The sequence below is a fragment of the Ostrea edulis genome, chromosome 2 (assembly GCF_947568905.1).
Source record: "Ostrea edulis chromosome 2, xbOstEdul1.1, whole genome shotgun sequence".
Taxonomy (NCBI): Eukaryota; Metazoa; Mollusca; class Bivalvia; order Ostreida; family Ostreidae; genus Ostrea; species Ostrea edulis.
In genome coordinates, this window is record NC_079165.1 from 8,779,692 (window position 1) to 8,984,691 (window position 205,000).

Below are 205,000 nucleotides of genomic sequence, written 5' to 3' on the forward strand. Positions count from 1 at the left end.
GACCTTGACATTGATGGATTCCTTTATTATGATGCGCAGGTATTTTGTAAAATACCGGCTGACAGCGATTGGGAAACGATTTAAACTATCCAATACGCACCAAACGTCACGTACAGATCATGTGATCAAACTCCCACGGATTCGCTTGTCTAACTTACCCCCCATGTATGTCCCCTACAACACAAATACACGTGATAATTTGTAAACTGACTTTCTTCATATATAGGTTTTAATGTCAAGATGAAAATTCAATGGTTTTATCGAGATATGATATACCACAAATCAAAAGAACCGGGTTACAAAGACTGCATTCAGTCATCTGCTAAAGGTTCGCAGAACGATAATCTACATTGTAAGAAACATTTCATCATAGTTTAAAGATTTAAAGTACAGCGAACAAATAAAGCATCCACAAGTGAACTCGAGTAACCTGATATTGATGTCAGGGTCATGTGACAAAGAAAACAGTAATTATTGCCAAATATCAAAACTACGTCACGCCCTTAAATAGGGCATTACATATTTTGTATCACCGTGTTCATTGACACATACTTACTGCAGAGGTCCCCAAGATTCTGGAAACAGACATGGCGGCTTCTACATTAACAATACGTAAATTATACACCCATGATCTAAAGGTTTTTCTTGGTGTTGAGGATGCTCAGATAGTCACCAGTTGACATGATGATCAGTTAAAGTGTATATATAATATCGTTCCCATATCAGTGTCTCACTTCGCTTGATCGAGCATGCAAATTTCACCCACTAAAAACGAGTTTTATTAGATGACCATGTTATGCCATTCTTTTGAATGTGATTGATCACTGAAGATAAAATCTAAAACCCCGTTTCGTTAAAATCTTGGAGAAGCATATCCCAAACGTTTGCACCCTCGATGAAGCAAAGTGACCAGCTATTATTGGAAAGATTGTGTTCACTTCCGTCCCATTCCTGTGTTGAACTCGTGACCTACGGAATCAAACCTGCTTTCGATAGAAATCGTTATGCTGTCTCACGCTAGGCCAGTGTACCCACCATAACAAACGTTATGTTACGAAAATTGAAACAAACATTGCAATTTTAAAACTCTCTCTCTCTCTCTCTCATTTCAATTACTACAATATCACATTATTTTGTCACGGTCTGTGAGATGAATACCGGTACTGTACCATTTCTTTCCACGTGGTCATGTACGCGCATCAGAATGACATATCAAAGGGTTGTGAGCCAACGCCATGCACATTTTACTCGCTGATTAATCAATATGAATGATTCAAAGATTTTGAAATGAAATCGCTCCTTGTCCTTCCCTATGTTTTAAACTTACTGTGAACTGTGAGGCATTTTTATGTCAACATTATCAGCTGTTTTAGCCAGATATTACGCAATACTCACGTTATGTAGGAAACTAAACTCCGTGACTTATTGCTAAATGCTGAATGGCTTTCCTGGGAAAACCAGTCACAAGACAAACCATATGATACAGTGCAGTTATGCAATAGATAGGCCTCTTTTACACAATTTTGTTGTTATCTGAGTTACCATTTCGATTCCTCAATTTGTTTGTTTGCGTGTTTTAAAATCTTACATAGTTTGACATACACGTACATAATCACTAAGTATAACCTGTGTTGGCTTTAAATCCTTTCTATTTTTACGTCTGTGTGGCGAGTTTACAGTCAAACACTTACAATATTTGTTTATAATATAATTAATTAATATAATACGTCTGAATCAATACATAGACGTTATCTATTCAAACACATTGCGGTTTTTTAAATCAAAACTCTATGTTTGCTTATTTGTAATATTAATGTCTGCAACTCATTGGTGTCAAGAGCTAGACTTTACTAATTACGTGATCTATCATTTACACACACACACACACACACAGAGAGAGAGAGAGAGAGAGAGAGAGAGAGAGAGAGAGAGAGAGAGAGAGAGAGAGAGAGAGAGAGAGAGAGAGAGAGAGTTTACAACTAACTGAAAGGGGCTTATACTCAGGATTTGAACCATAACCCAATCCCCTGCATGTATTGTAATTTTTGCGTTGGACACAGGATAGCGAACGATAACTCCAATGGAGTTACTTCCCTTTTATGAAAGTTCAGCATCGAAAACCTGGAATAGTAATCCTTTGCATACGGTTCATTTGGGCAAAACTGGGGTCGAGTAAATATGTGTGAATAGCAACACAAAAGTGGACAGACGAGTGATAAATGCTTGTGCTTGCAACACACACGTGCATGAAAGGTGAATAACTCCTATAAGCAATACAAAATAGATAGTTGGGCAAACACGGACCCCTGGACAAACCAGAGGTGGTATCAGGTGCCTAAGAGGAGTAAGCATCCCCTGTCGACCGGTCACACCCGCCGTGAGCCCTATATCCTGATCAGGTAAACGGAGTTATCTGTAGTCAAAATCAGTGTGCCAAGAACGGCCTAACAATCGGTATGAAACATGCCAGACAGCATTTGACCCAATGATAGGTTGTATTGACGAACTAGATCGTTATAACGACCATAGAATTTGCGAAATGCTGACTATGATAACATTTACATTTCCAATGCAAATGATAGTCATTTCCTCGTGAATGTGTTGTAGTTGTAAATAATGTGTGTATGAATACAAGTAAATATAATGCATCTATCTTAACGGCTGGGAATTCGGACAGAAATGAAAGTAGAATGAATCTATATAGAAATAAACTTCATTTTTGAACTGTAATGCTTCACCCGTCATATTTACATAAGTTTGCAGTACCAGCACGTCGTCTTGGATTGTCGCAGTTCATGCCTGCATGTATTTCTTAAATAAATGTAATTTAGCACGATTATGTATGAGTTTTTCCCTGTAATGACGAATGATGTTTAAAATCAGTTTGTCGATAATGATGATACATATCTTGCAGTGATACATTTCATGCCTTAAAGGAACAACCATGAAAAAAGTGTATATTTACATCCATAAATATCAATTATTAGAAGAATTGCAATTGAAATTGGTAGCTTAACCATAAATGAATTCAAGGCTGGTGTCTGCCCCCACCCCACCCCCACCTGAATGCATGTAGTTGCTTCTGTCGGTCTTTCAGTAAATATTCTGGTGCGTGGTTGCCCCTCTCCAGGTTTTGTCTGGATTTCCGCTGTAAGTCCGAAAAAACAGTTGGCATCAATCTCGGCTGAGGAATTTGGATTTCACTAAATCTCGGAGCAATCTTTTTTAATTCACGTCTGGAAATTCACATTGAACTTCGGACTGTTGAACAGGGAGGGATCTTTAATGTGCCACATCTGCTGTGACACGGGACCTCGATTTTTGCGATCTCATCCGAAGGACCGCCCCATTTAGTCGAGGCTCTTACGACAAGCAAGAAGTACTGAAGATCTATTCTAACCCGGATCCTAAAGGGAGTATTTTAAGGAGAATACAGACACAAACGTCGAACTCGGGTGTCAAAGGCAACCCCTAAGACATTCAAACATAGATAAATACGCAACATAGATAAATACGCAACATAGATAAATACGTAACATAAATAAATACGTAACATAGATTAATACGCATTACTATTTAATTTGTTTATACCCCAGCAAACACATATAACGTTTTTCCACGTTGAAAAAGGTTAAATTCTGTTTGACAAGTTGAATAAGATAAAAGTGAAATTTTCTGCGTCATTTCAACAAATAACGTAGGTTTGTGATCATATAGAGTTCTTAGAAATTAATTAAAATTCGGATTGTCTGAATATATGTACTTTTCCCAAAAGAATGAATGAACAAAAATTGCCAAGTGTGTGATTCGCTAGAATGCATTTATTTTATGTAGTGTGACGTCATAACTCATAGCTGGACTTCACGGTTTGGGGAGGAACCCTAGAAAATGAACAAGTTTACTTCTACAAGCTTTGCTCTAAAAAAGGAGGCGCACGTGCGTCGAGCAACATCAAACCGATTTTTACAATGTTCGTACTATAAAAATATATTTTTGTTCGACATATGTTCAGTACATGTATGTTTCCTAATAGAAAATCCATCATGTAGTTCTTTCTCTCTCTCTTTCGATCATGATTAAATTAAGGTGTACTTGTTGACGTCATTACGTTGCATGGGTAATTAGACTGATTTCTACGGAAGCCCATATAGGACCTATCAAAATAGAATTTCGATTTCAATTTCGAATCTAATTTGTTATTTAAAACTTTAGAATTAGTTATAATTCGTTATAAAATCTTTTACAAGATATTGAACATACATCACAAGATATTGAACATACATCACAAGATTATCGAACATACATCACAAGATATTGAATATACATCACAAGATATTGAACATACATCACAAGATATTGAACATACACTGTACATCACAAGATATAGAATATACATCACAAGATATTGAACATACATCACAAGATATTGAACATACACTGTACATCACAAGATATAGAATATACATCACAAGATATAGAACATACATCACAAGATATTGAATATACATCACAAGATATTGAATATACATCACAAGATATTGAACATACATCACAAGATATAGAATATACATCACAAGATATAGAATATACATCACAAGATATAGAATATACATCACAAGATATTGAATATACATCACAAGATATTGAACATACATCACAAGATATTGAACATACATCACAAGATATAGAATATACATCACAAGATATAGAATATACATCACAAGATATAGAATATACATCACAAGATATAGAATATACATCACAAGATATAGAATATACATCACAAGATATAGAACATACATCACAAGATATAGAATATACATCACAAGATATTGAATATACATCACAAGATATTGAACATACATCACAAGATATTGAATATACATCACAAGATATTGAACATACATCACAAGATATTGAATATACATCACAATATATTGAACATACATCACAAGATATTGAACATACATCACAAGATATTGGACGTACATCACAAGATATTGAACATACATCACAAGATATTAAACATATATCACAAGATATTGAACGTACATCACAAGATATTGAACATACATCAAAAGATATTCGAACATACATCACAAGATATTGAACATACATCACAAGATTATCGAATATAGCAACGTTTTACACGCCATACTTTGATATACGTTACATGTATATGAAATTGTTTAATTCGTCATAACACATTTCAATAATTTGTACTGATCATGTATCACGAAATTGCTTTCATTAACTACTCGTTTTAACAGACTGTTACACAGACACGCGTTCACACACATATATTCGCACACACCTGTGCGCTCACGCGCGCGCGCGCACACACACACATTTGAACAAAAAGAAAAAACTATGTTACTGGGTTTTTAATCTTTAATTATGTAAAATGTTCTCAATCATATTGATAACCTTTGTACATGTATTTCATTTTCTCGGAGTCAAGCATTTAAACGTTTTCTTAAACCCTTGCTTATTTATTTTTTATATTCATCTAAGGAAAATTCAGAACTATCGAAAGTATCGTAGTGAGAGGTGTGTTATACCAGAATACACATGAATTCTATGAAAACTTGATTCAGGTCCGGTCAGACCGTTTCACGGGACGGTTGAGCGTCCAAGCGGACTGATTAATCATAACATCGAACATCAGGAAATGAACAGTGCTAAAAGTAAATAGGTCTAGTCCCGTTGTATCTCATTAGAATCTACCTACAATACATTGTTCATTTAAATCCAACAACAAAATCAACGTGATTTCAAAATGCATATCGCTTTTGTCGCTACCCACGTCCAATCGGGTTGGCCGGCGAAAGCATAAAAATCCGCAACTCGGAAACATTAGTATCAGAGTGGAACCAGGGATCGCAATAGCAACATAGCTTAGGAGCAGAACATATAACCACACACACACCGCGATGGGGGACCTGAGGAAGTGTGTTCCGATCGGAGCGACGCTTTGTGTATTGGTACTAGCAGTTTCTGCAACAGTCACGCAGAAAATTTTGAATGTTCCCGTATATGAAACAAGTCTGAGGTGGATGTCAAAATGGAATTCGCCTCTTTTTCAACATGTGACTGGTTATACATCAATTGTTATCTATATAGTAACAGTTGTTTTATTTTACCCCCTTTACAAATTATACGGTATTTTATTTTTGCCGATGAATCGCGTGAAATACTTGGGCGACGTTGGATACATACCGCAGGGACGGCTGTCCATGAAGGATATAGCGAACAGGGTCCGTAAACAGAGGTTGGTGGGGGACCTCCCCCCGATCTACCCCAACGGCTGGTTTGGGCTGATCGAGGGATTCCGGGTAAAACCAGGAGAAGTGCAAAACGTTTCAGTTCTAGGTAAGCTTATGATATTCGTTGATTATTGCTGTTATTTAGTTTCCTGAATTTTGTTTTAATTTGTTTTGTTGGTTTTCTTTTTATTGATTAATTTCTTATTATTTGTTTTGGCTTTTGGTTTTCTGTTTCGTTTTTATTGTTTGTTTTTGGAGGGTTTTTTTCGGTGTTTTTTGTTTGTTTGTTTTGGGGGTTTTTTTTTTTTTTTTTTTTTTTTTTTTTTGCTCTTTATTTGTTTGGTTGGTTTTCTCTTTTTCTGTCTTTTTTATTTTGTAAATATGAAATATTCTAAAATATTTTCTACGAAATCATAATTTTGATATAACAGAAAACAACATAATATAAAAATTTCCACAATTTGATTCATCTGTGATCCGAACAAGGAAATGCAGTGTAAGATTGGATTACATAACTGTAGCTCTATTACATACTCCTTACAATTTGGTTTGTAAACACCACGTGCTTTGACTCATTGATCTATTTGATTTTAAATGTCTCATGAATGGGAGTTGTACTGTTATAATGTGAAGGCGATCAAACCATCTGGTCGCGGTTTTTTTGTTTGTTTGGTTTTCTTTATGTACGTGAACGATTAGATGTGCTTGTCTATTTTCCCACCGGCCTACTATGCATTGTTATGTTTCAACGGCAAATTATTGACATGTTGACCATATCGTAAATTCTCTACCAGCACAGGTTAACACAAAGTAATTATGGTATGAATGGACAAGTCCTCGTACCTTTTCGTAGTACAAGAAAGACTTGGTGCAATTATAGTTATCAATTAATTTGTCCATTTGTGGTCGTCTTGACAGCATACATCTGTTTTAGCACGTAGGACATCGATTTAATATCTAGGATCTTACGTAAAACATCAAAGGCGACATAACAACGACGGTTTTAAAATCGATTTTATTTCATATCAATGTATATTCGATCTGACTTCAAAATATACTTACCTGTCTTTAATATCCTTTCAAAAGTTCATTTTAAAAATCCAATAAATGTTAAAATGTAAACCTTTCGATTATAATATAAAGCGTTAAATAAGGTTTCATTATTATCATTATCATAATAAGCACAAAATTCATCAAAAATCACCAAATTGGTATGTGATCAAAGTCAAATTAGTATATAATCAAAGAAAGAACACCGCCCTATCTATCTACAACACATTCCTCTCCGACTCCCAAAAACGTTTCAATTTATAGAATAGTATTTAATCAAATCGCAATACAATAAATTTCTTTCGGAATTGATTGAAAGACCGAGCTAATAGTCTTCTCACCAAAGAAGACATTTTAGATGTCAAACAGAGAAAATTTGTGTGTTATTTTACGTCATGAGAATTTTTCACTCGTAGACACGTCAGTTTTCCAAGAGTGAGGTGAAGTGCCAGAACATTTGGTCTTTGCATGGCGCAAAAAGCCGCGGCAGTGATGGTTCTCTATCGTCCCAACGCCTACCGTAAACTCCGTTTCTAAGGTCATATCCGAAAGACCCGTGACTCTCACTTCTGACGCCGGGCGCTTCGCAAAGGAACAGCGAGTTATAAACGTCTTAGGTTCAACTGTATTCTATGTTACGTATTTCCTCTAGATCTTTATGCGCTTTAACTACACCACAGGTTTAAACTTGGCTGTTTTTCGAGGAGAAGATGGAACAATCCATGTCATTGATGCCTATTGCCCACACATGGGCGCCAATCTCGCTGTGGGAGGGCGAGTTGTGGGCGACTGTCTGGAGTGCCCATTCCATGGCTGGCAATTCAGAGGAAGCGACGGACAATGTACAACGATTCCATACTCCGAAAAAGGTTTGTTTATTTGTTTGTTTGTTTATTTTTATTTGTTTGTTTGTGTATTTGTTTGTTCGTTTGTTTTACATGCATTCGATATTTTTTAATCATACCGAGACGTCACCTCCATGTGATCTCATCAATACAATGAGAAAGGGTGTGTTTTGTTATTGTACTAGTTATCGGCCTTTCTTAAGGTTTATTTTGCTATAGTATCGGTTTTGACAACCAGAGTATATTGAATTAAAATAACCTGACTCCTTAGGACAAGGTCCCAACATTTCTCGCAATGTTGAAATAGAAAATCGCATTAACTGAATTGAATATCAGGCATAAGTGACCCATTGGGTGACCTTTTAACCACGTGTATGACCGCACTACAAATGATACTTAAGTACTGTTAGTGATAATACAAATACACCAGTGCATAATTTATTGAACTCTAAATCTGTCCTACATATAGTAAGTAAGTAAGTAAATCTTTTATTATAGTGACATATGTAATACAAATTCTATATTTCAGTAAGATACATGATAATATAATTTTACACCCGGCCCAACGGACCTATATGTCACTTTAATCAATTTAACATATTCAATGATGTCTGCGCATGTATAGTCATTTGGTTGTATATTATTATCATAGATGATTAAATTACGTGGCTTTCCGAAAGTATTTTTGTCTGATGTTATAAGAATTATAGATAAATTTTGCAGTTTGTCTTGGAAAATTACAAACAATATTAGTAAACACAGAGTCATCCTTTTGGTGCGTTTACATGTATATGAGAACGGTTGAACCCCATCCATTTCTAGTCGTAATGTGATAAATTTAATTCATCTTTATCAATCAAATGAGTTTCATTCACTCTAACTATATCAGCATTCAAATGTTTTATAAGTTCACATCTCAGTTCGTGATTTGATTTGGTCCAACCACATACATTTAAGTGTCCTATACTTAATGTTCCAAAGGGACGGTGTTGGCCTAATCATCTTGGTCTTCGCCACGTTGGCTAGGGTGTGTGTGTGTGTCTTTTTAACAGTCCTACCGTTTGAGGTTATTCGGAATTGGTTTCCGTGCGGCAGTTCGTTTAGTATGGTTCGTGCATCGAGCTCAATGAGTCTATCCGTGTGAGACTTACTCGATCTTAGGAATACCGATTTGTATTTTGAATACTCTTTAAGTTTTTTTTTGGTTTTTTTTTCCTCAGAATACTTATTTTCTCTTCAAGTGACGATACGGAAATATTTATTAGACCTGCTTTTCCATATCTAGCTCTTAAGCGGGTTGCAGCAACAACCGTAGCGCTATCGTCTAAATGACTGACGATCTCGCGTCCCACACCCAGAACTGATTCGATTGTCTCGTTGACATTTGAGGCTATCACGGTGATATTTGAGTTATGCTCGGGTGAAGGACTTTGGTGTGGACTGTTTTCAATACTATCCAGACGACGGACAATAGAAACAACAGACAGTAGCAATTGCTCTATTTCTTTCTTATGTAATGACAAGTCGAGATCGATGTCACTTCGCATTGCCTTGAATTTCTCTTCAATGTTAGATATAAACTCTTTTTTAAACTTGTCCAGTTTGCTTTCTAGCATTGACTGCAATGCCTGTTGCCCTACTTGTAGTTTTTGGACGGCCTCGGCTATGACTGTCAATTTGATCAGTTGTCTTACCAGAGTTCTCACCTCAGCCCCCCTTTCGGAGATTCCGCCATTTTGGATTGTTTAGTAGAAGGCCTAGGTGTTTTACCGTCAGATGACAGACGCCTTTTCCCATCAGAATTGTTACTCGTTATATGTAGCATACAATGTAGAAATGATGAAGAAACAGAACAAAACCATTACAGACTTTGCACAATGTCAAATGTAGATAATACTTGCATAGAAGCACCAGTCCACACATATTCCACGTATGCGCATCTTGATACATATATGCAAAGTAGATTCTTTTAACATTTAGGAGACATACGGAGATTGGGAGAATTACACATTATTAGTTAGATACAGGTGATTTGTGGCGAACATCAAACTTGTGATAAATGCGCATATATTCGAGATAACACCGACATATTGAATATTATGTACAAGCACAGCCAAAACAAGTCTAGAAAACTGTGAGTAGATTTTTAAAAATTCAAAGTTTCACGGCAATAACATTTGCAACTAGTTCTAATTGTAACGGGGACCGTTACAGATGTTCCCCAAACCTCCCCCAATTAAAAAGTGATGTACTTGTGAATCTATAGGAAAAAATCATTTTATTTTAGCCTTTAATTACATGTAGTACGTTCAATATGGTCATTTCAGTACCAAGAAATGAAAGAAAGCGTTGCACGTGCATACACGCGCACGCGTGTATGATTCCGATTTTTTGTTGATGTCGTTCAACAGGCATTTGTATCATATACCCACAGTATGAATTTCATAACGTTTCCACCAAATATAAGGAAGTTATAGCGATTTTAAAATCGTCCAATCAGAAATCAGCACACGTGCATGCACGTGCTGAGCAGTAATTCTAACCACAGCAATTTGTAAGGAGTACCAAGATACATCTAAACCCCTAATATGAATAGAATTTGATGAAAAACAAAAACGTTATCGTCCTTTAAAAATTGAACATTTAAAAAACGTTGCACGCGCATGCGCGTGTGCGTTGGCATTTTTTGTTACACCAACATATAGATACACATATTGTCTACATATGCTGTGAATATTATCTCATTCGCTTCATAAATAAGATAGTTACAAACGTTTTAGCATTATCCAATCAAAATGAAGCGCACGTGCATGCGCGTGCAAATTGGTAATTTTGACCATGTAAATCAGTTAAGGGTCTCAATATCTACCTATGATATGAATTTCAAGCCATTTCAATGAACAACAAAAAAGTTAGACTGATTCCAAAGTTAGCGTACAAATTTTGTAATGCGCGTGCACGCGCATGCGTGCGCGTGCTGGCAAAATAACTATTATTTTTCATATGTACAAATGATATACTATCATCCTATTTAGGTTTTATATCGCTTCCTTCAATATTCTGATTTTCCATTTTTTGTACCAAAATTGCAATGCACGTGCGCGCGCGTGCATGCACGTGCAAACAAAATGACTATCACTATGCACATCTACAAACGCTATACTATCATCCTGGAAAGTTTCATATCGATCCCTTTTGTAGTTTCTGAGAACACTACCGGACAAAAAAGTACCGGAGAAAAAGAATAATAATAATAATAATAATAAGAAGAAGAAGAAACAGAGTAAAAACAATATGTTCCCAAACTTTGTTTGGGGAACATAAAAATAGGCGTACACTCACACTTGATCTGTAACTAAGTCATCAATATATAGAGATATACCAAAAGTCTGCTCATTATCAACAAACACAGCCAAAGTCCTAAAACCTGTAGATATACCAAAAGTCTGCTCATGATCTACAAGCACAGCCAAAGTCCTAAAACTTGTAACACGATGTGCCCCGATCGTTTCAAGTCGGGGTATAAAGACATATTTTTAAATTCTACAAATATAGAATTATTTAGAACGAATGGATGTTTTACATGGTCGTTAATCTCGGCTGAGATTCGGCTCGGCTGAATATTTGGATTGACACCTTCACCGAATCTCGGAACAGTCCTTCAGGATTCATGTCTAGAATTTTACGTTCAGCTTCGACCGGTTCTAGCAATTATTGTGCACTTAGGTGACACTTCCGTTCACTTCAAATAAGTTAGTTGACTATCAAACCAACTCTGTATTCTAATATTGCTGGATTACTTACTGTTTAAGTATGTCAATTCTATGAAATAAACTATCACTTATTCTCCGTTCAAGTGATGACTTCCATGACGCAATATTTTATCTCCTGAAATTAAAGAGTTCCTATTGTTTTGGGTTTGTTTTTGTTTTTTTTAAATTAGCGATAAACACGTTGGTATGTGAAGATGCAATGTATCAGTAACTTGATAAGACAGACTATAAGAACTCTTCAATTTCAGGAGGTAAACTATTGTGCCATGGAAGTCACCATTTGAACGGAAAATTTAGTGACTGTTTTCATTTTAGGATTTTCATACCTAAACGGTAAGCAATACAAAATTAATAGTGATAGAGATTTAGTTTAAATTTGAAGCGAACAGCAGTATCACCTAAGTGCACATTAATTGCTAGAACCGACCGAAGATGAAAGTAAATTTCCAGACATGAATTATGAAGGACTGCTCCGAGATTCGGTGAAAGGTCAGTCCAAATATTCAGCCGAAATTACATGGTCGTCTGACACGTGATTTGATTTTTTCACGTCAATCTGATATGGGTCACGTGATTCTACCAGTATATTGTAACGAGTACATGATGAATTTTATATATATATGAATAATCTATAACAAGTATATATGAATAATTTAAGGCTATATCAAAATTAACCCCCAATAAACTACACAAGTAATTTAAGACTTTGTCAAAATTAAACATCACTGTTTACCTAAACTTAAGTTGAGATTGAATTCTAATACAGTTCCAGACATTGCCAAAGTTAAAAGTTACGCCTCTGACGAGGTGAATGGGTATATCTACTTCTGGTACCATGCTGAGGGGATAGATCCCACGTGGACAGTACCTAGGGTAGAGGAAATTCAAACTGAGAAGTGGGTATACCGAGGGAGATCGGAACACTACATCAACTGTCACATTGAGGTATGTAGAAATCAAAATAGCCATTCAACAAATCATTATTTTGTAGTCAGCTTCCGACATTTAACAATTCATTATTCGATAGTCGACCCCCGACATTCAACAAATCATGATTCGATAATCAGTTTCCGACATTTATTACATCATGATTCGGTTGTCAGTTTCCGACATTCAACAAATCAAGATTCGGTAGTCAGTTTTCGACATTTTGAACAAATCATTATTCGATAGTCGACCTCCGACATCCAACAATCATGATTCTGTAATCAGACCCCACATTTAACAAATCATGATTCGGTTATAGTCAGTTTCCGACACCTACCAAATCATGATTCTGTAATCAGACCCCACATTTAACAAATTATAATTCGGTAGTCAGCCTGAGTATTAATGATATAAGACAATTTAAGGCTTTCATCGTTCTACTTCAGTACGGATCGGTGACAGACATATCAAGTCCGCGAGGCCAAGAACCTCTGATACCCGTTTTCCTAGATAATACTAAGACCAGTACTTTTAATTGGTGAAGGTTTTTTCTTATATATGTGAAAATATGGTTTTATACAACTGTATGAAGCTCTTCATTTCTTTTAAAAATTACCAAAAATTTGCATTTTAAAAAGTAGTAAAACCTTTTGACGGATTGGCCCAGTTTACAAGTTGGGGGGCTGCCCCATTTACTCGCACTAGTGACACCTGTATACATATAGTAGACAAGCATTCATACTACACTTCTTTAATGGTAACGACAGACAACCACGACGAGAACGAAATCTCCACTTAAACGGCGAGAGAGATATTATTTTTTGAATAAAGCAAAAATTTTATGCATTAATTATAATGCTTACATTTCGTACAGCGTAGGACTCTTGAATGAAGCGTCTTTGATTTACATAGGATCTTAATTTTAAAAAATGATTAATAAAAGTGAAGGATTTAAACACACACACACACACACACACCCCATCCTATTCTACGCGATATAAATATAGGTGACATTAACCTATATACAAATAGGTAGGTGACATTAACCTATTTAGTTACGAGACATTAGCTAGCCCATTTAGTTTGTATTAGTTAGTTGATATTGGTCTATTTAGTCACGTGACATTAGTCTATTTAGTCATGTGACATTAGCCAACTTTGGTAGGTTACATTAGTCTATTTAGTCACATGACATTAGCCTATTTAGTTAGGTGACATTAGCCTATTTAGACACGTGACATTAGCCTATTTAGTCACGTGACATTAGTCTAATTAGTTAGGTGATATTAGCCTATTCAGTTAGCATATAAACTAATGGGACAATTAAACTAAACCAATTTATATCATATTGCACAAAATGAGTAGAAATTACTATAATTCCTTAAATATAGTAAGTTGATGTTAGCTATACATTCCTAGATGATATAAGCCTTTTTAGTTAGGTGACCTTAGCCAATAAAGAAAGGTAACATTATATAGATATTGCATGTAGTTGAGGGTACCTAGTAACATTGAAAATTTTCACCCCGAGCAAACCTTTGTCAACGAAGGCGTAGTCTCGGTTTTTTGAGTGCTGAAAATTTTCAATGTTACCTTCCACTACATATGCAATATTTGTTTTATTATATTGAATGCTATTTAAACAACAAAGCAGAAAAAACTTATTTCAGTTTTTATCTATGTTGTAAACATATAAAAAAAATCCAAGTCAACATTGTGGAATAATTCAAAGTTACTTAACAAGTTTGAAAAGGTAATTTCTGTAACATTCAACAAATCACAGCTCTCTTTTAGGGATACTTTTATCTTTGCTCAAACGATGTCGTCTAACAATCTACGGCCAACGGTACGCGCATAAATTTGACGCATGTGATAAATTTTACAATGTATGATATCACTAGTTGCTAGATACTATCACCCCGGAGTGCGTGCTTCCTATTCTCAGAGAGAAATATTGTGGGGGTTTTCAACTGTTTCTTGGCCAATTCAATTCGAGTATTATACATGAAAGTATATTATTAGCATATATAGTAAGGTTAGCTGGGACGAGTGCTCAAATTCACAATGTTTATAAATTTATTCCGTAATCGGAGTTTCGGATTCATCTTTTTGTTGACTATCTGTCTGTTTTCCTAAAAAAAACTATAACCTTGACCATAACGTTTGAATGGATTGTGAAAGGGTTTTCATATTTCACAAGTGTATTTCTTGAGACAAGACCTTTCTTTTGGGACCATTTTTTTTTTTTTACCTCATTACCTTGAATTTTTGCCTTGGAACTTTAATCTCTTTTTGAAAAACTTTAACCTAGACCATCAAATCAATTTTGAATGGTTAGTGATGCGGCTTTCATAGTTCGCGTGTGTATTCCGTGAGACAAAAGACGCCAAAGAGTCGTCCACTTTCGCTTCATACTTAGATATTTTATTGAAAGTAAATATTAACGGCAAACTACAACTCAACATTATGACAAACGGGATGATTTCAGCTTCTCCATCGTCAACGTCCCAAATTCATGTAGCAATATTCTATTATAACCTGCATACGGTGTTTATACCTCTCAATTGATTCGATACGCAAGAGCAAGAGCGTGTTCTGCGTATGGTCTGTTTTTAAATCGAGGCAGGCTACTGACAAACACGTTGATGGTGCGATGGTTTCAACCGTCTCGTTTAAAGTCAGGATTTCGCAAATTATATGGTTGTTATAACGATCTAGTTTGCCAATACAACCTATCATTGGGTCAAATGCTGTCTGACGTGTTTCATACCAATTGTTAGACCGTTCTTGGAGCACTGATTTTGACTACGGGTTACTTCGTTTACCTGATCAAGATATAGGGCTCACGGCGGGTGTGACCGGTCGACAGGGGATGCTTACTCCTCCTCACCTTTCATGCTTATATTTTTTGTACCTCATGACCTTGGGGTTTGACCTACTTCTGAAAAAAATTAACCTTGGCCATAACTTGTGAACGGTTAGTGCTGGTGCTTTCATATTTTTGTGACAAGGCTTTTATTTGGTTCCAGAATTACTTTACTGCCATACGAAGGGCATCAGTGTTTCACAAATACATCTTGTCTTTTTTCCATTGTTGCTTTTTTAATTCACAATACCCACAGTGTCTTTGCTATCCGTATCAATCACTTTTAAATGTTGTTTCTTTCATAGAAATATTTAGACATTTCAAAAGCATCGTCAAAATACAAAGTACGAATCGCCTCTGTGCCTCTAATAATAACCTTTATTTATCCAGAATAACTCAAATTAGCATATAGCTAGTTTCTGACGGCTATTTTTTTTTTTTTTTTAACTGTGAATTGTTTTGTGTGACTTGTGTGCCTATATAATCATTGTCTGAGAGAATAAACTAAATTTGAAATTAGGAAATACCAGAAAACGGGGCGGATCTCCAGCACTTGGAGTGCGTTCACACTCCGCTGATCACATCCGGGATAGATTTACGTCACATGTGGAGCGCACTGTGGTCATTCGGAAGTCACTCTTGGGCTGCACGATGGGAACAAAACCCAGCCCCCGAGGAGCACATCGGAACACTCCGACTGACTCATTCCATGAACCTGTTTGGAAAGCCGCTGCGACCCGTCGACATGGACGTCACGGCCCGCCAGGTGAAGTATAGTTTTTAATTATCAATTACTGGAGGAATTAATTTGATCTCTTGGTTGGATTATCGTGAGTGTGCCATATCTACAGTATAGACGATTTAGTATATTTTAAGACAAAAGACTTCAGAACTTTTATTCAAATCTTTTCGAGATAAAACCGTTATGTTGTTAACAATAGAAATATCCTTAGAAATATCAGTCACAAAACTTAAGCAAGAACTTGGGATTATTTGAAAAATACATCAAGAAAGATGTTGGCCCTTTAGAAAGATGTCTATGACTTGTATGAACAATTCTCAAAATAAATATACAAAGTACGCATAGAATTAGCACAGATATTAAATATGTTTCCTAGTGCAGTTGTAATTCTACAACAATGAAATGACGCACACGGCCCTGCTTACGTGTTGAGTGCTTCGCTGCATGCAAGATGCCGGGGAATTTCCCGCCGCACTCAGTCTGTAGGATATGAAAATGCAAAGGTTAACACAAAGCATTCACTTGTGAATGAACGTCTGTAGTAAATCATTAATTACTCTTTTATGAACATTTCTGACCTAGGTAAAATCACGAAAGTTTCTTTTTTCAGGTTTTCGAGAAGATATTGTATACTATGAAAATGACCATGTGTTAATTAACTGATGTCATGAGAGTAATACTAATAGATTCAACTCTTTAGTCTGGATTTCGAAACTTAAGAATCAATTCACACATGCACAACTATAGTATCTGAATTTTAATCAGTAAATAGATATAGATAAAAAAAATTATCAATACATACGTGTATATGAATATCGAATATCGATCGATAGACAAATAGATAGATCGATCGATTCTACTTCACTTATATTGAATTAAGTTACTTTTATTGAATTATCTGTAATAAATCCCCAGTAACATTATTTATATAGTTCAACATCGGTTACAATGAATCTTGAATATACATTTTTCCTGAACAATGCAGGTTGGTCCTCTTAATGTAGATAGATAAAGTACTTTTTCTTATTTATATCTATTTATTGATTAAAATCCAGTTACTAGCTGTGACGCGTATATACACAATGTTGATTTTAGATCATCCACATGGAAATAATAAAATTTCCTACTGTTTCCACTATCGCTAGTACTCATTACTGTATATTTTCCCTTACAGATCGGGCCTGGTATTGTGTATCTAACATTTGATTCACCTATTGGAAGCGGGGGTTTTATGCAGCATCTTGTCCCAACTGAACCCTTACTGCAGAAATTCGTACAAAATCTCTATTTCCAAAAGAATATCCCGGCCTTCATAGGGAAGTTTTTCTTACTTGGAGAGGTCATTCAGGTATACATTTTATATTGATGTCAATTATTGCCAACAACATAACTGATAATTGCCCAATCTTTATTCTGTTACACAAATAATCCCACAATGATGCCTTTATATAGAATTTGAGAATCCAAACTAGAGACATGTTGCCGTTGTGGAAGCAATATGCGATATAATACCAATGTGAAGGGCAATATAGGATATGATACCATCGTGATGAGCAATATATGATATCATCGTAAAGGGCAATATTCAATATGATAACCTTGTAAAGGGCAATATAGTATATCATACCATTTTAAAGGGCAATATAGTATAGTATACCATTTTAAAGGGCAATATAGTATATTATACCATTGTGAAGAGCAGTATACAATATAATACCAATGTGAAGGGCAATACGCGATATGATACCATTTGTGAAGTGCAATATACGATATGAAACCTGACTGACAACTAGAATTCAAATATTACGTACAGGCAGATAGTGTATTTGGGTTATTAGATATCTAAACGTTTCTATCTATTGCAGTTTGAGAGAGACATCATGATTTGGAACAACAAAAGATATGAAAGAAAACCCATGTTTGTTAAATCTAAAGAGGACTCGTTGATTGCTAAACATAGAAGGTGGTTTTCTCAATTCTACTCAGAAAACAGTCCCAGACTAAAGTTTCAGAAAGATTCCATGGATTGGTGAAACTGGGATTTCATTAGTGGTCCAGAATAAAGCCCAGGAACACTGCTTACAGGACCGCTGGGCAAATACGAATGGTCTCGAACAACACAAAAGAAAAACGTCCACCTGAGTACAGGCAATCGAACGACAGTGACGAACCTGTCAGGAATATTCTAATTTATTTTTTTCTAACCTTGTGATCATATTTATCTTCGATAGGAAATGTAAATGTCTTTTATATTTTATCATTAAGAGCCGTAAAACAAAATCCATTCGTAAAGAAAATAGAAAGGAGAGTCAATTAGTTGAAGCAAAGTAGTTAGGGTTGTGACGTGTCTTATGCCATATGTTAGTTTTTAAATTTAGTAATTGATTTATCCTATTAGAGAGTCGCCATTCTGCTTGCAATGAAACAGCCCCCCTAACCTGTTTTAAATAAATGCACAATCAGCATGTCGCGGTGTTAGCGCTCCCTAGAGTAGCGGTGAACCTACAAAGTAAGGTGAATTGCAGATTTGAATTTTTGTTTAATATTACAATGTAATATCATGTGTCTGTTCCATGGGTGCTTAAACTTGTAGTGTAGTTTATGAACATTATCTCGTTATCCTCTGATCCTTTCACCACATTCATTTATTTTTTATAATTATTATTTCTTCAATGAAGTGCAATTATTCCATATATTTTTTTCATGAATCTCAAGCTTGTGTGTGTGTGTATGTATAGAGTTGCTTTTCTCACATTATTCTAATATTGTGTGGTAAAAAAAGCAATTTATATGTATGTTTACAAGATTAAGGTGGGCGGACAAATAAGATGAGTTGTTTGTTGTTTTTAATTTCATATTGAAATAAATTTTATGACATGTTTAAATGAGTGATTCCTTCCAAACACGGACGAGCTAAGTACACTAAGGTTTAGTGTATACTCACTGTGATGAGAACAGATATTCTAAATAAAATCCAGAAAGGATAGCAAGTAACTGAAGTTATCGATATCTAGAGAGACACGTATGTAGCACCTCAAGTTACTGAAGTTATCGATATCCAGAGAGACATGCATGTAGCACCTCAAGTTACTGAAGTTATCGATATCTAGAGAGACATGCATGTAGCACCTCAAGTTACTGAAGTTATCGATATCTAGAGAGACACGTATGTAGCACCTCAAGTTACTGAAGTTATCGATATCTAGAGGGACATGTATGTAGCACCTCAAGTTACTGAAGTTATCGATATCTAGAGGGACATGTATGTAGCACCTCAAGTTACTGAAGTTATCGATATCTAGAGGGACATGTATGTAGCACCTTAAGGATGGAGACTTGTCAGCGTTTTTTAACGTAAGTGGGTCTCCATAGTTTTAGTGAAGTAAAATTTCTGTTGTTAGAGAAAGTACCTTATAAGTAACTGAAACTGTCACAATCCAGAGGAAGATGTGAAACTACATGTATAAGTCATTGCTATGTAAAGGGACATGCATGTATGACCCTAAGTAACTAAAGTTGCTACTCTGAGGGACAAAGAACTTTAAGGTAACTCAACCCTCATGTGACTTCGCATTAAGTTAAAGTACTGATGGTTTAACGAAGAAAAACTATTCCTTTCCAATTAATGCAGTTTAATTTAATCAGAAACCAAAAATATATACATATGCTGTCGTCTCTTTAATTCTAATAATTTCCGAAAAAATACTGCTTTGAATAAATATATATAAATGAATTGTAGATATAAGAGAAATAATTGTATTGTATACGTACAATAGAGAAATACCAGCATAAGGGTTATTGTCCTTTGTAATTATTTATCCAATGTAGACAATTTATTATTTATAGAAAATATAAACTTTTTCAGCTTAAAATAATTTACCATTTTTTATTGAACCCAGTGAATAAGTTCCTACAAAAGATAAATTTCTATTGTGCATAAAGTTTGGGGGGGAAAATAATAAATCGATGACGTCACATGAGGACAGAGCTACCTCAAGTACATGTATGTAGGACCCTAAATAACGGAAGTTACCATCCAAAGCAGAAGACATGAACTAAATAACGGAAGTTACCATCCAAAGCAGAAGACATGAACTAAATAACGGAAGTTACCATCCAAAGCAGAAGACATGAACTAAATAACGGAAGTTACCATCCAAAGCAGAAGACATGAACTAAATAACGGAAGTTACCATCCAAAGCAGAAGACATGAACTAAATAACGGAAGTTACCATCCAAAGCAGAAGACATGAACTAAATAACGGAAGTTACCATCCAAAGCAGAAGACATGAACTAAATAACGGAAGTTACCATCCAAAGCAGAAGACATGAACTAAATAACGGAAGTTACCATCCAAAGCAGAAGACATGAAAACGAATCACATTACGCGATACCGTCCCATCAAAGTGTTTTATAATTGTCACGTGACCAATTTAAGGTGTGTAATGGTTGCGATGCGAACAGAGAGGCTGCAGATAATGATCTCTATTATGAAACAAGCCACAAATCGTGCATGACTTTGTACACCTGACTGATGTCAACTGCTCTTGAATTTCAGAAGGCTGATTTTTTTATGAAGAAAATTATGTTTTATTCACGGCGGGTGTGCTCAGTCGACAGGGGATGCTTACTCCTCCTAAGCACCTGATCCCACCTCTGGTATATCCAGGGGTCGATCGTATTTGCCTAACTCTCTATTTTGTATTCCTTATAGGAGTTATGAGATTGATCACTGTTCATTATTTTCACCTTTTTCAATTAACAAACTGACGAACTGGAAGATCAGGAATTGAGGACCATTGAATCTAAAGCCATGGAACTTTTAAGCGTGTATATGACGTAGATCTCGTACATACCTGAGACCGCTGGTGTTCACCGAGGATTTGCCATCTCTTTTTATACGTTGAAATTAAAATGTTACAATGAAAAGGCTTCCACTCTTCCGCTGGTAACAAAGGATGAATTTCAGATCTAATAATGTATATGTCAAAGCTTGAAGATAAGTTGAACATGATGCCCAGATTTATATTCTTAATTCCTTATTACCCAAATGAAGATGGCAATATGCAAAATACGGAATACAATAGTGCATGCAGAAAGGGGAAAAAAACACGTGTATGATAAAATCTAAACTGTGAACATATTTTCTCAAACATATTTCCATTCTGTATGATTAAACTTGAAAAATAAACTTCTGATGGACGTAATTATCTTGAGATAGAATATTACATAAAATGCGCCAAGTTCCATTTGCTTTTTAATCATCCGTTCTGCATGTTCAGTCACGAATACGCGAATATTTCTTAACAGATAAAATCTTGCAACTTCAGTTTTACTGGAAATTTCTTTTCCTTTGAACTTTATCAGTGTAAATGACACGTGGCACACCGAGATTTAGAATCATGTCGGTATCGTCATGTTACGGTCACTCGTGGTTGACAACGCTGACTTCTCTGGGTGGCGGTTTTACAGTACAGTAATTGGGGTAGAGAAATACAAGAAGCAGTGACGTGGACACTCGTCACAAACAAACAAAAAGCAGTGACGTGGACACTCGTCACAAACAAACAAATCCACTCCTAAGAAAACGCTTTATTGGAAAATTAAAGCATAACGGAGGAAATTAAAGCATGACGGGCACAGAAAAACATCTAAATTAAAAATTCATTTTCCAAAATTGCAAGTCAATGAACTTATATTGGATAAACTCCTGAATAGTTTAGACTCTACGTGACTAGCGCTGAATGGCGTTTTTTTTTTTTACCCTATTATTCCATTTCTGCCCACTGTACCGACAATTTCTTTATCATTTTGTTTAAACTATTTGCTAAATTATGTAAATAACCAACAACAACAAAAAAAAACCGATTTCGAAATCCCCCCACCCAGATTCATTTCATACAGCGGCATGGGTGGTGATTTTCAATTCCTCTGTTTATCATGAAAATCTACAAGGTGTGGACTTAGATACAATTATGACAATGTAAGCGGAATCGATCAAGACACCTTGGCAAGCAATATGAGATTACGTAGAGGATCCCGGATTGTCGCATTACATGCACGTGGAACCGAGGCTGGGGGGGGGGGGGGGGGGGGGGCTTCGCCACCATCACCCCACTTTTCTGCCAACGTTCATTTTCCGTTATTTTCACCTGCAAAGTAATACATTGCCTGACGGCTTTTTTTTTTTTTTACAGTAGTATTGAATGGTAACTTAGAATGTAATATTGAACTCTGAATGGAAGTTATGCTGTGAAGGTCGAATCCCACCACCCCACCTCTTTACGATTTAAAGTTTTTATGTTTTGGCACAATTAAGCCAATCTTTTAGGTTCAGTTTATTTTGGTTGTTAATATATTATTTTATTTTATATTTTCCTCGTCAAAGTTTTTCTAAAGAACCATATAACCAAAATAAGCATTCCGAGAGTATTGCATGGCAATACATAGTCCCCTACCGGTTGCAAAAATTATTGTACCACAACAATATTCAAAGTTCATTAGGTAGGTTATATAACGGTAAAAAGGAAAATTGGGGAACCAGGATAGGAATGGTTGGAAATCAACTACTATTCGAGTAGAGACTAGACCAGGAAAAAAGACAAATTTATAATTAGGTCTAGGTCTTTAACCAAGTCAATAAACTGTGACATGTAGATAATCATGAATAATTTAGCTATATTGTAGTATTACTATGCTAGAAGTTTTAATGAGTGCAGTATTCTTAATTCTTATCTACAGAGATAAGAAACTTGGATGTAAACTAACAATTCATGCTATTTTTCTAAGTCCAAGGGCCATAACTTAATGAAAAATCAACGGACCGAAATGAAATTCAAACTTGATCTGTAAGTTGTTATGACAAAGCAATGTACCAAATAGCAAATGAATATCTGCAAGTACAACTTAAAAAAGTCTGGAAAACTATTAATTCATGCTATTTTTCTAAGTCCAAGGGTCATAACTAAGTGAAAAATCAACCGACCGAGACGAAATTCGAACTTGATCTGTAACTTGTTCTGGCAAAGCAACATACCAAATATAAAATAAATATCCACAAGAACAGAGAAAAAAGTGCGGAAAACAGGACTGACGGACAGACGGACGAAGCGCAAACCTAAACTCCCCTTCTACTTCGTCGGTAGGGGACTAAAAAGACAAAACTATGATAGCGTCTTTACATGATGGAGATTCCAGTTTTACCATACCATTAGCCTAGCGGTCATGGCGGAATCATGTTATGGCTTCAAAGTTTTACATAGGGATCTCGGGAGTGTAAAAATTTGTTCAAGCTATGTAACCCCTTGCTCCTTGCAGGGCCACAAAAGCAAAATGGGTTTGTAAATTTACATATACACTGTACATGCACAGGATTTTTTAGAAAACCAACAACAGCCTTTATTGCAAGAATCACAAGAATACACATTGTCTGCTCAATATGGATGTCTCCTCGAGTAGCGTGGATTCATTTTTTGTTCATTCCATGCATGATAATGCAGAGCGGATCCACACTGACAAAGATTTTTTTTTTTTTTTTTTGTGTGGCCTTCATGTTTTTTGAGGATGGTTATAATACAGAAAGTGTCTTTTGTTATTATGCACATGTTTCAAATACATGCATTTAAATAACTCGCTCAAGTTGACACACACGATATGATAAAAAAAAAAAGAGCCTTTGAAAAAAAACCAAACTTATAATTATTTTCAAGAGAATTCAAAACTTCATTCATAATTATATAAGTGTGGCAGCAAATTAGAACGATTATATCAAGAAATCTTTAAATGGCTGCAAAATAATGATGATAAAAAACAACAACAAAAAACGAGAGGGCATTCTAAGTTTTAAGAACTTTTGCCCAATCCCTTTGTCTTTAATATCTTGACAATAAAATATGTTCAATTAGATTTTAAAAAAGACAGATAGTAACTTGTGTATATGTCCTTATCTGACACAGAGGAACTGACTAAATACTTCAGCAGTGTAACGCAGATTAATGCGCATTTTTGGGCGTAACAAAAACAAGGAAATCACCAAGACTTATATAAAGCTTTGAACGAGTTCTCGGTCCTGTCTAATTCACGTCATCACTCTAATCCTCTCCTGAAACTTTAAAGGCTTGTAAATATTGTATAAATATAGATATGACTCCGTGATTACTCCAAGACAACCTAACAAAAAAAAAAAAAAAAAAAACCATGTAGTGGTCGATTATGGCTGTCTAGACAACTATTGGATTAGTAGTTCAGAGCTCAGTTAATAAAGATGTATCCATTGATAATTAATTCAGCCATATTTAACCTCTTACAATCGATATATATATATATATATATATATATATATATATATATATATATATATATATATACACGATGGAAATTCTCAAATAGAAATGTATTGTCTACGTCCAGTTGCGATCCAAAATTAATGTTTAGTTTACTGCCGAGAGTAGTCAGATTACAATTAATATAGCCTACATTTGTAGTTTTTAATAGGTACTGTGCAGAAATGTCGGCAAAAGTTTAAGCATTAATTGAGGTTACACGTTTGGTATTCTCGAATTCAAATTCAACAAGAGGCCCATGGGCCACATCGCTCACCTGAGCAGCAATTCTTAGCAATAAACAAGCTTGAGCAAAACTAACATTATACAAGCAGCATGGTTCAGGGGAAAAAACTTGTCAAAGGTAAGGACTACAAATTTATCAATTATCATATAACGGATACGGCTTTTCATATTAACAAATTTCATTTGAGGATGCTTTGTGCCAAGTTTGGTTCCCTATACATTTGCATATAAAACTTAGATCCCTTATTGTGGCCCCTTCCTAACCTCAGGGGTCATGATTTCTACAAACTTAAATAACTTTGTTAGGAAGCTTTCATGTAAATTTCAGCTTTTCTGGCCCAGTGGTTCTTGAGAAGATTTTCAAATGACCCCACCCTATTTTTGCTATTTATCTCCCCTTTTGAAGGGGACATGGCCCTTCATTTGAACAGACTTGAATCCCTTTCACCCAAGGATGTTTTGTGCCAAGTTTGGTTGAAATTGGCCCAGTGGTTCTGGAGAAGAAGATGAAAATGTGAAAAGTTTACACCGACAACAGACAACGGACAAATTATGATTACGGATGAAAACCCTCGTTTATCATTCTATGCATACAATTTCCTGTGTGGTTAAGTGTACATGAGAGTGTGCACAGGATGATGTGATGCGTCTAGGTGGTAGTTTAATGTGGTATAGCGAGTGCTTGCACTGCTTGCTCCCAGCTGCTGCCGCTGTATAGCCCATCTGGGCGAAAAGGGGGCAAAATTGCATAAGTCCCCCCCGACAGTATATAGCCTCTCCATCACCAAGATCCTAACTGTACCTCTACGTGGTACCACACATCCACTGGCGCCTCACAGTTCCAGGCTGAACAGTTAGGGATCTCGGAGGAGCTTGGCCCCCAGAAGTGCGATGTGCAGGCCCATCGGCGGATGGATATGCCCTGACATCCACCAACCAAGCCCCAGTTGTAGGTTAAATAAATGGACAGGAAGAGTTCATAAACTTTGGTTAGCAGTCCTCCTAGGAGAAAGTCTCTTCAAAATCAAACTAGGACAGATGGGGTTCTATAGCCATGTCAAGCAGTCCATCTAGGAGATGGATCACTCTGATCACAAAACCTGGGCGGTCAGACTCATCCAGGTGGAAATCTTTTTTTTTTTAAATTCTGGATACTCTGCAATGCATATTTGTAATCTGCAGAGAACATACAGCATTCAGAAGGATTTAGAAGTATATTTTTTAAGTTTAATTAAACTGTTTAATTAAAGAGAGGAACAGAAAGAAGGTAATCTATTTGATATCATTTATTCATGTACATTGTGCACAGTGGATTTCTGATGCACGAGGTTTGGTCGTGCAACGTCACCGAATTGCGTCACGTCAATCCGTACCAATTCATATTTCATATGGCTTCCAGCAAAATTCAAACGCAAATATTTACCTACAAAAATTGTGACACGACACTGGCCCAGATGACGGTAACTCTCTCACCTATTTGTTTCTGATGTCGCACTTACTTGCATTCCAACATTCCGGCCTTTGTAGAACTTTTATCTACAAAGACGTCAAAGTATAAAACTATTAATATATTATTTTAAATATTTACAATATATTCATTGAAGTATCATCTCCACCCATTAAACATTGCAGATGATTGCAGCAAGAAAGAAATTCGTAAAATTTGAACTGCTCTCTCTCTCTCTCTTTCGTGCCCCATGCTTAGAAAATGATATTCCGACATGCAAGCACTGACAACATTCTAAAGCTATGCACTAATTCAACTTTGGAGTTTTTAGTATTCTGGTAACACCATTTACCAATATTTACACTACTGGCCATTGTCAGGCATTGGTCATTGGAAGGTGGTGATATTTATAAATATTTTCCCCATCATCAAAATATTGAATTACATTGAAAATAAGTCAACTTGCAAAAAGGTCAACAAAACAATGCAGGTGACGCATGTACGTAAGAAATGCCACGTGCTAACATACGCCATTCTCTCTCTCCACTGCTAACATACGCCATTCACTCTCTCCACTGCTAACACACGCCATTCTCTCTCTCCACTGCTAACATACGACATTCGCTCTCTCCACTGCTAACATACGCCATTCGCTCTCTCCACTGCTAACATACGCCATTCGCTCTCTCCACTGCTAACATACGCCATTCGCTCTCTCCACTGCTAACATACGCCATTCACTCTCTCTCTCCTAAAATATCTAAACATATGTATGTCTTTCCACTGCTTTGAGGGATTATTCATTTATCCACGTGCAGTCTAATTATGACGATGTGCCATCCCTCCTTAAGGCACTTGTTAAGTTGTTTGTGTATAAATACATGATCGTGCAATTGCATTTGGTTTTAAATTATGATATAAATACTGAAAACGCTCTGTGGGGCCATGATATAAAAGGGATAAATATAACCGGGAAAAAAAGATTTTAAGATAAAAATTAAAAATAAATTAGCAATTATAAAAATGAAATCGACGTCAGTCGTGAAATGGGACATCAATGGTAAGCCGCAGTCACTGGTTACCCCACACAGATGAATAATATACAGGTATTAAAAATATTTTAGGTCATATCCATTCACTAAACTTAATAGAACTTTAAATGCCTACGTCACATCTACATAAATAGCCCTGTATCAACCAAAATAAAAATAACCCCGAGTTGTAAATTGTTTTCATTAAACACAAAAGGCAGATTGACCGATATAATCGACTTTTATAGGATTTCAAAAACCATTTCGAAATAGATGATACGAAAGGCAGATAACCAAAGTATTCCTCACTCAGAGCCTACAACAAATTAAAGAATTCGTCTCAGTATAACTTACGAATTCAAGAATCTGTCTCAGTATAAAATTAACATTTTCTAAAGCATTGCATTTTTTTTTTTATCTACTGGGTGGGCGCAAGGACATGCAATTATTATGTAATTTTATAAAACTATTTGTAAATCCATACATTAAATCATTTGTAAATTCATGTATTAGATAATATTGCTAAAAACCCATTTTCATCACAAAATTTTCCTATGAAACTTCCTTTATTTTTGCATTATTCACAAATCTTTACATGAAAATTTAACGGAAAAACATTACCCAAAAATTGAAATCCTTCAAATCAAAAACTTTTTTTAATGGTGTATTTTATCAAATAATAGAAAATCCCACGTTACTACAGCAAAATTCTCCTTCATTTGATGCGTTCAAAACATTGGGTATCCTTTGACCTTAAATTAAAGATTTACAACATGGGAATACTAATGACATAAAACAAATCACAATATATGGATTCCTCACGATATCCGAAACCACTCACGTCCGAGTCGATGTATGAAGATGTCCGGCAGGCTTGCTGTACCCCGACGGTACATCTCCACCTCCGCTGTCAGTACCGAACACTAGTGCATCAGACTTCAAAAAGGAGAGGAGGACTATAAAGAACTTGTCTTATCCAAAACTGTACTTTATCGATAATAACCAAACCTGACTTTCAAAGGACATCTAAACCATCATCTTGCAAATCATTTTAAACTATCTGTCCAGTGTTGTAGTTAATGTAGTGAGATGTATACTCCGACAAAAAGCGTACAGCATATGCATGTACCCCATTTCGTCGTCGGTGGGTAGAATATTCAAAGAAAGATAACTCTCATTTTAACTTCCGTTTTACAGTTTCTGTTTTCATCCAGCGTAATCACTTGTAAAAAGCAACATTTTGCGTAGATATCAGTCGTGTTCAATCGATCAATAACACCTCAAAGCCTCAATAACAACAAAGAAATCTCGATTTTAAAAAAACTTTATTCTCCATCCCCCCCTTCCCAAATATATATTACTCTTCACCTACTGACCAACGACATGCCATCCAACATTTCAATGAGATCCACCTCTACCTTGCTATTGGAGTCTTTGATCATCTTTTGCATCACTGTTACATTGGCACTGAGAGCTTTAATCACAGGGTCCCCTGAACCCCCCTTCTTCTTGACCCCGGTCTCTGTTTTCTCTGTGGAGTCCTCACACAAAGGTTGGGAGGGTAAGGCATACAACACAGTATTCACATCATCTGTGAAGTCTTTAGTATATACACAGGGAAACACTTTCATAATGTCTTGGAACACTTGGCTTTTTAGTTTCTCGTCTCGACACACTACATTTATCATCAGCAAGCCTACAACGAACCCAACAAGGTCAGTATCATCTACGTTATTTCCTTGGTAATTAAGTACAATTTTCTTAACCTTAATTTCCACAAAATTTGACAGCATATTTCTATCTATACATCTCTACCCAGTTAAAATGTCCTGGAAATAAATGCATTAGTTATAATTTCAGATACAAGATATTGCACAAAACACTTTTTCTGTTGTGAGTTTTAACTGCAGGACAGTCCTTTTTATTCTTCTATCTATTCTAGATTACCAGAATCTTTTATCTATACTAGATTACCAGAATCTTTTATCTATTATCTAGAATACCAGAATCTTTTATCTATTATCTAGATTACCAGAATCTTTTATCTATTCTAGATTACCAGAATCTTTTATCTATACTAGATTACCAGAATCTTTGATCTATTCTAGATTTCCAGAATCTTTGATCTATACTAGATTACCAGAATCTTTTATCTATTCTAGATTTCCAGAATCTTTTATCTATACTAGATTACCAGAATCTTTTATCTATTCTAGATTACCAGAATCTTTTATCTATTCTAGATTACCAGAATCTTTTATCTATTCTAGATTTCCAGAATCTTTTATCTATACTAGATTACCAAAATCTTTAATCTATTATCTAGAATACCAGAATCTTTTATCTATTATCTAGAATACCAGAATCTTTTATCTATACTAGAGATCACCAGAATCTTTTATCTATACTAGATTACCAGAATCTTTTAGGAGATCTTTCACTGTAGACAGGAAGGATGATTCTACAAAAGGCAGGGGCGGACAACTCATGCCGACCGTTCTGTCTTTACTGTCTACATCTATGATCACAATGTCCTTCTTCTGTCCTGGAAATATATTGATTCTTAATGTACAGTCAAACTCATTTATAATGAAACTAGATTAAAGAAATCTCAATTATGATATTTTGTAAATCCCCTGTCACCGTCTTTACAAAACTGTTTAAGAAAAAAATTGTTACAAGACTTGGAAGAAATTCTAGGTTTTTAATGATATGGTATCTATGATTTATAATGAAATTAAATTCACATATTATAACCTCAGTCAAAATACCAATTATCGTAAACCTATCACATATTTCTGTCTATGATAAAGCTTTAAATATACATACACAAGAAAATTGTTCCCAAATATCATACATGTGCCATATATTGTATGTTTTTGAAATAAAAAATATGGAATATGTTTGTGTCCATCTATATTTAGATATAAGGAACTTCTTTAAATAAATATAATGAATTTCAATTATGAGGAAATTTCTCTGTAGGTGTTTCCTGGAATTTCTTACAAAATTGGATGCTGAAAAAGTTGACAGTGCATAAAAATGTAGCATTGTAGTATAAACTACTTCAACATTCATTTCCAGCTATGTAGCATACATTGGATATTAATGTTTTCTGACAGAGAGTGCAGTCAAAACCAAACAAAGAAAATTATAAAGCAGGATAATCCTCCATTCAATGCAGTACCTGTAGTCATTTGAACTCGTGAAGAATTTCTACTTGCTAATGCCTCACTTTTACTTATCTTAATTCTTAATTTTTTTTTATATTTGACCGAGCCTTTGCAACTAAGACAACAAAAACAGATATTTGACGCTGTGTTTTAATGTTCAGGTCAAATTTTCTTAAACACAAATCCTTACCTTCACATTCACGAGTGCATTATCCTATTACTCGTGCCAGTGAATCTGAATATCTGTTGTTCATATTTCGATAACCTAGAGCATAGGACATTGTATACCAATCAGCTGTTAACATTTATTTACAGTAACTAAAACAATTGTCATATCTCTATAATAAAAGCATACTGTAAGGAATGGTATATTTTTTGTTACTGTTAATAAGCGTTAACAACTGACAGTTATGTGACGTCCCGTGTCCAGACCCGCCTACCCTCTTTCACAGCATCTTGTACAAACTTCATCCCGTCAGCCACATGGGCTCGTTGTCTCTGATCCTCCTGATATCCAAACCACTTCTTGGCCAGCTCTACAACCGCAGGGTCAATGTCTACACTGTCGATTTCAATCTACAAATCAACCGCACATTCAATGATCACACGGTCAATTTCTATTTACAACACAACCACAGGATCAATGTCTACACTGTCAATTTCTATCTACAACCACAGGATCAATGTCTACACTGTCAATTTCTATTTACAACACAACCACAGGGTCAATGTCCACACTGTCAATTTCTATCTACAATATAACCACAGCGTCAATGTCTACACTGTCGATTTCTATCTACAATATAACCTCAGGGTCAATGTCCACACTGTCAATTTCTGTTTACAACACAACCACAGGATCAATGTCTACACTGTCAATTTCTATCTACAACCACAGGATCCATGTCTACACTGTCAATTTCTATTTACAACACAACCACAGGGTCAATGTCCACACTGTCAATTTCTATCTACAATATAACCACAGGGTCAATGTCTACACTGTCAATTTCTATCTACAATATAACCACAAGGTCAATGTCCACACTGTCAATTTCTATCTACAATACAACCACAGGGTCAATGTCCACACTGTCAATTTCTATCTACAACCACAGGATCAATGTCCACACTGTCAATTTCTATCTTTAATACAACCACAGGGTCAATGTCTAAACTGTTGATTTCTATCTACAATATAACCACAGGATTAATGTCCACACTGTCAATTTCTATCTACAACCACAGGGTCAATGTCTACACTGTCGATTTCTATCTACAATACAACCACAGGATCAATGTCTACACTGTCAATTTCTATCTACAACACAAACACAGGGTCAATGTCCACACTGTCGATTTCTATCTACAACCACAGGGTCAATGTCCACACTGTCAATTTCTATCTACAACCACAGGATCAATTTCCACACTGTCGATTTCTATCTACAATACAACCACAGGGTCAATGTCCACACTGTCAATTTCTATCTACAATACAACCACAGGGTCAATGTCCACACTGTCAATTTCTATCTACAACACAAACACAGGGTCAATGTCCACACTGTCAATTTTTATCTACAATACAACAACAGGGTCAATGTCTACACTGTCAATTTCTATATACAATACAACCACAGGATCAATGTCCACACTGTCGATTTCTATTTATAATACACCAAGCATCAATCGTATATGAATTATGGAAACTACAATCCATATTTAGTCTTACATATGTTATTTACGATATTGCATCATGTTCTGTCAATGCACAATATTTTCTATCTTTATCTTCAGCTGAAAATGCCAACTGTTTAAATGACTATTCAATTTTCATGGATTTAACAACTAAAGGATGTATAATTATATCATCCCTCCGAAGGAAATATGAATTGTTGATAGTTTTACAGATGTTTTAAAAGTAGCTTTCCTAGATACAGTCAATCAATAAATTCATGTCCCCAACAAATAGAGAAATATCTGTAAACTTCAGAAATGGAACCTTTTTTAACATAAGGGGCTCTCCAGTCCACTGCATCATCTTAATTAAACACATCCTGTTCTTAACTACACATCATTTGTAGCAAAGTAACATTGCAACCCACACATGAAATTTTGAATTCCTTTGTTTTTTCTAAAAGTTTGAAATGAATAGCATTGGTTGTTTACAGTGATTGTTTACAGTAAATCATTAATGATATTATTCAGTGATTATTTACAGTAAATCTTCAATGACATTATTCAGTGATTGTTTACAGTAAATCATTAATGACATTATTCAGTGATTGTTTACAGTAAATCATTAATGATATTATTCAGTGATTGTTTACAGTAAATCATTAATGACATTATTCAGTGATTGTTTACAGTAAATCATTAATGATTCAGTGATTGTTTACAGTAAATCATTAATGACATTATTCAGTGATTGTTTACAGTAAATCATTAATGATATTATTCAGTGATTGTTTACAGTAAATCTTCAATGACATTATTCACTGATCATTTACAGTAAATCATTAATGATATTATTCAGTGATTGTTTACAGTAAATCATTAATGACATTATTCAGTGATTGTTTACAGTAAATCATTAATGACATTATTCAGTGATTGGTTACAGTAAATCATTAATGATATTATTCAGTGATTGTTTACAGTAAATCATTAATGACATTATTCACTGATCATTTACAGTAAATCATTAATGATATTATTCAGTGATTGTTTACAGTAAATCATTAATGACATTATTCACTGATCATTTACAGTAAATCATTAACGATATTATTCACTGATCATTTACAGTAAATCATTAATGATATTATTCAGTGATTGTTTACAGTAAATCATTAATGATATCATTCACTGATCGTTTACAGTAAATCATTAATGATATCATTCACTGATTGGTTACAGTAAATCATTAACGATATTATTCACTGATCGTTTACAGTAAATCATTAATGACATTATTCAGTGATTGTTTACAGTAAATCATTAATGATATTATTCAGTGATTGTTTACAGTAAATCATTAATGATATTATTCAGTGATTGTTTACAGTAAATCATTAATGACATTATTCACTGATCATTTACAGTAAATCATTAATGATATTATTCAGTGCGGTAAATCATTAATGATATTATTCAGTGATTGTTTACAGTAAATCATTAACGATATTATTCAGTGATTGTTTACAGTAATCATTAATGATATCATTCAGTGCAGTAAATCATTACTGATATTATTCACTGATCGTTTGAGGTATTAAGTTGTTTTACCTGTGGTATGTGATGATGAAGGAAGTTTGGTAATCCCCCTCCCCCAAGTCCAATCAATACACAGCTCAATTTCTCTAAAAATAAAACAAAACAATTAGAAAGGAATATGCCTTCTCTTAACGTATAATCTACAAAGTGATCAATAATCTGTTTAATCATATCATTTACATGCATGCCAATCTGAGGTTCTCTTTCTTAACCTACCATCTCTCTTCACAGCAGATTTCAGAAATCCTAATCCCGTCACCATAGCAACATAGTAATGGCTGGCAAGATAGCTGTGGTCAATGACATGTTTCTTCTTCCCTTTTACTTTTTTTTTTGGTTCTGAAACAATTACTTTTATCAAATAGGACATATTTAAATTTAAATGAAATTAAATCTATTGTTCTGCAAGATAAATAAGCAAGATGACTAAAAATGCATTTCACACGATTCACCATGGTTAGAACACAAAATCCATTGCCTCGAGGAATAAATCAAACGGTGAGATGATTAACCGTATGTATCCAACTTGACTTACCTTGCTTCAGTCTGGCCTCTGATTGGATAACATTTGGACAGGAAATGAAGATAAGTCGCCTGAACAATTGTCCTCCGTCAGCCATTACATCTTCCACCACATAATTCCCGCTCATTTCACTGTGACCTTCACAGACCACCGTCCGACTTCCAATGTCATCCCCCAGGGACAGGAAGGGAATCTGTATAAAATATACGGAGCAGACTGTAGCCTGTGGTTTATATTACATTTGAGTGTTTTCTGAGTGGGGATACACGTCTGTAAATAGTTTTCCACTAATACTCAGCCATATATCATGCCTTTTTCACATGTGCATTCAATTTCACTTTGAAATAATTTCATTAGAACAGAACAAAAGTAAATTTATACCATGTTCACACAGCAGAATGATTTGTTAACTAATACAAATAAATTCTTTAGCCATTCTTATGCAAATGGCATAATTTTGGTAAAAGATGATGTTATCAAGATTTTTTTCTTTTAGATTTACCACAAAGCCAACTTCTGAAGCTCTAAAATAATTTTTTATAACACCAAATATTTTATACATGTATTACTAAGAGAACAGCTTTACATTCTAAGCAGGTACATACAATCATAAATTTGCAAATTACCATTGGAGCTAATAGACAACAATTTTAGTTGTCAGATTAAAAAATAATTCCTTCTTTTTGACTTCACATCAGTATATAAACATCACAATAAAACCCTGTGTCTATTTGCTCCCATGCATGAAGATGCGATTCGGATTCGATTTGCTAAGTGTTCACAACTTAGAACCAATTAATTCACTATATGCTATAATTTAATTCCCATTAAATTTATTTGCGTAACAGGATGCAACTCTTGCACAAATCAAAATGTGATTTAATTTGCATTAAATATCTCTTCCTGTGAATGCAATCTTAGTGTTAATGGTGTGCTATTCGGGCAACATTTTTTCCTTAAGACCATTAAAACATGTCACTAATCACTAATCGCAATGAAGTCTAGGAGTTTTGTCATTTCATCTGTATATATTGGCTGGTTTGAGCCATACCAAGCAAAAAGGGCTCTTGAGAAATATCAATTGTTGTTAAGATATAACATACAATCATAGATGGCAATGAACAGGTGATTAACAAACAGGTGATTGGTAATCATTACGTTTTGACATCACATTTTTTTTCTTCATTATAATGATGTTTTAAAACATGTTGGATAAAATAAGGGTCATTTTTGCTAGAAACGGCTCATTTGATTTCCCCAAAGACAAAGGTTAACACAACAATTTGCAACTTAAGATCACACATATCAGAAAATATTGTACCTTGGTTTTTTTAATTGTTGTTTTCGGCCCTTTTTTTCATATACATGTAAACAAATGAAGATAATGAACAGAGATCAATCTCATAACTCCTAAAGAGAATACAAACTTAAGAGTAGGGTAAACATGGACCCCTGACAAACCAGAAGTATCCATTATTTGGTTTTATGTTTTGTTTGGGTTTTTTTTATTTTCCTTGTTTGGTTTTTGTTTTCTTTAAATATATTGTGATTAATTAAACCATATATATTAATTAATGTCGATTAGCGCTTGTACAAACCTGAACTCCATCTCTGAATCCTGGTGGTGCCAGTTCTATAACTTTAGAAGACAGCTCTCCTTTTACACTGTCCATGTCAGCGTAGGAGTGGTGCCTATTGAGACAGACCACCACCAGTCTCTCAAAGCCGGCATTCTTAGCCAAGTGGGATCTTCCTTCTTCTGAACCAAACAACCAGTCAGTTTCCCTAAGAATTTAGATTACATTACATACACATTTCTCTTGATTACCATATTCTGTATGCCAAATTTGTAAATACATAGACAACTGGAAATAAGATTCAACACAGTTGTCATCCTTGTTTTTGAAATGATAAAAAAATATGATAATAACCTATTGCGTGGATAAAATTCAGTGACACCTCATGAATCTGGACAATTTTGTGTGGCAGATGGAATTGCCCAGATTAATTACTGCCCCAATAGCTGACTCCCTTCCATCAGTATTTACTATATTTAACTAGGCTGGGTAATCACTGAACAATTAATTCCAGATATTGTGAATGAACAGAAATGATTTACATAATTATAGAAATAAACTTCAGTAAAAAAGAAAAGAGCATACAAATCCAGTTCAAATAAGATTAGATATCTCCATATTTATCAACATTATCAAAAAATATTTCTAACAGATTACCTCCCTTGTGGTACAATAAAGATGGCAAATTTCCTGAGGCCTGTCTCAATGACATCCACGATATGGAGGGTGTAACGGGGCTCGGAGGAGGAGTTTGTAAACAGGGTCAAGGACACTTGTTCTCCGTACAGGTTTCTACCAAACAAAATAACAATTCTTAGTGAGGGGATACATAGCATATTTTGGGAAGTGAGTTACTTCTACAAGCACCGGAGTTAATGTTCCTACCATCCTTATATACCTCAGATATATTAGTGATATTTAATAACATTTATAGATGAAAAAAATAATGAAATAACATAAACTATAAAAATACAATAGTTCTGAATATTTAAAACATGAAAATACAGCTTACTTCACTTATACTGAAAGCTATTCAGAACCTAGCTTATTTTGAAATAAAGACTCTCCCCCAACAAATCTTCTTTCCTTTGAACTGGAATGTCAGTTAATTTGAAATTGCTGATAATGAAATATCTCTTAATTAAAGGTAAATCATTGGTCCACTGCACTGTTGAGTTATTTTTATAATGGTTAGGATGAAGTACTCAACAATGGTCGTCATCACGGTCGCTAGATAAAAAGATAGGTTTCCTAAAACTAGTGTTTTACCTATGACATTTTGATTATATGTATCTAATAATATGATAACAAATAAATTGTAGAGGGGGTTCTTGCTGTACATTGATCACAAAACCTCTAACAGGCTGGAGTAGGAAGTTAGTGAACTGCATGTTTAATATCACATGAATGTAAGAATAGAAAAATCAAGACTACAAAGTCGTCTGAAACAGTTTGCTATTTGTAGGACTCAAAATGAACATATGCCTGTCAGTCCTTGACAGGTTAAAAGTCTGGTGTGGACCAATTGACATTTACACCAGTCAGTCCGATGGGACAGGTCAATTTTCTAAAACTTCATGTTGGAAAACCCACTTGTCTAATCCTAAATATACATTTGGCACTCCTCTGCAGATATCAGGAGAATACAATTTAGTAAATATAGATTTCACATCCCTGTAATGATATTCTTCAAGGAATATCAAAATAAAATCCCATTTTTTTATTTGAATAACATAAATATGTTTAAAAATTTTCTTGAAAACTCTGAACTATTTAATTTTTCTGTAGACTGGATGAAATTATACCCTGTCAGTACAGCTGGACTGGTGACATAAACAGCTTGTTTCCAGCCCTGATTTGAACCTAAATCTACATTGAAATATAACAATCCACTACCTTTTGCTGAGTTTTTGCCTGATCATTCCATAGTACTGAACCTCCTTAATCAGAGTCTTTACGTCGTCGACAGACTCGTGTCTTGTTATCTTATCTTCCAGGCTGCTTATTTCCAGTATCTAACAACAAATCAAATTCCTGAATTACGAATAATCAAAACTGTTAAACAACATTGTACGAATCTCATTTATGAATACTAATTTCATGCTGATTTTGGTTCTTACTGATTTCATATTTGCCATTTTCTTGAATTTGGTGAACACAGTGGCAAAGACTGGTAGGTGGAAATCCTTTTCTGTGTTTTCGGAGTTCTCTGTTTCTATCTTGTGAATCCTCACAGGCCATCCCCTACAAATTTCATTACATATTTTATTTGCATTTCCAATGTTTTTGTTTTCAATATATCAATATTGATAATTCCATCATTTTTGCCTTTGATATATTTATGCATGTAAATCGTAATGATAGCATTTCCTCATGAAAGCGGCAGTAGTGAACACTATGCGTATGAATCTTGATAAATATAGGACCGGTATGTCTATTTTAAAGGCTGGGTATTCTGACAGAAATGAAAGAAGAATGCAAATATAAGAAGTAAATTTCATTTTTGAACATACATGAGAATATGAACTGCAATGATTTACGCTAACATACTTTTTTCATGAAGCGCTTGCAGTTCATGCCCTCTCTTATTTTCAAAAATGAAATTAATTTCTTATCAAACAAAATTTTCTCTCTCCTGATTGGCTGGATAGAAAAATAAATATGTTCACAGAGCAGTTCTGCACAAGAGATGACAATAATGATTGCATTTATTCACCTTTGTCATATATCTAAGTATAGAACAAGGGAAAACTAAATTTGATAACGATCTCTATTCTACGCATGATATAATCAGTGTGTGAACTAATTAATAATAATCTAGATTCATTTTCGATATCTCTGCACTGCTTCAAAAAAACTTACACATCAGGAAAATACTGTAGAACTTTGTTTAAAATATGGTCTTGCATCAGAGATATGCAAATGTATCGACCCCCAAACTTCAGTACTCTCCCTATTTCAGTGAACAACTTGTCAATGTCTTTAATCACAGCATCAGAATCATCAACCATCAAGGCGTCTAATGTTCCCTTGTCCAGGACCACGCTGAACGCTGAGTCTTCAAAGTCCATCTGAAATCATTAATGTAGTTTAAATTGAAAAGCTAGTTCAATACATGCAGTTAAATTTCACTTTCATCAATGGCCCAAGTTTGCCTGATATTTATGCCACCTGTAAACAAAATGGGGGTGGGATGGGGTATACTGGAATCACCCTGTCTGTCTGTTTATTTGTCAGACTCTGTTCAATTGTCATTATGTTCAAACTAAGAGGAAGTAAATGGGGTGGGAGAGTATATACTGGACAGGAAATAAATGCTCAGACATTATGTACAGATAACTTATGACCTAAAGAAGTGTCATGGCCTTGCGCAAGTTCATTTGAGATCCTGGGGAAAAAGTCAATATGAGAAAAAATTAGAAAATTCATATCTAGGTCACAACTTAGTAAAGAGTTTAAAATTTATATCTAGGTTATAACTTTGTAACAAAGCAACACTAGAAGTTCCTTCTTGACATAATATAAGGTTTTAAGCTTCAATCAGGAGGAAGCAAGTGAAGGATTTAAGCTTTATTCAGGAAGTGAGTCAAGGCTTTACGCTTCATTCTGGAAGTAAGTTAAGATTTTATGCTTCATAATTCAGGAAGTAAGTCAAGGCTTTATGCTTCATTAAGGAAATGAGTCAAAGCTTTATGCTTCATTCAGGAAGTGATTCAAGACTTTATGCTTCATTCAGAAGCTATTCATACTTCATTCTGGAAGCAAGAGAAGGATTTATGCTTCAGTCCGGGAGTCAAGGCTTTATGCTTCATTCAGGAAGTTGGTCAAGGCTTTTATGTTCCTACGTGTACAATATGAATTATAATATGTTCACAAAAATCTATTTGTTTGAATATGTCATGTCTTGACCAACAGTGGTTTTTGAAAATGAAAGATTTCCAAACCATTTTTACTTAACTTAACCAAATGACCCATAGGCCACATCGCTTACATGTACCTGAGTAACCAAAATCTCACATAAAATATTAAATCCCAATTATGGCCCTACCTGGTCTTAAGGGCCATGATATGAACAAAATGAAATCTACTCTACATAAGAATACTGGCATTTCACTTTAACATATTGAACCATTGTGATTCTTTTGGGAAAAGTTTTTATGCAAAATTTTAAACCCCACTTGCAGTCCTGTCCAAACCTCAGGGTAGTAATGATGTGGACAACTGTCACTAAATGAAGATGCTTGCATATATATATATATATATATATATATATATATATATATATATATATATATATATATATACTAATTACCATATTGTACCTCTGGTATTCTTCAGGGGTAGATTTTCAAAGAATTCCTAAATAAAAATTATAATGTGCCCCTCCACTGGCATTAGATGTGATGGTGTGAACAAATCCTGGCCCTAGACATGATAGTGTGAACAAACCCTCGCCCTAGAGGTGATGATATGAACAAACCCCAAACCCAGGCCCTAGACGTGATGATGTGAACAAATCCAGGCCCTAGACGTGATGGCTTTCACATAAGTTATAACTTTTCTGGTTCAGTGGTTCTCGAGAAAAAGATATGCAACAGACCAGACAGGTATTAAAACCTGGGACCCCTGAATCTCTAGTCAGGTGCTCTACCAAATGAGCTAACTGGCCACCAGTAATGTAACCTGTTTACCGCTATATTCCTCCCTACTTAAATGTCTTCACACCTAGGAGATATCAACCCTAGATCTTTATCCCTTGGCAGGCATTTTTATCTTTCAGTTCCAGGGGCTGACCTATGGTACCATATCAAATGTAACAGGAAGGGAGAAAATGCAACAGACCAGATCAGGATTCAAGCCTCCTGAATCTCCAGCTATCTGGCCACCGGTCATCAAACCAATCTGACCGCCATAAAATAATCAACTTTATTTTCACTTTTTCTTAATTATTTTCCTCCTGGAAAGGGGCATGACTCTTCATTTAAACAATCTTGAATCCTTTTTACCCAAGGAATAGGGTGCTTTCTGGTGAGTTAAAAGTATGGGTGGAATTGGCTTGATGATTCAAAAACGTGAATAGTTTACCGACAACGGACACACTATGATCATTGATGATTTGAAAAGCTTTCAGCTCTGGTGAACTAAAAATAATGAGAATGAAAAAATAAAACAAAATAAGCTACTAACATTAAGTGCATCCATTTTGAGGAATTTCATGTCTGGTCTCTGCTCCCTGTTTCTGTCTGTCATCTGTCGGACCACAACATCGCTGATATCAATGTTTGTGATGTTATGGTGACCAACATCATACAGATTCTCACTCAGAACTGAATTCCCACAACCAATGACCAGGATTTTGTCTGCTGTTTTCACATATTTATGTAGAACTGTGCACAGCTCTGGATATTCTCCATACCTAAAATACATTTGGTGTTAGAAGGCAGTAAGTTTCTAGAAGAAAAATAGTACAACATGTAAGAATAAAATAGTACAACATGTAAGAATAAAATGATTACGGACATATGCGATGTTTCTGACATTTTCTCTAAAATTATTTTTTTCATCGAGATATGAATAGTCCTTCTGTGATTTCCGAAATAGGTTAAAATTTTATATTGTACAGTAATATTACCATACTTTATATATCAACCTGGGTAGCTCAGTGGTTAGACCACCTAACTAGAGATGCAAAGGTCTCAAGTTCGATATCCGATTGTTCAAAATATTTTTCTCTTCTTGCTACAGTAATGTCCATTTATACAACTTACTGTAATACATAAGAGCTGATGTTACGTTTTTATTGCAACAACTAGGAACTATCAAAATATGCTAACTCTAAAACAGACATAGTAATCTTTTGTAGAAACAAGATAGAATGTAAGTGAATCGTACGTGAGATGTCACCCCAAAAAAAGTATTATTCAGAAACATTGTGTATACATGTCCTTACTGCAGGGAGCCTCCCAGAATGAATTTTATCGATAATCTGTTATTCAGATTTTTTTTTTTCAATCAATAAATAGCACTTGTACAAGTTACTATATATGATCTAACAAAAGAGAGCGACTGAGTTTTTTTTTTGGGGGGGGGGGGTGCACTCTGCTGTAGTTGTCCTTACAAATAAGAGATATCATTACCAAGGAAGTTTTTGAAATATGTTTTAAATTAACGTCAGATTCAGCAGCACAATGGTTGCAATACAGAATTCTACATAGAATTATACATGTTAAAAGTTACTTAAAAAAAATCAAAGTTGTGGATAATGATATTTGCTCATTTTGTGGACACAGCTCTGAAAACATTGAACATATTTTTGTGTTTTGCGACAAAATAGGAACTTTGTGGAACCAACTAAGCTTACATATTTATGAGAGAACAACAAACAGAATTGGTTTCAATGTTTTTAATATTATTTTTGGTGATTGTCCATTACAAAATTCCAACAAAGTAATAAATTTCATAATTTTATATACCAAGCAATATATATATTTATGTTGCAAACAAAACAGATCACCATCTTTTGAGGGTGTATTACAATATATTAGGATGAAATATGAAATTGAACATTGTATATTTTCAAAAAACTGTAATTTTAAAAAATTCAGTACAATCTGGGCTGTATGGAAAAATATTTTTGATTAATGCCTTTCCTCTCTTTACTTGGTACTGTCAACCTTATTATGTTATTATAACTAAACTATGTGTGTGAATGTATGTATGGATGTTATTATCAAATACTAAAATTTGCAAATAAAAAAAAAAAAAAAAAAAAAAAAAATAAGAGATATCCTTCACTGAAGCTAAAATAAAAATCATTCAATATGCCTTAAAGGGGTTTTGTAAATTTGAACTAAGACAAAACTTACCATTCAAAGGCTTTTGTTCCTCGCTTCTTAAAGAAGTTTTCCCAGTACTCAGCCGACTGGAAATCCTTGTGAGTTTGAGGAAGCAGATTCATTTTGATGAATCAAACATCTGAAAATGAAACATCAAAAGTTTTATTAATGTTTCAGGCAACGAAATTAAAGGGAAATACTCACTAAATGCAAGTTAAAAATTAAATTGCAAGTGAAAAATCACAAGCGATCGCAATTTTTTGCGAGTGAAGAAAAACGATAATTTTTCTGGATTTTTTTGGTTTATTGGCTGTACTTTGAAGTCTACAATAATTTTGTGCATGGAAACACTTTACATAATGATTATAAAAAAATATTGAAAAAGTAAACATGGATTGAAAAAATAACTAAGGCCAAGTTTATCTTGGTCAGTGATGCAGAAGTACTTCTGGCGTCTCAGAGGCGTCTGATTTAAATAGTAAGCATGTTGATCTCGTCCATGTTTACTCAACACATGAAAGTTTTAGTATCACCGCTTCAGTGTCCTGCTGTAGTCTATAGTCAAACACTTCGAGTTCATGTTTTTTTTTCAACTAGAATTTTTTAGATGAAATTTACAAAAGTTTTGAATATATAGTTTGATATGACGCTAACATGTCTAACAGTTTTCAAGATTTCAAACCATGTGATGTTGTAAATAGATGGTAGATCTCTGGACAGTGAGTATGCCACACAAGTGTACTCTATGACCCTCACCATGCACCAATGATACTTGTATGTTGTCTGCTAATTCATTAAATGGGAAATGAAAGAACTCTCAATCTTATTTTTATCATTGCACTTTTTAAAAGATTTTCCCAATATATTGATATAAAGACATCCTTGTTTTCTTAAATTCCTGTAAAAAAGCAAACGATTGAAAAATGCTAGTAAAAGTTCAATTTTGCTAGTTGGAAAATTATCCACAAGCTAAAATTTGCTAGTATCACTACATGTACTAGCAAATTTTAGTATAATTGCAATCCCTGTTGTTTAGCGCAGAGTGCTGGCTCGTACAGCAAGCTCTTATGACTAAAGCGCACGAAATAATCCGAGCTAAATCTAAACCTTTAAGAAGAAATTTTTTTGATGCCAATCCCAGAAGTCCCTTGTCAAAAATGGCGGAGATCTCGCAAAGTCACACCTTGGACTTTGATTGTGAACTTATGGAAATTATCATCCTAATCTTGTGGTCTCCTAGCTCTAATTCAGTGCACTATTAGGCATAATGTTTAACGAAGTGCAATGTTGATGAAAGGCAGGGTAAGATGATGTGTGATGTCATGTCTATGTTTTGACGTATGTCATAATAAGACTGACAGTGGCAGATGTAAATACTTGTTATTTCTATATGTAAAAGTCATGCTACGTAAACATTAGGTATGATACTTAATATGGCATCAGATACAAATTGTGTATAATTGACTAATAAACTATGTGAGGGAACACAGGTACTGAATTTAAGCTAATTAGAAAATTACAAAAAAGTAAATGGAATTCGGATGGATCGAAAAAAATATTTTGAATCTTTGTATTTCCCACACCTAAAAATAACAACAGCTTAAATCTATTTCCTTGGCACGTCCGGTAATGGAAACCATGATGACCACCCCACCCCCATGATAACCTACCATGCCACTTGCTATTAATGACTGAAAAATCATTAATTAATTCTAGTTTTGTAAATAAATCTTAAAGTATCCTTACAACAACAATGGAGAGGAGCTCAGATCTGTTGCAATTTATTCAATAATTATGTATGTGCATGCCGAAATATTTCATCATTGTGTTACAACTAGGATTATGTACAATATTATAAATATTGTTCTAATTTTCTCTTCTGAAACATGGGAGATTGTTATATGAATTTCATTACAAAAAATTTAGATAGGTGCACATGGGGGGGGGGGGGAGGGGGGGGGGTCCACGTATGTTTGTGCAATAGTCTTGAATTTATCAATTTATTTATAGTCACCATTATATTTAAATGTGTTTTATGTTCAAAGGCAGTGCTGTTCACACAGTTTTACAAACTTGAAAGCTTTGCAATAAGACTTGGGCATTTTTGTCACACAATCAGTGACTTGGAAAGATTGAGAGTTCAGTAGATATAAGGAAAGTAGAGGTAGTCGAGAGCATACAGTTGCACATTAAAAGTTAAGCAAGTCACAGTGAAGGCAGCAGAAATAAAATGTACTATAGTATAAAAACATTTCAATCGTATTTATGTATACATAATAGCGAGCAAAGCTCGTCTCGCGAAGCGACAACCTCACTCCAATGATAACACATTTGAGTCACATGATTTGCTCTTCATCAGCTGAAAAATTATGAGTATTTCCCGTAATGCTTCTGCAAAAATGTTGCCCTCAATGTGGTATACTTCGTGGACAACCCCGTAGATAAAACAAATAGTTTGGAAAGTACCAAAAATGTTATTAAATTCCAGACAAGCTTTCTCATACCTTTGAACATTTTGTTATTGATTGGTTTGAAAGAAAGAAAAACCAAACATTGCAGCTAATATGACGTCACAATGCACCGCGTTATATTCCCCGCGTTAAATGAATAGGCGGATTTTAAAAAAGCATAAAGCTGTGTTCCAAGATGTTATGGATCTTCGCTCGTCTCAACGGTCACATCGTAAAACATATTATGTTTTAATGATTTGATATAAAACCCTGGGAGAAAACTAAAATGGACTGTTTCTGCTACCTAATTTCATTCATGTACTCAGTATTTGGCAAATAGATATTGTTTAAATTCAACCTGATCAAAGCATGAATATTAGAGGGTGAAGCCCTCTCACGGCCCAAAGGGCTCTCCCTATAGGTAACACATATGTAACCTGTAGTTAATGTTGTAAACTTTCTTTCTTTTTTGAATTTCCTTCTTTATAAAATGTCTTACTGTTATGCCCTCTGGGCCCAAAATTGGAATAAACTTATCTTATCTTATCTATATACATGTTTAAAAGGAAAATATAGAAAACTAATGAAAAATTAAACCATTCCTATGGAACTTGAAAATTTTGGTCCTAATGGCATCGATTCGAATATCAGTGCGTGGACATGTATTTCTCCACTTTGAATTTCATCTACCCTAGTTCACGTCATTCTGAGATGTTACATAAAATCCGTAAAAGCATTGTAAATCTTATTTTTTTAATCATATATAATCACTCCTTGATTAACGCGATTGTGCCATGTCTCCTATGTTTGTAAATTTGCTAAATACCAACGTTGAATATGATGTAACAATGCACTGTTTACATGAATTGCGTTATATTTCCCGCGTTCAATATATAGGCGGATCAAATGTCCAAAATTAAGATGCTTTGATAAAGCTCTATCCTCGTGCTAACTTTGGGTTGTTTTTTGTCCTGTTTTGGACAGGTTGGGAACACTTCCCCTATAGCAAGATATTCTTGCTAAAACGCGATTGTCACTCTCTAGCGAGAGTAAATATATCCCGTACAACCGAGAAAAACACCTGTGGAATACATCTCTTCGTGTTTCACGTGAAAAGAAGAAAAAGTGCTAAAATGTGATGCTTCTGCAATTATATAAATCAAAACAAAAACACTCACGATGTGTATTGGATTTCAGACTGCTTCTCTCTTACGCAGCAACTTTGATATGAAATTTCTTGACTATGTTGTCAATTTCATAGAAACAATTCTCTTCATGTTGAGTGTGTGTCACACTTATTCAGCATTGCACGGGATTTGCCATTTTTTTCAATAAAGACGCCAAAACACCTGATTATGGTAATGTTTATTTCTCGTTAAAGGAGGATAATCGCGTTTTAGCGAGAATATCTCGCTATAGGGGAAGTGTTCCCAACCTGCTGGATATAGATACTAATGCCAATACTTTTTGCTTCGCCCTCAAACACGGTCACGCCGTAAGAAATATTACCAAATATGTATACTGATGTAGCTGTGCTCGCTCAAACGGTAGCACCGTCAACATATCATAACACCTGCTTTACATACTACATAGCATTACATTTACATCCCTGTCAAGAAAATACGCAAATGAACGGGTATGTCATTGTCCGTGTGATTGTAGTGGGTTTGGTTTCTTCTTAACATGAGAACATACCATTACACATTAGGCCTATGTCATAAGATTTACTCACTTAGAAAACTTTAATCTTCAATATGATTGACTTCAGACTTGGCGTGTACTCGCTTTGCAAATCAGTGTCGATTGTACACTTTAATTTTCACCAGAATATAAACACTTTTTGAGCGTCTTCGAAAACGTTTTCTTGATCAAGATTCAATATAACATCTTTCGTACCTTCTGATACCAAAGAGCCATCAACTCGACTATCCTAGGCATAAAGGTACTTTTCTTTCAAATAAACTGCACTTTAGTCCGTAATTGATTAAGTCATGAGGTAAACAATATTTATTACTTGATTTAATGTTCTTTTATTGCAGAGAATCTTTACTTAAGTTCAAGAATGAGTGATGCAATGCACACGAACTAATAAGTTAATAATGCTGTTTGTATTTATCCCTGTCTCTACTGTAGATTTCAATGCTTTCTTTCCTCTAAAACTTGAGGCATATGCCATTTGTTAATAACTATATTGTATCTAGCATGTTTTACCGTTAAAATGATAGATGCTCTGGTTCAAAGACCGACTTAGCGACGGAATTATTCCCATGTGTTTGCAATATAGTATATAGCAGAATTGATTTTTCACTGCAGCACATGTCGTTGAAGTAGACCTGTTGTAATATTACATAATACAATTCTTTAAATGTGCTACTGTGACACCTCGGATGATTACCATGCAGTTGTTTTAAATATTACAATAGGCCTAATTCAACGACCCAAGTAATTTGTGCACAAACCTATACACCTATATAAATCTAATCCACTCTAAACATACCTCGATCTACACCTATATAAATCTAAACCACTTGGATTTAACTTTGAAGTTATATATATAACATATCCTCTCTAATTCATCTCAGGTCAGCAATCAGTTGTCATTGAAACATGTTTAACTGTGAAACCCGCATCTTGTGGAATGCATCACATCACTGTAATGATTATTGTAATTGCTGTATATCATAAAGGTTGTATTTGGCCACACCCTCTAAACTTAAGAGTTGTATTTTTGGTTTAAAATTAAGTGTACTATAAGTAAGAATCCATGTACATGTTATTTTCAAAATGACATAAATTCAGAATTTTTACAAGATATTCCATTTTCAGTATTGTAACATAAAATGACAACTTTTCATGCAGTTTACCTTTGCAAAAATATTGAGGGCAGGCTAGAATAATCTACATAATATATATGCCAGTGTTCATTTATCTTTCCAGTACACTTATGTGACAGAAAAATCTTGTTTGCCCAAAACTAAATCTGAGTGATACAGATAAATCGCATAACTTGACGTCATTCACTCCAACAGACAGTCAATTTTAGAGACAAACTTTATGAAACTGTAATGGATATTATCTCTTTTCTATTAAAGGCTAAAATTATATTTTAAAAATTCTTTCTTTGAAGCTTTAAAAATTTGATTTTCATGGAGACAAAAAAACGCTGTTATCATTTTGCATGCATATGATCCATTTCCTGATTGTTAAAAATAACTAAGTACCCAAGATGCAATTGATGACCAGAAATTATACATGTTTATAGTTTTGGATGGAAAACAATCTTAACTTAATATTCCACAGAATCAGTACATTTATGCACATTCATAAAGTTACATTATTTTATGTGACACAGTACAAATTGTAAACATTCCTCTCATATAAACTTGCAGGAAAACAAAAATTGTTTTCGTTTGTTTATGTAGTAATCAATAAGGATGATATACATGTCGTGATGTTGATACTTTGAACATTATATCCATCCAGAAGTGAGATATTGAGTTGGAACAGCCGATTTATGTATGATCATATAGAAAATGTTTATGCTTTAAGAAATAAATTTCATTTTTGAAAATACGTGAGGATATGAATTGGGATGCTTTACGCCAGAATACTTCACAAAGTACATTGGTGAAGTATATCATACTCTCATTGACACATATGGAATTTATTATATTCTACTTTCATTTCTGTTGGAATTCCCAGTCCTTAAAATAGACATACTGTGATTATCATGACTCATATGCACATTGTTCACAACTGCAACACATTCACGAGGAAATGTTTATCATTGCAATTTGTAATTAAACACATTGGAAATATAAATATTGTAGAATGTCTGATTCATTATGAAACAAACATTAATTATTCTATTATACCATATGTATATAATATATTTGCAGAATGACTTGAATCCTTGAGAGCAGAATTTCTCCGAGAACAGCCATGGCTATGATGGACGATGCCAATTTCCTTCTTGCCCATATCCGTAATTCATTTATTACTAGTGATGATACGGGCATGTGCGAGATAATCATCGAGAATGACGAGGCAGACCGAAACACAAAACTGATATCCAGGTATGAGACTTTATTCTGATTAGACATTAGTGCGTATGTGTCATTTAATGGATTCCTTGATCATTTTTCTTTGGATCTTGGATGATTAACATGATAAATGACAAGTTACTGCATAGTCACTCAGACTCATTTACCTCTGAGTCACATGATTTAACTTCAGCTCAGGTTCAAGTGAATGGTTTTGATTGAAAAATGTCAGTCATCATCATTGTTTTCAATATTTCACATTTTTTATTTTTTATTCAGAATCACTTCATTTTATTCAAATGAAGAGCCATGCATCTTTCCATGGGGAGATGATTTAGAAATGGTTAAAATGGAATGGGGTGTTGAAAAAGAACTTGATTTTTACATGGAAACTTGATTGTACATGAAAGCCTCTTTATATAGTATCCAAGTTTGTTCAAACCATGATTCTTGAGATAGGGTTGCAATACGTGACTTTTGAGATACGGATCCACTCTAACTTTTATCGCACGTTGAACGTAATTGTAGGGCATGTCACTTCCGGATTACAATAACAACTAAGTAAACAAGCATGAAATATTTCAATTGCTATCAAATTCCCACATCTAAATGAAGGAATTACTACAACCATTTTATAGGAAAATGTATTTGATTATATTATGTGAGTTGGTGAGGGAAATATAAATCTAGGGAATATCTTGAGGATATCAGTAAAACTTCACACATTGCATCCAATTATACGCGTCTAAATGCGCCTTTTCCCTTCCATCTAATTTACACTCAGGCACTAAGCACCAATAATGACCTGGATCGTCATCTTAGGACAGCGCATAGCTCTTTACAGACCGTCTGCTAGCGAAACACCATTTGTATCGATGTCAACTTTGCCCTACAATTGCTCAATATCACATGACCATGGTGTATAAACGTCAAATATAATCGGCTGTTCTGGCACATCCTGAAAGTTCTGCATAGAAATTGAATGTTTTGTGTATAGAAATATACAAGAAAATCTCTTAAAATCTTCTTCTCAAGAGCCACATGGGTAAAATATGTCAAAGTGATGTTGATTCAAGTTTGGCTGTTTATACAGTGACTCCTGATAGGTATAAAGTTTTACATGGGAATATAGAAAAAAAGATCTGAAGAACACAGATATGTCATGAGTCTGAGCAAGTTGACGATGGCTTTCAAAGTTTTACACTTTTTAAGTGTCATAAACTAAATCTCTGTAAATAAGTATTACTAGGTGACTCAGGGAGTGTTGTGGCCTGTGGTCCTCTTGTTAATCAAAGATGGTCACATGTTGGCTCAATATTATTGTTTCATCTTCATGTTTTTAACTACGTGTGTTACGAGTAATTAATAATATATTACCCTGGTATTGTTTTCCTGACATGGTTTCTGTTCTATTTATAGACTAGATGGATCCTTGCCTGACAGCGGAACTGAACTGTCAGACCACGAACTATCAACTTCTTACGACATTCTTCCAGATATGGGATATGGTATGTAATCAATATTGATTGGAAAATATTTACCATTTATCTTTGATATTTAAAAATGATTCTAAATTATTGGAACATACTTGGTTTAACATTGTTTCCCTCTCTGACTCACCAGTTTATCTTGTGGGTTAGATTGAGTAAAAAATGTGAAGTACAGCATTCAATGAACAGTCACTTTTACTATTAAAGTTTTCAGATATAGTATGCACTAAAATTTGAGTTGCATAAATCACAAGACAATATTTCCAGAAAAAATTCATCCCTTGAAATAAGAAATGATGGTTTCTTTGTGAGAAATAGCAGTAAAAAAGTACTAGTGTTTGGTTGGACATTTTTCCCAGGTCAATCAATAGGAGCAAGATAGCTTTGTTGATTTAAGCCCTCGTTGTCATTTTTATTTGATAAGCATAAACAGTTACTGCACATGCTACTTAGAATTTATTGAATTTTACATTTTGTGCTGTTTTCATTGTAAGATTTATATAATTCCAGAAAATCTTATTATGCCCCCCTTCAAAGAAGAGGGGCATATTGGTTTGCACCTGTCGGTTGGTCGGTCGGTAGACCACATGTTGTCCGCTCAATATTTTGAGAACCATTCACTTGATGATAATGATATTTCATATGTGGGTTTGTTATGAGTAGAAGAGGTAAAAAGGTCAAGGGTCAATCTACTCTGGACATACGAATATAATGTCCGCTCAATATCTTGAGAACCCTTTGCTTGAAAAGCATCAAACTTACCACACTGGTACATCCTAAGGAGTAGATGATCCCTATTGATTTTGAGGTCATATGGTCAAAGGTCAAGGGTCAAACTGGGCATAGGAATATACTGACCATTCAATGTCTAGAGAACCCTTTGCTTGACAGACATCAAACTTGGTACACCAGTACATCTTCAGAAGAAGATGACCCCTATTGATTTTGAGGTCACATGGTCAAAGGTCAAGGGTCAAACTGGATATAGGAATATACTGTTTGTTCAATATCTTGAGAACCCTTTGCTTGACAGACATGAAACTTGGTACACTGGTACAACTTCAGGAGAAGATGACCCCTATTGATTTTGAGGTCACATGTTTAAAGGTCAAGGGTCAAACTAGACATTGGAATATACTGTCTGCTCAGTATCTTGAGAACCCTTTGCTTGACAGACATCAAACTTAGTACAGTGGTGTATATTCAGGAGGAGATGACTCCTATTAATTTTGAGGTCTCATGGTCAAAGGTCAAACTGGACATAGTAATATACTGTCCACTCAATATCTTGATAACCCTTTTGCTTGACAGACATCAAACTTGGTACACTGGTACATCTTCAGAAGATGACCCATATTGATTTTGAGGTCAAAAGTCAATTGTTGAACTGGACATAGTAATATATTGTCTCCTATATTTTAAGAATTATTTGCTTGATTGTCACCAAGCTTGGTACACTGGTACAACATAAGGAGTAGGTGACCCCTATTGATTGTTAGGTCACATGGTCAATTCACTCTTGACATAGGAAGATATTTTCTGCTCAATATTTTGAATTGATGATACTACTATCAATTAAATGATGTGTGTGTATAACCTTTTCAATTTTGCACCATGGGGGGCATATGTGTTTTACAAACATCTCTTGTTTTGATTAGGAAATGTTTTGTACACTCTTAACAGGACACAGATTGCGATCCAACACTGCGCAGCGATTGGAGCGATTAAAGAAGGAGAAGAAAAGTCAACGGAAAGTGAAGAACATTTCTTGGCGGGACTGTCCAACAGATTACACAGGTACTAACTAGTGGAAATCCTCTGTTTCATTTTAAAACATATCTGTCATACTATTATAAAAAAATTCTTTTGACTTATTTATTTGCAGCTGAGGACAAGGGTCATTTGTTTGAGAAGAAGTCACTGCCTTATCCAGACTCAGACCTAGGGGAATTATCGAAAGGGTCTAAACTGACTCAGCAAATTGAAAACTATGCCAGTTTAGGGGAAAACCCATTCCTTGAGTATGCAAAATTCGATGGACGGGTGTGTTGAAAATTTAAATACAGAATTTGATATTTATTTATTTCAAGTAAATGTTGATATTCAAGTAAATGTTGATATGTGGTAGTTTTCTTTGTACAATGCACACAAGTATATAAATGATATGTATCTTTGGCCATACGGGGACCTCAGTATCTCACAAACACATTTTCTATCTAATTGTTAATATATGGCAGTTTTCTATGTACAAGTAGATCTATACAAATGATTTTTTTTAATCTTTTAATTCTTTCTATTTCCATAACAACATAGCAAAGTAGATTTTGTGGTTTCATTATACCATATAAGTAGAATTTTTAGCGAGGATTTATTTTTGGCATCATTAGCACTAAAATTGAATATCGCTAACAATTTATTTCATATCAGAGGTAACAGTTACTTTTTCTGGAATTATAAAGTCACTAAATTAGCTCTTGCTAGATATATACCTATATTTATGGGAAAATTGCAAAATTTGTGTCTCGCTAAAAATTCTATTCATACAGTAGTATGTTGATATCAGAATTTGGTTTTGCCTTGGAAAACAACTTTTCTGCTACATGAATTCATGGACAGCTTTCATTCTTCCTTTTCTAACAAAGTAGATCTATATTTCTTTGAGCATGTAATTTTGTGGTCTTTCTCAATGAAAATTAGTGCTTAACAAATAATTATGAAACCATCATTTTTAAGTTAATTTAAATATTATTTAAATGAGGGTAAAAATTCTCTGAATTTAGAAAAAGTAGCATGTTGGAAGGGGGGTACTTCATTTTTGAAGCGTTTTCTCTGAATTTCTTCTGTTCATTGACTTAGATCCCATTAGAATGAGTGATTTACAGTGTATAGTGATTTACAGTGTATAGATCTTGTTTTGTTCTAGGCCAGTGTAGGAACACCAACCAAAAAGATAGACATATTTTTAACCATGTGTCCCCCAGGGGAAAGGGAATATCCCATCACTGTAATTGTCGTGGCAATGGCCAAAATTCAAGATCTGATTGGGTTAATATGCTGGCAATACACCAATGAAGGACGAGAACCAAAACTAAAGTAAGAAATGTTGATTTTAAAAAAAGGATGTCGCTATTGTTAATCTGTTGATACAAGCATGGTACTTTCATGTTTTTGAGAAGGAAAATGCTCAGAAGATGCATGTGAATTATAATTTAAAGAAATGCAATAAGCGTGTGTTATGTAAGGTTGACCCCTTTTTCAGTGAGAACATTGAGATGTACTGCCTCCATATTGCTGAAGATGATGGGGAAGTAGACACAGACTTCCCCAGTCTGGACAACAAGGAACCTGTCTCCAAGTTTGGCTTCTCAAAGCTGGCTCTGGTAGAAAAAGATATCCCTCCACCCGCCAACAACCGCTCAAGCCATGTTGTCACAGTGTAAGTTTCTACTGACAAGTGTACAAGTGTAAGTTTCTACTGACAAGTGTAAGTGTCTACTGACAAGTGTACAAGTGTAAGTTTCTACTGACAAGTGTACAAGTGTAAGTTTCTACTGACAAGTGTACAAGTGTAAGTGTCTACTGACAAGTGTACAAGTGTAAGTTTCTACTGACAAGTGTACAAGTGTAAATGTCTACTGACAAGTGTACAAGTGTAAGTGTCTACTGACAAGTGTAAGTGTCTACTGACAAGGGTACAAGTGTAAGTTTCTACTGACAAGTGTACAAGTGTAAGTTTCTACTGGTAAGTGTCTACTGACAAGTGTACAAGTGTAAGTGTCTACTGACAAGTGTAAGTTTCTACTGACAAGTGTACAAGTGTAAGTGTCTACTGACAAGTGTACAAGTGTAAGTTTCTACTGACAAGTGTAAGTGTCTACTGACAAGTGTAAGTTTCTACTGACATGTGTACAAGTGTAAGTGTCTACTGACAAGTGTACAAGTGTAAGTTTCTACTGACAAGTGTACAGGTGCTGAACTATTGTTACTCTGTGTAACTGACTTTAAATAGATCAAGAGATTTAGGCAGGTGTGATTAAAATTGATTTTCAATGAGTTTTTGTCTTACAGAAAATGATGGACCTCATCTCTTGTTCTTCCATCTAAATACTAGGCACTCTCTCCCATTTTAAAATTTTCAACTCAGAAGGAACAGACATTCTGGAAGTGTTCTTTATGTTCATCTATATTAGAGTCCAGTGACTTAATGTCGTGATTTTCCTTGTAGACATGTTCCAAACAGAGGCTTTAATAAATTTCAAGTTGAGAATATGAGCACAACAATTAGAGAAATTTTACAAAGGGTACTGAAGAGGAGAAAGGTTAAAATAAGACCAGGTAGGTTTGTTGTGAATAACTAATGCTAGTCCCTAGAATTTACGCATAAGGGGAATTTTTAGCGAGGATTTGATTTTGGCATTATTAATGACATTGAATTTGAATATTCTTATATTAATTCCATAACAGAGGTAATGGTTATCTTTCTTGGAATCATAAAGCCGCTAAATATATATACCCATGATTTATAGAAAAATTGCTAAATTTGTGTCTCGCTAAAAATACCACAGTGACTTATACGATATTTACTTCTGCCAAGGATTGAACTGAGGGCCTGTGTTGTTACTTCCCAGTGCTCTTCACTAGTCAGAGTTAGTGTTAAGGCTCTGTATAGTATCTATGACTAACACATTTTCTTCAGAGAGAGGGGTGTCCCCAAATTCTCCTGGAATGCCAATGAATGTGGGGCAAAGTTGTGCGGTCAATGACTAGAAAGTATTGATGTCCCAACATAAACACCAAATGTAACAGAAGCAGTATTTACTTCTGCTGAGTATTGAACCCAGAACCTCTGGCATGACAGGCCAGTGCTATACCGGTAACCCAGAAATTGTACAAAGGCAGTGTCTCTAACTTTGCCACACATATTTTAGAGCCTCATAGATGAAATGAGGAAAGCATCATAGAGTGCAAACAATGAAATAAATACTGGTCATGATGATACTCGTGAATTTTAAGCAAAAGTGCGATTATAATCTGATTAGAATATGTGAGACTCGCTTTGTTCTGCAGGTCAGCAGTACAACATGGAAAAACAAGGTGAACCTGGGGTGTCCTTGGAGCTGGACGCTACACTGGCCAGTATGGACACGTTGGAGTTCTGTCTTGTGAGAGAAAACAGTACGTAACCAAATACATGAAGCTAGATTGGCCTCCAATTTATTCACAACAGATTAAGCTCCCACACTCCACCCCCAATATCAAAGAGGTTGAAACTGTAATTGATGCACAATAGATTACTGTGCATGTACTTATTTTAGCGACTTTGGTGGTGAAGTAAGAGCGGTAATGTATAATTGTGCTAAGATATGAAATTTTCTATTTATCCATTCTCATACATACTGGAGAAGAAGCGCTAAATCGTGATTACGCCAAACAGTGCATCAGCTCTGACTGTCAAATTCGAAATACGCTAAAATAAGTAAACGAACAGTAATTTATGTCCCAAGAATTCAGATGCAACGGAAAAAAAATTTGGGAAGGGTTGGTTATTTAAAAAGGGGAAACGGTGATCTAACGTGGGGTTTTTTGTGGTTTTTTATTAAAAGGTACAAGAGGGGAACTTGCAGACGAGAGGGAAGGTGACGTCTCCACTATTGCGGACTCCTTAACCAGTCACCAGTACAAAAGCTACATCGTCAACATGATTCATCGACTCCGGACCAACACCGACGTCCAGTTAGGTATGTGAAGATTCTCATCACCTGTGCTATTGGGTTTTAGCAGGTATTTGTAGTACACCAGACTCACAGTATGGCTTATAACTCTAGGAATACAGTGCTCTTACCATGTGAAACTAGTGAAGAACTTAATCCTTCAAAGTATGAACAATTATGTTTGCCTTGAGGGGAAATTTTCTTATTTGTTTTCATCAGTAGCTTTGAAATATATACTTTAGTCATATAGTTTCAGTGCTTAGCACTCTTAAGCACATTCAGATTTCCTGGAACTAATTCAAATTACCATGAATTCTTCTGTACGTGAAGGGATAAGCGGGGAGAAGATAGAGATAGACCCAGTGGGTACCAAAGGTTCGGTCAAGTTCCTGCGACAGAAAGCAGCTACATACCTAGCAGACACAATAGCTTCAGCAGACATTATAGAGGAAAAGTCAAATAGTAAGTGTGTCTCCACCCACCTAGATGCTGACCTGGTCAGTGAGTTTCTGATTAGTAAGTGTGTCTCCAGCCACCTAGATGCTGACCTGGTCAGTGAGTTTCTGATTAGTAAGTGTGTCTCCAGCCACCTAGATGCTGACCTGGTCAGTGAGTTTCTGATTAGTAAGTGTGTCTCCAGCCACCTAGATGCTGACCTGGTCAGTGAGTTTCTGATTTCTTTAACAGACTTTGAAATTGGAAGAAAGATATCACTGAACACTGGGAAGATACTATCAGTTATTGGCAGCCAATTAACTGAGCTATTCTGAATTTGTTATAAGAGTACTATTTCTTACATACGTTGTATATATAGCAGAACAGAATGTATTTAGTAACTGCATCATAGTTTAGTATGGCACTTATTATGCCCCGTTAAAAAGGGGACATCTTGGTTTGCACATGTCAGTCAGTAGACCAAATGTTGTCCACTCAATGTCAATCTACTCTGGACATAGATATTATAGGGTTATTGAACTTATATTGGTGAATATTGGCACGAGTTGGCTGTGAAAATGCACGAGCTTGCGAGTGCATTTTGACAGCCAACGAGTGCCAATATTCACCTATATAAGTTCAATAACCCTTTTATTATATAGCTAAAGTATTTAGTTGTTAAATTATATCCCTTTTCATTCAAACTACTCCAAAATAGACGAGAATTCATCAATATTGGCAGTGTGCAATAACAGCATGCACTTCTTAACTGTTCAATATTTAACCCGTCATTAATGCATGAAGCAAACTGATTTTGTAAATGGGGACATCATAATTCATGTACAGTAAAACATTTTGCTTAAGTAAATATCAAATACCGGCTCTGTCAGATTCGGAGGACCGTCGTCTGCCATTTTGGCTTGTTTACGTCGTTACGGTAACGTCAATATTGAACGCTCATACTCGGAATGTTTCGGGCGCATACAATTTACGCAATGCAAAGTTAGCGTTCAATAAATTCTCAGGATATTGAACGCTAACATTCTCTAGATTTTACGCAGATTTTATATTAGACTATTTATTAGCTATATAATAATGTATATTATCAAATCAGTGTCTGGAGAACCCTTTGATTGGCTGAAATCAAACTTGACACACTGGTTCTCCCTAAGAAGTACATCTGAGGTCTTAAGGTCGATTGATTGTTTTTACGTCGCGTCGAGAACTTTTCACTCATATTGAGATGTCACCAGCTGTAGGCAAAGTACAACAAATTTAGACCTATGCTTAGCGCTCAGGGCCGTAGCAGTGAGGGTTCTTCAGCGTGCCAATGCCTGCCGTGACACGGGACCTCCGTTTTTAAGGTTATATCTGAAAGATTCTCACTTCTAAATGCCAAGCATTTGGCAAAGGAGCAATCACTGCCTATTTCAACACTCTACCAATGAGCTACGCAACCGGTTTCTCAAGGTCAAAGGTCAAGGACCTTTGTCTGATAGAAATAAAACTTAGTATTAGGGTTGCCCCTGATTAGTAGATAAACCATATTTTTCACTATCGTTACAGACATTTTAATTTAATTTTGATCCTTTTCAGTATTCCTACATGTTTATAAAACTTTTCTTGACTTGTTTATCATAGAAGTGACAATATTTATTATCTTCATTGCAGGTAAAACTGTGTTCCGATTGACCTATTTTACTGATAAAGACAGTTATAAGCACCATGACTTTGAAACTGATGATGATGTAGCTAATGAAATAGTTCAAAAAATTAAAAACATTCTGGAAATGAGACTGAGTCCTGTTCGCAAAGAATACATGGCCAACAAGGAGAGGAAGTTGAAAAAGAGAGAGTCATTGAAGTTTAGTTAGCATCAATCACAGGAGAGTCATTGAAGTTCAAACAGCATTAATCACAGTTAAAAAGGAGGGTTTTTTTTATTTCTTGTTAAAACACAGTATCTCAGGTGTAATTTTTCATAAATATGTGGAATGCCTAAAATTTGATATCTATTCATTCAAATGGAAATATCATAAAAGATCTCAATAAATTTATGCATATATTGAATATTTGTGTTTTAGTTTCATTTTTACTGATGTGGAATTTCATGGTATTTCCCAAAGTTGTTGTAAACTTTGTCAGCATTGGGTAGTCCCAAATTTCATTGGTCTCTATCGTATTGTATTAGTTTCCGGGGCATCAAATTTCATGAATTCATGACAACCTACTTGTCAGATGTTTTGTTTTGTTTTCCTTTTTGAGCGTGCAGTGTTTTAGAAATATGAAATGATCAACAAAGTACAATTTTACTCATAAAAGGCTTGTGATCCCTACAAAAAATTCTGTTGTTGCAACATTTGTCATTGCATAACAAGAAGAGCATTTTTCATAGGGGCCAATAAAGTTTTTAATCTGTTGAATAATTAGTTTATGAGATCAATGTGGACATGCTGTAATGAATAATAGCAGTGAATGGTTTACATGGTACTGGCCTACTGGTATTCTGCTGGATTTCAGCCTGAAAATGATGGTATAAATGTTTCAGTTTATGAATATAGGGTTAGGTTTGTAATTATTTCGGCCTGAAGATGATGATAGAAATGTCTCAGTTTATGAATATAAGGTTTAGGTTTGTAATTATTTCGGCCTGAAAATGATGATAGAAATGTCTCAGTTTATGAATATAAGGTTTAGGTTTGTAATTATTTCAGCCTGAAGATGATGATAGAAATGTCTCAGTTGGTTAGGTTTGTAATTATTTCGGCCTGAAGTTGATGGTAGAAATGTATAATGTATAATTGTTGGGTTTTTTTTTTTTTGTATTATAGGATATATATTCATGTATAAACAACAGAAGAAGCACCTGTAATTGCTGCATAGTATACAAATTAAATGTTTAAAACTAGAAACATACCATATAACGGATATTTTCTGTGGTAGTCTATTTTTTTTGGGGGGGGGGATTCGCGGATAGGAAAAATCCGCAATAATTACATCGCCAAATATTTATACATGCATACACAGGGGTGGATCCAGGAATTGCAATTAGGGGGGGGGGTTGGCACAAATTTATGAGTCTGGGGGCCGTCTTGAGGTCCCCAGTGGGTTCAGGGCGAAGCACCTAGATTTTATAGGGCCTGAAATATGTCTCCTAAGTAGTCATGTTTACTATTTTCTGTCATTTTTAATAAGGTGAAATTAATAAAATGACGCCAATTTTAAGGAGTTTGGGGGAAAATTTAATTCTCTCAATAAAACTAATTCAATAAATCAAAAGATTTTGTCATTTGTTTCTCTGAGAGTGGAAGAAATTATTGCTTCTCTTACCGTTTACAGTTTCCTAAACAAGACCACGATTTACCTTAATTTTGAAAATTTTACAGGGGTTGGGGGTGGAGGGGCGGCTGCGCCCCCTTAAATCCGCCACTGATATAGGTTTAATGCAACCGCAGAAATTGGAAACGTCGAATGTAATTTGCTGCCATTTACGAATCAAATCGCAATAACTTTCCAACCGAGACAATACCCGTTACACGGTATTTCGTAGATCAGTGTAGTTTTTGCGGAGAAAGGTTTACACATGCCACATACCATTTTCCGGTATTCAGTTCTAGATTAACAGCAATTAGGCCTAAATGAATTTGTTACTTTTGTTTGAAAAATAAATACAGCTAAGTTAATAAAATTCACAAATAACTGGAGAAAACCCTGTCCATATTGATCCACTTGGGAAAGGGGAAAACGGACCCTATGGGATGAGTACTTTGGTTAGAGACTGCAAGCCTCATCCCTGTCCCAACAACCCCTCGAATGAGATTTCCTCATCCCTGTCCCAACAACCCGTGAGAGATTTCCTCATCCCGGGTCAACTCGTAATGACAAATTCTTATGGTATTATATGGGTAGTAATGAGAATATAATAAAAAGGAAATAGAATTTGGCAACATGTATTGCCTATTTATACTCGAGCTCTCCATACAAAGTTTGGTATTAATGTTCTGTGTTGGTAGGTATTGATACACTGTATGGTGATAAGCTTTTGAATTCTTGACACAAAACAAGCTGCAAATTATATTAACAGTACTTTCTTTCGTTTGTATGGAATTTATTGTAAAGAGGGGCGTGGCAGTGGAGATTTTTTTCCCCACAGTTCAATGTAGCATAAATGTTGCCACATTTTCATGCGAATACTGCACAGACTTCTTAGATCCGCGCCGTATGCTATATTACGCAGATCTAAGCAGTCTGGTTTTAATTATATTGTGCACGATTAGACTATCACATGAAAAAAGACAAAAAAGAATTATATAAAACATATGAAGCGTAAAAATTGCATGATTTTCACATAAATATCATGCGAGTAGAGTTGCTTGCCTTTATGTGATTTTTCGTATTATCGCATGATATTTGCCTGATTTTCGAACAAAAGGGAGCACGCGTAGATATCCTGCCCGTCACTTTTCCATGTGTAGAACGAAATTTTTCATTTTCAAAATGGTTTCTGTAATTAATCATGCTCTGTTTTTTGGTGTGTGTGGTTTTTGTTTTTGTTTTTTGTTTTTAGTGGGTTTTTTTTCTTTCTATCGCATGCTGATAAATCGACCTTCGCATACCTCCCAAGAAGTATTAATCGCATAGCTGACAGGGATGTGACTACTTAGGGGTAAATGTTGTCGGGATTTTCTGTTTTTCCATCGCATTTGTCATCAGATTAAAAAGCATGTAGCATACATCAAAGAGCCTCGTTCTCACTGTTTATGCGAAGCTTAGCTCCTCATCAGAGAGGGATGCGATAGCAAGGTTCTATATTGATTGAAATATTCTCAGAATAGGCATTACTTATTGATTAATGAGCCTGTGATATAAATATTTTTTCTCTGTTATTGAATTATCTTGGCAATGACTGAGTGCTACTGAGCTCGAATATATATATATATCTATATATACTACTGTTCGATTTTTTTCACCGAGTATATTTTACCTGTAAATGCTGTTGTCTAAATTGGATGATGTTTTTATTATCAATGAAAAGATGCAACAAAATGCCATTGTAAATTGTTTTAAAGATTCCGCTAGTCGTGTGATGATTCTGGAATTAGTTTTTGGTGATTGATTTTTTTTCCCGCCGCTAACAAGATCAAATATTGTCTTCATTTAACAGATCCACACAGTGTGTTATAATACCTAAACGTGGTTATGAATTTTTCCGTTTGAAATAAATGAAATGAATACACTTCGAATATTATCCTGGAAAATAAATGGTGCTCTGTTTTCCAATTTGATTTTTTCATTGTACTACACAGCTCATCTGCAAACGTTTTAATCATGTTTCCTATTGGCGCTCCTCATTAAGTATTAATCAAAACCCAGTCGGATCCATCTCTCTCCTTCTCTCTCTCTCTCTTGCTATTTGCCTTATAATGGATGATGCCCTCTTGAGATGATCGATACCAGAACGCCTATACACCGTATACTACACCCAGAACGAAAACAGTATTTCATTATTTATATCATGGATGCTGATCAAATTCTCTCCGAAAATTAAAGATGTAATGTATTCCCTCTACGCAAATAATTTGTAAGGTAATTTCTCGGACAGGAAGTTGGTTTTACTTAAGTCACACAGACTTTGAAGCCGTGCTTTGAAATGCCTTGTCAAGACATCTTTAAAGGTAAGGCGCTTGTATTTAAGAATAATTGATAGCGTTTTGTTTTTGTTTTTTGATTTAACGAGATTATCATAAGTGCCAGAGGAGAAGAGAGACAATGATTTTAAACAACAGCAATAAATTAAAAGCTGTTATTTCTTTAATTTTTACACTTATGCATGTATTCAACCATTGAAATTGTATATAATATATACAAGTATTATTCTATGGTAACGTTTTATTCATTACAGACATTGCGCAGGACAAGTACATCATCAATTTCTGTCATACAGCATCTGGTTTAATTATTCTAAAAAGTTAAAAATTACTGACAGTATCTACTGTAAATGTGAATGACTAATGTCACGACAGGAACCAAAGAAACACCTCTATAGTAGGTCGCTGAATTCGGAAAAGAATGATTGGAACAACACGTCATCAAATTCTGACCAATCAGCGCAAAGTGTGCACCACAAAAGTTCCAACACTGACCAATTGAATAAGGGAAATACCAAAACTGTTGACCAATCAGAGAGAAAAAAGGTGACAGAAATGGTGGAACATGTTGAACTCTTGTGATTCAATTTCCAGGAAGTAAATTGTTGTTTGTTGACAGGCACGTAGGAGGGGGGGGGGGGTATTTATACCTTTCCCATTTGTTGACAACGTTTATTTTCTGTTATTTTTCACATGTAAAGTAATGCATATTGGTTGACTCCCCCCCCCCCCCCCCCCCCCCCCCCCCCCCCCCCCCCCCCCCCGACTTTCTCACCCTTTTCTTCTAGCAGTCTTGAATGGTAAGAACATAAGCTTAAACTGATGAATTGAACCCTTCAGTGGCGGATTTATGCTGCGGTGCCGCCCCCCCCCCCCCCCTTAACATTTTCAAATCTAAGGTAAATCATGGTCTCTTGTTTAAAAAAATATAAACGATAAAAGAGTAATAATTTCTTCCACTCACGGAGAAATAAATGACAAAAAGAATTACATTTCTTCTAAAAACGTTATTTCCCCCCCCCCCCCCTCCCCCCTATACGATTTAATATTCTTAAAGTTTGGACAAGAAATAAATAATTTTGTTTCATTTGTCAATAATTTTTGACAAATACCAATTCAGTTTCCAATTTCTCCGACGACTGCTCCCCCCCCCCCTTCCCTCTTTGGAACACGATGCTACTTGCCTGGTTGACTGAATGTGAACGGAACATCTTTTCCCAGGACAATTAACCGAACTCGATTGGAGCGTATGATTCTTATAGCAAACATCATTAATACTTGCCAGTGCACGTCATCATGTAAATTTTAAATTTACTACTTGCACGAGTTTAAATACAAAAATTTACGATATGAGAAAAGACTCGCGCGGTTCCTTGACATCTTGTAGTCGAAATATCTTCACGTGTTAAGCTATCATTTCTTTCTGATTATATCGAAAGCAATCATTATTAACCACTGTGGAATCGATTTGATTCCGAGGCTCCGCCAGACGCAGCGTTCCTGTAGTGTGTGCACACGTATTCATTTATGCAAGACGATGTGATTGGATTTAATTAAGTACACCTGTAATTCAATGTAGATCTACAAAATTCATCATTATATTTGTGTAAAGTTTCGTTTTGTTTCCCTATTTTGGTCTCTTCCCCCAGAATCATCAATTCTTATGAAGATATTTTGTTCAGCCTCAGTTACACGACCCCATGCAGGCTGTCCAGCGTCCTAACATTCCATTTAAAAAAATCCTAAAAAGGCCCTAATTTTTCATGTCATTTCCTTATTTTTTTTGGGGGGGGGGGTAAATTTGCTACTCTAGCAAATTGAAAATGTATTCATAATAAATGTGTATAAACGTACATATGTAGTTTGCAGATCTTATTCAGATAATGCAATGGAAGGCAGTTGACCAGTGGATCCATGTGTCAAGCTTGTTTATTGGTTGTGACTGTGACAAAGATATTATTACTGAGGTTATAGCCAATAACAGCTGGGACAATGAAACCCTGGAGGATGCCCTCCCTGTACTCACCTGAATCACTCGGGTGACCTATTGTCATTGGTCTTCGTTATCGAACGCCGTGTGTCGTCCATTAACAATTTTACATTCTTTTAGCTTCTTGAAAACTACACGGCCAATTGTTACAATTTGAGAATATAAATTGTGAAATCTATAACATTACCCCCTGGTGCCTCATGAGTGGGGCCAAATATGCTTTTAAAAAGACCATATTTTGAAAAATCTTCTCTTCTCCCACACACATGGGTGAAAAACTAATGTATGGATATGATGTCCATGAAGCCTGTGAAATTCATGGCCCTTGGGTCAGGGATCCAGTCTCTACGACAAGGCCAATGTAACCATATAATGAACGTGTATTAAATCTTTTTCACTACTCCCATACATATTTGGGAGGAAAAGCTAAATGTCTGTGATGTCCACGAAGCCCTCTATCCAAATTGTGAAATTCAAGGCCCCTGGGTCAAGGGTTGAGGCCCTAGGGTGGGGCCAATATGGCCATATAGTGAAAATGTATGAGATCTTAGAATATTTCTTCTCTACTGCCATATATATTTGGAAAAAAAAGCTAAATGTCTGTGATGTCCATGAAGCCCTCTATCAAAATTGTGAAATTCATGGCCCCTGGGTCAAGGGTTGAGGCCCTAGGGTGAAAAATTTCTTCTCTACTGCCATATATATTTGAGAAAAACCAAATTCATGATAAATGTAATTATATCCATGAATCTGCATACATGTATCTACTTAAATTGTGAAATTCATGGCTCCTGGGTCAGGGTTCAGACCCTAAGGGCGGGGCAAATATGGCCATATAATATATATGTGTGTGTGTGGAACCCTCTACTAAATTGTGAAATTCATGGCTACTGGGTCAGGGGTTCAGGACCTTGGGCAGGGTCAATATGGCGACATAATAAACAATTCATTTTTTCTTCTCTACTTTCACTGTCATGGGGGATAAATTAAATGCATGGTATGCTGTCCGTCGTGTCCTCTTCTTTAATTGCGGAATTCATGAGTCGGGGGCTCAGGGGTGTCAAAATGATATGTTTCATGAGTCAGGGGCTCAGGGGTGTCAAAATGATATGTTTCATGAGTCAGGGGCTCAGGGGTGTCAAAATGATATGTTTCCAACTCTCCTTCATCTGTAAATGAATAGGAATTGTATGCATATTTTGAAAGATTATTAACATGTACACAAGGGACTTAAATGCAACTATGAAACCCCCTGCATGGGCTAAATGGCTTCAATGAAAGTGAATTTAGATGACCACGCTATGTCATTCTTTCAATGTGATTGCATGGTCTCTAAGAACAAAATTAGAAAATGTTTATTGAAATTGATAAGAAGCCTCGCCCAAAATTCTGCACACTCGATCAAAGCGAAGTGACGCGCTGTTACTGGAACGAAAGTACTATAGTAGCATAAATACATGTAGGTTAGTGAATCTGTTCCTTCGCCGAGCGTCCGGTGTCGGAAGTTATGGTCACGGGTCTTTCGGATATGACCTAACAACTGAGGTTCCGTGTCGCGGCAAGTGTTGACATGATAAAAAAAAACCCTCACTGTTGCGGCCTTGAGCGCCAAGTCTAGGTCAAAATTGTAAACAAACAAACTTATCTTTGGTTTGAAAAAAGATATACCTTATATTTTTTAAAAATGCGAAATGTACATACTATCGTTTCAATAACAGAATGAATTTCGCTTGATCGAGCATGTAAATATTTTGGGCTAAGCTTCTCGTAGATACATGTATCAATGAAACAGGTTTTACTTTTAATTGTTCCCCAAGACCATGCAATCACATTAAAATAATGACATAGCATGGTCGTCCAAACTCGCTCTTATTGAAACCATACGGCCAATCAGTGAATGAAATTTACACGATCGATCAAGCGAAGTGACACGCTGTTATCGGAACGACAGTATGTTTTAAAGATATTTTTTATGTGTAACAGGAAGGGAGAAAATGCAACGGACCAGACCGGGATTCGAACCCGGGCCCCCTGAATCTCTAGTCGGGTGCGCTACCGGCGATTGAACCCAGCTAACCGCTACATTCCTCCCTCCTTAAATGTCTTCACACTTGAAGATATCAACCCAGGATCTTAATCCTCTTGCAGGCATTTTCACCTGTCAGTTCCAGATCCTGATCACGGCACCAAATGTAACAGGAAGGGAGAAAATGCAACGGACCAGACCGGGATTCGAACCCGGGACCCTTGAATATTTAGTCAGGTGCTCTACCAACTGAGCTATCTGGCCACCGGCGATCGAACCCGACTAACCGCTAGATATGAATTGAAGAAAAGGGATGCCCCTTCATATAAACTGAAATGAAAACCTATTTTGATTTACCAATGTATACTAGTAGTGAAGTAAAATGACATCGAGCTTTATGTCAACAAAGTTGATGCCTGTAAATGTTTCCCAAGCAGATTGTGCTCTAATAGATTTAGTGACATTATCATTTTAGAAATCTCGCAATATGAATCAAATCTCTCTCGTACTGGATATCTCTAATTCTACTGACGATACCTTCAAATAATTGATGACGCTTTCAGGGGCGGATCCAGGAATTGCCGTTAGGGGTGCAACTTTATGAGGCAGGGGGTCTGGGGGCCGCATTGAGGCCCCCAGTTTGTTCAGGGCGAAACCATAGTGGGGACCCAGAGGGCGAAAGCCCCAGAAGCTCCTGGATTTTACAGATTTTATAGGACTAAATTAAAACGTGCCTCCTATGTATTCATATTTACTATTTTCTGTCGTTTTTAATAAGGTGAAATTAATAAACTGACGCAAATTTTTAGGTTTTGGGGGTGGGGGTGGGGTGGGGGGGGGGGGGGGGAATGCAAGCTCTCACATAAAAAGTAATTCAATTATTAAATCAAAAGATTTTGTCATTTATTTCTCCGAGAGTGGACGAAATTATTGGCTCTTTTATCGTTTACATTTTTCTAAACAAGAGACCATCATTTACCTTAAATTTGAAATTTTTAGGAGGGCAGCTGCACACCCCCTTAAATCCGCCACTGGCTTTAATTATTTTAGATATATTGATTTGGCATTGAAATAGATGGTGTCTTTGCTCGATTCTTGAATGCACCGGAATAATGGGGAAATGTCATGTTTAGAATATACCGTATAATGGTAGAATGTTACGATTTAAACGTACAGGAATAATGAAAAATTGTCACGTTCGAAATGCACCGGTGTAGTGGAAGACGTTTTGAATGTATCGGAATAATGGAATAATGTTACTTTCTGAATGCGCAGATTTACTGGAAGATTATCACGTTTTGAATAAAAATGCCACGTTTTGAATGTACCAATAAAAAGAAATGTCCCGTTTTGAATGTACCATATAATGAAGAATGTTACGTTTTGAATGTTCTGGTATAATTAATAATATGACGTTTTGAATGTTCTGGTATAATTAATAATATGACGTTTTGAATGTTCTGGTATAATTAATAATATGACGTTTTGAATGTTCTGGTATAATTAATAATATGACGTTTTGAATGTTCTGGTATAATTAATAATATGACGTTTTGAATGTTCTGGTATAATTAATAATATGACGTTTTGAATGTTCTGGTATAATTAATAATATGACGCTTTGAATGTTCTGGTATAATTAATAATATGACGTTTTGAATGTTCTGGTATAATTAATAATATGACGTTTTGAATGTTCTGGTATAATTAAGAATATGACGTTTTGAATGTTCTGGTATAATTAATAATATGACGTTTTGAATGTTCTGGTATAATTAAGAATATGACGTTTTGAATGTTCTGGTATAATTAAGAATATGACGTTTTGAATGTTCTGGTATAATTAATAATATGACGTTTTGAATGTTCTGATATAATTAATAATATGACGCTTTGAATGTTCTGGTATAATTAAGAATATGACGTTTTGAATGTTCTGGTATAATTAAGAATATGACGTTTTGAATGTTCTGGTATAATTAAGAATATGACGTTTTGAATGTTCTGGTATAATTAATAATATGACGTTTTGAATGTTCTGGTATAATTAATAATATGACGTTTTGAATGTTCTGGTATAATTAATAATATGACGTTATGAATGTACCAATAAAATGAAAATGTGACCTATTGAATGTACCGGTATTTTAAGTATACCGGTGTAATGAAAGGATGTGATGTATTGAATTTACCGGTGCAATAAAAGGATGTGACGTATTGAATGTACCGGTGTAATGAAAGGATGTGACGTATTGAATGTGTAACAGGAAGGGAGAAAATGCAATGGACCAGACCGGGATTCGAACCCGGGCCCCCTGAATCTCTAGTCAGGTGCTTTACCAACTGAGCTTTCTGGCCACCTGCGATCGAACCCGGCTGGCCGTAGCGCTACATTCCTCCCTCCTTAAATGTCTTCACGCCTGAAGACATCAACTCGGGATCTTAATCCCCTGGCAGGCATTTTCACCTGTTAGTTCAACAGGGGCTGGTCACGGCACCAAATGTAACAGGAAGGGAGAAAATGCAACGGACCAGACCGGGATTCGAACCCGGACCCCCTGAATCTCTAGCCAGGTGCTTTACCAACTGAGCTATCTGGCCACTGGCGATGGAACCCGGCTGGCCGCTACAAATGTACCGGTGTAATGAAAGGATGAGACGTATTGAATTTACCGGTGTAATGAAAGAATGTGACGCATTGAATGTACTGGTGTAATGAGAGGATATGACGTATTGAATTTACCGGTGTAATGATGTCATATTTTGCGCGGAACAGCAGGGTATTACATTCAATATTTCTTCACTTAGAGCAGGTATATTTTGTTGAGAGTCCAATGCTAAATTAGTGCTTTATATAAAAGAAATTATTTCAAAACCATTGTGTATCATGTATGATCCTCTTTGATTGTATCGCAACATATGCGAGAAGTGGTGTAAATCAGATATGTATTCTTAAAAAATTGTAAAGAACATTTAGTAAATCAGAAAACTGTTCTCAAATTAACAGCATCAAAACCTACGAGTTTTCAACACTCTACACGACCGTTCCTCGCGGAGGATTAAGGATTGGGCTTTTGACATCAATTCATACACGGCTGCTTTTTAAATAAAAATGGAACACGGAAATATTCAAATCTTAGTAATTTAATTTATGGACAAGTACCATGAAGCTGATGTTAAAAAGATGCTAGAGTTCATCGTTGGTCTGTTGGAATTCCTATGGATACGAGATGTGTTCCTTTATTGCGAATCTGTTTTTATATTCTTACGACGCAGAATTTATTCCAACGTTTCTAAAACGAGAAGAAAAAATCTCTTGCTGTGGCCTTTACTTCAACATTGAGTTATATCAACGTTTTATCCATTAGCAATGCTCATTTTCATTCATATTTTGATTCGATATATCCCAGCGAATTCGAAATAAAATACACCAGTCTTCCATATCTGCTTCATATTTGGATGTTTTATTTCATATAGATATTAACAGCAAACCGACAAATCAATTTTATGACATACAGGAAGCTTCAGCTTTTCCGTCGTCAACTTTCCATATTTATGTAGTAATATTCCATTATCACCTGCGTATGGTGTTTATGTCTCTCAACTTATTTGATACGCAAGAGCATGTTCTATATATGATCAATTTCTAAATCAAAGCAAGCTACTGACAAATAAGTTGATGTTAAAGAGGTTTCAAGACTCTTTAAAAGTCGGCTTTTCGCAAACTATATGGTAATTATAATTATCTTATTTGCAAATATAACCTGTCATTAGGTCGAATGCTGCCCGACTCTTTTCATACCATACATTAGGCTGTTCTACATTCTGACTACATATTATTGCGTTTGCCTGATCAAGATAGAGGGCTCACAGCGGGTGTGTTTGGTCAACAGGGGATGATTATTTTTCCTAAACACCTCGGATATGTCCAGGGGTCCGTGTTTACCCTACTCTCAATTTTGTATTCTTTATGGGGTTTATGAGATTAATCATTATTATCTTGAATTTTCATTTACGTCGAATACCTGTATCTTAGCTTTAAATGACCACATAGCATGCGACATAATGGCAAGAAATCATCGATGCAATCAAGGTTTAGTAACTTGCTTCAATGGTCAAGCAGACTAGTGTGTTGGTGACACGCTAATAGGTTTGGTTCCACAGGTCCCCGAGTTCAATTCCGGAAGGACCGAAAGTGGTTATCAGTGTATGGATATAGCAAGAATTTCTGTGCATTAGACAAACACACAAGCAAATACATGCTGATCAATATTGAAGAATCATAAAATTATCAAAAATAAAGAACACTGTTTATTCTACTTTATACATTTTATTTCATCAGATACATGAAAATTTAACATAAATGACAATGAATTAGCAAAGATTACACTGAAAACCATTCTTTTTTCTTTTAAAAAAATGTACAACAGGTTCATTTTGAGGTAGATAAATAGGCCTTACCATTGTAAATCCTGACCATTTAATTACCTGTGTTGTATGTAAACATCAAACACAGCTCGCCCGCCTTTCATAATTATAGTATTACAAACCCTCATGTACAACATACAACACATGTTCAATATACAAAACAATAGAAATGTTTAAATTACAAAGTTTTAAGATTCCTGTGTAATTCAAGAATTTCATCTAGGATTTTCAACAGCAAAACTCCATGATCAACTATGGCACCGGGATTATAAAAAGTTAGCCTGTCACGGAGAGCAGGCCAAAACTTTGTGCCTGCCCCAGGGAGCAGGCCAAAACTTTGTGTCTGCCCCCAGGGAGCAGGTCCAAATCTTTGTCTCTGCCCCAGGGAGCAGGCCCAAACTTTGTGTCTGCCCAAGGGAGCAGGTTAAAAGCTGCATAAATAACTTAACAGAAATCTGATGAGCATATAAACCTTCATAAATTACAATGAAAAAACGCACACACAACAAATTTGCTACAAACACTTTTATGTACATCAGATTTTATATATATTTTTAATTATTTCTCTGTGGGACGAAAAATGTGGACATTTTAATTTTTGTCTGCCATTTAATTTTCTTTATTTACAACTTGAACCATAAATGTGAAAATTGTTCTTTACTGCCGATATTACTGACTATGCATTCAATTTCTCCCTGCCAATATCCAACCCATTACATGTGCAAGTATATACAATGAAAACATTATTCATGGATGGTCAATATATATGGTATATAAATATAGCATTTATTTACATGCATATTTTTTTTTTACAAATGAAAAAGATGTAAAATGGTAAAATGACAAAATATTTTTTAAGGTAAAATAACTGAGGTAGAGCTAAAGCTCATTGTGTACCACTGAAATGTACTCCCAAAAAATGTGAATAAAAATGTGTATACATCAAATTTTACACTTTTATCACTTGACTGAGAGAGAGAGAGAGAGAGAAAAAAAAACAACAACTCCCTTTTCAGATGTGACTGAAGTCTGTCATGTTCTGATTCTGAAATACCACAAAAACGTTTGATATGAAATGGTGTAATGATAATGAGGTAACAAACAATAAATAGGGCTGCATAAGGTATCTTCATAACAACTACAAACTTCTGAGGTCAAATCAACATGATATGAGCTGAACTTTGTGATACCTAATGTTTCTTGCTGTGAAACTTTGAACCTTTTCAGTAGATTAGGAAATGTGGGGTTGGGGTTAGGGGGTAGATAATTGGTTGGCTGACTTCATTGTCACTGTACATACTAGTTTTGGTTATGTGTCAAATTAATGTATGGTTAACGAAGGAAACTCAAAAGTAAAACTTCAACATACAAAATTTACATAAAAATACTGTGCAAACATGTTCAATATCTATAAGTATTCAATTCTATGTTAAGAGATGTATTTACTCACAACCGTTTATTACAGAATCTCATGAATTTAGAAATATCAGATCGGAAATTTCCTTGTACTTTCCAAGTGAAATATTTTATTTTCAAATGAAACTACTGCCAACTCTTTACAAGGAGTCCAAATATGTGAAATAATGAGGCACATTCTACGAACAATTCAAATCATAAAAGAGGGTAAAAACGAATGCTTTAATAACAGCACCCATTTTAAAACTGAGGTAGACATATCTACAAAAAAACTCAACTAAAATCTGATAATAGTGCAAAACACACAAAAACAAACAGACGAACAGACAGACAAACAATAGTACATGTAATCCAGTGTGATCTGGTTAGAGAGTAAATAGGTCAACTGGAGTATACAGATATATAAACTGTATAGCAGGTTAATATCGCGGTCGAAAAAAATCGCGATTTTTTTCATTTAGCAACAAATCGGTTTAATTCACGGAAAAACAAATCTTAATATCCTGAACCCGATTTCGTATCAATATGAAAGATTAATTCACTGAATGTTGAATTCCCAGAAATTTTGATGCAGCAAATATAGCGAAAATGAACGCTGCGAGTTAATTTCCTGCTATACAGTAGTCCTTTCAACACAGAAGCAATATGTGTTATCCAGCGCTGTTAAACATTTGTGACCCTAAGGTTGACAGCTGGCAGGTCAACTACTGACAAACATAGGGCTGACAGTTGACAAACCTAAGATGAAAATGACAAGTGTCAACTGTCAGCTGTCGATGGCATACATTTATATATTGTCAACGACATATTTACATAGATAACAATAAATGCCAATCGTCAACTGTTAAATATTGCAAACCGCTGATGTAATACACTTATGTTACCACAAACCTGCCAACTGTCATTGTCAGTTTATCATTTAATATTTTTGAAACTTATAATAATACCAAAAGTATTTATCTATATTGCGTATCGATACATAAATAGTTGATTAGAACTTTTTCTCCATATACTCCAGCCGAGCCTAGTAAGCTACATGTAAGATTACCTTTAATGGACATTCAAATGTAACATACAAAATATATGCTGCCTTTTAACAATATGCAACTGTTTTAACTTCTAAATCTTTCTTTATGAATGAAATGCTACTTGAATAATTAGTTTGACCATAAATGACCTGACTGAAAATTTTGTATGATGTGAGAAACACTGCTGCTTACAAATGGCTTCAACAAAAAAATTCTTATTTTCAGCCACATTTCCTCATCAAATATTAAAAGTTTAAAATATGTTAAACAGATCTATTTTGGTTTCATATTTATATGAGGATAAAAAACCCAAAAATCTTCTACTTAACTCTACTTGCATCAACAAAATGTCAAAACATGAATTTAACACAATACATTGGTTTCAGCTGTACGGTTTAAAAATAATCATTACAGAGCAAGACTTAGCAGTTAGTGAGTGACATTCAGTAGGTATGAAAAATCTATTCTATATGATAACCATTTGTATTAACATAAATTAATATGCGAGAAAATGTACCTATTTCCGATCAAGGAAAAAAAAAAGATTTGATGGCTAATATTCTTCTCAAAATGTACAAATAAATGCAAAAAAAACCAATTCAAATGTTTTACAAACGAGAATTAGGCCCATCTCGCTATTATGGATAAACTCATGTTCGGTAATCAAAATTTACATTGTAAACAAAACAAATCAGTAATGCATTAGTAAGTCTGTTACATGTACATACAAATAATACCCAACGAAAAACTTTTCATCATTAACAATAACATAATACAAGTAACATAATATTACCAACAACTGAAGGGTTGGCCTCTCCGATATAAAGCAGCCCTCAAGTTTGTGGATTTAACTCTGCCTACTAAACAGGTTTCATGTATAAAATTATTTTGAATTCTGCTTTACATGAATAAGTAAAGAAAGGCGATAACATCATTTAGGCCTGATAGCAGCGCAATTCTTAATTTGGCAATATCTGAAATTTTTGTTTGTAAATTTGATGCATCTACTGACATATACAGAAAGCATATAAAGAGGAACTGAAGGATAAAAATACTTTTCATATACATAGTTAAATAAAATTAAAAGATTACATTTTCATTGAAATGTATATTAAATTAGAGCACTAGTTCACAAAATGTAAAACTAACAAACAAACAGCACTATTCTGAGTTTTCTTATGCACTGAGTACCTGCCACCAAAGACAAGCAGCACTTTGATTCAGATCAATTCTAGGTTAGAAATATGTTTTACATTAAAATGATCACAGACAAATTCTCTTTATAACTTGATATTCTAAATAAATAAATGAGTTTCCATGGTTATAAGTTTATAACTACAATAATTTCTATCATATTCACTGGTTTCCATGGTGATAATACTTGATAGATATGATCATAGAACATATGTCTATATAAGACCACGAAACACCAATTTCTATTTACAAATGATCATCCAGGACCCAGTTGCATAAATGTAAGTTATGTATCATCTAGTTCCTGCTAAATAAAGACAAGCTAACTGTCACTAGAGGTTAACTGCCCTTTATGTAACTGGGCCCTAATTGTTTAATAAATGCCATCAAATTCTGCATACTGTGCTAAAGCAATTTAACAATAAAGTGACCGGCTCCCTGCATTACATTAGTACACAAATACAATATAATGTGAGGTAATTCATATATAAATCAAACCACCTGATCCCCGACTTTGTTCATGAAGCAAATAACACTTAGCAAGAATTGATTGTGATCCTTATTAATATATATCGAATGAAGTTTCTATCTTTATTTGAAATTCCATTTCAAATTTGCAGTTTCGTTTCCAAACAACTTTAGTATTAAAATTCAAACAACTTGTATAAAGTATATTTTTTTCTTCAAATATGAAATGGATTGTTGAAATATTATTTTAGTAATGTAGTACCATGAAAGAATCCCATTTCCCAATTTATTTTCCAAAGGCACGAAAGTGTTCCTGACCTTATATTGCATAAACATTAAACAGTGAGCCTCAATGAGAAAAACAAAGCACAGAAACCTGAAGGTATTCAGAGGTCGAAGAGGTAACGGACTAAGAAGATTCCTGCCATCTCCAATGAGCTGATAGTGGTTTTGTTAAGTACAGAATAGTTGTATAAAATACACATTTTAAATATACTTCGCAAATTCATCCTGAATCATTTCGAAAGAATAAATAAATCCTGCAATGAGGATAAAAAAAAATATGTATGTGGCATAAACTTATAATTACAGGTATGCAGAAAATGTGGCAAACAATTTTATCAGGCATTACACAAATGACATATCAGTTACATGTCAGTCAAATGACCTACACCTTTTGTCTGGCCATTTTCACTGAATTTACCCGTTTTACCAAACAAAGTCAGTTAAATTCATATTGTTAACTTGCTTTAGCACAATGGTGTCATTGGTTTGTTGACTGGGTGAGCTTCTTGAAGTCCTATATAAGATTTCAGCAACCTTACATTTCTACATATATATTAAACTCTGACTCTTGAAAGCTCACCCAGCCATATGTTAACATTACCAGCACTGTGGCTACATTCCGATCCGAGGCAGTAATCCTCCACAATTATTTACTACTGTATTACAAGTGTTTTCAATTAACTCCATATATGTTAACTTAAAAAACAAGAGAAGAAAGATTTTGGCTGCCATTAGCCAACACAGCTGACAAGTGCTGCTAATATCCTGAGAAAACCCCTTAGGAGGGGAATATTCCACAACTATCCTGGTCTTTGGTTTAAGCAGTGGTGTTGACTTTGTATCTCTATATATGATAGAAGTCTTCCAAACTGTTCACAAAGTGACTCCATTTTCTATGATCCACAAACAATTCAAATTCCATGATGCCATCTCATGTTTCGTGTCTCGCACTATTTTGTTTCTTGCAGGTTTTTTTTCCAGTACATATTTGGTTAATATCATACAAGTAATACTCACAGGTTAAAGGGGAATCATTTTGTATGTACAATAAACTGTTTAAACGATTCCCTGTAGGAATAATTTCCTATTCTTGAATTCACATTGTTTAAGCAGTAGTTCCCTCCCTTGACTCCTGAGTGTGTGATCGGTTTTCATATTATGAGTTGATTTGCAGTGGTGCTGTTGACATTGGTGTTGATTCACCACTTCCATCTAATACCCCTCGAGATGCCACTGCATGCTTTAAAGGTGCTACAGAGGATGATAAAACCCCGAATTAAAAACACTTCATCTTGTTAAATGCCATTCGACATTCAAAACAAAAGTTTTCCTAAATTATCTGGCCTGAAGAGTTCATGCAACAAATCAAAAATTCATTTATCCACTTTCAGTATCACTACCCTTTCCACATTCATGAAGTTGCCATTAACCTAAGTGGTTTGTTTGCTAAAAGTGAGTTTTTTTTGTAAATGGAAATGGTTCTCCTGGTAAGGGGTGGGGTGGGGGGATTACTTCATGACAATGAAAAGTATTGGGGGTGTATAAATAAGCATGCTTCCAACTAGACGTACAGTAAAAAATGGTTATAGTGAACCCCCAGGGCCAGCAAAATACAATTCATTATAACCAAACTTCATTTTTTTTCAGTAACATTTTCCATATTTTTCTCTGATAGGGGAATAAATATTCCCTCACAATAAGCATGAATTTGTTACAAGCGTGATCATTATAAGCGTGTTTCACTGTATCTCAATTCGGTTACCATGACAACATGTGACCTACAATTTTCCTGTGACTGACCTGTATGAGTGTGAATGAACCAAAGCGCGGCAACCAGCAGGACTCCAATAATGAATGCTGCAAAAGCTATTCCAATCACTGTCCCCGAATCCAGTCCCTCCACCACAATTGTCTGCCCCGAGGATTTCTCTTTCTCTGATGGCTTGTTTACTGGTTTCGGATTCACAATGTGTACTTTAGGTTCTGTGACTGCAAGAGCGATATTAGAAAATGAATCAGATGTTCCAGTAATTTAAAACTGGTTCAGACATCCAATCACCATGACAATTCAAATGCAGAATGTGGCATATCTAAAGGAAATGTACATTTACTTATACCTGTCCTGTGACTGTAACAAAGACTTCTTTACAGACTAACACAAATGGGTATTTTTTTATGGTTGGAAAGGTTTGTGCTTTAATCCTTAAAAGGTAGCAAATTATATTCTGCTTTTCCAATTTCTGTGGTTGCATTATAGATACAGTGAAACTTCTCCAAACCGGCCCCTCAGAAAACCGGTTCTCCCTGAATATCGGCCGATTTTCAAAGTCCCGTCAGAAATGTCAACATTTCCTTACAAAGAAAGTCTTACAAAACCAGCCACCCCTGAAAACCGGACATCGGCCACTTTTTAAAGAACATTTGTTAACAAACATGTGTAATTTACCCTTATAATACTGGCCACTTTTTGAAGACAAGAAAATTTGGTCAGATGAATGATCAAGATTGGCCAGGTGTGAAAAACCAACAGGCCAGATGGAATTTATCAACTGAAGGTGTGAAAAACACAAGTGGCCTCTAAACTTTCTATGGTTTACCTGTGTTATCATGGGTGTTAATTGACAATTAGCTAATCCAAGAGACCCTTCCAAATTCTGTACAAAATGTAATCAACAGATATGAACATATGGAATGAATACAGTATCAAATGCCATATTGTTACACTACATTACCCTACGGATATAAGCGGTAGTTAATAAAGAACAAACCCATGACTGTTAATGATAATTATCAAAAGATAAATTCATTTTCTTGGGTTTCCATAAACTTAGAATTTCTAAGAAATATTCAAATTATAATTTCATATTTACTACTGTACTTTTCAAAAATGTTAAAACAAATTTGTTAATGACATAAGCGATAGATGTAAACATAGTTTTTATAGGCAAGAGGAATTTCAATAAAAGGCCTCTGTGTTTTCTTTATGTATCCTGTTATAGATTTTCAATTTAAAATTTGATGATTTCAGTGAGAATATTTCTTGTAATAATTTACCTGTAGGTACAAGGGGACTATCTTTTGATCTTTACCAATAATTGATCATAGATCACTGAATCAAAGTGAACAGTACCTACTTAGTGAAAATTGAAATAATAAAAACATAAAATTCTTGGTAAACCGGCCACTCCTCTACACCAGCTGTTTTTTCCAGTCCGAGAGCCGGCCAGTTTAGAGAAGTTTCACTGCGTATATATATATGTATATATATATATATATATATATATATATATATATATACATATATATACATATTCTGCATTCACTGTGTGTGTGTGTGTGTATATATATATATATATATATATATATATATATATATATATACATACACACACACACACACACACACACACACACACACACATATTCTGCATTCTCATGATGTGCTAGTGATCTGTTTTATTTCTTCAAGTTTATACTTTTGGATGCAGACCTTGTTGAATACCACATGGTATCCACTCATGAGAATCTTCCATAATTTTAACCTTAAGGTGTTGGTCTCCAGTTTATATATATTCTGAATGTAATTTTTGTGGATTTTAAAATGGACAACCAAAGAAAATACTTACATCTCTCTCCAGACTTCTGATTGTCAGTGACCACACCTCACATCTCTCTCTCCAGACTTACTTCTGATAGTCATGTGACCACACCTCACATCTCTCTCTCCAGACTTACTTCTGATTGTCATGTGATCTCACCTCACATCTCTCTCTCCAGACTTACTTCTGATTGTCACGTGACCACACCTCACATCTCTCTCTCCAGACTTACTTCTGATTGTCACGTGACCACACCTCACATCTCTCTCTCCAGACTTACTTCTGATAGTCATGTGACCACACCTCACATCTCTCTCTCCAGACTTACTTCTGATTGTCATGTGATCTCACCTCACATCTCTCTCTCCAGACTTACTTCTGATTGTCACGTGACCACACCTCACATCTCTCTCTCTCCAGACTTACTTCTGATTGTCACGTGACCACACCTCACATCTCTCTCTCCAGACTTACTTCTGATTGTCACGTGACCACACCTCACATCTCTCTCTCCAGACTTACTTCTGATTGTCAGTGACCACACCTCACATCTCTCTCTCCAGACTTCTGATTGTCACGTGACCACACCTCACATCTCTCTCTCTCCAGACTTACTTCTGATTGTCATGTGACCACACCTCACATCTCTCTCTCCAGACTTACTTCTGATTGTCACGTGACCACACCTCACATCTCTCTCTCCAGACTTACTTCTGATTGTCACGTGACCACACCTCACATCTCTCTCTCCAGACTTACTTCTGATTGTCATGTGACCACACTTTACATTTCTCTCTCCAGACTTACTTATGGTTGAATTGATATTCTGGTTCTCTGTGCCGTCTGAGTTAGATTCACCCTTGGATTCGGTAGCATACAGCGGACCAAGTGTTATTTCCTTCAACATGGCAATCGGGCTGTCATCATCACACATCTTAGCCTCCGGTACACACTGTAAACAAAGACAAAATCTCAAAGCACTCATACAAGTCTGTAAAAGGCAATGACAGTCATCACATGAATAGATGTACGATTCAAAATATCAACAAATATTAATCATCTTCCATTATTACTTAAACAAATCTTTTATGGGACACAAATTTGCAGTTATTAATTTCTCACAATATCAGCTCTCATTAATATATTAAATGAAGACACCAACAGAGGATTTTGTTCACACAACAATCAATATTACAAACATATTTTAGCATATTCAAAATGGTATATGCATTTTAGCATATTCAAAATTGTATACACATATTAGCATATTCAAAATTGTATACGCATTTTAGCACATTCAAAAGGTATACACATTTTAGCGTATTCAAAATGGTATACATATTTTGGCATATTCAAGATTGAGTGCTGTTGCACTACTTTGCATGATCATGAATCAGTACCCTGATTAAAATTGATTCACGAACAGAGATGGCCAGGTTGCTTTGAAATATGTTATCTATCAAATAGACAGCAGTACAAAACATTCTGGAAAAATGATATATCAATTGTAGAATTTATCAAAACATGGAAGCACTTTTAAAATATCACATGTATATTTTCAATGTTTTTAAAACATCTATAATGTACAAGGTCTGAAAAATGTTAAGTAAAAGCTGTGAGAGGTGTTGGTTACACAAAGTGGGTACCATGCTTAATAAAGTGCACCGCCACGGCACATGATACGCCCGTCACATATTGTTAACAGTATAGATTGTACCCATTAAAACATTTTTTTTAAATATCACCTTAATTAAATGTCACAGTGACCTTAAAGTAGGATGTGACACACCTTCTACCTAAGATGCATTAGTTGACCAATTTTGGTGATTCTAGGTCTAATAGTTTTCAAGTTATGAGCCGGACAAGTTTTTGCCATATATGGCCATATCTTCTTAATGAAAAGTCACAGTGACCTGGTTTTAATGTGCGACACACCTTCTACCCAAGGTGTATCTACAGACAAAGTTTGATGATTCTAGGCCTTGTAGTATTTAAGTTACGGGTCGGACACGAAAAAGCTAACAGACGGACGGACAGACGGATATCTTCTTAATGAAAAGTCACAGTGACCTGGTTTTAATGTGCGACACACCTTCTACCCAAGGTGTATCTACAGACAAAGTTTGATGATTCTAGGCCTTGTAGTATTTAAGTTACGGGTCGGACACGAAAAAGCTAACAGACGGACGGACAGACGGATATCTTCTTAATGAAAAGTCACAGTGACCTGGTTTTAATGTGCGACACACCTTCTACCCAAGATGTATCTACAGACAAAGTTTGATGATTCTAGGCCTTGTAGTATTTAAGTTACGGGTCGGACACGAAAAAGCTAACAGACGGACGGACAGACGGACGGACATGAACGCCATACCATAATACGTTCCGTCTTAAGACGGGCGTATAAAAATGACAAAGTTCAACTACATCATGTACATGTAAATTTTTCAAAGAATGTCCGATCACTTCCAAAAAGACACATGCACATCTTCAATGTTTCCATAACAGCTGTACAAGGTCTGAAGGATGTCAAATAAATGCTGTAAGAGGAGTTGATCACAAAAATAGGTACCGTCTATTCCAGACATGCTTAAAAATTGACAAAGTTCAACTACACGTAAATTTTTCAGAAAATGTCTGATCACTTTTAAAAAGGTATATGCAAATCTTCAATGTATCCATAACAACTACAAAGTTTGAGGAACATGAAATAAGAGGTGTGAGAGGAGTTGATTACACAAAATAGGTACCGTCTATTCAAGAAATGCTTAAAAAAATGACTAAGTTCAACTTGTAAATTTATTGAAAAATGTCTGATCACTTTCAAAATGGCATATGCATATCTTCAATGTATCCATAACAACTGTACAAAGTTTGAGGAACGTCAAATTAGAGGAGTGATAGGAGTTATTACACAAAGTAGGTGCCCTATTACAAGGACGCCCGCCTGCCATTTACCATTCTATAAGCCATTTGCACGTTGTGCAACCCTGCCAAAAATAGCACCACCAGATTCATGATCATGAATCAGCACCAATCAATTTATAATCATGAATCAGCACCATCAGATTTATAATCATGAATCAGCATCACTAGATTTATAATCATGAATCAGCATCACTCGATTTATAATCATGAATCAGCACCATCAGATTTACAATCATGAATCAGCATCACTAGATTCATAATCATGAATCAGCATCACTAGATTTATAATCATGAATCAGCATCACCAGATTTATAATCATGAATCAGCACCACCAGATTTATAATCATGAATCAGCATCATCAGATTTATAATCATGAATCAGCATCACTAGATTTATAATCATGAATCAGCATCATCAGATTTATAATCATGAATCAGCATCATCAGATTTATAATCATGAATCAGCATCACTAGATTTATAATCATGAATCAGCATCACTAGATTTATAATCATGAATCAGCATCACCAGATTTATAATCATGAATCAGCACCACCAGATTCACACTACACTGACACTGTAGTATATTTGCAATTGCACCAAAAACTTACGTACATCTAGATGATGTACACAAACAGCATACACTGTTCAGAATACAAAAATAGCCAGGGAGTTTTGCCCATGAGTGCGTAAAAAGTGGCTCACAGTAAAAATGAAAACTCGTACCACAATGACAAACAATATCTAATATAGGAGTAACTGGTATATCATACAGTTGTCTTTCTTGCTCCCCCCCCCCCCCCCATTCTACACAAGGTCTCACCATTGGTATTCCTTTGTTGCTTTTCTGCTGCCAGTTTTTACAAGTACTCAGTTGACACTTCAGGAAGTGATATGGGGCTTCATTGCTCATCTTGAAACTGAATTTCTCATACTGTGTAGGTATCATTGGCTTCCTTTCTCGTTGGACGTTTTTGTCTTTCAAGAAACAGCTACAAATTAAAAACAGTTCACAGGTGAAAATCCACTTTTGATAGCACACTCAATACTGTTTGGAATACATTGCTAATATTGTAGATTGGGGAAATTAACATGATGGTTTAAATTTCACTATGTTCACGATTTATCATTTTTCCACGAAATTAATCCCATACTGAATTATACAAATATTACAATGCTTTCTTAATCGAAAATTTAAGAGTAGATTTTCCTAGGTGTGAAATTAAAACCACCGTGAATGTGCCTTTTTAACAAATTGTGAAATTTGAACACCATGGAATTAAATCAACTTACAGTATTAAAGTAATATGTCTGCTGGGACTGGTTTATGACTGTCGTAAAAATTATAATACCCGAGCGAGTACCCCGGGTAAGTACTCAAGTCACTTACCCATCCCTGACGAGCCACAGAGAGGGCAGGGAATCCTGGGTGTGAGAAATCCAGCAGTTCTGTACCACGACTGTCAAGGACTGATCTGCAACAACAAAATTATCAGTACATTGACCAGTCAAACTAGTCAATTAGTTCACGTTCCTTAATTTAGTACCAAAAGAATGAATGACCAGTCAAACTAGTCAATTAGTTCACGTTCCTTAATTTAGTACCAGAAATGAATAACTGTGGAATCATTTAAATTTGTGGGAACCAATTTCGTGTATTTTCAAGATTTAACAATTTCGTTGGGATGTAATTTCATGAATATGGAGTTGTGGTCTGAAATTCGTGTGAAACAGTTACCCAAGAAATCCACGAAAATTGAGCCCCCACTAAAATTAATGATTCCATATCAAATCTTATTTTTACTGTACATATATTTTCACTTATTTCATTATACTTAGATGGTGCTATATGAAATTAAATATTTCTCCCATCAATCTTGAATTAGAAAATTAGTTAAAACATATTTTTTTTCAAAAACCGGTACCTGCTTCGATGCTGGCTTTGGCGTAGACCCTGCTGTTGGCAGGCAGATCTAATGGGAAGGTATGCTGAGGGTCTGTGTAATGAGAGGACTTGTACAGGACGATGCTGTACTCAATGTCTGAGGACGGGTCCCAGTGGGTAATGTTTCTAGGTTGACGTGTAGACAACACCTGACATAAACCAAAAATTCTCAAATTGAAGGTTGTCTTGTATTGCAACTCCCAGAACATCCTATGGCTGCTTGAATTGATCTCATGATTATCAACTTATCATATATCAAATAAAAGGTCATCTTCAAACAAGGTGAAGAATTTCATGCTTCTACACAGTCTTTCTTCTAACACAATAATTAAGAAAATACTCTGCTATCAAATCAAATTTGTCAGGCCCTGGAAGTTTGTAAATTTGTAATCCATTAGAGTACTCAGTTTTGATTCTATATCTTTCCTAAGATGCATACATAAAGTTCATGGAGTACACAACATAAGCTTCTATAAGCTGATATTTCTTAAGACAAATAAAGTTATATATACTATACAGTGAAAACTGCCTCATCCAACACTTGTGCAATCTATTTCACTGGGTATTCAGACTCTATTTTCATTCCCAATTTCATATTTTCTTGTTATTATATTATTCAATCTGACATACTGTGTATTCCGACATACATACTGCGTATTTTGATAAAATCTGTCTTCAGGTGTATGTCGGAGCAGACAGATTTCATTGTATATAAATCTAAGAACAGCAGAATTTTGTTTCACAGTTAGTCGGATTAGACAGGTTTTGTTGTATATATAGATAGGGACACCAGAGTGTATGTTGGATTAGACAGGTTTTAATGTATCTATAGATAGGGACAGCAGAGTGTATGTTGGATTAGACAGGTTTTAATGTATCTATAGATAGGGACAGCAGAATGTTGGATTAGACAGGTTTTACTGTATCTATAGATAGGGACAGCAGAATGTTGGATTAGACAGGTTTTACCGTATCTATAGATAGGGACAGCAGAGTGTATGTCGGATTAGACAGGTTTTACTGTATCTATAGATAGGGACAGCAGAGTGTATGTCGGATTAGACAGGTTTTACTGTATATATAGATAGGGACAGCAGAGTGTATGTCAGATTAGACAGGTTTTACTGTATCTATAGATAGGGACAGCAGAGTGTATGTCAGATTAGACAGGTTTTACTGTATATATAGATAGGGACAGCAGAGTGTATGTCGGATTTGACAGGTTTTACTGTATCTATAGATAGGGACAGCAGAGTGAATGTCGGATTAGACAGGTTTTACTGTATATATAGATAGGGACAGCAGAGTGTATGTCGGATTAGACAGGTTTTACTGTATCTATATATAGGGACAGCAGAATGCCGAATTAGAGAGGTTTTACTGTATATATAGATAGAGACAGCAGTGTATGTCAGATTAGACAGGTTTTACTGTACATATAGATAGGGACAGCAGAGTGTATGTCGGATTAGACAGGTTTTACTGTATCTATAGATAGGGACACCAGAGTGTATGTTGGATTAGACAGGTTTTAATGTATATATAGATAGAGACAGCAGAGTGTATGTCGGATTAGACATGTTTTGCTGTATCTTTAGATAGGGACAGCAGAATGTCGTATTAGATATGTTTTACTGTATCTATAGATAGGGACAGCAGAGTGTATGTCGGATTAGATAGGTTTTACTGTATATACACCAGATTGCATGTCAGATTAGACAGGTTTCTGATTACCTACCGGTTCATTTCTTGTTAACCTTGGTGCAGTGCAGCGGATGGGAATTTCGATTCTGTTAGACGTGTGGTTCAAATCCTCATCATCCATGTAAGTACCATCCATGGAGGACTGCCCAGACCCCTCCATTCCGAAGTCTTCCTCCTCTTCCTCCTCATTCATTCCTAATCCACTCGGCTGGTCAAACACACCATCATCCACCTCCTCCTTGTGGATGACAATCTGCAGCAAATTTAGGGATGATGCAATACAAACAATGTTCACAAACACACACCAAATCAAACATTTTTAACCCTTAAAATTTCAAGCAATGACAGAACTAGTTCTCCTAAAAACAAAATGTGTTTGTGAAATACTGATGGCCCCATATGGCCAAGGTCAAGGTGATGAGGTCAAATATTTTGATATAAGAAAGGTCTTGCCACAGGGGATACACATCTGGAAGATAAAAGCCCTGTCATCATCCCTTCAAAAAGTTATGGCTAAGGGTAAAGAAGAGATTTACAGACAAAAAGACCATAAACTAATCTGATTGCGGGGAGAAGGGGGGATTTCAGACAGGTACAGAATACTTATAATCTAGATATATACTTGATCACATCCTATCGCTGACGCTATATTTTGCTACTCATTACAACACCTTGAACAACTGTCAATCAAGGACATCTGTAGCTGCAGAACTGTAGCTCTCTAAAATAATATTGGGACAGATCAGAGAGCTACAGATCCAACCCTTTATAAAAAAAAACCTTAGAAAATAAACTTACTTAGTTAGAATACTGAACTTACTTAGTTAGAATACTGAACTAAATGAGTTAGAATACTGAACTAAATGAGTTAGAATACAGAACTAAAGGAGTTAGAATACTGAACTAAATGAGTTAGAATACAGAACTTAATGAGTTAGAATACAGAACTAAATGAGTTAGAATACTGAACTAAATGAGTTAGAATACTGAACTTACTTACAATACTGAATTCACTTAGAATATTGAACTCATTTACTGAAGTACTAAACTTACTTTTTGACTTAGAATACTGAAGTTATTAACATAGAATAATGAACTTTCTGACCTAAAATTCTGAACTTACTGACTTAGGATACTGAACTTACTGACATTGAATACTGAACTTACTGAGTTGAATACTGAACTTACTGACATTGACTACTGAACTTACTGACATTGAATACTGAACTTACTGAGTTGAATACTGAACTTACTGAGTTGAATACTGAACTTACTGACATTGACTACTGAACTTACTGACTTGACTACTGAACTTACTGACATTGAATACTGAACTTACTGAGTTGAATACTGAACTTACTGAGTTGAATACTGAACTAACTGACTTGAATACTGATCTTACTGACATTGAATACTGAACTTACTGACATTGAATACTGAACTTACTGAGTTGAATACTGAACTTACTGAGTTGAATACTGAACTTACTGAGTTGGTATACAGGGACTGAGTTCCTTTATGACTGGCTGTTGTTTTACAGGCATGTGGCATCGCAGTGAACACCAGCTCCTTCTTATTCACCTCCCCAAGACAACCATCGTCCAAAAGCGTGATCTGCTTCCTGGATAGGTTAAAGATCTACAGAAAAAAAAGCATTAAAAGGTTTGGATGGAACTTTCTCTACTCTCCAACTATTGTTGAATTCATTTTCTCTCTCTAATTTTCATATGATTTAAATCAAAAGAAACTAGAGATTGTTTTTATGAAAAACAAATGTCTCCCCAGCTCCCCAAATTGGAAGTGCTACTAATGAAACCTTCTCCCCTTAATGTATTGCATGGTATGGAGGAGAAAGCATAAGCAGGAACATCGACATTATGAACTCTGATAAGCCACAAAGGAGAAATGTTCATAAACTATTTTACACCCTCCACCCCTCAGATCCACTATTAACTTTAAGGATAACAATTAGATCCTGCTGTCCCTAAAATATGGACATCTGCAAATGGCATTGAAGCATTGTAAAAAAAAATAATAAAGTCTATCGGATAAGCCATGTAGGAGGAAAAGCATTCACAAGCTATCTTAACATTCTCCACCCCTCTTAGATCCACTATAACTTTTAGGAAAATTATTGGATCCTCCGGTCCCAACAATATGCACATCTACAAATGGCTATGAAGCATTGTACAAAGTTTCAAATCTATCCGATAAGCCCTATAGGAGGAGAAGCGTTCACAAGATTTTGTGAAAGACGGATGGACAGAAAGTACAAAAACAATAGGTCTCCCCTGAAAAGAGGGGAGACATAAAAATAATAACCCAGAAAAGGGAAAAAATACATAAAACCTTTGGAAATGACCATTATATCCCTTGCAACAGCGCATTCTACAAAATTAACATTTACATCACAAGGAACAAAAATTACCTTCATGACAGACTTGGTCATATGAACAACAATTCGTCCTGTTCCATCACACTCGGTACGAAGTACTCGCCGAATAACGGTTTTGGTGTACGGTTGCAGAGAAAATGGGTCAATATAGAGATTAGCAGGATTTGAAGTGCTGCCAGCTGTAAAAGATGAAATAATTCTCAGGACCGCTAGCTGTATTACCTCTCTATATTAAGGAGTGGTTCGGAACCATTACACAAAAAGATGTCACTGGAATAGCTCAGTCACAAAAGCTCAGCCAATCAAAAGCAATTTCAGCAAGCTTGGAAATGCCAACTATTTTGATAAATTGCAATACTTTTTCAGGACCATTTCTGACAAGTCTGGCAACTTGCTCTAGAACAATTGTGTAAAAAAAAAAATCCAATGATATCTCGGATTAAGAATGAGCACTAAACCTTGTAAATATCATGTTTGTAAAACATCCAGACAAGACTCTGTATATCATTAGATTGAAATGTTTTGAAATTGAACCATATAGCCTACAGGTTCAAAATGCGCAAGATCAAATTGACTTCACAATGAAGTATAGGTATTGTAAATCAATTTTAATTTGCAAAACTTTTTTTTCTGTGTATATTCACGAGTCTGCTTTCTGCAAGGTTCGATCTGGTTGGTTCTACAGATATGTATTAACCAACTAAACGGTTAACAGCAATGGCTGCCTGGTTAACCCTAGAAGACATCAGGTCTCCTATCTGATTCCTCATCCAGAGATAGCAGACGGATGGGCTTGTTTTCAAAGATTGCAGTTAGCCGGAAATGCAAAAATGAAAGTAGAAATCCAACTAGCGACAAAAAAGTGCTACATTAACAAAACAAGATGTGTTTGTGAAACACAAATGCCCCCAATAATGGCCAATTCTGAAGATGGCCAAGGTCATAAGGACAAATATCTTGGTACCAGTAGAAAGATCTTGTCACAAGAAATGCTCATGTACAATATGAAAGCTCTAATATTTACCATTTAGAAGTTATGACCAATGTAAAAAAAAAAAAAAGAAGTAGGTCAAATGTCAAGGTCAAAAGGTTTAGTACTAACGGCAAGGTCTTGTCACAAGGAACACTCACATGAAATATCAAAGCTCTATCACTTACTGTTCAAAAGTTATAAGCAAGGTTAAAGTTTTCAAAAAATAGGTCAAACTCCAAGGTCAAGGTCACAGGGTCAAAAATATTGGTACCCATGGAAAGGTCTTGTCAAAAGGAATACTCATGTGAAATATCAAAGCTCTATCACTTACTGTTCAAAAGTTATTAGCAAGGTTAAAGTTTCAGACAGAATGACGGAATGACAGACAGGACAAAAACAATATACCCCTCGATCTTCGATCTCGGGTTAAAGTTTCAGACAGAATGACGGAATGAGAGACAGGATAAAAACAATATGTCCCCCCCGATCTTCGATCTCGGGGGCATAAAAAAGTGACCAATCATAGATAGTGGCTGTCATTTTAGAAAGATTGCTCAACAATAAGAACACCCACTAGAGAAACCATTTATGCCAAATCTCGTTATACAAGGCAAGCACGTCTTCTGGGGAAATTGACAGAAATAGCTTCAAAATCAAGACAACAGGACAAGAATTTAGGAATGAGGAAGGATATTTTTACCTGTATCAAAAAAAATGATATTTTTACTTGTATCAGAAGAATGATATTTTTACCTGTATCAGGTAACACTAGCTTGATTTTGTTGGCCAGGTTGACCTTGGAGTACATTGCTACCGGCCCCAGATAGTCTTCCACCCATCGAATCAGCCCCTGCTTTGTCGTTGATATCTCATCTCTTCTCACATTGACCGGGTCCATCCTAATACGTGTCATGTCCACATAACTATTGGCCTGTTCAAAAATGTATTCATTCAATACTTTTCATCATGTCCACATAACTATTGGCCTGTTCAAAATACCTCCTAAGCAAGAATAACATAGATAGCAACTAAATACAATTCAGGTCCAATAATTGTTCATAATTTAATTTTCATGTTTAGTTAGTTTAAGTTTAAAATTTCACTTGTATTCGTACATGTAACATTCAATAGATTTGATCAATAAAAACACTGAATTATAAATTCATGACATTCTAATTCAAAATGAAAAACAAAAAAGTCTTCACAGGGCTAAAATAGATAAAAAGCTCAAGGGGAGTGTTTTCAGGTCAAGGCTGGATATCCACCCAAATAAATTCTTAATCCACCACCAGATCCCTTCAAAGTTCAATCACTTGTTGCCATCTATGACCTTGGATAAAACTAGTGATACAAAATTTCTGACTAACTGTTCACCAAAAAAAATGCCCTAAAGGAGGAATGCTACACCAGAGAAATTTTATATGGATGAAAAGTGGAGGATATGTACAACAACATTTTGAAATTGAAAACTTTCAAATTTACTTCATTTAGTCAAAAAATGCAGTTTTCGTAGAAAGCAATCTGAAAAAAATTTAAAACCCCTGCTAGACTCGAACCCGCGATCTACAGTTCAGCAGTCGGTGTGCTAACCTACTGAGCTACTCCGCAAAGTAGTTTAACAGAATAGACAGATATACTGATATTTATATTTCCATTCATGTTTTAAAAGGAAGTTCACCATTATGAACAAATAGAGTCAAAATTGATAAAAAATTATCTAAAACACTTCTAGTTCAATCAAATAGAAGCAAAGTAAAAAACTCCTTATTCAAGGAATTATTTTCTACTCATCTCAAATTTGATATAAAGTAAAGTAGGGATAGTTTGCACATTATAAATTATGAATAAAGCAGAGCATCTTGTATAAATACTGAAAAGTGATTAAAATTAGCATCAATCCTGAAGAATCATATATATGCCTGCACAATATACCTGACTGCTTAACAATCATTTGTACGCAGCAGTCTAAACAATGATTTAAGAGAGTCTGCAGCTATTTCTCTGTCAACTTTCACTAACATTGACTTTGCTTGTGGTCCTCTATGAAGAAGACTCTAATTCCAAGTACAGAATCTCCCAACAATCCCATAAAAACTACAATGTGCACCACTAAATAGGACTGACCACAAATACAAAATCTCTCAACAATCACAAGTACATAATCTCCCAACAATCACATAAAAACACTAGCTAGTACTGACCACAAGTACAGAATCTCCCAACAATCCCATTAAAAACTACAAAGTGCACCACTAGTTAGGACTGACCACAAATACAGAATCTCCCAACAATCACAAGTACAGAATCTCCCAACAATCACATAAAAACACTTGCTAGTACTGGCCACAAGTACAGAATCTCCCAACAATCCCATTAAAAACTACAATGTGCACCACTAGTTAGGACTGACCACAAATACAGAATCTCTCAACAATCACAAGTACATAATCTCCCAACAATCACATAAAAACACTAGCTAGTACTGACCACAAGTACAGAATCTCTCAACAATCCCATTAAAAACTACAATGTGCACCACTAGTTAGGACTGACCACAAATACAGAATCTCTCAACAATCACAAGTACAGAATCTCCCAACAATCACATAAAAACACTTGCTAGTACTGGCCACAAGTACAGAATCTCCCAACAATCCCATTAAAAACTACAATGTGCACCACTAGTTAGGACTAACCACAAATACAAAATCTCTCAACAATCACAAGTACAAAATCTCTCAACAATCACATAAAAACACTAGCTAGTACTGACCACAAGTACAGAATCTCTCAACAATCCCATAAAAACTACAATGTGCACCAATAAATAGGACTTACCACAAATACAGAATCTCTCAACAATCACAAGTACAGAATCTCCCAACAATCCCATAAAAACACTAGCTAGTACTGGCCACAAGTACAGAATCTCCCAACAATCCCATAAAAACTACAATGTGTACCACCCCTTAGTACTGACCACAATATCTATGTATCCCTGTAATTTGTGAGTGGACACCCTCCAGTTGACATGGTCCGGTGATTTCAGAACCAGCCAGAAATCTTTCTGAACTCTTTTCTTTGACATGCTGCGAATGTCAAGGTGAGCTTCAATGGCTGCCGTAGTGTTAGGAATTTTGCTGACTTGGTCCACTTCAATTATGTAGGCCACTCTACAAAAATAACATCCCTAGTTAATACTCATTTTTATTGCATCAAAGATGAAATCTTTTACACCTTGTATAATATCTGTATTACTAGTTGTTGGCTGACCGACAAACGCGGACCAACACAACCCTGCTCTGCAAGAGGTGGTACAAGAAAAACCCCTCTTGTCACTATCTACAGTTGTCTGGTGAACAACATAATCTACATTCATCTTTTGAACTTCAAAACAATGAATGATAGGGCTTTGACTGCGTAATTTATCAGTGATAAAGGGTTACATCCTATCAGAGTTTTAGAAGGTTGTCAAATGCTTGCATCTTCCTCATAAAGTACAATATAATTAACCTGATTGTGATTTACAAAAATGGGATCATGTATACTTGGTATGTATGCCAGATACAACAATAAAAATGAGTGTTTGATGAAAACATTTTTTCCCACTATCAAGTAACAGGTATTTTAATTCATTAACTCCTGGGAAGAATGAACATTGTAAAACAACTAATGGGCCTCCTCATTGAGTGTAGATTTGTAGATCAAACAAAATCACAAAGCCCTGCTTCAAAATACATTAGAGTAATAATCCTTGAAAATATTTATCTGCAGGATTGAAAATGGCCCATTTCTACATTGATCCCAAACAGAGGTGACATAATCTCCACACCTATCCAAATCTTTACATGGAAGACTTTGTAAGACGAAATTTAACATTTTAATCCCTCTGTCCTTTGTCCGGGGATCCATGGAGTGACCAGGCTTTATGGAGACCCAGTGATCAGCAGGACTGACCAGTAATTGATTTGAGCTGTAGATAAGTTTGTGGTTACCTAGAGATATCGGTCTGAGAAACAATGCACCCTGAGGACAGCTGGGGTTGTTCAAATTTTGCCATTACATTCAACTTCTGAGAGGAATTTTCCTGTATCACACAATCATTAGTTGCATGGTTATCTGAAAGAATATAAAGAATTATTAACATACGCACAGATTAATAGAAAACAATCAATTTACTAAGGCTAATATTTTTAATGTTCGCTTCCTGTACACTGATCAATCTATCCTTTTGGCTGCCAACCCAATTTTCTTTTTCTCTCATGCTTCTGTACAAGAGGATTTTTTTTTTTCATTTGAGTTATATTTCATCAAAGAATTTCATTATTGAAAAATATTTTTTTATGATCATATTCAGTTGGACCTCAAAATTTAACAAATGTATAAATATAGCTGTTCCACAGTTCAAATTTTCAAACAAGTCACAGGTAACATACATTTCCGTTGGTCTATTTCTAAATCGTTTGTCTATTTCTAAATCGTTGGTCTATTTCTAAATCGTTGGTCTATTTCTAAATCAATGTTTAAATATGCACTATTTGTATGTCTTCATGTTCACTACTTCCTGTAAAAAGTGCGAGTTTTTCAATTTTCATTCGGACTAAGGAAGAAATATGTGGCAAAATATAGGTCATTTCTGCTATTTCTCTATTCAGTGCACAGTACACTATGCTAACTCAAGGACAGAGTATAATCATGTAAGTCAAAATGTAAATATATATATCACAACCCTGAAATAGATATGTCATTAAGGAGAGCACATCACTGGCTAAAAACCAGAAATGTACAAAATGACCTGTATAAATCACACCTATTTATCAACACAAGCAGGGATTGCTGTAGGCTCGTGGGATGTTTGACTGCAATTTCCAGCTTCACTTGCTGTGGTTTTAATCATTTTCTCTGACAGAGATTCAGATAATCTCCAGGATTAAGTGCATTGTAAACATGTAAAAGTTGGGCTGGAACACTCCCTCCACAAAACTTCTCTGATAAACTCATGATGCTTATTTATCATATATATTCAAGACTAGAATCTCTATTGTATAGAAATTTTCATTTGGCAGTAAAAAAGAAAGAAAAGGGATTCATCAAATTTTTAAGCAATTTAGAAGTAAATTAGACTTGTCCATACAACACCCCATTCCCCTCCTCCACTCAAAAGGTGTAAATCCAATGAATTACCATGTCAGTTGGAACATCAACTTTAGAAAAGACATTTATTCTCAAAATATTAGGTCAACATCTCATTGTCTGAAATTCTTAAACTTCACCCATCTTCAATATACAACTGCACCAAACATCAGCAGCCATCACATCAAGAGAAAGGAGTCCCCAGAATCATGAAAAAGGATGGATAGACAGATGGAAGAAAAAGGAAGGATAGACAGATGGATGAAAAAGGATGGATGGACAGATGGATGAAAAAGGATGGATGGAAAGGGATCAGGCACCAGACTTGAATACATAGTAAGATAACTTCCTTGTATTTATCCTGATTTTACTCTATGCCTAATTCATCTGCAGTTCCAGATTTATGAGTGTTGTCACAGACCCCAGAAATACCTAACGAACAACAACCTTGCAGCTTTTGACAGTAAATGTTTGTGACATCCCTTGGTCACAAATAGCATCTTGAATCATCCGTTAACAACTTGTGAAGTCAAAATGCAATCAGAGATCAAAACATATCCTGCTGCAAACTGTTGGGATCCACATGTGGGGTCTTAAAAACTGTGGATCTCAATATAAAACACATGGCCTCAAATGAAATGGATCTCTTAATCATAGTAAAATTTCACGTGTAACGGTGCACTACATGTAGATGCAACGAATACCTATTTGTTGCCTTTTTGCCCTCCGATTATCTGTTTTTTCTTTCATTTTTAAAGCTTTTCTCTTTCCCTGACGTCATAGCATAAAATCTATCAATACACAAATTGAAATTTGAGAGACTTCCCCATGATAAATGAGAAAACTACTGTTGTGAATGGGTCTCCGAGTTTTGGATGACAGGTGTGGCTTACTCTTATTCATACTTATATTGCAAATACCCAGCAAAGGAAACAGTTCCCAACTCAAATAGCAAAGTCAATCGGTTTAATGTCCCATGTACTTAGCATGTTAACAAGTCACTTGAATACCTAGAAATTGCTAATTCCTTGTTTTTGACAATCTCTCATACCTTCAAGGTCAGAACTTTTTTTTACTACCATAAATTTTCCATTTGGACTTTACAAAGACTATCATTAATCCCAAGCATTCCTTTATTCTTACATCAGAGGAGAGAACTAAATAGCATTAAGGATTAAGAAATATTTCACTTCTTTGTGGGCTTAGAAATCCTGTGAGGCATTACATTTTCAAGTTAAAGAGTCACATTCTCTAAAACGGATGTGTGTAGCTCTAAAAGGCTTTAACTAGCAATGTTAAAAGTTTAATACAGTTTGATGGCTTGTGTCAATACTATGGAGCAAGGATATCTACTGTAAGATATTTGACTATTTACACTGGCCTATCCATATAGCCTTGACAGATCCTTTCAAAATAATCTAAATCTCACAAAGCCCCAAGATATTCATCTTATACATCCCCTACATTTTAGGCTGCAGTTTGATTTAAAAGGAATCTTTTGGTTTAAACATCAAGCATTGTCTGCCAACAAAACATGCTCACAATGAATTAAAACGATGATAATTGTTATTGCATTTTGACATGTATTGCGCGCTTTTAAAAATTTACAAATCATACACAAAGGAATCGAGCATTCCACAGATTGGGATCCCAACACTTTTGTCAATATTTTTTTATATCTTCAGTGACATTTCATTACAACAGAACTTTTGGAATCTAATTTCTAGCCTAATTATTGAACCTTGTGCAAGATGTCAATGAATTTAGATTGTTACTTTACAGTGCGCTAATACACTACAGCACTATGGAGTAAAATCAATACGTCATCATGATACAACATCTGCAAATAGCTCCACTGAAGTAAAATGACAAATTCTGGGTCATTTTTGATAGAAGTGCACAGATATCATGGGATCCAGATCAATTAGCAAAACGTCAATTGTAGAAATGCTAAATGATCCATCAAACTGCCCTACTACTGAGCGATGTCACACACCATTTAAGGAAAGTCGTGCTGTGGATGACAATTTAAGGAGTTATGCTACACCACAGAAATCTGATATGAATGAAAAGTGGAGGAAATGTACAACAATATTTTGAGATTGAAAACCTTCAAACCAACTTTATTTAGTCAAAATATGCAGTTTTTTTTTTTTAGTAGAAAGCAATCTGAAAAAAAATTTGAAATCACTGCTGGACTCGAACCTGTGATCTACAGTTCAGCAGTCGATGGGCTTTTAAAAAAAATCTTTTTATCATCATACATATATGATAATTATGTTTCATCAATACAATAATATCATGTAACCGGCTGAGCTACTCAGCTATGCAAATTAATCTGAAAGGAATAGACTAACATTGCTGAAATTTATATCTACATTCATTTTTAAAAAGGAAGTCATGCAGCCATTATGACGATCGTATTGTACCTCCTTAAGTGAAAGTACCCCCAAACTTTAAATACCTACAATGCCCCCGTACAATAGTCCACATAATGCAGTACTTCAGGTCCCACATTTCAGATTCATCATTCTTTGATTAACTTTAATCAAATTTTTAAAAAAATTCATCAATTAAAATTTAATTTGATGTACAACAACAAGAGACTGTTACGATAGTCCTCGCATTACGAGATCATTTGATAAAGCACCTACAATGCTGTAAATGGGAATTTTACTTCTACCTCAGGTGGTTTCAAGGTCACAAATCAAATCATAAATATACAGATATCAATGCACCTGCCAGAGGTACACACAGGGCATGAACCATAATTGGACTCGCAGTGGTGAATTTTGTTTATATTTATATCAATGATAAACCCTTTACTTCAAAACATGTGAATTTCATAATCACCGCAGCATGGCGTGAATCATTTGAGATGTCACACTGAAGAGCATTTACTGAAGTCAATTCTGAGAATAGAGTTGCAGGAATACATGTATGTCATGGAAAACTTAGAAAACAATTTAAAATGTAAATACAAGTAGCATCAATCTCATGCATTTCCTTTTCTTTTTGAGGTGTGGGGTTGGATAGGGGCTTAATTGTTTTCAATGCCTACAGTGCTAACACAGATTCATAAATTGTACATGTAAAATATTACATTTTATAGCAAGAACATGTCACAAGGCAGATTTCATTATTCACATGTTCACCTGTGGCTAGAAAACAATAGGTAATTTATAACTCCTAGCGAGTCCGAATAAGGTCACTACATAAACAACACAACATTTACTGTCACCCCCCCCCCCCCCCATCCTATTACCCAGTCCAACATTCTCACCCCCCCCCCCCCCCCCCCCCCACAATTAGTTTTGATTTCTAACTTAAACTGTAATTGCGGACCCCCACTGTAGTTGATGCAATATTTTTCCTACCTAGTCCCACACTCAGTGTCATCTGGTTCCCCCTCCTGAGCTCTGTGTAGGATGTTAGTACTACATACTCTTTCTTCACCCATGACATCAGTGCTTGTGTATCCTGAGGCATTGAGGTCTTGCTCACTTGTTTTTTCTGATTGCCACTCACAAGTCGAATGTTCGAATATGGCGGAATCTGCAATACGAAACACAATGCATACTGACATCTTAATGGATAAAACAATTTTTGTTTCAATTTTTTTTTTATTAATAGTACTCTTGTCTGTTTATGTGGCACTGTATCATAAAGCCCGTTTATGCAAAACTGTTTTAATGTTGCAAGTGTGCATTTTATATACAATAAAAGATCAGAAGAAACTGTTGTAAGAAAGAAAAAATAATAATAATAAAATAAACAGCTACCACAAAGCGATGCTTTTTCTTTGATGCCAAGGTAATGTCTGTTCGAATCTTCCATCTAACTGGTTGCCTGGAGTTCAGTATGTATATGAAGGGTACCAAATAAGCTGTAAAAAAACACAAGAAAACATCTTCTAAAAAAATGGCTCTCACAAATTATTCATAGTTTGTAGCATTATCATGAGTTTCATCGATAAATACAAATGTCGATTTGATGCCCGATTATCCTCGAGTGACACTTCCTGGTACTTTAGGAGCCCACAATGCTCATTTAGAGAGCAAAAACTTTCTGGTGTAGGGAGCTGTTGTTATTCTTAATGTCTCGGTGGGGCACTATAACTGTTGTCTAATGATATAGCATGTGTACTCAGATACCTTATTCCTAGTCTTTACCTGTCACACAACCTCTAAATCTCCATTTTTCTTTTAACATATTCTCATGTCACAAGACTGACAATTAAAATGTAAACAAATCAATTAAGGAATTAATTTTATTCTGAAATCATTAAAAAAAAATATTGTTCTTCCTATCACATGACAAAAGGAACAATCAATTTATTAAAACATCTGAAGAATTCAGGCATTCTTAATGAAACTGTTTATTCTCAGTAACTTCTGAATGTTTATGAAAGGTCCTGGCAGTGCTCCCGACAAAATGATAGAGGTCATTAATAGGTCAATGCGATCTGTACTTTTATACTTATTTTCTCACATCTATGACGCTAACATAAAATTTGGTTTTATACACATTTATGATGAGTATGTGAAGTTAGCATAAAATTTGGTTTTATACATTATTCTCTCCCATTTATGATATGAGTACATGCATGTGAAGCTAGCATTAGCCATGGATACATGTCGCTGAACGTCACACATCATTACACACAGAAGTCTCAGGCAAGATAGAAATCCTCCAACATTGAACGGAGCTGTTCACTTAATGACATTCTGAGGAATATTATCAAGTTGATGAAAACGACAGTGTACTAGATATGTATTTGTTGTAATTTCAGAATAAGATTGATTTTTCTATATCTCATGGAATATAAGTACAATGCGATATTGCAGATATTATTGTGTGTAGTATACAGACTCCTGAAGCTGTGATCTAGATCAGGTCCTGGATGTCAAAGCACCAATTAATAGCTAAATTACAAAACTCGTATGGGGTACTACAATGCACAACAACTTCCAATTATCAGATTATTTTTCCACTAGTAATAAAGGAAAATTTCCTTTTGATTAGAAAATAATCTATTAAGGAGGTATTCTACATCGTCATAATGACCGACTTCCTTTTAAAATATGGATGAAAATATAAATATCAGCAATATTTATCTATTCATTTAGAATTCTTGCCTAGCTGAGTAGCTAAGTAGGCTAGCATGTGGACCACTGAACTGTAGATCGCGTGTTCAAGTCCAGCAGGGGTTTTAAATTTTTCTCAGATTGCTTTCTACTAAAACTGCATTTTTTGACTAAATAAAGTAAATTTGAAAGTTTTCAATTTCAAAAATATTGTTGTACATATCCTCCACTTTTCATCCATATCAAATTTCTCTGTTGTAGCATACCTCTTTAATGGAAATATCGTTTGTAATTAAGGTTCATGCTCCTAATCCTAGTTAATTTTCACAACAGAATCTGCCAGGTTTTATAATTATACATATTTATAATTGCTTTACTTTCAAGAGCAGTAGGATGCTATTACATGTCAGTGTGTTAAACTGAGATCAATCTGGTGAATATTATAAATTCATCCTTTGATATAAATTCTCTCATTCCTCTCTTCAATTTCAAGACACAATGAGATATGCATAAATTACATGCTTGGTTAAATAACTTCTAACATCACTTCAAAAATAATGGCAACAAAACGTAACTCAATTCCTGCTGTACATTTAAACTAACAATTAAAGAAACGTCTTCATAAATGAATTATTTCTTATTTCATAGAAGAAACAAATACTTCATTTGAAGCCATAAATGAGAATCATTCAATCATCTATGCCAATCTGAATCACACAGAAGCAATATACAATGAATAATGAATAAATCCTCAGGTCACTCATCTGGAAAATATACCAGGTCAGCTGCAGCACCTCAATCATGAATGGTTGTATGCATAGATCTATAGATGCATCATTTGTGCAAGCTAGCATGTTGATCAAAGTTTTTTGGAAATGATATCTGACCTGTTTCAAAACAAGATGTGTTTGTGAAACATTGATGCCACCAGATTACAACAAAGTGGAACCAGGTCAAAGGTCAATGTTAAGGTCACAAGGTTAGAGATTTCGGTGTTAATGTAAATGTCTTGCCACAAGAAATAGCATACCAAATATGAAAGCTTAAACTCTTATGGTGTAAAAGATATGACCAAGGTTAAAGTTTTTTGCCACAGACGGACGGACAAACCAAAAGCTATAAGCCCCCCAAATCTTTGATTACAGCCCAGTTGGGATTCATGTCTAACATTAGCTCTGCAGGAACATTCATTCTGGCAAGCTAATAAAGCAATTACTTAGTGTACAAGTTAAAGCTAATAAAGCAATTACTTAGTGTACAAGTTAAAGCTAATATAGCAATTACTTAGTGTACAAGTTAAAGCTAATAAAGCAATTACTTAGTGTACAAGTTAAAGCTAATATAGCAATTACTTAGTGTACAAGTTAAAGCTAATATAGCAATTACTTAGTGTACAAGTTAAAGCTAATAAAGCAATTACTTAGTGTACAAGTTAAAGCTAATAAAGCAATTACTTAGTGTACAAGTTACAGCTAATATAGCAATTACTTAGTGTACAAGTTAAAGCTAATAAAGCAATTACTTAGTGTACAAGTTAAAGCTAATAAAGCAATTACTTAGTGTACAAGTTACAGCTAATAAAGCAATTACTTAGTGTACAAGTTACAGCTAATATAGCAATTACTTAGTGTACAAGTTAAAGCTAATAAAGCAATTACTTAGTGTACAAGTTACAGCTAATATAGCAATTACTTAGTGTACAAGTTACAGCTAATAAAGCAATTACTTAGTGTACAAGTTAAAGCTAATAAAGCAATTACTTAGTGTACAAGTTAAAGCTAATAAAGCAATTACTTAGTGTACAAGTTACAGCTAATATAGCAATTACTTAGTGTACAAGTTACAGCTAATAAAGCAATTACTTAGTGTACAAGTTAAAGCTAATAAAGCAATTACTTAGTGTACAAGTTACAGCTAATATAGCAATTACTTAGTGTACAAGTTACAGCTAATAAAGCAATTACTTAGTGTACAAGTTAAAGCTAATAAAGCAATTACTTAGTGTACAAGTTAAAGTGGAGAGCTTGTTGTAAGAAGAAAAAGCTGTGTGCACCATACACCTTCCCCTGTATAGAACTGAGCTTAGAGGAGACATTTCCATGTACAAGTGCACATCCTCTCATATTTAGGAACCTTAGTAATTCTGTAATGCATGAGCTTCAATATCAAATCTCATTACAAGACAAACATGAACAGCGAATTGTTGGATGAAAACGATGGATAGATATGACCAGTCCAGATTTCGATGGGTATTCTTCCACTTGACTCGGTTTTGTTGCCTTGTCAACAGAAATAACACAGAAATGAGTGGAGTCCAGGCGAGAGACAACTAAATACAAGTACCCGAGTCGTACGTAATTATAGACGTCAATCCACACACTGCACTCTGATCGTAATTGTCACAATCAATTACTGATTTCTCAAAATCCTTATTTATTTTCGAAACAGTTTATACCTATAGTTTGATATGTAAATACAAACATCTCATTGTTTACATTTAATATCAAATCAATTGATCGATGGCCATTCATTAGACCACTAAATGCATGCTGAATATATGTGTTGTATTTATCTAAAGCAAATACTATTTTCTTACAGCCATGTACTAATTTAGTCTCTCATTACATGGAAAAATAATTATTTCATAATTAAGGTATCAGTAATTACAAGTACCAGAAATTGCAAGCACTGGTGGTTACGTGTAACACACAGAATTCCTCTCCGAGGTAAGTGAGTCATTGACAATGAACTAATCCTCACATAAGGTCACAGATCCTAGTACCCTCTTATTTACATTTTACAGGTAAAATCTTCTATCAACATTTTAAAATTTTCAATATCATACTGATTAATCAATTATTATCACTATAACAATATTGACAAGGTCATTATTTAAAAACATACCTATAATACAGTCCACACAACAGGATTTTGACTGGTGAAATAACTATTCCAGGCTATAACATTTCATTAATTTCTTTAAGACTCGTTAGATGCAATGTAATTAAAAAACATGAAAGGAACATAATTCAAATTCTGCAATCATTCATGCAACCTTGCCATATAATCTTCTAAGTATAATCAGCTTCCCTAATTAAATTCTACACAATACCACAAGGACATTAGCCTTTTGATTTTTGAAAAAAATGTTCATGGCAAAAATGCCCTTGTTAGATTAATCACTCTCAGATTTAATGATAGCCACACAAAGAAATATTTCACAGGTAGACGTAAAGCTATAAACGTTGAAACTCCAAACACAAGGCCTTTTGTCTTCAAATATTATGCAAGACATTTTCCTATAAATTTTCCTATAAATTGTGCTTTAAAAACTGCCAAATATACATAAGAGTTACAATTACACTTAAATGCCTTATAAAAGATTGAATTTCTTATTCAGAGTATAATGTCCACCATGATCGACTCTATTATCGGACGCCAAGTCATTAGCTAAAGGCCCATAGACTACAACACTCACCCAAGATGTACAGCTAGATTTATAAAGCATCAATTCTAACAAGAAAACAATGATTGTACACTCATTGAAAACAATGAAATTCTTGACAAATTTGTCCAAAAAAAAAATCTACCATGTTGGAACTCTAATTCATTTTAAATGTTAAAGAGTTTTCAGGCTCTCTTGAGAAAAATGTGTGCTAGTTAATGGTAACTTCTAAAGATGGTAGATTTTCTGGAGAAGTCACATTTGCTAACAGAAGGCATGGTGGCCATACTGGAATTCCACTGGCTCCAGAATGTAGCAAACATCCTCCTTCCCACTAACAAAAAACCTGTGTATTGTTTGTTGACATAAAGGCTGATTAAAGTTGGTATGTCCAAAGACAATCAGAAACTGGTTCTATTTTTAGATTCTTATTGTTACAAAATTTGTATTAAAACTTCTCCAGAACTTCAATAGAAATATTTGTTAATTTGGTAAATATTGAAGGTGAATATGTTTTATTATCACGGTATTTGAAACAGTCTGACATCTCAGCTAGCTTCTCAACATCACAAAAATATAGAAAATGGCCAGCAAGTCTCAACATCACAGAGAAAATGTAACCCAGCAAACTCTCTACATCACAGACATCAGAAACCCAGCAAAATCTCCACATCACAGACATCAGAAACCCAGCAAAAATCTCCATATCACAGACATCAGAAACCCACCAAAAATCTCCACATCACAGACATCAGAAACCCACCAAAAATCTCCTCATTACAGACATTAGAAACCCACCAAAAATCTTCTCATTACCGACATCAGAAACCCAGCAAAATCTCCACATCACCGACATCAGAAACCCACCAAAAATCTCCTCATTACAGACATCAGAAATCCACCAAAAATCTCCACATCACAGACATCAGAAACCCACCAAAAATCTCCTCATTACAGACATCAGAAACCCACCAAAAATCTCCTCATTCAAACATCAGAAACCCACCAAAAATCTTCACATCTTAGAGAGATGAGAATTCAAGATCTTAAACTGATGAAAAACTCTGTAAAAATATCACCATGACATAGATGAATAACCATAGTAAATGAATCTTTAACATTAAACGAAAAATTCAAACTCAAAACCTGATGTTGTGGGACAGGTCTAAGAACACGTAAATACACATATAGTAAACCCTTATCCTGTTTCAGAACTTTACATTTTAAATACACTGTTGTTTCTCCATACATACAAGAATCAATTATTCTGATTTTCATCAATTGACACATCATACTACATGATTAACAAAGTTGGACATTTTGCCAACATAGCTGGTATAGGGAGCCCAAAGTTCAGGCATATCACAAGACCATCTAGTGAACTCTATCAAGCTTTTTGGCAGATCTTGAATGTCAAATCTACTTATAACTCCTACAGTCACAAAAAAGTGTGGCAACTTTTTTTGGCTACGAGGCACTACATGTTTGTCATGCCTTGTCACCTAATGTTACAAAGCACTGAATGCATGTCCATCACCACCACACACCCCTCCTGTGTGTCCCCCCCCCCCCCCCCCCCCCCCCCCGGAATACATGTCAAACCTCATCTGCCTCAAAAGCAAGCACATCTTTGAGCAGGCATTAGAGCAGGTCTGAGAAAAACTCATTGCTCCTTCATGCAAGGTCTTTTCAAAGTTTTATACAATTAAGATCTTCAAACTGATATGCACAACTCTTACAAGTATCACATTTCCTTATCCAATTAATTAAAAATTGCTATGTATAGTTTTAATTAACCACACATATAATGATACATGATTTTCCGCAAAAGTCAACGATGTAATATTGAGAGGAAGGTATGATTTCGTTTATCTATTAAGACTAATTAACTTAGGACTTGTGGGGAGAGACAAAGCAATAATCCTCTCCAAAGAGTGTGCAAGGTGCTTCACGATCTTATTGTTTTGTAGTCATTCCATTATACAATTTAATAAGAAAGAGGAGAGGACAAGAGGATTTGTATTTATACAGATGTGTGTATGGTATAATCAAACTATCACATTTCTCAATTTGTATCTTTACAGTGCTAGTCTTTAGACATAGCGGACTTTAAATGCTACAATACACTACATCCAACACTGAGCAACATTTCTCAGAAAGCAGATTGTAACACACATTAATATGGATCCACGCTCAAAACGTTTCATGCAAACTAATGATACTCCAGAATAATTAATCTTTGTCATCAGACATGGACAGAAATTAATAAATTCTAACGGCAATTGCTTAAATATTGGGAAAAAACCATCATCACAAACCAAGGATTATCAATCCAGAAGTCTATTCACATAGTCTTGAAAACATAGACTCTTAAACTGGTCCCTGTGAGTGACACGTCCTATTGATCGTGTATTCTTACTAATTAGACATCTGTGGACCGGATGCTGTGACTCGGTGGTTAAAGTGTTTGCTTCGTAACAGGAAGGTCAGGGGTAATGAGCCCCACTCATACCCTAGTCAATTCAAACCTAAGACATCAGAAAAGGGCACCAGTCACGGTAACTCAGTGGTAGAGAGTTCGCTTCGTTTAAACCACGAGGTTGTGAGTTTGAGCCCCGCTCATGCCATGGCTACATCAAACCTGAGACGTTAACATATAGGTACAGTGACTGCTCCTTTGCCGAACACTCAGCTTTTAAAGGTGAAAGTCATGGATATGAATTTAAAAAATGGAGGTCCTATGTTGCAACAGACATTGGCATGTTAAAGAACCCTCACTGCTATGGCCCCGAGTGCTAAGCATAGGTCTAAAGGTAATATCTTAATTCTCGATAGCACACCAAACAACCAACCAACCAAAGTCATAAAAATAGGAATGACTGTTCATTTGCCAAAGAAGTGAGAGCTGCGAGTCTTTTAGGTGACCTTTAAAAAGCAGCATCACATGTTGGCATGATAAAGAACCCTCACTGCTACAGCTTTGAGCATCACACATACAGTGTAGGTCTAAATTTGTGACATTTCACCTACAGGTGATGATGTCTTGATACCCATGTAAAACGAATACAAACAAAAAGTAATTGCATAGACAAATAGATGCAGTTTTAACACAAACATTTTCATAAACTCAACAAATATGTTTTAAAAAAGACTTTAGAGGAAAACATGTGCAGTCTAGAGTATAATGGTGGTACTTATTATTTTGTTTTTGCTTAACATCATATTGCAGACCTTTTTGGGGACTGTGGGCGTTTTATAGAAATAGAAAAAAAAAACCTGTAAATACAAAAGGCTCTTCTCACATGCAGGCCAAATTTTATTTTTAGCTCACCTGCATACAAAGCTCAAAGTAAGTAAACATGTCACATGTCTTTGAATTTTATCTGCATACCATTATAAATTCTGAATGGTCAATTGCATTGGCCACAACTTGTAACTCGTGCTCTTTCACTTTGATCATCCACTAGTGGCCTCAAAAGAAGGTTAATGACGTATCGAGAAAACAATGCCACATACTTATAGCCAGCTAAATACTGATCTACACCTGTACATGTAACCTAAAGCTCACCTGTCTCCATCAGCAACTTATCACCTGTCTGCAGGTAAAAGTGATCAGCAAGTCTTACCTGCTTCTTTATTTCGAGATTTGATCAACAAGTTCACTTCTGCCATATCATTTCTAAACACTGGGCCAGCATTCAGCAGGTTGATGACGTGAACCTGGGCTGTGTTGTTGGTGGTAGCATTGCTGGTGCACCCTTTGCCTTGGATTACTGTGTCATAGTAGGCAGAGATATACTGAGTATTCATGGGAAATGCGATCTTACAGGGTTGTGACCCTGCATGGCCTAAAAATAAATGAAGAAAACTTTATAAAAGCTTGCAAAAGAAATACTAATGTCATTAAACCTAAACAAACATTCTGATTGTAGTTACGTTAACCTGTGGGTACGTGACAAAAGCTTTGTACTTGCAACACTGTAAATTACTACGCAAAACTACACCTACAAAGAACTCGTGGCCTACAATTTTCACGTTCAATTTCGTAGCAAAACATGAAATATTTTTTATTGTGGAGTGTAACACAAGCTTGCCCTAAAGTTTAAAGGGTAGGAGGGGGAGGGGGGGTACTTGTATGTGAATATACAATCAACGAATCCACATTAATCTATTTGTATCTAAAGAGTAGCAGCTATGTAGTCCTTAAGCTTGCAAGGCAAGTCGTTTCGTTAATCAGAGCCACACCAGTTGTCTTCAAAATGTACTCTGAAACTTGCAACACAATGTTATTAGATTCACACAAAGATCAACTATACAGATTTTTTTTAGCCTATCAAAACCTCTGGTGGCCATTTTAAAAATGTCTCCCTCTCTTTTTTCTTTAAAGTTTAGTTTTATCTTTATTCATTCTACATTGATGCTTCCCGTCGGCTCAGATTTTGGCATGTAGGGGTCATTGATGTGAGAGGAAACCGGAGTACCCAGAGGAAACCTTAATGCATTCGAGCAGGCAACCACAATACCTTCTTACATACAACCACTGTCGATCATGGAGATCAAACTCGGCTCACACTTGGTGAGAAGCTAGTAAATATCCACTACGCTACCAGGATTCTATTTCTCTCTCTCTTCACACTAAAGAACATGTTTCCAGTTTTATTAAATAAAATGCAGCCTATATATCTCAAGGAAAAATATCCTTTCTCTGTCTGGCTTGGATAAGTTAAAATTTTCATTTCATTTTATCATTTTTAGAGCAAATCAATGTCGGTACACATTTCATTCGTAATAAGTTCTTAGAACTGTCACAAATTGCATAAAATGACATTTTTAAATCAATGTAAATATCCCAAATGAACCATATTAACATGCAAATTCATCTTTAATAGGTTTCCGTTTAAATCGCTGTCAGACACCTTCATAATTTACTTTACAACAAATTGTCATCAACTCTTAAATTACAAAAAAAAAACACCAAAAAACTGTGCTAGTCTTTCCACAATCAAATCAAGCAGTAGCCAGTATTTTATGTAATTATGACTAGAAAGCCTCACTAAAACTCAAAGAACTAAGACCTTTGAGGAGGCCTTAAAAGTACACTGTATATTGCTAATTTATAAGTGGGTTTACAATCAGTTTAGATTTCTACCTATGAATAGTAAATGTGCATGTTCGCTTCAGGTTTAGAAAAATAGTCTGCAATCTCCGTCACGCATGCAAAATTAAAAAAAAAAGTACATTGGAAATACCATAGTGAGACTGTAATGCACCCTCTCAGATCATCAAATATTCTCCTTTAATGCACTGAAAGTGCAGCATGCATTAGAGAAGATGGTGAGGTCACAGCCATACTAGCTTTACCTTAATTAGCAATGATTTATGCCAGTGCAAAATTCTTTTCTCAAACTTGCTTCTTTCCCAAAGGAGATAGTTGTTCAATGCAGTTCAAGTGCTTTACGTTCACGCAACCCACCTCTGTCGATTATTTCCAGTAAAGCTAATTTCAAAGACTAATAACTTTGTAACTTCAGGGTGAATGAACTATTCCTATCAAATTCTTTATTGAATTAGAATGACACACATAATATTAATAAAAAATTACAGGCTCTTAAATTTTCAATCATCGTGATAATGCATTGGGTTTCAATTATTTAATTAAATTATTTGTGCAGTACATCATAAAGGGCAGATAACTCTTGCTGATGCTTTAAAACTGTAGCCCAAACAATTACGACAGAAAAAAGTTATTTCTGCAGTTGATAGGAGCTGTCATTCTGTCTGATTTTTCCATCCAGTCTTTCTTTCATTGATCAAAGTATGGCTTACATCAATCTGTATTTTTTGCTATCACACAATTAAGTCAGAGAATATGGTACAAAATATTTTCACAGAATGGGAACACTTCACTTTTGGCCCGAGTGAGCTAATACTGATAACAAATGACTCACCTGGACCTTAGCAAGACTTGAGCACAATAGCTGTTAATAAGGTATTAGTACGAAATTTGATTTGCTAAAAATTCCAACTCAAAAACTTGAAGTGAAGAACATGCAACTACAGAAATTTAATGCCATACAGAACTGCTATATTGTTACAAATTATTATAATATAATAACTGCCCAAGAGTATACCTATGACCAATTTTGTATAATCACTTTTAAAGCTACAAGCTTGAAACATTAAATATAAAACACAGAATATTAATTGAGAGTCCATTTGCATCTAGAGTAACTCAACTTTATCTTATTCCCAATGGTGCTTTTAACTCTGCGAGATCCCAGATGTTTCCTCATAATTAAATAGAATGCAAACAAACATCTTAAATAAGTTCAACAAAATCACCTACTGGCCATCTGAGGTCACCTCTATCATAATACGGAGGTCATCAAAACAATATCTGGTTATCTCTGCTTCATCTTTTGTCTTAAACATGGGAGATAAAAATTGAATTAACCTCATCTATTTGTGTTTTAGTATTATGCTCAATAACTGACGGTTGCCAAATTCTCCAATTAATATAATCCTCTGTTTTATTTATTAGCCATCAACTACACTCATCCTAGCTAGCACCAAAGAATATGCATTCATTAGCTCAAAATCATCTCCCTCCACACGGCGATACTATAAATTCCTGCTATTTCTTAAAACTCTGCCAGATCCTTTTTTTTTTTTTTCCTGAAGCTGTGTTCCTGGTGTAAATAAACCCTCAGGAGGTGGTAGTGTAGCCATGTACAACACGCCACTTGACCTTGACCTTGAGGGAATTGGTCTTTGATGTGGTAAGGTTCAGAAATAAACAAGGGTTTTGCAGAACATAATATCTCCAGCTAGGAGATAAAACCTCGCACTTCTCAGCTTCATCCCAATACAAAGATGTATACAAGGTATAATTAAAGCTACCATGAAACATTCGGTTCAAATCAAAATCGGAGAGACTTAATTGCCTCTGATAGTTTTTTTCCCCCTCGATGCATTGAGTCATCTTCTCTATACTTTAGGCATGTGTACCTGGTAAATGTGAAAAATGAAGATTGTGATCTTTGGGGAAAACAAATCAGCTTTCAGATAATATTACGACTTGTATTGCTAAATGCACATCTTAATCATGATAATGATAAGTACTCAAATCAGAAGGATTGTCAAGGACATGTTTATCTGCAACACCCCCACCCACCCACCAACAGTACACCTCTATTTATAGCCTGAAAGACTACAAGCCTTATTCCATTGACAATTAATCAATTTCAAGTTAGATTAATTTCATTTCCCCTAGCACATTCATTATACGTTACTCCAATCTGAAACTTGAAAAATTTAAGGAACATATAAAATGGCAAGCTAATTTTTTTTTTTTTACCAATCATTTCTATGTAGAAGTTATTCCAATATTTGTAGATTTCACATCGCCATTTACTGAGTGCAATGATGCTGTTGCCAAATTCCAACGAGATGCAATTTTGTCATTTTGCAAGTTGATTTTGTGGGCACTTGCAATAAATTGGGGAGTTGAAAAAACAGAAAGATTTAGCTCTGATGTCACACTGCACCATTTTCTCATCTAAATCCAGCTGCCCTTACAATATATCCATTCTGTACACCTCCACGGAACCTTCATACCCTAATCCTAAACACCGCCGCAGAACATTCATATACCTCAATCCTAAACACCTCCGCAGAACATTCATATACCTCAATCCTCAACACTCATATACCTCAATCCTAAACACTTCCGCAGAACATTCATATACCTCAATCCTAAACACCTCTGTGAAACATTCACACCAATATTCAATAAATACTATGGGAACATTTCTAGTAGCATCTGTCAAATAAATGGAAAAGACTATTTCTGAATCTTGAAATACATATAGATCTAACTCCTTCCTGACCAGAATCCATCGAAACATAAGATGCCTATACAGGAATAGAAATTGCATAAAATTGGAACCATATAATTATATTGTATTGTACAGCCCCATATCGCAAGCCTACAGCAATATTTATAAATTGTATGAAATTGGAACCATATCCGATACTGTACAACCTTGCAAGCCTTGTGATATAAATTGCATATGAAATTGGAATCATATATTGTATTGTTAATTTGTACAGCCTCATATTGATCAATATAAATTGTATCAAATTGGTACAATATCATACAGTATAAGCATATTGTTGCACCCCTATAAAGAATGTATACAAATAGAACTGGATATTTTTAATCTTTTAATTAATCATTACATCTAAATTTAAAGTAACATACACAAATCTGCTGCACGAGGAACACCATTGAATGTAAAGTACAATTGAATGAAATAAATGCTTGCAAAATCAAGTTAAAATGAGATCTCCATATCAAATATTTACCAAAAATCAGTTCAAACCACTTAGCTAATTTACCGATTCCTAGCTGACAATCCATCGCTATGAAGGTTACAGTGGTAGTGGGACAATTTGCTGCTAGTATTTATACTGTCAATTTCGGACAATGCATTTTCTTAGAAATATGGGCTTTGACATTTCCATTGCACTGACAAAATCAAATCCCAGTTAGTAAGGATTTCTAAACCAAAATTACAAAATTCCATGTAAAAGGACATCATTTTAACAATATTTTTACAAGCATACATTTTTCATGGGAATAATAAAAGGTTTGAAGAGTTGAAAAGCGATAAGAAATAGTTAGTTTAATTAAAATACCAAAGTTTACAGAAAGTTTAATATCCAGGTATTAACTTTCTCATCGTGCACCATTGCAAAACATCATGGGAAATGAGAGCTGTTTGGTTAGAATAGACACAGTCCCACAGACTCAAAAGAAAGCATTAAATTATAGTGCTTAGGTCACTAGCATAAATATCTGTACTGAAAACTTATGCTCAACAAAACTGTATCACAGCTAGCTTGAAGCAGATAGAGTTTTTGAAATCTGCCAGTCCCACAGGCAAAGCGGTAAATATGTCGGAAGTCAGGTGATTTTTGTATATTATTGGTCTGAAGGATCGGTAATGTATAAATGATCAATTCGAAACTTTAACCTCGATTTTACATGTGTGGTTTTTAATGTAGTTGTGAAATCGACTAAACATTTGATCTACGTATCTAAATGAGTAAATTCAAGTGACCAGTGAAATTATTTTTATTTCAAAAACTGCACAACTATGCATTGTATATATAGTTTTTGCCTTTGATATCTCTACAACATGTAATGATAGCCATTTCCTCATGAATTCATTGCAGTTGTAAACAGTGCACGTATGAATACAGATAAATATAGTACGTCTATTTTAATGGCTATGGATTCGAAAGAAATGAAAGGAATGTAAATATAAGAAATAAACTTCAATTTTGAAAATAAATAAGGGTATGAACTGCAATGCTTCAAGCCGGCATACTTTTCATGATGTGTGTTCATATCCTCATAAAATTTCAAACTTATAGCCAGTGGCAGATCCATAGGGAGGTTCTGGGGGGGGGGGGGGGGGGGGGGGATTCTTGGATACGCCCCTGTGTCAGACCTGCTTATTCTGTATGTATAGGCTTGCAACAATGAACATAACGATTTATACAGTGGCAATTCCTTGCATTGACTTCGTTAATTTATTAACATGAACGGTCTCAAAAATTTAAACGTATTTTGATGTACCCTTTTTCATGACACAATTATTGATACATTTTGAGGTCAATACAATGACTCAGCTACCTGAGAAGTTCAACATTTCCCGAGTCTGAAGGGTGAGGCGAATATTGTATATCAAGGGTAGAGCATCAAGAAAATGTCAATAATTGTTTTATTGCATGATTTAACAATCTAAAATATCATAACCAGCTAATCGAGGCTAAAGCTTACCAAACAATACAAGATGCCCCCGCCATCTTTAGATTGGTTGTGAGTTTATTTTCCTTCTGCAATTGTCACCTCAGTTCACAAGAAACACACTTTCTTTACAGCTAGAATGTTAGATCTATAGTCTACACTTTGTAGTTTAGTAGAGATGCAAAGATGCAAGATTTGTTATACAACCAAAAAACAATACATTGTTTGTATGACAATATTATGATTATTCACATTTAACAGTCTTCAAAATTATCCACTGGCCCCAAGACCCAAGTCTAGTAAAATTGGTTGGTTGTATATATTGTATAATGTCCTGCTCCAGCATTTTTCACTTGACATATGGAGACGTCACCATCTCCAGTGAAAGGCTGCAAAATTTAGACCTATGCTTGAAGCTTATGGCCTGTGAGCAGAGAGAAATCTTTATCGTACCACGTACACCTGCTGTGACACGGGACCTCAGTTTTTGCAGTCTCATTGGAAAGACCACCCTATTTAGTCTCCTCTTATGACGAGCAGAGTAGTGAGGACCTATTCTAACTCGGATCCACATGGTTGGGTTTGCAAAAATATCATACAAGGCCTGTGCCTTTCATCAATATAATCAAGGACTTTCTATTAAAAATATAAATTGAGTGATGATTGTAATCAAGATCAACAGTAGAGGTGGTGTTTTTATCACACGCGTACTAAATTTGACTAAAACCCTGTAAGCGATTTATATTTAATGGAAATGTGAACTTAATGTACTCAAAAGTTCTTGAAAAAAGTAATATTTTGGGTCTGATTTGGACCAGTGAATTTCTCTGTAGTCTAGAAAAGAGTACCAGATACAGTGGTCCAAATGGCTGTGCTAAAAAATTATTTGTGGTTAATTTCAGCCTTTTCTGTGCATTATCAGCACTTGCCACTAATATACTGATGTTATTTGTCTCTTGTCATACATTTGTGGAACCACTAATTTAGCACACAATATCTCCTCGATCAACTAAGTCTCTTTAATTTGGAAATTTACAATATATTTTTGGTCTGATGTTGAAAAAAAAACCTGAATGTTATATTCACCTCAAAGGCTTAATGAGCAGGACAATATAATATAAATTTGTATAATTCTTCCTAGTTTGTTGGATCTCAGCCAATCAGAAAGCCTGTAATTATTCAATCATATTATTAAGCATATTCTTATTCATCATAGCTTACGGAGTTTTTCTTAACCCAGTAAGTCAGTAAAACATGTTCCAAATGGCAGTCATCATTTGTGCATTGTTCATCTGTTCTTAAACCATAAAAATATTTTTCAATGATGATTGTAATTCCATCCATGCAAGTAATTTCTGCGTATGCAGTAACGTAAACAATATCCTAAACATGATCAGCTTGCACTATTAGGACATGTTTACCTTCCGTGCCAGTATTTCAACAATCAATACGAAATATAATCATTAGGCAATATCAATTAATATTATTATAGGATTAAATAGTTAGAAGCTAATTCTGACTTGCTGAGATTATAAACAAAATAAATCATATTCAACTCCACATGCCTTCAAGATAAATTTCTGACATCGAACCAAAAATAAATTGGGAATTCCCAAACTGATATGAAGGGTCGGTTATTAATTTTTGATTTTCCAAAGAAAACTTGAATCTCTAAATCCCTTTTGACAATGTTCAAGTTTGGCAAATTTAGCTGTAAAAAGGTAGTGTTAAGTAGACTCCAGTTTTGATGTTTTAAATTATTCAATAATTGACATCTTTGAGGTTGGGCTTGGTGAATATTGAATTTCTTGGGTGGCTAAAGCTGCGATTGTACTGATCCAAAAAATATCACTATAATGTATAGCGATAACATATTCACAGTAAAATTTTCAAAATTATAAGAATTTGCTAAATTGCTTGTATTTTAATCAAATCAAAAATTTATTACCATGACTTACAATTTTTAACATACTAGGAGCATCTTTGAGAAAGTGTGATAATTTGACTTCAACAATTCCAATCTGAGGATTTCCCCTCAAAATTTGACATTTTGATCTATATTTCCCACTGATGTACATTATCTAAAAATGATGCTAATACATGTAGCAACATAAGTAGAAAGTACTACACTGTGCATCCTCAAACATGTGACCTGACATTGCATCAAAAATCAATTCAGTCCAAATAAGTCCCCTCTCTGAACATTATCATACCCGTGTTTTTCATTGCTACTGAAATACTCCCTTTGCAAAATTCATCAAAAATTCCCAAAATGGTATGAAAGTTTTATAAAAGATTAAGTTTTATTTCAAGTTTACAAAGCAAAATTAATATTCTATAGAATATTTTATCAAGTACAACCTGCTATTGCGTCAATGCCATCTTGATGAGAGAGAATATTTGACAGTAACAGCTGGATATTTTCGTCATTTAATCAAGCATGTTTAGTACCCTGTCTAATGTCGATTTCATGATGTGCGTGCAGTTGTATAACTGTATAATTGAAGTATTACATGAGAAGATTGCAAAACATGCTATAGTTACAAAAAAATCAATAGTTATATATATATATATATAGATATATAATAATTTTCTTCATAGAATTCAACTGAAAAATTCCCAATATCCAAAAATGTTAATGATTTTTCACAAATCAATAGAGTAAAAGGTAGCTTTTAAAATTGGTGGAAAAAAACAAAACTGCAAATGACCGCGCAATGAACTTCGATGTAGAAATTGACAAGGGTTCTTATAAAACCATAAACTGGTGTTGACTTGACCTGCACTGAAGTCTCATATAATCAAAGACATAATTAATTAATCCTGATGATTTGATATTATATGTGGTGTACATGTAATAGCACAGGCACATTCTGAAACACTAGGCAGCACACGTAGATATCGCCTCTGACTGTAGGTAGTGAGCACATCAATATATCACAGTAACACCATGTGACATATTTCAACCCAATAAAAATTGGCGATACATCCTACTTATCCCATATGTTGGATGACAAAAAATGGATGTAAATTGGGACCATGACACAAACACCTGGCTATAATTTACAGTATAAAGTCAACAGGTAACGAGGTAATGATGTTAATAACGAGGTAACGATGTTAATAACGACCAACACAACACTAGGAGCACACAAAACCCTGGTATCTGCACCTGATAAGGACTGCAGTGTATTATATGTTTGAATAATACTCTATAAACAATAAAAGAACAAGAGGCCTTAATTCAGCCATAATGCTTATCCAAGTCACCATGGTCCTGGTGTTCTTCTTTATAGATTATTTACCTTCTTCATTCACACACACACAAAAAAAAAATTGAACTCATTTGTCACAACTCTATCCTAACCCCAATAGGTTATGATCTAACCAAACTTGAATCCACACGATATAGGGATGCTTCAATATCAATATTACTAACATGACCTTAGTGCTGTTCTGGGGCCTCGTTTTACAAAACAACTTACGACAAAATCACAAGATTCAAATTGTATTTACACATTTATTACTTTATATGAATGAATTAAAACTTTCTGAGGCTTAATTTTCAACATTTCCAAAATAAAAAATTTTGCATTTGGAGTGAATGATCTTACAATAAACTGGAAAATTCCATTATATGTCGCTGGTCGTAAGTTGTTTTTTTTTTGTAAAATGCGTCCCTGGAGAAGATTTTCTTAAAAGAATTTCCCCCCTATATATTATGTAAATCTTTTTATCCCCGATGCTAACCCAAATCAAACCCCAGGGTCCCTAATTTAGAAAATTAATAAAACTTGAATCAACGGTGACAACTGATATGTTTGTATATATATATATTAGTGCAAGTTTGTGTGGTCCGGCCTGCTACTGAATCCTTATTTTAACCCACCCTAGCCTCTTAGGAGCCATGAGTTGACCAAATATGAATCAGCACTAAATTAGGAGGCTTGCATATATTTCAATGTCAAATTCTGATCCCCTTTTGTTGCCCCACCAATGGCCACCATACCTCTTAGGACCATGATTCAAACAAACTTGAATCTGCACTACCTGAGAATGATTGCACACTAATCATGGATCTGTTGTTCCTGAAAAGATTTTGAAATACCCTCCCCCCCCTCCAATATTCTAAAACTTATAATCCATATAATAGCACAAACCTACCCCTGGGGCATTGATTTTAAAAACTTCATTTTCCCTACCTCTGGATGCTTGCATACTGATTTGACCCATCCTGGTCCTGCCAGGGCTGCTCTTGAGAATAAGATTTTTAGAGATTTTCACATATTTCATTCTAAGACCCATCCCCTATTGAGTACACCACCCCCATCCCACTTTCTAGACCATGATTAGAACAAACTTGAATCTGCACTACTTAAGAATGGTTGCATATTAATAATCTACTACTCATGAGGAGAATTTCTAAAAATGCTTTTTCTCATGTAAAACTTTGATCCCTAATCTGCATCCCCCCCCCCCCCCCCCCCCCCCCCGGCATTAATTTCTGTACCACTGGAAATTGCTTGCCTATCACCTGACTAATCATGGACTACCTGTTCACATGATAAAGATTTTAAAGCCTTTTTACGATCAACTCCAAAGTAAAACTTTGATACGCCACAGTGACCCCACAGTACCCCTGGTGGTCACAAATTGAAAACACTTGTGTCTACACTTCCAGGGGATCCTCACCTATCAATATGACTAATCAAGGCCCCGCTGCTCTTGAGAGGATTTTAAAAGAATTTTTCCCATTTAAAACTTCCATCCTTTGTGGCCCTACCCTACCCCCTGGGACCATGATTTGATCAAATTTAAACTTACACTCATATAGGAAGCTCTTGCACAAGTTTTGTCTTCTCTAGTTCAGTGGTTCTTGAGATGATGATTATTAAGCTTTTCATAACAAATAATTTTTCGTGAAATTTCAGGTACAATTAATTCACATCCCATTTTGTTTCTACTACAGTAAACTTGAGGTATATTACCATGTTTGTATTAAAGTTAGCATGTTTTGATATTAGTTCCTGGATTGTGGCAAATAAAAATGTAAAATTTAGCTCTTATCTATTACAAAAGCTTTTATATATATGAACACCAACAAGTTTCTCTAGCAAAGATGGGGGGGGGGGGGGGGGGGGGGATTTTTTGATCTATCGGAATCTAACCTGACTTAGCTAATGAGGCCGATACACAAAGTATTGTAACATAACAACAGGATAGAATTTAACCCATTTTTATTAATCATACAAGAACAGAGGAGATTAAAACATAATTTTGAAAAGAAAAAAAATATCAGAAACATCACATACATTTGAAAGTTATTGTCACTATATTTTCCCTATTTCTTAATTATCTCCCCTTTGAAAATGGTATGAACCTTCATTTGAAACAATTTTGAATCCCTTAAACGCAAGGATGCTTTATGACAAGTTTGGTTGAAATTGGCCAAGTGGTTCTGGAGAAGAAGTAAAAAATGTGCAAAGTATACAGGCGGAGAGACAGACAGATGGACGACGAATAGAAGGTGTTCAGAAAAGCTCATTTGAGCTTAATAGATCAGGTGAGCTAAAAAGGTTTGTCTAAGTAATACAAAATCGATCAAATTAACTATACATTCCCCATCAACCAAATAATAAAAATGGCTGTAACTCATTCGTTAGTATGCTAGAGTCATTAGCCCATAAACACTGTCCTCAAGTTACTACCATAGCATCTGCAACTACCTCACAACCTTAACTTCACCTGTCAATGGCCACACTATAAAAAGCTCTACTTAAATGGAACCCTATTGATTGCTTTAACGTCTCTCTATCTCTGTTACAGGCCACTCAACTGTAATCCACAATAGCCTACAGAAGAATTTACTTCACGTGAATCTAGAAAAATTTGTAATATATCTTAACTGCATGACAAAAACAAAAGGGTTTTGCAAACCTTTAACCTTAAACATGGATTTAATTACATAGTTAGCATGTAAAGGTTGTGTACATTTGATAATTTAATCACATGAAAAACAAACCACTTTTTACATTGTCGACTAGATTTTCTCACTCAGTTTCACGACTGGACTCGACTCCATGTTATAGGAAAGTGATGATTGAAATATTAAATAATCTAACTTTTGTTTTCAACATCATGCATTATGTATGGAATAAGTTGTGTGGAAGCAAACTGAAGAGAGCACTGAGAGAGAGAGAGAGAGAGAGAGAGAGAGAGAGAGAGAGAGAGAGAGAGAGAGAGAGAGAGAAAGAGAGAGGGGGGTCACTTTATGGCAAATGGGTGGGGAGCACATGCAGCCTTGGTGGTAACTAACGGGGGAAGGCCTTCAGAAGCTGATCCTATATATATATATATATATATAATACATAAATTTTCACATTGAATATATATATATTCTTCACGGTTTGCAATATTACTTTACCCTTCATTGTGTTGGAATATAATAAGAAATCTGGAGCATATCCAGAAATTATAATATTGAAGTCCATGTCAAATAAATTTGCTTTAATAGGGGGGAAAAAACTAAATCAAGGGAAACTTTTTTAATAATACTCCTGATGAACGTACTATGCAGTTTCTCATAATTTATATTCATATTGTGTGTTCCCACCAGACCAGTAACTTTCACAATAAAACAAAAAATTGTCTGGTCCACCACATTTCATGAAAATGTTTTTAAAAAGTGTGACTGAATCATGGTGCTCTCTCGTCATAAATGATGGGACCTTACTATGGATCTTATTTTTTTCTGTATCCTTTTATTAAAATTTATTTTGTAAAACAACATGGAAGCCATGCTTCTGCATTGCTATGACATTGTTGAAAGGAATTATTTTTTAATTAATTATTTATTTATAAGTGAAGAAGTTTTTTAAAACACTAGGGATTCATTCAATGCACTTTCAAAGCAGTTTTATGACTATTTTTCCATTCTCATATGTATACAATTCTTGAATGAATGTAAATTTATTAAATATATCGGAAAAAGTCCGAAAACATTGTTGTTTAGGCTAGTGTGTACGCCTGTATTGTATTATCATGCATCAATTACTTGACTCCCATCCCAAATCTGATTTTCTATTAGCAGGCAAGAAAATAGAGATTAACCTCCGAGGGATTTCAGGTCAAAGAATTGAATAATCTGTTATCCTACTTCGCCCTAATTGCCCGAGGGCGATCTGACCGTCAAAGAATTGAATAATCTGTTATCCTACTTCGCCCTAATTGCCCGAGGGCGATCTGACCTCAAGGCCAATCCGATAGATTTTATTTTTACACCATCTAGTTTTCACTTACCAGTCCCCGTAAAAAATATCAAGGACAGGCCAGCGGCAAATAGGAAAGCTGCAGGGGGCAACATTGTTATGTTACAGCATGTGCCCCTCGGTCCATCCAGTAACACATTAGCTGCACTACACCACTCTCCTCTTACGTGACCTACATTATATCTACAAAGGAAAAATGGCGATAGATCAAACATGTAAACAAACACGGACAAAACAAACGCTTCCCCTACAGCTAGTGTTTACGATGTCTTTACAATAAACCCGTTTTACAACGTCTCCAGAAATGATAAAGAGGATATGCAGAATTTAATAGAGTTGTTAATCGTCATTAGCTGATTATTTTGTTTATGAGGCCAAAGCCAGGTCACGCTTTTGCTGAAAATGGCCGACCAAATTAAAAGAGAAAAGTCAATAACGTTAGCTCATTTATGGTCCATTGTCACAAGACCTCAATACGTATATTACATTGTCCGTTGTCGTAAAATTACAGCTTGATATACTTACATCCACAATCAATGTAATTTATCTTTTAACATCCGTAAAAATATTATCTTGACATCAGATTGGGAATTAGGTCAATGTAGTTGATTTAAGCAATCACATCCAAATACACATATTTTTCGAACACAATACACATCGGAAAAACATCTCAGATTGCCTTTTTGTAAGTATAAAATCGTTTCACAAAGAATCTCACTATTTTCACTCTTGTTTGTATCTCGTAAAATATCGACCTTTTCCCACAAAAAACTCTACGCTGTAATTGACACAATTCCGTATAAGGATTGCTACGTCACGGCAAATGCCCGTACGCCATCCACTCATGTTCGACTTAGTCTGTGTATTGGAAAAGCTTGATATCCGTTAGTTTACTATGGTTGTAGTAAACGTTTCAGGTATTGAATGCAAATTTTATGAATGAAAATATTGATAAACAGCGCAAAAATATCTACGCATAGTACTTTATCAGTACGTGCATTTTTAGTTATGAAAGATGAACGCATTTGTAAATTTAAAAAAGTAAAAAGAAAGAATTTAAAAGATGAACGCATTTGTAAATTTAAAAAAGTAAAAAGAAAGAATTTAGACTAGAAGTGCATTACATTTAATATTATCAAATGACTTTGAACCTAGGATATTCTATGAATATCGTGTAATGATAATTGATTTCATGTTTAATCCACAGACTTCCAGGAATTGTATGTGCATTAGCTGTTGTCTGCACAGTCCTGTCGGATTCCCAGAACACCTAAAATGTTCATGCCGTAAAATTAATTAATAATAAATGCATATTTTTTTTCGATTGCTCAAAAAGTGCACATTACTGATCTAAGGTTGACAGTTTCTTATCCCTTATCCTAGAAAATGTTTACAAAGTCATTTAGCAGTAGATTCTAAATTTCTAAGATGTAGATCTACATGTAAGTTCGTTTTAAAAAAAAAAACAGAAACAAAAAACAAAAGCATGACTATCTATATGTATGTTTATTCACCAATCAAGGGTCTTCGGGGGGGGGGGGGGCATGTACAGGTTAACAAGCAATTAATTATAACAATGAAAATAAATAGCAATCATTCAGAAGTACTAATACTGACAGAGTTCACACTTCTGCACTGCACATATCTATAATTATATATGAAATACTAATTGCAGACAAGATTTAAATTAACAACATGATATATACAATAAAATAACCCAACTGCTTCACACATCAGTTTCTGAGACAGCGGATGAATGAGTGTTGTGTGAATACATATAAAATTGTAATCAAATCAGTATAATTATAGTTTAGTAAGTACAGTATGCAAGTATAAAACACATGTACATGTAGGATCCAGTTGTTCTGAATGTTTTATGCTAATGCAGGGAGGTTAGAATAGAATAAATATATAAATGAAAACAGTTGTACGAAGTGTTAAAGAAGGTATGAATTGTTGACTTGATTACAGGGGGCACCAAGGGACAGTGCCTGTTAACAGTCTGGTAATAAATTTATTGTACCAGACTGTTGGTCTTGTACCCCCAGTAACCAATACAGCTTACAAGTGTAAAACAAAGGATCTAGGCCTATACATTGCATGTATAAATTAATGATATAAACGAGTTCAAAGCATACACTAGTATTTAATGTAAATTAGTACATAAATCAACAAATGGATAATGGGGAACATAAAACACACAACATCTGGGATTCAAAAACTATACATTTATCAAATATTAGTAACTAGAGCATAGACACCCTCATATATAAATTAAGGATTTCATCACATATGTGCGGATCCTGCACAAGGATAGGGGCTCCAATGATTGATTTTTTTTACCGTAAAAATTGCTTCCGGGATTCTGCCCCGACCCTTATAGGTCTATGTACAACAGATGCGTATACCTATTATCGAACGTCCCAGAGTTTCTAATACATATAATGTACATGTATATTTATTTTCATCGTCCACCAAAAAAGATGATTATAGTCATGGTTTATTTAATATTTCGGACTCTAGAATAAACTCTTGATCACAACAGAAATAAGCATCACCAATACGTCTAATTGTATATTGTTTACAATATCATATTATCATACCATTTTTACATATGGAAAACAGTTTTAAGAGATTCACCATTTTTCAACTACAATGTAACTTATAACTTTTTACTGACCGCCACTGTGCAGAGCTGGAATAATGACTATATCCGATGAATAAAACCGGGGTTGATCAAAGACATAGTTGCAAAAGCACGGGCGGATCCAGGAATTGTGGTTACGGGGGCGCCACTTTATGAGGCAGTGGGTCTAGGGCGAAGCCCTGGTGGGGGTCCAGGGGGCGAAGCCCCCAGAAGCTCCTGGATTTTACAGATTTTATGGGGCTTGAAATATTTCCCCTATTAAGTCATTTGTACTATTTTCTATCATTTTAATAAGGTGAAATTAATAAAATGACCCAAGTTTTAAGGGGTTTTTGGAAAAAAATAAGTTCTCCCAATAAAGTAATTCAAGAAATCAAAGGATTTTGTCATTTATTTCTTCGGGAGTAAAAGAAATTATTGCTTCTTTTATCGTTTAGTACATTTTCCGAAACAAGATACCGTGATTTACCTTAAATTTGAAAATTTAGGGGGGGGGGGCGCCGGCTGTGCCCCCCTCTAAATCCGCCACTGAAAAGGATTGTAAAAATTAATATTGTTATCTTATATCGTCGAACTTGACCCAAAAAAAAAAAAGTAAGAAAAGACTATAAGTACCACATAATCAAGTTTTAAAATATTCTAGAGTTATATACATATTTACCCCTTTCTAAATGTATGGAAAAATTTAATATCATCAAAGTTTGCTGGTAAACTATACATTTTTCTGTACGACGTTTTATGGAGCCGTTCCTAGCAAAAAAAAGGCCCTAAAAACGTCATGTAATGAAAAAACGCAACGTCAAATTTTACATACTTGTAAAGAAAAAGGTCATGATTACCAATCACGAGTTGGTTGTCATCTTTGATTGACTGTAATATTAATATAATAATAAACAATCAAGATTGCTCTAATATTTTGAGGGATGTTCTCTATAGTTCACATTTTAACACTAATATACTTCAGGGCCCTTTTTGCTAGGAACGGCTCATATGTATTTTTTATGAGGAGCTTTCCTTAGTAAGTGTCTTCTTTACGCGTCAAAAAGACACATTCCCTATATAAGATGAAATTTTAAACTAAACAGTCTATAATTATTTACAAAATCCTTAAAAATCTTTGGTTGCTCATTTACTATGGTGATGTTGTTTAGGGTAATACCAGGATCTCTGCGATATCCATTGCTGGGTTTCCGTTAACGATATTTATCTAAAAAGCTTAATCCAAATCGTGCAACCGAAAAACCAAGGATTGTCCCTAAATAAAATCAACAAGATTAGAGAAAAGCTCTAGGACTTGCAAGTTCAGAGAGGAAATGAAGATGCTTTATTTCATTCTATTCATGGTAATACACCAAACTGTTCACTAGAATATACTAAACAATTTATCTAAAGATACCGAAATATCAAATTCTCTATGTAAATCATCAAAGATCGCACGACACCTCTGATTGGGAATAAAGATCGCATTGTATTGTATATAAATATAGATCACACGAGTAGATATATCCGAAACAGAAACCGTGCAGAGATCGATAAATATGTAACATTTGTTTCTACATGGTTTATATATATATATATATATATATATATACACACACACACACGCTTTCAATTAAATTCTGTATTTTGTATAGTTCCAAACTCAACAATGTCTAAAGAACATTCCACTTGCGTGCAGCTGTAATAGCGAGTATATAAATTATAAGTACGTATACAGATGAATACTTTTTTTTAATAACAAATAACCTGTATACCTCTTGATGGAGTAGATCAGTAATCCCGCCTTTAGGCGGATACCCCCACCCCCCTTTTCAGATAAATCCAGTACAACCCAGGGCTGGGTTACGTGGGTTGCACCCCCACCCCACCCCTTGGTTGAATGATTTTTACAAAGGATGGTATACGTGTTCTCACCGTGCTATTCGTCTATAGTGTATTTCCACCTCTCAGATCTATTAACATACGACTGCATGCAGCTGCACCCCGACGTGGACTGTTTGACAAATCACCTGCCTGTATCCCGGTGCTTGCTCTTCTTTGCGTTTGTAGGTATACTATTTTCCACGATTTCCACGCCGCTGATGGTCGGACAACATATATTCTTTCCGTTTGTGAGCGTAATATTTTCCACGCCGCTAATGGTCTGGCAACAGATTCCGGTGCTTGCTCTTCTTTGCGTTTAAAGCAGTCGAGATTTTTTATCTGTAGGCTGAATTTAGGAAATAGATAAAGAGAAACAAATAGAAAGCCCCATATAAGATACACCACTTTCTAGTAAATTTTCAACTTTGAAAATAACGCTTTTCAAAGGTATGGGGACGAACGCGAAAACAGTACAAATTATAGGCCATTGCCAGTAAATGTTTGTCTTTGATTGTGCTTGACTTTTTTTTTTAAAGGGGCGCGAACTATAACCTGCCCTATTCAAAACGATTCAAAACGATATAGTGGAAAAGTGAAAATGACGAACAGTTATCGATCTCATAACTCCTATGAGGAATATTAAATTAAGAGTTGGGCAAACACCACTTCTGGACATCACAGAAGTGGGATCAGGTGCCTAGGAAGAGCAAGCATCCCCTGTTGACTGGTTACACCCGCCAAGGACCCTATATCTTGAACAGGTAAACGGTGTAATCCGTAGTCAAAATCAGAGTGTAAGGAATGGCCTAACGATTGGTATGACACACGTTAGACAGCAATAGACCCAATGACAGGTTGTATTGGCAAACTAGATCATTATAACGACCATAGACTTTGCGAAATGGTGACTTTAAACGAGAATATTGAAACCCCTGTAACATCAGCTTTTCTTGTCAGTAGCCTGTCTTAATTTTTTAAACAAAATTGACCATTCGGAGATCAAGCTCTTGCGTATCAAATCAGTTGAGAGACATACACACCATATGCAAGTGATCATGGAATATTGCTACATAAATATGGGAAGTTGATGATGGAGAAGTTGGCGTCATCCCATCTCATGCAGTTGAATTGTTGATTTGCTGTTAACATAAAATAATCTATGTACGAAGCAGATGTGGAAGACCCTGTGGTGTTTCACTGAGATGAAAGGTGAAGATAACGAACAGTGATCAATCTCATAACTCCTATGAGGAATACAAAATAAAGAGTTGGGCAAATATGTTAATCAATCCTATTAGAATAAGGATAAACACGGACTCCTGGATATACCAGAGGTGGGATCAGGTGCCTAGAAAGAGTAAGCATCCCGTGTTGACTGGTCACACCCGCCGTGAGCCCTGTGTCTTGATAAGGTAAATGGAGTAATCCTTAGTCAAAAACCTAACAATCGATATGAAACGCATCAGACAGCATTTGACCCAGTGATAGGCTGTAATGGCAAAATAGATCATCTTGTACTTAATCCACCTACGTGTTCTTTGTCTTCTTTCAACTATATATAGTCCAGCTGGACATGTCATTACTGGTGATGCTGATATAGTTGAAAATGAAGACCTCAAACAGGGCCGTAAATTAACCTTCAATATGGAGGAGGCAGGAAATTAGGCGGGGGTCTGGGGGGCCGCCCAGGCCCCCAGACGCTGAGCACATTCTGTGCACACTGAACACGTTTCGTGCAAAATCCTTGATTCTAGGGCCTTCTAAGATGTTACTTGACTAACTCATTCTAAAAGAAAGATTTGGAATGCTTTTTAAGGGAGGTATCATGTTCTTAGTTATTGGAAACAACATAAATTCTAATGAACTTTAAATTAAAATTTTTTTTGGCTCAAAAGTTGGAGGAGGCAGCTGCCTCCTCCGCCTCCATGTAATTTACGGCCCTGTCAAATCACTTATTCTAAAAGGTCCTAAATACAGAGAACCTCGGTCTTTCAATTGTCGACAGAACGCCATCTCTACATGAATTCTGTCGAAGATTATGCCAGACGATGGGCTAAATATGAAAAAGAAGAACTTGATATATTGTCAGAATGGGTTACAAGTGTAAGAGGAATATCAAAATCCCGCATTAGAAACATCAAAACAAAAGTACGTACGGTATATCCCTCTGTGTTTAGTAAACCTGAAGTGATAAAAGATCTAGATAGATTACACGAGAAATATGTTTTGGTTCCAGCTGCATAGCTTGTAACAACATTGTCTTTGTTTGTAAGGTGCATTATTACAACTGTATTTTAAACGAACTTGGCATTAATTCCACGTTTGGTAATCGTCCTTGTACTCCAACTGCCCTTTCAAAAAATGAAATTCTTCAAAATCATGCTTCAGTTTTAGACACATTTAATATCCCAGTCAATCGGATGGATGAATATGAGTTACCGTACCTACATGTATACTGGATTCCTAAATTTCACAACAATCCTTACAAAGATACAATACTGCATCCAGTAAATATTCTACCAAGCCCCTATCTTTGCTCCTCACGAACATATTAACAGTTGTGAAGGAGAAACTTCAAACGTACTGTACTACTGCATATGCCAGAAGTGGTATAAATCAAATGTGGATTCTAAAAAATTCTAAAGAAGTTTTAGTAAACCTGAAAAATCGAAAAACTTTTCTCAAATCAACAACATTAAAATGTAAGACTTTTCAACACTTTACACGACCATTCCTCACATGAATTAAAGACTATACTTTTTGACATAATAGACAGTTGCTTCTTCAACAAAAGTATAGGTCTAAATTTTGCAGGCCTTCACCGGCAATGGTGACGTCTCCATATGAGTGAAAACTTCTCAAGCGGGACGTTAAGCAATATACAACTAACCAAGTTATTCCGTTAACTCTGACTTTGTGACCTTGACATTGGTGTGAACCTACTTTTAATTTTTTTCCCTCCCTATTCAATATCTCCTGATGTATTCAATGTAGAACTCCCATATTTTGTATATATGTTTATTATGACAAAACCTTTATAATATGAACTTTGGACCATAAAGTATGGTAAGACCTTTCACACCACGATATATGACATTGCGACCTTGGTCTTAACCAGTACAGTAAGGTCGTACGAGTCATATTGGTGTTGAGGCATATTCATGTTATTAGTATGTGAATTCATTTTCAGTTATGTCGTGATCCTCTGGGGCTAGGTTGGAGTCACAATATAGAGTCAAACATTTTCACGGGAATAAAGATTGAATATTGTTTTAGAATCACAACTGTTGAACAACGGCACGGCCAATGTGACTCAGGTGAGCGTCGTGGCTCATGTGCCTCTTGTTTGTCAATACTACTGCTTGTTCTGTTTCTTGGGCGTCTTTCTGATTCTTCAGACAGTTTATCAATATACCTTCTCTTGCTTTTTTCTGCTTCTTCAAACAATATCAATGAAGTTATTTTCTTGTCTGCTCTTGTGTCCTTTTTTGTCTGTTATTTGTATTTGTGCATTAATCTCCATATCTCTAGGATAACAAGGCTCCTATCCTGCTAAAATTGACTGTTCCATGCTTTTCTTTTTTGCTTGCTTTCAACTGATATTTATTCGTTGAAGGAAAAGACTCCGTTCTTTTCTCCCAGGTACTAGTCACTCTTCAGCCCCCAGAACACCTGATACTTGTGCCGGACAGTGACCTTGTGACCCGGTACTAGTCACTGTTTAGCCCCCCCCCCCCCCCCGGGGAGGGGGGTACCTGATACTTGTTTCGGAGAGTGACCCTGTGCTCCTTCAACCCTTTCACATCCTTTTGACACCTAATCTATTCCTTTTTTCAGTGTTGGTGATTCTAAATTCAGTTTAAGTCGTTCAGATTCTATTTCCAGTCTTACATTCCCCAGAGATCTTTTGAGCTCCCGATAGCAACATGGTCTAACTGGTTATTGGTAGAGTGGTCTGGTGAAACTTTGTTGAGAGTGCACAAATTAATCAACCATTTTCGTTCGTTTTCAGCAAGACCCTGTTGTCCAACCACCTCTTCATACCCTGTACCATATTCTGTACAGGGATCGACATTAACGGTTGTCCGACTGCCCGAGGCAAGTGAAAACCTAGTTCGGACAAGTGAAACTCAATACACACTTGCCGATGGGGCAAGTGCTATTTTTGGTAGAAAATGTGATTATTATAATCATTGTGTTAAGCTTCATGAATATCAAATATTAGAAAGTAAAGCCCAACTCCACATAGTGTTGCTTTCTTTACCGAATCGTCAGATTATAGCAAAGGCCCATTCTAGTAGATCATACTGTATCACCAATTGACAGAGAGAGATAATTAAGATAATTAGAATTACTGGTTGACAGGCTTATTAGAGTCTAAAATATTTCGGACAACTATAAGTTTTTCATTCGGACAAGTAAAACTTCGAGTTTACTTTCCCGAAGGGCAAGTGAGATGAAAAGTTAATGTCTATCCCTGCTGTAGCAGTAAGATTTTAAGAGTGTAAGAGTTCCTAACCCCAGGTGCAACCAAAGGTTCCGGAGTACCGGTGGTTTTCCTTCCCTTACTCATCCTGGTTATTTTAAGGCGTCGGAGACCCGCTTTTCGCCGGTGTCTCATGTCTCAACCACTGAACTACTTTCAGGGCTACCAAAAACAAGGATGTCTGACAACGGATCACGCGCTCGTCATTTTCCGTAACCGGTTTTGCGGTTACGGAAATAGCCGAGTAGTTACGATTGGGATGTCTGACACACGACGCACTAGCAGAACGTATTTGAGACAATCGACATTGATTCGAAGTTTTGGCGGTGAAACAGAGTGGCAGAAGTAACACCACTCACGACTCACCAGTATATCACCCTGTCTGACTCCTGAGCTGCCTCAAATATCTCGTCTCATATCAGTTATCGCTTCTTATCTTATGTCACCTCTTGGTGGTGTCTTTTCAATTCATACTAAGCCCGTTGTAGATGATATACCCAAGTCTGTCATAGGCTTAATGCAATATACTACTGCATGGATATTATGCCCCCCCCCCCCCAAAAAAAAAAACCAATCAGATGATACATTAAAAGAACTGAAAAAGAGAACGTAAACGTTAAAAACATAATTTTCATTTATTGTATTTACTTGTTTATTACCTACAACTGCAAAGACGGGGTATATTAGTCAGGAATACGTGCAAACATTATCGTACTTCTCTCATGCTTTTACTGTTCCATTAAAATCAGTTGTTGGTTGTATATTGTTTAACGTCCAGCTCGAGAATATTTCACTCATATGGAGACGTCAGCATTGCTGCTGAAGGGTTACAAAATTTAGGCCTATGCGCGGTGCTTACGACCTTTGAGCAGGAAGGGGTCTTTATCGTGCCACACCTGCTGTGATTTATAAGGTCTCATCCGAAGGACCGCCCCATTTAGTCGCCTCTTACGACAAGCGAGGGGTACTGAGGACCTATTCTAACCCGGATCCCCACGGGACTGTGACCCTGATATTCGTGTTTGATTTTGTAATGATTATTACGCATTGTTAGCGTAAAATGCAAGAGTTTAGTGAATATTGATTTATATATCAACTTCCCATATCTGTGTAGCAATGTTCGATTATCATCTGCATATACTAGTGTATGGTATTTATGTCTCAACTATTTCGATACACGAGAACATGTTCTGCTTATGATCAATTTTTGAATAAAGTCAGGCTATTGACCAAAAGCTGATGTTATAGGGGTTTAAATAGTCTCGTTCAAAGTAAGTATTTCCCAAATTCTATGGTTTTTATGATGATCTAATTTGTAAATACAAGCTATCACTGGGTCGAATGCTATCTGACATGTTTCATCCCAATTCTTAGACTGATCGTTACATACTAATTTTGACCACAGATTACTCCGTATACGTAATCAAGATATAGGGCTCACGGTGGATGTGACCGGTCAACAGGGGATGCTTACTCCTCCTAGACACCAGATCCCACCTCTGGTATATCCAGGGGTCCGTGTTTACTCTTCTTCTGATAGGATTGATTGAACACTGTTAATTATCTTCACTTCTTTATTGTAATTTTAAAATATTGACTTATTTTGAGCAAAAGGAAGTAGATTGTATCTCTGACACCAGTTTTGGGTTTCTTTCACTGAACACATACATGTATATGTATTATTTGGACGTGGACAAAGGTTCTGAGAACTTTTAGAGATTTTCTTCTTCTATGTCATATGAAAGAATTGTTTTCATGTTTGACATAAAATGCATTGATTTATATTAATTCTAGTCCCCTCCCCTCCACACACACACACAAAAGAAACATAGCTATGCGTTGTATATCACATTCTACCGTCGCAGTGAAATCAATTCAGAAATACCTTGACTTCGGAAATATGACCTTAATCGACGGGATAACGTGAAGGCAAAAAGATATGTTGAATATGTAAAAAAAAAAAAAAAAAAAAAAAAAAATACATGTACCTTTGACACTTTACTTTCATTCAAGGTAAAACCTTGGTTTACAATCAGTGGATAATGATCTGTTCAGGGCATTGATGAAATTATTAACCCGAAATATTTACTAGTCAAGGGTCCATAATTATAAGGCAGCATTAGATATATATGAAGGTCAAGTTCTTACGAAATAGAACAGAGTTTACATATATGAAGGCCAAGTTCTTATGAAACAGAATAGAGATATATGAATACCAAGTTTTTACGAAATAGAATAGAGTTATATATACCAAGGCCAAGTTCTTACTAAATAGAATGTGTTTGGTTTTTTTCTTCTTCTTCTCAAGAGCCCCAAGATCACAAGCAGAGAACATAACAAATAGGATTTGTTTCATGAAGCAACAAAAGGGTTGACTGAAATGAAAGTGAATCCGTTATTTACTATCTTCGTTTTCAGGTTGTTTTTGTCCTTTCCTGCTCAATAAATCAACCCTGACATTCCCACAGACGTTTCAAGCAATAATTGTGTCGTAAAGCAAAATATTGTTCTATTTCCGAAAATTTTAGAATTCTTATGATATGATTTTAATTAATTAGAAGATAAACCATTTATGAGAGCCATTTAACACGTGTTTGTATTTTCTCTGCACATAATGAAGACTGACATTTTCATATAAAACAAATGATTTCGACATGCTGCAGAGGTTGGGAAACTGGGCTACATTACGTAGAGAAAACCAAGGCATTGACTTAAGCTTTAAAACGGAATCTAAATTACATGTAAAGTTTTGTTTTAAAGTGTAAGAGTACTGCTGCCAAATCACAACAACTGTTAACATGGCTCTCTTCTGAACGACCCGGCGTGAGAATCAGGACACCATAATATGCAATCGTTTTGTTAAGTATCTGCTTCTACAATCCTTGTATTACAATTTTTTCTGATTGAGGTTTAGGAAACACTTATCCTAAGCTCATTAGAATTTTTTATGTCGAGTAGGAGTGACTGAAGTTTCTATGTTTAGGAAAAATAAGGTTTTTAATTTATCCCAGTGACCTTGTCATATCTCGAGCGTGTTTGTCATGTATATTATCCAATTTTCTATGATATGACAATACTGTATATAGATTATCAGATTATATATATATATATATATATATATATATATAAAGCACTAAATAATCACAACTAGGTACTGAAAATTTTCGCCCCAGCCCGGGGTCGAACCAGCGACGTACGGCACCCACCGCCTAGCAAGATTGTCAAACCAGTGCGTAAGTCCACTCGGCCACAACGGAAGCAAGATTGTCAAACCAGTGCGTAAGTCCACTCGGCCACAACGGAAGTCGTTGTGGCCGAGTGGACTTACGCACTGGTTTGACAATCTTGCTAGGCGGTGGGTGCCGTACGTCGCTGGTTCGACCCCGGGCTGGGGCGAAAATTTTCAGTACCTAGTTGTGATTAGGACCTAGAGGGACACATACACCCGAGCACGCATGAATACGAAGAGCGGCCACTACCTACTCTACTCAATATTTGGGGGATATACTCGAATTATTGGTGAAATTTTATATGAAATATCATTTGAAATTATTATTAGTACATTCTCATTTTCGCAATTTTGATGGCATGATAAATTTTGTATTATGGACATTTTAAGACTAAACTTTTGGAGAAATTCTTCATTTGCCAAATAGGTCAAAATTTCGATCACACCAAAATTACCTCATATTTAGAGAATTATTCGTTGACAATAGGCCAAGACTTCTTTCTCTGGTGAACAAATGCCACGAGAGGTCACCGACCTTTCATTTCTTTAGCGTGCATCTAGTAATCACTACCAAGTACTGCAATTCAAAAGTGCATTATTAAACCTCATTTCAGCAAGGTTTAAAAAGGGACTGATTCACGATTTCCCCCCCAAATTTTGTTTTTCACTTTAAATGATCAAAATCTACAGTCTAATATGTTTAGAAGGTTTCACCAAAAAATTAAGGTTATTCATCATGATAGAAGCGCATAATAGAGAGTTTATTATTTGTTTTGAAAACAAAGATCGAGGTGTGTTATTGTTTACGAAGTTTTCAAAATAAATAGATATTGATCCAAGTTTATTATATAAATCACATCTCAAGTATACTTTAGGTAAAATGTGTCATTTAAAAGTTAAAATTTGTGATTGTACAAAATGAAGGTGCTTTAAATCACAAAATTAACGTTTCATTTGTTTGTTTGTTTATATAAAAAGACTCGAGTCTTTGTTTACATAACACAGCTTTAAGGCTAAAATATTGCTTTTATCCTTGTATTCAGACGGTCCAAATTTTGGTTGCCAACATTAAATGAGTTATATTTTTAATTTTCAACATTAAAAATGTAAAATATCTCTTTCGAAAAACGTGAGCCAGTCCCCGGGGGCTTAGGACATTATTATTTCTGCAAAATAAAATTCAAAAGAGGCTTTCAAATTCTGAAATCACAAAAATTTCGTCAACCTGTCTTTCCGAAGAACAAATGTCAGGTGTTAGGTAGATAATGCTACCTAATAGGTTTAGTTTATTGGTACCATAATCCTGGTGTAAATGACACTAAGGCAGCACCGATCGATATCAGTAACCTGATGACGTCATAAAGGAAACGGAGAATCACCGATCGAAGACTGAATCAAAAGTTAAACCGGTTATCCATAACAAGGGGCTCTCGGTGAAAAGGGGAACGAACTTTTCCGTAACCTTGGTCTTATATATAGGTGAGATATGCTTTTAGACCTACTCTGAAGTAGAGTGTATCATAACACTTCTCAGTGTCGCTTAAAGTAGAAAGGCTTGTATTAACCAAAGAACGACAACCGAAACATGTGTATAATATGGAAGTTCTCATTACTGTTGGATAAAAAATGCAACCTTCAAAAAGCCCGGGCGACTCATCTATTTACCGCTTTAAATGTTTCCGATTAACTGTTTTTATCATATTGTACCCTATGCATGTAATACATTTTTTTGTGTATGGGATCAAAAAGGAAATTGCATGATTCATAAAATTGACAGGTAGCCTAGATATCAGAAACAGTATTTATATTTATTTATTTACCAATCAAGAGCCCTCAGGGGGCATATAAAATGTAAACAAACACGACCACTAAACCGTGTACAATTTGCCGGTGACTGCATTAGCTACCATTCAGCAATGCAATGCTCGCCTGTCATTTTCATTGTCCATTAATGTACATATGTAGCATCGTAATACAATTGTTATATACTGATAGCGAAGTGCTGGGATAATTATGATTCGTTATAAACGTAATTTCTTCATCCAATAAGTTCATGATATGTTAAAAAACTACAGGGAATGAAAATCACTGCATGAATTCATTATAACAGTGTTCGCTGTAACCGTGTTTCACTGTATAGAGTTCCCACATTTAATTCTGACTCGATGCGTGACGGCACCAAGCTCTTTGCAATAGAGTGTCCTAAACAATCAACGGGTTTTCATACATTTGCAGAAATTCAAGAACCCTGTTGTTCCATTGGACTCTGTGATATTTGTGCTCCCACCTTATCTAAGTCACATACCACACCCAACAGGACGTCGACTCATCAGTCGCCCCGATCGTGCGGTTTCCATTACGGTTTCTGTTTCTGGGAGTAATCTACAAGTAATACATTTAGAGGAAACGTAGAGGAACTCATGATGGCTGTCCAAGACGGATGAGAATGGCAACCACGAGCGAGCATTGTGAGGCTGAGAAAGGCATGGGGAACTCCGGTAAAGCCGTTTCGTATTTTAAGATAAATTATTTTTAAAAAAAACCCTGATGAACGTACATCTGAAAAGCAACTTCATTTTCAAGAATTCTGTTTCTGCACACACAAGACACAGTTCCACGATCTACAAGGGTGTCAATGCGAGTTCTTTGTTACAGTGTGCTAAACTGAAATAAATGTGCTATCAAGGTGTGAGTCTTAAAATAAATCTATAAAATACTTCCCATAAAATAAATCTAAACTTTCTGTAAAATAAATCTATAAAAGACTTTCCTTAGAATAAATCCTTAAAATAAATAAATAAAACGCTTTCCTTAAAATGAATCTATAAAACAATTTCCTTAAAATAAATCTACAAAGCGTTTTCCGTAAAATAAATTTATAAACGACTTTACTTAATAAGATATTTTCCACTTTTTTAAAAATAAATCTGTAAAACGATTTCCTTATGTAATTCTTTAGAATACTTTTCCTAAAATAAATCCTTAAAATAAATAAATGTATTAAGCATTTTTCTTAAAAACAAATTTTAATTATATATAAAACACTTTTCTCAAATGTAAATTTGGGCCCAGACAATATGTACACTCTTAGTCAGAAACTTCGCTCAAGGTCACCGATATAACTGGGAAAGCTCAAACAAATGAAACAACATAAAACGCTAGGTAAAACACAGATAACCAATTACAAATCAAAGAACTCATAGAATTAAAAAAGAAGACTAGTTTAACCATTCCAGATTCCACATGAAAAGGGAACGTGCTTGTAATCCAGAAATAGACGCTGGTTTAATTTTAAACCGCCTATCTTTGTGATATTTCCTATTATGCTGCTTGCATCCATCCATCTTATATCGGCATGAAAAGATTTCCTTTCAGATGTTTATAGAACTAGCACTTGTTCACTTTAGTATAGTTACCCAAAATACAATATCTTTCACGACAAGACTCTTTCCTGACATATATTGTACCATAGTTCGGGCGCTTTCTGTTGTTAACAGTGTGGGTTATATGTGCATAACCAACAATATTATGGGGTGACTACTACTAAGACAGGTGTTACCGGGGAATGGACGTCAGCCAGTCATGAAACTGAAAGTCAATCTGTACAAGCTCTGTCATAATTCGGAGATCCGTAGTCTATTATTGCTATTGTCATAAATGGAATGGATTTTAAGGTGGCTCACAACACCCCGAATTAGTTTCTCAAATCAGTACGAATTGATTTAATCATAAAAGATAATGATATGAGGATATATAATAAGTATATCTGCCAAAGAGGCAGAAAATATTCTGGATAAAAACATGATGTTCTAAACAATTATCTCAACACATGAACAAAAGAATTGAACTCGAGATCTGCGGTTCACCATCCCAATGCTTTAACCACTGCGCTACGATGGTAGACAAACAAATTGATCGATACAAATAATTTCACAAGACATTTAAATCACCATCGTGTGACATAGTGTCATAAAGAGTATAAGCTTTAGTGTAGTGAGCTACCTTAAGTCTGTCGTCTGAGCACTCTCCCCTCCCCCCCCCTACAAATCGTTCATAGAGAGCACTATATCGTCATAATTATAGGGCAAGAATAACGATATTTAGATAAAAATAATTCGTGTCTTAATTATGGTGACGAAGACAGAAGAAAAAGAAAAAAATATTTTGCAAAATGGTCACCCAGACCAGGTGACGTCAAACGTTCCATAGACAGTGCCTCATTAATGAAGAAATCCAGTGGAATTCATACACACTGAACATAGACAGTGCCACATTAATGAAGAAATCCAGTGGAATTCATACACATTGAACATAGACAGTGCCTCATTAATGAAGAAATCCAGTGGAATTCATACACATTGAACATAGACAGTGCCTCATTAATGAAGAAGTCCAGTGGAATTCATACACATTGAACATAGACAGTGCCTCATTAATGAAGAAGTCCAGTGGAATTCATACACATTGAACATAGACAGTGCCTCATTAATGAAGAAATCCAGTGGAATTCATACACACTGAACATAGACAGTGCCTCATTAATGAAGAAATCCAGTGGAATTCATACACACTGAACATAGACAGTGCCTCATTAATGAAGAAATCCAGTGGAATTCATACACACTGAACATAGACAGTGCCTCATTAATGAAGAAATCCAGTGGAATTCATACACACATAGACAGTGCCTCATTAATGAAGAAATCCAGTGGAATTCATACACACATAGACAGTGCCTCATTAATGAAGAAATCCAGTGGAATTCATACACATTGAACATAGACAGTGCCTCATTAATGAAGAAATCCAGTGGAATTCATACACATTGAACATAGACTGTGCCTCATTAATGAAGAAATCCAGTGGAATTCATACACACTGAACATAGACAGTGCCTCATTAATGAAGAAATCCAGTGGAATTCATACACTGAACATAGACAGTGCCTCATTAATGAAGAAATCCAGTGGAATTCATACACATTGAACATAGACTGTGCCTCATTAATGAAGAAATCCAGTGGAATTCATACACATTGAACATAGACAGTGCCACATTAATGAAGAAATCCAGTGGAATTCATACACACTGAACATAGACAGTGTCTCATTAATGAAGAAATCCAGTGGAATTCATACACACTGAACATAGACAGTGCCTCATTAATGAAGAAATCCAGTGGAATTCATACACACATAGACAGTGCCTCATTAATGAAGAAATCCAGTGGAATTCATACACACATAGACAGTGCCTCATTAATGAAGAAATCCAGTGGAATTCATACACATTGAACATAGACAGTGCCTCATTAATGAAGAAATCCAGTGGAATTCATACACATTGAACATAGACAGTGCCTCATTAATGAAGAAATCCAGTGGAATTCATACACACTGAACATAGACAGTGCCTCATTAATGAAGAAATCCAGTGGAATTCATACACATTGAACATAGACAGTGCCTCATTAATGAAGAAGTCCAGTGGAATTCATACACACTGAACATAGACAGTGCCTCATTAATGAAGAAATCCAGTGGAATTCATACACATTGAGATATATCTAAAGCAGACAAACGTGAAAATTGCCATCATTCCGCTGTATAAGACAAAATAAACGATCCTGTTTCTGTATGGGTTAATTACGCGGTCGCTGAAGAACACGCGTCAACTCAATATCATAGGATGATGCCATTGTTGAAAACATCTGAATATACATGTAGTATTCCATTACCGAAAACTCAACAGGCATTTCAAGTTTGAATCAACAAAAACGTTTAGCGTTAATTCAACATTGAAATGCAGTTCCATATGAAAGTTGGTTCAACTTTGAAACTTTAAATTTTTTGAACATTGGATTTCAACCTTAAATAGGTGAACATGTGAAGATTATAAAGAGTCCTACAAAAGATACAGAACTAAGAAATGGGCAAACACGGTCATCTTGATTTACAAGTTGTAAGATCAGGTGTCTAGGAGGAGTAAGCATCCCTTGTTGACTGCAGTGGCAAATTTAAGGGGGGGGGGCGCGTAAATTTTAGGTAAATTGTGGTATCTTGTTTAGAAAAATGTACTAAACGATAAAAGAAGCAATAATTTCTTACACTCTCGGAGAAATAAATGACAAAATCTTTTGATTTCTTGAATTACTTTATTGGGAGAACTTAATTTTTTCGAAAAACCCTTAAAATATGCGTCATTTTATTAATTTCACCTTATAAAAAATGATAGAAAATAGTACAAATGACTAAATAGGAGACATTTTTCAAGCCCTATAAAAAATGTAAAATTCAAGAGCTTCTGGGGGGCTTCGCCCCCTGGGCCCCACCTCAAGGCGGCCCCAGATCCCCTGCCTCATAAAGTGGTACCCCCCGTAACCGCAATTCCTGGATCCGCCCCTGGACTGGTCACACCATCGAGAGCCCTATAAACGAAGTAATCCGTAGTCAAATTCATTATGTAAAGAGTGGCCTAACAATTGGCATGACACACATCAGGCAGTGTTCGATCCAGTGATAGATTGTATCATAGTAAAATGCTGACTTTAAAAAATGTTATAAAGTGAATAAAATATTTATGAAAATTGAATCTTTTAACTTCCATTAAATTTTGAAATATCTAGCCATTCCCTATCTGACTCGTAAATGTCATCGGCGTAAACCTGAAAATGTTAGGCATGGCTTGAACATTCATTCGTACATTAACAGTAAGGTGACAGGTACATAAAATACTTGGTCTATATCATATCTTCCAGAACAACTACCGGTACATGGAAAGATTTGTTTAAGAAACATGAAAATGATCCCATGTAGAACGGGCATATCGATAAAGAAAAAAACGACTAAAAGGCGGAATGGCATCGAGATACTCCTGGCAAAGATGGTGAAAATCAAAGACGAGAAAAGAAAACGATACACACGGTGTAGAACAGAGAAAGAGACAAATGTTGAAATGAGAGAAACTGACTTATTGCATATAACAATCGTAATGAACTGGTTGTCCATAGTGTCCGACCGATGTGAACCTCTTCTTACTCATCCTTGTTTACACTTTGCCAGCTACCTACTGAAATCTGTTGGGTTTTTTTTTATCAGTTTTCGTTTTGCGAAATCTTCTCTCCCGTGTGTTTGGTTTATCAGTACCACAGGTACCTTCCTCTATCCGGAAAAATGTGCTTTCATAAATAGTTGTTGCTGTACGTAAATGGTTTGCTAACTTGAAATTTCTCTGGATGAGGAAAGCATGCATGTTTGGCAGCTCAGCTCGTGATTTTCAGACTGAGATTTCTCTTTATGAGGATCCCGTACTTTGCAGCTCAGCTCGTGATTTTCAGACTGAGATTTCTCTTTATGAGGATCCCGTACTTTGCATCTCAGCTCGTTCTTGGATAGATGATTTTCAGAGATATGCTTCCAACATCTGATGTCCCTGCTTTGCCTGGGTTGACTTAATCACGTATATATTCAGTTTGCCTGGTCTTACTTTGTAGAAAAGTTGTACTCTATTCCATACAGGAAGAAAGGTGAATTAAAATGAACAACAAAAACATACAAATAAGCAAAAACCACACCACAGTTCTGTATGCCATACACGTGTTTTCATGTGAGGTCTGTGTTGTGCCAACCGTTCCTTTTACTTATTTGCTTACTGTCCATTACGCTCTCTGGCGTGTAGGGCAGCAACGAAGTCTCTCCATCCCTGTCTGTCAGTTGCCTTCTTTTGCAGAGTTTCCCAGGTTTGATGGTAAGATTTCATCTCTGCTTCTACTGTTCGTCTCCATGTTATCTTAGGCATTCCTCTCTTTCGTTTCCCCTCAGGATCATCAAAATGCCGATGATGGTTGGGATTTTCAGATTCCGAATTCGGCATCCACCTTATTATTACTAAGTTGTCGTGACTTTGAATTTTGACGATGAACATTACAGTGGCTACGTTATACAAATGAATCACCGTCAACGAACATATTCAGTAAATACTCTGCTTTGTGGTTGATTGGACATGTTTACATTTACAAATGTTAGATGGAGTTAAATCAAATGTGGATTCTAAAAATTCTAAAGAACATCTAGGAAATTTGAAATCACAAACCTTTTCTCAAATCAACAACATCTAAACGTATGACTTTTCAACACTTTACATGACTATTTCTCGCGATGAAATGAAGAATAGATGTTTTGATATCATAGACAGTTGCTTCTTCAACAAAAATGGAAAAAAGGAAATATTCATATCTAGTGATCAGTCATTCAAAAATCCCTCTGTTAAATACCACTCTTATTTTACGCACGAGTACTCCGTAGTTGATATTAAAAGATGTTGGAGTTCCTCACTGACAATATCTTCATAGTCTTTGGTGATCAGTTCTTCGAACAGTCTTTTGGAATTCCCATGGGCACAAATTGTGCTCCTTTATCAACTGACCTCTTTTTATACTCTTATGAGGTAGAATATATTCTAAAGTTTCTACATGAGAAGAAAAAATATCTTACTGTGACCTTCAACTTCAAATTTAACACAATCTGACTAAAATACAGACCTATATTATTATATATATAATAATATAGGTCTGTACTTTAGTCAGATTGAATTTAACAGTAATCATTTTCATTCATATGTCGATTCGATATATCCCAGTGAACTCGAAATAAAAGACACCACAGAGTCTTCTACATCTGCTTCCTACTTAGATATTTTATTGAATATAGATGTTAACGGCAAACTAATAACTCAACTTTATGACAAACGGGATGATTTCAGCTTCTCCATCGGCAGCTTCTCATATTTATGTAGCATTGTCTGCAATATTCCATCATTACCTGTATATGGTTTTTATGTCTCTCAACTGATTCAATACACAAGAGCTTGCTCTGCGTATGATCAATTTTTAAATTAAGGCTGGCTACCGACAGATAAGTTGATTTTACAGGGGGTTTCAACAGTCTCGTTTAAAATCAGCAACCTCGAAATAATTTATATAACATCTACAGTACTTATCTTACAAATACATGTACTCACACTTTGGTGAAACATGAAGTGGATGAAATCGAGTTTATATCGCTAATATATTCATAATAATGATTATTATAGTCATTATTATTACCTTCATTACTTCTGATAGCCATAAGCTTACTCGAACACTTTGATGAGCCGTTATTTCGCTACTACATAAACCTTACTGAAATCTGAATCATTAAACTGATACATACTTCCGGGGCGGATCCAGGAATTTTTTTAATGGGGGGAGGGGGTTCTTTCATTAATTTTGAAATTCAAAGGGGATGTTTCACTCTCTAAATGCGTTATTTTAACCTTTTTAGCAAAATTTTCAAACGAAAAAGGGGGGGGGGGGTTCCGATCCCTGAACCCCCTTTGGATCCGCCACTGTACTTCCACAGATAAACGTACCAACTAGAGATCCATTGATCGGAAGAATACTCACCTAAAATGTGAAATAATCAAATAAACACTATAAAGTTTATGTGGCGAATTCAGTCATCCATTTAGCTCTCACTTTCTACTACAAAATTCATTTCCAACTGGTCGGTCGATTCCTTTCCTTTCTTTCATCTGTTGGAAACGGTTAGTGCTGTTGGTGTTTAAGATCAAGCTTTGTACGTTGAAAATCGTTTGGTTTCCCCTGTACTATTGACTTTCTCGTGACCTTTGTGGTGATGTTTCTTGGTGATATACACGTGTTCGGGTGATTCTCGTCATTTTTAGAGATCTCCTGTACTTCCGCTATAAGGATATTCTTTTTTATATCATCATCTCGGTCTTTTCTATTGATCTGATTGTCTACACTTTCAACTGTCACATCAATTGACCGTCGTATAGTGTAGATTTCTGTCTCGAGTTGAATGAGCTAAGCTAAATATTATGATAAATTTCATTTAAAATCCTGAAATTATTAGTTCACTGTACACTAATCACGACTTTTGGATTCTGTAATCCCCAATTCCATTCAAAACTTTCCAAAATTACGTTTCGTTGGACATTGTCAAACTACTCCATTTTCTCGTCATTCCGCGGGTTTTTTTTGGGGGGGTGGGTTGTTATTTGTTTGTTAGTATATTTGTTTTTGTTTTGCTCTTCAAGCCATGCCTGAGATGTACGTTTACATTGCGTTGTTGTGGGTTTTCCCTCCCTTAAACAAACATTACCAACTGCGAAATAAAACCTATGCAATAAATGAAGTCGGTCAATTTTTGTTTATTAACACTGAAATATATTGACCTGTTCATCAAGGTCAATATAGTTATATATACTGTACAAAACAATGGAACAATTTGTAGGTAATCATATCTAGCATACAAAATAACAAATACATTAGGTTTCTTCGTATGTATCATGCTATATCGAATCTTAGACGAGACTGGTCATTATTATACTGTATATATGTCTATAGCTGTTTTGATATTCTAAGGTTTACCATGGCATGATGTGTCATGGCAATCTTAAGACGAAAACATAGGTAGTTTTTTCTTTCATTTTTCATTTTCATCTTTGTCATGCAACAAGTGCAAATGTACATTTACCATTCAAAGTTAATTCAAGGAAACGGATTATTACAAGTTGCTACAACTTGTTTCCGAATCCTGTGTGCATATTATTTATTTTGTACATATATGTTGACATATTCAAATGATATAAAGTTTAAACTAAAACATAGGTAGTGGTTGCTCCTTCGCCACACACTCGGAATCACGGGTCTTTTGGACCTTCTGAATACAAGGATATGAGCATTTATTTTAGCCTTAACTATGTGTTATGTAAACACAAAAACCGAGAGTCGTTTTATGTTAATTTTGTAATCTAAAGCATCTTAATTTGGTACAATCACAAATTTAACCTAATCACAAATTTAACTTTTAAATTACACATTTTTCCTAAAGAATCCTTGAAATGTAATATAAATAATAAACTTGGATCGATAGCCATTTATTTTGTAAACCTCGTAAACAATAACCCACCTCAGTCTTTGTTTTCAAAACAAATAATAAACTCTATAATGAGCTTCTCTCATGATATATAACCTCAACTTTTTTTGTGAAACCTTTTAAACATATAGATTTTGATCATTTAAAGTAAAAAACAAAATTTGGAGGATATCGTGAATCAGTTCCCTTAAAAACGCGACAGGCGTACGTTGCACGATAAAGAACCCTCACTGCTACGACCCTTGCCGCTATAAGCATATGTCTAAATTTGTGGTACTTCACCTACAGCTGGTGATGTCTCAATATGAGTGAAAAATTCTTAACGGGACGTAAAACAATCAATCGATAATGATATGTGCATCTCTTACATACTGTAAATCGCATTTACTTGTGTTAACCGCCATTTTTCATAAAGCGGCGAGAAACTCGCCGGCTTTCTGAAACCGGCGTGCCAAACGAAGCGTCTCGCTGGGTTATCGGAAGGTCAACTGAAGCATTCGGCGTACGCCGTTTTAACAAATGGAATCCTTCCAGTAACTCACTGACATTAATCCGACAAGCAGGCACGAGATGTTGATAAGTTATGTCACTGATTGACAGGAAGTAATTCTCAGTACGATGATATAAAACTTACATCTGTGAAGGGTATATACAATAATATTTTGAAATTAAAAAATTTCGAATTTACCTTATTTCGTATAAAAATGCAGTTTTAGTAGAAATTACAACTTTTGAAAACCTCTGCAGGACTCTAACCTGCGATCTACAGATCAGTAGCTGACACATTAACCTACTGAGCTACCCAGCTAGACAATCTACAGATCAGTAGCTGACACATTAACCTACTGAGCTACACAATCTACAGATCAGCAGTCTACACATTAACCTACTGAGCCACCCAGCTAGACAATCTACAGATCAGCAGTCGATATGTTAACCTACTGAGCTACCAAGCTAGGCAATTTACAGATCAGCAATTGACACATTAACCTACTGAGCTACCAAGCTAGGCAATTTACAGATTGGTAGTTGACATGTTAACCTACTGAGTTAACCCAGCTAGGCAATTTACAGATCAGCAGTCGACACATTAACCTACTGAGCTACCAAGCTAGTCAATTTACAGATTGGTAGTTGACATGTTAACCTACTGAGTTAACCCAGCTAGGCAATCTACAGATCTGCAGTCGATATGTTAACCGACTGAGCTGCCCAGCTAGGTAATTAGATTTAAAAGGAATATACATGTACTGCTGATATTTATATTTACATTCAAGTTTCCCAAAGGAAGTCAGCCATTATGAAAACGCATTACAATGTATTCCTCCCTTAAATGGTTACACGTATTGTAATATATGAATATCTAAAGTCTAATCACAACCTGGAACATGCAGTGAAGTACTTCTTCAGTAAATATACCTTTATTTATACGTCAGCTTCATACAAAAGATGATGAAAGAAACTTGGAACATTAGATGTAGAAATCGTAATGAATAGCTAAGAACACCATGGAGAAATATTAGTAAAATATGAGGAAAAACAATGTTCTCGAGTTCAATCACTCAAACTCTCCTCCAGAGTTAAGCATCATGTACACATCATTCACAATAAAAAAAAATTTACATTCTGATATCAGACAACATTTATTCATCTTATAACAGTAAGGGTTTTAACATGCCCTTACAAACCCACCTGACTAGGGGTACAGGGTATTTCATCTACCATTTACTCGCACATCCACTATAATTGGCACTCATTCAAAGATAACAGAGAAAGATGATTAAAAAAGAATGAAGTTACTGTGGCTTATCATATGTACAAGATAATGTTTATGTTACAAATTTAATCTGATAGGTTGTCAAACTTTGGTATCAAATGGATGTTAGATGTACTGTTATGAAATTGATAATTACTTAAAGGATACAAATGCTAATGTTTACAATTACATATATATGCTAGATGATCTCGGACAATAAATCTTTTAATTTGTGAAATGCATTCCCTTTCTTCTAAAAAAAAAAAATCCCAACAAACAACATAATTGTTTTTACATGCTAACTGCCTTTCTACTTTGTACACATTTGTCCAAGTGGTAACAAAGTTATTCAACAAAAGCAGATTACCAGTGCACCTACAATATACAAAACAATTTAAATCATACTTAATTAAATTTATCATTTCACTATCTCAACAACCCAACAAAAAAGTGTTTTTTTTAAAACCAACATTTCCTGAAAAAAATATATCCCTAAACCAGGACTGCACATCTTTGAAAAATAAAGCCACATTTTCAGTCATACAAAACATGCTCTACTGCTTCTTTGCACAAAATGTACATAAATCATTGTCTATTTTCTTTATTTCTAACAAAAATAAATTTGTGACTAAAATTTTATAATTGATACAACACTGTAGCCACAAGAAAAAAGCTATACCAAGTTTTTAATCATAGTGAAGATGTGAAGAATAGCCTACAGGTCATAAGAAGTGGGATAAACATTTGATATCTCTCAAGAAGAGTGGTATACAATTTAAAAAAATGTTTTCACTATTATAAATGACACAAAATTACAGTGGCTACAAATCGTATCAATCATTCACATAAAAGTTTACATTCAACCATTCTGCGTCTTACACATCCATACACCTCTTACATACCTCTTACGGAAATGACTTTATCTGAGAGAATTATTGCATCAATATCATACACACATCATCAACATTCAACTTCACTAATCACATCTGTGTAAGAATAAGTTTGTCTCCACTCACATAGTGTCGCAAGAAAATACTCTGCTTTTCGATGACACAGATTAGGTGGAAGCCAATATTTGCTACTAACGAACAAACACACTTCAGACCTTGTCCTTTCTTCTGAACACTTGATGGATCTCTCTTTCACTGGTAGTATAATTCCAAATTCATGCCATCATGAATCTCATCTGTCATGGTTTATTAAGGTCAATCTCATAATCTTTATGTCTTTATGGCAGCAGTGCAGGTTCATGTGTAAATTGTACATTTTCTTTTAGAAAGAAACATGTATATAAATTTATTTTTGGCAGGGAAATCTATCTAGAACATGAATATCAGGAAACGGTACATACTGCACCCATCACAACCTTATAGTGTATGACAGGTGTCTTTATCATCAAGTTATGATATATTTTTGTTTGCCCTAACTTTAAAACTATGAGAGAAGCTAAATAGACAAACCATATACTCTCCATATAAAATTTCCCCCAAAACTGACTAAGTCCAACAACCTGTTATTTTCTCAAACTTTAAAGAAAATCAAAATCCTTGCCATATGCATATTTTCAAAACTAATACAAACACACTGATATAAAAAGTTCCTCGCTTCAAAATTGTGGGAGGAATTGGACAAATGTAACCTCCATATAGCATTAAATTTTCAAATAAAGGGACAAAACTCCCTCAAGAGAGGTCAAAATGGAACAAAATTACATCATGATCTAGAGTGACTAACAAAGAAGCTATACAGCAAGTTTCAGCTTAATATAATGACATGGAAATAAAAACAGAAAACCTCCAATGGATGGACTTCAGACAGATGGAAGGGCATTCCACCTAAAGACAGGCATGTACAAACTCTGATTCATTTTCTCCCTTTGTTCAACACATATGTGTAATGACTAGGTTTTGTTTTGCTGCAAGAATATATGGGAGAAAAAAAATGCTTGTTAATAAAATTTTATCAGTACTCCCTTTTCCTTACTGTTCTTCTATAATTGATGAACACATACACATCCCTCTGTCCAAACAATACCAAGCACTCACTTTTTTCAACTACTCCCCATATAAGCTCAACTCTGTAACTTTATTTAACTCAGAAGTCTAAACTGCTATATATTTATGTTTGCATTCAATGCACAAATTAATAATACATTTCTTTTCCCTGCTATATATTAGTTTTCAAAAAGGATACAATCGCCCACTGTCACATGGTCTTTATATATTGTATACCTGAAAATAAGACAACAGCAAATCAGACAAAAACAAGAACTGCAGGCAGTATGCACATGCCATTTACTACATACACACACATAGAGCTAGTAAAACATAATTAAATCCTAGGCCAATTTGAATATTCATTAGGCCGAATAAAAAAAATAATGTGTGGTTCCAGTTACCCGACTGTTCCTAGTTTTTACCCCCCAACCCTAAACTTTTTTTCTTCTGACTATTAAAAAAATCAGTTACCGTATTTTGCCGAATATAATGCACACTTTTTTCAAGATTTTCTTTTATGAGAAGGAGTGCATAATATATACCACTATATACATATAGGTTTTTGACCCGTTTTCCTTTAGGTGAAGGTTGACTGTAAGTTCATTCATACTAAACCAATATATAGATACCGTTAAAATGCTAAGCTGTAAACACCTACTACAGGCCATCTAACGTTAGACAGAAAGTGACTTAGAACTAAAGAGTGCTTACATACACAATAGTGCAAATTTCAGGTTGTTTGAATATACTGAGCGATCACCCTCCTTATTTTTGAAAAAGTTGATTTAAAAACTTGGAAGGGCTTGAAAACAGTACCCTGGTTGAAATATCATTTCCTATTTTCATGTTCAAAAACATGATTTTGTTCAAATGCACTGATTTTTTTCCCCTGTATTTATTCTTTTATTTGAAATATATATATGTAAGAATTGTCAAAACTAGGGTGATCCCTACCAATTTTGATAGGTATATATCACACCATATATAAATGGTACATGCAAAGGAGTGAAAATAAAAGAAAATTGTGCTTCCATCTAAAATCTATCATTAAAAAATACATTTAAAAAATAACATAAAATCCTTACCTACCTACCCTAATTTTCAAGGGAGTGTAACCGGAATCACACATATTACTTTATTTGGCCTTATGTACAGATAATACTTGCCATTTTTTCAGGACAATCTTCTCTGGTCGGGTACCTGTCTGGGCAGCAATCAGCTTCTTCAGATCTCCTATTGTGTCATCAGCACTTGTGTGGTTAAGTACAACACAAAGTTATGACATAAGTGCATTTTCCCATGGAAAACATATCAAACACAGTCAAGGTCCCAATCGCTACAGGGGTCAATGCATTAACAAACTTGAATATATACCCCATGAGGATAACTGCATATTAAGTAGACAAAATATTTCCTTGTGGTTCTTGAAATGTCTATTTAAAAACAATTTTTATACATCTGATGCAAAACTTGGGTTCCCTACTGTGGTTCAATCATGGCCCCTGGGTTCTGGTTTGATCAAACTTGAATCTTCCTTCAAATTACCCATAGGTACCATGTGCCTAATTTGGATGATATTGACCCATATGGTTCTTCAGAAGAAATTGTAATATGAAGTTTACAGAAAGAAAATGGACAAAATTCCATCAAAATAGCTCTCAAGTTTCAGCTGACCATGAGGGCTGGTAGGTCAAGAAACATTTTTTTTAAAAAAATTCTTCAAATTACTTATTCACCAAAAATAATTGACATTTGTTTTAAGACTCAAAAGAAAATGAGTCCATCACATTTTTTGTGTCTCCTTTTCTTTTTTTTCTAATAGAGGGTGAGAGCGGAGCTCTCCCTATAGGTAACACATATATGTTTAAAAGGAAAATATAGAAAACTAATGAAAAATTAAACCATACCCATGGAACTTGAAAAGTTTGGTCCCAATGGCGTCGATTCGAATACTAGCGGGTGGACATGTATTTCTCCATTTTGAATCTCGTGTACCCAAGTTCACGTCGTTCTGAGATGATACATAAAATCCGTAAAAGCATGTAAATCTTAATTAATCACTCCTTGATTAACACGATTGCACCATGTCTCCTATGTTTGTGTATTTGCTAAACACCAACGCTGAATATGACGTCACAATACACTGTTTACATCAGATGCATAGAGTTTCCCCGCGTTCAATGAATAGGCAGATCAAAAATGTCTAAAGTTAGAATACTTTGATTGAGCTCTGTCCTCACACGTTAGGTGCTAATATTTCAGGATATTTTTTGTCCTGTTATGGATCTAGATACTAATGCCATTATTTTTTGCTTCGCCCTCAAAAACAGTCACACCGTAAGATATATTAGTCAGTTTCATATTCTAAATTGATGGCTTTACCGAGTATTGGTACAATTAGATTTTCATGCATAAATTAATGAATATTTTGAAAGCTTTGGTATTTTAATGAGGTTCCCAACTTCTCAAATTATTCTTTTCATATAAACCACCATACTTCTATCAAATGCCAAGAAGCAAAATTTCACGTAATTTTAAGCAATTGAATTTCTTGCCAAGAACAGGGAACTCTTTCTTGAAAGGATACTTGCACTTTACTCGAACTTTCTTTCCAAGACGGTCATTACAAGTTATTTCCAACATCGTTGACGTTATCTGGAAAATAAAAAAATGAAATAAAAGTAGGGAAAATGTGATGCAATATTCACTAAAGTTATTGATGAGTTTAGCTCAGGCCATTGAACTATTGAGTGACTGTTAAATCTGTTCGTTCTAAACAACTCATTCAGTCATTGGCAAGTACCATTCCATTTCATAAATAATGAATTATTATCATGGACACAAACTGCTGCGTTATTGATTCTGAAATTAATTTGAGATGGGGCACCAAATGTCATATATGTCTAAAACTTTAAAGCATATTATATACCTATTAAAATAGTAATTACGTACACAACAATGGTTCAGAGAAAATCCAGAATGCTCTACACGTTTCGAAAACGTTGAGTATGGTCTTAATCACCAAATCGTTTGCAAAATAAAATTAAAATTACACGGAAAGGACATTACATTTCCGAAATACATAAATAAAAATCAGTAGCACATGGTGTACTTTTGATATATGTACTTTTTCCACCTTCATCCTAATCTCCTTTTTATAGCAAATTTTCTAGTAATTCAAAACTTTAACATAAACATGTAGAAATGCATGACGATGTCGGACACTTGGTATGCGAAGATGCTTTTGATAATGGACATATTTTACCTGACGCATCTCTTTTTCATAAGGGGCATTTTGAACAATCACAGGGGTTAGGTTGTCAGACATTGAAGTTTTGTATTATATATGTATTATTTGTTCCCGATTAATAAATTGAAGTTTTGTCTTATCTATTCCCGAATAATAAATTATAAATAAAATTCACCAGTCATTTTAAAAAAGGTGTATCATATTTACATTAAAAACTTTGATACATCTATTCACAGGGGCTCGTCACGAATTGACTCTCTCTATTCTATATTTAGATATAGAATAGACGATGTCAAATTTTTTAAAATAAGACAAAAATTTTGTGATGAGCCCCTGTAATCTATTTTAAAATGACAAAAAAGCGGATTTTGGTGGTTGATTTTATCTATACAATTTATAATTCGCGGGAATAAATAACACAAATATTCAATTTATCAATCGGGAACAAATAATACAAAACTTAAATATATGACAACCGAGCCCCTATATGGAATTATTGCAACCGTGACAAAATATACTCTAGTAACTAGAGCAAAGTTCGTTGCAAAGCAACAAGAGGTCTTCCGTCGGAGCTGTGTGACATAAAAACCTTGAACTTGACCATATGTCTTTGGGTCAGGTCCTAATGCAGCCTCAGTTAACATGAAAATCTGTTGTAAGTATGAAATCTAAATGTCTAAATTCTTTCAGCATTTAACTTTTCAGTCCCAATAATGAAGAAAGCTGTTACCAATATTTTATCATACAACAAAATTATGATAGCATAATATTCAGACTGAAGAGAATAATTCATCGAGTTTGAATTATTTATACATACAAATCAAATAAATTGCTCTCAAATCTTGAATATTTTATTAAACTTTAATATCTATCTGCGTAAATACATGTAGGTATATGTACACAGTGCGCACAGAAGTCGCGTATGAATTTCACGCCAGGGGCACGTGCTGAAGTTACATAATTTGGACCAGGAATTCTGAATCAATGTTTAATCAAAGTCATTGTTTTTAAACAATAAAACAACAAATCATTTGAAATGAGACTGGTCGGCCATGGGTTTCTGAATATTCTATACGCATGTTTAGATTTGGTTTAATCATGATTATAATCTATTGATTTCAAAACATGTTCAAAAATAATTCGTTATGTTTGTAAAATGTATCCATTTTCTTTTTCACAACGAAGATTTAGAATTTGAGTAAAGCTTGTGTGTTCAGTTAAAGTAGTGTGAAATCACCGATCGCTAGTTCAGCAGCGATGAATCTCCGATATTAAACACATATTCAATTAGACATGATTGAGAAACGAACTGTATATTAAATTGCAGATTTTAAATTGATGCCTAACTCAATGCTCTAGAGTTTTGAATTTAAAACAAATCAAACTTAAGACCAGGGACGTATAAGCAAGTATTTACATCCCCGGAAAGACTGAATTATTCGAAAAATCCAATATGATAAAAACGAAACATTCTGTGTTATATTTAGGACGACAATGTTTACTTTGTGTACATGCCCTGGTTCATATGCGATGGTTCCTCAAGGCGGTTACGTAATTGTAAACAAAAACAAACCCCGCGGTGTATGTAAGATGCGTGTAGTTAATGAATGAGTTATTCTATGCTTGAAGGTTTGTTTCTTCAATTAAATATATCGTTATTTTAATAACAAACGTAGAAGAGATAACCTTTTCCTCTTTTTTTCTTTGGAACGATTGTTTATATTAAAGCTATTAAATAATAAAAGAAAAAAAAAGTTGTCGATAGATGATTTTTAAAGGAACCATAGATCACGTTAAAACCTTATTTTAAAAGAATATTGGCATTTCATGAAGTCAGATTTATCAATTAAAGCAAGTTTATTTAAGTTATACGCATATTTTCCCCCCTTCACCTACCTAATGATACGGTTATCTGTTTGCGGGTCAAGCTTTTTACTCATATATAACACAATACTCGAACAAAATATTATGTTTATGAGATCAATAAGATGTTAAAGAACAACTTTTCCAGCGAAAGCCATATCGAAATATTTACTGTTTTTGAGTTATAAAGCGAAAACTTTGAAGATCCCCAGATCCCTCATTGAAAGGGCCAGCCCCTTTTTAGGGATACCAAAAGAAAGCTCTTAACATTTTGCACAACTTTTGTTCTACACGTCTTAACAAAATGTTTTTAGTTTAAAAGATACAAAGGAAAATATGTGTAATTTTTTTTGCTCCTTTAGGCGTCCTAATTTTTTAACCCTGTCAACCACCATTTCGAACGCTGTAATCAAAAAACAAAAAAACGATGTGCACAACTACAATGCTCCTACTTTTCATTTTCAATGCATTTTCTGCTCAAGCTTATACAGTCTCGGAGCCTTTGTCTGGAAACCAAAGCCCCTAAAATTTCATTCAAAGGGGAATAACTCGTGAACATAAGGGAATTTTTGAAATGTAGTACATTATTTTAAAATCGTTCTATAAAGTTTATAAACCCTGAAAATTTGAGCAAAATCCATGCAGAAATGAGCGAGATATGAAGCTTCAAAGTTAGCGTCTAGGAAAAAGAAAAAAAAAAAAAAAGAATAATAAGAATAATCTTAACCAGCACAATCAGTAGAAGGTCTTCCGTTGTTACGGAAGACCTTAATAATTTAAAAACTGGTAAACTATTGATAGTGAAAAAAAAAATGTCAAGGGCAATAACTCCTATGCTGATATTTCCTCTACCGTACATCTAATATTTTATCTATTATACAATGATTTCTCTAATATCCACAATTAATTTATACACATTTACAAATTTGCATTAAAAAAATTTGCCATTTTAACAAGTTTTTTTTAATGTATTTATATTACTCTATTTCATTTTCTGATGTTGAAAAATTCTTCTGTTTTTGTATGTCTGGCAACTTAAAAAGGTGACAACATATACGGTTTCTTTAGTTATCAATTAAATTTAACTATATTGAGTGGAAATTGATAAAGTTTTTCAACCTTTAATCATTAATAATGATAAGTCACATGAGGATGGGGTAACATTAACACGGACCGACCGTGACAGATAATGCCTTATGATATCATTTGCCTCCGTCAAAAGACATACGAGCATATAAAAACTGAAACAGTGAAAACAGTCTGCGTACATAGAAAACTTTAAGTCAGTTGTGACCTTGACCATGGACACATGACCTTTTTCACATCGTCCTAATGACCGACCTCCTTTCGAATCATAAATGAAAAGGTCTTTATGTCCACTTGTCAGAAAAATATGTTGTCAACTGGATGGCACAAGCTGGGCATGGGCACGTTTTCATGTTGAATTTTTGAACACGTGAATAAGTGACAAGTCGACGAAAAGATCTGAAAAGTCGACATATGGATATGAAAAGTCGACAAAAAGATCTGACAAGTCGACATGATCATCTGACACATGATGGCTGAAATATCACCATATAGACATTTTTGGATCACTCTGTTTATAATCTTTTTAGCTAAAATCATTTCATTACAACTTCATTTTAACACCCCTCTAAGTTTAATTTAGCGAGAATCCAGGGGTCACATTCTCCTCAAAGAATGACAAGAATACACACGTTTTTATGTATATCTCAAAGATTAGTTGTAAAATACATTTGCCTAATGTAGGATGTAGGTTATGCTCCCGGCTTGAATTTCTCGAAAAAATCTCAAACTTAAGTTTGAGTTTTCTTTTGTTCAAGCAGCCTCAAAATATGATTTTTTTAGTCCAAGTTTCAAGCCCCATTCCCCCCCAAGAAATTTATGTCAGATCCCCATCCATCAAAATACCAGGGTTAGACCCCACCCCCTTGATATAAAAATGATAACATTGTGAGGACAAAGAGAAAAACACATATTAAATTTGGGAACTTCCGTATGAACCTCCATATCAGGATTCGGAAACCACCGTATTGAATAAATGTTTGGGAACATCATTAAGATCTCGCAACCTCCGTATGAATGTTTGGGAATCTCTTTATCAAAATCTCAGAACCTCCGTATTAATTTTTGGGAACCACTGTATTAAGATCTAGAAACCTCCGAACTAAGATTTGGGAATCTTTATATTTTAAGATCTTGAAACTTCCTTATCAAGATTTGGGATGCCTGGCATATTTGGATGCACATAATCGGTATCATCACGTGACATAAATCAGAGGTATCAGCACGTGAAATCAATATTTTATAAATCAGTTCAGCTTCTTGAAAGCTAATTATTTGCATGCAAAATAAGCACTCAAGATAGACTGAAACTTGAATAAAAACCTATGAAAACATGTGCATCTATAAAGATGCCATTTTAATATTTTTCCTTGAAACGATGTGTTTATCGTAATGTACTTAAAACTTCCGTATTGAATTAGTGCATGTGTACTTGCATGGTTAAATATAATTTCATACATTCATGATTTTTGAAAACCACACAAGTATTCTCTGACATAAATGATAATACGTCTCAATGCCTTTTTTATAAATTGAGTATCTAAAATTACTTTTCTCCCCCTTTTCTATTTTCAAACAAAAAATACAAATTACAATTCCTGATGTTTCTTTGAAAATGGTTTAGAACAATTAAGATTTTAGCGGCCAATTAAGGCTTTACGTAAAAATGAACTTGCTAATTGGAATTCCAGTGCAACCTTGAACAGGTTCACCATTGATAAAAATCTAACTGAACATTTCGTATTTTTGTTCATGCGAAGGAAAAGAAAAACTACCTCCATCTCCAATTACTTAAACTGGTGGTAAATATCGCGTGGATTTTAAGTGCCAGTAAGTCATTAATTTTCTCATTATCCATGCTCCACTGGTCTGTACCTGATTCCCAGAGGGGGATGCCAAATAACCGAACAAGTACTGACCTTTCAAATCAGTGAACAATTACATGTTAGGATAGAACATTGGACCCATCAATGAATTATATAGAGGCCTCGCATAGAAGAATGAATTTCGATTATTCGTGATAAATAGCATTGACAAAATGAAATAGAACTGGGAAACAATGGAATTGTGAAGATTTTAGCCTCCAGTGACATCAGCTGTTTATTCCTATCAATTATATGTAGGTATTACACTTTTGACCTCTTGGACTGCCTCAGAAACAATCCGTTGGTACCTAGCTACATTCAGGAAAAAAATGTATAAAAGGAATAGTCGGTTATAGATGAAATCTCCACCACAAATCAAGGATGCCGAAACATATTCCGACAGCATGCAAGGAATTTACGGAATATACGTCCATGCACGGCGTTGGTCGCATGGGAAGTGCCCAGTTCCTGGTTCAGAAGATTGGCTGGTTGCTGTTGTTCTGTGCGTCTATTGGATATTGTTTATTCCAAACGTACACTTTATATAATCAATATAAATCGTAAGTATATCTATGTAAAGAAGTGTTCAACTTCCACTAAAGAGGGGAAGGATATGATTTATTATACGTGTGATTACTTGGATAAAAGCGAGCGCAGCGAGTTCTACAAGGGACCGGTCAATATTTATTGGGGGGTTGGGACCGGTGCATTCCATATTTCCATTTTTAAAAAACCCTATGTCCTATCTACTAAAAATACAAAAAAGTTGCTGTCCTATATCCGATGTGTAATTAAAAAGTGTGTGTTCTATAATCTAATAAATTAATAAATGTATGTGTGATTAAACACCATTTTTACTTCATTTTAAAAAATCTCTGGAGTTCTTCATAATTGTCTCTCCAGTTATATATCAGCTGAGGGATTCAAGCTCTTGAGAAACTTTTATTTACTTTGTCATGTTTGTTCGGTAATTTGTCTAATGAAATTACAAATCTCATAACTCCTATAAACAATACAAAATAGAAAGTTACGCAAACACGGACCCTGGATATACCAGAGGTGGGATTAGGTGCCTGGGAGGAGTAAGCATCCCCTGTCAACCGGTCACAGCCTCCGTTAGCCTTACCTCTTGATCAGGTAAACGGAGTTATTCGTAGTCAAAATCAGTGTGGCAAGAACTCGGTATGACAGCATTTGACCCTATGATAGGTTGTAATGGCAAAGTATCAAATTATTAAAGATGTGTTTAGACTTTAGTTAAATTTTGGTCTGTATGACCAACATGATATCCCATTTTTAAGCGCTAAGCGTAGCTTAAGCGCTTATTGCCGCCAGTTGGATTTTGCTTTCGTCATCATGTTTCCGGTTTATCGCCACCTATAGGCCAATCCGAAAACATGAGTTATCTTTCCTTGATCCGGAACGTAGTGCCCTTGCGTAACAGTAGTTTAAGACTTCCGGGTAGTATATTCGAGAAGCGTCATTATCAACAGTGCAGAAGACCGCAAAGATATTGCTGTATAATTTTACAGTAATCATGCCAACAAATATGTTAACGTTAATAAAAAATCCCAATGCATAAGTTTACTTCATACACGTGAAAATAACCAACTTTGCATGTAAAAATAATAGAAAATTAATTTTGTAAGTAGAGGAGGACCCCCCCCCCCTCCCCGATAGAATTTTCTATCATTAAAGTGATGTAATTTCCTACGGCGGGCCTGTCATGAGACGCAGTTAGATTATTCTAACTACCCTTCCCCCTCCCACTTTCCAGGATTTCACGTGTTTTATGACTGAAATTAGTATATATTATATATTGCATACATTTCATCAGGATCTTTAGCCCGTGTTTCAATAGTCAGATTTATAATAAAATATCAGAAGTTACTTGTTCAATATCAATGTAGTACATTCAGCGATAACAGTTCTACCACGATGAACGTCTAGGTATGTCGGACTGACACCTCTGGATTTTGAAAATGTCCATCTCTTTGATTGGCGAGTAAAATTTATCCCAGCCTGTATTTGTAAGTGAGAGTCCACTGACAGATTTCCAGCTGACTACTCACAAATTTTATACAGTTTCAAATACAAGTATAACCATAAAGAAATTCATCGTCACAAACCATCTTTATACTGACATTTACACATACAATTGTTTTGAAAATAAAATAACTTATAATTGAACGCCCTGAATTTATAGTCGACTAGAGTGTGTACCTGTAAATACAGCCATTTGGGGTAAAATATTTGGAGTTTTACTCAAATTATTTTGTAAATTTGTGGCGAAAAGGGGGATCTAAATCTGTCATTGCAATTTCTGTTATGACACGATACGTGCCTATATATAATCACTTACATTTCAAGGGGGCTAAAACGAATAAAAGAGGGAAGATACAGAGACGTCAAAAGCATTCTATTGGGGGTTAAACTTACCTTCCCCCAGAAAGTACATTTGAGAATATACCCCCCCCCCCCCGGATCACACAGGTCTATGAAAAATAATTTATATCAATCGAGCAATATTGAATAAAATTAATTAATTTTTTAATTTAATTACCTATTTTTCTGCATTTTAAACATATCAGTTGATATTTTAAAACAATTCCAGTCTCATGCTGCAGTGTACAAATTATATGATTTGCACACAGAATGAACACGTCCAGGTACTTTGGAGAAAGTTACCCAAACATTACGATCTGGTTTATTTTTGAAAGAATCGATTGGTAGTGGTGGAATAATTTTAGCGCTGATAAAACAATGAGAGCGTTGATTTCCTAATTTAATTGATTTTTTTTTTTGGAGAGGGGGGGGGGGGGGGGCATGTTATGCAAGATCTTTGCACGTGTCGATCCTCGTAAAAACTCGAGCTTTGAGTTGATGAGATACCATCATCTCTTGAGAATCAGAAGTTCTGTTCTGATTTCATACAAAATAATTATGTCAGTCTTTATTGGAGACATATGTAAACAAATGAATGTCTGCGTGATTTCCAATTCAGTTTTTAACCCCCCCCCCCCAACCCCCGAAAAATCACAGCCGACTCGATCAAGAAATTAGTTTTTGTTTCCATTAACATTTTCTTACTCTCTCGTACAAATGATTTCAACTGTTTACGATTTTGAACAACACCCATACTAATATAACTCTAATATATGCGCAGCCTGAGTGTGTTACTACCCGGAAGTTGTCATATTCACACTAAATGTAAGAACACAAAGAGAGATAACTCACGTTTTCGGAAAGGCCTATAGGCGAATTTATGCATCGCTGTAGTCAAGTCGTGTTTAAAGTAGTCGTAATTTTGCAACCGATCTAGCATGGGGATAACATTCATATCTGCAGTTGCATTTTCCCCCCGGAAATACAGTTCGTTGAACAGTGAATAAAATATGTATAAAAAGGGTGATGTTTTTGTCCTCATTCTTGGGGAAAGTGAGACACAGATGCAGGTCCTTCGTCAGTTAAAATTCCCATTTGAATCTGCGTCTGTAATAATTAAAGTGATTCAAAATCTAAAATTGAATAAGAATATGTATATGAAACCGTTTTAGCTGGGGTGCCTTTGCATTGTTACCTTCGCATGGCGCTTAGAGGCCAGGAAAATCAATTTGCATGGTGCAATCTATAATTAGAAGCCACGTCATTAAGCTATACACGAATCAGGAGGGTTTTCCACGTGTGTTTTGGCTGCTGTTCCGACTCAGTAAAATTTTTGTCCGACGCAGCAAAAATGTGTGCAACACAGTGAAAAATTAACTGATCCGCGTCCATTGTGAACGAGAAAGAATTTGTGCACGATTATGCTTTGACAGCGAAGGACTGAGATCGGTGTCTCAGAAGGATGATATTGTGTAACTGCTTACACCTTCCCCGATCATATATGTAAGTCGGTCATGCAGAAATTTAGAGGATGCAACGGTGTAACTTAAGCTTACTTTATTATTTCTAAACGACCAAGATATTCTTCAGAATCATCGTCAACACAATCAAATTTGATTTCGTGATTTAGTTTCAAAAATGAGACTAAAAATAATAGTCTTGGGGCAAGGAAAAGATAAAAGGTACAACATTATATTATGTTATATTATATTATATTATGGAAGACAATACCCCGGTTTCAAGTATTCAAAACACCGCGTGGAATTTTACGAGGGCTGTATACTGAAATACATATGTTTAAAACAAGTGTTAGATAAACATTGCCATTGTGTCAAGCATGAATGTGAAATGGTTTGCGGTCCACAGCACGCTACATACAACGCAAATTAATCGTGTTTTCAATTTCTTTGTACTTCAAACAAACAATTGACAATGACATGCATATGCTACATGTATTTCCGAACGTACAAATGATGAAGAAGGGGGAGGGGCATGGATGTACTGTCGTTGTTCCCTGTCCCCACATTTTGTTTTCGCTGAACGATCTTTTCATATAAAAAAGATGCATTTAGTTTTTTAGTGAGATGCCTCTTCATTATTTCTAACAGCGGTTTGAAAATTACTTTTGTAACTTTTCATTGCCTAGTTTGGGATTCTCATTTAGCTACATTTACATGTTGTAAATTTTTCATATTTAGTGCGAGTCACTTCTGTTACGTTTTTTTTTTTCATATTAGAACTCCTACACAACCTTCGAATCTTATGGTTTTTTGCAAAGGTTATTAGCATTTTCATATAAAGAACTGTTTTATAAAATTAAAACAATAGCAATGTGTATTATATCTCATTCAGACAAACAGATGAGTCTCCTTTGCAATAGGAATATGAGCTTTTACACAAGAAGTGTAATAAACACAAGTTGATGAGTACAGCGTTTAATGTACCTGTGTACAAACTCTTGATTTTTTTTTTTTAGACTTAAGTGTAACAAACAATCACCACAATTGCTAAATGTAAATCCATGCTTATATGTTAGTCTAATTCATCATCATATTTGAATTAGTATATCCTCTTGCACTAACTTTCATGTTAAAAATGAGCTATCTCCACTCTTGTTGATGACGCAGTATTCAGTTTCAAAGTAATATTGCACATTTATGATGAACATCTTTTCTAAATAACTTCCTAAATTTTGTTTTCAGTTATACATGTATTTATCGGACTTATTTGGATTCAGATTCTCTCCAACCTGATTTTGAATTGAAAATAACTTCATTATTGGTGTGTTTTGACATGTGGCATTTGTTAGTGTATGTGGTTATGTGTAATTTTCTTTTTTGTCCAGTTTGTTTGTTCCTTTCTGTTATAAGTGACTTACATATATGTATCAAACTATTGATTTGTTTCATTTCAGTTGCATTCTAAAAATATTTCATACACTATTTAACTGGAACACAACAGTAAGTTAGTTGCGTAATAACAATTGAACACTTTATACCGAAAACTACCATTACAACTGTTTTCACATTTTCTACCAAAAATGTTCTTTTCTATAACATCACATCTGTAAGAGAAAAAAATGCATAGTCATGTAGAGCATTTAATGATCCAGGGACCTGAGCAGAGCGGATCAGAAACCCTTGCCTTGGGAAGATGGGTGGGAGCTAAACAGGGTATAAAGTGTTCATTTGTCAAATATTTGAATAACATAGCCTTAAATGCTATTGATTGATTGTATCTTGTTTAACGTTCTTCTCAATAATTTTTAATTCATATGGAGACGTCACCAAGACCGGCGAAGGGCTTCAAATTTATGCCTATGCTCGGCGCTTACGGCCATTGAGCAGTGAGGGTTCGTTAGCGTGCCACACCTACTGTGACACGGGACATCCGTTTTAAAGGCCATCTCCGAGGACCCGTGACATTCACACCTGATGCCGAGAATTTGGTGATGGAACTGTCACTACCTGATTAACGAACTAGGTCTGTCGCGGCCGGGATTCGAACCCCGACCGCCCGCATACAGAGCGAACACTTTACCTCTGGACCACCGCAGCGGTGGTAATGCTATTGATCAGTGGCGTAGCTTCCATTGAGGCAACCGAGGCAGCTGCCTCGGTAAAGAAAACAAAACAACAACACCTTTTACGTTGTTAAAATGTCGATAGCTTCTGGGGGGCGCAGCCCCCAGACCCCCTGCCTCGGTATTATTCGAACCCAAGCTACGCCTATGTCGATACTAAATTCTGATTATAGATATTTAATAAGAACAGGTGTCCTTTACCAAAATTGTAAATTTCATGATCCAAGGATATGGTTTTAGTTTAGTGTGGGATCAAAATTATCATAGTGACCATTGTTTTAACAACATCATATAAAATTTATATTTCAACGTGTTGAAAAGTTTCAGGACATTGCTTCCAATCCATATTTGTTATTTTCTTACAGAAAATGTACTACTTAGTTATGCGAAAATAAAGAATAATGCATAAACCTTTTTTTAATGTTGTTCCTGCTCATTAACATTACATACAGAATTCATGAAGTCAGCTTAGCGCTTTTCAGTACTTTGATTATTTTCTATGATCAAAATCCATACTCCATGCAAAACTTACATGTAATTTTTGCAATTTTATTCACAGTTGAATACTTCTTTTGTGATTTTTAATTACATGTTTTAATATAAAAAAAAATTCAAAGGCCCAGTATTGTATTGCAAATTATCTCTAGTATATTAAACTTGGACATGAAATAAAGCATGCACATAATTCAGTATTATTGTTTGAAAAATAGTTGAATAAAAAGTTTGAAATGCTTTATAATAATTTTTGTTCATTGATACACTTGCAAAAAAATATAGCTGTCCGATCCGTGTTAAAAATAAAAAAGTTAGGAGTCCTATCAGTATGCAAATCAAAATAAATATGTATCCTATTGCATTTTTCACACACACACACCCCCCCCCCCATAAATATTGCAATTGACCGATCCCTAATGGTGTGTAAAAGAGAATTAGTTATAAATCCAAAGTGGTTACCCTTATTTTCTTTCGTTCAGGTCAAATGACTTATGCAAGACGTCGCGGAAACACATAGATCTGCAAAATTCGTATACCAAGACTTTTCCATTGACTTGCGTACAAGGACAGGAAATTCCAGTCTGATTAAAACCAGCCCCCCTTCTCCTATCGTCGTTAGGAGAAGGGGGGCTGGTTTTAATCAGACTGAGGAAATTCAAGCTTCCCCAACACTCAGATAACATTACGAATTTACGAAAAACTTAAAACAAACAAAAAATATTTCTAAAGGGGTATTAATGTGATTCAAAGGTGTTATATAACGCAAGATAAAGGCCTAGTAACAGAAAGCAAAGGCACAATAACACAAAGCGAATAGGTAATAAAACAAATAGAGGGCGTAAATAACGCAACACAAAGGCTTTAACGCCTATCTAAATAGCGTTATACCTCAGTGTGAGAATTCTATGCAACGCGTAATCTGATTGGTCTAGACGGTCACATGCCATGGATAACCACAGGCGTTTGTGGACAGGACTTCCGGTACCCCCCTTCTTGTATTTTTAAATATTCAATTCCTTGGGTATTTCGGACGTATTTTTGATAAAATATGTAACTTCAGAGTTTATATATTTCAATGGAATACACAAATCTCGCATAGAAACCGTTTTTAAAAATGTCATATCACCGATCATAATATATGAACAAGGTGTGCAACTCAGCCAGCGACATGTTGAAAAAATCTACACTTAGCTGAGAAATCCTATCGAAAAAACACCAATAATGCACATACCAACTGAAAAGAACGGTCATTCTAAATCTACTGATGATTCGTGGATTAAATGCATCGCTATTTGGTGCGCAATAATTACTTCACATCGCTCAATTTCATCGTTTTAACCTCGCCACTTCTCATTTCTGACTATAACGAACGGAAGTTGTGATGCTGGAGTATTTCTGTCGCAGCCAACTATTTTTAGAATGAGAAAACCCGAGACGAGGTCTTCCGAATACCATTAGCTACACGAAAAGGGAAGAGAATACCGATCATAGTAATCAAGTCTAGCCAAATAGGGTCATACATGTAATTTCATTTAACTGGTCAAGTCGGTTGTGGAAAGACTAGCACACCCACAAATATAATTAAAAACCTCATAGTGTTGGGTAGGTAATTTATCATGGAAATCAGAAAGAACCATGAAAGCACAATATATTGACAATGTTCCACATTTCAGTTATAATTAAGGCCAACTATATAGCATTGGCTAACATTCGTTTTTTTAAAAAGAAACAAAATAGTTTATCAAGCCCCTTACATATGATCAGATCCAAATTCGATTAAAAACATAAAAAGTAGGGGGGGGGGTAACAAATTAATTGATAAAGGAATGTCAAAACTTTATGTTAGAACTTAAATATAAGATTCAACAAATATCAACAACCAGCACTTGTGCATGCATCGCACACATATTTTGTGTATAGTTCACATCATGATAAAAAAAACAACAACAAAAAACTACCCGCTTCTACCCTTACCCCACTCCCAATATAATTTTAGATAATTATAATCAAACATCGATCTGTTCAGTATGACCTAACACCTAATCACAGGGGTTCAGGCCCCCACCCTTCTCTGAAGAACATACATGATTTGATTTTTTGATTGAAATCTCTCTACTGCACATCAGCAATGTCTTGCAAACACAATAAAGTCAACTCATGTAGGGGTTATTCGGGGGGGGGGGGGGGGGGGGCTGTCTAAATATACACTGTGTCAACACCATTATGATCCAAATCATATCGTATAGGGTTAAGAGTTTACAATGATAATATATTTGGATATATTAAAAGTAGTATGGTTCCAATAATGTGTAAGTGTGCATGTCTTTAAAGTTTTGAAATACTATGATCGGTATTCTCTTCCCTTTTCGTGTAGCTAATGGTATTCGGAAGACCTCGTCTCGGGTTTTCTCGTTCTAAAAATAGTTGGCTGCGACAGAAATACTCCAGCATCACAACTTCCGTTCGTTATAGTAAGAAATGAGAAGTGGCGAGGTTAAAACGATGAAATTGAGCGATGTGAGTAATTATTGCGCACCAAATAGCGATGCATTTAATCCACGAATCATCAGTAGATTTAGAATGACCGTTCTTTTCAGTTGGTATGTGCATTATTGGTGTTTTTTCGATAGGATTTCTCAGCTAAGTGTAGATTTTTTCAACATGTCGCTGGCTGAGTTGCACACCTTGTTCATATATTATGATCGGTGATATGACATTTTTAAAAACGGTTTCTATGCGAGATTTGTGTATTCCATTGAAATATATAAACTTTGAAGTTACATATTTTATCAAAAATACGTCCGAAATACCCAAGGAATTGAATATTTAAAAATACAAGAAGGGGGGTACCGGAAGTCCTGTCCACAAACACCTGTGATTATGATCGGTGATATGACATTTTTAAAAACGGTTTCTATGCGAGATTTGTGTATTCCATTGAAATATATAAACTCTGAAGTTACGTATTTTATCAAAAATACGTCCGAAATACCCAAGGAATTGAATATTTAAAAATACAAGAAGGGGGGTACCGGAAGTCCTGTCAACAAGCACCTGTGGATATATGCCCGGAAACATTCCGACCCGCAAACATTACGTCACAATCAAATTTCTACGCCGCTAATTTTCAAATTTTTCGTGTTTTTCATCTTTTACTCAGTTAAACCGATAAAGTTATTGTTAAAAATAAAATTATTGTTAGTTTCTAAATGAAATTGAAAGTAAATAATAAAAAGGTTATACACTTTGTATGGGAAATATGACGACCTCGTTTTTTGTCGCGAACGGACCTCGCAAGCTCGGTCCGTCTACGCGCCAAAAAACTCGGTCGTCATATTTTCCCATACAAAGTCTATAACCTATAAATATTTACCGTTTGGGCAGCCTCGTGAATTTTCCATAAATTTAACGTTAAAGATGACGAAATGTATTGTGACGTCACAATAAGTCCGAGTCATTCTACTTCCATAATTCGTAAGGCACAAAATATGCGGGTCTCTGATACACAGTTAAAAATCGCCTGGTTTGGGTTGATACAAATCAAGCAAGCAAATCAGCATTCAAGGAGAATAGAAATACAAAAACTGGTTATCATATCATTGTATTTCGCTGTTTGTACCTTCTAATTCGTTGAGGCGCGGTGTTACCGTTAGGGCAATCTCAGCTACATACATGTACAATGTATAGATGAGCGGACTCCAATCTCAAATGCAATTTTGTGGTCTTGCTTTGTTTCGGTATAATAAACAATTTATTGCATGATAGTGAGGGAGATATGAAGATTTATTCACCCAAGAAAATTCATATTCCCCGAGGGCAACGCCCTCGGGGAATATGAATTTTCTTGGGTGAATAAATCTTCATATCTCCCTCACTATCATGCAATAAATGTATATTATAACGCAAAAGAAATGCGTAATAACGTGAAGGAAAGGCATATTAAAGGCGTAATTTAACGTGATACAAACACTTAATCAACAAAGCTATATTTCATACGGAAACGTCCAAGTGCCCTGTCTTGTTTACTAAACATCAACATGTCGATATCAATCTGGTTTTTTTTTTTCCTTCAGGGAGCCAACAAACACTGCTGTGAAAAACCGATACGGAGAGCTGGAATTTCCCAAGGTTTCTTTCTGTAACCTCAATCCGATGAAATTTTCAAAAATGGTGGAAAAGGAAAAACTTTTCAGAATAATCAATGAAACTGCTGCGCTGACTAAAGTTGACATATTAGATTTTGGAATATTTGTGGAGGTATTTTATTGGTTTAAAGAAGAGATATATATCACCATTAATTTCATAAGTCATGCATGTGCACAACACTGTTTTGTAAAGTAGATTATAAATGCTCATTTTTTGCAAATATTTGATATTGTATGTTTTCAATTCCATGTAATTACAATATCTTTTTTTATACATGGTTTTCCCCTGCCCATTCTTTCATTAACAAAATTGAAGCATGTTCGGAATTTGTGATCAAATAAAAATTGAGAAACATAATTCATTACAATTTACAAGACATGTATAATTGCATTACAAATTATTTACGTTCTATGCAAAGGTATTTTTCCAAACTAGTTGAAAAGAAGCGCTTTCACAAAAAAGTTGTAAAGGTGATCAGTCTTCATTATGTTTCATGGGAATTTTTGTTCTTTTTTATATTTCTTTTAGAAATATGTAAAGCAATACCTACCATCAGCTCCATTAGGTGAGTGTATTTCCCACATGCGCAACTGTAAAGAAATTAGTGTTTTGCCGATTTTAAACAAATACGACTATGTCTAACTTAGGTTATGAATTTTAGGAATCCAGTCTACCTCTGACGCTAAAAACTTGTTCTACCTGGCCATGGGGGAATTAAGTGCTCTTGATGACGTAGCGCAACCAATCAAAGAATTCATTGTTTCGTGCGAATATCAAGGACAGCCCTGCGATCAGAAGTGAGTCGTCTTTTGTTATTTGTAATACACAACAGATAGTGAATATTGTATAATACATAACGGTAAAAATATTAATCAAATTGTGCAATACACACCAATAAAATCATGAATCAATTTTTATCTTCACACGACATCGAAAAAATATGGATCAATTTTCCCATAAACATTAATTCATTATCTTATGAAAATGTTTTGTTTAATGAATTCAGACGGTATTCTATCCGCCAAGGGTTGTTTACAGTAGATACCAAAAACAGTCATTGGTAACAAATTGATCACAAATAAACAAAAATCGATAATTCGGAATATTAAACACAAAATCAGATGCAGTGTTCTATACTACTAGTGCAAGCTTTCTTTCTGGAATATTCAGCTAAACATCTGTACTCTCGACAATTTAAACCAAGCGCTTATATTCAATAGATGATCTATTAATTTGTAAACATAAACAAATGGTCGTGGCGGTGGTGGTGGTGGTGGTGGGGGGGGGGCTGATTGTTCCTGATACGCGCAAACAAACGAGAAATACCCGCAATGGTAAGGGTGCTCGATTCGCAAAAGGAAGTCCTGGCCTCAAGATCATAAACCGGGTATATGTTCAAATCAAAACGTTTATTGACTATACCGTAAAGATTACCTAGCACAAACATATTCTGAAAATTTTATTTGTTTTATGAAAAAAATTATTTCAAACGTTAGCTGTATTCGAAATTCAGACTTAAGTCTATTCTCAGTTTATGTTCTTGAGGTTCGATTCTTGTAAGGTAGTGACTGTTCCCGCGTTTGATGCCGGTATAAGAAGTGAAGTTACGGGTCTTTATGATAAAAAGAAATCCTCGCTGCTAAGGCCCTGATCAACCACGCGGAACTCAAAATTTGTGGCACTTCACCCATAGTTGGTGACGTCTCTGCATGGGTAAAAAAATTCTCGAATGGGTCGTAAAAGAATATACATACAAACAACAAATAAAAACAACCTGAGCAAAATCTTTATCATATAATACGACGTGTTTCATACTGATTGTTAGCCCGCTCTTGGCACACTGATTTTGACTACGGATTACTCCGTTTACCTGATCAAGGCATAGGGATCACGGCTGGTGTGACCGGTCGACAGGGGATGCTTACTCGTCCTAGACACCTGATCCCATCTCTGGTGTGTCCAGGGGCCCGTGTTTGCCCAACTATCTATATTGTATTCCTTATAGGAGTTATGAGATTGATCATTGTTCGTTATCTTCACCTTTCACACATTCATACTACCTTCACACTCACGGATTTTTCTTACGAGTCCTTACGGATCTTTTCATTTTCCGTAAATAACTTGTAACAATCCGTAATTTATCAAAAATTGGTCGCAAAAACACGTAAACTACTCGTAAGAATATGTAAAACACTCTAACAATTTTGTTACGAATCTTTGCGGTTATAGTTTACGATATGTTACGGATAGTTTACGAGTTGTTTATGGATTATTACGAATGCCTAAGTGATATTTACGATTTCATTCACGTCGGGTTACAATCGCATTACGGATTGTTCAGAGTCATTACGGGCGCTTTACGTATATACACGATTACTTTATACTAAACTTTACGATTAATACCACCTTCACACTCACGGATTTTTCTTACGAGTCCTTACGGATCTCCGACTCGTAGTCAATCGCAAGCATTCGTAAATCACTCGTCGGTATCCGTGTCTAAATCGTAACAATCCGTGTACTTTTACGGATTTGTGGAATACGTAAGGATGCGTAAGAAAAATTCGTGAATCTGAAGGTACCATAAGTCAACTGAAATCTCCAGGAAATGAACAGTGAGTGGTTGACTCTTTTTAACAAACAAGAACCTTGTAACAGGATATCTACCTCAAAATATAATTTCTAGACAAGCTTATACCATTTATTGTTTAAATAACTACATGCGTTCCTTATTTTACTAGGGATCTGGTGTCGTATAGAGATGAATTTTATGGTGTCTGTTATAAATTTGTCCCTTTGAAACAGCCAACAGTAGCATCGCCAGGACCGCAAATGGGTTAGTACTTAATGCTAATTTCGGATTAGATAGACACATCTCATTTTCACTTTTATAGATAATAGAAAGGTATTTTGTATCTTAGGCTTATTGCATTTGATGGGTTGAGAACAGTTTGATTAAGCTAAACAAGTGATAAAGAATTATCATCATGCACAAAAACCAAGATGAAAAATGTGAGCATTGTGAAGCCGCTCTTTGAAACTGTAACAGTAGTAAAACAATGTAGTCATGATATTGCTGATCAATCGTCGTTCATCTCATTAACTAATGCATGCCAATTACTACGGTTGATGAAATGACATTGAACTCGCAAGCGCCATCGTCGCAAACCACAGTTTTGAGTCCACTCCCGCTCCCTCATGATGATGGAGAGAATCGAATAGAAGCACCCATGGGTAACCGACGATGCGCAAGCGCATACTCATATTAATTCAAGATTTGACACTGATCTATAAATGGTAAATACTCGGGAGTGCTCAGATACGATACTGACTTTATACAGGTTTGACACTGATCTATAAATAGCAAATACTCGGAAGTGCTCAGATACGATAGTGAATTTATACAGGTTTGAGACTGATCTATAGATAGTAAATATTCGGAAGAGCTCAGATACGATACTGACTTTATACAGGTTTGACACTGATCTATAAATAGTAAATATTTGGGAGTGCTCAGATACAATAATGAATTTATACAGGTTTGACACTGATCTATAAATAGTAAATACTCGGGAGTGCTCAGATACGATAGTGACTTTATACAGGTTTGACACTGATCTATAAATAGCAAATACTCGGAAGTGCTCAGATACGATAGTGAATTTATACAGGTTTGAGACTGATCTATAGATAGTAAATAATCGGAAGTGCTCAGATACGATACTGACTTTATTCAGGTTTGACACTGATCTATAAATAGTAAATATTCGGAAGTGCTCAGATACGATACTGACTTTATACAGGTTTGACACTGATTTATAAATAGTAAATACTCGGGAGTGCTCAGATACAATAATGAATTTATACAGGTTTGAGACTGATCTATAAATAGTAAATACTCGGAAGTGCTCAGATACGATAGTGACTTTATACAGGTTTGACACTGATTTATAAATAGTAAATACTCGGGAGTGCTCAGATACAATAATGAATTTATACAGGTTTGACACTGAAATATAAATAGTAAATATTCGGAAGTGCTCAGATACAGTAATATCTTTGTACAGATTTGACACTGATCTATAAATAGTAAATAATCGGAAGTGCTCAGATACGATAGTAAATTTATACAGGTTTGACACTGATCTATAAATAGTAAATACTCGGGAGTGCTCAGATCCGATAATGTCTTTATTCAGGTTTGACACTGATCTATAAATAGTAAATATTCGGGAGTGCTCAGATACGATACTGACTTTATACAGGTTTGACACTGATCTATAAATAGTAAATATTCGGGAGTGCTCAGATACGATACTGACTTTATACAGGTTTGACACTGATCTATAAATAGTAAATATTCGGGAGTGCTCAGATACGATAGTGAATTTATACAGGTTTGACACTGATCTATAAATAGTAAATATTCGGAAGTGCTCAGATACAATAGTGACTTTATACAGGTTTGACACTGATCTATAAATAGCAAATACTCGGAAGTGCTCACATACGATAGTGAATTTATACAGGTTTGAGACTGATCTATAGATAGTAAATATTCGGAAGAGCTCAGATACGATACTGACTTTATACAGGTTTGACACTGATCTATAAATAGTAAATATTCGGGAGTGCTCAGATACAATAATGAATTTATACAGGTTTGACACTGATCTATAAATAGTAAATAATCGGGAATGTTCAGATACAGTAATATCTTTGTACAGATTTTACACTGATCTATAGATAGTAAATACTCGGAAGTGCTCAGATACGATACTGACTTTATACAGGTTTGACACTGATCTATGAATAGCAAATACTCGGAAGTGCTCAGATACGATAGTGACTTTATACAGGTTTGAGACTGATCTATAAATAGTAAATACTCGGGAGTGCTCAGATACGATAGTGAATTTATACAGGTTTGACACTGATCTATGAATAGCAAATACTCGGAAGTGCTCAGATACGATAGTGACTTTATACAGGTTTGAGACTGATCTATAAATAGTAAATGCTCGGGAGTGCTCAGATACGATAGTGAATTTATACAGTTTTAACATTGATCTATAAATAGTAAATGCTCGGGAATGCTCAGATACTATAGTAAATTTATACAGGTTTGACACTGATCTATAAATAGTAAATAATCGGGAGTGTTCAGATACAGTAATATCTTTGTACAGATTTGACACTGATCTATAAATAGTAAATACTCGTTAGTGCTCAGATACGATAATGGCTTTATTCAGGTTTGACACTGACTTTGAATGTGGAGGAACATGAGTATATTCCATTTATTACTGGTTCTGCTGGAGTCATTATGGATATTGCACGGATTCAGAACTCTGAAATGGATAGAATTCCCATCATGAAGACTACAGGGATTCTGATGTCACCAAATGTAGAAACGAACATTGCTCTACAAAATGTGAGTCTAAAAAAATCTCTCTCTCCGGGCTTTCAAGCGGGCCCTTACTTTCTTAATTTTCTTGAAAAGTAATCAAATCAAGCCTAAGTATACTTTCAGATAGTGATTGTGTTGAATCTATGTATTTCTATGAAGACATTGAGTGGTTATCGGCATTATTCAGCTTGGATTTGTGTACCATATATCACAGGCACTTAGGGCATGCATCATGATTATTCAATAAGAAGTTCTTATATGTTCACTGATAACGTGATTTCTACTAATATAAATAACAGTTTTAGATTATCTTTAATGTATATTTACAAAACATAAGTAGAAAAAATAAGCGTATCCAAGATCAGAAAAAATAAGGTGTATGGGGGAGGGGTGGTGGTGGTGGTGGTGGTGGAATGATCGTGATCCATGCCCCAAGTGCCTGTGCCATATATAACAGACCACTTTCTTCCTTATGGTTACATTGAAATACTGAATACCCATGTTGATGACTACTAGAATAAAATTATAATCTTCTATGATTTTAATCCGCTTTTGTATTTTATGTATATACCTGTTGGTGAGTACAGATTGATATTTTTTTTATTGAATAGGAATTTTTACCCCTTAATGTTGTAAAAAAAATATATCCTAAAATAACCTAAGAATAGCCCTTATTCATGAAGAATTTGCCCTAAATAGGCCCTTTTTCACAAAAAGTCACTTGAAAGCCCCCCCCCCCCCCCCCTTCCAGTTCAGGCATCTTTTTATTTTAAGAATATAACTGGATCTTTGTATTATTGGTGAAGCTGGTCATGGAGAAATATTCCCATAATACACAAACTAGACATTTATTAATTCTTTTGTTTCCATAATCAACAAATTGCAAATTCGATGTTTTATCGAGTACTACGATCAATGAAAAATCATAGTTTTATTACTTTAGGAAGAGGGCTCTTGTAGACTAAGTCTGCTGCCCAATACCATCAATTCATTGAATAAATATTGTTTTGAAACTGGTTTTATTACTGACAAAGCAATGGTAGATATAGATGTTACCTAGCCATTATTGTTATTCTGCAGACGGAGCACATTCGACTTCCGGGAGCATCCAAGAAATGTGCGAGTGACATGATTGGGGGTGTGGCGGTAAGCTTCAGTACAAGCCTCTCACACTGTCGGACTTCTCTGTATTGTCAAAATAAAATCTCTATTTCAAAACGAAAACCGTATCCCAGGTAATGGAGTCTTGAAACATTGCTAGCTTTAATGGATGAATGCCGTCAGTATTTCCAGTTATTCTAGATGTTCGCGGACACTGAATTTCGTGGATTTGCCAAAAACTAGTTTTATTGATACGTAATTTCGTGGAATGCCCCTCTAACAATGAAAATTGTTATGCCCCTTTAAAAAAGAGGGGACATTATTATTTCACCCGGTCGCACTGTCCACTTGTCCACTCGATACATAAAGAAACCTTTGTTTGACAGTTACCATATGCATACTTATTATATGCATTGGTTGCCCCTAAGGTCACAAAGTCAAAGGTCAAACTGGACATAGTAATATATTGTCTGCTCAATACCTTACGAACTCTGTGCTTGACAGACATCAAATTTGGTACACTGATGTTTTCAAAGAAGTAGATAATTCCCCGTTGATTTTGGAGTTCAAGGTCAAACTGGACACAGCAAGATATTGTTTGTCCAATATCTTGAAAACCCTTTGCTTGACAAATATATTCAACTTGGTTCACTGGTTCTACCTAAGGAGTAGATGACTCCTATTAACTTTGAGGTCAGGAGATGAAAGGTCAATGACCAAACTTCTCTGGACATAGAATATTACCGCTCATTTTGTAAGGAGCAGTCACACCTTAGCGGATAGTATAAACGGACGTCACACTGATAAAAATAATTGTGACATAATACTGTCCATTGAAGAAAGTCATTCCCGCTGCTGCTCGTGGCTTCTGCGATTTGTGTATGGAGCGTATAAAACGCACGATTACTTGACACGTACCGGACAATTAACGGTCGATTAACGGACATTACCGTCTGAGCAACGGACAAGTACCGGGTTAAACGAACACGGGACGCATGAGAAACTGATATAACGTTCAAACAACGTTAGACGAACAATGCTGGGGAAGAGCAGATCGCCCAAGATTCACAGCTAGAAATCCTGTCATTGGAAACTGATATAACGTTCTTTCAACGTTAGACAAGCGGACATGTACCGGTCCCGTGGACCTCCGTTTGACAACTGTTAATCGCCAGTTTCATGCGTTTCTTGCCCGTAAACATGCGATTGGTGTCCATTACATCTTCGGTTGACCCGCTGCATGTTCGGTAGATGTCCGTGTGACTCATGTCTAACGGATATTAACGGATGTGAACTGGACAAGTACAGGAAAAGAAAGGCATGAGTTCCGAATAAAACGTATAACAACGCATAGTTACCGTACACTGAACGAGCTGAGCACAAAAACATGCGCACGGTTGAGGTCTTATATCGCGATATTCTTGCATTGCCGTCAAATAACTTTAATATAAAAAAATTCCTAACATATTTTCCTATCATACGTGTATCCAAACAAACCTTCAAATAGTCATTAAAGCCCCCGACGACCCAAAAACTTACAGCTTTTAATGATTTCGTGCACATGTTTTTGTGAGCCGTAAATCGAAGGTTCTTACAAGGTGTGGATCTGTAGCTCTCTGATCCGTCCCAATATTTTTTCAGAGAGCTACAGTTCTGCAGCAAGGGTCAAACTGGACATATTAAGATATTTTCTGCTCAATATCTCGCTTTGCTTGAAAGAAATCAAACTTGGTACACTGGTTCTACCTAAGGAGTAAATAACTCCTATCGATTTTGAGATCACAAGGTCAAAGGTCAAGCTGTACATAATTTGATATTGTCCACTCATATCTTTAGAACCATTTCCTTGACAGACATCAAGCTTGGTACACTGTACGTTGGTGCCCCCTAAATAGTAGATGACCCCATTGGTTTTCAGGTCACAAGGTCAAAGATCATGACTCGTGTGACAGGCCAGGAGGTTATATAACTTTTTTGAGCACGTTTTCATAATCAAATTTAAACTCTTTGCACTAAATTGTACTCATACTTAAAAGTGAAGGTTATAAACTTTTATAAAATCATTCTCATACTCAAATGGAGTGTTTGCTCAAGATTTTTCGAGTATGCTTCGGAGCTTGCTCAGAGTTGTATACAAGACAAACATGGTTGAGTTTGAGTATGAGTACGGTAAAAGTTTTATAACCTCCAGGCCTGGTTATTTGGATAAATTTGCTCAGTACATGTCAGAGATCAAACTTATTATGGTTGCCCCTGGGATGTAGATAAAACCCATATTTTTCACCGTCATTACAGACAGTCTACATGAAAAGTTACTCCCTTTCTATATCAATATATGTGCATGTTTCTAAAACAACCACTTGTTTTTGTTGGTCTAGCACAATTACAAACACCACGAAAATTGCTATCCAACAAAAATTGATGAAACCAAAACTTGTAGGTTTAGGTCACAGCGAATATATATCTCCTATCGAGAAAAAGGACGCGAAGTCGTCTGTTCAATGACCAATGGTCTGTAGATACTGCAAAATTTACATTTTAGTGAGGAAAATTATGGACCTCAACTTCAAATTAAAAAAAAATAAATGGGGGGGGGGGGGGGGGGGGTGCCCTTTGCTACCAGTTCAATTTTCACTATAGGGTTAGAACCGTGAAAATACCGACAACATTGAATCGGCATAGAAACCATAAAAGGGAATTTAAAGCCGTTTTGAAAATGTCATTTCAATAAATAAGCCCTTATAAAACAACAGTAACCATTTTGAGTAATGACTTCGGTACGTGCGTCTGTATGCAGTGACAAAGAGGATCTACTGCATGATGTTTTCCAAGGTCAAATCCTGCTAGAATTAAATATTGTTTTATCGTTGTCGCAATCTAATTAAAATCAGATCCTTGAATTATTCCACAAAGACCGGATCTTTCTGTGAGCGGGTCAGTGGATCCGAATTTCAATCAGATTGTAATGATCTAAATGAACAGATCTGTAGATCTAATTTAGATGAGATTGTATCGAACTAATGAACGGATCCATAGATCTAATTCTAATTAAAAAATGGCATCGGTGACGAAAGAAGCTACATGAGATATAAAAATATTTATGAGGCTATAGATACATTTGGGTACGTGCTCAGATCTACCGTAAAACGCAAGTTTATTTTTCATGGGAATTGATCACAAGATCATGTTACAAGGGTTTCAACAGTCTCGTTTAAAGTCAGCATTTTGCTAATTTTATGGTCGTTATAATTATTTGGTTTGCCAATATAACCTATCATTGGGTCAAAAGCTGTCTGACGTGTTTCATACTGATTGGTAGACCGTTCTTGGCACACTGATTTTGACTATGGATTACTCCGTTTACCTGATTGGGCTTAAGTGACCGGTCGACAAGGGATGTTTACTCCTCCTAGGGATCTTATCCTACCTCTGGCATATGCAGGGGTCTGTGTTTGTCCAACTCTCTATTTTGTATTCCTTATAGGAGTTATTAGATTGATCACTGTTCGTTATCTTCATCTTTCATCATGTGACCAATTGTATATTTCTTAATCGTACGAAAAGTATATTTTTACAATTTTCAAAGTGGTATTTTGAATGAACTGCAACTCGTATGAACCGAACCATGGCTTCCGAATATTGAGGATCATAGTCACCAATCCTACTTTATAATGAAATATGAATTCCAAATATGCCACTTACAACTTAGAATCTAGCGGTAGATTCATGCAGACAAACAGACATGCTATTAATTGTTAAACATGTTTGATAAACGTCCATGTTGTTTCAGGAATGTATCGAGACTTGTGTTGGAACCGTCGCTGCCAAGCTGAGTGGTTGTGCACATGAAATCACTTATATGGTGGGAACAGTCGGAATGTGTGAAACTCTGAGAGGTAAAGATTGCTGGTGTATTCAGACTGTAGTCAGATTTAATTAATATTGCCAGTCTGAAAGGTAAATATTGCTGGTGTCGCCAGTATTCAGACTTAATTAATATTGCCAGTCTGAAAGGTAAATATTGCTGGTGTTGCCAATGCCAGTATTCAGACTTAATGTTGCCAGTCCGAAAGGTAAATATTGCTGGTGTTTCCAGTATTCAGACTTAATATTGCCAGTCCGAAAGGTAAATATTGCTGGTGTTGCCAGTATTCAGTCTTAATTAATATTGCTAGTTTGAAAGGTAAGTATTGCTGGTGTTGCCAGTATTCAGACTTAATGTTGCCAATCTAAAAGGTAAAGATTACTGGGGTCGCCAGTATTCAGACTTAGTGTTGCCAATCTAAAGGGTAAATATTACTAGGGTCGCCAGTATTCAGACTTAGTGTTGCCAATCTAAAAGGTAAAGATTACTGGGGTCGCCAGTATTCAGACTTGATTAATATTGCCAGTCTGAAAGGTAAATATTGCTGGTGTCGCCAGTATTCAGACCTAATTGATATTGCCAGTCTGAAAGGCAAATATTGCTGGTGTTGCCAGTATTCAGACTTAATGTTGCCCGTCCGAAAGGTAAATATTGCTGGTGTTTCCAGTATTCAGAATGAATAAATATTGCTAGTCTGAAAGGTAAATATTGCTGGTGTCGCCAGTATTCAGATTTAATTAATATTGCCAGTCTGAAAGGTAAGTATTGCTCGTGTTGCCAGTACATGTATTCAGTCTTAATTAATATTGCTAGTCTGCAAGGTAAAGGTGGCTGGTATCGCCGGTTACAGGTAATGGTAGCTGGTTTTGTCATTAGATTTGAGTTGTATGGTCAAATCCCGATATGTCATGATTTAAAAAAAAATATGAAATCAAGGAAAAGGAATGGAATTTTTTGAGGCTAAAAATTCTTGTATTTTGAATAAACAATTTTTTGAATATGTATTTTCAAAAACATGAAAAAGATTACCACAAATCCAATGAAATAATAATGAAATCATATCTTATTTTTAAAAAATCTGATAACTCGGAAAATATAGGGAAAAAAATCTATCCCTGTACTTATATACTGTAAAATCTCTCTCTCTCTCTCTCTCTCTCTCTCTCTCTTACATACACACACACACACATCTCTGCACGTTCGGAGTTCACTTTAGATACCCAAAATCATAAACAATACAATGGTACATGATTTGCGGTTTTACAAAAATTTCCTTTAGAGGTTTTTTTTTCAAAAATGAAATGTATTTATGAAATCAGAGGAAGGAATGGTCACACGTGTCCTTTAAATATGTGTCTAAGTAGCTCTTGTAGTATTCATACACGTGTACATACAGAATATGTGTCTAAGTAGCTCTTGTAGTATTCATACACGTGTACATACAAAATATGTGTCTAAGTAGCTCTTGTAGTATTCATACACGTGTACATACAAAATATGTGTCTGAGTAACTCTTGTAGTATACATACACGTGTACATACAAAATATGTGTCTGAGTAACTCTTGTAGTATACACACACGTGTACATACAGAATATGTGTCTGAGTAACTCTTGTAGTATACACACACGTGTACATACAAAATATGTGTCTGAGTAACTCTTGTAGTATTCATACACGTGTACGTACAAAATATGTGTCTAAGTAACTTTTGTAGTATACACACACATGTACATACAAAATATGTGTCTGAGTAACTCTTGTAGTATACATACACGTGTACATACAAAATATGTGTCTGAGTAACTCTTGTAGTATACATACAAAATATGTGTCTGAGTAACTCTTGTAGTATACATACACGTGTACATACAAAATATGTGTCTGAGTAACTCTTGTAGTATACATACAAAATATGTGTCTGAGTAACTCTTGTAGTATACATACACGTGTACATACAGAATATGTGTCTAAGTAACTTTTGTAGTATACACACACATGTACATACAAAATATGTGTCTGAGTAACTCTTGTAGTATTCATACACGTGTACGTACAAAATATGTGTCTAAGTAACTTTTGTAGTATACACACACATGTACATACAAAATATGTGTCTGAGTAACTCTTGTAGTATACACACACGTGTACATACAAAATATGTGTCTTTGGGGCGGGACAAAAACTATCAAAAATTGTGCAAATTTTCAAAAATTGCACATCTTTATGAACAAGAATATCAGTAAAACTGATGGATGCTCCCCGAACTGCATCTAACCAATGAACTACTTTGTATGATGAATGACTCGCACAATGATCAATAAATGTTGGAATATTGTTGAAATGAAGTTTTTTCATTTATAAAGTATATGTTAAGTGACCTTGATGTTTACAAAATGACCTTGAGTGACCTCTGTCTGAAAGCCAATTTACCCATTACTTGTTTGTGTGATATATGAGCAATACTTGTTCCAAAACTGTTGAAATAAGGGACGTTTTCCTTATATAAAGTAAATCTATATTCCAGAGTGACCGTTCCATCTCCAAAACGACCTTGAGAGACTTTGGTCGAAAAGATCAATAACTGTTGAAATATTGTTGAAATTAAGTTTTTTTATAGGTAGAATCTGAGTGACCTTGACCTTTACAAAATGAACTTGCGTGACCTTTGTCTGAAAGCCATTTGCCTGTTACTTATTTGTGTGATATATGATCAATATCTGTTCAAACACTGTTGAAATATGGAGAACTATATTGTTATTTAGGAAAAACAGAAAGTAATGTACTAAAATTGCGATTTTCGCAACCAAAGAGTTCCGACTCAAGGGGTCCAAAATAGTCACATAGTGTTATATACATGTAACAATAACATAAATTATGTAAAGTCTTTCATCAGTAGTACGATACCTGGTTTATGATCGGTGGATGAGATTTTTTTTTTATTCGTTACCACGAAATAATATTCGTTCCCACGGAATAAAATTCGTTCTCTCGAAATAAATTCTGTTGCCACGAAATAAGATTCTCTCAGCATTCATTGGTCAAAGGACTACTAAGCTTGTAAAATTCACCAAGTCCATAACATTTAATCACTATATCCAAATAAAAAAAATCAAAACTGAAACTCTATTTTGCTTCATTAAATATTAATCAACCTTTAAAGCAGCTATATCAATAAAATAATCCTTTATATGCGGTTTAATTTGTCGCCATGTATTTGTCTACTTTTATTAGCGTAAAGCAACCAATGTTGTATGCTTTTTCTCTGTTTTTAACATCCATTACATTGCTTATTTTTTCGTTTTTTATACATGTATGACAATACAGTTGCTTCAGTTTAGGTTCACCAGGTGCAGTCCTAATATTATAGATAAATGTTTTTGGTGCATGCATTAAAGAATTTTGAAATACATGTAAATGAAATAGGTTTTTTTTTCTTATTTCCAATAGTGGTTTTTTTTATGATGACAAATTGAAGTTTCTATTTATTTTTAGACTCTTGATTGGCTGAAAATGAAAATATGATATACATAATTATGATATGATATACATGTATATGTAATATACATATAAATATTGAGTTTTCGTGCTTTTATATATATATATTATATATATAACTCTAAACACTTTGTAGAAATAATTCGGCCGTGTTACCGGTTTTCTTCAGTCGTGTTTATCTCTCATAGCAACGACACACGAACTGAAGAAGACCGGTAACACGGTCGAAATATTTCTACAAAGTGTTTAGAGGTTTTTTTTCTCTATATTTTACTTCCAAAACAGAGACTTTTATATATATATATATATATATATATATATATAAAGTGTGCTTATTATTTTTCTTCTTCAGAGATAGAAGAAAATGAATATGTTCGTGTACATCTAGACATAGGGTCATCATGCACTCACTGCAAGATCCCTTGCTTGTAAGTATGGAATTTTGATTCAATACCCCCCTTTCTTTTTTGAAGAATTGAAATTTACCAATCTAATCATCCGACATCTGATGTTTCCGATATCACACAATATACATGTATTTCTCTTTTCTTTGATATCACACAATATATTTCTCTGATATCACATAATACATTACTCTGATATCACGCAAAGCATTTCTCTGACATAACACAATAAATTTCTTTTTCCTCTGATATCACACAATGTATTTCTCTGATATCACATAATACATTTCTCTGATATCACAATATATTTCTCTTTTCTGACATCACATAATATATTTCTCTGATATCACACAATATATTTGTCTGACATCACATAATACATTAATCTTATATCACACTATATTTCTCTAATATCATGGAATATTTTTCTCTGACATCACACAATAAATTTCTTTTTTCTCTGATATCACACAATGTATTTCTCTGATATTACACAAATCATTACTATGATATCATGCAATATATTTCTCTGATATCACAATATATTTCTCTTTTCTCTGATATCACATAATATATTTCCCTGATATCACACAATATATTTCTCTAATATCACATAATACATTTCTCTGATATCACAATATATTTCTCTTTTCTCTGACATCACATAATATATTTTTATGATATCACACAATACATTACTCTGATATCACACAATACATTACTCTGATATCACACAATACATTACTCTGATATCACTCAATATATTTTTATGATATCACACAATACATTACTCTGATATCACACAATACATTTCTTTGATATCACATTATACATTACTCTGATATCACATAATGCATTTCTCTGATATCAAATAAAACTTCTTAATTTCCTGACATTACACGTTTTTTATTTTTCCAAGTTCGATATCACACCACATTAATTTTTCTTATTTCTCTGATATCACACTGCGTAACTTGTATCTCCGGAGTCACACGACATTTCTTTATTTCCAAGAATCTCTAGTTCACCATCTCGTTGTGAATATTAATGGAACAAATGCAAAATCTTCGGTAATTTTATTTCATGCATAGAATTACTTTGTGTACTTTCAGTGAGCATATTCATGAAAAAACTATATCCATGACTAGTTGGCCAATAGATTCTTATATTCCGATTCTCAAAAATCAACTAAAGGAAAGTGGGGTTAATATTACTGTAGACACGTGAGTATATCAGAGAGAGAGAGAGAGAGAGAGAGAGAGAGAGAGAGAGAGAGATGATGATGATGATGCCTATATGTATTTATCTGAGTTATCTCCCCTTGTAGAAATTTATAAAATAAAAATCAAATATGTTCACAGCAGCGTATCCAGGAATTGCGGTTAGGGGGGGGGGGGGGTGCAACTTTATGAGGCAGGGGGTCTGGGGGCCGCCTTGAGGCTCCTTGATTTTACAGATTTTACAAGGCTTGAAATATGTCTCCTATGTAGATATTTTTACTATTTTCTGTGATTTTAATAAGGTGAAATTAAGAAAATGGCGCAAATTTTAATGTTTTTTTTGGGGAAAAAAAACGTAACTTCTCCCAATAAAAGTCATTCAATAAATCAAAAGATTTAGTCATTTATTTCTCCGAGAGTGGAATAAATTATGGGGGGGGGGGGGGGTCGGCTGTGCCCCATTAAATCTGCCACTAGTTCATACTTCGTGTTGTGACCTTTACTTTTCTTTGCATATTTTGAAAGACCATGGTAATATGAACTTTTTCACCATGAGCTTTCTTTGGAACATTTACATGTATTTTGATTGACTTCATAATCAGAAATGTGTTTTTCTCATATGGACTAGTGCTAATCTCTATGACAAATATTTCTTATATGTTTTATCAATTTCGAAAAATATTTTGGTGAATCACTTTGTATGGTAATTATCTTTCAATCAATACTAAGTTTTATTTTACATAACAATTAATTCTCGAATGAGGAAAGCTACAGGGGTGTTGTGGGTCGGATGCTTTGAATGCGTGGCGAATTCATACCAAAAGAAATCAAAAGTATAAAGGTGTCTGAGAATTATGGCAAGTTCTTTTTACTATTTATTCGTAAAATAAGATACCTCTTTAAATAAGAGAGATATTGCTTCACCCCATAGAAATATCTCTTTCAGGAAATATATCTTAAAATTAAATAGTAAAAGGCTTGCCATAGGGAAAACGTAACGATTAACGCACTTCTTACCGCCGCGATACGAGTTCGAGCCCCGTGATCGAGAGTAGTTGAATGTGTAAGGGTATGGTGGTCGTCCACTCGGAAACGTGGGTTTTCTCCCACAAAATGACCCAGCCATGCAGTTAAGTCGGCAAATAGCTAGTATATCGCAAATGTTTGTCCGACTTTAAAAATAAAGATTATCAGTATTATTATTAGGTATCCATGATGCAGTGATTCAGACATATATATATACATGTACTCTAGATCTTCTCTCACAAAATGTTGGGTGACAATTATAATTTCAAATGAGGATTATGATTTCATTTTTTCAGCTGATTTGGTTTATATAATATAATATAATATAATATAATATAATATATATATATATATATATATATATATATATATATACACACACACACTAATGTACATGATTTGCTAGATATTAAACAGAATTGGTGAACTACGTAACGTATCATGCGTCACTTCCTGTACACATTTAACTCACTATACATTGCAGACAGCTGGACACAAGTAGCTTATTGAAGATTCACGTGTTTTTCTCGACACTTGCAACAACCATCATAGAGGAGGAAAAAGCTTATACGGTAATAGATTTTGCTATGAGATCGGCATTATTCACGGTGATGCACCAACATCAACTGCAAGTCTCTAAATACATTGTACTGGGTTGACACAGGTGCTTGACGTTTTAAATATATATAATGTGATTTCTTTCGTTTGAGGAACGAATTAGACAGAAATCAATTTTTAATCGATAATTAAAATGAATGGATTATTCCGGATATTTCAAGTTTTCAATTCGAATACCTGTATAGGTATGTTCAGTCATGCGGTTCAATAGAACCGGCTACGAACGCGTTAATGAACAATTAACCAAGTACATATGTATAGATAAGAGATACGAACATTTCTAGTTCTTGGACATGACCATAGCAAAGCGAGAAACTACTTTTATTTATTTATTTTTGTTTTTAATTCTCAATGTTAGCATCTTCATTCATAGCTATAATAATATTCAAATTATAAATACCAAGATATAGTATACAGTGGATATACCACGAGACAATTTACTGTTTAAAAATGACAACCACTATCGCATACCACTAGTCGGCCCATGCCTACCCGAAGTCTTTGTGCGGTAAAAAGGACCTCGCAAGCTCCAATCTAATTAAAATCAGATTTCTTAGATCCGCGCCGTATACTCTGCGTAATTGGAGCTTGCGAAGTCCATTATCATTAAATTATTTTTGTAAACTGATATGACGTCAATTTAAGTATTCCACAGAAAGTACTGTGAATTTATTACCGATGATGACAAATATTCTAGATCAGCGAGAAATAGCTCTGCAACTGAGAAGCAATCTATAATATTTCAGTTTGGGAACTTCCTGAGTGACATCGGTGGTCAGCTGGGATTGTGGGCGGGGATTTCCGTTCTCAGTCTGGCGGAGGTGTTAGAACTTTTAGTTCTGATCGTTGTGGGATTCTGCACCAGAAAGAACAAGACTGCGAATGAGGTCGAATCAATAAAAGACTTGAAAACAGTGTCCAACTAGTATATATTTCTTATACATGTTTTACAATGTACTTGGTGTAAATTTTATTTACATAAATTAACTGTATGTATATATGTACAAATGTATGTATTTAAGAAATGAAAGTAATCTCTACATGTATGTTGTTCGGTTTATAATGCGTAAATTTACTACTATTAGTACAATGTACTACATGTAGTATATTTCGTAGTATTGCACTACTAGTATACATATCGTATACAATGAGTAGAAATTACTTCGTTCCTTTTGATATACAATGTAGCCCAGAAAAACGCGTTTGATATGATTCAATGAATTAATTGGTCTAATTTACAGAAAAAAATAAATTGTAAATGACGCGGAACAATATTGCCTAGCAAAATAATAATGATACCCCCTCCTCATGGCAAAGAAAATGGAAACTGGCCATGGAAACAGGGCGAGCGCAATAGTAATTTTGTCTGTTTGTCTGTAATGATGATGTAGAAAACAACAATACCGATGTGAACTGGGATCAAAGTTTCATTTTCAAAGAGTTAGATGTTCCAATTTCATGTGATGAAGTTTGTAATGTATTATCAAAGAAAACGAAAGCTTGTAAATCGCCGGATATCGACAACTTGTTACATGTAAATGAATACTTTTGTAAATTTTGCGATATTTTTACTCCATCTATTAAATATTATCTTTGATCAACGTAAAATGGAACTGCTAACAACACTACGGTAGTAACTATAGGATTTAAAGGTTCAACTCTGGGGAGTTGTTTGTCAAAATTATTTACCTCTGTTTTAAATAATAGATTGTTAAAATGGTCTGACGAAATTGTTGTGTCAGATGTTATATTTGGCGTCAGTTGGCACTGCAGATATTATATTTGACGTCACTTGACATTACAGATACTATATTTGGTGTCAGTTGGCAGTACATATATTATATTTGGTGTCAGTTGGCAGTACATATATTATATTTGGCGTCAGTTGGCAGTACAAATATTATATTTGGTGTCAGTTGGCAGTACATATGTTATATTTCCGTTACAAAATGTCATTAGTAGAATGTTATCACGTAAAAATTATAAATTATCTTGCTGTTTAGTTGATTATCAAAAAAACTTTCAATAATGTTAATCGAAACAAGTTATTTTTATATTATCTCGTAGAAAACGACTCTGTGATCTGGTAAATTTGTAAAAAGTGCTTTTCTCTTACGATCTAGTCCAGCTATCCTCTAATATATGTGTTATTTAGACTTTACTTATAACTCCCTTCATGTATGTCCATCCTCTAAGATTCACTCCACTTTCTATATTATACATAGCTTTTTGTTATACGCCCGTATGGTATACCGTCGCCCGTCTGAATCTTGTAGGCAAAATGCAAAATGAATCGTAAGCTCAAAAAAGACCTTACAACTTGGTACATTTGATTATTATGATGAGAGGAAGATGTCTATTGTTTTTTTAAGGTCAGAGGTCAAAGTCGTAGTATCAATTAATAGGAAAACCTCGTAGGTAGAATACAGACCGAACAATCGGAGCTAGGATCTTACAACTTGGTACAATTAATCACCATGATGAATTGAAGATGGCTATTATTCTTCAAGTTTAGAGGTCAAGGTTGTAGTATCAGTTTATGAGAAAATCTTGTAGGCAGAATACAAACCGAAGTATTGGGCTAGGGCCTTCAAACTTGGTACACATACTCCCCATGCCAAGTGGAGTACGCGTTTTCTTCTTCAACGTCAAAGGTCAAGGTTGTAGTATCACTTAGTAGGGAAACCTTGAAGGCATAATACAGATCGAACTGTTTGGGGCTAGGTCAAACTTGGTACACATGCACCTTATGCCAAGCGGAGAATGCCTATTGTTTCTTAAGGTCAAGTTCGTAGTATCACTTAATAGAAAAACCTTGTTTTCGTTTTCCAGATTATTTTTTTTTTGGTTATAATTACAGGTATTGCCTTGAAATTATGTCAGATCACACCTCTCAGAAAAATACATAATCAGTTCACATTTCAGCTTGATTGGTGCACCGTAACCTACTTTAGGGCTAAAAGTAGGTCAAATAGTTTTCTGGATTTTTTCTCATCATAGATACAGATATTGCACTAAAGATCTAACGGGCGTATGTTGTACCGTTTGCGGTACTCTTGTTTATATTTTGTAATGCTGATGAGCCGTAAGGCTTAAAGCCAACAATCACAATTATTCGGCCGTATCCATACCCACAAACAGACAAATGAACGAATAAATCTGCGTTTTACTAGTGAAATTAAATCGTATGTATTATGAAGATAGAATCTTTTGATAGCAAAGATATTTTTGTATCATACAATGAATAATTTACTTAAAATTAATCAACAACAATACTCCAAATGAACATGGTATGGACTTTAAATATATCCTTAAAGTTACCATTTACAGGAAAATAAAGAAAACAACATGTTCACGTGATCGTTGAGGATACCCTCTTTTCCATAGTCATTATGATACGCATCACGAAATTTCTCCCGCCATTATGATATACATATGTACACATGTTCGTTTAGAAATGTTCTAGAGATGTACTTGAATTGAATTTATTAAAGTTTTGATATAAATCTCCATCAAATTCTTTTGTTTTTTAATGGGTTTTTTCCTTCATTATCCAGTCTTTAAAAATCCACCTGTGACGTCATTCTTTTGTTCGAATTCTCCATTATTTTTCAGGAATGGATAGTTTCAGACAACTGCTTAGTAATGTTCTGTTGCGATAAAAATGGGTTTTTTTATGAATAAGTTCCCCCTAATCCCCCGGCCTTTGTCACTGTTTTAACAAAATTTAAAATCCACCTATGACGTCATTCTTTTGTTCGAACACTCCATTATTTTTCAGGAATGGAGAGTTCGGAAAGTAGGTCAACCTTTATACAAGTAGATATAAATGCATGCAACAAAAGAATGAAAAACGTAAGACATGATTAAAATTAAATTTAGTTTTTATTAATGTTTACAGTGGATTTTAAGTGGGTCAATGTACTCTTATCACTCCATTCCTTAAAAGCAATGGACCTCGGCCCCTTTGGGGCCTCGATCCATTACTTTGAAGGAATGGAGCGATACGAGTACATTAACCCTTACGTAAAGAATCATCTTCAAGTTATAAGCTAAAGTCACAGATGGGAGTCGAACCCAAGACCTCTCACATGTAAAGGCAGACGTTCTACCCACTGAGCTACCGAGGACTATGACAACATCGGAAAAATTAAACAATAGATGTTTCATATGACAAACCTCTGTACTAGTACTATATATAATTCTAATATTCAATAGTATTTACGAGTTACAATTGTAGTTTGATTTAAACTTTGGGTGGATTTTAAGTAGGTCAATGTCCTCGTTCCTCTCCATTCCTTAAAAGCAATGAATCTCGGCACCTTCGGCTTCATCACTTTTAAGGAATGGAGAGGTATACTTGGACATACCACGTAATGACCATTAAAGGGGAATGACATGATAAAACCCTGCTTTACATCTAGCTGGTACTCAATAAGTTTACTATACCAGTGAACACCGCTCACTCAGCTCAGTTCATTATATACCCGTTCTTGTCACACTGATTTTGATTACGGATAACTCCGTTTACCTGATCAAGAAATAGGGCTCACGGCCGGTCTGACCGGTCGATTGGGGATGCTTACTCCTCCTAGAGACCTGATCCCACCTCTGGTGTATCCAGGGGCCCGTGTTTGCCAAACTCTCTATTTTGTATTGCTTATAGGAGTTATGAGATGGATCACTGTTGGTCATCTTTACAGGCAAATTGGATACACGGTGAAAAACCTGATATGCAGTATTAAATTAGCAACGTAAGTGTTATAGGGGAAATAACTCAATGCCACGGCAACTAGTTTTGGCGCACACCCAAACACAATGAGAGAGAAAACTAATTGATGTCTAAATTTGCTCAGATTCTTGTTTTCCCCCATAGACGTATGAACACGGACTCCTTGTCAGCGATTTCAAAATCTTGGGGTTGGACTCTTGGTTATGGTGGCTGATTTGTTTCATTTTACAAGTTGTCGTCTTTTCGTTATTTCGAGGCGTAAAGACGACAAAACGATAATTAGCGACTTTTCGCCCCAAAATAACGAAAAGACAAAAGAAACGAAAAGACGACAAAATATAGGCGAAAAGACGACAAACAAAACCCGCAAATTAGCGACCTAATTTGTCGTCTTTTCGCTTGGTGTTTTGTCGTCTTTTCGAGAAAAGGCGACAAAACGGTAACTAGTGACTTTTCGCCTCGAAATAACGAAAAGACGCTAAAATACCGATTTCCCCGTTATTTCTAAGAATTCAATATACAAGAAATATGACCCCCTTGCATGAAATCATTTTCCAAACTGGAAAGGAGGGCGCACGATAGGGGACAGATACTGCTTTAGCAATATTAGAATGTTTTGTGCGACTGGTTGATCTTGTCAGTAACTGGCCGGGGACATACGATGTAGTGTTGTTCGTTAATTTCCGTTTTTCTATCCTTACCAGGGGCGGATCCAGGAATTGCGGTTACGGGGTTTTTGTTTTGAACATATTTTATTGATGAAATCAAAAGGATTGGGAACAAGTTCTGACAACTTACAAGTCCCTCTCCTAAAATATTACAATATGTCATGCAAGGTAATAATTAACAGGTATAATGTACAATGATTAAACCGGGTTTAACTCTATATCGCCGCAAGCTAACAAAACAAATATGAAAAACTGAAGATAAAAATTGATAAACACAGATCTAAGCTTAATGAATGTCAAACAACTAGTGAGTAGTTTTAAAATGTGTTTGAGGAAATGCATAAAACATGAAAACGGTAACACAATGAAACGTTGTCTTTTGTAAGTACCTCTACCTGATAAATAGAAAAGACCGATTGCAGATCGGAATTGTTCAATGGAGTTACCTAGTTGTCTAAGTTGTGGTATATGTAATTTGAAAATATGTAGCTGCAATCATAGAAAATGTTTCCTGTTGAGGGTTTAAATATTAGGACATGTATTTCTGAAGACCTAGAATATATAAATATGGTTGCATGACAAACTGCACATAAGGTTTGATTGTAAGTAAACAAAATGGTATGGAAGAAAAAAGAGAAAAAACATAAATACATACAAGGCAACAATTCACATGAGTACAGTACTACCTTGGTAGTAATACAAGACATTTCAAAATAAATGAGTTCATGCAAATAACAGCAAAACAATGGCAAATAAAGCATACAAAACATGTAGGGTAAGAAAATAGAAGGGGTAAATTGCAGACAAAAAGGACAAAATAATTGAAATTTGAGGCCATATGAATTTTAAGGTAAAGTTTTAACTGGAAAACTTGTGAGTATGAAAGTATTTGTTTTCGGTATAGTAATATTATCAGTGTAGTAATATTATAAACATAAAATAGCTAAATAATTGGTAATGCATTTCAAAATACTGTACGTAGTCGTATTTAATTCTTGGACATAATATATACATCATATATAGGTACACTCAGAGTCAGCTCTCATTTGGCGCCGGGGTATGACCAAACGGACATAGGTCACTCTCTTGTCTGATGATGTGAGTTTTCTGTCCGTGATCTCTAATACGAATTTTACCGTGGGAAGACCACGGCTGCAGAATCACTTGTTCACGACAGAGCTGACGGCACAGGAATAATAATTTGTCTCTACGTTTCGTCAGATCTTCATTGATTGACACATGTTTTGTCTCCGGATTTCGTTTTAGACTCTTATGGTTTTTCACTAATCTAAATTTCAGGTCTGCTGAACGTAGCCTTGCGATGATCTGTCTAGGTGTGTGTGTCCTATGGCGGTTGGTGGGTGCCCCTACCCGATGCGAATTAACAAATATCATCACGGTTGATTGAAATCCCGGCTTTAGTGGTCACATCCAAGATCAAATCAGTTGTATTCTCTCCAGCTGTCTCAGGAATCCCAGAGAATCTTACTAGTGGTCTTCTACCATATTGTTCAAGTTCATCAAGTTGAAGATGAAGATCATTGTTCATGGATTCCAGTTTGTTGATTTTGGCATTAAGAGGCTCTACTGCTTTTGTCACTTCTTGTTTCACTAGTGCACATAACTCATCTTGAATGGATAATTTTACCGCAGCAGCAATTCTAACAATATCATTTTCACCAATGACGAGTTGATGGGTGATTTGTGGGTTGTTAACCGTTGGTAATGGGGGAAAATCAGACGGGTCACGTTGAGACACTGGGGTAGAAGTAGTCATTCTGGGGAATTCAGGCTCAGACTCGTCCCTCTGTTTTTTAGGAGTTCTCGCGACATCCGAGAATGACTTGGATAAGTCACTAAGATTCCTTTTGTTTTCTGCTTTTTCGGTCATTTTGATCACACAAATCAAGGTCACAATGTCACAAATATACAGTATGTCTATATAAGTACCCAGTTACATTCAGCACATATAACACAAACTATTTCAATCAGAGTTTAAATCAATGTTTGATTCGACAACGACAACGACATCAGCAGGGTGAGCAGAAATCATATCAACAATGGTTCGTCAAATTTTTTTGAAATTACTCACATTTCAAAGCTAAGATTTTAGCTAAACATGGTCTCAACAACTTATAGCACTCCTTTGATCTTCTGAAAAATTTCTGGCAGTCCACCCCAAGATTTAATAGATGTTTTTCACATATTTGTACGAGCTCCTTTGTTACTGACCACTTACTACCAAGGGCGCTTCAAAAAGTCAAGGTTACGGGGTGCGCCACTTTATGAGGCAGGGGGTCTGGGGGCCGCCTTGAGGCTCCGGAAGCTCCTGGGTTTTACAGGGCTTGGAACATGTCTCCTAATTAAAAAGTCATTTGTACTATTTTCTATCATTTTTGATAAAGTGAATTTAGTAAAATGACGCAAATTTTAAGGGTTTTTGGAAAAAATTAAGTTCTCCCAATTAAGTAATTCAAGAAATCAAAAAATTTTGTCATTTATTTCTCGGGGAGTGGAAGAGATTATTGCTTGTTTTATCGTTTAGTACATTTTTCTAAACAAGATACCAAGATTTACCTTTTGAAAATTTTAGGGGGGGGGGGGGGGCGCCGGCTGCGCCCCCCTTAAATCCGCCACTGCTTACGTTAAACGTGTGTCTGTTTGACTTTGTTGCCATTATTTCGGAAAGTCATCCCTAGTCAAACATCGTCTGAACAGAAGGATTTTGTTCATGTTCTCCTGCAGAAGAACTACTCACCAGTTCATGATGCTAGTTCTCGCAGATGCGGCGGCATTTTAGAGCAATATGAGCACAGGTATCCGAATTTTAATCAGTATATTTTGATATGAATTTGAATACAGTGCCGACTTTAAATAAAATTTACTTACTTAGTAAATAGATATAAATAGAAAAAACTATCTCTCTCTCTTTCTAGATATATATATAGTTTTTTCCCCCTCTTTTTATATATCTATTTACTGATTAAAATTCAGATACCTGTGATAGGAGGAGCAGAAAATTTCTAGCCAACTTCTGTTAGAGGAAATATTTATTCAGGAACTCAGATGTTTTGAATTCCCAGATTGAGAAGAATATGTTAATTCCCCCCCCCCCCCCCCCCCATGTTATTCAGGCTAGTATGAACAAGGTTGTCAAACCAGGAATGTTTTTTTTCCCTTCAAATTCTAATGCAAGAATACGAACTTAAAAATTTGGATGCCCACCCATAGAAGTGATTTTGGTACACTCCCATCCACCCATAGAGGCAAATAAAGCTTTATAGGCTCTTAGATATAGAAGCAAATTGATTTATTTGAAAAGTAGAATCTAAAATATTCCAAAGTCAGAAATTTTTTCCCATCATACAGTATAAAATACTTTTCCCTCTTGATATCAACTTTATTCAGTATTCAATACATGCAATTCCCTTTCAAGCATAATTTACAGAACGCCAGGATTGCCTCTGTCAATCATGTGCTCTTCTGATTATTTTTATCACAGATTACCCTGGTATATGGTTTGGTAAAATAACACTCCATAGAAGCAATTTTCATGCAAATACCACCCACCATAGAATCAATATCCCACCAGTGTGAACCACCAACCATAGAATCAATATCCCACCAGTGTGAACCACCCACCACAGAATCAGTATCCCATCAGTGTGAACCACCCACCATAGAATCAATATCCCTCAGTGTGAACCACCCACCATAGAATCAATATCCCACCAGTGTGAACCACCCACCATAGAATCAATATCCCTCAGTGTGAACCACCCACCATAGAATCAATATCCCACCAGTGTGAACCACCCACCATAGAATCAATATCCCTCAGTGTGAACCACCCACCATAGAATCAGTATCCCTCAGTGTGAACCACCCACCATAGAATCAATATCCCACCAGTGTGAACCATCCACCACAGAATCAGTATCCCACCAGTGTGAACCATCCACCATAGAATCAGTATCCCTCAGTGTGAACCACCCACCATAGAATCAATATCCCACCAGTGTGAACCACCAACCATAGAATCAATATCCCACCAGTGTGAGCCACCCACCATAGAATCAATATCCCATCAGTGTGAACCACCAACCATAGAATCAATATCCCTCAGTGTGAACAACCCACCATAGAATTAATATCCCACCAGTGTGAACCACCAACCATAGAATCAATATCCCACCAGTGTGAACCACCAACCATAGAATCAATATTCCATCAGTGTGAACCACCCACCATAGAATCAATATCCCACCAGTGTGAACCACCCACCACAGAATCAGTATCCCATCAGTGTGAACCACCCACCATAGAATCAATATCCCTCAGTGTGAACCACCCACCATAGAATCAATATCTCACCAGTGTGAACCACCCACCATAGAATCAATATCCCACCAGTGTGAACCACCCACCATAGAATCAATATCCCTCAGTGTGAACCACCCACCATAGAATCAGTATCCCTCAGTGTGAACCACCCACCATAGAATCAATATCCCACCAGTGTGAACCACCCACCATAGAATCAATATCCCTCAGTGTGAACCACCCACCATAGAATCAATATCCCACCAGTGTGAACCACCCACCATAGAATCAATATCCCTCAGTGTGAACCACCCACCATAGAATCAGTATCCCTCAGTGTGAACCACCCACCATAGAATCAATATCCCACCAGTGTGAACCACCCACCACAGAATCAGTATCCCACCAGTGTGAACCACCCACCATAGAATCAGTATCCCTCAGTGTGAACCACCCACCATAGAATCAATATCCCACCAGTGTGAACCACCCACCATAGAATCAGTATCCCACCAGTGTGAACCACCCACCATAGAATCAATATCCCACTAGTGTGAATCACCCACCATAGAATCAATATCCCTCAGTGTGAACCACCCACCATAGAATTAGTATCCCTCAGTGTGAACCACCCACCATAGAATCAGTATCCCTCAGTGTGAACCACCCACCATAGAATCAGTATCCCTCAGTGTGAACCACCCACCACAGAATCAATATCTCACCAGTGTGAACCACCCACCATAGAATCAATATCCCACCAGTGTGAACCACCCACCATAGAATCAGTATCTCTCAGTGTGAACCACCCACCATAGAATCAGTATCTCTCAGTGTGAACCACCCACCATAGAATCAGCATCCCTCAGTGTGAACCACCCATCATAGAATCAATATCCCACCAGTGTGAACCACCCACCATAGAATCAGTATCTCTCAGTGTGAACCACCCACCATAGAATCAATATCCCTCAGTGTGAACCACCCACCATAGAATCAATATCCCACCAGTGTGAACCACCCACCATAGAATCAGTATCCCTCAGTGTGAACCACCCACCATAGAATCAGTATCCCTCAGTGTGAACCACCCACCATAGAATCAATATCCCACCAGTGTGAATCACCCACCATAGAATCAATATCCCACCAGTGTGAACCATACAAAGATTTTTAAAAAACTGCTTTCCATGGGTACCCCATATATGTTTAAAATGGAATAGCTCTGAGTTTGTTAAAGCAAGCAAATATATTAATATTTTATTATCTATATTTTTTTAAAACAACATTTTATTAAGAAATGAATAGGACTGGGCAACAGGCACAGCCTATTTTAGCCCTCTCCCTACATCAAGGTCAGAATGGAAGTGGAACACACAAAATAATTATATACATAAACATACAAACACATACACACATACAAGTCATATACATATAAACAGAAAAGGTAAACAAACAGACAGGGGAAACATATAATATATATACATAATGAGAGAGAAGAAAATAAGAAAGATGTAAACAAATACAAGGTCTAACAGAAAAGACCAGTACTGGTAAAAAATAATTTTTTGAACATAAAAAGAAAAATAGAAGAAGTACATGTAATAATAATTGCATTATTGGTAAGTGTATTCAACTGTATGTGATAAGCACTTATAAGAACCTTTTAGTATCTATAATATATACTTTTGAACAATTTCAAAAACTTTTTCATTATCTTTAAAACTTACATTTGTCTAAGTTTTATTATTTATATTACCCCAGCCCAACATAAAAAAAACTTCTTTATTGATTATCAGCCTTTTCTAACATAATGTGAAAAATTAAATCAATTTGCAGCTGACCTTGCCGTTTCAGAATCTACTTCTTTTGTCCTGCAAATTCATAAATCAGTCCAATATTTGTCCTTAAATTTAATAGTATAAATTCGATAAATATTAATTCTTCATTACAGATGCATGGGATGTTAATTATAAAATGGCAATAAATGATATACATGTAGATAAGGGAATGAAAAAACAATACTGATACCACAAACTGCTCAGTTAACACGCCTAGTCAAAACAAATTCTGCTGAATCGTTTATCATCTCCATGGTAACCAGCTTTTCTGCTGACTAGACTGAGATGCTATGTCTGGTAGAGACGATGATTTTTTCAGATTCATATTTTTCAGTTCTACCTCAGTGACTTTGTTTTGTCTGTTTTTTAGCACCCTGCCTCCAACCAATCCTGCATAATGAAATGACGCTAATTTTTTTCTGTGACTTTTATAACGAAAAGTTATTTATGTACAGTCCACTCCACCTACATTAAACTGAATACATACACTTATATTGAACAATCTGTCATATTAAGATAAAAATAAATCTCTGGTAACATATCGATTATATTGTGCTGTGGATATAATGAAGAAATCAGGTTGTTCTCCTGAATTTCATTGGGAGTAGACTGCATGTCTACAGTATAATTTCTCAGCAGTTAAACTTTGATTACTTGCACCATATAGAGAACTAAGTACTCACCAGCTGTGCCCCCAATTCCGATCCCAAGAATGCCCCCTATTTTGGCCCCAGCAAATAATCCTATTGGCCCCGCTACCACTGTTCCAATTACAGCACCTGCTATTGGGAACATAGCAGCTTTGTATTTGGATGCCTGAAAGAAAAAACACCAATCTGTTCACTCTCTTCACGGCCCTTACTCTTTAAAAATCCATATACAAATGGATAGCCTCCTGTTTGTGTGATTTCTATAAATATCATTTTGTCAATTTTCCCGAAAAGATTAAAAAATTATGCAGCAAAATTCATGAATATTACATTTTTAAAAATTACAATGCATTTTGAATATTATGAAATTACTAAATAAAATTACTCATGATTTTTATGTCAATTCAATCACATGCATATTTTTACTGAGAGAGAGAGAGAGAGAGAGAGAGAGAGAGAGAGAGAGAGAGAGAGAGAGAGATATTTAATGCACAGGATCCATGGAACACAGCTGTACCTTTCCGAGTTGAAATGCTCCTTTCCGGACATCATGGTGTGCTTTCTCAATGTTGTCTTCGATTCTATCTACAGCTTCCTGTTGAGTCTGTAAAAATTTGGTTGTACACCCTCCATTGTACACTGGTTATATATGTATTGTTTATACTCTCAGTCTTTAAAATTAGAAGTATTCTATTTTTGTAACCAAAAGGCCTGGAAATCTATACATCAGCTTACCTTCACTGCACTTGAAAAATTGTGTATCAGAGAATTTAATTCCACCAAATTCTGAAAAATGAAAGAGAAATACAGCATCTGTTGTACATGTATCTGAGATACAATATTGTTTTACTACATACTGACAATTTGGGGAGGTGGTCACTGGCTTCAAAGTACTTAAAAAATAATATCTATCTGACTCATATATTAACTATTTTCACATCCTCCACAAATTAACTGACTTCAAATATCCCATAAAATATCAACCTTCACATCTCCCAAAAGTTAGCTAATTCACTTTTCCAATACTCTTAGATTCACTGATTTCACATTTTCCACAAGTAAACTGATTTCACATTTAAAAACAGCAGATACATGTATAAAAAATAAATGAAATTTGATTTTTGAAATTTCATGAGGGTATGAACTGCAACGCTTCACATCGCCCTACTAAATTCATAAAGCTCTAACACGTTTCATGGAGTACACCGCGTGGAGTGTCACAGTCATAAAGCTCTAACACATTTCCTGAAGTACGCCGCGTGGAGTGTCACAGTTTATACCCTCATGTTTTTCAAATATCATCTTTTTTTTTAAATGACCATTAAACCCAAACATAAGAACACATCCTCACTCAATACATGGCATCGATTAAACAGTACCAATCTCAAACATAAATACTGAATTACTGTGACCTTGACCTTTTTACTTAGAAACCTTGGAGTTTATTCCCATCTTCACAGAGTTTGTAAGGAAGTACCATGTGGGGAATTGCATTATTGTATTGCACCCTGTCAGTCAGTGAAGAATTCAATTTTAAATGTTTTGTAGTAGGGTACATGCTGTTGGGTCAAGTTCATTTATGCATAACATAGATAGAGATATAATCCTGTGGGGACCCGGGCTAGAATAGGTCCTCAGTACCCCTTGCTTGTCCTTAGAGGCGACTAAATGGGGTGGTCCTTTGGATGAAACCATAAAAACCCGAGGCCCCGTGTCCCAGCATGTGTGGCACGATAAAGATCCCGCCCTGCTCAAAGGCTGTAAACGCCGAGCATAGGCCGAAATTTTACAGCCCTTCACAGGCATTGGTGACGTCTCTATATGAGTGAAATATTCTCGAGCAGGACGTTAAACAATACTCAATATTCAATAGATAGAGATACAATGTGAATAAATTAAATATAAACTAGATCAATGTAGTTTATGTTTGTCTGATACATGTGAAACGATCCTAAGCAAGATACAGCCTTACAACATGTGAAACGATCCTAAGCAAGATACAGCCTTACAACATGTGAAACGATCCTAAGCAAGATACAGCCTTACAACATGTGAAACGATCCTAAGCAAGATACAGCCTTACAAAGTCCAAGTGAAAATGAAATGGTCCAACATTCTTCAGTATGTGATTTTTGTATAAAGCATTATTAAATGGATACATAATGAATTTGACCTATGAACTATTGACCTATATAATATTGTGTCTCTACATTGTTACACTGGATTACATGTATTTATCATGTCCTTGACCTGTGACCTTCATCTACCTAATGATCATCTCTGTACATGTAGCAGGTGTGAGAATGAAAACTGGAATGGTTCTCTTCATAATTTTGGTATCCATAACATTGTTAACTTGACATTTTAAAATGGGAATCTTCACTTTCCTCTTTGCTTTATTGGAAACAAATAAAATACCAAAAGCTGGTGTCTTCAACATTTCCTGAACACAGATATACACACATCAAGTCCACAAGCTCACAGACAAGTTTCTACACATATTTCCCAAGCAATGTTGATGCAAAGGAAAAGTTACCTCGTGTAAATTTTCCCAGGATTCCTCTGCCATGGAAGTGTCAGGAATATGGTGTAGCTGTTCGGTTCCAGCAAAAACAAGCTCATTTTCACTCACAGTTCTGTTTCTGTTTGACAGAACCTCTGTGTCCTCTGTTTTGTCTACAAGAAGAACTTTAATGTACAGCAGAAAATATTGGAACATCATTATCATTTGGTTGAAGGTCATGCATGATGAAATGTGGATTTTTTTCTCCCCACAAAGTCAATTCAATTTTCACTAATTCGTCATTACATGTATTTTGTTAGGAGTTCTTATGTTGTGATAAAAACAGAGAGAAAAAAATTGTTATCCTAAAATACATTTTCATCAGTGAGATGGTGAGACTTAGCTTTAGCAGGAAATTTCACATAAAGTGTTTTCTGTATGAAAATGGTGTTTACCTGATAAAATCAACTACTTGTGGCACAATGCATGTATGTGTATTTATAATAAAATATAACTTTCAAGAACTAAATATGATCATGATGATAAGGGCAATATCTGCCCACCAAAATAATTATACTTTTGTTTTAACATGTATATCAAGAAACAGCATTAAAGTAGTCATTAAATTTCATTATGTTTCTGTCGCATGAAAAATTTAATTACTTTTAAATGAACATTTATTTCAAAATGTAAAGTTGGAATATTTAGTGGCCTTTACCTAATAGCAAATTTTTAAACAATGAAAGATGAACTTTTACCGTAACTTTGGGATATCCCTGTACTTAAATCCACAAAGTCCTGTAAGGTTTCTACAGCCTGCTGAACCATCGGATCGGTTTTGTTATCGAATTCTTTAACATCATCATCCATAACCTGTGTTCGTAGCTTCTTGATTTCTTTAATATTTGCTTTGATTTGTTGGACGGTTCTTGTGGCATTGATGTTTTCTCGATGAAGAGCATTCCAATCGCTCAGTCGACTAAACTGAAATTCAAACAGAAAATGAAGACAATTATTACACAATATTAGATAGACTATCATTATTAATTACCAAAATTTTCTTTTAATCAATAAATTCACATGGAAAACAAGTGCAATATATTCCATTAATCTGGTACAGTAAAACATTTAACATGCTTATAATGAACACGCTTAGAATGAATCCATGCTTATTGTGAAATGATGATTTATTCCCCTATGAGAGGAAAATAATGAAAATTGTATTGGATATAACAAAGTTAGGTTAATATAATGAACAATTTTTTGCAGGTCCTGGAGGTTCACTATAACCATGTTTTACTGCACGTGGTGATACTGAAAGATTATACAATAATTTCTTCTTCCTAAGTCTTAAATTCTAATCCAATGGGGATCCATGTTAGAATAGGTCTCAGTACCCCTTGTTTGCCGTAAGAGGCAATGGGGTGGTCCTTTGAATGAGACAGCAAAAACTGATGCCCCGATTCACAGCAGGTGTGGCATGATAAAGATTCCTCTCTGCTCAAAGGCTGCAAGCACCGGGCATAGGCTTAAATTTTACTGTAACAGTCCTTCACCGACAATGGTGATGTCTCCATATGAGTGAAAAATTCTCAAGCAGGGCATTTAAACAACCAACAAACCAACCTTAAATTCTATGAAAAATGTAGTTGATTACAAATACAAACATGAGCTTGTTACTGTACCTTCTCCACATTGAGTCTGTGTTGATGCAGTCTCTCTATATCGATTGTAATGACTTTGATAAATTTGTTGACAGATATCTCCAATCTTCTTATTGAATATTTCTGCACTTCCTGTGGGGTATTGCTTTGTTTTACCGCTTGTGATTCAAAAGATGCCATTTTCAAAGTTCTATAAAAAACATTTAATAAAGCATGAAATAAGTCAAGGTATTTGCATTTGTAAAACACAAATTCTGTGTTTCTAAGAATCTTACCAGGTGAGATAGTAGACTCCGTGTATCAAATACATATACTCAGTCAGTCAATTTCACATGTAAGTTAATTAAGACCATGTGTAGGCGCTTCAATGCAAATGAGAATCTACAAAATACAGAACCAACAATATTGATTTTAAAATTGAGAATTCATACTCTTACTTTTATAAGGGTTAATTAACACAGATGTTGAATTAGCTGCTGATCTGCAGCATATAAATGCCTATACTCGCATGCATAAAACATTTCATGCCTATACTCGCATACATAAAACATTCCATGCCTATACTCACATGCATAAAACATTCCATGTCTATACTCGCATGCATAAAACATTCCATGCCTAAACTCGCATGCATAAAACATTCCATGCCTATACTCGCATACATAAAACATTCCATGCCTATACTCACATACATAAAACATTCCATGCCTCTACTCACATGCATAAAACATTCCATGCCTAGACTCACATACATAAAACATTCCATGCCTAGACTCGCATACATAAAACATTCCATGCCTATACTCACATGCATAAAACATTCCATGCCTAAACTCACATACATAAAACATTCCATGCCTAAACTCGCATACATAAAACATTCCATGCCTATACTCGCATACATAAAACATTCCATGCCTATACTCACATACATAAAACACTTCATGCCTATACTCACATGCATAAAACATTCCATGCCTATACTCGCATACATAAAACATTCCATGCCTAAACTCGCATGCATAAAACATTCCATGCCTATACTCGTATACATAAAACATTCCATGCCTAAACTCACATACATAAAACATTCCATGCCTATACTCGTATACATAAAACATTCCATGCCTATACTCGCATACATAAAACATTCCATGCCTATACTCACATACATAAAACATTCCATGCCTATACTCACATGCATAAAACATTCCATGCCTATACTCACATACATAAAACATTCCATGCCTATACTCGCATACATAAAACATTCCATGCCTATACTCGCATACATAAAACATTCCATGCCTATACTCACATACATAAAACATTTCATGCCTATACTCACATGCATAAAACATTCCATGCCTATACTCGCATACATAAAACATTCCATGCCTATACTCGCATGCATAAAACATTCCATGCCTATACTCGCATACATAAAACATTCCATGCCTAAACTCACATACATAAAACATTCCATGCCTATACTCGCATACATAAAACATTCCATGCCTCTACTCGCATACATAAAACATTCCATGCCTCTACTCGCATACATAAAACATTCCATGCCTATACTCACATGCATAAAACATTCCATGCCTATACTCACATACATAAAACATTCCATGCCTATACTCGCATGCATAAAACATTCCATGCCTAAACTCACATACATAAAACATTCCATGCCTATACTCACATACATAAAACATTCCATGCCTATACTCGCATGCATAAAACATTCCATGCCTAAACTCACATACATAAAACATTCCATGCCTATACTCACATACATAAAACATTCCATGCCTATACTCACATGCATAAAACATTCCATGCCTATACTCACATGCATAAAACATTCCATGCCTAAACTCACATACATAAAACATTCCATGCCTATACTCACATACATAAAACATTCCATGCCTATACTCACATGCATAAAACATTCCATGCCTATACTCACATGCATAAAACATTCCATGCCTAAACTCACATACATAAAACATTCCATGCCTATACTCACATACATAAAACATTCCATGCCTATACTCACATGCATAAAACATTCCATGCCTATACTCACATGCATAAAACATTCCATGCCTAAACTCACATACATAAAACATTCCATGCCTATACTCACATACATAAAACATTCCATGCCTATACTCGCATACATAAAACATTCCATGCCTATACTCGCATACATAAAACATTCCATGCCTATACTCATATACATAAAACATTCCATGCCTATACTCGCATACATAAAACATTCCATGCCTATACTCACATGCATAAAACATTCCATGCCTATACTCACATACATAAAACATTCCATGCCTAAACTCGCATGCATAAAACATTCCACTCCAAACAATTTGCTACAACTATATTAGGAAATTCAATTTGACCAGCTTCAGTCCAGTCCATAACATAAAATTGATAAAAGTATTTTGTAATATATAACTGTAAGTGAGATACAAGCTGAAACATTCTTAACATCTCAACAAATCTTCATAGCTCACAACTTGTTCAGTGTGATGGTTTACAAAGTGAATTACAATAATTGTTGATATCTTCTGTTTATCATGTGTCTTAATTGGCTCCATGCTGAGTTTTGGCTGTGTGTGGCTATCGGATAAGTATGTGGATCATAGATGCCATATAGCTCAGTTCATTAAGCACCCAACTGGAAATTCAGGGCACTGGGTTTGGATTTTGGTCTGGCCTGTTGCATTTTCTCCCTACCTATCACATTTGGTGCTATTCCCTGGAACTCATAGGTGAAAATTCCTGCCAGTTCACACTCGCTATCACTAGTGAATTGATCAGCTCTAGATAGAATGTTCTACAAACTCTATGAACCTGGTGAGGGGACCCAGACACAGTAAGTAGTTCAATCAGTCTTACCAGATCAACCCTAAGTAAAACCAGGTGTCTTAACAAATGAAGATAATAATGTATACTCTATTCACCTTAAAGCCAATAAGTTTTACGCTAATTTGAGATATAAATCTGGTATAAAATTAATCATGAATACATTTCACATCTTGTAGTCGATTTGAATCCAGCCTTCCACTAAATTCCAGTGATCGATATCTTTTTTTAAAACAGTTTTTGAAAAGAATTCAAAAATCGTTATGCTGCTTTTTGGCTATTCATCTAGTTGAATGAAGCTATTTCAAATAGCTTAATAAAGCTACATATACTTTTAAAATTATAGAGACTGAACTGGAACTGATAAATTGGATGTTGATACCAGTATATATTCAAAATTGTATAGGTTGGGAACACTTCCCCATTAGTGAGATATTCTCGCTATACGCGATTATCCCTCTTTAGCAAGAGTAAATATATCTCGTACAACCGAGAAAAACAAATGTATTAATTAAAACAAAAACACTCATGATGTGTATTGGATTTCAGACTGCTTCGATCCCTCTTATGCAGCAACTTTGATATGCAATTTCTTGACTATGTTGTCAGTTTCATAGAAACAATTTGCATCATTTTGAGTGTGTGTCGCACTTATTCAGCATTGCACATGATTTGCCATTATGACGACAAAACACCTCGCTGTTTATGGTAATGTTTACTCTCGCTAAAGAGGGATAATCGCGTTTTAGCGAGAATATCTCGCTATAGGGGAGGTGTTCCCAACCTGTTATACATAATTAACATTCTTTGTTGATATAAATAGAAAAAATACCAAACATGAAACACAGATCATGAAAACCTTTATTCTGAGAGAGTTTGTCAATGTTCACAATACGCCATATGTTTGCGTCTTTCTGTTCATTTATCTTATCTCTTTTGGGGTTTATATTTTAATCTCCAGAATGGATCGCTCTAACGTTACTTTTTTATTTCTCATTTTATTGTAAAATGAAAATCATGTTCAAGATGATAAAGTTGTAAAATATGCATAATTTTTTCGTTAAATAGTATAGTAAACCATTACAATGATAAAATTTTGTTTACCTTTGTCTTTGACAGACTTGAGAAAACCGAAAGTACAAAATAAAAGTAGGATCAAATACAAACTTATTTCCGTGTTCACTTGTTTACCGTTTACTTTTATCAATGAATTGTATCATTTTCGATCATTTCTACTCGGATAAATATATTATTAATTATCATAGCTTATATGATTAAATAGATTCCATAAACGAAAAAAAAAAAAAAAAAAAATTTAAAATCCACGTTCTTCTGAAAACCCCTCCATGTTTGGTTTTAAACTTTACAATTTCCTTAAAGTCTGATGATCTGTTGGAATAGATACATTAAAACTTAACAAATGACTGAGGATGAGGACCGCCGTGTTTTGTTTGGTGATGGTAGTAGTTTTGGTTAACATCACAAATGGTGAGTTTAGCAAGTGGTCAAGAAAATCAGAGGTGTACCGTTCCCTTAAATAATATGCATGATATACTTACAGACATGAGTAATTCAATAATTCCATAGGTTTAGAAGTGTGTAGGAAGGAAATGTTAATGAAGGAGTGACAGTTAGATTGATCAGAGAGGTAAATAACATTGGTTGTAGAATGTGGACTTTGATTAGAATACAATATAGAATAGTTCATCTTCTAAATTAGAGTCAGTGCCCCTTTTCAGGCATCACATACCGTATTGATCATCAGCAAATGACATTCTGTGTTACATCTGAATTGTACATGTTGATTCAGTCACAATTTATAACTATCAATAACAAAGTAATCATAGTATAATGACTGAGAAGGAGAAATAATGTGAACGGAACAGTTATTATATTTCATTATAATAACCTCTAGCTACGTGTGCATATTATTGTAAGACGTATCATATTTACAATATTTAAGTACCGCTGTGTACCGTAATGCAAAACAGATCATTGATATATATTGTAACTAAAACAGGAAGAACAAGGCGGGTAGATAAACTTGTTACTGCATTGGAATGCATTGCAAGAAATGCCATAAGATGATACATTTAGTTACCAGGAATATAAAGTGTCATTAAATCATGTCGTGTCATGAACTGGTAAATTTCATACTTGTTATTTTTGTTACTTTATCTGACATCGTAGGAGATGTATCCCACAAGTTGCAGTATTATGAATTCCTACGGATGTCAGATATTGAACGTCGAACTAGACGGGGAGCGGATCCAAATCCTGCTTCACATCTTCACCAGTTCTGGTTCAAAGCATTTAAAAGGTTCTGTGATATAATTTGTATGTGTGTTACTTGTCAATGAGTTAAACCTCTGGGTTCCCTGGGGAGCATAGGGTCGCAGTTTGTATGTGTGATACATGTTTTATTTTTGTTTTCCATTAAGACTTAAAATGAGCAATCTAAATAAAATTTAATACTTTAGATCTCTGTTGTCGCTTGATTCTAAACATCTAATTTGAATTTGATAGATTGAAAAATAGGGTATGCAGTTCATTAGATATGATAAAACTTTAATTGACTAAACTCTTGTACAGTGTATGTATTGTAGTAATGTTAATGAAAGCTCTTATAAAACTTGTATACATGTATGGATACATACATATTTATCAAAGTATCTACTCTAAGAAGATATTATATAGCTTTTAATTACATTTCAGGCATTTTCATTTAGTTCTCAAACAGTCAAATATCATTCATCAGAATTTTAAAGCAAGGACACTGAATGAAAAATTAAAAAAGGAATTCTACATACCACACACAGACTTTCTCCAAGGTCATTTGTCAGGTAACTTTATCTTCTTGTTTAAATACATATGTGTAAGCATATCTTCTGAAATATTAATGAGCGAGAAGATGATTCCAAATTATTTTTATACATCTGTATGGAAATTAGAGGTACGTGATAATGATGAATGATAAAACAATATTCACCGAAAAAATAAATTTAACTGCAGTTGTTATTTCAAGCATGGAAAATATTTCAGATGATGAAAGCTCACATGTGGAGGCTCATTGGGAAGGAGATGTTTTATCAGCAAGTATAACTACAGCAGACGATACCATAGTTTTGGAGGTAAGCATTCTAGGTTTCAATAAGTAAGTGTTGGGGGCAGATCCAGGAT

General features: G+C 35.2%; 7 protein-coding genes and 1 long non-coding RNA gene across 14 annotated transcripts in view; 4 read left to right on the forward strand and 4 right to left on the reverse strand.

Moving 5' to 3' along the window:
- Window positions 1-5,747: 5,747 nt before the first annotated feature.
- Window positions 5,748-19,354, forward strand: LOC125681243 (cholesterol 7-desaturase nvd-like). Its single transcript, XM_048921250.2, has 6 exons — window positions 5,748-6,372; window positions 7,997-8,185; window positions 12,701-12,879; window positions 16,248-16,493; window positions 17,644-17,817; window positions 18,335-19,354. The coding sequence occupies exons 1-6, from the start codon at window positions 5,934-5,936 to the stop codon at window positions 18,500-18,502; spliced, it is 1,395 nt and encodes a 464-aa protein (XP_048777207.2). The 5' UTR covers window positions 5,748-5,933; the 3' UTR covers window positions 18,503-19,354.
- Window positions 19,355-28,825: 9,471 nt separating this feature from the next.
- On the reverse strand, window positions 28,826-47,184 carry LOC125681289 (eEF1A lysine and N-terminal methyltransferase-like). 2 transcript variants are annotated; one of them, XM_048921312.2, is made up of 14 exons: window positions 47,088-47,184; window positions 42,936-43,044; window positions 41,257-41,485; window positions 38,932-39,140; window positions 38,190-38,313; window positions 37,966-38,084; window positions 36,727-36,861; window positions 36,091-36,277; window positions 34,505-34,685; window positions 34,186-34,308; window positions 33,982-34,055; window positions 31,131-31,266; window positions 29,934-30,062; window positions 28,826-29,213 (listed from the first exon to the last, which is right to left on the reverse strand). In XM_048921312.2, exons 2-14 carry the CDS (start codon window positions 43,025-43,027, stop codon window positions 28,882-28,884), a joined length of 2,070 nt encoding a protein of 689 aa, XP_048777269.2. In that variant the 5' UTR covers window positions 43,028-43,044; window positions 47,088-47,184; the 3' UTR covers window positions 28,826-28,881. The 2 variants fall into 2 exon arrangements, with proteins under 2 accessions (XP_048777269.2, XP_048777270.2); XM_048921313.2 differs by lacking the exons at window positions 28,826-29,213; window positions 29,934-30,062 and adding an exon at window positions 30,078-30,955 and having other exon boundaries at window positions 47,088-47,172.
- Window positions 47,185-47,227: 43 nt separating this feature from the next.
- Window positions 47,228-59,104, forward strand: LOC125681014 (target of rapamycin complex 2 subunit MAPKAP1-like). Of its 2 annotated transcripts, none has more exons than XM_048920894.2 (12): window positions 47,228-47,297; window positions 49,255-49,431; window positions 50,818-50,906; window positions 52,572-52,685; window positions 52,774-52,931; window positions 53,812-53,981; window positions 54,148-54,324; window positions 55,114-55,223; window positions 55,956-56,063; window positions 56,492-56,626; window positions 56,930-57,061; window positions 58,706-59,104. In XM_048920894.2, the coding sequence occupies exons 2-12, from the start codon at window positions 49,298-49,300 to the stop codon at window positions 58,906-58,908; spliced, it is 1,530 nt and encodes a 509-aa protein (XP_048776851.1). In that variant the 5' UTR covers window positions 47,228-47,297; window positions 49,255-49,297; the 3' UTR covers window positions 58,909-59,104. The 2 variants fall into 2 exon arrangements, with proteins under 2 accessions (XP_048776851.1, XP_048776852.1); XM_048920895.2 differs by lacking the exon at window positions 47,228-47,297 and adding an exon at window positions 49,079-49,151.
- Window positions 59,105-71,008: 11,904 nt separating this feature from the next.
- On the reverse strand, window positions 71,009-120,674 carry LOC125680254 (transforming growth factor beta receptor type 3-like). The gene is made up of 17 exons (XM_048919691.2): window positions 120,338-120,674; window positions 119,844-119,995; window positions 106,354-106,575; window positions 97,978-98,081; window positions 97,573-97,750; window positions 93,058-93,181; window positions 92,043-92,235; window positions 89,816-89,993; window positions 88,123-88,268; window positions 87,183-87,332; window positions 85,729-85,947; window positions 83,971-84,139; window positions 83,436-83,520; window positions 82,869-83,037; window positions 79,924-80,068; window positions 77,318-77,506; window positions 71,009-76,768 (listed from the first exon to the last, which is right to left on the reverse strand). Exons 2-17 carry the CDS (start codon window positions 119,905-119,907, stop codon window positions 76,674-76,676), a joined length of 2,430 nt encoding a protein of 809 aa, XP_048775648.2. The 5' UTR covers window positions 119,908-119,995; window positions 120,338-120,674; the 3' UTR covers window positions 71,009-76,673.
- Window positions 120,675-147,609: 26,935 nt separating this feature from the next.
- LOC130052065 (uncharacterized) lies at window positions 147,610-149,758 on the reverse strand. The gene is made up of 2 exons (XR_008800420.1): window positions 149,683-149,758; window positions 147,610-149,385 (listed from the first exon to the last, which is right to left on the reverse strand). It is a non-coding gene; the product is annotated as an uncharacterized LOC130052065 (long non-coding RNA).
- Window positions 149,759-158,422: 8,664 nt separating this feature from the next.
- LOC125680753 (amiloride-sensitive sodium channel subunit beta-like) lies at window positions 158,423-186,054 on the forward strand. Of its 4 annotated transcripts, none has more exons than XM_056156027.1 (12): window positions 158,423-158,682; window positions 165,331-165,514; window positions 165,932-165,968; window positions 166,065-166,200; window positions 168,145-168,239; window positions 170,659-170,837; window positions 171,894-171,959; window positions 175,705-175,810; window positions 179,629-179,704; window positions 180,793-180,903; window positions 182,411-182,498; window positions 183,291-186,054. In XM_056156027.1, the coding sequence occupies exons 1-12, from the start codon at window positions 158,642-158,644 to the stop codon at window positions 183,468-183,470; spliced, it is 1,299 nt and encodes a 432-aa protein (XP_056012002.1). In that variant the 5' UTR covers window positions 158,423-158,641; the 3' UTR covers window positions 183,471-186,054. The 4 variants fall into 4 exon arrangements, with proteins under 4 accessions (XP_056012002.1, XP_056012001.1, XP_056012004.1 ...); XM_056156026.1 differs by lacking the exon at window positions 158,423-158,682 and adding an exon at window positions 163,694-163,857; XM_056156029.1 differs by lacking the exon at window positions 158,423-158,682 and adding an exon at window positions 163,694-163,774.
- A 7,458-nt stretch (window positions 186,055-193,512) lies between these two features.
- On the reverse strand, window positions 193,513-203,130 carry LOC125681004 (syntaxin-17-like). 2 transcript variants are annotated; one of them, XM_056156031.1, is made up of 9 exons: window positions 202,925-203,130; window positions 199,201-199,306; window positions 198,947-199,115; window positions 198,020-198,240; window positions 197,295-197,434; window positions 195,494-195,544; window positions 195,276-195,362; window positions 194,792-194,924; window positions 193,513-194,498 (listed from the first exon to the last, which is right to left on the reverse strand). In XM_056156031.1, the coding sequence occupies exons 3-9, from the start codon at window positions 198,955-198,957 to the stop codon at window positions 194,353-194,355; spliced, it is 789 nt and encodes a 262-aa protein (XP_056012006.1). In that variant the 5' UTR covers window positions 198,958-199,115; window positions 199,201-199,306; window positions 202,925-203,130; the 3' UTR covers window positions 193,513-194,352. The 2 variants fall into 2 exon arrangements, with proteins under 2 accessions (XP_056012006.1, XP_048776847.2); XM_048920890.2 differs by having other exon boundaries at window positions 198,020-198,245; window positions 202,925-203,129.
- Window positions 203,131-203,166: 36 nt separating this feature from the next.
- LOC125681006 (ADAM 17-like protease) overlaps window positions 203,167-205,000 on the forward strand; it is a 20,728-nt gene continuing 18,894 nt past the window's right edge. The window contains exons 1-4 of the mRNA XM_056156030.1: window positions 203,167-203,308; window positions 204,011-204,140; window positions 204,536-204,663; window positions 204,863-204,951. Of these exons, the coding sequence (XP_056012005.1) occupies window positions 203,251-203,308; window positions 204,011-204,140; window positions 204,536-204,663; window positions 204,863-204,951 (405 nt within the window). The 5' untranslated portion in view covers window positions 203,167-203,250. The remainder of the gene's footprint in view (window positions 203,309-204,010; window positions 204,141-204,535; window positions 204,664-204,862; window positions 204,952-205,000) is intronic.

Coding starts and splice junctions, on each gene's coding strand:
- LOC125681243 (XM_048921250.2), top strand. CDS start 5,934: ATGGGGGACCTGAGGAAGTGTGTTCCGATCGGAGCGACGCTTTGTGTA. Junction 12,880..16,247: donor ACATCAACTGTCACATTGAG/GTATGTAGAAAT, acceptor ATTTGAAATTAG/GAAATACCAGAAAACGGGGC. Junction 16,494..17,643: donor TGGACGTCACGGCCCGCCAG/GTGAAGTATAGT, acceptor TTTCCCTTACAG/ATCGGGCCTGGTATTGTGTA.
- LOC125680753 (XM_056156026.1), top strand. CDS start 163,736: ATGAGAAGTGGCGAGGTTAAAACGATGAAATTGAGCGATGTGAGTAAT. Junction 168,240..170,658: donor ATCGCCAGGACCGCAAATGG/GTTAGTACTTAA, acceptor GGCTTTATTCAG/GTTTGACACTGACTTTGAAT. Junction 175,811..179,628: donor AATGTGTGAAACTCTGAGAG/GTAAAGATTGCT, acceptor TTTCTTCTTCAG/AGATAGAAGAAAATGAATAT.
- LOC125680254 (XM_048919691.2), bottom strand. CDS start 119,907: ATGTTGCCCCCTGCAGCTTTCCTATTTGCCGCTGGCCTGTCCTTGATA. Junction 92,236..93,057: donor TCTCAGACCGATATCTCTAG/GTAACCACAAAC, acceptor TTATTTTTGTAG/AGTGGCCTACATAATTGAAG. Junction 76,769..77,317: donor GTTCATTCACACTCATACAG/GTCAGTCACAGG, acceptor CATCCTCTGTAG/CACCTTTAAAGCATGCAGTG.
- LOC125681014 (XM_048920894.2), top strand. CDS start 49,298: ATGGCTATGATGGACGATGCCAATTTCCTTCTTGCCCATATCCGTAAT. Junction 55,224..55,955: donor AAAGGTTAAAATAAGACCAG/GTAGGTTTGTTG, acceptor TTTGTTCTGCAG/GTCAGCAGTACAACATGGAA. Junction 57,062..58,705: donor TATAGAGGAAAAGTCAAATA/GTAAGTGTGTCT, acceptor TCTTCATTGCAG/GTAAAACTGTGTTCCGATTG.
- LOC125681289 (XM_048921312.2), bottom strand. CDS start 43,027: ATGAATCTGCTTCCTCAAACTCACAAGGATTTCCAGTCGGCTGAGTAC. Junction 41,486..42,935: donor GGAACAAAAGCCTTTGAATG/GTAAGTTTTGTC, acceptor AATGTATTTTAG/GTATGGAGAATATCCAGAGC. Junction 31,267..33,981: donor TTCATCATCACATACCACAG/GTAAAACAACTT, acceptor GTTGATTTGTAG/ATTGAAATCGACAGTGTAGA.
- LOC125681004 (XM_048920890.2), bottom strand. CDS start 199,105: ATGGCATCTTTTGAATCACAAGCGGTAAAACAAAGCAATACCCCACAG. Junction 197,435..198,019: donor AGGGATATCCCAAAGTTACG/GTAAAAGTTCAT, acceptor TTCTTCTTGTAG/ACAAAACAGAGGACACAGAG. Junction 195,363..195,493: donor ATTTTTCAAGTGCAGTGAAG/GTAAGCTGATGT, acceptor AAATTTTTACAG/ACTCAACAGGAAGCTGTAGA.